This window comes from Danio rerio, chromosome 4 (assembly GCF_052040795.2).
Source record: "Danio rerio strain M-AB ecotype USA chromosome 4, GRCz13ab, whole genome shotgun sequence".
NCBI lineage: Eukaryota > Metazoa > Chordata > Actinopteri > Cypriniformes > Danionidae > Danio > Danio rerio.
The window spans coordinates 35,016,666-35,263,630 of NC_141024.2; the positions used below are offsets into that span (position 1 = coordinate 35,016,666).

At 39.6% G+C, this 246,965-nt stretch overlaps 5 protein-coding genes, 3 long non-coding RNA genes, 67 other non-coding genes and 5 pseudogenes across 77 annotated transcripts in view; 18 read left to right on the plus strand and 62 right to left on the minus strand.

The window, feature by feature from the left end:
- Positions 1-13,528, plus strand: part of LOC137491238 (uncharacterized) — an 18,541-nt gene extending 5,013 nt beyond the window's left edge. The window contains exons 3-5 of the mRNA XM_087249209.1: positions 7,731-10,622; positions 11,696-12,855; positions 13,060-13,528. Coding sequence (XP_087105335.1) covers positions 7,731-8,683 — 953 coding nt within the window. The 3' untranslated portion in view covers positions 8,684-10,622; positions 11,696-12,855; positions 13,060-13,528. The remainder of the gene's footprint in view (positions 1-7,730; positions 10,623-11,695; positions 12,856-13,059) is intronic.
- Positions 13,529-20,569: 7,041 nt separating this feature from the next.
- Positions 20,570-20,641, plus strand: trnap-cgg (transfer RNA proline (anticodon CGG)). Its single transcript has one exon. It is a non-coding gene; the product is annotated as a tRNA-Pro (tRNA).
- Positions 20,642-20,949: 308 nt separating this feature from the next.
- Positions 20,950-21,021, plus strand: trnap-cgg (transfer RNA proline (anticodon CGG)). Its single transcript has one exon. It is a non-coding gene; the product is annotated as a tRNA-Pro (tRNA).
- Positions 21,022-25,519: 4,498 nt separating this feature from the next.
- trnat-ugu (transfer RNA threonine (anticodon UGU)) lies at positions 25,520-25,593 on the plus strand. Its single transcript has one exon. It is a non-coding gene; the product is annotated as a tRNA-Thr (tRNA).
- Positions 25,594-26,110: 517 nt separating this feature from the next.
- Positions 26,111-26,184, plus strand: trnat-agu (transfer RNA threonine (anticodon AGU)). The gene has a single exon. It is a non-coding gene; the product is annotated as a tRNA-Thr (tRNA).
- A 6,432-nt stretch (positions 26,185-32,616) lies between these two features.
- trnar-ccg (transfer RNA arginine (anticodon CCG)) lies at positions 32,617-32,689 on the minus strand. The gene has a single exon. It is a non-coding gene; the product is annotated as a tRNA-Arg (tRNA).
- Positions 32,690-35,041: 2,352 nt separating this feature from the next.
- Positions 35,042-35,114, minus strand: trnaq-uug (transfer RNA glutamine (anticodon UUG)). Its single transcript has one exon. It is a non-coding gene; the product is annotated as a tRNA-Gln (tRNA).
- Positions 35,115-38,382: 3,268 nt separating this feature from the next.
- On the plus strand, positions 38,383-38,454 carry trnae-uuc (transfer RNA glutamic acid (anticodon UUC)). Its single transcript has one exon. It is a non-coding gene; the product is annotated as a tRNA-Glu (tRNA).
- Positions 38,455-38,542: 88 nt separating this feature from the next.
- trnay-gua (transfer RNA tyrosine (anticodon GUA)) lies at positions 38,543-38,629 on the plus strand. Its single transcript is given in 2 exon segments — positions 38,543-38,579; positions 38,594-38,629. It is a non-coding gene; the product is annotated as a tRNA-Tyr (tRNA).
- A 452-nt stretch (positions 38,630-39,081) lies between these two features.
- On the plus strand, positions 39,082-39,154 carry trnar-acg (transfer RNA arginine (anticodon ACG)). Its single transcript has one exon. It is a non-coding gene; the product is annotated as a tRNA-Arg (tRNA).
- A 1,457-nt stretch (positions 39,155-40,611) lies between these two features.
- On the plus strand, positions 40,612-40,683 carry trnae-uuc (transfer RNA glutamic acid (anticodon UUC)). Its single transcript has one exon. It is a non-coding gene; the product is annotated as a tRNA-Glu (tRNA).
- An 88-nt stretch (positions 40,684-40,771) lies between these two features.
- Positions 40,772-40,858, plus strand: trnay-gua (transfer RNA tyrosine (anticodon GUA)). Its single transcript is given in 2 exon segments — positions 40,772-40,808; positions 40,823-40,858. It is a non-coding gene; the product is annotated as a tRNA-Tyr (tRNA).
- Positions 40,859-41,777: 919 nt separating this feature from the next.
- trnae-uuc (transfer RNA glutamic acid (anticodon UUC)) lies at positions 41,778-41,849 on the plus strand. The gene has a single exon. It is a non-coding gene; the product is annotated as a tRNA-Glu (tRNA).
- Positions 41,850-41,937: 88 nt separating this feature from the next.
- On the plus strand, positions 41,938-42,024 carry trnay-gua (transfer RNA tyrosine (anticodon GUA)). The gene is given in 2 exon segments: positions 41,938-41,974; positions 41,989-42,024. It is a non-coding gene; the product is annotated as a tRNA-Tyr (tRNA).
- Positions 42,025-42,109: 85 nt separating this feature from the next.
- Positions 42,110-42,181, minus strand: trnae-cuc (transfer RNA glutamic acid (anticodon CUC)). Its single transcript has one exon. It is a non-coding gene; the product is annotated as a tRNA-Glu (tRNA).
- A 17,266-nt stretch (positions 42,182-59,447) lies between these two features.
- trnar-gcg (transfer RNA arginine (anticodon GCG)) lies at positions 59,448-59,518 on the minus strand. The gene has a single exon. It is a non-coding gene; the product is annotated as a tRNA-Arg (tRNA).
- A 6,009-nt stretch (positions 59,519-65,527) lies between these two features.
- LOC137495012 (U6 spliceosomal RNA) lies at positions 65,528-65,634 on the minus strand. The gene has a single exon (XR_015485097.1). It is a non-coding gene; the product is annotated as a U6 spliceosomal RNA (small nuclear RNA).
- A 420-nt stretch (positions 65,635-66,054) lies between these two features.
- Positions 66,055-66,161, minus strand: LOC137495072 (U6 spliceosomal RNA). The gene has a single exon (XR_015485167.1). It is a non-coding gene; the product is annotated as a U6 spliceosomal RNA (small nuclear RNA).
- A 413-nt stretch (positions 66,162-66,574) lies between these two features.
- On the minus strand, positions 66,575-66,681 carry LOC137494997 (U6 spliceosomal RNA). Its single transcript, XR_015485080.1, has one exon. It is a non-coding gene; the product is annotated as a U6 spliceosomal RNA (small nuclear RNA).
- A 423-nt stretch (positions 66,682-67,104) lies between these two features.
- Positions 67,105-67,211, minus strand: LOC137494760 (U6 spliceosomal RNA). Its single transcript, XR_015489587.1, has one exon. It is a non-coding gene; the product is annotated as a U6 spliceosomal RNA (small nuclear RNA).
- Positions 67,212-67,631: 420 nt separating this feature from the next.
- On the minus strand, positions 67,632-67,738 carry LOC137494758 (U6 spliceosomal RNA). The gene has a single exon (XR_015487865.1). It is a non-coding gene; the product is annotated as a U6 spliceosomal RNA (small nuclear RNA).
- A 423-nt stretch (positions 67,739-68,161) lies between these two features.
- Positions 68,162-68,268, minus strand: LOC137494592 (U6 spliceosomal RNA). Its single transcript, XR_015487876.1, has one exon. It is a non-coding gene; the product is annotated as a U6 spliceosomal RNA (small nuclear RNA).
- Positions 68,269-68,689: 421 nt separating this feature from the next.
- Positions 68,690-68,796, minus strand: LOC137494590 (U6 spliceosomal RNA). The gene has a single exon (XR_015487888.1). It is a non-coding gene; the product is annotated as a U6 spliceosomal RNA (small nuclear RNA).
- A 2,854-nt stretch (positions 68,797-71,650) lies between these two features.
- Positions 71,651-71,724, minus strand: LOC137495114 (U6 spliceosomal RNA; annotated as a pseudogene).
- A 423-nt stretch (positions 71,725-72,147) lies between these two features.
- LOC137494994 (U6 spliceosomal RNA) lies at positions 72,148-72,254 on the minus strand. The gene has a single exon (XR_015485041.1). It is a non-coding gene; the product is annotated as a U6 spliceosomal RNA (small nuclear RNA).
- A 2,821-nt stretch (positions 72,255-75,075) lies between these two features.
- On the minus strand, positions 75,076-75,149 carry LOC137495122 (U6 spliceosomal RNA; annotated as a pseudogene).
- A 413-nt stretch (positions 75,150-75,562) lies between these two features.
- LOC137495084 (U6 spliceosomal RNA) lies at positions 75,563-75,665 on the minus strand. Its single transcript, XR_015485187.1, has one exon. It is a non-coding gene; the product is annotated as a U6 spliceosomal RNA (small nuclear RNA).
- A 5,244-nt stretch (positions 75,666-80,909) lies between these two features.
- Positions 80,910-81,073, plus strand: LOC137494464 (U1 spliceosomal RNA). Its single transcript, XR_015486754.1, has one exon. It is a non-coding gene; the product is annotated as a U1 spliceosomal RNA (small nuclear RNA).
- Positions 81,074-82,926: 1,853 nt separating this feature from the next.
- trnal-cag (transfer RNA leucine (anticodon CAG)) lies at positions 82,927-83,009 on the plus strand. Its single transcript has one exon. It is a non-coding gene; the product is annotated as a tRNA-Leu (tRNA).
- Positions 83,010-84,262: 1,253 nt separating this feature from the next.
- On the minus strand, positions 84,263-84,335 carry trnav-aac (transfer RNA valine (anticodon AAC)). Its single transcript has one exon. It is a non-coding gene; the product is annotated as a tRNA-Val (tRNA).
- Positions 84,336-96,933: 12,598 nt separating this feature from the next.
- LOC141381652 (uncharacterized) lies at positions 96,934-111,037 on the minus strand. 2 transcript variants are annotated; one of them, XM_088650018.1, is made up of 3 exons: positions 110,987-111,037; positions 110,368-110,517; positions 96,934-101,249 (listed from the first exon to the last, which is right to left on the minus strand). In XM_088650018.1, the coding sequence occupies exons 2-3, from the start codon at positions 110,450-110,452 to the stop codon at positions 99,280-99,282; spliced, it is 2,055 nt and encodes a 684-aa protein (XP_088506144.1). In that variant the 5' UTR covers positions 110,453-110,517; positions 110,987-111,037; the 3' UTR covers positions 96,934-99,279. The 2 variants fall into 2 exon arrangements, with proteins under 2 accessions (XP_088506144.1, XP_087104755.1); XM_087248629.1 differs by lacking the exons at positions 110,368-110,517; positions 110,987-111,037 and having other exon boundaries at positions 96,934-100,875; positions 101,043-101,249.
- A 22,035-nt stretch (positions 111,038-133,072) lies between these two features.
- On the minus strand, positions 133,073-133,179 carry LOC137494890 (U6 spliceosomal RNA). The gene has a single exon (XR_015484925.1). It is a non-coding gene; the product is annotated as a U6 spliceosomal RNA (small nuclear RNA).
- A 420-nt stretch (positions 133,180-133,599) lies between these two features.
- On the minus strand, positions 133,600-133,706 carry LOC137495074 (U6 spliceosomal RNA). The gene has a single exon (XR_015485168.1). It is a non-coding gene; the product is annotated as a U6 spliceosomal RNA (small nuclear RNA).
- Positions 133,707-134,119: 413 nt separating this feature from the next.
- LOC137495067 (U6 spliceosomal RNA) lies at positions 134,120-134,226 on the minus strand. Its single transcript, XR_015485160.1, has one exon. It is a non-coding gene; the product is annotated as a U6 spliceosomal RNA (small nuclear RNA).
- Positions 134,227-134,644: 418 nt separating this feature from the next.
- LOC137494757 (U6 spliceosomal RNA) lies at positions 134,645-134,751 on the minus strand. The gene has a single exon (XR_015489598.1). It is a non-coding gene; the product is annotated as a U6 spliceosomal RNA (small nuclear RNA).
- A 418-nt stretch (positions 134,752-135,169) lies between these two features.
- LOC137494887 (U6 spliceosomal RNA) lies at positions 135,170-135,276 on the minus strand. The gene has a single exon (XR_015484932.1). It is a non-coding gene; the product is annotated as a U6 spliceosomal RNA (small nuclear RNA).
- Positions 135,277-135,698: 422 nt separating this feature from the next.
- LOC137494756 (U6 spliceosomal RNA) lies at positions 135,699-135,805 on the minus strand. The gene has a single exon (XR_015489609.1). It is a non-coding gene; the product is annotated as a U6 spliceosomal RNA (small nuclear RNA).
- Positions 135,806-136,223: 418 nt separating this feature from the next.
- Positions 136,224-136,330, minus strand: LOC137494589 (U6 spliceosomal RNA). Its single transcript, XR_015487899.1, has one exon. It is a non-coding gene; the product is annotated as a U6 spliceosomal RNA (small nuclear RNA).
- Positions 136,331-136,748: 418 nt separating this feature from the next.
- On the minus strand, positions 136,749-136,855 carry LOC137495021 (U6 spliceosomal RNA). Its single transcript, XR_015485075.1, has one exon. It is a non-coding gene; the product is annotated as a U6 spliceosomal RNA (small nuclear RNA).
- A 2,809-nt stretch (positions 136,856-139,664) lies between these two features.
- Positions 139,665-139,738, minus strand: LOC137495113 (U6 spliceosomal RNA; annotated as a pseudogene).
- Positions 139,739-140,158: 420 nt separating this feature from the next.
- Positions 140,159-140,265, minus strand: LOC137495073 (U6 spliceosomal RNA). Its single transcript, XR_015485170.1, has one exon. It is a non-coding gene; the product is annotated as a U6 spliceosomal RNA (small nuclear RNA).
- Positions 140,266-140,673: 408 nt separating this feature from the next.
- Positions 140,674-140,780, minus strand: LOC137494886 (U6 spliceosomal RNA). Its single transcript, XR_015484933.1, has one exon. It is a non-coding gene; the product is annotated as a U6 spliceosomal RNA (small nuclear RNA).
- Positions 140,781-141,203: 423 nt separating this feature from the next.
- LOC137494523 (U6 spliceosomal RNA) lies at positions 141,204-141,310 on the minus strand. The gene has a single exon (XR_015487687.1). It is a non-coding gene; the product is annotated as a U6 spliceosomal RNA (small nuclear RNA).
- Positions 141,311-141,728: 418 nt separating this feature from the next.
- LOC137495020 (U6 spliceosomal RNA) lies at positions 141,729-141,835 on the minus strand. The gene has a single exon (XR_015485076.1). It is a non-coding gene; the product is annotated as a U6 spliceosomal RNA (small nuclear RNA).
- Positions 141,836-144,644: 2,809 nt separating this feature from the next.
- LOC137495112 (U6 spliceosomal RNA) lies at positions 144,645-144,718 on the minus strand (annotated as a pseudogene).
- Positions 144,719-145,136: 418 nt separating this feature from the next.
- Positions 145,137-145,243, minus strand: LOC137495019 (U6 spliceosomal RNA). The gene has a single exon (XR_015485077.1). It is a non-coding gene; the product is annotated as a U6 spliceosomal RNA (small nuclear RNA).
- Positions 145,244-148,052: 2,809 nt separating this feature from the next.
- LOC137495119 (U6 spliceosomal RNA) lies at positions 148,053-148,126 on the minus strand (annotated as a pseudogene).
- Positions 148,127-148,549: 423 nt separating this feature from the next.
- On the minus strand, positions 148,550-148,656 carry LOC137494755 (U6 spliceosomal RNA). The gene has a single exon (XR_015487910.1). It is a non-coding gene; the product is annotated as a U6 spliceosomal RNA (small nuclear RNA).
- A 2,913-nt stretch (positions 148,657-151,569) lies between these two features.
- On the minus strand, positions 151,570-151,676 carry LOC137494754 (U6 spliceosomal RNA). Its single transcript, XR_015489620.1, has one exon. It is a non-coding gene; the product is annotated as a U6 spliceosomal RNA (small nuclear RNA).
- Positions 151,677-152,390: 714 nt separating this feature from the next.
- Positions 152,391-154,253, plus strand: LOC147844822 (uncharacterized). Its single transcript, XM_087249541.1, has 4 exons — positions 152,391-152,510; positions 153,223-153,755; positions 153,859-153,942; positions 154,169-154,253. Exons 2-3 carry the CDS (start codon positions 153,223-153,225, stop codon positions 153,914-153,916), a joined length of 591 nt encoding a protein of 196 aa, XP_087105667.1. The 5' UTR covers positions 152,391-152,510; the 3' UTR covers positions 153,917-153,942; positions 154,169-154,253.
- A 313-nt stretch (positions 154,254-154,566) lies between these two features.
- LOC101885950 (uncharacterized) lies at positions 154,567-159,294 on the plus strand. The gene is made up of 9 exons (XM_087248472.2): positions 154,567-154,914; positions 154,995-155,455; positions 155,664-155,991; positions 156,126-156,879; positions 156,965-157,174; positions 157,266-157,534; positions 157,715-157,974; positions 158,093-158,338; positions 158,431-159,294. Exons 1-9 carry the CDS (start codon positions 154,759-154,761, stop codon positions 159,185-159,187), a joined length of 3,441 nt encoding a protein of 1,146 aa, XP_087104598.1. The 5' UTR covers positions 154,567-154,758; the 3' UTR covers positions 159,188-159,294.
- Positions 159,295-161,540: 2,246 nt separating this feature from the next.
- Positions 161,541-161,647, minus strand: LOC137494898 (U6 spliceosomal RNA). Its single transcript, XR_015484955.1, has one exon. It is a non-coding gene; the product is annotated as a U6 spliceosomal RNA (small nuclear RNA).
- A 420-nt stretch (positions 161,648-162,067) lies between these two features.
- Positions 162,068-162,174, minus strand: LOC137494587 (U6 spliceosomal RNA). Its single transcript, XR_015484873.1, has one exon. It is a non-coding gene; the product is annotated as a U6 spliceosomal RNA (small nuclear RNA).
- Positions 162,175-162,597: 423 nt separating this feature from the next.
- On the minus strand, positions 162,598-162,704 carry LOC137494750 (U6 spliceosomal RNA). Its single transcript, XR_015489631.1, has one exon. It is a non-coding gene; the product is annotated as a U6 spliceosomal RNA (small nuclear RNA).
- Positions 162,705-163,126: 422 nt separating this feature from the next.
- On the minus strand, positions 163,127-163,233 carry LOC137494526 (U6 spliceosomal RNA). Its single transcript, XR_015487699.1, has one exon. It is a non-coding gene; the product is annotated as a U6 spliceosomal RNA (small nuclear RNA).
- A 420-nt stretch (positions 163,234-163,653) lies between these two features.
- Positions 163,654-163,760, minus strand: LOC137494538 (U6 spliceosomal RNA). Its single transcript, XR_015487795.1, has one exon. It is a non-coding gene; the product is annotated as a U6 spliceosomal RNA (small nuclear RNA).
- A 423-nt stretch (positions 163,761-164,183) lies between these two features.
- On the minus strand, positions 164,184-164,290 carry LOC137494752 (U6 spliceosomal RNA). Its single transcript, XR_015487921.1, has one exon. It is a non-coding gene; the product is annotated as a U6 spliceosomal RNA (small nuclear RNA).
- Positions 164,291-167,204: 2,914 nt separating this feature from the next.
- On the minus strand, positions 167,205-167,311 carry LOC137494751 (U6 spliceosomal RNA). Its single transcript, XR_015489642.1, has one exon. It is a non-coding gene; the product is annotated as a U6 spliceosomal RNA (small nuclear RNA).
- A 423-nt stretch (positions 167,312-167,734) lies between these two features.
- On the minus strand, positions 167,735-167,841 carry LOC137494905 (U6 spliceosomal RNA). The gene has a single exon (XR_015484938.1). It is a non-coding gene; the product is annotated as a U6 spliceosomal RNA (small nuclear RNA).
- A 422-nt stretch (positions 167,842-168,263) lies between these two features.
- Positions 168,264-168,370, minus strand: LOC137494880 (U6 spliceosomal RNA). The gene has a single exon (XR_015484878.1). It is a non-coding gene; the product is annotated as a U6 spliceosomal RNA (small nuclear RNA).
- Positions 168,371-168,793: 423 nt separating this feature from the next.
- LOC137495081 (U6 spliceosomal RNA) lies at positions 168,794-168,898 on the minus strand. The gene has a single exon (XR_015485183.1). It is a non-coding gene; the product is annotated as a U6 spliceosomal RNA (small nuclear RNA).
- Positions 168,899-170,144: 1,246 nt separating this feature from the next.
- On the plus strand, positions 170,145-177,751 carry LOC147844823 (uncharacterized). 2 transcript variants are annotated; one of them, XM_087249631.1, is made up of 4 exons: positions 170,145-170,510; positions 172,300-172,444; positions 175,184-175,609; positions 176,862-177,751. In XM_087249631.1, exons 3-4 carry the CDS (start codon positions 175,284-175,286, stop codon positions 176,908-176,910), a joined length of 375 nt encoding a protein of 124 aa, XP_087105757.1. In that variant the 5' UTR covers positions 170,145-170,510; positions 172,300-172,444; positions 175,184-175,283; the 3' UTR covers positions 176,911-177,751. The 2 variants fall into 2 exon arrangements, with proteins under 2 accessions (XP_087105757.1, XP_087105758.1); XM_087249632.1 differs by lacking the exons at positions 170,145-170,510; positions 172,300-172,444 and adding an exon at positions 173,333-175,086.
- On the minus strand, positions 175,476-176,956 carry LOC147844824 (uncharacterized). The gene is made up of 3 exons (XR_015483751.2): positions 176,850-176,956; positions 175,742-175,821; positions 175,476-175,599 (listed from the first exon to the last, which is right to left on the minus strand). It is a non-coding gene; the product is annotated as an uncharacterized LOC147844824 (long non-coding RNA).
- Positions 177,752-183,759: 6,008 nt separating the features above from the next.
- Positions 183,760-184,914, minus strand: LOC141381715 (uncharacterized). Its single transcript, XR_015483732.1, has 3 exons — positions 184,880-184,914; positions 184,644-184,747; positions 183,760-184,263 (listed from the first exon to the last, which is right to left on the minus strand). It is a non-coding gene; the product is annotated as an uncharacterized LOC141381715 (long non-coding RNA).
- A 4,270-nt stretch (positions 184,915-189,184) lies between these two features.
- On the minus strand, positions 189,185-189,256 carry trnap-agg (transfer RNA proline (anticodon AGG)). Its single transcript has one exon. It is a non-coding gene; the product is annotated as a tRNA-Pro (tRNA).
- A 2,939-nt stretch (positions 189,257-192,195) lies between these two features.
- On the minus strand, positions 192,196-192,267 carry trnap-agg (transfer RNA proline (anticodon AGG)). The gene has a single exon. It is a non-coding gene; the product is annotated as a tRNA-Pro (tRNA).
- Positions 192,268-193,218: 951 nt separating this feature from the next.
- Positions 193,219-193,290, minus strand: trnap-cgg (transfer RNA proline (anticodon CGG)). Its single transcript has one exon. It is a non-coding gene; the product is annotated as a tRNA-Pro (tRNA).
- Positions 193,291-193,590: 300 nt separating this feature from the next.
- trnap-agg (transfer RNA proline (anticodon AGG)) lies at positions 193,591-193,662 on the minus strand. The gene has a single exon. It is a non-coding gene; the product is annotated as a tRNA-Pro (tRNA).
- A 2,450-nt stretch (positions 193,663-196,112) lies between these two features.
- On the minus strand, positions 196,113-196,184 carry trnap-cgg (transfer RNA proline (anticodon CGG)). Its single transcript has one exon. It is a non-coding gene; the product is annotated as a tRNA-Pro (tRNA).
- Positions 196,185-219,608: 23,424 nt separating this feature from the next.
- On the minus strand, positions 219,609-224,475 carry LOC141381779 (uncharacterized). The gene is made up of 2 exons (XR_015483917.2): positions 223,108-224,475; positions 219,609-219,906 (listed from the first exon to the last, which is right to left on the minus strand). It is a non-coding gene; the product is annotated as an uncharacterized LOC141381779 (long non-coding RNA).
- On the minus strand, positions 220,360-220,448 carry trnar-ucu (transfer RNA arginine (anticodon UCU)). The gene is given in 2 exon segments: positions 220,360-220,395; positions 220,412-220,448. It is a non-coding gene; the product is annotated as a tRNA-Arg (tRNA).
- On the minus strand, positions 221,140-221,213 carry trnat-ugu (transfer RNA threonine (anticodon UGU)). The gene has a single exon. It is a non-coding gene; the product is annotated as a tRNA-Thr (tRNA).
- trnar-ucu (transfer RNA arginine (anticodon UCU)) lies at positions 221,959-222,047 on the minus strand. The gene is given in 2 exon segments: positions 221,959-221,994; positions 222,011-222,047. It is a non-coding gene; the product is annotated as a tRNA-Arg (tRNA).
- trnat-ugu (transfer RNA threonine (anticodon UGU)) lies at positions 222,741-222,814 on the minus strand. Its single transcript has one exon. It is a non-coding gene; the product is annotated as a tRNA-Thr (tRNA).
- On the minus strand, positions 223,561-223,649 carry trnar-ucu (transfer RNA arginine (anticodon UCU)). The gene is given in 2 exon segments: positions 223,561-223,596; positions 223,613-223,649. It is a non-coding gene; the product is annotated as a tRNA-Arg (tRNA).
- A 684-nt stretch (positions 224,476-225,159) lies between the features above and the next one.
- On the minus strand, positions 225,160-225,248 carry trnar-ucu (transfer RNA arginine (anticodon UCU)). Its single transcript is given in 2 exon segments — positions 225,160-225,195; positions 225,212-225,248. It is a non-coding gene; the product is annotated as a tRNA-Arg (tRNA).
- A 691-nt stretch (positions 225,249-225,939) lies between these two features.
- Positions 225,940-226,013, minus strand: trnat-ugu (transfer RNA threonine (anticodon UGU)). The gene has a single exon. It is a non-coding gene; the product is annotated as a tRNA-Thr (tRNA).
- A 746-nt stretch (positions 226,014-226,759) lies between these two features.
- On the minus strand, positions 226,760-226,848 carry trnar-ucu (transfer RNA arginine (anticodon UCU)). The gene is given in 2 exon segments: positions 226,760-226,795; positions 226,812-226,848. It is a non-coding gene; the product is annotated as a tRNA-Arg (tRNA).
- Positions 226,849-227,539: 691 nt separating this feature from the next.
- Positions 227,540-227,613, minus strand: trnat-ugu (transfer RNA threonine (anticodon UGU)). Its single transcript has one exon. It is a non-coding gene; the product is annotated as a tRNA-Thr (tRNA).
- A 14,085-nt stretch (positions 227,614-241,698) lies between these two features.
- Positions 241,699-241,780, plus strand: trnas-cga (transfer RNA serine (anticodon CGA)). Its single transcript has one exon. It is a non-coding gene; the product is annotated as a tRNA-Ser (tRNA).
- Positions 241,781-246,965: the final 5,185 nt, after the last annotated feature.

Sequence of the window (246,965 nt, forward strand, 5' to 3'; positions counted from 1 at the left end):
TGCTGGCTCCAAACCACATCCCGGGCAAGATGAATCCGACCCTTGTAGGGATGGTATACAGTTTGACCCAAAGAATGACCAGTCTGTCAGATTAAGAAGAGCCGGAGTTAAAGATTTAAATTAAATAAAGTTTGCAGTTACATCAGCAGAAGCCAGCTTCAACACTCGCAATGAGTTCCTAGGCCGCTCTGCTTACAATCACCAATAAATAACAATTATACTCTCACATAATGTCAGTAATTGCATCATACATATAGATGTTCTAACCTGAATGGTTAAAACACAGATAGACTAGGAGCATTTCCACATGGGGTTTGTGCGTACAATTCTGAACCGTATGTTAAGCATAAAAGTCAGACATCCTCTAGACCAGGGGTGTCCAAACTACGGCCCACGGGCCATCTGGGGCCCGCAATCAGTTTTGTGGCGGCCCGTGAGGCTTTTTATAAATATTAATAGAATCTGGCCCGCTATACAAAAATAAACGTAATTCAAATAACCACTGGGTGTCGCTATTACACACCTTCAATTAGGCATTACTTCCTGTAATGAAGTAAAACTAACCGACCAAACTGAAGGAAACATAAGTGATAATCACATTTTGGTGAGACATGGCGCACCAAGAAAAAGGAAAATCAATCAGTGAAAATCAGTGCAAGAAGTTTCAGCCACGTTGGGGCAAAGAATATTTCTTCACAGAGGTCAGCGGGAAATGTGTCTGTTTAATTTGCCAGGAATCAGTTCAGTAATGAAGGAATATAATATTAAAAGACATGAATGAAACAAAGCATCAGGTCTTCAGCTCTTACACTGGTGCAGAACTAGATCAAAAAGTAAAACAATTAGCAGCTGCCCCTTCAGCACAGCACAGGAAACCCTTTACTGAAGGAGAATTTATAAAGGATGAGTGTTGCAACTGTAATTTGCCCAGAGAAGATTCAAGTTTTTTAAAAACTTAAGTCTTTCTAGAAACACAGTTGGACGACCAAAATAAAATAATTCCATAATAATATACACACACACGTCTATATATATATATATATATATATATATATATATATATATATATATATATATATATATATATATATATATATGTCTATGTGATGTATGTAAAATTTGGCCCGTAAAACTTTTTTTTTTTTTTTTTTTGCATCTGGCCCTCGGCACAAAAAGTTTGAACACTCATGCACTAGACTGTTTTAGAGCTGACTCCGGACCTGTGAAATGTTAAACCAGGGAACCAGGGACACAATCTGAGACCATCTAACCACTTTAAAACAATTCACCGTAAAAATAGCAATATCACTTTTAGACATTTTAGATAGTATTAACTCATAGAAATAACAATAGAAACAGTTGATTCCAGTCCTCAGCCCTCAGGTCCAATCAAGATCTCCATGACCTCTGACCTAGTTTGGTGGTTTCTGAAAATAGTTATAAAGAGACAGGCAAATGCACTGAACATTCTTATATTAAGCAGTGTGTTTAATATATTCCTTAGTTAAAATCATTTCAAAGATAAATACTCATTCAAATGATCAAAAATAATGAGAAACAAGATGATGAGGAAAGGATAAACGTTGATTCATGCTGAGATGGATTGGAAGGTATAAATCCAAATCTTTCACCCTGGATACATTTCTGCCAGCTTGCTCCTAGATGTGAAGCCTATGAAGCACCTTAAACTGAAAAAGACCATGTCTAATACATACAGAAGATGAGTGTACCAGTTCTATGGCATATTGACATGCTGTATCTGATATTTCCAGTCCCAGTTCATCTTCCAATTTTTGCTTTATACAATTTAGGGAAGGGGAGGCAGTTCTTTGGATCACTTCATATAACATGGACATAACAGCCCTTTGATGTGGGTCCATATTTACCAATTCATCTATCCAGCATGCTTCTGGTTGGTTCAGTGAAGGAGAGAAGTCTTTTTTAATGAAACTACGGACCTGAAGGTACCTAAAAAATTAGACTGGGGAATTTCAATGTCTGTTCTTAACTGTTGAAATGAGATAATATGCCATCTTTAAACAGGTCCTTAACACAGTTAACTCCCTTCCTAGACCATAATTGGGATGCTGAGTCTATTAGAGAGGAAGAGAATAACGCATTTAACAAAATGGGAGCAGAAGGCAATGCTTGTTTATTATTAAAGTGAGGTCTGAATTGTGACCATATTCTGAGTGATTCATTAATGACTGGGTTATTTGTAGATTATTGTTTACTCACTAAAATCGGAGCACAAAGTAGTGAGAGTAAAAACACTGGATTCGACGTGTGCTGATCCATCAGTAACCAAAGTGGGGCCTCATCATTACAGATGTTGGAAAACCAGAATATCAGTTTGTGTAAATTGGGCACCCAATAATAGTATAAGAAATTGGCATTGCCAATCCACCCTCTTCCTTTTTTCTTTTTAAGAATTCCTTTCTTATGTGAGTAGAAATACAATTTTTTTTAATGAAAAATGACTTGGGAATAAAAACAGGCACGGTCTGAAAAAGAAACAGAAATCTAGGTGGTATTGTCATTTTAATGGAATTGATCTTCCCAGCCAAAAATAAAGGGTTGACCACCAAGTCATGTCTCATTTGGATTTGTCTAATGTCATTTTAAAATTATTATTGAACAAATCCTTATATTTGCGTGTCACACTCACACCCAGATATACAAATTTATCAGGACTTACTGAAAATGGAAAGGATTGGAAGGACATTTTCTGTGCTCTATCATTGATAGCGGGAAAAAAAAAAACTCTTTGCTAGACTGACTTTGTATCCAGAAACATTTCCAAATTCTGAAATTATTGTAAGAGCTCTTTGAATGCATGTATCTGGATTTGACAGAAAAAGAAGATCATCCGATATAGCAGGAGCTTATGTTCTTGTCCCGCTCTGAAAATTCCTTGCAAGCCATCGGAGTTCATTAATATGGTTGCAAGAGGTTTGATAGCAATGTCAAAGAGCACAGGGGACAGAGGGCAGCCCTGTCTCGCTCCCCTAGAGCAGGCTGGTGATGCCCGGAAGTATCGCCTGAAGCCACACAGGAAAATTTTGTACCTGCTGTATATCTTAGGCCCCGTTTACTCTAGTGCGTTTTAGTAAAAAAAACGGCGTTTTAGAAAGAACACGATCCAGGCCCACACTACCGCTTTACCTAGCGTTTCTGAACTGCTCTCCGACCTTACCAAAACGCTGAAAACGCACATCACGTGACCACACACACACACTCCGACAAGCGCTGCAGCATTTCTACCCAGATGAGAGCTGTGCTGGGTGGACTGCTCATCAAGCATCTCCCGCTGGATCTAATCTCACTATATTTGCTAAACGTGATATTTAATTCACCTTGTTGTCTATATCTAACAACATATTCCCCGACTTTGGTCTTTTGAATCGATTACTTGTTCACAGGTAACGTGTTTTGGCTGAGCACAAAGAGAAGTTAATAATTAATGGAACCACGTACATTCTGTATATTAACTGATCGCTTGCCTTTACTTCCTATAATGTATAAACTTATTGTGCGTTATGCTTTCATAATGGCTATTATTGATTATTAAAACTGATATTCAGCAAAGCAGAGGATACGTTTCGTATTTTCAATAAAAATTAAAGGAGGCAGTGATGTTATATAGGCTCTGTTTTATTATAAATATGCATACAGTGAAGATGCAGCATGACGCCTCAGCATTTCTGCTGTCTTCCAAGTTGTTAATATTAAAATGAAAATAGGCAGTTGCTTAAATCATGTTCACATTTTATTGTTGAGAAAGTGAAACAACGTAGCCAGGATGATGTGAATGAAGTTATAAAGTACACTGTTCCCTTTGAAGATTTACCAGACATGTCCTCGAGGGTCTGTTTTCCATATCAAACTTGCGAAGTCTGAACTTACCGGGAGAGGATGCGAGATTGAACTGTGTGTGTAGACTTCTTAATATTGAGGAAAAGCCCCAATCAGATAGGCGAATGTCGGCAGCCCCGCCTCCATTTTCAGATGTCTCCGTTTTTGCCCATCCACATTGAGACGGAGCAGCAGCGTTTCAGAATGTAAACCTCTCCAACCTCTCCAGCGTTTTCGGCACTCGAAAACTCCGGCATAGTGTGGGCGGATGGCGTAACCGTAGCAAAACTTATGCGTTTTAAAATGAAACCACATTAGTGTAAACAGGGCCTTAATCACAGTCATTTTTGGTGGGCACCAGTAAACACTATGGTAAATCAGCGCTGTTTAAGAACACGCTCAGTAGCACCTACAGGTTAGTGGGAAATGGACGATTTTAAAACTTCAGTACCAGGAAAATACTATCACAGACAACACGAGGGTGTGATGGTGTTTTATCGCTCACTCGGTTACATAGGCTGAAGCAAGGAATCGTCCCCACAGAGTTTACCTGGTGCCATGAACTGAATCCTAGGAGGACACTTAAGCATATCACTGTTAAAGAGATTGTAATCTAGTTTGATGCCTAATCTGCTTTTAATTGTTTTAATTAAACTGAACTGAATGATATTAAAGTGAGGTTTACAAATTGTGGCAACAGCAGAAGGTTTGTAGTCCACAGCATGTTGTTGCAATGTTTACAGTGCTGATCCTATACTTCCATGTTTTTTTCCCACAGCAGCCTAGCTTTCGTTCTTTAAAATGGTGGCAGTGTAAAATAAGCGTATTCTCTTTCCAAGAACAAGCTGCCATTGTTCCCTCATTCATTCGTTCATTCAGAGATGCCTTTAGACATGGAGGATCACCAGAAAAGGACTGGCAATAGGAATGAAGCGTCTGCTTCCTTCTATACATGTGTGGTCAGAAAGTCTGGTTGTCTTTCAAAGACTTTTCTCTCAGACTTCCCCCACGTAAATTGGGACCCAAATTCATTGGACCATTTCCCATTATCAAGGTGCTCAGTCCAGTGTTGGTTCAACTGAAATTAAGCTCTAAGTTTAAAAACATTCATCCGTTTTTTATTTTAGGTGTCTAAGATTAAACCCATTCTTCTCTCCCCCCTGCAGGCCCGGCCCTAACCAATTTGGCACCCTAGGCAAGATTTCAGGTGGCGCCCCGTCACATTGCAGTAAATTCCACTGCTAGTGTATAGTCATAAGAAACTAAATAGCTTTTTGATTGACTACTACAAGCTGGGAAAACATCAGATAAATATGCCAATGCAATTAACGTTATTGCTGAATAGAGCTAATATTTACACATTAGCTTGAGGAAGTAATGATCGAGGTATGCCCTTCTACAACATAAGCTGACATTATAACTAATCTGTCAACGTTGAGATGTAAAAAAATATGGGACAACAAATAGCTTACTGAAGTTTGTCCTGCGCGCTTGCGTTTTTTTTAGTTACTTCTTTGGTTTGGTGCGTTAATCTTATCGTTACTATTATTCAAAAGAAGTCACATAGAGGAGGTAATTTAAATAAAAGATTATTACAAAGAGAAGCGTTCTGGATTTATGAATTAAAGTCACTTGCACCAAAAGGAATGAATGAGGAGCTGGATCTTTCTGCGTTTCTTTAACAAATCTGCTATTTAATCGATATTAGGAATTGTAAATCTTGAACGTTAAAGTTGTTGACAAAAATAAAAAATTATTATTTTTTTCTTTAAATGTTTGTGAACTTCGGAATAAAGATAATAATGGGAGAATAATGTTAATTGATAGGTTTCTTGTGAAATAATATTTTAGGAGGTAAGGGTATTTTTTTATGTGGTTGATCAGGATATATTGAAGTGAAACAGAAACTATTGGTTAACACTGTGATAATTGACATGCTAACTGGTTTGGTTTTTTTGTGAAATGTTTTTTGTGGATAAAGGTATTTTTTCGAGAGGTTGATGATGTACTGTAATGAAAAAGAAAATATTGATAAACTTACTGATATTTGATGTGCTGTTTTGTTATGTAATGTTATTGAAGGTAAATGTATTTTGCTAGTAATTGACCATGATATTGTAATGAAAAGGAGAGGTCTGAAACTTGATGTTTGATGTGCTGTTTTCTTGCGAGATTGTTTTGGAAGGAAAAGGTATTTTTCGAGTAATTGATCATGATATATTGTAATGTAAATTGTTAAAAAATATAATGATATGCTGTTTTTCTATGTAGTAATGGTTTTTAAATGTAGGTATTTTCGTATGTTTCGCAAATTGTTTTTGAAAATCTCTGTAAAGTGAGGTCGGAAATGGGAAGATTGTTTATTGTCATTGCTGTGAAGATTATAAGTTATTGTGTGATTAATGGATAATGAAATGAGTGACGGTTTAACTAATTGCACATTGTGATTAACTATGGGATAAAAGGGTGGAGTTAGAGAATTGAGTCACACACTGAGGAAGGCTTTGTGCCGAAACGTCTGTTTGTCTGTTATAACCTGTAAAATGTAGGAATAAGTAAAAATAAAAACAGTACGAAGCAATTGAGTGCGAATCATTACCTGCTTTTGAATAATAACAACAAATAGCTTCAAATGATAGAATACATAGCAAACATTAGAAAATACTGACAATAAAATAATAGGTTTAGCCTTTTAAAATCAATGGCCTGTACAGAAATTAAATAAAGCTATAAAATCTACTTCACTTTTGATTGTATTTGCATATTGATTAAAGGTACTATAGTTATTTAGTGAAGAGCAGCAAATGAATCTAATTGTGTTTTGTTTAATAACAGAGGTGTTAATGTAAGAATGCACAGATCTATAATGAAGCATTTGACTACTTTAGTAACTGTGTGTGCTCATTTAAGGGACAATTAGTTGTGTTTAAAAAAAAAGCGCAGGACGGAGCAAAAAAATAAATTAATTAATTAAAAAATCATCAGGTCCATAGTGAGTCTTAAGGGAATGCCAGGGGGTGTTCTTGAGGGAGGGGGTACTGTCACTGTACCTCAAGCTTTTGCTCTCTCCTCCTATTCTGGGTTACAGATTATCTCTTGTCATCAGCTTTTTTTATTTTACTCGTGACACAAGTATTTTCTTTCTTATTTGTGTTTAAATGTCTTTAGTTTTTGACATGATGTCTAGCTTTTGAGGCACTTTTGGTCTACTTCACTTTGTTAGACAGGTCCATTTAGGTGATTTCTTGATTGCAAACATGTTTGGTAGTAATCAGGTCTGGGTGTGACTAGAGAACTTGAAGTTAGTGTGAAGTTATGTTTAATGGGGGAAAACATTTTAGAATTATTAGAATTCTGCATTGTAATCGATACTTGCAAATTACTAAACCAGAGAACATTTGTCATTTAAAGGTGCAGATTTAAGGCTTTATGCAGATATGTCTCATGTATGTGAGGCAAATATTCACAGAGATTAAGCTGTTTTTTTCAAACAGGTTTACCTGTCAGGCACAGAATGAAAAAGTATTACCCATCTGCTCTACAAGTTTTACAAAAACATGTTGTTTTGTTGTGATTTCGCATATATACAAATAAATAAAAAAAACTGTGCCTTTACCGCTTTCAATTTGATGTCTCATCAATGTGACCAAAAATAATCTGGGATCAATCAAATAAGAATCCGCTTAAAAGTGTATGTGTGTAATGGACACCAGGAGGTTGATATGACAAGATCAATCTAAATATGATCTGCTGTTTTTACATTTAATGTGCATCAAAATTAAGGTTTGTGTTGCCAATGTTTTAGAGCCTTTTCACTTCAGCTTTTGATGAGAGTTTGAATGATTTACTAAAAACTAAACTTTTTTTTATTTCAGACCTAATTAAAGACTATGAGGAGAGTAAAGAAGAGGAACATCATGTCAAAATTGAGGACAGAACTCATTTAGAGACTGATGGTATTTTCAAAGTGAGAGACAAGAGTTGTGTCACCTGCACTCAGTATGGAAAGAGTTTGACAAGCAAAAGCAAACTAAAGACTCACATGATGATTCACACTGGAGAGAAACCATTTACATGCACTCAGTGTGGGAATAGTTTCAGCAAATCATCATACCTTAATCAGCACATGAGGATCCACACTGGAGAGAAACCATTCACGTGCACTCAGTGTGGGAAGAGTTTCAGCCAATCATCATCCCTTAATCAGCACATGAGGATCCACACTGGAGAGAAACCATTTACTTGCACTCAGTGTGGGAAGGGTTTCAGCTGCTCATCATCCCTTAATAAACACATGATGGGCCACACTGGAAAGAAACCATTCACATGCACTCAGTGTGGGAAGAGTTTCAGCCGATCATCATCCCTTAATCACCACATGAGGATCCACACTGGAGAGAAACCCTTTACTTGCACTCAGTGTGGGAAGAGTTTCAGCCGATCATCATCCCTTAATCAACACATGAGGATCCACACTGGAGAGAAACCATTCACATGCACTCAGTGTGGGAAGAGTTTCAGCAAATTATCATCGCTTTATAGACACATGAAGATCCACACCGGAGAAAAACCATTCACATGCACTCATTGTGGGAAGAGTTTCAGCCAATCATCATACCTTAATCTACACATGTGGATCCACACTGGAGAGAAACCATTCACCTGCCCTCAGTGTGGGAAGAATTTTAACCAATCATCATACCTTATTAAACACATGAGGATCCACACTGATGTGAGAGAGTATATGTGCTTGGAGTGTGAGAAGACTTTTATTACAGCTGCAGAACTGAAACGGCACCAGAAGATTCACACTGGAAAGAAACCGTAGTCATGATCAGTGTGTACAGAGTTTCATTCATTCGGGGAAGCTTAAGAAACACATGTGATGGTTTCCGGTATGGTGTCGACACGTGTAGGAGCATAGAAAGAGAGCTCCCATACACACTGATATTAATCCTCCTTTTTACATCATTAATAACCTAAACCATATGGAGGGGGGCAAAAGCAAAAAGGCTAGGACAAAACCACTATTGAAACTTGGGAAAAAAAAAAAAAAAACGAGAGCTCAACAGATGAAAAATCCGACACGGACGGGATAGGTGATAGCCTGTCAACTACAGACATCAAAGCTTTCCAGATGGATATTAAATCTGATTTAACCAGATTTAAGCAAGTAACTTTTATTAACTTTAAGCAAGAAATAAAAAAACTGGATGGCCTCATCACGGACCTAAACGCAACAGCAAAAAACATCAACAAAGTGGAGCAGCGAGTTGGAGAATTGGAGGAGAATGTTGCTAAGATAATAGAAATTCTCCATCAAACCATTCAAATTCAAGAAAACTTACAAAAGTAACTGTTAGGTCTAAAAACACGCTCTCGTCAAAATAATATTCAGATCTTTAGAATCCCAGAAAGAAGCATAGGCAATAATATCCAAGACTTGGTGGAAACAATTATCAAAACGGAGCTGTCACTCGACGAATTGGACCTTAAAATCCAACAGTTTCACCAGGCACTCAGACCAAAACCACCCGCTGATGCCACCCTAGATCAGTGGTGGTATTCATCCTGGAATACAAAACGAAGGACCCGGTTCTCCGCTCTGCATGGAGGAAGAAAGTAATATACTGGAACAAAAAAAAAGATTTTCTTTGACAAAGACTGCCCACCTAGGATCCAACAGAAAAGATGGGCTTTTGTACTAATAAGCCAGCGAAACTTAGAATCTTTCTCGAAAACGGGGCAGTCATGTACATTTCGATGACGGGGCTTTAAGAGATCTGAAAGAACAAGGACTGATAAACAGCGAAGAAGAAACTATTATAGGAATCACTGGGAATAAGAAACAAAGACTTTGGCAAAAGGTTGGAGTGACTTCGAAGAAAAGTAAGGAAAAACATCAAACGAAGATCTGGGAAAAACTACGTGAATTTCAAAGAGACAACACTAGCTCTGTTTGAAAGAAGGATAAAACCTGACAGATCCTAACAAAGAACTCTGAGAGGCTGGAAAAACTTCTTGACTTGATTCACCAATGATGGACATTTAAATCGTTTGAAGGAAGAATGGTATTTAACCGAACTGACCAACGACACAAGATAAACGATTAAAGCCCACCAAGACTCAAATCGTTAAGTAACATACTGGTGGGAAGACATAAAGGGATTCTAATCTATACACTTAAAATCCCTTGCTATAATTAGTAGAAATATTTAACTTGAAAACCTAGCCAGAAATAAAAGAATATAATATTGCCAGATATGGGTGCTGAATATATTCGTTAACATTTTTGTGCAATAGGCACAGCAAGGAGGGGCCCTTTAGAGAATGAAGGCTTTACTCTCACATTAAAAGTTATTTAAGACTTCAAGGTTTGGAGACCTTTTAAGTTATGTTTTTTTTTTATGTTGTTCAAGATATTCATGTTTGTGTTTTTCATATTCCGGTCACCGTGATCTTCGCAATAAGATCTGATTATAGTTTTTGCAAAAACAGGAATATGGAGTAATTATAAGAAGCAAACTCGTGTCTCAATTGAAAAGAGAAAAGCAACAGATAATCTTCTGGCAAGAGACGCATCTTTCTGATACAGAACATAAGAAATTAGAAAAATTGGGATGGCCTCAGGTACGTTGATCTGTGGGGGAGACTGGAATGTACAACTTCAGCCTAAATTGGACTCGTCTTCTAATAAGCAAATTAGTCAAGTAACTAGACAAATAAGATATATGATGAAAGAATTAGGCTTAATAGATGTATGGAGAGTAGGGTTGCAACAATATACCGGTATGACGGTCTACCACGATTTGAACGTGCACGATTATCATACCATGAACAATTGCATTTCAACGGTTTTAACCCTTAAAGACAGAGATAGCCGCCCGCGGCTAAAAATAAGTATTGCTTTTAAATGTTTAATAACTTTTGATCCGCTGATCCGATTCATACAATTCAAAGATTGGCATAAAGAAGAGAATCTCAGCTTTCCAGTGCTGTATCACATAACATTCGGACTTCCAGAGGCTCCGGAATCAGTGCGGTTACGTCATCAAAATTTGACCACGCTGATTTGACAAAGAAACGCTCGTCACTGTGTCTCCGGACAAACCAGACATGAAACATTGATGCATTGTCCCTCCTCCATGCCCAGATTGGTTCAAACTCGCTATATCACAACCAATAAGCATAGGTTTCGCTTTTGTTTGTGGACCAAACAATGAGCTTTTTGAACAACACTGAATGAGAGATAGGCATACATTTATGCGTGGCTAAATAAAACGCAAAAAAAAAGTTTTGCATGAAATAATTCTCATACTAAGTACTTTTGCATGCACAGCAGCACAGAAACATGACAAAACAGTGACACAGCAAAGACGAACTGCTGCTCTTGCTGTTTTCAAAAGACGCAAATGAAGGTGCAGCTGTTTGTCTGCATTGCAGACAACCAAATCCATATCCACAGACAACCATATCCATGCTGGCACATTAAACCTAAGGATGTTCCATATTGAATCTAGTTTCGTTATGTAACTATTTATAGTATAGTAAATATTTATATCTATTTTTTTACTGAGGATTTGCACCATGTTTATTTGGACTTTATTTAGACTTTGACACATTATTTATTATTTTCTTATTTTTTTTATTTGTTCATTGTAAGTGGTGTTGTTTATAGTAACTAAAAATATATTATTTGGAAAAAGTCAAATTTGCTTCACTGTTCTATTACTTTGTAACATTTGTAACATACCGTATACCGCGAAACCGTCAAACCGTGGTATTGTTTTAGACGATTATCATACCGTAAGAAATTCATACCGTTACAACCCTAATGGAGAGACATATACCCTCTTAAAAATAATGTTCTTTGTTCTCTACCGCCCACATGTCTCATTCTAGAATTTATCATTTTAGTTTGAGTCAGATCAACATAAAATAAAAGACTGTAAAATAGGAACAAGAGACATCTCAGACCAAGCAGGAGCTTATTTAACAGTGTACGTGGACAATAAACCCAAAAAAACATTTTGGCGATTTAACCCTAATCATTTAAATGATTTAACATGTGTAGGATATGTTAAAAAAAGAACTATTAGAATATTTAAAACATACTGATAATGGAGAGGTGTCACCTAGTATCCTATAAGACGCAGCTAAAGCTGATATGCGAGTTAAACTTATAATGTGGGGATCAAGGAAAAAAACTGAATTACATGAATAATCTAAATATACAACTTTAAGAATTAGAGACTAAATATAGTAATAAGAAATATCCAGATATTTTTAATAAGATCAATGAAGTTAAAGCAAGGATAAGGAAACAACAGGCAGAGTAGAGTATATTTAAAATCAAAGATCCCAAAACTAAAAAGATATGTCATAGATTGGAGGAAATACAACAGGCTTTTCAGGAAATACTATAAGGAATTATATAAGACTTAAAGAATTAAGAGACTAAATATGGTAATAAAGAAGATCCAGATACTTTTAATAAGATCAAATAAGTTAAAGCGGAACTCAATAAAATATTCGATGAGCAAGTACAATTAAAACTTACATTTTTAAAACAGAAATTTTATGAAAATAGTCCAAAAGCAAAAAAGCTCCTGGCATGGAGAATAGGGAAATGACAGGCAGAGAGGAGTATATTTAAAATCAAAGATCCCAAAACTGAAAAGATACGTCATAAATTGGAGGAAATACAAGTGTTTTGCCGAAATACTATAAGGAATTATATTTCTCAAAAGATTAATATTGAACTTGCAAACATGCAGCATTTTACACACATTAGATTTATCAATTGGATCAATACAAAATAAAACCCAAACTCAAAAAACAATTATAGAAGAAATAAGCAATGCTATATCAATCCTTAAAACATCTAAAGTACCAGGCAGAGACGGCTTCTCTGCATAATGGTATAAAATATTCAAAAAAACAATTAATGTGAATGTTTTTTGAATGCTTTAATCATACCTTACATGAGGGCAACGACCTGTAAAGGGAGAGGATCTAGAGGAGATGAAGGAAGTCAAAGAAGTCACCACTGGGTTCTGTAAGGTGGATCCAGCAGGGGACCCTCCTTTTCACAAAATGGATGGACACAGTAATCTTTTATAGCTGCAGAAACTGAAATCTCAACATGCTTATACCCTCTGGTGGATTTACACATTCTTTTCATGGTGTCCCCCATGTATGCAGTGTGCAAAGTAGTGCACACACTCACCTCTCATGTTACCATTTCTGGTGCAGTTGTCTCTAAAAAAGCCACAGAAGGGCGCAGGAAATGCAGGCTTTGTTGGAAATGCACCCCAATCATGTGCGAGGCATGCCAAGTGCCCCTCTGGGTTATTCTCGACCGAAATTGTCATAAGACTTATAGCTAGGCTGTTTATTTGTAGCAGTGGCTTTCAGTATGTTTAATTATTTATTTAAGTTTTACTTGTTAATTTGTTTATTTTTTACACAAGAGTGTCCTTAATTAATTTATTTATGTGTATGTATCTCAATCAACATGGGTCTTAAAAGTAAAATATTAATCTCTTTTTACCCCACAAATGAACATCCATTCACCACTGAATGCCCCTCTGTATGACCAATTGTGATAAATTGTGTAAATTTTACAATAGTGTTGATTAAGTTATTAAACTTTTTTTGTTATTCAATCAAATTGTTCTGTCTACACGGTTTATAAAAAAAGTTTATCTCATTAACAAATTGATTTAATTCGTCCAAATCAGTTGCATAGGGTTTCAAAGTGTTTTATGCATGTTTTTTTACATTGACAAGTTTGAGGTTGACATTTGTGTTATTTCTGCATATAGTAAAATAAAATAAAAAAATTAACAAATTTGTGGTTTGTTGCACTTTTAAACTATTTAGCTAGTTAATATAGATTAATGATATACATACACTTCAAGTTGGGGATGTAAGGATTTTATTGATATATGGCATTTAAAAAATACTCAAAAGAATGACAGCACAGCATGTAAAAATACTAAGATATACCTTAGCGGAATTGTTTTATGGCAGGTCCTAAAGGGTTAACATATATAGCACATTTTAATAACATTTACACAGTAATATTGTGATTACATTGCTATTTTAACGATCTAGGCCCAAAGTCTAAAAGCATATGGCGCAAACGCATTAAGGGCATTTCCAAATCCACTTTTGCTATTTAAGGGACCGAAAAACATCAGAAAGATCCGACCCTTCTTATCTGAACATGCAGCTCAACTCCTTGTTCAAGCTCTTGTTCTCTCCAAACTGGATTACTGCAACTCTCTACTAGCTGGGCTTCCAGCTAACTCTATCAAGCCTCTTCAACTGCTCCAGAATGCAGCAGCACGAGTGGTCTTCAATGAACCTAAACGAGCACATGTCACTCCGCTGCTAGTCCGTTTGCACTGGCTGCCAGTTGCTGCTCGCATCAAATTCAAAGCTCTGATGTTTGCCTACAAAGTGACTTCTGGCCTTGCTCCTTTTTATCTGCTCTCGCTTCTGCAGATCTATGTGCCCTCCAGAAACTTGCGTTCTGTGAATGAACGTCGCCTCGTGGTTCCATCCCAAAGAGGGAAGAAATCACTTTCGCGAACGCTCACGCTCAATCTGCCCAGTTGGTGGAATGAACTCCCTAACTGCATCAGAACAGCAGAGTCACTCGCTACTTTCAAGAAACGACTAAAAACTCAACTATTTACTCTCCACTACACTTCCTAATCTGCAATTGCCACTCTGAATATCACACTAACTGTACCCAAAAAAATAAATAAAAAATACAAATACTACTAATACTACCCTTCTTAGACTTTACAGACCTGAAACTTGCCTATAGCACTTATTCATTGTTGCTCTTGGTTGTGTAAATTGCTTCCTTGTCCTCATTTGTAAGTCGCTTTGGATAAAAGCGTCTGATAAATGACTAAATGTAAATGAAAAATACGCTCTGTGCATGGTCTTACAGAGTTGTGCTTATTCTCTTAGTTATGGGTTTGGTTTGAAAAGATTTATTTGTTTTATTTCGGCTAGAATAAAAGCAGTTTTTAATTTTTTAATCACCATTTTAGGGACAAAATTATTAGCCCCTTTAAGCTATATTTCTTCTCGATAATCTACAGAACAAACCATCGTTATACAATAACTTGTCTAATTACCCTAACTTGCCTAGTTAATCTAATTAACTAAATTAAGCCTTTAAATGTCACTTTAAGCCAGGGGTCAACAAACTTGTTCCTGGAGGTCCGGTGCCCTACAGATTTTAGCTCCAACTCTAATCAAACACACCTGAACAAACTAATCAAGGTCTTACTAGGTATGCTTAAAACATCCAGGCAGGTGTGTTGAGACAAGTTGGAGCTAAACCCTACAGGGACACCGCCCTCCAGGAACGAGATTGGTAACCGCTAATTTAAGCTGTGTAGAAGTGTGAAGTGTCTTGAAAATTATCTAGTAAAACAGAAATTTGGGAGAAAATAAACAAGCGGTTTAATAATTCAGGGGGGCTAATAATTTTGACTTCAACTGTATATATATATATATATATATATATATATATATATATATATATATATATATATATAGAGTTGGGCGTACAGTGTATTGCACTGTTAATGAATCAAAATAAACAAAACAACATTTTTGTACAAAGCATTCAATGTTCTTATGAATAAATTTTATTTAAATAATTTTATTTTTTCAGTAATAATCAAAAAGTGAATTAACTACATTTTATGCCGCTCCGCTGGCTGAAGATTCAGCAGCCTAGCCCAGTAGGTGGGAGCAGGATGAGGTTATAGAGGGAGGAGAAGAGAACATCGAACAACCATCAAGGTTGAGAGGAGAGGCGAGACCCAGAGCTTGACGTAGAAATATCAACCAGGAGAACCACCCATTCCTAGCACTCATGCTCACTGCTTGAACACTCATTTAAGCCGCTTGGAGATGTTGCTACTGCCATTTGGACGCATCACCGATAGTGTGGAAAGTCTCACTGAGGCAGTTGAGCGCATAATACCTGCAACTTCTGAAACACCTCCTTCATCCACCAGACGTTTTCTTTCCACCAGATCAGCCACACTGAGTTCTGCTGCTCCTGGACACTCCCGTTGCCCATCCAGCCATGGAGCTTTGCAAGGAGGAGGAAGAAGGCCAAACATTTTTGATTGTAGATTGGCCAAACATTTTTGATTGTAGATTGTAATATAAAAGATAATTAGATGCATACACATAAAGAAGCAGCTCTTCTGGCAGCTGATCTCTCCTTGCCCGTGCTGCTTCTTGAGTATTTGGATTAATTGGCTTCAGCACATGCAATTCAGCTTCACACCTTGTAAAGTCCTGTAAACGTTCCTTATTTATGTCCAAGAGACATCCATGACATATGGCAATTTTAAGCAGCACACAACATGCCACAAAGAATGCTCTGACCTTCTGAGGGCTCTACAGTAATGCTCCCCCTGACTTGTCCAAATCCCTGAAGTGCATTTTTAGTATGCCAAATGCTTACGTGTGTTTTGGATTAATAAACACTTCACTCACTGTTGTAGGCATGATATATGGAGTAATCAGGCATGTTTTTAATGGATATCCATTGTGCCCTAACAGCCACCCAGCCATCAATTGAGCCCTTACAGTTGTCTGTTGTTTTGTAAGGGCATTGTGGCTTACACAGAGGCCCTTTTCTGAGAATGCCGGTTTGTTAGCAGATAGTGTTGCCATATAAAGTTGCTGTTTTGCAGTGGCTCGTTGGTCTGGGGCAGGACTTTTCAATTTGTTTGTCATGGGGGCCGGTTCTTGATGTGATGACACAACTGCATATAAGTGCCCATATGCTGTATTTGTACTCATAAAGACACCCACGTTGGCTTTTCCTACATTAAAATGTTAATATATTGTATTTTAAAACAACTGCATTTTCCAATTGACTTTTTTTTACAACCATTCACAATGTTGTATTTCGCACAACAAAAGCAGTGCATTGCTGAAGTAGGCTTCTTCTACATTCAGACACATTCATATGTTATGTTTTGAGCAGCATAACAATTAGTGATGAAACATTATAGATTTGGTTGTAGGATTATAGTCTGAATAATAGTCATGCTTTCACGGTTATCACGTCTAATGTAAATTAGAACAACAAGCTTTATATTAGGGAAGTAGCTATTTAGATTAACTGTTGTTATCATCTGGGTTCATGCGTACATAATCATTTTAATAATGACTCGTCTAACATATCTTTTGTTTACATTGCACTGAAAGGCATGCACAACTCTCACCGTGAGATGTTTTCTACTGCGTGCGCCCGGACAAAGGCAAGCGCGTTGCTCCACTTGTGTGCGCAAATTGTTTCTGCGGGTTCTCTCCTGTTCAGCTGCAGCTGAGGCGCTTTAGAAATAGCAAACTTGCAAGCGGAAAAGACGTGATCTGGGAATGGCCGCTGCAGTGTATGCGCGTAGTAGCCTTGTACATACTTGGAACTTTAAACTAGCGCACAGTTGGCAACTTGTCATAATTTTTCTGTGCAACAGAAATGCGGCTTAAAGAAGCTTTTAGGATTAATTAACTGTAACAAATTAAAGCACACTTAATAGTGAAATTAGCTAATCTTTGCATCTCTATTAATGATTACAGTGCATTGTACAAAAGGCATTTCCTACAAAATTCAAATGTTTTCGGCTGTCCGCACCACTCACTTATGGTGACTCATGCTCTGTGCAGCCTTTAACTGCAGCTCGCGCTGAACAGACGCACTATTTGGAAGGTCGAAACAAACTGCCTTGGGGTCCGGCTTCAGTCCGCAGGCTGCCAATTGAATAGCCCTGGTCTAGGGGTATGATTCTTGCTTTAGGTGCAAGGGCTCACAGGTTCAAATCCCAGACAAGCCCTTGAAAGTGTCTGTTGTTTTGAGGGACATCATGGTGTTCACAGAGGCCTGTTTCAACGGCAGTTTGCAAGCATCAGATATCATCTTGCAAAGGTTTTGATTCCATGGTATAATAGTTAGCACTCGGGACTTTGAATCCAGTGATCTGAGTTCAAATCTTGATGGAACCTTTTCCTTCTTTCCTTGCAGCTTCATATCAGTGAAATGAATGAGACCTATTTCAATCACACAAATTAGTGAGTGGTTCTGATACTATGCGCTGAGATAGCTATTTGATGCTATCACCATCCTCCTCCACTAATCACTTACATAATGTTATGTGTGGTTTTGCCATGCAGCTTTAATCTGTGAAATGGATAAGATCTATTTACCTCACTGCAGCTACTGGATAAAAACAACAACAATTTATAAGCAAAAAAGGGGCTGCGACTTTTTTTTTGGGCAGTAGAAGTCCCGGGTCCAAGTGAAGCACAAGCCCTGCTTCAACGTTTGAGATTTTGAAGGTATGTACTGACTCAATCATTAGAGAAAGATTTCTGACCGTCTGCTTCTGATACCATGTGAAGACTTCAGATTTTATTGGCTCGTTGGTCTAGGGGTATGATTCTTGCTTATGGTGCAAGAGGTCCTGGTTTGCTATCCCGGATGAACCCTTGCAGTTTCTCTGTTTTACAAGGCATTATGTCTTTCATAAAAACGTTTTTCAAAGAATTCCAGTTTGTCAGCAGATAGTGTCGGCACATAAAACATTCCTTTGCATAGTGGCTTGGTTGTTGAGGAGTATGATTCTCGTTCATGCTGTGAGAAATCCCACATTCAAATTTCGGTTGAGCCCTTACAGTTGTCTGCTGTTTTGTAAGGGCGTTGTGGCTTACACAGAGGCCTTTTTTCTGAGAAGGCCGGTTGGTCAGCAGATAGTGTTGCCATATAAAGTTGCTGTTTTGCAGTGGCTCCTTGGTCTAGGGGTATGATTGTCGCTTAGGGTGCCCTTGATTCGTTAGAGGAAGATTTCTGACAATCTGATGCTTCTGTCCCCATGTGAAATTCTCTTAATTTAGTGGCTCGTTGGTCTAGGGGTATGATTCATGCTTCAGGTACAAGAGGTACCAGGTTCAAATTCCAGATGAGCCTTTGCAGGTGTCCTGTGTTTTACAGGGCATTATGGCTTACACAGAGGCCTTTTTTCTGAGAATGCCGGTTTGTCAGCAGATAGTGTTGCCATGTAAAGTGGCTGTTTTGCAGTAGTTCGTTGGTCTAGGGGCTTGATTCTCGCATAAGGTGCGAGAGGTCCCATTTTCAAATCCTGGACGAACCATTGCAGAAGTCCCAGGTCCAAATGAAGCAAAAGCCCTGCTTCAATGTTTGATAGATAAGGATTTCTGACCATCTGTTGCTTCTAATGTCTTGTGAAATATTCAAGCTTTTGTGGCTAGTTGGTCTAGGGGTATGATTCTCGTTTAGGGTGCGAGAGGTCCCGGGTTCAAATTCCGGACGAGCCCTTGCTGATTCGCTGTTGTTTTACGGGGCATTATGGCTTTCATAAAAACTTTTTCGAGGAATTCCAGTTTGTCAGCAGATAGTGTCGGCACATAAAACATTCCTTTGCATAGTGGCTTGGTTGTCTAGGAGTATGATTCTCGTTCATGCCGTGAGAAATCCCAGATTCAAATTTCGGTTGAGCTCTTACTGTTGTCTGCTGATTTGTAAGGGCATTGTGGCTTACACAGAGGCCTTTTTTCTGAGAATGCCAGTTTGTCAGCAATTAGCGTTGCCATATAAAGTTGCTATTTTGCAGTGGCTAATTGGTCTAGGGGCATGATTCTTGCTTCGGGTGCGAGAGGTCCTGTGTTCAAATCCCAGACAAGCAGTTGCAGGTGTCAAGTGTTTTACAGGGTATTATGTCTTTTATAAAAACTTCTTTCGAAGAATTCCAGTTTGTCAGCAGATAGTGTCGCCACATAAAATATTCCTTGCATAGTGGCTTGCCGGTCTAGTAGTATGATTCTCGTTCATGCCATGAGTAATCTTATGTTCAAATTTCGGTTGAACCCTTACAGTTATCTGTTGTTTTGTAAGGTCGTTGTGGCTTACACAGAGGCCTTTTTTCTGAGAATGCAGGTTTGTCAGCAGATAGTATTGCCATGTAAAGTGGCTGTTTTGCAGTAGCTCGTTGGTCTAGGGGCTTGATTCTCGCATAAGGTGCGAGAGGTCCTGCTTTTAAATTCTGGACGAACCATTGCAGAAGTCCCGGGTCCAAATGAAGCAAAAGGCCAGCTTCAATGTTTGTTAGATAAGGATTTCTGACCATCTGTTGCTTCTGATTTATTGTGAAATATTGAGACTTTTGTGGCTCGTTGGTCTAGGGGTATGATTCTCGCATAGGGTGCGAGAGGTTCCGGGATCAAATCCCGGACGAGCCCTTACAGTTTCTCTGTTGCGTTACACGGCATTATGGCTTTCGTAAAAAACGTTTTTCGAAGAATTCCAGTTTGTCAGCAGATAGTGTCGGCACATAAAACATTCCTTTGCATAGTGGCTTGCTTGTCTGGGAGTATGATTCTCGTTCATGCCGTGAGAAATCCCACATTCAAATTTCGGTTGAGCTCTTACAGTTGTCTGCTGTTTTGTAAGGGCATTGTGGCTTACACAGAGGCCTTTTTTCTGAGAATGCCGGTTGGTCAGCAGATAGTGTTGCCATATAAAGATATTTGCAGTTTCTGTTTTGCAGTGGCTCGTTGGTCTAGGGGTATGATTCTCGATTAGGGTGCCCTTGATTCGTTAGAGATCTGATGCTTCTGACGCCATGTGAAATTGTCTTAATTTAGTGGCTCGTTGGTCTAGGGGTATGATTCTTGCTTCGGGTGCGAGAGGTCCCGGGTTCAAATCCCGGACGAGCCCTTGCAGGTGTACTACCTTTTACAGGGCATTATCTCTTTCATAAAAATGTCTTTCGAAGAATTCCAGATTTTCAGCAGATAGTGTCGCCACATAAAACATTACTTTGCATAGTGGCTTGCTGGTCTAGGAATATGATTTTTCGTTCATGCCATGAGAAATCCCAGATCCAAATTTCGGTTGAGCCCTTACAGTTGTCTGCTGTTTTGTAAGGGCGTTGTGGCTTACACAGAGGCCTTTTTTCTGAGAATGCCGGTTGGTCAGCAGATAGTGTTGCCATATAAAGTAATTTGCAGTGGGTGGGTTGCAGTGGCTCGTTGGTCTAGGGGTATGATTCTCGCTTCGGGTGCGAGAGGTCCCGGGTTCAAATCCCGGACGAGCCCTTGCAGGTGTACTATCTTTTACAGGGCATTATTTCTTTCATATAACTGTCTTTCGAAGAATTCCAGTTTGTCAGCAGATAGTGTCGCCACATAAAACATTCCTTTGCCTAGGGGCTTGATGTTCTAGGAGTATGATTTTTCGTTCATGCCATGAGAAATCCCAGATTCAAATTTTGGTTGAGCCCTTACAGTTGTGTGCTGTATTGTAAGGTCGTTGTGGCTTACAAAGAGGCCTTTTTTCTGAGAATGCCAGTTTGTCAACAGATAGTGTTGCCATATAAAGTTGCTGTTTTGCAATGGCTCGTTGGTCTAGGGGTATGATTCTCGCTTCGGCTGGCGAGGTCCCGGGTTTAAATCCCGGACGAGCCCTTGCAGGTGTCCTGTGTTTTACAGGGCATTATGTCTTTCATAAAAATGTCTTTCGAAAAATTCCAGTTTGTCAGCAGATAGTGTCGCCACATAAACATTCCTTGCATAGTGGCTTGCTGGTCTAGGAGTATGATTCTCAAGCATGCCGTGAGAAATCCCACGTTCAAATTTAGGTTGAGCCCTTACAGTTGTCTGCTGTTTTGTAAGGGTGTTGTGGCTTACACAGAGGCCTTTTTCAGAGAATGCCGCTTTGTCAGCAGATAGTGTTGCCATGTAAAGTGACTGTTTTGCAGTTGCTCGTTGGTCTAGGGGCATGATTCACGCTTAAGGCGTCCAAATGAAGCAAAAGCCCTGCTTCAACGCTAAAGCTTTTGAAGGTATGTTCTGACACAATTGTTAAATAAGGATTTCTGACCTTCTGCTGCTTCTGATGTCTTGTGAAATATTCAAGCTTTTGTGGCTTGTTGGTCTAGGGGTATGATTCTTGCTTAGGGTGTGAAAAGTCCCTGTTTCAAATCCTTACCCCTTGCAGTTTCTCTGTTGTTTTATAGGGCATTATGGCTTTCATAAAAAACGTCTTTCGAAGAAATCCAGTTTGCCATCAGATAGTGTCGGCACATAAAACATTCCTTTGCATAGTGGCTTGGTTGTCTAGGAGTATGATTCTCGTTCATGCCGTGAGAAATCACAGGTTCAAATTTTGGTTGAGCCCTTACAGTTGTCTGCTTTTTTGTAAGGGCGTTGTGGCTTACTGAGGCCTTTTTCTGAGAATGCCAGTTTGTCAGCATAGTGTTGCCCTGTAAAGTTGCTGTCTGAGTGAACTATCCTTTTAAGCCAGGAGTCACCAAACTTGTTCCTGGAGGGCCGGTGTCCTGCAGATTTTAGCTCCAACCCTAATCAAAAACACCTGAACAAGCTAATCAAGGTTTTACAAGGTATACATGAAATACTCAGGCAGGTATGTTGAGGCAAGTTGGAGCTCAACTCAGCAGGGACATTGGCCCTCCAGGACCGAGATTGGTGACCCCTGCTTTAAGCTATAGCATTTAGTTTTAATTTGCATTTAGTAATAATAATGCAATACAAAATGCTATTACAGTTGTAACAATTTAAATTATAGGCAATAACAACCGATAACATGTCTCAACTAACATGTCTACAATTACAATTAAAACTTGCTTTATCGAATTTTACATTTTAACTGCAAATTCCTAAAGACAATTATTTAACATGAAGTTAGCTGACCAAAACCATCGTTAGCCAACTAAGGTCGCAAGTACCGTAGTTATAAGCATAGTTTGTTGATTTGCCGTTTCCCAAATCCATTGCTCCACCGAACATTCGCAAACTACGTCGCAAACTTAAGCACTCACAACTACAACTCTGGAGCTGTAGAAACATAGTTCCTGGCTGTGTTCTATTCCCAGTTATCCCCCTATGCCATATTCATTTAGAACATTCTAACATTCAAAGTTTAAATTCAAATAAAAAAACATTAAGATCATCTCCCTTAAGTGTAATTTGCTTTCAAATTATTTTTGCAGTTCAGTTTTAGCAATCGTCATGTTTACAATTGTGCTCACTTAGCAGTGCACTTTGAAAACATTGATGTCATTTTGAACACAGCCTCAAGCTAAAGCTATAGGTGACCTATTAATTACAGTTTTTTTTCCATTTGTTTACACACAATTACTTGTACTACAGACACAATGACTACTACATGTAACTGATGCACCAACCCCCTGAACCAATTCTGCTAAACTACAAGCACAATTCCTGCTTTACGCTCAAATTGCAGGTTCAAACACACTTTTTTCAAAACACTACACACAATTCTTTGCATTTTGAACAATTTTCATGCAGAAATCTTTTGTTTTCACAAGGAACACACTGTCATTCACAATTGTAAAGTCAGTTGTCCTATTTTGCATACTAACTGATCATATAGGTAAACACCTTTCACAAAGAATTGCAATTTAAAAATCAGAGCTCATCTGGTTCATAACTGGTTTACTGCCCACCCATGTTTTTTAGTTGTTTATCTCCCCCTCCATATTCTCCATTCCTCAAACCTATTGAGGATTTTTTTTCTGCCTGGAGATGTAAAGTGTATGACCGAAATCCACACACACCTATACCCCTTCTCCAAGCTCTAGCAGTAAGATCACAGGTAGGGAAGGTATTACTGTAAATGGTGTCTAGCTCTTAAAAGAGCTCCTCATCAACTCGGCTAGCTTAGTGGGTAGAGCATGAGACTCTTAATCTCAAGTTCGAAGGTTTGAGTCCCATGTTGGGCTTTTCTGTTACCTTTCTGTCTCTCTCTCAGCAAACTTTGATTAGGTTCATATAACAGACCTTTTGAGACAAAGTTCAGCGTTTCTACCACTGTAGGTGACCTTTTACTTAGTCTCTATGGCGCAATCGGTTAGCGTGTTCGGCTGTTTTCTGAAAGGTTGGTGGTTTGGTTCAAGCCCACCCAGGGACGAATTAGGCATTTTGCTGCCTTGCAACTGCTAACACGTGCACTGGGCATAGATCCTGGGCCACATTCTGTCCAGCATTACAAGATGAAGCTGAGATGATACAAGATGAGGATTTAGCAGAACTTTGTCACAGTTAGGGAAGGTATTGATGTAAACGGTAACTAGTTCTTGAAAAAGTTTCTTACCAGCCTGGCTAGCTCAGTCGGTAGAGCATGAGACTCTTAATATCAGGGTCATGTGTTCGAGCTCCATGTTGGGTGCTTCTGTTACCTTTCTGTCTCTCTAAGCAAACTTACATTAGGTTCATATGACAGACCTTTTGAGACAAAGTTCAGTGTTTCTACCACTATAGGTGACCTTTCACTAAGTCTCTTTGGCTCAATTGGTTAGCACGTTTGCCTGCTATCTGAAAGGTTGGTGGTTGATTGTTGCTCGGAGGTTTTCCCCCGGGACACCATCAACAGGTTCTACGTCACAATCACTGAGTTCAGATTTTCGAACTCGAGGGATTCGTGCAAAATGATCAATTTGCGTCATTCGCGCCGCACCATTCGCGCGCATCATGCCGCAGGATGTCTATACACGCGTTTGCATTGACTAAACATGTAAATCACTCACAACTTGGAACGCACGTCAAGCGACATTCTGTCCAGCGTTACAGGATGAAATCAGGATTTAGCAGAACATTCTCCAGGGTAGGGAAGGTATTGATGTAAACGGTGTCTAGCTCTTGAATAAGCTCCTCACCAGCCCAGCTAGCTCAGTCTGTAGAGCATGAGACTCTTAATCTCAGGGTTTTGGGTTTGAGCTTATTCAAGAGGAGCAGGGTCCAGGGTACCGGTCAGGTTTGAGACATAATCATCCAGACTCTAAGGCCGTACTCACACCTCACACTAGGTACAGTTGCCTCAAACCAGGCCAAAGCATGCTTGTCCCCCCTCCCGTCTCCCCCGACGGCCCGCGCTCACACCACAAACGGGCTTCGGCACGCTTACGTCATCACTGCTGGGCTGTTCAGTGAGAAGCGCGCTCTCACTCAAAAGCACAGTGGAGATTTCTCTAGTTATATCGTTTAAATCGTTTGATATGCAGTCAAATATTTCGCCAAACAGTCCTTAGGGATGCATTGACACGCAGTCAGATATTTTGCCGAACAGATCCGCCACTTCTGGCGCTCATAAACAATCATAAACCCCTCGTGCTGCAGGTATGAGGAGGTCTGCTGAAGGCGCGCAGCTGTCGTGAAGTGAGGAGTTTGCGTCTTCAATAAACGACGGCAGTTTGCGTTCACTGAACAGTAAGAATGATTAATAAATCCATATGAAACAGTCCCTTAAAAGTCACGTCTCGCTTTCAGGCTTTGGCTCAAGTGAACCGTGTTCAGGCACACCTCTTCCAACTGGGCCAGGGCCGGCCAAGTGAACCGTGCTTGAGCCCGATTCAGCGCACTTTCACTTCTCAAACGATCCGGGAAACGGACCTGGGCACGGTACGGTACGGATGGCATAGTGTAAGTAGGCCCTAAAAGACCCCTTCCATCTTGTCAGCATTTTCTGCATCATGACACGCTGATTTTTGTTGACTATTGGTTTTTTTCTTCTCCGATTTTTGTTATTGGGCAAATGTCTCTTACAATATATTTTTGTGGCGCTGTTACTTAGCTGGTCAAAGTGCCTGTCTTGTAAACAGGAGATCCTGGGTTCAACTCCCAGCAGCGCCTTAGTGCTTGTTTTATAGAGCTTAACGAAATGAATTATGAAATTGTATAGCTTTGAGGCGTAATGGATAGTGCAACAAATAGAGTTGAACAACCTCTTAGGTTGCCATTTAAAGACTTGCTGTCTTTTTTTTGATCTCTTTGTGCAGAAACATCTTGCCCTCTTTTTTGCGCTGTGGCTTAGTTGGTCAAAGCGCCTGTCTAGTAAACAGGAGATCCTGGGTTCAAATCCCAGCAGTGCCTAATGTACAGGTTCCAGGACTGCTTATTCTTAAGAGTTACGACTGTTTACGCAGCGGGATGTTTAGCAGTCGGTTTCTTAACAAAACTCAAATCCTTAAGAATGCTGCTCGTTCAAGAGGGCTTTGGACGATGGCTTTATATAGCAAAGTGTGGTAATGCCTAACCAACTGGACTTTAATATATCAAGTCCAGACATTTACACATGCAGCGCTACCGTTGTTAGGTTTACTTTTCCTTTTTTTTTCGATTAAACAATTAGCCCATGTTAACATCATTTGGCACTGTGGCTTAGTTGGTCAAAGCGCCTGTCTAGTAAACAGGAGATCCTGGGTTTGAATCCCAGCAGTGCCTTGTCCGCAGTTGGCCATTCTTTCATGGGCCAGAGAGTACCAAAAAGTGCTTTCTGTGCAACAGTGCTTGAGGCTGGAGAGCATTCAAGCTCTGTGGTGCAATGGATAGCGCATTGGACTTCTAGGCTGTGAGCTGAGGCTGGGGATTTAATTGGGCTGGGCCAATTGCCTAGGAGGTTAAGCAGTGAGGTCAAAATCATGTTGCGTTTCCACTCTCGCGCTAGTAGCTCGCAGCACGTCACGCAAACCCCGCCCCCATAACGTCCCCCGAATCTAACGTCACACAACCCGCCCACTTCAGTAGGCAGATAAAGCACACCATCACATTCTCACGAAACCATTCAAATGAAGATAACTGAAACAAACAAATGACATGTTACTGTACAACATTACATTGTATTTTGTTATGTAGCGGATGCACCCCGCTACGCACATAAGTTTAAGGATGACCGCTATAAAAAGTGGTCACCCGGAGTCCCCGTTCCTGTTCCCCCAAGCACACACACACAGGCCAAGTTGTCAATAAGGGGTATCAGATTTATTAAACAAAAAGATCAAAATCAGAATCAGGGAACAAAAAGGCCAAAACAAGAAACAAAACAAGGTACGTTACCTAATATTAAACCTCTTACCTATACCAAAAATAAAATTCCATAAATAAAGCATACAATTCTAACCTCCATAACTAACCACAAAACAGGAGAAAACTGGACAAAAGAAAAAGGGCCTTCCCGTTGATCATTCAGCATTAAGGTAAATATTAGCCACAGCTAACACATGATACCGTCCTAGTACCGTATTTAACAGAGTATCTCACCAGATGACTTTGAAACAGGGTTGGAGAAAGGCATTACACAATCAGCCACCGCTAATGCAGGTTACCGTCCTATTACCGTATTTAACAGAGTATCTCGCCGGATTACTTTGAACAAAAGGTTTCAGACAGATCACTGCCGCACAGAGAACTCAGAGCGAGCTGCTCAGACACACACAAAAGCAAGGGGAAACAGGAAGAGAACTCGATGAGGAGCGTCAACGGCGTGCCTTTATAGCTGGCGCCGCCCCTCTCACAGCTGCACCTGATCTCCGCTCATGTGGAGAGAGAGAGAGAGAGAAAGAGATAGATAATGGAGGAAACACAGAGGAACAATACACACTTGCATTGTCAAAATTAATGTTACTCAATATGTAACAATGTCTATACGCACATGCCTGTGTGTTCTTATTTATCATATTCATTTACTCACCAAACGACTGAATTTGAAACTAATTTTCATGTGAAGCAACACGCCCCTTCAGCTACTCCAGAATGCAGCAGCATGAGTGGTCTTTAATGAATTGAAAAGAGCACATGTCACTCCGCTACTCACCCGTTTGTACTGGCTGCCAGTTGCTGCTCGCATCAAATTCAAAGCTCTGATGTTTGCCTACAAAGCGACCTCTGGCTTTGCTCCCTCTTATCTGCTCTTACTTCTGCAGATTTATATGCCCTCCAGAAACTTTCGTTCTGTGAATAAACGTCACCTTTTGGTTCCATCCCAAGGAGGGAAGTAATCACTTTCCCGAACTCTCGCATTCAATCTGCCCAGTTGGTGGAATGAACTCCCTAACTGCATCAGAATGGCAGAGTCACTTGTTAGTCGTTCAAGAAACAGAGTCACTTGTTAGTCGTTCAAGAAACGACTAACAACTCAACTATTTAGTGTCCACTTCACTTCCTAATCTGCAATTGCCTCTAGCTATACCACTAACTGTACTCAAAAAAAAAAAATCTTACATTACTAATGCTTTCCTTTTTAGACTTTACACACCTGAAACTTGCCTACAGCACTTATTCATTGTTGCTCTTATAGTTGTGTAAATTGCTTCCTTGTCCTCATTTGTAAGTTGCTTTGGATAAAAGCGTCTGCTAAATGTAAATGTAAAACAGCAAGCTGTGTACACGCCCCCAAAATGACACATTATAACACATCATAATAAAAATCTGAATTGTTTTTTGAACTGAACCTAAACTGGCACACTCAGAAGAACCATAATAATAGTGTTAAATCATAAAAAAATGGGTAAACTATGTAACCTTTAAACAATGTGTTAACTTTACTATTTATTCTATAATCATCAAGATTGATAAAAAAGTTCAACACATTCACACAGCAGTGAACGTGTGCACACACACACACACACACAGCAGTGAACATGTACACACACACACACACACAGTTAGAACAGTAGGCCTACATACTGTATCTACCTTGGAAGAAGCGATGTGGTTCTTTAAAGTGTTGTTTTACATATGGAACCTGATTAAATTTTACTATAGTTTCTTTGTAAAAACAGCTGTCCATAATTCCTGAAAATAGAAAAAAAAAAGATATAAATAAAGAAACTGCAAAGAAACGATTAAATCATATTGAAGAAATTTGAACTAATTTTCTAACACAACTAGCGGTCCAGGTCCCTGGCGGGATATGGCTCCCCAGGCATGAATTTTTTTGGATGCTTTGCTTTCGGTTTTACAACATTATTAATAGGGTCTGTACTATTACTAAATTTGTAGGACATGTAAGCACGTATAAAGCAAATAGCCTAAATAAAGAGATGCATGAATGAATGTTAATTGAATCTTTTCATTATGGCATTGTTCAAAATGGCTTACCTGGCTTTTCCATAGGTCCACCTGAGTTGTTTTAATGGTTTTCTAATATTGCAGACTGATGCTTTTAACTGTATTCTAAACAGAAGCTCACTCTGAACCTTTTTAGCAGATCGCTCATTGTCCTTGTTAAGTTTTTCGTCAATCGTTTTAAGTGCAGCACTATACAACAAACACATACAAAAATTTTATTAATAACTTTTTGACATCAGTGTTGCTGAAATACTTGATTTGACAAGATGATAATACACAATACCTGTTCATTTTCCTTGCAGATGTTTTTCTAGGAAGGCCTACAGGTCTTTGATGTCTATAGTGTCGTCTTATAGTGGTGTTGTAGACGTGCACACCCGACTGCAACAGGAAAGCCCTGATGTCAGCAAGAGAGTGCTTTGATGTATTGATGCATCATTTTTTTTTCACTGCAATAATTGGTTGAAATGATCTGAAATTAAATCTATAAATGAAACACAAAACGGTTATGATAGCTAAGTGATTCTGAGTCGATTTGTTAATGTGCTGCAATATGCAGAAAGGTTGTTAACTGTGCCCGATGAACTGTGAAGTTTGCGGCCATCCATTAACATGATCATCAACGTAAATGGATGAATAAAACTAGCGCACGAATTGCACTGGCAAAAATAATCATCATGATTATGAATGTGTTGCTTAAATGTTTGTATAAACGCATATTATGCAAAAAGCTTAGTTTGGTATTGTGAGAATGAAGATATCTGCACATTTGTAGTCAGTTTTTTGTAGTTAAAGTTTGCTTAACCAAAGATTGATCTTATCCACCTGTGACTCACCCTTAAGTAAATATGCAGACAAGTTTTTGATTAGCTGACCGGAGCATTAACAGCACCCAGTGATATAACTGAGGAATCAAGTGGGATAAACATGATAGAGGGATTAAATGGTAAAGTACGGGGGAATCTTGACAAAAACGCAGGGTTAAGTTGCCTAAAGAAACTTTCCGGTAATAGGTCAGTAAAAAATATATATTTTATAACGTCCTCTTTTTGATAGACGTCGTCAAACATTCTGCCCAAATGCTCAGGAGAAACCTAATCATATTAACATTTCCCTAGACTATATGACACTTGATAGGTAATTTCCCTTTATTTAAGAGAATAATTTAAGGATGTTGCATATTATTCGGTTATCAAGGAAATTGTTAAGTGTTGCAGGACATAAGTGCAAGTAATAAAATATAGACTAGGCTATAGCCTATATTTTATTCATTCATTCATTTTCTTATCAGCTTAGTCCCTTTATTAATCCGGGGTCACCACAGCGGAATGAACCACCAACTTATCCAGCAAGTTTTTACACAGCGGATGCCCTTCCAACCGCAACCCATCTTTGGGAAATAGCCTTGCGCTCAACAGCTATAATAAAGCTTTACATTTATTTTATTTTTTTTTTTTTAATTTAACCATGTCAGACAAACACATAAACACTTGTTTGCGCAGGACTGGATGACAGAAAAGAAGGTAGGTTTCTGATGGTTTTACTCTCTGTTTGCGTAATTTCTAAATGCTCTGTTTGCGTGATTTGATTAATGTAATCTAACCAAAATGCTTCATATTTAATATTTCAAAACTCTTTTGTTGTGTATTGTTTTTTTGTACATATAATTTAGCTATGCCCCATATGGTCCAAAACCTGACAGGTAGACAAATCTAAGCTTGTTTTTAATAACACAAATATAAATATGCATATAATAAACAATACTGCTGCTAATAATAACATTATAAGAAAGCAAGTTGTCATGAATGAACTAAAAACAAGCCACCCAAGATGAAGAAGGCATGGAGGCAGCAGTTTTTATATTTATGTAGAACATAATAACTTTTTTAATATTTTAATCCTTTGAAACATATTTGTGTGTTGCTGTAACAACTTGTCTATTGCTACTTTGCAACAATTTTATTGTAAAAAAAAATTAAGTAAATGAAAGCTAAAGGATTAGGGTAAGTTGATAAATTTAGGCTACTTTATACAGTACAGGCTATTGTCATATCCAAAAGATTCACAGCTTTGCATTCCCACCCACTTTTCACAACCTGTATGAACCCATAAGGCCGCAAGTGCCACAGACCCTGTAGAACTTTTCTTAGCTGATCTTCTGCGTGACCTATTTAGTCATTAATAACAGCTCATTTTTTTTACAGAAAGAGGACCGGGAACTCACAAAGGGTAATTATTATACCATTCTGTCTTTCCGTTATCTCCTTCATGATTATTTGTACTGTTTTCCTACATTTCATGTTTTAACATCATTTTAACTTACTTAAGAAAACAGTGGAGAAGAGGGTGAAGAAGCGCATGGTCTCCAAAATAGTGGTAATTTAATAATATAATAATATATATGTATAATAAAAAAAATATTTTCTGAAATCAACTCGGCTGGCCCGATTCCAAATTCAAGTTGTTAAACCAATTTACTGTTCCACCAAACATTATTATACACCATAGTAGCATGTAGGCTATAAAAAGGCAACATATCAACTCATGAGCACGATAATTGACATATAATATTTGTAAATAAGTGGTTGGTAAAACCTCTTATTGGTTCACCGCAAATCTTGCCTTAAAAGGAAAGTGCATAATTTAGCCTTACCCTGAGTTTGTTTACACTCTGCCTGTATTAACATACATGCTGTATTTTAATATGGCTAATTTGGATGAATTGGCTCTAACTTTTGACAACTTTTTCTTCTTTTTACGCAGTTATGCGCGAATTATATTTCACACGCAAGATGACTAAAAATTAAAATTAAAATACCAAAGATACTGAGCCATTACTACAAGTAAAAAACCAAACAAAAAACAAAACAACAATTATACTTTAAAGGAGAACATTGACGTTTCGAAAAAATGAACTGAACTACAACTAAATTATTAAAAATAAACTTGCGGGACTTCATTTATGTCCTGCGGCAAAATGATTTTTTTTTTGTACTTTTAGTGATCTGCTTGAGGTAGGTCAATTTATTTTTATGCTTAATCAACAACAAAATCATAAGTAAAAATGTAAATGAAGATATAAATGAAAAAGCTTAATAAATGACTGTCCTAGTTCTATCAAAATAGCAAACAACATCTTTTTATATTTAGGCTAAAAGACTGCTTTATTTATTTATTTAGGCCTACTTATTTGTTCTGAATGTTTGCGCTTTTATTTTTGTTATTGTTGTCTTTTATTTCTTCAATTCTACTTTCCAAAATTAATCCTCATTGCACTTAACAAGTTTACAATGATAATAAAGCTTGTTAACAAATGTTTAATGATTAATGAAGGAATTATAATGCTTTGTTTTATCGTTTCATCTTTATTTATAAGAACAGTAGCATATTTACAGCTGCTGTATAGGCTATTTCTGTCTGTTATCATCCCGTTGTGCATCCTGGAGGCACATTCAAAGACTGCGGTCCTACATTAAAAACTCGTGCTTGTCCATTTAAAGCGGTGGCGGTATATGCCACGGCGGTAATAGCCACATTGAACTCTCACCTACTGTAAATCATTCTAACATGTACAATACAGACAAAAAAAAGCAGTGGCAATGGTTCGGTAATTAGATTTGTTTATGGATCATGAAAACCCCACCAGCTTTATATGTAAGCACAGAGTACCCTTTTAGTCATAACAGGAAATATGGATGCCAACGAAGGAAGTTAATGACATGCAAACACATCTCAAGAAGGTCTTCACAGCTACTGTGTTTTCATCCACCAAACATTGCTAGCAAATTGAAGTTAGACCTTCAAGGCCGACCCAGGTGGGACTTGAACCCACAATCCCCAGCTCCGGAGGCTGATGCCTTATCCATTAGGCCACTGGGCCACGTCACCAATCTATTATCAAGGATCTCTTGTATGCCTTCAACAAGATGCCACCGCATGGAAAACTGCACTTTAGGATCTTGATGCCAGTTTGCATTCCGTCAAATAAGAACTAATGGACAAACATTTTCTTTCTGCAATCATTCATATTCCTGTCTCATCGGTCCTGGGGTATGGTTCTAGTGTATAGTGTGACTGGTCTTGAGAGTTTCAAATTCCAGTCAAGGCCACTCTCATTAACTTGAAATCACAACCTTTCTGCAGCTATTTTCTTGCTTGCATTTCATTATCATCCACCTAACATGAGATTGTTAGTTGAGAGCCACGGGGCACTTGAAGTCAAGATCTCCATTACTAGAGCTTAGCGGAACCTTTTAGGTTTGTAACGTGACAGTGAGACTCGAGCAAGATTGGATGAATCTTAATTGAAGTGTGCAGCAAGTCTGAGAATTCAAAGCTAACCATTGTCCTCGGATCATCACACCTAAGATTTGAGTACACAAGCCAGGATTTTTTTGCACAACTTAAATGTAACCCAACAAACACAACCCGAACAGGACTTGAATCCACAATCCCCAGCTTCGAAGGGTGATGTCTTATCCATTAGGCCACTGAGCCAATACTAGCATTTGTTATATCTGTTGTATGACTCATAAAGTTATTGTAACTCAGAAAGCAGCACTTTAGGATCCCTATTGCTTTCAGACGATCTGATGTGTACACCTAATGAAAAAATAGCTTCTCTGAAGAGTTTTCCATTTTCATGTTTTTTTGACTTAAGGGTATGAACCTAGCTTTTTGAAGGCCACACTGGATTGCGCTGCACAGCCAACTTAAAAGGAACTGCATCAAAGACAACCCAGGTGGGACTTGAACCCACAATCTACTTCTAATCTAAATTAGTCGAACATGTACAATTATACCGACAAAATCGTTTGCTACCCTCAGGCAGATGGTTCTGCCGCATCCAGTCACGTACCAGCTGGCTGAAGGAAAGTTTCTTCCCTCCGACTATCAGGCTGATGAACACTTAACACACCACACACAGACTCTACCATACCCTCACTGCACACCATCAATATCAAAATCCATACTTGAAACAATACTGCCTACAACTATGTGGACACCTATTCATTGTACACATCGCTGTCAATTTCACATTGTCGTTGTATTTGCACTGTCTGTATTTTGTACTGTCGTATTTGCACTGTCTTTTTTTTTTTGCACTGTGGTTGTATTTGCACTGTATTACTCTGTATTTTGTGTTGTCTGGAGCCAGCACCTAAGCTTTTCACTCATCATAGCACACGTGCTGCTGATGATGTGACAATAAAAGTGAGTTGATTTGAAAGAAAGTAGCGGCAATGATTCAGTTGTTAGATTTGTTTATGGATCGTTGTAATAAGGATGACAACGAAGGAAGTTAATGACACGCAAACACATCTCTAGAAGGTTTTCACAGCTACTGTGTTTCATCCAACAAACATTGCTCCCAACTTGAAGTGAGACCTTCAAAGACAACCCAGATGGGACTTGAACTCACAACGCCCAACTCCAGAGGCTGATGCCCTATCCTTTAGGCCACTGGGCCATGTTACCAAGTTTTTGTCATGGAGCTCTTGTATGCCCTCAACAAGATGCCAACGCATGGAAAACTGCACTTTGGGATCTCGATGCCAGTTTGCATTCCATCAAATAAGATGTTTGCAACTAATGGACAAACATTTTCTTTGTGTAATCATCCACCTTCGTGTCTCATTGGTCCTGGGGTATTGTTTGAGACTGGTCTTGAGTTTCAAATTCCAGACGAGGCCACTCTCATTAACATGAAATCACAACCTTTCTGCAGCTATTTTCTTGTTTGCATTTCATCATCATCCACCTAACATGAGACCATTATTTGAAAGCCACCGGGTACTTGAAGTCAAGATCTCCCTCCCTCTCTAGCGAACTATTGACCTTAGATCATCACGCATAAGCTTTGAGGAGACATGTCAGGATTTTTTCCATACAATTTATATGTAACCCAACAAACACAACCCAAATGGGACTTAAACCCACAATCCCTAGCTTTGAAGGCTGATTCCTCATCCATTAGGCCACTGGGCCAATACTAGCGTTTGCCATATCTGTTGTATGGCTCAGGAAGTTCTTATAACTCAGAAAACAGCACTTTAGGATTCCTATACCATATTGCATTCAGACGATCTGGTGTGTACACCTAATGACAAAACAGATTCTCTAAAGAGTTTTCCATTGTCATGTCTTTTTGACCTAAGGGTATGAACCTAGCTTTTTGAAGGTCACACTGGATTGTGCTGCACAGCCAACTTAATAAGAAATGCATCAAAGACAACCCAGGTGGGACTTGAACCCTCAATCCCCAGCTTCAAAGGCTGGTGCCTTATCCATTAGGCCACTGGGCCGTTTTTTCTGCCTGTGAACTGTAATAAGCATCCAGGGAGTTGCTGACGCACATAACAAAAAACAACATGAACAAAAAGTAGATTGGAGCGGTTACACAGAATTTTTTTTTTTACGATTATACAGACAAAAAAGAAGCGTCCTATCGGATTTATTTGAAGGAATTCAATTAGAATTTTGATCATATTTTGGAACCATTCCTATTGGATTGTTTTATAGTACAATACATAAAAATCCTTTTGGATAATTTCTACAGTATTTTAATGAGATCCAATTTATATCTTAATTAAGATATGCTTTTCTAATGTCTCTCTTAGCCTATTATACAATAGTTTTGAATGTTTTATGCAGTTTGCTAAAGCTCACCTTCATGTACTTGAGTGCACAGTATTAGTGCACAAATTTCCAAAGAAACATGTCTATACCAAAAACATATACAATGTTGCTAGACCAAACCGTGGGCTGGCCCACTCGAAACAGAAGTTCACTTTGGGCCCATAGCAAGTCCACACAAAGTGGATTGTATATAGCCACAATGAGCGAAGTATAGGTATACAATCTGAGTCAGAAGTATGTCCTATGAGCATGCTCTGTGGGCATTTAGTAATTAACAAAATAGTAAGGTCCCACTAATACTAAGTTGAGTCCAGGCACAAAATGTGCCTACAAGGTCCCAGTAAAGCACTTATATGCAGGGCCATTGTGGCTTTAACACAAAACAAAATTAGTTCACTTCTACTATGTAGCAAAATAGCACAATATCACTTCAACTGCATAATTACATATTTTGAAAGCATAAACTAAAATCAGTAATGAATGAAGCATCTAAAAACTATAAAGACAACATGGAGTATTTTTCAAAGGTTTGGGACAAAACTGCTTTAGTTTATAAAAATGCAAATATAAAAGTAACCTTGTAAATAATTATTCCTTTTTAATATGTTAACTTTTCCACTTGAATATGTTAAAATATAATTTATTCCAATGATGTTAAAGCTGCATTTGAGGCATTTGTGTCCTACATACATTTGAGACAAAACAACAAAACATATAAAAATATACTTACTTAAAAGAAAAACAAAGTAAGATTTTCATGTGTGTATTTTCTCTACCATTTGTACCTTAAAGGGTCACGAAACTCCAAAACACATTTTTTGAGCTGTTGACAGTCATATATGTGTCCCACACTGCTAAAAACACTATTAGGACACAAATATTTCACTAAAAAGTGTAAATTGGTTGTTTTTGCGTTATTTCAAGCAAATTTGTAATTTGAAACTAATTTTTGAAGCTGCGTCTTAACCATGAGATAATAGTGTGTATTCCAGCGTGCAGACTGGACATCTGTGCCAGAGTGTGTCTTATTACGTCTTACAGTGTGGCTCGAAGGACATCTTTTGCATTCAGAGCTGCTTTCGTGAAGAGATCATCGGCAACACTGCTCAAAGTTTACCATAGAGGTGAAAAGGAAGCTCCCTGACCAGGAATTGACCCCAGGCCACAGCGGTAAGAGCACTAAGTCCTAACCACAAGACCACCAGGGAAGGCCTGGCTAAAGGTTGCCCTCTAGCCTAGCTGTGGGCCTCCACCCAGGTGTGCTGCAGCTGCTCTGACAAAAATAACTCTAACGTTTGCAACCTCCTCCTGGAGAAGAGAAAGTCTCAGAGCCTGGTTCACAGTTCTTCTATGGAGGGACTGTCACATGCTTTGTGTAAAAGCATCCTATCAACACCACAACTTGCCATGACAACAAAGCACAGCATGCATTGAAGGAACTCCATGTTTACCGGTCCATGTCCTCTTTCCAAACAGGATGCTAACTGCAGTTGCACTGCAGGATGCACTGCAGTTGCAGTTTGCCCCTGCCAGAGTTGTTTGGTTCTACTTTGGAGTGGATCAAGTTTCTGGGGCTGCCAGCACAGAGCCTGTGGGGTGCTCCCCTGGGTTCAAAGTCTGCCCCAACTGCTCTCATATCTTGGTCCCGTACATCCCTCAGGACTTCCAGAAGAAACCAGTACAGCCACTCTCCTGGGAAGACAGCAGTGACAGCTTGTAAACCAAAATGTTTGCTGTGAGGCTAAGGCGTTCTACTGCAGCACAGATACGCATTCGAAAAGCAGACAATATTCAAAAACAAAGTGCCAACCTAAAACAAGATTGCAGTCAAAATGACCACCTCAGACAAGTGTGAGCAATGTTTCAGTCTCTGTTATACGTCAGGCAAATATGCCACACAGTGCAGACGCTCATACTACTGAAAAGGAAGTTACCTGACTGAGAAAGGTATAAATAGAAATCGGAGCCTGCTCCAAACGAACTGGTCAGCCCCAAGTGGGCTGTAAAAACCTCCTGGAGTTTTCATTCATTTAATGTCTGGTACAAGACACTGCGTCCAACCAGTTATGTTTGAATGTCAAACCTACCCCAATCCTTAAACCAACCTCACAGTTTCCTGCTGTGTTTTATCAACCTCCCAACCTACCCCAACTCTTAACCCAACCTCACAGTAACAAACCTCCATGTGGGTTTCATTGATTCAATGTCTCGTACATGGCACAGAATACAACCTATCGCAGTTTATTAAAATCACACCTACCCCAGCCCTAGGCCCAACCACACGGTAACCTGCTGTGTTTTATTCAATTTTACTCCTACCCCAACCCTAAACACAACCTCAGAGTAAGCAGTTTATATATTTTTTTATTTTTATGAATGTCTACTACAGCTACATCAATCGCAAACCCAGCCTACGTGCGGTATAAGTGCCTACCACTTAGAGGTCATCCAGCCGACTTGCAGTGTAATCTCCTCCACTTGTAGGTCTCTGAGCTGCAGCAACACCTAAGGGCTCTGACACACAGACACAAAAGAAACCATTGCTTTTAACCTACTCTTGGAGAGGAGAGAGTCTCCGACCCTGGATCTCAGGTCTTCTATGGAGGGACTGTCAGGAATCCTGTAAGAGCATCCCATCCACACAACCTCTTGCCATAAAAACAAAGCAGAATGTGTGGTGAAGGAACTCCTGGTTGACAGAGCCTTGTCCTTGCTCCAAGCAAAGTGCTAACAAGGTGCTGAACAGAGTGACGGTGGCACAAAGGTTAGCGCTTATGACTACGGATCAGAAGATTCTCGGTTACGGAAACCAAGAAACTGTGTATGAGAGAGTGCGTAAGTGTATGAGTGGCACTTGTGCAGGCGGAGCAGGGACGTGCCAGCGATCAGAATGAACTGGAGTTTGTGCCAAGACTGGGTCTCAAGAATGGCAGTTCCCATATGGTCTAGCGGTTAGGATTCCTGGTTTTCACCCAGGTGGCCCGGGTTCGACTCCCGGTATGGGAAGGCTTGAGAGCTTTTGCTTCTGTCCTTTTTGGCCAGCGGTCGGACTGCAGCTACCTTATAGGATGTGGTTGTGGAAGTGCCCCGTAAGCCTTCGATAGCTCAGTTGGTAGAGCGGAGGACTGTAGGTGGGATGATGGCAATCCTTAGGTCGCTGGTTCGACTCCGGCTCGAAGGACATCTTTTGCGCTCAGAGCCGCTTTCTTGCCTTCGCCAATTGAGTTAACCCCTCCTCAAAGTTCAGCATGGAGGTGAAAAGGAAGTTCCCTGACCGGGAATCGAACCCGGGCCGCGGCAGTGAGAGCGCCTAATCCTAACCACTAGACCACCAGGGAAGGTCTGCGTAAAGGTTGGCCTCAAGTCTAGCTGTGGGCCTCCACCCAGGTGTGCTGCAGCTGCTCTGACAAAAATAACTAACGTTTGCAACCTCCTCCTGGAGAAGAGAAAGTCTCAGAGCCTGGATCACAGTTCTTCTTGGGAGGGACTGTCACATGCTCGGTGTAAGAGCATCCTATCGACACCACAACTTGCCATGACAACAAAGCACAGCATGCGTTTTAGGAACTCCATGTTCACCGAGCCGTGTCCTCTTTCCAAGGACCATGCTAATGAGCACTGCTGATGCGGACTGGGCCAGTGGCGCAATGGATAACGCGTCTGACTACGGATCAAAAGATTCTAGGTTCGACTCCTGGCTGGCTCGTTTAGGATTTTTTTGCGTTGCTCTCAGTGCAGTGCGGTCGCGGTTTGCCCCTGCCGGAGTTGTTCGGTTCTACTCTGGAGTGAATCGAGTTTCTGGGGCCGCCAGCACAGAGCCTGTGGGGTGCTCTCCTGGGTTCAAAGGCTGCCCCAACCGCTCTCATGACTTGGTCCCGTACATCCCTCAGGACTTCCAGAAGAAACCAGTACAGCCACTCTCCTGGGAAGACAGCAGTGACAACTTGTAAACCAAAATGTCTGCTGTGAGGCTAAGGCGTTCTACTGCAGCACAGATACGCATTCGAAAAGCAGACAATATTCAAAAACAAAGTGCCAACCTAAAACAAGATTGCAGTCAAAATGACCACCTCAGACAAGTGTGAGCAATGTTTCAGTCTCTGTTATACGTCGGCAAATATGCCACACAGTGCAGACGCTCATACTACTGAAAAGGAAGTTACCTGACTGAGAAAGGTATAAATAGAAATCGGAGCCTGCTCCAAACGACCTGGTCAGCCCCAAGTGGGCTGTAAAAACCTCCTGGAGTTTTCATTCATTTAATGTCTGGTACAAGACACTGCGTCCAACCAGTTATGTTTGAATGTCAAACCTACCCCAATCCTTAAACCAACCTCACAGTTTCCTGCTGTGTTTTATCAACCTCCCAACCTACCCCAACTCTTAACCCAACCTCACAGTAACAAACCTCCATGTGGGTTTCATTGATTCAATGTCTCGTACATGGCACAGAATACAACCTATCGCAGTTTATTAAAATCACACCTACCCCAGCCCTAGGCCCAACCACACGGTAACCTGCTGTGTTTTATTCAATTTTACTCCTACCCCAACCCTAAACACAACCAAAGAGTAAGCAGTTTATATATTTTTTTATTTTTATGAATGTCTACTACAGCTACATCAATCGCAAACCCAGCCTACGTGCGGTATAAGTGCCTACCACTTAGAGGTCATCCAGCCGACTTGCAGTGTAATCTCCTCCACTTGTAGGTCTCTGAGCTGCAGCAACACCTAAGGGCTCTGACACACAGACACAAAAGAAACCATTGCTTTTAACCTACTCTTGGAGAGGAGAGAGTCTCCGACCCTGGATCTCAGGTCTTCTATGGAGGGACTGTCAGGAATCCTGTAAGAGCATCCCATCCACACAACCTCTTGCCATAAAAACAAAGCAGAATGTGTGGTGAAGGAACTCCGGGTTGACAGACCCTTGTCCTTGCTTCAAGCAAAGTGCTAACAAGGTGCTGAACAGAGTGACGGTGGCACAAAGGTTAGCGCTTATGACTACGGATCAGAAGATTCTCGGTTACGGAAACCAAGAAACTGTGTATGAGAGAGTGCGTAAGTGTATGAGTGGCACTTGTGCAGGCGGAGCAGGGACGTGCCAGCGATCAGAATGAACTGGAGTTTGTGCCAAGACTGGGTCTCAAGAGTGGCAGTTCCCATATGGTCTAGCGGTTAGGATTCCTGGTTTTCACCCAGGTGGCCCGGGTTCGACTCCCGGTATGGGAAGGCTTGAGAGCTTTTGCTTCTGTCCTTTTTGGCCAGCGGTCGGACTGCAGCTACCTTATAGGATGTGGTTGTGGAAGTGCCCCGTAAGCCTTCGATAGCTCAGTTGGTAGAGCGGAGGACTGTAGGTGGGATGATGGCAATCCTTAGGTCGCTGGTTCGACTCCGGCTCGAAGGATATCTTTTGCGCTCAGAGCCGCTTTCTTGCCTTCGCCAATTGAGTTAACCACTCCTCAAAGTTCAGCATGGAGGTGAAAAGGAAGTTCCCTGACCGGGAATCGAACCCGGGCCGCGGCAGTGAGAGCACCTAATCCTAACCACTAGACCACCAGGGAAGGTCTGCATGAAGGTTGGCCTCAAGTCTAGCTGTGGGCCTCCACCCAGGTGTGCTGCAGCTGCTCTGACAAAAATAACTAACGTTTGCAACCTCCTCCTGGAGAAGAGAAAGTCTCAGAGCCTGGATCACAGTTCTTCTTGGGAGGGACTGTCACATGCTCGGTGTAAGAGCATCCTATCGACACCACAACTTGCCATTTTATGAATGTCTACTACAGCTACATCAATCGCAAACCCAGCCTACGTGCGGTATAAGTGCCTACCACTTAGAGGTCATCCAGCCGACTTGCAGTGTAATCTCCTCCACTTGTAGGTCTCTGAGCTGCAGCAACACCTAAGGGCTCTGACACACAGACACAAAAGAAACCATTGCTTTTAACCTACTCTTGGAGAGGAGAGAGTCTCCGACCCTGGATCTCAGGTCTTCTATGGAGGGACTGTCAGGAATCCTGTAAGAGCATCCCATCCACACAACCTCTTGCCATAAAAACAAAGCAGAATGTGTGGTGAAGGAACTCCGGGTTGACAGAGCCTTGTCCTTGCTTCAAGCAAAGTGCTAACAAGGTGCTGAACAGAGTGACGGTGGCACAAAGGTTAGCGCTTATGACTACGGATCAGAAGATTCTCGGTTACGGAAACCAAGAAACTGTATGAGAGAGTGCGTAAGTGTATGAGTGGCACTTGTGCAAGCGGAGCAGGGACGTGCCAGCGATCAGAATGAACTGGAGTTTGTGCCAAGACTGGGTTTCAAGTGTGGCTGTTCCCATATGGTTTAGCGGTTAGGATTCCTGGTTTTCACCCAGGCGGCCCGGGTTCGACTCCCGGTATGGGAAGGTTTGAGTGCTTTTGCTTCTGTCCTTTTTGGCCAGCGGTCGGACTGCAGCTACCTTATAGGATGTGGTTGTGGAACTGCCCCGTAAGCCTTCGATAGCTCAGTTGGTAGAGCGGAGGACTGTAGGTGGGATGATGGCAATCCTTAGGTCGCTGGTTCGACTCCGGCTCGAAGGACATCTTTTGCGCTCAGAGCCGCTTTCTTGCCTTCGCCAAGTTAGTTAACCACTCCTCAAAGTTCAGATTGGAGTTGAAAAGGAAGTTCCCTGACCGGGAATCGAACCCGGGCCGCGGCGGTGAGAGCGCCGAATCCTAACCACTAGACCACCAGGGAAGGTCTGCGTAAAGGTTGGCCTCAAGTCTAGCTGTGGGCCTCCACCCAGGTGTGCTGCAGCTGCTCTGACAAAAATAACTAACGTTTGCAACCTCCTCCTGGAGAAGAGAAAGTCTCAGAGCCTGGATCACAGTTCTTCTTGGGAGGGACTGTCACATGCTCGGTGTAAGAGCATCCTATCGGCACCACAACTTGCCATGACAACAAAGCACAGCATGCGTTGAATGAACTCCATGTTCACCGAGCCGTGTCCTCTTTCCAAGGAGCATGCTAATGAGCACTGCTGACGCGGACTGGGCCAGTGGCTCAATGGATAACACGTCTGACTATGGGTCAGAAGGTTTTAGGTTCGACTCCTGGCTGGCTCGTTCAGGATTTTTTTTTCGTTGCTCTCAGTGCAGTGCGGTCGCGGTTTGCCCCTGCCGGAGTTGTTCGGTTCTACTCTGGAGTGAATTGAGTTTCTGGGGCCGCCAGCACAGAGCCTGTGGGGTGCTCTCCTGGGTTCAAAGGCTGCCCCAATCGCTCTCATGTCTTGGTCCCGTACATCCCTCAGGACTTCCAGAAGAAACCAGTACAGCCACTCTCCTGGGAAGACGGCAGTGACAGCTTGTAGACCAAAATGTTTGCTGTGAGGCTAAGGCGTTCTACTGCCGCACAGATACGCATTCGAAAAGCAGACAATATTCAAAAACAAAGTGCCAACCTAAAACAAGATTGCAGTCAAAATGACCACCTCAGACAAGTGTGAGCAATGTTTCAGTCTCTGTTATACGTCGGCAAATATGCCACACAGTGCAGACGCTCATACTACTGAAAAGGAAGTTACCTGACTGAGAAAGGTATAAATAGAAATCGGAGCCTGCTCCAAACGACCTGGTCAGCTCCAAGTGGGCTGTAAAAACCTCCTGGAGTTTTCATTCATTTAATGTCTGGTACAAGACACTGCGTCCAACCAGTTATGTTTGAATGTCAAACCTACCCCAATCCTTAACCCAACCTCACAGTTTCCTGCTGTGTTTTATCAACCTCCCAACCTACCCCAACTCTTAACCCAACCTCACAGTAACAAACCTCCATGTGGGTTTCATTGATTCAATGTCTCGTACATGGCACACAATACAACCTATCGCAGTTTACTAAAATCAAACCTACTCCAGCCCTAGGCCCAACCTCACGGTAACCTGCTGTGTTTTATTCAATTTTACTCCTACCCCAACCCTAAACACAACCTCAGAGTAAGTAGTTTATATATTTTTTTTTATTTTTATAAATGTCTACTACAGCTACATCAATCGCAAACCCAGCCTACGTGCGGCATAAGTGCCTACCACTTAGAGGTCATCCAGCCGACTTGCAGTGTAATCTCCTCCACTTGTAGGTCTCTGAGCTGCAGCAACACCTAAGGGCTCTGACACACAGACACAAAAGAAACCATTGCTTTTAACCTACTCTTGGAGAGGAGAGAGTCTCCGACCCTGGATCTCAGGTCTTCTATGGAGGAACTGTCAGGAATCCTGTAAGAGCATCCCATCCACACAACCTCTTGCCATAAAAACAAAGCAGAATGTGTGGTGAAGGAACTCTGGGTTGACAGAGCCTTGTCCTTGCTTCAAGCAATGTGCTAACAAGGTGCTGAACAGAGTGACGGTGGCACAAAGGTTAGCGCTTATGACTTGGATCAGAAGATTGTCAGTTACGGAAACCAAGAAACTGTGTATGAGAGAGTGCGTAAGTGTATGAGTGGCACTTGTGCAAGCGGAGCAGGGACCCGCTAGCGATCAGAATGAACTGGAGTTTGTGCCAAGACTGGGTTTCAAGAGTGGCAGTTCCCATATGGTCTAGCGGTTAGTATTCCTGGTTTTCACCCAGGTGGCACGGGTTCGACTCCCGGTATGGGAAGGCTTGAGTGCTTTTGCTTCTGTCCTTTTTGGCCAGCGGTCGGACTGCAGCTACCTTATAGGATGTGGTTGTGGATCTGCACCGTAAGACTTCGATTAGCTCAGTTAGTAGAGCGGAGGACTGTAGGTGGGATGATGGCAATCCTTAGGTCGCTGGTTCGACTCCGGCTCGAAGGACATCTTTTGCGCTCAGAGCCGGTTTCTTGCCTTCGCCAAGTGAGTTAACCATTCCTCAAAGTTCAGCATGGAGGTGAAAAGGAAGTTCCCTGACTGAGAATCGAACCCGGGCCACGGCGGTGAGTGCACCGAATCCTAACCACTATACCACCAGGGAAGGTCTGGCTAAAGGTTGGCCTCAAGTCTAGGTGTGGGCCTCCAACCAGGTGTGCTGCAGCTGCTCTGACAGAAATAACTCCAACGTTTGCAACCTCCTCCTGGAAAAGAGAAAGTCTCAGAGCCTGGATCACAGTTCTTCTTGGGAGGGACTGTCACATGCTCGGTGTAAGACTATCCTATCGACACCACAACTTGCCATGACAACAAAGCACAGCATGCGTTGAAGGAACTCCATGTTCACCGAGCTGTGTCCTCTTTCCAAGCAGCATGCTAATGAGCACTGCTGACGCGGACTGGGCCAGGGGCGCAATGGATAACGCGTCTGACTATGGATCAGAAGATTCTAGATTCGACTCCTGGCTGGCCCATTCAGGATTTTTTTGCGTTGCTCTCAGTGCAGTGCGGTCGCGGTTTGCCCCTGCCTGAGTTGTTCGGTTCTACTCTGGAGTGAATCGAGTTTCTGGGGCCGCCAGCACAGAGCCTGTGGGGTGCTCTCCTGGGTTCAAAGGCTGCCCCAACTGCTCTAATGTCTTGGTCCCGTACATCCCTCAGGACTTCCAGAAGAAACCAGTACAGCCACTCTCCTGGGAAGATGGCAGTGACAGCTTGTAGACCAAAATGTTTGCTGTGAGGCTAAGGCGTTCTACTGCAGCACAGATACGCATTCGAAAAGCAGACAATATTCAAAAACAAAGTGCCAACCTAAAACAAGATTGCAGTCAAAATGACCACCTCAGACAAGTGTGAGCAATGTTTCAGTCTCTGTTATATGTCGGCAAATATGCCACACAGTGCAGACTGGGCCAGTGGCGCATACTGTCACCTGTAAGTTGTGGTTATTCTTGGTTACACCGGCCAATCACGTTCTGAGTTGGAACCAAGATTTTTTTTCATTCTTGGTCATGCTGGCCAATCACGTCCCGAGCTGGAACCAAGATTCACCCTATTCTTTGTTACGGCAGCCAATCATGTTTCGAGTTACAATGAACGCTATGGCCAATCAGAGCCCTTATACCATTCAAGATTTGTACTGTAATAACAGATTTCGTTGCAGATTAATTCGGACAACAATTGCAAACTAAGTATTTTTATAACAAGTTGGTTTAAATGAATAACCATTACAGTAACGTTGAATACTACACTGTTAAAAATTGTCCCGTTAAAAAACAGTAAAATACTGCCAGCTGCAGTTGCCAGCAATGTACTGTTATTTTACAGTATGTTGCTGTAAAAATACATGGACTATATTGATTTACACAATACTCAAGTTAACTCATTTTGCTCACTGAAGGCAACTGCCTCAACTTGGTCAACTGCTGAATGAGTTTATGAGGTAATGTGCTATACATGCTTAGACGCATACTTATAATGATAACTTATTTTAGTTAATTAGAAAAGTTCGGTTTAACTCTAATGTCTTATTTTTCACAACAGCACACATACATGTAAATCTGGAATCACCAGAGAGATTCTGACTGCATCAGCAACTAAACAGCCGCTATCTTTAAATAGAAAAAAACCATGCAGAATAACATCAGCAGTTCATCTTTAACTCATACACTGGCTCTACTCTCCTCCACAACGGTGACAGACAGAAGAAATTAGCTTCAGGTCTTACAGTAAAATACTGTTTTTTCCTTGATTTAACAGTAATCTACTGGCAGCTGTGGTTGCCAGCAATCTACTGTTTTTTTACAGTCTACTTCCATAGTTTAAGTTAACAGTATATTACTGTTAAAATACATTTTACACTGTGTTTTTACCTCTCACACCTTTAACCCTTTTAACCCCAGAGCATATACTTCAGTTTTTATTGAAGTGTCCACACTACTGAGTGTTCAAGAAACATGTAGCAAAGCTGAAGTAAATTCATTAATTAACTGACTAATTAAATGATAATTGAGGATTAACAATGAACAAATGAAGAAATACTGAAAGGAAAAAACAAGAACAGAACATACAAAACTTTAGTCACAGCTTTATAATGAAATAACCTGAAGAACAACAAATGATTAAATCATTTAAATGATTAGCGGATGATTAAACAACTCTACAAACATCATCACCAGCTACACTTATTACTTAATACATGTATTTTTGTATAACATCTACTAAAGTTCTTCTTGAGAAAAAGTTAAAGGGTTACGTCACCATCATGGAGAACAGAGTTTGCTTTAGTTGGGCTCTTAGCCCTGTCATTTTTATCATTTATATATCTTGGCTGCTGCAATTGTTAAGAACTTAGTTTATAAAGCTCCTTTGTTGTGGCAAGCCAGCCAAAAACCTAACTAAGATCTGGTGATGTTCATGTTGCTATTAAATGGCAGAGTCTGTTCTCATTCCGTATAATAAAATTTACTGCTCCTATTCAATGTTAAATCTATTGTTTTACATTATATGTATATATATATATATATATATATATATGGCAATGATTTCTGGAAGTTTTTAAGAATATCTTGGACAATAACACTGCTCTATGGTGTAAATCGCACTCAAAGAGACATCAATAATCAGCATATGAACCTCAATAATGGTGAAAACAAATTTAACAAAATTAACAGTTTAACTCACAAACAGGCAACTGAAAGTCTAAACATAAACAACAGCAGAATAAAACACAAATAAAGAAAACTGTTAGACCATTATACAACATTTATTTATACCGCAATGCATACTGGGATATTTGTACAGTGCCACTCCCAGCATGCATTGCAGCATGAAACATTTGAGATGTTACCATTGTTGAGATACAAGGTCAGATTCATGAGGTCTGAGTGTGTATTTGTCATAACTGAACTGTTTTTGTATGTTATTTCTTAACTGTTAAGTAATTACGGAGGTATCTTTTCTGTTTCCACTTCTCATTAATTAAATTAATACCTGCAACTAAGCATAAAATCTATTGAATGAGGCCCTTCTTCCAGATTTATACCAAAACATTTATCAGAACTAATTTCAGACAAATAGATTTATCTATTTATTGACTTCCCAACTTTATTGCTATAGTACAAACGTTTTGTAAACTCTGTATTCAAGCAGATGGAAAGTCTTCTTAAATGAGCTCAAGGGTGAAGAGCCCAACTAAACCAGCCCCTCACTCCATTACGGTGACACAAAAAACACCTTAATTTCTGTTGGATCTCAATGAGAATATTATGGAAGTCAAATCAGTCAGTAATAAATGTGTCTGCTGTTGTTTGTGGAGTTGTTTAATGATCCTCTGCTGAGACTGAAGCTGTTTTATTTTATTTTATTTTATTTAATGTTGTAACTCAAGTCACTGTTTGTGTTTCTTGTTTATTTTCTTCAGTAATTGTAATTATTAACAGCAGGTGTTCATCAGTGTCTGAATTCACTCATTAGTGTTCATTAAAACTGTCAGGTGAACTATATTAGTTAACTAGTGTATGAAATAGTGAACAAGGACACAAAGCGTGATTTCAAACACAGACTTCAAAACATAGAATCTGAACTCTGTTAGCTCACAGTTTTCAGCAGTTGGTTACTTTCTCGAAAACAAAAATGTTACCCAGAAAGCACTGTTTTTAACAGAATATTACTGTTTTAGTGAAAAAACATTATTTTACCGTAGAATCTGACCGTTTTTTAACAGCAATTGTTTACAGTGTAGGCAGCCGCACACTTGACCCGTGTGCATAGAGTAGGTGAGTTCAAAGTCCCTTTAAGATATTCTATAGTCTGAAACAAATTCAAGGCCACCAATTTTTTTAAACAAATTATTTGGGATATGATAAAATATTGAATAAGGCTTAGCTAAACACTCTTTCAATCATTTAACTCTAAAAGTGCCATGAAGACATTCAAAATCGATTGCTTTTAAACCTCCATATTCATACTCTTTGATCATATGGTTCTTACGTAAATAATGTGATTTATTTTTTCAAATAAATTTAAATAATATTGAATTAATAGACTGAACTATTTTGGGAGGAGTATATAAAGGATAAGTTAAATATATAATTTTAGATAATCCCAGTCAAAAGAATTGAACCCAATATGGAAATGTCTCTATCTAGCCAATGATTTAGGGATTTTTCCATCCCTTCCATTTTAATATTAAAAATTTGCACATTCTCTATGAACAGAATTTTTGGTGATGGTAACTCCCAAATATTTAACTTCTTCTTTTACTAGAATACCCTCTAATTCTCTTAAAGTACAATTCTGAATAGTTAATTGTCACAGTGAAACTAAGACACTGTGACTAACAAACACGCATCACATTGCACTCATACATAAAATACACACTTTTAAACATGGACCTTTGTGTTATTTGTATTGTGCATGTGTGTGTTTGTGTAATGTGTATATGTTTTTTTTTTCTGTCCAGATTAGCATTGTGTTTATGTAAAAATTTCACTTATGTCAAACAATAGCCCATATGAACACTGAAATAACCACAGACACATTTTCTTTCAAACTTCATTTATTAACCAAACATATAGAGTTTACATATACTTACCAGTTTCCTATTCTCAGCACCAAACCTGTTTAACTTTCCAACAAAGCCATTTATACAGATTTTTCCCGCCTTCACTTTGGAGCAGCCATTTTCCATAACATCATCAGGGTCACAACCCCCTGGTCAGTAAATAAAAATCACAGTTTTGTTGTTTAAATTTGTATTGGTTATTTGTTGTGTTGTATTTTCGGTTTTGTATGAATATTCATTTACTTGCATTAATTTATATTTCTGTTGAATGTCTTTTTATGTATTTTTTTGTCTACATGGTAACCCACTACCAGTGAAATGGTTTAACCCATGGGCGGGGCCAATACAATAAAATGGCCCCAAACATTCACTTGAGGTGGGTAGTTGTAGGAGAAGGTTGTGTTTTTGTCAGTATAGGTAGCAGTTTTTGTTCAGGTCATATACTTGATTTAGCTGAACAAGCCTGTATATACATTGTAAATATTGAATAGTTTATTTTTCTTTATTGTTATTTTGTCACTTTCACCTGTTTTGCTGGATTTTTGTTTTCACTTTGTTTAAATAAATCACTCTTCACTTTCACCAGCGGCTTCTGTGACACCTTTTTGCCTCCATCCACCCGGTCAATCGTAAGATTAATATTCCACATTTTCTTAGGTTTAAGGTGAATTCAGAAGCTTTAGGAAACAGAAATTTTGACAAGAGCTAAAGGGAGCACCTCCCTTTTTTAAAGAATTAATAGTGTCATCAGCAAACTGACTTAAACTAAAAGTCCTACCAGGTATATCAATACCTAAAGTGTACTCTGAATTTTTTAAATATAATGACATAAGTTCAACAGCTATATTAAAAAGTAAAGGTGAGATGGGACATCCTTGACGGATTCCTCTTTCGATGTAAACTCTAGGAGATGATCCTGAATTCAGAGATTTACTACTGAATATATCAGTATAGAACATGGAAATTACCCTACAAAAGCTCGGACTAAACCCAAAAGTTTCTAAAGATTTTCTAAAGACAAAAAAGGATGCTCAAGGGTATCAAATGACTTGAAAAAGTCTAGAAATAGAAATAAACTTGTCTGAGGAATTAAATACCTATAATCGAGCATATCAACTATCAGTCTGATATGATTGTGAATACTTCTCCCTTTAATAAAAGCTGATTGTGTTTCATTAATTTTCTCGCCTATACCTTTTTTTGAGTCTATTGGCAAATACATGAGAGAGCAATTTAAAATCATTGGGCAAAAGAGTTATCGGTCTCCAATTATTTAAAAATAATTGGTCTTTGCTTGGCTTTGGAACTAAATGATTAAACCCTGCTTCATAGAAGTCGATAGTTCTCTTTCTCTATACATTCCTTAAGTGCTTCAAAAACTAAAAATCTCATCTCTGGCCAAAAATGTTTATAAATCTCAACTGTGATTTCATCTGTACCTGGGGATTTTCCATTGAACATTTGAGAAATAGCAACATCAAGTTCAGAGATAACAATGTCAGATTCCATCATTTCTCGGAAGCTGTTATCTATAATAGGAACTTTATCTTTTAAAAAGGAAAATAAAAAGTCACAATCACTCTCATTAAATTTTGACTTACATAATAATATGAATAGATGTGATCATCAATCAAAGTTTTCTCTTCACTTACATTGTTATTTATGCTAAGTTTATTAATAGTTTTTGAAGATTGTCTATGTTTTACTAAATTAAAAAAATATATATGAAGAATTTTTCTCCCCCTCCTCTATCCATTTCACTCTAGATAGTAAAGCTCCTTTAGCTTTCTCTGTATAGTAGTCATCCAACTCTGATGGCAAAATACGAAGTTCATTTTGTTCTATATCTCCAAGAAAATCTTTATCACCAAGGTCATTTAATCTAGATAAAACTGTTAACTGTCTTTTTTTCCTAACAGAGGAAAACAATAGCTCATTACAGCAGAGCCATTTTTTAACTCGATTCATTTTCAATTTGAGAAAAGCATGTGGCAAAAGAAAAAGAAAACCAAGCAGCAAATAGGGAGAAAAGCATTTGCCAAATGCTTATTTAAAAAGCTGTTTAAAATGTGTTTTGTGATTTATTAATAAAATTTTTTACTGTTTGATTAATCAGCCTTTAAAACATGAATTAAATAAAAATACAGTAATAAAAGTGTATATTTATTTATACATTTAAAATGTTTTTGTAATGCATTGTTTTATTGCCTAATAAAATGACTTTTAACCCTCTGGGGTCTGAGGGTGTTTTGGGGCTCTGGAGAAGTTTTGACATGCACTGACATTTGTGTTGTTTTCAGTATCTTAAAAACATTTTAATGGCTAATGTGTGATAACACTGTAAACAGCACAAGTTGGTTTACAATAATACCTAAGCAGCATGTTTGTATGTGTTTGTGTTTTTGAGAAAGAAACGTTTATGCGTGGTTAGTGAAAAACTAAAATTTTGAAATCCCTGAAACAAGGCTGTGAAACACACAGAGAACATTTGTGCACAAGACTTTTGAGAACTGGATCTGGTAGTCTAGTGTTTTTGCTTCAAAATGATGTGAGAATCATCTTGTTCACTTACTCACAAAAAACAATTCTATGAATTAAAATTTCTAAGTCACTTTCTGTGTGAAAATAGTTTATGCGAGAAGGCGTGAACTATCATTACTATGCAGTGAGTAACACCAGAGAAGACAAAGACCTGCATAATGAGCCATCAGACAGGTATGTGACTAAGAGTTTCAAGAAAGAATCTGAGAAAAAATAAGTTTATTTATATATTTTTATTTTTATATTGTGTTTATTTTTATATTATTTTTATATTGTGCTTCTTCACCTGTGTAGCATGCCATCGTTCAAACAAAATAAGTAACTATAATAAAGCTTGTCGTTTGATGCCATGTCTCGGGGAGCGTTTACATTATCACCTGGCTCACCTCAGTTCATTTTCATATGAAATGCGCCTTCACTGCGGGCGGGATCACGTTCGCTGTAATGAGGCGACAGGAGAATCAGTACCTGCCCTTACTTTTATACGAATTACTTGAAAGATTATTTGTTTTCGACTTATATTGGTTAATGCAAAAGTAGACATATCAAGCTTTCTTTAGAAACATCTCACATGTTTCTTTGGCGAGTATTTGCTGAGTTTCAATTCATTTTAATGACGTGTTTTTCCTGACACAGTCTACTGTTGCGCGCTCCTCATGCAGGCTGTTTGTAATGTCAAAGCTTCGTGGGCCTGGTCGCAATAACTCTAATGAGCTCAGACTGAGAAGCTAGACATAGCGTTGCTTTCATACTGATTACTTTATCAAACAATATTTGTTTTCAACATGCATAGCTGCGTGTAAAAGTAGACACTTCAAGCTTTATAAAGATATGTGTCTCGTGTCTGGGTGTATTGTTTTCGCGGAGTTTCAGCGCATTTTGCTGACACGTTTCTAAAAACAGTTCACGGAGAGAGAAAAGACAGAATGCCTACACTGTTTATTATCCTAGATTTGCAAAAGCACACACATTTGTTTTTGTTGTGAGTGTACACATTTAAAAAGAAGACACCTAACAGATTCGATTGATGTATTGATCTTATATGTACGATCAAAACTGAAAGTGTAATTTAGGTTCATTTCAGCTCAATGAGGTAAAAACTTGTCAGAACGCGTATACGCTGTCTTCGACCCCAGGGCGTTAAAAACACAATTTAAACATATCTATTTATTTGTCCATTTAAATTGTGATTTATGTATATACATTTTTATGCTGGGCGAAGCAGTGGCGCAGTAGGTAGTGCTGTCGCCTCACAGCAAGAAGGTCGCTGGTTCAAGCCTCGGTTCAGTTGGTGTTGCTGTGTGGAGTTTGCATGTTCTCCCTGCATTCACGTGGGTTTCCTTAGGGTGCTCCAGTTTCCACCACAGTCCAAAGACATGTGGTACAGGTGAATTGGATAGGCTAGTGTGTGTGTGTGTGTGTGTGTGTGTGTGTGTGTGTGTGTGTGTGTGTGTGTGTGTGTGTGTGTGTGTGTGTGTGTGTGTGTGTGTGTGTGTGTGTGTGTGTGTGTGTGTGTGTGTGTGTGTGTGTGTGTGTGTGTGTGTGTGTGTGTGTGTGTGTGTGTCCAGACATGGGTTGCGGCTGAAAGGGCATCCGCTGTGTAAAAACTTGCTTGATAAGCTGGAAGAGTAGCAACATAAAACAGGAATTGTAGCAACATAAAACAGGAATTGCATTGGCCAGGAATGGGACCCAGGTCTCCCACGTGGCAGGCAAGAATTCTACCACTGAACCACCAATGCTGATATGCTCATACTGCTGCCCTAGTGGGGTGTGATTGCTGCAAGGCTGATACCCAGAGCTGGAAGAGCAGCTACACAAAACAGGAATTGCATTGGCTGGGAACCGGGCCCAGGTCTCCCACGTGGGAGGCGAGAACTCTACCACTGGACCACCAATGCTGATATGCTTATACTGCAGCCCCAGTGGGGTGTGATTGCTGCAACGCTGTTACCCAGAGCTGGAAGAGTAGCAACACAAAACAGGATTTGTAATGGACGAGAATCGGACTACGGTCTTCCGCGTGGCAGGGTGAGAAATCTACCACTGAACAACCAATGCTGATATGTTTAAGCTGCAGCCCTAGTGGGGTGTGATTGCTGCAAGGCTGATACCCAGAGCTGGAAGAGTAGCAACACAAAACAGGAATTGCATTGACCGGGAATCGGACCCGGGTCTCCCGCGTGGCAGGCAAGAATTCTACCACTGAACCACCAATGCTGATAAGCTTATGCTACAGCCCTAGTGGGGTGTGATTGCTGCAAGGCTGTTACCCAGAGCTGGAAGAGTAGCAACACAAAACAGGAAAAGCATTGGGTGGGAATTGGACCCGGGTCTCGCGTGTAGCAGGCAAGGTTCCTACCACTGAACCACCAATGCTGACCTATGTTGTTCCTTGCCTTTGTATTGTGTGAGTGCTAAAGGGCCGTCAACCAGAGCTGAAAAAGGAGCCACACAAAACTGCACATGTTTTAGCCGGGAATCGACTCTAGGTCTCCTACGTGGCAGGCGAGCATTCTACCACTGAACCACCAATGCTGATATGCTTATCCTGCAGCCCTAGTGGGTTGTGATTGCTGCAAGGCTGTTACCCAGAGCTGGAAGAGTAACAACACAAAAACACACTTGCATTGGCCGGGAATCGGACCTGGGTCTCCCGCATGGCAGGTGAGAATTCTACCACTAAACCACCAATGCTGATATGCTTATAATGGATCCCTATTGGGGTGTGATTGCTGCAAGGCTGTTACCCAGAGCTGGAAGAGTAGCAACACAAAACAGGAAATGCATTGGCCAGGAATCGGACCCGGGTCTCCCACGTGGCAGGCGAGAATTCTTCCACTGAACCACCAATGCTGACCGATGTTGTGTTTTGCCTTTTTGTTGTGTGAGTGCTAAAAGGCCGTCAACCAGAGCTGAAAGAGTAGCAACACAAAATAGGAATTGGAATGGACGGGAATCTGACCAGAGTCTTTCACGGGGGAGGCGAGAAATCTACCACTGAACCACCATTGCTGATATGCTTATTCTGCAGCCCTAGTGGGGTGTGATTGATGCAAGGCTGTTACCCAAAGCTGAAAGAGTAACTACACAAAACAGCACCTGCATTGGCCGGGAATCAGACCCGGGTCTCCCGCGTGGCAGGCGAGATTTCTACCACTGAATCACCAATGCTGATATGCTTATATTGCCGCCCTAGTGGGGTGTGATTACTGCAAGGCTGTTACCCAGAGCTGGAAGAGTAGCTACACAAAACAGGAATTGTAATGGACAGGAATCGGACCATGGTCTTCTGTGTGGCAGGCAAATAATCTACCACTGAACCAACAATGCTAATATGCTTATGCTACAGCCCTAGTGGGGTGTGATTGATGCAAGGCTGTTACCCAGAGCTGGAAGAGTAGCAACACAAAACAGGAATTGCATTGGCCGGGAATCGGACCCGGGTCTCCCACGTGGCAGGCGAGAATTCTACCACTGAACCACCAATGCAGACCCATGTTCTCCCTTGCCTTTGTGTTGTGTGAGTGCTAAAAGGCCGTCAACCAGAGCTGAAAAAGGAGCCACACAAAACTGCACTTGTATTAGCCAGGAAGCGACTCAAGGTCTACCGCGTGGCAGGCAAGAATTCTACAACTAAACCACCAATGCTGATATGGTTTTACTGCAGCCCTAGTGGGTTGTGATTGCTGCAAGGCTGTTACCCAGTGCTGGAAGAGTAGCAACCAAAATCAGAAGGTGCATTGGCCGGGAAACAGACCTGGGTCTCCCGCGTGGCGGGCAAGAATTCTACCACTAAACGACCAATGCTGATCTATGTTGTTCCTTGCCTTTATGTTGTGTGAGTGCTAAAAGGCCATCAACCAGAGCTGAAACAGGAGCCACTCAAAAATGCACATGTTTTAGCCGGGAATCGACTCTATGTCTCCTATGTGGCAGGCGAGCATTCTACCACTGAACCACCAATGCTGATATGCTTATTCTGCAGCTCTAGTGGGTTGTGATTGCTGAAAGGCTGTTACCCAGAGCTGGAAGAGTAACAACACAAAACAGGAATTGGAATGGACGGGAATCGGACCAGGGTCTTCCGCGTGGCAGGCGAGAAATCTACCACTGAACCACCAACGCTGATATGGTTATTCTGCAGCCCTAGTGGGGTGTGATTGATGCAAGGCTGTTTTTCCAGAGCTGGAAGAGTAGCAACACAAAACCACACTTGCATTGTCCGGGAATCGGACCTGGGTCTCCCGCATGGCAGGTGAGAATTCTACCACTGAACCACCAATGCTGATATGCTTATACTGGATCCCTATTGGGGTGTGATTGCTGCAAGGCTGTTACCCAGAGCTGGAAGAGTAGCAACACAAAACAGGAAATGCATTGGCCAGGAATCGGACCCGGGTCTCCCGCGTGGCAGGCAAGAATTCTTCCACTGAACCACCAATGCTGATATGCTCATACTGCTGCCCTAGTGGGGTGTGATTGCTGCAAGGCTGATACCCAGAGCTGGAAGAGCAGCTACACAAAACAGGAATTGCATTGGCTGGGAACCGGGCCCAGGTCTCCCACGTGGGAGGCGAGAACTCTACCACTGGACCACCAATGCTGATATGCTTATACTGCAGCCCCAGTGGGGTGTGATTGCTGCAACGCTGTTACCCAGAGCTGGAAGAGTAGCAACACAAAACAGGATTTGTAATGGACGAGAATCGGACTACGGTCTTCCGCGTGGCAGGGTGAGAAATCTACCACTGAACAACCAATGCTGATATGTTTAAGCTGCAGCCCTAGTGGGGTGTGATTGCTGCAAGGCTGATACCCAGAGCTGGAAGAGTAGCAACACAAAACAGGAATTGCATTGACCGGGAATCGGACCCGGGTCTCCCGCGTGGCAGGCAAGAATTCTACCACTGAACCACCAATGCTGATAAGCTTATGCTACAGCCCTAGTGGGGTGTGATTGCTGCAAGGCTGTTACCCAGAGCTGGAAGAGTAGCAACACAAAACAGGAAAAGCATTGGGTGGGAATTGGACCCGGGTCTCGCGTGTAGCAGGCAAGGTTCCTACCACTGAACCACCAATGCTGACCTATGTTGTTCCTTGCCTTTGTATTGTGTGAGTGCTAAAGGGCCGTCAACCAGAGCTGAAAAAGGAGCCACACAAAACTGCACATGTTTTAGCCGGGAATCGACTCTAGGTCTCCTACGTGGCAGGCGAGCATTCTACCACTGAACCACCAATGCTGATATGCTTATCCTGCAGCCCTAGTGGGTTGTGATTGCTGCAAGGCTGTTACCCAGAGCTGGAAGAGTAACAACACAAAAACACACTTGCATTGGCCGGGAATCGGACCTGGGTCTCCCGCATGGCAGGTGAGAATTCTACCACTAAACCACCAATGCTGATATGCTTATAATGGATCCCTATTGGGGTGTGATTGCTGCAAGGCTGTTACCCAGAGCTGGAAGAGTAGCAACACAAAACAGGAAATGCATTGGCCAGGAATCGGACCCGGGTCTCCCACGTGGCAGGCGAGAATTCTTCCACTGAACCACCAATGCTGACCGATGTTGTGTTTTGCCTTTTTGTTGTGTGAGTGCTAAAAGGCCGTCAACCAGAGCTGAAAGAGTAGCAACACAAAATAGGAATTGGAATGGACGGGAATCTGACCAGAGTCTTTCACGGGGGAGGCGAGAAATCTACCACTGAACCACCATTGCTGATATGCTTATTCTGCAGCCCTAGTGGGGTGTGATTGATGCAAGGCTGTTACCCAAAGCTGAAAGAGTAACTACACAAAACAGCACCTGCATTGGCCGGGAATCAGACCCGGGTCTCCCGCGTGGCAGGCGAGATTTCTACCACTGAATCACCAATGCTGATATGCTTATATTGCCGCCCTAGTGGGGTGTGATTACTGCAAGGCTGTTACCCAGAGCTGGAAGAGTAGCTACACAAAACAGGAATTGTAATGGACAGGAATCGGACCATGGTCTTCTGTGTGGCAGGCAAATAATCTACCACTGAACCAACAATGCTAATATGCTTATGCTACAGCCCTAGTGGGGTGTGATTGATGCAAGGCTGTTACCCAGAGCTGGAAGAGTAGCAACACAAAACAGGAATTGCATTGGCCGGGAATCGGACCCGGGTCTCCCACGTGGCAGGCGAGAATTCTACCACTGAACCACCATTGCAGACCCATGTTCTCCCTTGCCTTTGTGTTGTGTGAGTGCTAAAAGGCCGTCAACCAGAGCTGAAAAAGGAGCCACACAAAACTGCACTTGTATTAGCCAGGAAGCGACTCAAGGTCTACCGCGTGGCAGGCAAGAATTCTACAACTAAACCACCAATGCTGATATGGTTTTACTGCAGCCCTAGTGGGTTGTGATTGCTGCAAGGCTGTTACCCAGTGCTGGAAGAGTAGCAACCAAAATCAGAAGGTGCATTGGCCGGGAAACAGACCTGGGTCTCCCGCGTGGCAGGCAAGAATTCTACCACTAAACGACCAATGCTGATCTATGTTGTTCCTTGCCTTTATGTTGTGTGAGTGCTAAAAGGCCATCAACCAGAGCTGAAACAGGAGCCACTCAAAAATGCACATGTTTTAGCCGGGAATCGACTCTATGTCTCCTATGTGGCAGGCGAGCATTCTACCACTGAACCACCAATGCTGATATGCTTATTCTGCAGCTCTAGTGGGTTGTGATTGCTGAAAGGCTGTTACCCAGAGCTGGAAGAGTAACAACACAAAACAGGAATTGGAATGGACGGGAATCGGACCAGGGTCTTCCGCGTGGCAGGCGAGAAATCTACCACTGAACCACCAACGCTGATATGGTTATTCTGCAGCCCTAGTGGGGTGTGATTGATGCAAGGCTGTTTTTCCAGAGCTGGAAGAGTAGCAACACAAAACCACACTTGCATTGTCCGGGAATCGGACCTGGGTCTCCCGCATGGCAGGTGAGAATTCTACCACTGAACCACCAATGCTGATATGCTTATACTGGATCCCTATTGGGGTGTGATTGCTGCAAGGCTGTTACCCAGAGCTGGAAGAGTAGCAACACAAAACAGGAAATGCATTGGCCAGGAATCGGACCCGGGTCTCCCGCGTGGCAGGCAAGAATTCTTCCACTGAACCACCAATGCTAACCGATGTTGTGTTTTGCCTTTTTGTTGTGTGAGTGCTAAAAGGCTGTCAACCAGAGCTGGAAGAGTAGCTACACAAAACAGGAATTGCATTGGCCGGGAATAAGACCCAGGTCTCCCACGCGGCAGGTGAGAATTCTACCACTGAACCACCTATGCCGACCGAAGTTGTTTTTTTGGCTTTGTGTTGTGTGAGTACTTAAAGGCCGTCAACCAGAGCTGAAAAAGGAGCCACACAAAACCACACTTGTATTAGCTGTGAATTGACTCTAGGTCTACTCTGTGGCAGGCAAGGATTCTGCCACTGAGCCATCAATGCCTACCGATATAGTTTTTTGCCTTTGTAGTGTGTGAGTGCTAAAAGGCCGTCAAACAGAGCTGAAAAAGGAGCCACAAAAGAACGCACTTGTATTAGCCAGGAATCAACTCTAGGCCCACCGCGTGGCAGGTGAGAATTTTACCACTGAACCACCAATGCTGATATGGTTTTACTACAGCCCTAGTGGGGTGTGATTGCTGCAAGGCTGATATCCAGAGCTGGAAGAGTAGCAACACAAAACAAGATTTTCATTGGCCGGGAATCGGACTCGGGTCTCCCGCATGGCAGGCGAGAACTCTACCACTGAGCCAACAATGCTGACCCATGTTCTTCCCTGCCTTTGTGTTGTGTGAGGGCTAAAAAGACGTCAACCAGAGCTGAAACAGGAGCCACACAAAACCGCGCTTGTATTAGTCGGGAATCGACTCAAGGTCTCCCGCGTAGCAGGCGAGAATTCTACCACTGAACCACCAATACTGATATGCTTTATTGCGCCCCTAGTGGGGTGTGATTGCTGCAAGGCTGTTACCCAGAGCTGGAAGAGTAGTAATACAAAACAAGAACTGCATTGGCTGGGAATCGGACCCGGGTCTCCCTCTTCGCAGGCGAGAATTCTACCACTGAACCACCAATGCTGAAATGCTTATTCTGCAGCCCTAGTGGGGTGCGATTGATGCAAGGCTGTTACCCAGAGCTGGAAGAGTAGCTACACAAAACAGGAATTGTAATGGATGGGAATCGGACCAGGGTCTTCTGTGTGGCAGGCAAGAAATCTACCACTGAACCACCAATGCTGATAAGCTTTTATTGCAGCCCTAGTGGGGTGTGATTGCTGCAAGGCTGATACTCAGAGCTGGTAGAGTAGCAACACAAAACAGGAATTGCATTGACCAGTAATCGGACCCAGGTCTCCCGCGTGGCAGGCGAGAATTCTACCACTGAACCACCAATGCTGATATGCTTATGCTACAGCCCTAGTGGGGTGTGACTGCTGCAAGGGTGTTACCCAGAGCTGGAAGAGTAGCAACACAAAACAGGAATTGCATTGGCCGGGATTCGGACCCGGGTCTCCCGCGTGGCGGGCGAGAATTCTACCACTGAACCACCAATGCTGACCCATGTTCTTCCTTGCCTTTGTGTTGTGTGAGTGCTAAAAGGCCGTCAACCAGAGCTGAAAAAGGAGCCACACAAAACTGCATTTGTATTAGCCAGGAAGCGACTCAAGGTCTACCGCGTGGCAGGTGAGAATTCTACAACTAATCCACCAATGCTGATATGGTTTTACTGCAGCCCTAGTGGGTTGTGATTGCTGCAAGGCTGTTACCCAGTGCTGGAAGAGTAGCAACCAAAATCAGAAGGTGCATTGGCCGGGAAACGGACCTGGGTCTCCCGCGTGGCAGGCAAGAATTCTACCACTGAACGACCAATGCTGACCCATGTTGTTTCTTTGCCTTTATGTTGTGTGAGTGCTAAAAGGCCGTCAACCAGAGCTGAAAAAGGAGCCACACAAAAATACATTTGTATTAGCCAGGAATCGACTCAAGGTCTCCCGCGTGGCAGGCGAGATTTCTACCACTAAACCAGCAATGCTGATATGCTTATATTGCAGCCCTAGTGGGTTGTGATTGCTGCAAGGCTGTTACCCAGAGCTGGAAGAGTAGCAACACAAAATAGGAACTGTAATGGACGGGAATCTGACCAGGGTCTTTCACAAGGGAGGCGAGAAATCTACCACTGAACCACCATTGCTGATATGCTTATTCTGCAGCCCTAGTGGGGTGTGATTGATGCAAGGCTGTTACCCAAAGCTGGAAGAGTAGCAACAAAAAACAGCACTTGCATTGGCCGGGAATCGGACCCGGGTCTCCCTCGTGGCAGGCGAGAATTCTACCACTGAACCACCAATGCTGATATGGTTGTACTGCAGCCCTAGTGGGGTGTGATTGCTGCAAGGCTGTTACCCAGAGCTGGAAGAGCAGCAACACAAAACAGGAATTGCATTGGCCGGGAATCGGACCCGGGTCTCCCTCGTCGCAGGCGAGAATTCTACCACTGAACCACCTATGCTGACCGATGTTGTTTTTTGGCTTTGTGTTGTGTAAGTGCTAAAAGGCAGTCAACCTGTGCTGAAAAAGGAGCCACACAAAATCGCACTTGTATTAGCCGAGAATCGATTCTAGGTTTACCATGTAGCAGGCGAGAATTCTAGCACTGAACCACCAATGCTGATAAGCTTTTACTGCAGCCCTAGTGGGGTGTAATTGCTGCAAGGCTGTTACCCAGAGCTGGAAGAGTAGCAACACAAAAAAGGAATTGCATTGGCTGGGAATCAGACACGGGTCTCCGGCATGGCAGGTGAGAATTCTACCACTGAACCACCAATGCTGATATGCTTATGGTGCTGCCCTAACGGGGTGTGATTGCTGCAAGGCTGTTACCAAGAGCTGGAAGAGTAGCAACACAAGAGAGGAATTGCATTGGACAGAAATCGGCCTCGGGTCGCCCGCAAGGCAGGCAAGAATTCTACCACTGAACCACTAATGCTGACCCATGTTCTTCCTTGCCTTTGTGTTGTGTGAGTGCTTAAAGGCCTTCAACCAGAGTTGGAAGAGGAGCCACACAAAACAGCAATTGCATTAGCAGGGAATCGAACCCAGGTCTCCCACATGGCAGGCAAGATTTCTACCAAAACCACCAATGTTGATATGGTTATGCTACTGCCCTAGTGGGGTGTGATAGCTGCAAGGCTGTTAGCCTTCCAGCTGGAACAGTAGCAACACAAAACAAGAATTGCATTGGTCGGGAATCAGACCCGGGTCTCCTGCATGGCAGGCGAGAATTCTACCACTGAACCACCAATACTGACCAATGTTGTTTCTTGCCTTTGTGTTGTGTGGCTGCCACAAGGCTGTTACTTGCAGCTGGAAGAGTAGCAACACAAACGAGCAACTGCATTGGCCGGGAATCGGACCTGGGTTTCCCGCCTGGCAGGGGAGAATTCTACCACTGAGCCTCCAATCCTGAAACACATGTTCTCCTGCTGAAGGATTCGGATTTCTGCTTTCCAATCTGTCTCATCATGGACCAACGTTTATCCTTTTTTCATCATCTTGTTACTTATGATTTTTTTTATTAAATATAATTATATGATCATTTGAATGAGTATTTACTGTGAAATGATTTTAATTAATGAATAAGTTAACACATTGCTTAATATAAGAATGTTCAGTGCATTTGCCTGTCTCTTTATAACTTTTTTCAGAAGCCACCAAACTAGGTCAGAGGTCACAGAGACCTTAAGTGGAACTGAGGGCTGAGGACTGGAATCAAATGTCTCTATTGTTATTTCTATGAGTTAATACTATCTAAAATGTCTAAAGTGATTTTGCTGTTTTTACGGTTAATTATTTTAAAGTGATTCTACTTTTTATTCAAGATAGACTTTGTATAGTAAGATTATAACTGCCTGAATGTAGATTATACAAATTTTTAACCAGTTTTGATAAAGATGGCTGAGAGTACACTCAGCCTTAAATAAGAAACAGATTATACTTTAGGTGTGTGTGTGTGTTCTATTTGATTGTTGATCCGTTTCACAGGTCTGGAGTCAGCTTCAATCAGTTCAAGGGATGTCTGACATTTATGCTTAAAGGTGCAGCAGGTGATTATCTTCAGAAACAATTTTTGTTCTGGTTGAAAGTCTCTTCATAGTCCAATAGTAATGATTACAGTAAATTATCTAAATGTGTTTATATGTATTTTTTTTATCCTGGGTAAAGCATAAACCTAAAAAAATGTTCATCCAATTAAATAGAGTCGGACTATAATCTCCCATAATTCCGATAAGCAGGTCAGGCTGTCTGTCAGCAAATGTAGATTCGGACTTCTGCGCATCTGTTCACGCAGATACGCCATTAGCGTGTGTGCTTTTATATTAACTTTGGTCATTTTTGAACAATGATAGCCTTCCTATACTGTTTATCGCTACACTGAATATTCACTCTGAAATAGCATGTAAGTGTGGTTAAGTAATAAATGTAATTCCTGCATGGCGCTGGCACTAACTAACTGGCAAATGACATGAACTAGTGTGGTTGTCTGTCTGCTGTTGTGACGCGGGGCGCGCGTTCGCGATTTCAGGGGGTGTGGCTTTAAATCACAGTCCCTCGCCGCCGTCCAAAGATAATATGCTAAGCGGTTAGCATTTTGGCAAATCACCTACTGCACCTTTAAGATATTGTTCAGAATATACGCACAAACCCCACGTGGAAATTCACCTAGTCTATCTGTGTTTTAACCAATCAGGCTAGAACACCTATATGTATGACGCAGTTAATGACGTTATGTGAGAGTATAATTGTTATTGATTGGTGATTGTAAGCAGAGCGGCCTAGGAACTCATTGCGAGAGTTGAAGCTGGTTTCAGCTGATGAAACTGCAAACTATCTTCTGTAAACTTGATTTATTTATTTAAATCTCTGACTCTGGCTCTTTTTTATATACCTGACTGGTCATTCTTTGGGTTAAACTGTATACTATCCCTACAGTTTTGATGGACGCGTGGCACTTGTTTACTGGTGACACCATTGATCAATCAACAAAAAGAAATGTAGAAAGATTTAAAATATTATAGACTAGGGATGGTCTGTGGAGTAGTGGGTAGTAACGGAAAGCTGTTGGGTTCTCATTCAGACGTGAATGAAAGGCAAAATTTTGTGGTAGCTTTGTGTGGAATCCCCTTGTGAGCTGGTGCATTTTGCGGTACACCTATAACGATAGTAATAAGTATAACAGTAGTTGAGGGGTGTACCTCCTCCACCCAGAGTTAAGTACTCAGTGACGGGTGTGTAAGAGGCTTTTAGGACATTCTCGGGGATAAAACTTGGACTGGTTTTTATTTAGTAGTGGACTAAATTAACCCGAGATTGTAATTAGTTCCACCACTGCTATCTTGCTGTTTCACAGACAAAAGGGCCCGAATCCTAAGAATAGAGTGGGTCAGATTATTAGGGAAAGAAATAGTTAAATAAATAAATAAATTCTTAAATAACATCTTAATCGGTATCCATTAGATAGTAGTGGCCACAAAAGTCAGACAAGAAACCTAGAAATATTAGGGCGAGGTTGATTGATCAATGATGCACCAGGAGCAATCCCGAAAAAAATATGACCCTAACTGGATTGGACCGATCTGGACAGTATCCACATCTTGGGATGGTTTGCAGATTAATCAAGCAAAAGCTAAGCGCTGTTAGTAAGATTTCATTCTCAATTTCTTGTTGCTTTTGGTGTTAAACTCTGATATAAAAAGAAACAGATGAGAGCAGAATGCAGTAAATGGCTCAGCTAAGCTCTTAGGTTTAAAATGATTTTAGAACCGATTTTAAGATAAAAAATGCCTTTGGCAATTAATTGTCAATGAAAAGCTAAAATCTAAATATTAAGTGTCTAGTAGCCAAAAACTAAGCACAGAAACTGACAGTAACATTATGGGAGTAAAGAATAGCGTATGTTTTGTCTTAGAAGATAAGATTCTGTGTGAGTGCACTGCTATCTTGATTTAGCCCTCACCATGACTTTTGACTTTTGGCTGTAAAAGTAACAGAGACATGTCTGTATAAAAAATGTGCCATGTAAGTCTGTGCAAACAAGCAGCTTTATGGTTGGATTTAAATATTTTTAGTAATATATAAGTAACATAAATGGGGGTTGAAATAATACTTTGATGGATGCAGTTAACCCCTGAAAGATCTAAAACTGTTGTTGACTGTAACAGCATTACTTTGAAAAAGCATGTCAACTCTGTTTTATATGTTTTAGGACGGGCTTGAGTAAAAGATTACAATAAAATTATGTTATTGAAGTTAATGTTATGTTTAATGTATGTTTAAATTGAGTAAACATACATTAACAGTTCTGGATTGCTCAAAACTCTCTTTCTCTCTCATTAGATATCAGCTATGAGCTGCTATCTGCCTGTTCCATGAAAACTGATAATCACAGTGTTCAGTTGGAAATGACATTATGTCAGAGTATAATTGTTATTGATTGGTGATTGTAAGCAGAGCAGCCTAGGAACTTATTGCGAGTGTTGAAGCTGGCTTCTGATGATGAAACTGCAAACTGTCTTAGGTAAACTTGATTTATTTATTTATTTGAATCTCTGACTCTAGCTCTTCTTCATCTATCAGACTGGTCATTCTTTTGGTTAAACTGTAAACTATCCCAACAGCTAAAACCCTGCTCATGCACCATTTGGAATCGTAAAAAACCTTTTGTCTTTTCTCCTTTCTATCCTAGAGCCATGTTCCCACTTGTATCCCGTGCTTTACAGAGCTTTGGCCCTGTCAGTGCTAGGCACACTGATTGATGCAGTAGGTCACCAAGTTTATGGACGGGGGGAAATTAGAGTGTCAGGATAGCCTATGGCAAAGTCCCACTAAAGCAAGGGCTTTGGAAGTGCATTAGCACAACAAAACAAACGATCAGAGCATCCCACATTCGTTTTCACCATGCATGTAGACTTTCCAGTTGACCCAGCAGCACCTCCCACGATTTGCTAAATCCATCCTCATGCACCATTTGGAATCGTGAAAAGCCTTTTGTCTTTTTTCATTTCTGTACTTTTACCCACGCACTAAAAAAGCAAAATGGAGTGCTTCACGGATTTGCGTGTCATCCTTTCGCAGGGGCCATGCTAATCGTCTCTGTATCGATCCAATTTTAGTATATGTGCCACCGTAGCGAGCACAGACCAGCGGTCAGGCTCAGGGCATATGTACGCCTCGAGTCCCAGCAATGTTCCTCCAGGGTGGTGGGAACCGGAGAGCCATGTTCCCACTTGTATGCCGTGCACTACAGAGCTTTGGCCCTGTCAGTGCTAGGCACACTGATTGATGCAGTAGGTCACCAAGTTTATGGACAGGGGGAAATTAGAGTGTCAGGATAGCCTATGGCAAAGTCCCACTAAAGCAAGGGCTTTGGAAGTGCATTAGCACAACAAAACAAACGATCAAAGCATCCCACATTCGTTTTCACCATGCATGTAGACTTTCCAGTTGACCCAGCAGCACCTCCCACGATTTGCTAAACCCATCCTCATGCACCATTTGGAATCGTGAAAAGCCTTTTGTCTTTTTTCATTTCTGTACTTTTACCCACGCACTAAAACAGCAATATGGATCGCTTAACGGGTTTGCGTGTCATCCTTTCGCAGGGACCATGCTAATCTTCTCTGTATCAATCCAATTTTAGTATATGTGCCACCGTAGTGAGCATTCAGGCTCAGGGCATATGTACGCCTCGAGTCCCAGCAATGTTCCTCCAAGGTGGTGGGACCTGGAGAGCCATGTTCCCACTTGTATGCCGTGCACTACAGAGCTTTGGCCCTGTCAGTGCTAGGCACACTGATTGATGCAGTAGGTCACCAAGTTTATGGACAGGGGGAAATTAGAGTGTCAGGATAGCCTATGGCAAAGTCCCAGTAAAGCAAGGGCTTTGGAAGTGCATTGGTTGCACAACAAAGCAAACGATCTAAGCATCCCACATTCGTTTTCACCATGCATACAGACTTTCCAGTTGACCCAGCAGCACCTCCCACAATTTGCTAAACCCATCCTCATGCACCATTTGGAATCGTGAAAAGCCTTTTGTCTTTTTTCATTTCTGTACTTTTACCCACGCACTAAAACAGCAATATGGAGCACTTCACGGATTTGCGTGTCATCCTTTCGCAGGGGACATGCTAATCTTCTCTGTATCTATCCAATTTTAGTATATGTGCCACTGTAGCAAGCACGGACAAGTGGACAGGCTCAGGGCATATGTACGCCTCGAGTCCCAGCAATGTTCCTCCAAGGTGGTGGGACCTGGAGAGCCATGTTCCCACTTGTATGCCGTGCACTACAGAGCTTTGGCCCTGTCAGTGCTAGGCACACTGATTGATGCAGTAGGTCACCAAGTTTATGGACAGGGGGAAATTAGAGTGTCAGGATAGCCTATGGCAAAGTCCCAGTAAAGCAAGGGCTTTGGAAGTGCATTGGTTGCACAACAAAGCAAACGATCAAAGCATCCCACATTCGTTTTCACCATGCATGTAGACTTTCCAGTTGACCCAGCAGCACCTCCCACGATTTGCTAAACCCATCCTCATGCACCATTTGGAATCGTGAAAAGCCTTTTGTCTTTTTTCATTTCTGTACTTTTACCCACGCACTAAAACAGCAATATGGAGCGCTTCACGGATTTGCGTGTCATCCTTTCGCAGGGGCCATGCTAATCTTCTCTGTATCGATCCAATTTTAGTATATGTGCCACCGTAGCGAGCACAGACCAGCAGTCAGGCTCAGGGCATATGTACGCCTCGAGTCCCAGCAATGTTCCTTCAAGGTGGTGGGACCCGAAGAGCCATGTTCCCACTTGTATGCCGTGCACTACAGAGCTTTGGCCCTGTCAGTGCTAGGCACACTGATTGATGCAGTAGGTCACCAAGTTTATGGACAGGGGGAAATTAGAGTGTCAGGATAGCCTATGGCAAAGTCCCACTAAAGCAAGGGCTTTGGAAGTGCATTAGCACAACAAAACAAACGATCAAAGCATCCCACATTCGTTTTCACCATGCATGTAGACTTTCCAGTTGACCCAGCAGCACCTCCCACGATTTGCTAAACCCATCCTCATGCACCATTTGGAATCGTGAAAAGCCTTTTGTCTTTTTTCATTTCTGTACTTTTACCCACGCACTAAAACAGCAATATGGAGCGCTTCACGGATTTGCGTGTCATCCTTTCGCAGGGGCCATGCTAATCTTCTCTGTATCGATCCAATTTTAGTATATGTGCCACCGTAGCGAGCACAGATCAGCAGTCAGGCTCAGGGCATATGTACGCCTCGAGTCCCAGCAATGTTCCTCCAAGGTGGTGGGACCTGGAGAGCCATGTTCCCACTTGTATGCCGTGCACTACAGAGCTTTGGCCCTGTCAGTGCTAGGCACACTGATTGATGCAGTAGGTCACCAAGTTTATGGACAGGGGGAAATTAGAGTGTCAGGATAGCCTATGGCAAAGTCCCAGTAAAGCAAGGGCTTTGGAAGTGCATTGGTTGCACAACAAAACAAATGATCAAAGCATCCCACATTCGTTTTCACCATGCATGTAGACTTTCCAGTTGACCCAGCAGCACCTCCCACGATTTGCTAATCCCATCCTCATGCACCATTTGGAATCGTGAAAAGCCTTTTGTCTTTTTGCATTTCTGTACTTTTACCCACGCACTAAAAAAGCAATATGGAGCGCTTCACGGATTTGCGTGTCATCCTTTCGCAGGGGCCATGCTAATCTTCTCTGTATCGATCCAATTTTAGTATATGTGCCACCGTAGCGAGCACAGATCAGCAGTCAGGCTCAGGGCATATGTACGCCTCGAGTCCCAGCAATGTTCCTCCAGGGTGGTGGGAACCGGAGAGCCATGTTCCCACTTGTATGCCGTGCACTACAGAGCTTTGGCCCTGTCAGTGCTAGGCACACTGATTGATGCAGTAGGTCACCAAGTTTATGGACGGGGGGGGGAAATTAGAGTGTCAGGATAGCCTATGGCAATCCCACTAAAGCAAGGGCTTTGGAAGTGCATTAGCACAACAAAACAAATGATCAAAGCATCCCACATTCGTTGTCACCATGCATGTAGACTTTCCAGTTGACCCAGCAGCACCTCCCACGATTTGCTAAACCCATCGTCATGCACCATTTGGAAACGTGAAAAGCATTTTGTCTTTTTTCATTTCTGTACTTTTACCCACGCACTAAAAAAGCAATATGGAGCGCTTCACGGATTTGCGTGTCATCCTTTCGCAGGGGCCATGCTAATCTTCTCTGTATCGATCCAATTTTAGTATATGTGCCACCGTAGCGAGCACAGATCAGCAGTCAGGCTCAGGGCATATGTACGCCTCGAGTCCCAGCAATGTTCCTCCAAGGTGGTGGGACCTGGAGAGCCATGTTCCCACTTGTATGCCGTGCACTACAGAGCTTTGGCCCTGTCAGTGCTAGGCACACTGATTGATGCAGTAGGTCACCAAGTTTATGGACAGGGGGAAATTAGAGTGTCAGGATAGCCTATGGCAAAGTCCCACTAAAGCAAGGGCTTTGGAAGTGCATTAGCACAACAAAGCAAACGATCAAAGCATCCCACATTCGTTTTCACCATGCATGTAGACTTTCCAGTTGACCCAGCAGCACCTCCCACGATTTGCTAAACCCATCCTCATGCACCATTTGGAATCGTGAAAAGCCTTTTGTCTTTTTGCATTTCTGTACTTTTACCCACGCACTAAAACAGCAATATGGAGCGCTTCACGGATTTGCGTGTCATCCTTGCGCCTCTTGCGGGAGAATCTTCGGTTCCCTTCCCGTTCCACAGTTCCACTTTCCCTTCTTCCTGATTGGCCCGACGTCTGGCTCGGGATTGGTCGACGCAAAGTTCCACAAAGCGTGCTTCCGAATTTGGTCATGTCATGTAGCGTGCCGTTGGCTCTTTTGAGAAAGTTCCACTGAACGTGCGCTCCGATTGGCCGCTGGGCGGGACCTCCAGGAAGCGCGATTTATAAAGCGGTGCAGTGGAAAGAGGAAGTTAAAAAAGGAGACAAAACAGACTATAAAGACGACAAGCTTTGTTGTAAATGTTTATTTTGTTTGACAAAAAATAGATATATACATGTATATGTTTTAGGGCTTTATGATAGCATAGAAAAACGCGATTATTTCTAAAATAACATTTTCCTAGACAAATGATTTTTTTTCTGTTATTAAATCATTTACTTAATAATATTAAGTGGTTGAAAGATATTGTTCAGATGCAATTAACTCTAATTCTAAAAGTTATAAGTCTAAAAACACTGTCAAGGTGCAAACATTTAGTCTTTAAAACAACTAAGCAAGATAAATGTTTATTTTGTATTAAACAAATAGATATATACATGTATAAGTTTTAGGGCTTTATGATAGCATAGAAAATGCTATTATTTCTAAAATAACATTTATGATAGCATAGAAAATGCTATTATTTCTAAGATAACATTTCCCTACAAAAATGCATTTTTTTTTATCTGTGTTATTAAATCATTTACTTAATAATATTAAACAGTTAAAATATATTGTTCAGATGCAAATAACTAATTTTAAAAATTAAGTCTAAGTCTAAAAACACTGTAAAGGTGCACTTAGTCTTTAAAACAAATAGGCAAGATATTCTGACTCTGATTGGCTGTTGTCATTTTCTTTTTTCTTCTTAACTTCTGCTATTAGTGTTTATTTACAGCTCTGGGTTATGCTTTGAGCTGCTCTAGCAAATAGCCGAGCAGCAACTACTGGGAAGGTAGTTTATAAAATAATAATTTATCATATGTTTGTGATTTTTTTTTTTTTAAATATTGCATAAACTGCTGTGATAATAAAATAATTTTACGCTATATTGTACTGCCCTAATATGTTAAAAGTATAAATGGTTATATATTTTGTGTAAATAAACATTTTTCTATTTTATTTCTAATCTCTGTGTACATTTCAGCTTTTTTTTTAAAGATTTGTTCAGTAGCTACAGTGTCCCAAGAGTGGGTTATCTGTTGTGACTCGAATAACTTTACACAATATTTATATTACACTTTACATTCATCATTTTTTCTATTCATTTATTGCAAACAAGTGTTAAAGGATAAAATAAAACTTGCAAAAATACACTGCGTACATATTCATGTGGTTGCTTTAATGTTATCATTGTGTAATTTAAAGGATGGTAATATTAGGGTTCTGTTTATTATTCATAAACAAGTTATAAACTCTAGTTTAGCTAACAGTTAAAATAAAAATGGTATAAAATTATATTGTAAATTAAATTTAAGTAAATGTTAAATGTAAATGCAGTAAAAAATAATATGTGTATATGTAAATATAACTGGAAACATTGATGTAAATGAAATATTTTAAAATATATTTAATTGAATTTTTAAATAATTTATTAAACTTTAAAAAAATGACAAACCTATTTAAATATCAATGCCTGAAATTTAAATTTGAAAGTATTTTAATGTAATATTTCTTATATCCTACAACCTAATATTTTAGGTACTATATATAGTTTAATCAGTTGTTTAAATATTTTATTATGTGTTATTTAATATTAATAAATAAGTTACCTGAACATTACGGTCAATATAATTGACAAAATTCTAAAACATTTAAAAGTCAATATTTCAGTATGTTTATTATTGAACTATTAAAAAATATTATATTTCTTAAAAGGTGTGAAATATAAGTCCTAATTATAAAAACATTTTATCTAACTCACATGCAATTCAAAAAAGCTATATTTAGTTATGTTGCAAATAAACATACAATTATATTTGAATATAATGTAATACATTTATTAAAAAATAATACTATTTTTAATAATTATATGTTACTCAATTTATTTAAAATGGATTTTCTTTTTCAAATGATGTAATATATGATATACAATGAGAGCAGTCTACAGCACATGGCTAATTAATATGCACCTGTCATACCCCAGAAAGCACATGGCTAATTATGCCAGTTCCCGCCTTTGATTTTTTACCATATTGGGTAATTTCTTTAATTTCAGCAAGCATGAGCACCTGTCGAGGTCACAGGTGACCCCAATGGGGTTCAGGGGTCACTACCTTGCAGTCTAAGGCCATGTGACGTCGAGAGGACTGCTGGGGGCCACAGGGTGGGGACAGAGAAGATCCATCAGGTTCCTTTTCGCAGGGGCCATGCTAATCTTCTCTGTATCGATCCAATTTTAGTATATGTGCCACCGTAGCGAGCACGGACGAGTGGACAGGCTCAGGGCATATGTACGCCTCGAGTCCCAGCAATGTTCCTCCAAGGTGGTGGGACCTGGAGAGCCATGTTCCCACTTGTATGCCGTGCACTACAGAGCTTTGGCCCTGTCAGTGCTAGGCACACTGATTGATGCAGTAGGTCACCAAGTTTATGGACAGGGGGAAATTAGAGTGTCAGGATAGCCTATGGCAAAGTCCCAGTAAAGCAAGGGCTTTGGAAGTGCATTGGTTGCACAACAAAGCAAACGATCAAAGCATCCCACATTCGTTTTCACCATGCATGTAGACTTTCCAGTTGACCCAGCAGCACCTCCCACGATTTGCTAAACCCATCCTCATGCACCATTTGGAATCGTGAAAAGCCTTTTGTCTTTTTGCATTTCTGTACTTTTACCCACGCACTAAAACAGCAATATGGAGCGCTTCACGGATTTGCGTGTCATCTTTTCGCAGGGGCCATGCTAATCTTCTCTGTATCGATCCAATTTTAGTATATGTGCCACCGTAGCGAGCACAGACCAGTGGTCAGGCTCAGGGCATATGTATGCCTCGAGTCCCAGCAATGTTCCTCCAGGGTGGTGGGAACCGGAGAGCCATGTTCCCACTTGTATGCCGTGCACTACAGAGCTTTGGCCCTGTCAGTGCTAGGCACACTGATTGATGCAGTAGGTCACCAAGTTTATGGACGGGGGGGAAATTAGAGTGTCAGGATAGCCTATGGCAATCCCACTAAAGCAAGGGCTTTGGAAGTGCATTAGCACAACAAAACAAATGATCAAAGCATCCCACATTCGTTGTCACCATGCATGTAGACTTTCCAGTTGACCCAGCAGCACCTCCCACGATTTGCTAAACCCATCGTCATGCACCATTTGGAAACGTGAAAAGCCTTTTGTCTTTTTTCATTTCTGTACTTTTACCCACGCACTAAAAAAGCAATATGGAGCGCTTCACGGATTTGCGTGTCATCCTTGCGCCTCTTGCGGGAGAATCTTCGGTTCCCTTCCCGTTCCACAGTTCCACTTTCCCTTCTTCCTGATTGGCCCGACGTCTGGCTCAGGATTGGTCGACGCAAAGTTCCACAAAGCGTGCTTCCGAATTTGGTCATGTCATGTAGCGTGCCGTTGGCTCTTTGAGAAAGTTCCACTGAACGTGCGCTCCGATTGGCCGCTGGGCGGAACCTCCAGGAAGCGCGATTTATAAAGCGGTGCAGTGGATAGAGGAAGTTAAAAAAGGAGACAAAACAGACTATAAAGACGACAGGCTTTGTTGTAAATGTTTATTTTGTTTGACAAAAAAATAGATATATACATGTATATGTTTTAGGGCTTTATGATAGCATAGAAAAACGCGATTATTTCTAAAATAACATTTCCCTAGAAAAATGCATTTTTTCTGTGTTATTAAATCATTTACTTAATAATATTAAATGGTTAAAAGATATTGTTCAGACGCAATTAGCTCTAATTCTAAAAATTATAAGTCTAATAACACTGTCAAGGTGCAAACATTTAGTCTTTAAAACAACTAAGCAAGATAAATGTTTATTTTGTATAAAACAAATATAAATATACATGTACAAGTTGTAGGGCTTTATGATAGCATAGAAACTGCTATTATTTCTAAAATAACATTTATGACAGCATAGAAATTGCTATTATTTCTAAAATAACAATTCCATTCAAAAATGCATTATTTTATCTGTGTTATTAAATCATTTACTTAATAATATTAAATAGTTAAAAGATATTGTTCAGATGCAAATAACTAATTCTAAAAATTAAGTCTAAGTCTAAAAACACTGTAAAGGTGCAAACATTTAGTCTTTAAAACAAATAAGCAAGATATTCAGACTCTGATTGGCTGTTGTCATTTTCTTTTTTCTTCTTAACTTCTGCTATTAGTGTTTATTTACAGCTCTGGGTTATGCTTTGAGCTGCTCTAGCAAATAGCCGAGCAGCAACTACTGGGAAGGTAGTTTATAAAATAATAATTTATCATATGTTTGTGATTTTTATTTTTTTTTAAATATTGCATAAACTGTTGTGATAATAAAATAATTTTATGCTATATTGTACTGCCCTAATATGTTAAAAGTATAAATGGTTATATATTTTGTGTAAATAAACATTTTTCTATTTTATTTCTAATCTCTGTGTACATTTCAGCTTTTTTTTTAAAGATATTTGTTCAGTAGCTACAGTGTCCCAAGAGTGAGTTATCTGTTGTGACTTGAATAACTTTACACAATATTTATATTACACTTTACATAATTGTTTTCTATTCATTTATTGCAAACAAGAGTTGAAGGATAAAATTAAACTTCCAAAAATACACTGCGTACACATATTCATGTGGTTGCTTTAATGTTATCATTGTGTAATTTAAAGTATGGTAATATTAGGGTTCTGTATATTATTCATAAACAAGTTATAAACTCTAGTTTAGCTAACAGTAAAAATAAAATGGTATAAAATTATATTGTAAATTAAACTTAAGTAAATGTTCAATGTAAATGCAGTAACACCTAAAAATATGTGTATATGTAAATATAACTGTAAACATTGATGTAAATGAAATATTTTAAAATATATTTAATTGGATTTTTAAATAATTTATTAAACTTTAAAAAATTGACAAACCTATTTAAATATCAATGCCTGAAATTTAAATTTGAAAGTATTTTAATATAATATTTCTTATATCCTACAACCTAATATTTTAGGTACTATATTTAGTTTAATCAGTTGTTTAAATATTTTATTATGTGTTATTTAATATTAATAAATAAGTTACCTGAACATTACGGTCAATATAATTGACAAAATTCTAAAACATTTAAAAGTCAATATTTCAGTATGTTTATTATTGAACTATTAAAAAATATTATATTTCTTAAAAGGTGTGAAATATAAGTCCTAATTATAAAAACATTTTATCTAACTGACATGCAATTCAAAAAAGCTATATTTAGTTATGTTGCAAATAAACATACAATTATATTTGAATATAATGTAATACATTTATTAAAAAATAATACTATTTTTAATAATTATATGTTACTCAATTTATTTAAAATGGATTTTCTTTTTCAAATGATGTAATATATGATATACAATGAGAGCAGTCTACAGCACATGGCTAATTATGCCAGTTCCCGCCTTTGATTTTTTACCATATTGGGTAATTTCTTTAATTTCAGCAAGCATGAGCACCTGTCAAGGTCACAGGTGACCCCAATGGGGTTCAGGGGTCACTACCTTGCAGTCTAAGGCCATGTGACGTCGAGAGGACTGCTGGGGGCCACAGGGTGGGGACAGAGAAGATCCATCAGGTTCCTTTTCGCAGGGGCCATGCTAATCTTCTCTGTATCGATCCAATTTTAGTATATGTGCCACCGTAGCAAGCACTCAGGCTCAGGGCATATGTACCCCTCGAGTCCCAGCAATGTTCCTCCAAGGTGGTGGGACCTAGAGAGCCATGTTCCCACTTGTATGCCGTGCACTACAGAGCTTTGGCCCTGTCAGTGCTAGGCACACTGATTGATGCAGTAGGTCACCAAGTTTATGGACAGGGGGAAATTAGAGTGTCAGGATAGCCTATGGCAAAGTCCCAGTAAAGCAAGGGCTTTGGAAGTGCATTGGTTGCACAACAAAACAAACGATCAAAGCATCCCACATTCGTTTTCACCATGCATGTAGACTTTCCAGTTGACCCAGTAGCACCTCCCACGATTTGCTAAAGCCATCCTCATGCACCATTTGGAATCGTGAAAAGCCTTTTGTCTTTTTTCATTTCTGTACTTTTACCCACGCACTAAAACAGCAATATGGAGCGCTTCACGGATTTGCGTGTCATCCTTTCGCAGGGGCCATGCTAATATTCTCTGTATCGATCCAAGTATATGTTTTTTTTTTTTTCAAAACATCAGTTCAGAAGCATATAAAAATATCATTTACAAACATTCCTTATGACATTATGTTGGTTTCAAAACAGGAAAACAACAAGCATAATCATTCTGGCAAATCTATTTTCAAACCATCTAGTGAGTACGTAATATAAGGAGTATTCAACATAAACGTTTTGTAAAATTCAGTCTCTTTTTCTTCCATTCTAAAATATTGTTCCACAGTTTTAATATAGTTTTCCAGTTTCTTTTATACATTGTCCATAACTCCATTTTAGCATGTTTATTTTTAACAATGTTTCTCCTTTCTCAAATTACAGTTCTTGCAACTGATAGAAACAAATTGGCAATTCTTGTTTTACTTCCATTAAAACTAGGGATGCACGATATATCGGCGCCCATATCGTTATTGTCCGATAAATGCTATTTTTAAGATTATCGTTATCGATCCGATGTTGACACCTTGCAATTTCGAAATCATATCTTTTTTGCTTCAAGTATAGACTATTCAGTTCATAAGAGCAGTTCAATCTTTTATGAAGTTTGCTGTATAAAAATATAACAATTTAAAATATTTATTATTATCGGCCTATACATATCGGCTATCGGCCTCCAAGTCTGAAGAATTATCGGTTATCGGTATCAGCCAAAAAATCCATATCGGTGCATCCCTAATTAAAACCAAATAAAAATATTTTATACCATTCTGTCTCCTCCTCAATCAGTTTTACTTTTCATCATTTGTTTAATACTTTCTTTTAACTTTGCCATAAATGTATTAAATTCAACACATTTTAAAAACAAATGCATAATACCTTCATTTTCCAGTCCACATATTTTGCATAATGCATTCTCACTGCTTCCAATTTGTGCCAGTTTTGTTTCAGTGAAAATAACATTATGTCTGATGAAATAATCCAACGTTTCAATTTTTGCGTCTAAATATTTCCATTTTAAATTCTTCCAGTTTCCCTCTTTGTCTATTTCCACAAATATTTTTTTCCAAAATTGTTCTGAAACTGGTCTTTTATGCACTTTGTTTCTGAAACAAATGTAGAAATTTTTGAGAACACATTCTTGAAAATCTTTCTCATTTTCCTTTAAAAACATTTTCACATTATTCCTTCATTCAAATCTATGATTTCAAAACTTTCTGGATCCACACCTACAAATGTTTCCATAATTTATCGTCCACCCAAACTAAATAATGAATTTCTAAATGACTTTGCTGCTTTTTAACACATATTACCACCCTCTCACCTAATATTATGGTTTTAGGAGATTTTAATATTCATGTGGATAATTTTAATAACTCCCTTACAAGAGATTTTATATCCTGTCTTGAGAGCTTTGGACTTCAACAGCATGTCAATGTTCCCACACACTCTAAAGGACACACCCTCAACCTCATCTGCTGCTCTGGTGTTTCACCCATTGACCTCTCTGCTGAGGAACTCCCTATAACGGATAATTTTCTCCTCTGATTTAATTTTGCACTCTCTCTTTCTTCCACCAAACCTCTCCGTACTATTTCCTTCCGTAACATAAAACATATTAATTTAAAATCCTTTTTTGCTAGTATTAACTCTCTTCCTGAAATTACTAACCTTTCATCACCAAATGATTTAGTTTCTCATTACAACACTGGACTTGACTATAAGTCTCTGTAATAAAGTTCACGGCCCTTTGGCCGCCTGGAAGAAGGAGGCGGAGAACCGACGTAGTTTAAAAATATTTATTAATAACAGGGACGGCAGCTCCTCACGGAGACAATGGGGGGGTTGGCGCCACAGCCCCTGCGAGACCTATATGAGATGGGCCGAGAGAACAGGAGATGAAAAAAAAGGAAAGACAGAGTACACCAGGAAAGGGGAGAGAGGAAAATGAAAAAAAAAATTGGGGTTCTGTTCTCCAGACACGCTGCCACTCGGTCCTCCACCAGCTGAGAGATGCGATGACGTGCTGGGAGCCCTGTGGAGGAATCTATCCACCCGTCTGTCTTCTGGCGTCCGGCGGCGGTTCTCCTGGCTGGCTGGCGGCATCTCTGGTCTCCTGCTCCGCTTCCGTGGATGGATGCAGGCTCTGGCATCATGGTGGATCGCGGCAACTCCCCCGGGTTCTGTGGGATGGCTCCCTTCAGCACTTTCCCTTTCGGTGGTGAGCCCTGCGTCTCCTGCTCCTCCCCATGCTGGGAGACGGCAGCAGGCAGATCCTTTCCTCGCCAGCCTCAGGCCGCCCCGGCACTCTGGGCTGACGAACAGGTTTCTCCCCCACTCGGGTTAACTCCCAAACACTCGCCCCTCTCTCAGCGGCAAGGGCATCTGGACAACGCGTCCCTCCTTCTCCCGGGCTTCGGCACCACTGTAATAAAGTTCATGGCCCTTTGGCCGCCAGAAAGAAGGAGGCGGAGAACCAACGCAGTTTTAAAATATTTATTAATAACAGGGACGGCAGTCTCCGTGTCTAAACCAAAACGGACGGACGGCAGCTCCTCACGAAGACTGCCGTCAAACTGAAAGCAAAAGTAAAATATGTCCGGGCCCGGTCCTCTCTCGGCTTCCTCTGCCATAGTTCCTCCTTTTATGGTCCAGAGCTCCTTCCGTGGGATCCGAGGCAGGTGCGCACCGCAGGTGTATCCACTTACGCGGTGGCCTTACTCCGTTCCCACGGCTCTCGGCCACGCCCCCTCGCCACAGTCTCATATGGATTTTTTGAACATCTGACAGAAATAAAGTCAATCAGGTAAGCAATGAGCGTAGCTGCTGCTGCTTCTCTTCTGTTTCTGCATATTAACAGCAGGTGTTCATCATCAGTCCTCAATCATCACTTAATTAAACTCATCATCGGATCATTAACTTTAACTCTGCTGCTGAGTAAATTTTGCTCAATTTAGAGAGGGACCAAATGTTCTCTGAACTGAGTAAATTTTACTCTGATGATTTTACTGTGTACAGGTATGGATCATATGTTTTGTCCCAGCTAAGATCTTAAAATGTTCTTTACTTCTCATAGTAACAACTAATGATAATAATTGTCATGGTCACATATATTGCTGTATATGAAGGGATATTTATTTATTAGCATGATGGTTGCTATATTTTAATGAAACAACTGTTTACTATGTGAATGGAGCTATCAAACCGACACGAGCGTTGAAAATAATACATAAGCTAAACTTTTTCAGGTTTTGTGCAGCCATATATACATATAAGTAATATCACAGTATAAAAATAACCTACAACACGAAATCTCTAGGACAGGTGAACTTTCTGACGACACAGCGTCACCAGCACAGACCAAACACTGCACAAAGAATGAGATATTCCAAACATGATGTGACCTTAGCATTAATGTAACAATAAAAATAACTTACCGCACAAAATCTCTGTAATGGATGAACGTCTGATGCCGCAGCGTCAGGCACACAGACAAAATACTGCACACACAGTGAAATATTTTAAATGTGATGTGAGCAAAACATACTGTTTATCAGAACAGGATAAAAATAACCTACCGCTCTAAATCACTATGACAGGTGTACTTGCTGACAGCGCAGCCTCACGAACAAAGACAAAATGCTGCACAAAGAGTGAAAAACTTCGAACGTGATGTAACCAGAACATATTGTGCATCAATATAACAGTATAAAAATAACTTACCACACGAAATCTCAACAACAGGTGTACTTTCTGAAGGCGCAGCCTCACGAATACTGCTCAAAAAGTGAGATATTTCAAACATGTCGTGAACAAAACATACTGTGCATCAATATAACAGTATAAAAATAACTTTCCACACAAAATCACTTTAACATACGAATTAATCTCGACAGCAGATGAACTTTCTGACCCGATAAATTGAGCATTCAGAGCAAGAGAAACTTTGGAAAATCCTCAGCGCTGATTGGCCCTGATTTTAAACTTTAGACAATGCATCCCTCCGATTAGCCCAGGGTCTAAGCAAACTGTAGACAATCGCGGCTTCTCGTTGGACGAGAGTCTACAGTCTACAGTTACCATTGCACGTTCCCTAGGCAGATGTCTGCGAACTCCCCAAATGTGGGAATCTCGACTGCATAATTTCTGGTAGTGGGGGACTGCGTTCGCGCTCTCCCCTGAGCACAGTGGTTCAAGACAGAGTTCAGGCGGTAGCGTCGGGCCCGGCTGGAGCGGCGCTTCCCTCTCTTCCTCGTCCTTTGCCAAGCCTCTTTTGCTCCAGTAGAGCTGCGCGCGCCTGTGGAAGGCCTGCCCACCCGTCGCTGGAAGAGTCTGTTCTGACGCCGAAAACTACTCGAAAGGTCCCCCCTCAAAGCGGTTTGACCAGGTGAAGGAACACGCAAAGAGAGCCCCCGGTGGCTTTTGTCCGCCAAGCGAGTGTGCCCTGTGGAATGTCAGGATTTTATTTGCCGGCCTGCCGCTGTTACTGATGGAACGAATGCAGACCGTGTGAAAGGTCATCATTTTATCTGCCATTAAGTAAGCGAACGCTTCTGCTCGGATCAGAGGTAACTTTGTTTCAAGAACTGCATTCTTTTGCAGACGTCTGTGGCGTTTTAGGCAGAGGGACGGTTCTAAACCAATCTGAACCAGAGGCAATTTCGCAGCCAGCCGTCGGTGGTTTCCCGTCCCAGGAATGTAAGGTGCTTGCAGCGAGAGGTTGTTTCGTTAGCGCTTCCGCTTTCGTCAGTGAAGTTCTTTTGCGGAACGTTTGTAGATCCCGTCGTGTTCTTCAAGCTATGTCGTTTGAGCACTGTGCTGATAGGCTGACGTAAGAAAACAGGACACAAAATATACAAGGCAAGAGTGCAAAGCACGGAGCTCTAGGCAAAGGCGGTCCGAACCGCAGCAAAGCAGGAGGTCGACATGTCCAAATAGACCAAATCAGAAACTAAGCAGAGAAAAACGACATCTGTAGAGAAAGAAAACAGATGGAGGAAAAGAAAGAAAGAACAGGAGGATCCCCTCCCCTCCCCCCATAGAGGGTCTGTTATCCCCAGATCGAGTGCGTCCAGTGGAATCCATGTGTTGGCAGCCCCAACTGATGACAAAACACAAAGCAAGCATCTGGAAGAAGCTCAAACTCTTCATGCGTTGCCACAGTTACTAGCGAGTGGTTTGCAGGAACAGGCACGTCTGCTGCAAGTACAGCGCCGTCAGGGGACAGGGGTTGCTGGCCCATTCCCCATGCTCGGTTGCTGGGCATCACCGCCCTGGAGTACGGCCGATAGAAAACGGCGGCTGCCATTTGCGCCACCCGGCAACTCATACCTACCTGGCAGGGGAGATACCATGATCAAGAAGGTGGTTCACCCAGGGCGAGGCTTGGCCATTGCACTCCGGCCACGCTGACCCCTGCGAATTCCCCAAATGTTGGAATCTCGACGTCATAATTTCTGGTAGTGGGGGACTGCGTTCGCGCTCTCCCCTGAGTACAGTGGTTCAAGACAGAGTTCAGGCAGTAGCGTCGGACCCGGCTGGAGCGGCGCTTCCCTCTCTTCCTCGTCCTTTGCCAAGCCTCTTTTGCTTCAGTAGAGCCGCGCGCGCCTGTGGAAGGCCTGCCCACCCGTCGCTAGAAGAGTCTGTTCTGACGCCGAAAACTACTCGAAAGGTCCCCCCTCAAAGCGGTTTGACCAGGTGAAGGAACACGCAAAGAGAGCCCCCGGTGGCTTTTGTCCGCCAAGCGAGTGTGCCCTGTGGAATGTCAGAATTTTATTTGCCGGCCGGCCGCTGTTACTGACAGAACGAATGTAGACCGTGTGAAAGGTCATCATTTTTTCTGCCATTGAGTAAGCGAACGCTTCTGCTCGGATCAGAGGTAACTTTGTTTCAAGAACTGCAATCTTTTGCAGACGTCTGTCGTTTAAGGTTTGCAGGGAATTTTTTCGTCAAATCCTCGTACAACGTCAAGTCATGACATTTGACAGATCCACGCCCTAGTATCATGGGTCATCCAGTGAGCAGAGAGCCATAAAACAAGGATAAAACAAGGATAAAACAAGGCGTACGCGTTGGTCAATCGAGCGGACAAAGCCAACTCAGCGTGACAAGCTCCCTGCAGGTATTAGGGCCAATTTACAATCCGGGCCCGACACAGCTGTACAGGTCCTTGCGAAATGTCCCCTTTCGTCACATTTGAAGCACCTGAATTCTGGGCGTTCCTTCATCACATTTTCTGAGCTCATGCATAGTCGACAGGTTTTTACCTGATTGGTGTGCATGACTCTAAAGTGCTGTGGCGCTTCCGCCGTCTCGATTTTGGTACTGTATGGTAAGGAGACCATCTCTTCCGGAAATCTGTTTTTTACAAACCTTGTTCCATCTTCTATGTTTGTGCCAGGATACAATCTTCTTTTAATTTTAGATATGGGGAAAACTCCCCATCTCTCTAGCTTGCTTAAAATTTCTTCATTTGCTAGGTAAACAGGCAGATGCTTGAACGAAACAACATAGTCTCTGTTTTGTAACCTCCGTACTTCAGATTTCACTCCTTTAATTGTCAATCCATTGTCTATTAAAATTTCGGTGTCATCTTCAGTCTCCATTGTTACTTCATACTCCCTTTGTTTGTTTGGGTCTCACCGCCAGCATTCTTCCTTCTCCAATCAGCTCCGTGACTGCTTTGGTTATATCAAATCTTCTTGCATCTTTTACATTTTCTACTTCTACAGTTACTGTTGCTTCCTTTGTGCATACTCTTCTTTGTACCTCTTGCTTATCCTTACCTTTCTCACCTCTTCGTTGGCCGGGCTCTTCATTTTATTTATCTCTTTGTCTGTTGTCAAGTCCATTTTCTTTACCTCTCCGTCTATTATCCAGCCCATTTTCTTTATCCTTTCTTGCAAGTCCCTCCATCTCCATGTCGTTGCCGGGGAATCTGTCCATGATTAAAAATAAAACACACTACATAACCACCCTTCAGTCAGCAAAATGCTGCTGTTAGGTGGTTTTTAAAGACAAAAAGAAAACAAACAAACAAAAACACTCAAGGTCAATAAACAAAAAGGTAGACAAACAAAATGGGGAGAGCCTTCCTCTCCTTACTGCTGCCAACTCACTTCCTGTTTGCTCTATAGCCCCCTCAGGGTGGTGTGGCCGTAAGCAATGACAGCTGTCAAGTGTTGGCTATTGAAACTAGGCGCAGCCCCAGGAGGCGAGCACAGATTAGCTGCCTGCAGCGCCAATGAGCTGGACAGCCGGAGCTGGGCAAGCTGTGAAGCACCAGATTCCATGTCACGGTACTGCGGTGTGGCTCCCAGGAGACAGCTCCTGCCAAGCTTGCATGTCAGGATGGCCGAGCGGTCTAAGGCGCTGCGTTCAGGTCGCAGTCTCCCCTGGAGGCGTGGGTTCGAATCCCACTTCTGACAAACCGAGCCTGCGGCAGTGCGCTCAGGCTGAATTCTTTAACTCTCTGCCCCCATGTCCGAATGATACAGTAACACTGACAAAGTGCCGCATCACGCGGGCTTTAATGCAAGTGCAATGAAAGGGGATCAAAAGAATTGTCCTGGGATGGTGTTGCTTTTTAAGGTTTGCAGGGCATTTTTTTCGTCAAATCCTCGTACAACGTCAAGTCATGACATTTGACAGATCCATGCCCTTGTATCGTGGATCATCCAGTGAGCAGAGAGCCAATTGAGAATGTGCGTAAAAGCAAATCTGAATGTTTCCGCCCAGTTGCTAACAGGAGACCCTCCGCTTGTAAAGCCATCGTGATAACCACAGGAGCCTCCGGTTAGGGTGAGAGCACTGTCTTGTGGTGCCAGCGCAGAGAGACGGAAAGTCACTTTCCACAATGTTTTCATTCAATGTTCTACGCTGGTGGAATCACCTTCCCATTCCCACTCGGATTACGGATACACCGGTGTCCTTCAAACGACAGCTAACACCCATCTCTTCAGAGTACACCCGAACCCCGGTGAATATCCCTCTCTCTAAAGAAAACGAAACTCCTACTCCAGCACTAAATTCTCTGAGCACAAACAAATTACTTGGAATAAATAGCCCTTTTTCGTATGCATTGCCTCGTCTTGTTGAATACCTCCACTATTGTATGTCGCTTTGGACAAAAGTGTCCGCTAATTGTATGCTTCCGCCCAGTTTCGAACAGGAGACCTTTAGCGTGTAATGCAAACATGATAAACACTACACTACGGAAACCAATAGGCCAGTGCTGCTTCAAGTATTTATAGTCTTTTTTTATAGAGCTGTCTTGTACGGTCTGCACCGTGAAGGGCCAGCAAACGCACTGGCCACCTGCTCATGCACAACACAAAGCTAAAAGAAATCAGATTCTACGCAAGTTTGCGACACCGCGAGGGGCGGTAAACACTGAGCTGAATTCAAACTTCTAGCCTCACACCGCTCTGCAGAAAGAATGTTTTCAGTGAACGTCAGTACTCAACAGAAGCCTGATTTGACAATTGTCATAAAAGCCAGAGGTTGTTTCCGCCCAGTTTCGAACTGGAGACCTTTCGCGTGTGAGGCGAACGCGATAACCACTACACTACGGAAACCTTCAGGCAAATCGAGCTGATAACCCTTTTTGATTGGGTGCCTGTCGACGATCATTGCTGGTGCGGCAGTGGATGCTATTATTTTCTCGCCAAAAGAAGAGCACTGTTTCTGCTCGGTTTCGAACCAAGGACCTTTCGCGTGTTAGGCGAACGTGATGACCACTACACTACAGAAACCCCACAAGTGCTTTCACCAGCGAAGTTAGGCCTGCAAGGATAAAACAAGGCGTACGCGTTGGTCAATCGAGCGGACAAAGCCAACTCAGCGTGACAAGCTCCCTGCAGGTATCAGGGCCAATTTACAATCCGGGCCCGACACAGCTGTACAGGTCCTTGCGAAATGTCCCCTTTCGTCACATTTGAAGCACCTGAATTCTGAGCGTTCCTTCATCACATGTTCTGAGCTCATGCATAGTCGAAAGGTTTTTACCTGATTGGTGTGCATGACTCTAAAGTGCTGTGGCCCTTCCGCCGTCTTGATCACAAGTTTTTGGATTTGTCAGGGAAACCAGAGCACCCAGAGGAAACCCACACGAACATGGGGAGAACATGCAAACTCCACACAGAAACACCAACTGACCCAGCTTAGGCTCGAACTAGTGACCTTCTTGCTGGGAGGCAAATATGCTACCCACTGCACCACCATGCAGCCACCATATACATTTTTTTTCTAAAATGTATACATATTTTAAGTCTTAGCTCTGCAATTTAACTATTTTTGTGGCAAATATTTTTTTCATTATCTTTCAAACAGTAGGCTGAAAAAAAACATTTTAGAATAACAATTAAATTGCCAGCAATGTGGTGGCGCTGAGGGTAGAACGTTCGCCTCACAGTAAGAAAGTCGTTGGTTTGAGCCTCAGCTAGGTCAGGTGGCATTTCTGTGTTGAGTTTGCATGTTCTCCCTGTGTTTGTGTGGGTGTCCTCTGGGTTCTCTGGTTTCCTCCACAAATCCAAAGACATGTGGTACAGGTAAATTGAGTAGGCTCAAATATATATATATGTGTGTGTTTGGATGTTTCCCAGTGATGCATTGCAGCTGGAAGGGCATCTGTTGTGTAAAACATGGATGGTGCTGGATAAGCTCTTGGGTTATTCCATTGTAGCAACTCCAGACTAATAAAGGGACTAAGCTGAAAAGAAAATTAATGAATTTAGTCGGAATTTAAAGGTTTTTGCATCTGATTTCAATATTATTTTTTTTTTGGAATTATAAGCTAAGCTTATTGTGCTGTAGGTTTTTGCTTCTACATTTTACCAACAGTAAACCGGAGCATTATTGAACAAAGAAACATACAAAAGAACCCTTCCTTTTTATTGATACAACCTTTATGCAAAAATCTCCAAAAATGAGCTCTCTACACTTTTGAGCGAACTCTGTTCATATTCCTGGTGTGAAGCTGATTCTGTTAAATTGCTCCCTGTTAGCAAAGTACAGCTCTGCAATTGCAGCGAGCTGGGCCACTGTATTTTGAGAGACACCTTCTCTCTAGAACGCTCTGGTCATGGTTGCTCCACGTCTTGTCAGCTTCAAAAGCCTTTTGTAGCATGTATGACATCACAAACATTATTAGCTGAAAAACAATTTAAAACAATTAATACCTTCATGACCAAATAATTACAATGCAACCACCTATCGTAAGCCTAATGAGCACATAAAATTATATAAATAAGTATCAAATGCACATTTGTTTGTGTGTGTGTGTGTGAGTGAAAGACAGCATGTAGTAGTGTGTGTAAGAGAGAGAGCCAGTACATGTTTATGAGAAAGCATGTAGAAGTGTGTGTGTGAGAGGGAGGGCTTATCTTTGTGAGTGAGAGCATGTACATGTGTCTGTGAGATGTCTATGTGTTTGTGTTGGCAACATTGTATCATTTACAGTCATGCTAAAAAAGTATTTCTGAATTGAATTGAGATAGAATGTAGGTGTGTGTGAGAGAGAGCATGTACAAGAGTGAGTGTGTTAGTGAGAGTGTGTACAAGTGTGTGTGTGTGTGTGTGTGAGTGAGACTAGTTAGTTAGTGTTGTGCTGAAATTTGATATGTCCTGAAAACTTGTCAGACCAAACAGTTATTTACTTTTTGGTTTTATTTATTTAATAAATGTATATGGTATTTAAGCAAAGTTTTAGGGAAACTGGATATAATTATAAAGAATATTGTTTTTTTACATAATATAATCATTTTTATTTTTAAATTTTATTTTAAATAATAATAGGCCTACACACACACACAGTCTAAAAATTGAATATTAAGCATGTAATATACACCCAGTTTAAAGTATGTAGTTTCCAGAAGCACTCAAACTGCTCAAGGCTGGGCTAATGCTAAGGTTTCATCTTTGGGTAGAGACTCAATAATATCCATCTGCACAGTGTGACATCACATTCGACCGGCGCGCGCGTGTGTGTGTGTTTTCAGTTTTCAAATCTCTCGGGTTTGCGCACACAACTACTTGTGTTTCGTAGATACGTCATCACTAAACACCTAATGACTCGTTATCAAGACGACTCATTTGAAGCACTTTGAGTCGACTCTTTTATAGATGAATCAACAGTTTTAAACACTGTACACTTACAGATTTAAGCCTTAGCTGGATATTTCACTTCACTTAGAGCTGTTAAACACTACATGTAAGGGCATTTTAAAAAAAAAACCATAATATGGGCTCTTTAACAAAATAAATACACTATTTACATAAAATAGAAATCAACAAGTAAAATAGAAGAAACTGTAGAACTATTAACTAATTAAACTATATAAATACACACACATGTGAGGGTCCATCTATTAGTCCCATGACGGAACTAACAGCATGGGTATAGGTTAAATGCGTTTAAGCCTTTTAGCACATGTGAAAAGAAATATTTTTATACGTTAAAATTTATTTTAATTTGTTTCTAGCTCTGAATTTTAATCTGACTCCAATTTATAATAATTTTAGAGTTAGATTCATCTAATTCAAGCTGATTACCTCATAGGTTGTGATTTTAGACTGATTAACCTAAAAAATCCTTATATTCAATTAATGTTTCATCGTTTACTCAAAGTCACTTAGAGTCAGTATGCTGGCCAGTTTCATCTGCTCACAGACACATCTTTTCCAGTTCTGATTCTTAGCAGATAAGCTAATTTCCTTTAAGTAATAATAGGCTGCCTCATGCTTGCTCATACTTAAAGAAAGTTTGATTTAGCCCCTAGATTATATCATCAGTGATTGTCAGAAATCAACTAGTCTCTAATGCTGTGCCCATGCTTCATCCATTGTGCCTAAATAGATGACTAATCCTGTTTGTAGGCTGCGGAAACATCAGCCTAAACAATCTACTACATTTAAATGATTTCAGGAGATATTAGAGTTAAACAAGAATTTTACATTTATTTGTCAGGAAAAGATTTTCCATTCCAGTTCACATAATTAAACCAAATAAGCCTATCAAGATTGTACAACATAATTTACTCAAAGATACATTGAAGAGTTAAAGAGGAATACCTGACCATGTAGAAATACATTGCAGCATATAAATCCTGATGCAGAGCTCAGAGACTCAACCTGCAATGGGGTATCCTGTCTACTGGATCACACGGACACTTCTGCACTGTAAAAAATTGCTGTTAAAAAACGGTCAGATTCTACGGTAAAATAATGTTTTTTCACTAAAACAGTAATATTCTGTTAAAAACAGTGCTTTCTGGGTAACATTTTTGTTTTCGAGAAAGTAACCAACAGCAGAAAACTGTGAGCTAACAGAGTTCAGATTCGACATTTTGAAGTCTGTGTTTGAAATCACGCTTTGTGTCCTTGTTCACTATTCCATCAACTAGTTCACCAATATAGTTCACCTGACAGAGTTAATGAACACTAATGAGTGAATTCAGACACTGATGAACACCTGCTGTTAATAATCACAATTACTGAAGGAAAGAGAAACAAGAAACACAAACAACACTTGAGTTACAACATTAAATAAAATCAAGTAAAATAAAACCCCTTCAGTCTCAGCAGAGGATCATTAAACAACTCCACAAACAACAGCAGACACATACTTATTACTGACTGATTTGACTTCCATACTATTCTCATTGAGATCCAACAGAAATTAAGGTGTTTTTTGTGTCACCGTAATGGAGTGAGGGGCTGGTTTAGTTGGGCTCTTCACCCTTGAACTTATTAATTCAGACTCTCCAATTACTATAATAAAGAGTTAACAAAGTGCTTGTATTATAGCAATAAAGTTGGAAAGTCAATAAATAGAGAAATCTAATTGTCTGAAATTAGTTCTGATAAATGTTTTGTTATAAATCTGGAAGAAGGGTCTCATGCAATAGATTTTATGCTTAGTTGCAGGTATTAATTTAATTAATGAGGAGTGGAAACAGAAAAGATACCTCTGTAATTACTTAACAGTTAAGAAATAACATACAAAAACAGTTCAGTTATGACATATACACACTCAGACCTCATGAATCTGACCTTGTATCTCAACAATGGTAACATCTCAAATGTTTCATGCTGCAATGCATGCTGTGAGTGGCACGGTACAAATATCCCAGCATGCATTGCGGTGTAAATAAATGTTGTATGATGGTCTAACAGTTTTCTTTATTTGCGTTTGATTCTGCTGTTGTTTATGTTTAGACTTTCAGTTGCCTGTTTGTGAGTTAAACTGTTAATTTTGTTAAATTTGTTTTCACCATTATTGAGGTTCATACGCTGATTATTGATGTCTCTTTGAATGCGATTTACACCATAGAGCAGTGTTATTGTCCAAGATATTCTTAAAAACTTCCAGAAATCATTGCCATATATATATATATATACATATAATGTAAAACAATAGATTTAACATTGAATAGGAGCAGTAAATTTTATTATACTAAATGAGAACAGACTTTGCCATTTAACAGCAACATGAACATCACCAGATCTTATTTAGGTTTTTGGCTGGCTTGCCTCAATAAAGGAGCTTTTTAAACAAAGTTCTTAACAATTGCAGCAGCACAGATATATAAATGTTAAAAATGACAGGGCTAAGAGCCCAACTAAAGCAAACTCTGTTCTCCATGATGGTGACGTAAAACTTTAACTTTTTCTCAAGAAGAACTTTAGTAGATGTTATACAAAAATACATGTATTAAGTAATAAGTGTAGCTGGTGATGATGTTTGTAGAGTTGTTTAATCATCCGCTGATCATTTAAATGATTTAATCATTTGTTGTTCTTCAGGTTATTTCATTATAAAGCTGTGACTAAAGTTTTGTATGTTCTGTTCTTGTTTTTTCCCTTCAGTATTTCTTCATTTGTTCATTGTTAATCCTCAATTATCATTTAATTAGTCAGTTAATTAATGAATTTACTTCAGCTTTGCTCCATGTTTCTTGAACACTCAGTAGTGTGGACACTTCAATAAAAACTGAAGTATATGCTCTGGGGTTTAAAGGGTTAAAGGTGTGAGAGGTAAAATCACAGTGTAAAAATGTATTTTAACAGTAATATACTGTTAATTTACACTACGGAAATAGACTGTAAAAAAACAGTATATTGCTGGCAACCACAGCTGCCAGTAGATTACTGTTAAATCAAGGAAAAAACAGTATTTTACTGTAAAACCTGAAGCTAATTTCTTCTGTCTGTCACCGTTGTGGAGGAGAGTAGAGCCAGTGTATGAGTTAAAGATGAACAATGAACTGCTGATGTTATTCTGCATGTTTCTCTATTTAAAGACAGCGGCTGTTTAGTTGCTGATGCAGTTAGAATCTCTCTGGTGATTCCAGATTTACATGTATGTGTGCTGTTGTGAAAAATAAGACATTAGAGTTAAACCGAACTTTTCTAATTAACTAAAATAAGTTATCGTTATAAGTATACTTCTAAGCATATATAGCACATTACTTCATAAACTCATTCAGCAGTTGACCAAGTTGAGGCAGTTGCTTTCAGTGAGCAAAATGAGTTCACTTGAGTATTGTGTATATCAATGTAGTCCATGTATTTTTACAGCAACATACTGTAAAATAACAGTATATTGCTGGCAACTGCAGCTGCCAGTATTTTACTGTTTTTTAACAGGACAATTTTTAACAGTGTGCATACTTTGCCCAAATACTCAAATCATCATAAATTCAAGACATTAAAAGCTTCACCAAGACTCTTGCCTGGTCATGAGTTGATGCAAAGACAATTTTCCTTGAAGTGGAGCATCTGGCAAAGATCTTTCCAAAGTCAAAACCCAAATTAACTGAAATAAGGGAGATTGCAAAATATTACAGTGAAATTAAGACCACTTTACCAATCACACAGAGACATTTAAAATCACACCAAACATGAATATAAAGCCACAAGATACACCATATTAAAAACTTAAACATTATGTGTGAAATGTGAGTGAGCTGCTCTGGTGGAGAAGGTAAAGTCCAGGGCAAAGAGGGGGGCTCAGGATGAACAACTGGTTTTCTAGCTGATCTTCTTCTCACATTAGAAAGTTTATTGTTTTAGTGACTGACCATTCTCATGCTCTTGTCTCGTGTGGAGTTCCATAACAGTTTCAGGGTTTATTATTATGGAGAGATATAGCCATCCTTACATTATTATGTGCATATCTAATCTTAAACTGTAGTTCTCCTGTACACTGCAATGAGAACCTCAGTCAATAATATTTATGTAAAACTGAATTTTTGTTGCATCATATGATCATATTTTAAACTTTTCATAAAATCATCAAACAATGTGTACCTAAAAAGCATTTTCTAAGAAATAAAAGAAGTTCTGTCCTATTGTCACCAAGTTATTGTTACTTTTTTCTACTGGATATGTAGGTTTATATCTAATATATATATATATATATATATATATATATATATATATATATATATATATATATATATATATATATATATATATATGTCTATTTGCTGGCTCGCTATCAGAAAACAAACACTAAGCTAGGCGATAAATTAATTAAATTCTAAAATTACAAGTGATTTGTAATTTGTTCATTTATACCCCATTTTTTGTTTAATGATGTTTTTCTATGCAGACTTTATGTGTTGGTCTAATATTTGTATAAAGAAAGATTTCATTTGCATTTACTCATTTAGCATCTTTTATCCTGTGACAACAACTAATGACAAAAGAAGAAACAGACTCAGCCTACCTAAGGTAACTAAGGTTCAGAGCTTGTGTTTTTGAATGCTAACAAACCTTAAGCCAAGTCCAACAAGTAAAGCCACACAGTATTGTTTTAAAGCTTGTTTAATTTTTTTTTTTTTTTTAAATGCACTGTTCTATTCTAAAGTCAAGTTGTTAAGTTTATTGGGCCCTGTGGCTTTTGTTTTTTTATTTGTATAATTTTTCACTTAAATTGCTATTTCATAAAGACATCTATTGTGAAGAGTTGCCATATTTGATATAAAGCTTTTATGGCACAAACGTGTTATTGAATTTAAAGCTTACTTGTTTTGATTTATTATAAAGCCTAGCTTGATGTGCTTGATGTTTTCTTTTGATTATTTTATTGTTGTGAAAAACTATTCACAAAGACAATTTGATTTATTAAATAATTCATCTCTTATGCTTTCTTTCATGTTATGTGACAAAAGAATGAATGACTCGGATAAACTAAAAGATTTATTAATTCGCTCATGCGCACATTGTGTAGTGCGAGACAAGATCAGTTCATTTTTCGAGTCCTCTATCGGGTCTGAGTTATTCATTCACCACGTGAAAGACTAAAGCCTAGCCAATTATATGCATTTAGAGCCAGAAAAATAATTGATCCGTTCACCTCTCAAGGTCTCGTTCTGAGTCGTTCATCACGTGAAAGAAAGAAGCCAATCGTATGCATTTAGAGCCGGAAAAAGAATTGATCCGTTCACCTCTTGAGTCCTCGGGTTTGAGTCATTCGTTCAAGTGATGACCGAACGACTCAAGAACCAGAAGACTCGAAAGGTGAAATAATTATCATGGCTCCTATTGGCTCAGACTGGGTACATTGGTTAAGATTATATGTGACTGTCATTGTAATGTGAACGCACCACTGACATTTGAAGACATGAAGAGGTGAGCAGGTAAACATTGAATTATTATTTTTTCATTCTTATAGTATTCTATTTATGACCTATTTGTTGTGTAATCAACCTTCTGGGCTAGTTGTAGATGTGTTTGGAAGCAGTTTGTAACATTTTAATACAATTTTGGCAAATTGAACCGAATGAACAAAATGACTCGAAAAAAGATTTGTACATCTCGATGAACGAGACTCAAAGATCCGAGTCAGTAAAATGATCCGAACTTCCCATCACTATTGAGTATGCGAAATTCTGTTGTACGCCGCTGCAAAAAGGGGCGGGATTAAACAAGATGATTAGACATGAATGGTTTCTCTCCAGTGTGGATCCTCATGTGTCGATGAAGGTTTGATGAAAAGTTAAAACTCTTCCCACACTGAGTGCATGTGAATGGCTTCTCTCCAGTGTGGATTCTCATGTGTTTATAAAGGTCTGATGAGCAGTTAAAACTTTTCCCACATCGAGTGCATTTGAATGGTTTCTCTCCAGTGTGGATTCTCATGTGTGTATAAAGGTTTGATGAGCAATTAAAACTCTTCTCACACTGAGTGCATGTGAACGGTTTCTCTCCAGTGTGAATCCTTATATGTTGATGAAGGTCTGATGAGCGGTTAAAACTTTTCCCACATTGAGTGCATTTGAATGGTTTCTCTCTAGTGTGGATCATCATGTGTCGATTAAGGTGTGATAAGTGGAAGAAACTCTTCCCACACTGAGGGCATGTGAATGGTTTCTCTCCAGTGTGGATCCTCATGTGTTGATGAAGGTTTGATGAAAAGTTAAAACTCTTCCCACACTGAGTGCATGTGAATGGTTTCTCTCCAGTGTGGATTCTCATGTGTGTATTAAGGTTTGATGAGCAGTTAAAACTCTTCTCACACTGAGTGCATGTGAATGGTTTCTCTCCAGTGTGGATTCTCATGTGTGCACTGTTAAAAATTGTCCCGTTAAAAAACAGTAAAATACTGGCAGCTGCAGTTTCCAGCAATGTACTGTTATTTTACAGTATGTTGCTGTAAAAATACATGGACTACATTGATTTACACAATACTCAAGTGAACTCATTTTGCTCACTGAAAGCAACTGCCTCAACTTGGTCAACTGCTGAATGAGTTTATGAAGTAATGTGCTATATATGCTCAGAAGCATACTTATAATGATAACTTGTTTTAGTTAATTAGAAAAGTTCGGTTTAACTCTAATGTCTTATTTTTCACAACAGCACACATACATGTAAATCTGGAATCACCAGAGAGATTCTGACTGCATCAGCAACTAAACAGCCGCTATATTTAAATAGAGAAACATGCAGAATAACATCAGCAGTTCATTGTTCATCTTTAACTCATACACTGGCTCTACTCTCCTCCACAACGGTGACAGACAGAAGAAATTAGCTTCAGGTTTTACAGTAAAATACTGTTTTTTTCCTTGATTTAACAGTAATCTACTGGCAGCTGTGGTTGCCAGCAATATACTGTTTTTTTACAGTCTATTTCCGTAGTGTAAATTAACAGTATATTACTGTTAAAATACATTTTTACACTGTGTTTTTACCTCTCACACATTTAACCCTTTAAACTCCAGAGCATATACTTCAGTTTTAATTGAAGTTTCCACACTACTGAGTGTTCAAGAAACATGTAGCAAAGCTGAAGTAAATTCATTAATTAACTGACTAATTAAATGATAATTGAGGATTAACAATGAACAAATGAAGAAATACTGAAAGGAAAAAACAAGAACAGAACATACAAAACTTTAGTCACAGCTTTATAATGAAATAACCTGAAGAACAACAAATGATTAAATCATTTAAATGATTAGCGGATGATTAAACAACTCTACAAACATCATCACCAGCTACACGTATTAAAAAGTTAAAGTTTTACGTCACCATCATGGAGAACAGAGTTTGCTTTAGTTGGGCTCTTAGCCCTGTCATTTTTATCATTTATATATCTTGGCTGCTGCAATTGTTAAGAACTTAGTTTATAAAGCTCCTTTGTTGTGGCAAGCCAGCCAAAAACCTAACTAAGATCTGGTGATGTTCATGTTGCTATTAAATGGCAGAGTCTGTTCTCATTTACTATAATAAAAATTACTGCTCCTATTCAATGTTAAATCTATTGTTTTACATTATATGTATATATATATATATATATGGCAATGATTTCTGGAAGTTTTTAAGAATATCTTGGACAATAACACTGCTCTATGGTGTAAATCGCACTCAAAGAGACATCAATAATCAGCATATGAACCTCAATAATGGTGAAAACAAATTTAACAAAATTAACAGTTTAACTCACAAACAGGCAACTGAAAGTCTAAACATAAACAACAGCAGAATCAAACACAAATAAAGAAAACTGTTAGACCATTATACAACATTTATTTATACCGCAAAGCATGCTGGGATATTTGTACAGTGCCACTCCCAGCATGCATTGCAGCATGAAACATTTGAGATGTTACCATTGTTGAGATACAAGGTCAGATTCATGAGGTCTGAGTGTGTATTCGTCATAACTGAACTGTTTTTGTATGTTATTTCTTAACTGTTAAGTAATTACGGAGGTATCTTTTCTGTTTCCACTTCTCATTAATTAAATTAATACCTGCAACTAAGCATAAAATCTATTGAATGAGGCCCTTCTTCCAGATTTATACCAAAACATTTATCAGAACTAATTTCAGACAAATAGATTTATCTATTTATTGACTTCCCAACTTTATTGCTATAGTACAAACGTTTTGTAAACTCTGTATTCAAGCAGATGGAAAGTCTTCTTAAATGAGCTCAAGGGTGAAGAGCCCAACTAAACCAGCCCCTCACTCCATTACGGTGACACAAAAAACACCTTAATTTCTGTTGGATCTCAATGAGAATAGTATGGAAGTCAAATCAGTCAGTAATAAGTGTGTGTCTGCTGTTGTTTGTGGAGTTGTTTAATGATCCTCTGCTGAGACTGAAGCTGTTTTATTTTATTTTATTTTATTTAATGTTGTAACTCAAGTCACTGTTTGTGTTTCTTGTTTATTTTCTTCAGTAATTGTAATTATTAACAGCAGGTGTTCATCAGTATCTGAATTCACTCATTAGTGTTCATTAAAACTGTCAGGTGAACTATATTAGTTAACTAGTGTATGGAATAGTGAACAAGGACACAAAGCGTGATTTCAAACACAGACTTCAAAACATAGACTCTGAACTCTGTTAGCTCACAGTTTTCAGCAGTTGGTTACTTTCTCGAAAACAAAAATGTTACCCAGAAAGCACTGTTTTTAACAGAATATTACTGTTTTAGTGAAAAAACATTATTTTACCGTAGAATCTGACCGTTTTTTAACAGCAATTTTTTACAGTGTAGGCAGCCGCACACTTGACCCGTGTGCATAGAGTAGGTGAGTTCAAAGTCCCTTTAAGATATTCTATAGTCTTTGCGTGAGCTGGGATGCGGGCAGTGGACCAAACCATTGTGAGGAAGGGAAGAGAGATCTCTCAGCTGTTTCTAAATGCATTTTTTTTTTGTGTTTTTATTTTTTAATTTGCTCCATCTTGCTTTTCTTCAAAGGACACAGATATTTAATCAGCTGTTGTTCAGTGGTGAATTAGAAAACTTAACTATTAATATTAAGCATCACCACCGTCCACCCTACATCTACGCCCCTGTATGAAGTAGTGTTCTAGGTTATAACGATGTGTAAAGAATGCTCCGGCTTCAATACAGTGCGTTACAGTACACGACTGCCCCCTACTGTTCATGTCTTTATTTGCTAGACCATCTTTCCGTGCTAATGCGCCATATGTCGTGGCCATGCGAGATCACTTTGTTTCATGCGCGCGTTAGTTCATGCCAGATCTGTATATACATTTACCTGATTTTATTTTTTTACTTTCTGTTGCCTTGTCACCTGCTAAAAAAGTGGGGGATGTAGCTTATTGTGTGTCAAGTGATGTAACGGAAGTGGGTGGAGCTAGAGGGGAACGTCGGTGGTGGGAGAACAGAACAGAAAAGCTTGTTACTGCTGAAGAACGTAATAAAAATAAGCTAGAAGCTATTACTTGTGTGTGATCATCTAACATCTACACAAGCCATCCAACTTCCCCTTCCACCACTACAATGTCCATCCATCCATCCATTTATTCATTTTATTTTGTGAATGTGTTATTTTTCAGGCTGATCTCAAAAATACAGTATTTTTTACTGACAGAATATTAGGTGCAGGTTAGGACTGTCTCTGCCATTTGCAGATAACGTTGTCTTTTTGGCTTCATAGGACATGGAACTTCAGCATGCAGTAAGTGGGACGGTTTGCTGCTGAGTGTGACATGGCAGGGAAAGAAACAGCACCTCTAAGAAACCATTGTGCTTGACTGGAAAAAGGTGGCCATCTCCAGTTTGGAGGAGAGTCCTTACCCCAAATGAAGTTTAAGTATCAGTGTTTTCCAAGAGGAATGGAATGTGAGATTTAAAGATGGATCAGTGCAGCGGCAGCAGTAATGCAGTTGATGTGGTTGTCTGTTGTGGTGAAGGATCTGAGACGAAAGGCAATGTTCTTAATTTACTGCTCATTCTAGGTTCCTACTCTAACCTATGGTCATGACTGAAAAGAACAAGATCTTGGATACAACCGGCCACATTTTGTGAAGTGTTATAACCCGCTTGTTAGAGTCGCACCATAAGAGTGCCAACAAAATAGCCTGAATGCAAATTATTTATTATAAAAGTAACTCATAGAACAAACAATCAAAGCAACCAACAAATTTCTAGGGATAATAATGACGATAAAGAACTTAGGATAAAATCACAACAACACTTTAACTACATGACAAAAGTAATGCAAAACAAAACCATAAGGTTAAAGAGCCAATGAGATGGCAGGTCTTGACATGTGGACTCCCGAGTAGCCACAGTGTCCTGGGGTAGCTAGCACAACAACTTTTATATACCCATTGATGAGTAATGCAGGCATCCAATCAGAATTTACCACATGCTCTAATCTGGAGTCATCACAGTGTATAAATATTGTAAAACTTAATACCTGTCGCTCTGCCTAAATCATAAAATATTCATCAAGTTTGTATTCGACTCAAAGTAAATGAAGTAAACTAGAAAAATCTAGAATCTAAAAGTAAAGAAACTTCACTAATAAAAGCTGCAACACAGGACAATTGAATGGGCTTTTAAAACTTGAGGCCCTGGTATACTGCAAACTAAGCGTCCTAGAGCTCCACCTTCTTTGATGTGCGGTGTCTTCCCAGTGATGTCTCTCATTCAGGGAGTCAGACAGTGAACATCATCTAAAACAACACTAGCTACATGAATACACTGGAGAGAGTACAAATTTATCTGCACTGGTACAATCACTTGCAAAGAGATTTTAAGCTGCAGAGGAGCTGTTGGCCAGATGTTTATGACAATTCTTTTCTCAGCCACCACCACGGTGTTTACGGTAAACGCGAGAAGCGCAACACATTTACAACCCCACCTACTGCAGTGTAGGAGTGTTGGAAAACAGTATACTGTCACTCAGCCTTTTCAAACATTATTCAGACATGAAACATCCAGTGCACAGAGAAAATTTTTGCTGCATTCATGTCATGTGTGTAACTTTTTTCTCTATGTGTTTCTTAAGCTGCGCCGAATGATTAAAACTCTGTAGACACTGATCAGATCTGTACGGTTTCTCTCCAGTGTGAATCCTGTTGTTTTCAGATGTGTTAACTGATTAAACCTCTTGTAAAAACACTTGTACGATCTCTCCAGAGTAAATTGTCTGGTGCAGTTTCAATTTTGGAGCTGTAATAAGCGCATATACTCTTTCACATCAGTGTGGATTTTCATGTGTTTATTAAGGTTTGCTGATCGGTTGAATCTCTTCCCACACTGAGTGCATGTGAATGGTTTCTCTCCAGTGTGGGTCTTACATAGTCAAGTGATGCAATTTCCAAGGTCAAAGTTCACCAAGCTTGAACCTTGCAAGGCAGTGAATTGCGAAACTTGACGCACAAACTTACGTTTCCAGTCTGACACATTTGCGTGCGTATGAATGAAAGTCTATGGAGAGAAAAGTCCGGTGTGACCACAGACCCCAATTTTATCCTCCTTACACTGGCTGCCTGTTAAGTTTTGTATTAAATTTAAAATATTAATTCTCACCTATCTAGCTCCTGTTTATCTTCTGTCTCGCTACAATCCAACTCGCTCTTTAAGATCTCGAAACTCCGGGCTTCTGGTAGTACCTAGAATAGCAAAGTTGAGTAAAGGAGGTCGAGCCTTCTCATTTATGGCTGCTAAACTCTGGAATAGCCTCCCTGATAACATCCGAGGCTCAGACACACTCTCTCAGTTCAAAACTAGATTAAAGACCTATCTGTTTAGTAAAGCATACACTCAATGCATCACCTAGCGGGTTTCCACACAAGTTTCTATATCTTGCTTATATACACTATGAACAGCAGCTACGCTAATTATTCTTTTTTTTACTTCATTTCCACCTGGGGATACTCATCCCGAGGTCCTCAGATTATGCGGAGTCACTGATTGGATCTAAGACCAGCGACGAGATGATCCCAAGGTTTCCATATCCGGGACCAGGCCGTATCCTGAGCTGCTGCTGCGCTGGTGGTCGTGGGGAGTGGAGAACATGAGTCTGATTCCAGCGACGCTCCAGGGACAGACGAGTCTTCGCTGAGGCCAGCTTCCAGCCTCCACTGCTGAGACTGCAGCTCTGCACAAGACTTTTGGCCAGCGAAGAAATGAAAATGGTCGCGCCCAACTGAGTCTGGTTTCTCTCAAGGTTTTTTTTCTTCACTTCTATCAGTAAAGTTTTTTTTTCCCTCTCCGCTGTCGCCACTGGCTTGCATGGTTCAGGATCGGTAGAGCTATGCATCAATGGATTTGCTCTTCAGTGTTTGGACTCTCAGTAATGATTTAAACCACACTGAACTACCCTGATCCAATTTATTATGACCATTTTTGTGAAGCTGCTTTGACACAATCTACATTGTAAAAGCGCTATACAAATAAAGCTGAATTGAATTTAATTAAGAGCAAGTGAATGGTTTCTCTCCAGTGTGGATCCTCATGTGTTTATAAAGGGATGATGATTGGCGAAAACTCTTCCCACACTGAGTGCACGTTATTGGTTTCTCTCCAGTGTGGATCCTTATGTGTTGATTAAGGTGTGATGAGCGGTTGAAACTCTTCCCACACTGAGTGCAAGTAAATGGTTTCTCTCCAGTGTGGATCCTCATGTGTTTATTAAGTGATGATGCTTGGCGGAAACTCTTCCCACACTGAGTGCACGTAAATGGTTTCTCTCCAGTGTGGATCCTCATGTGTAGATTAAAGTTTGATGATTGGCTGAAACTCTTCCCACACTGAGTGCAAGTAAATGGTTTCTCTCCAGTGTGGGTCCTCATGTGTTTAGAAAGGGATGATGATTGGCGAAAACTCTTCCCACACAGAGTGCACGTTATTGGTTTCTCTCCAGTGTGGATCCTTATGTGTTGATCAAGGTTTGATGAGCGGTTGAAACTCTTCCCACACTGAGTGCAAGTAAATGGTTTCTCTCCAGTGTGGATCCTCATGTGGTGATCAAGGTTTGATGAGCGGTTGAAACTCCTCCCACACTGAGTGCAAGTAAATGGCTTCTCTCCAGTGTGGATCCTCATGTGTTGTTTAAGGTATGATGAGCAGTTAAAACTTATTCCACACTGAGTGCATGTGAATGGTTTCTCTCCAGTGTGGATCCTCATGTGTTTATTAAGTGATGATGTTTGGCGGAAACTCTTCCCACACTGAGTGCACGTTATTGGTTTCTCTTCAGTGTGGATCCTCATGTGTTTATTAAGTGATGATGCTTGGTGGAAACTCTTCCCACACTGAGTGCATGTGAATGGTTTCTCTCCAGTGTGGATCCTCATGTGTTTATAAAGGGATGATGATTGGTGAAAACTCTTCCCACACTGAGTGCACGTTATTGGTTTCTCTCCAGTGTGGATCCTCATGTGTAGATTAAAGTTTGATGATTGGCTGAAACTCTTCCCACACTGAGTGCATGTGAATGGTTTCTCTCCAGTGTGGATCCTCATGTGTTTATAAAGGGATGATGATTGGCGGAAACTCTTCCCACACTGAGTGCACGTTATTGGTTTCTCTCCAGTGTGGATCCTTATGTGTTGATTAAGGTGTGATGAGCGGTTGAAACTCTTCCCACACTGAGTGCAAGTAAATGGTTTCTCTCCAGTGTGGGTCCTCATGTGTTTATTAAGTGATGATGCTTGGCGGAAACTCTTCCCACACTGAGTGCACGTAAATGGTTTCTCTCCAGTGTGGATCCTCATGTGTAGATTAAAGTTTGATGATTGGCTGAAACTCTTCCCACACTGAGTGCAAGTAAATGGTTTCTCTCCAGTGTGGATCCTCATGTGTTTAGAAAGGGATGATGATTGGCGAAAACTCTTCCCACACAGAGTGCACGTTATTGGTTTCTCTCCAGTGTGGATCCTTATGTGTTGATCAAGGTTTGATGAGCGGTTGAAACTCTTCCCACACTGAGTGCAAGTAAATGGTTTCTCTCCAGTGTGGATCCTCATGTGGTGATCAAGGTTTGATGAGCGGTTGAAACTCTTCCCACACTGAGTGCAAGTAAATGGTTTCTCTCCAGTGTGGATCCTCATGTGTTGTTTAAGGTATGATGAGCAGTTAAAACTTATTCCACACTGAGTGCATGTGAATGGTTTCTCTCCAGTGTGGATCCTCATGTGTTTATTAAGTGATGATGCTTGGCGGAAACTCTTCCCACACTGAGTGCACATGAATGGTTTCTCTCCAGTGTGGATTATCATGTGAATCTTAAGTTTGCTTTTGCTTGCCAAAATCTTTCCACACTGAGTGCAGGTGAAACAATTCTTGTCTCTCCTTTTCAAAATACTATCAGTCTGTAAATGAGTTTTTTCCTCAATTTTGACATAATGTTCCTCCTCTTTCCTCTCATTCTCTTCAATTAGGTCTGAAATAAATAAATAAAAGATTAGTTTTCATTAAGTCTAAAAATCTCTCATCAAAAGCTGAAAAGTAAAAAGACACTGGAAACATTGGCTACACACACTTATTTTGATGCATGTTAAATGTAAAATAAAATCGGATCATATTTTGTTCAGTCATTAACATGTACACATTTAAGCAGATTAAATTCATCTTTATTTATCTACAGCTTTTACAATGTAAATTGTGTCATAGTCGCCTAACATAGAAGTCATTGTAAATTGAAACGCTGTCAGTCTAGTTTTCAGAGTTTCTTACATAATTGATCATAAAAGTAATTTTGGTCACATTGATAAGACACAGATTTGAAAGGTGTAAATGGTGTGACGACCCTGGTATTCCAGTTTGGATGTGGCAGATCCTGTTAAGGTGCCATGGTTGCTCCCCAATTGGTTCAAAGCATATAAATGCGAGAGTGAGCTAGCTTCTGTAGGATAGTGTGGCTACTGGCCGTCCTTGCATCAAGACCATCTCTTTATTTTGGCAACCTTATGGTTTTGTTTGGCATTATTTATATGTGTAGTTAAAGTTAATTATTTTCTCAATTTTCCCCTAGACATTTGTTTGTTTCTTGATTTGTTGTTTTATTAGTTGTGTATATTAAATAAGTTGCATATATAATTTTTTTGTTGTCTGAGCTCTTTTATGTTGCAACTCGAATGAGGGGGTCCAGTTAGATACATCCAGTTAGATCATTTTGTTCTCTTGATCTCGAATACCTTATGCTTCGGTGCCAACCACACTGGCCACCAAGAGAGGTCACAGCTGTTATAATTACAGATGTTTGCATCCACCCTCAAGCCAACACAGAGCAGGTGCTTAGGGAACTGAATGGGAGCATAAGCGAGCAGGAAACCACACACCCAGAGGCAGCATTTATTGTTACAGGGGACTTTAACAATGCCAATCTCAGGAAAATCACTCCAAAATACTATCACCATATCACCACAAACATGCATGGTGACCGAATTTTGGACCACTGCTATTCTCCGTTCCGGGAAGCCAACAAATCCCTCCCCCGCCCACCGCTAAGCAAATCAGATGACTCTTTTGTTCTGCTTTTGCCTGCTTACAGACAGAAACTGAAACGGGAACCACCCACCCTCAAGACGTTTCAAAGCTGGACGGACCAATCGAGTTCCATACTTCAAGAATGTTTTGATCATGTGGACTGGGAGATGTTCCGGGCAGCTTCTGATGACGACATTAAAGTTTACTCAAGACACCGTTACATGCTTCATCAGAAAGTGTATAGAAGACATGGTCCCAACAAAAACTGTTCGTATCTACCCCAACCCAAAACCATGGATTGATGGCAAAGTTCGAACAGCCCTATCAGTGTGAACCTCCGCCTATAAATCCAGAAATGCTGAGGAACAAAAACAAGCAAACTACAACCTCAGGTAAACTATCAAAGCAGCAAAACATCAATACAGAGGTACAAGGTAGAGGGGAGGAGTATGTGGCAGGGACTTAATTACATCATAAACTTTAAAAGTAACAAACCCGCCACTGTAAACATTTCTGCATCTCTCCTGGACGAGCTCAACTTGTTCTACACCTGCTTTAAAGCCCAGGACAGCACCTACACACTGTGCGCTCCCGCGGCCGATACCAAAACCGCCAGCACACTCTGTTTCTGTAGCAGACGTAACGAGATCTTTCCGGAACATCCTGAAAGCTACGGCCCAGATGGCATCCCTGGACGTGTACTTAAAGCATGCGCACACCAGCTAGCGGGGGTTTTCACGGACATCGTTAACCTCTCGCTCTCTCGGTCTGTGGTTCCCACATGCTTTAAGACAGCTACTATTGTGCCCATAACCGACTTAATCTAAAATTACATGCTTAAATGACTGGCGTCCAGTTGCTCTGACACCCATCTTCAGCAAGTGCTTTGAGAAGATGTTTAAAAAGCACATCTGCTCTGTACTGCCTGCTCACACTGACCCTCTGCAATTTGCTTACAGGAATAATCGCTCCACTGATGTTGCAATTGCTTTCACCTTGCACACTGCTCTGTCTCACCTGGAAAACAAAAACACATATGTGAGAATGCTGTTTGTGGACTACAGCTCAGTATTCAACACTATAGTGCCTGCCAAACTAGTGGTGAAGCTCCAAGCTCTGGGTCTACACAGCTCTATGTGCATCTAGATCCTGGACTTCCTGTCAAGCAGACGCCAGGTGGTCAGAATGAACAACATGACCTGATCCACACTGATGATCCACAGAGTTGTGTTCAGTCCACTCCTGTACTCCCTGTACACACGCGACTGTACAGCCAAACACAGCTCCAACGTCATCGTTAAATTTGCTGATGACAGTGGTGGGCCTAATCACAGATAATGATGAGATGGCCTACAGAGAGGAGGTTTACACTCTGACGCAGTGGTGTGAGGAAAACCACCTCTCACTCAACATCGGCAAAACCAAGGAGCTGGGAGAAGAGAGAACACACCCCCATCACCATCAACGGGACACCAGTGGAGAGAGTCAGCGCTTTCAAGTTTCTTGGAGTACACATTGCTGAGGATTTGACAAGGACTGCTCACACAGACGCAGTGCTAAGGAAGGCACAACAACGCCTCTTCCTCAGGCGTCTCAGGAGGTTTGGAATAAGCCCTCACATCCTCCGCTCGTTCTACACCTGCACTGTGGGGAGCATCCTGCGTGGCTGTATCACCACCTGGTATGTAAATAGCACCAGCAGCAATCGCAAAGGCCTACATAGGATTGTGTGAACTGCTGGACGCGTAGTAGGAGGTGAGCTTCCCTCCCATCACGACATCACCAGGCGGTGCATGAGGAAAGCCAAGTGAATTATCAGCGACTCCAGCCACCCAAGCCATAGACTTTTCTCTCTGCTACCCTTAGGCAAATGGTTCTGCAGCATCCGGTCGCGCACCAGCCGACTAAAGGAAAGCTTCTTCCCTCAGACTATCAGGCTGATGAACACTTAATACCCCTCACTGCACACCATGTATATGTGGCATGCACTGCACTTTAACCAATACATACCTAAAACAATACAGCCTACAACTATGGGTACACATATTCATTATACATATCGCTGTCAACAATTATAATGCTGCCAAATTATTTTGTACTATCTGTATTTTGCACTGTCGTTATATTTGCACTGTCTGTATTTTGTAATGTCTGGAGCCAGCACCTAAGCTTTTCACTCATCATAGCACACGTGCTGCTGATGATGTGACAATAAAAGTGATTTGATATTCATGGCCATTTTTTCTTCATTGGCCTTTATTATAGCAACATTTATATATATATATATATATATATATATATATATATATATATATATATATATTATAGCCATGACAGCATATAATCATGCAAGATACTTCTAAAAGATACACTAAACCTCGAGAAGAATCCTCTTCGGGACCAGGCACACCACACTCTATGAAGCAAACCAGTGGATGACAAGGAACCGCCATGCGCCTTCGTGATTAAATGCCACTACTTTTCCGAAAAAGAGGATATTTTGAAGAAAGCCACTGAAATAAAGACAACAGTACACTGGGCTGTGAATGACAATACAAATGTTAATGTCGCTCTCTGGTTAACTTTTAAATAACCACTATAGCACATGTTGGTTGTTGTTATTTCTAGTTCTCAAGTATATTTTGTCAGTAATGGGGTCGTTTTGTCATAAAACATCAAGAGCTGTTCAAATGGTTTTGTTTTATACGTGAGGTCCCACATGGTCAGCTAGCTAAGAGTGCGAGTAGGTGGAAGTGTGTGTAAGGTTACACCAAGGTTTCAATCTTGTGTTGTTTCGTGTTTATAAAAGTGTATGTGCGATCACACCTTTTTTTTCCTTTCCTCTCTCTCCCCCACACATCCCCCTACATACAAAACCCACAGATACCTTTCGGGTGCTTCGGATGCTTCTGATAAATGTTTTCAACAGCCCATAAAATGGGTGAAGTAAAGACAAACTTTACCAGTTAGAATGTGCGGAGGCTAAATCACCCAATAAAACGAAACAATTAAAATCAGTTCAAATCTGATATTGTATATTTACAGGAGACACATCTGTTGAAAAATGACTATTCTAAACTTAATAGAGGAGGCTATACACAAATATATTATTCAAACTTCAATCGCAAAAGTAGGGTCGTTGCTGTACTCATACATAAGAATGTACAGTTTGTCATTGAGTCAAATGTGCTGGATAAAAATGGCAGATACATAATAATCCAAACTTTTAACATGTCTGTGGTTCTGGCCTATGTGTATGCTCCTAATTGGGACAATGTACACATTTTCAGTGATTTATTTTCAATTTTGCTTAGTCTTGACACACACAATTTAATTTTAGGAGGCGAACCTCCTGAATTTTATTCACCTGTGCATCAAACCTATTCCAGGATTGACCATTTTCTCCTGGACAAGCAGTTATGTCCCTTACGCCCCATTCACAAGGGGCATCAGCATCAACGCTTCCTGTTCACTTTGAATGGGTGACGTCAGGCGTTGCCGAACTGCATTGTGGATTCGTCGACGCTGCTTCAGAGGCATTGTTCGCTGCAAAAGTTGGGACTTGATCAACTTTTCAAGCGGTGATGGAAGCATCAGCCAACAGATCGCTGTATGCAAATACACCAGCTCAGACTGTGGCCTATTGCTGACTAAATTCATTGGCTAACGCTGCTATGACGATCACGTCAGCCCCAACTTCAGACACGCCCTCTGTCAAGCGTTGACGCTGAAGCCCCATGTGAATGGGGCATTAATGTCAGCAGTAGAGTATGGTAGTATTGTTATTTGGGACCATTGTCCAGTCTCTCTAAAGCTATGTTTTCAGGCAATGGAATCCTCCAACATACATGGCGGTTTAACTCAAGACTCTTGGCAGACGACGATTTTGTAAAAGTTATTGATGCTTAAATTTATTTCTTCCTTGAGATAAACGAATCCCCAGAGATAAGTTTGAGCATCCTATGGTATACTCTGAAAGCATTTATAAAAGGACAGATTATTTAATATCAAGCTAGCGCAAATAAAAGAATGTCAAAACGGCTTACAGACATTATGAATTAAATAATACAATTGATCAGCTACACTCAACATCACCTTCCGAAGAGCTCCATTAGAAAAGACTCCTTCTGCAAGCGGAATATGACTCCCTGACAAGTGAAAATGCAAAGGATCTCCACATAAGATCACGCTAGATTCATTATGAACATGGTGAACGAGCTGCCAGGTTATTGTGTTACCAACTGTAACAATCCTCAGCAGCTGGTTTTATAGCAGCAGTTAGTAAGGAAGACGGCAGTATTATTACTGATTAACAGGGAATTAATGATCAATTTAAACACTTTTATAAAACCCTTTGCAGCTCTGAGGTAAACGAAATTGGACGTATTGAGAGCTTTTTCAATTATTTAGAATTGCCATACCTTTGTGATTCAGATCAGTTGGCATTAGAATAAAAAATAACACCTTCTGAAATTGAAAATGCAATTAAAAAATTGAAAACCGGAAAAGCACCAGGCCCTGATGGCTTCCAGCCGAGTTTTATAAGAAGTTTACTGCCAAGCTAACACCACTGTTGTGCAAGGTATTTGATGAAGCTCTTGTATTGGAGACAATTTTTTCAGGTACTTTCAAGTCCATAGTTTCGTTAAAAAACACTTCTCTCCTTCACTGAACCAACCAAAAACATGTTGGATAGATGAATTGGTAAATATGGACTCATATCAAAGGGGTATGATGTCCATGTTATATGAAGTGGTCTAAAGAACTGCCTTCCCTTGCCTAAATTGTATAAAACAAAAATGGGAAGACAGACTGGGACTAGAAATATCAGATACAGCCTGGCAATATGCCATAGAACTGGTACACTCATCCCCTGTATGTATTAGACATGGTCTTCTTCAGTTTAAGCTGCTTCTTAGGCTTCACCTATCTAGGAGCAAGCTGGCAAAAATGTATCCAGGGTCAGATTCATCTTGCCCCAGATGTGGTTTGGAGCCAGCAGATCTGATGTTCTGGCGATGCCCTAGATTACATAAATTTTGGGCCAATATTTTTAGATCATTTTCATCTATATGTAATGGAGATCATTGCCTTTTCTTCTTTATTGGCCAGACGTCTGATTCTCCTAAGATGGAAAAAACAAACTCACCATCCCACAAACATTGGATATTAGAATTGTTATCGAAACTCGATAAACTAAACTCGAGCACCTTAAGTACATCATCCGAGACTCTACAAAAAAGTTTTAGAGGTTTGGCAGCCTTTCCTCTCCTACATTGAACGCTCAGAGGTTATTATATCCTTGGTGAGAGTTTGTCCCTAGTTTCCTAATTTATTTTATCTATTTTTATTAATTAATTTATTTTAATTTTTATCTTTCACCCTTTTTCTTTATGGGGTGTATGTCTGTAGCTATGTACCATGTTAATTTGTTGTTCAATATGTGTGTTGTGGAAAATTTGAAGACTTTGGAAAAATCAATTAAAATAGTTGAATAATAAGAATGTAAGCAGTACTAAAACAGTTTTTAGAAGAGTAATAATCCCATTAATCTAGTTACGGTACATGTCTCTGTCGAAGGTCTGTTAATTTAAGCTAGTTATTAATTAAAGAAGAACAAGCCTTTCTCGTACGTGACTTTGTTCTTTGTGTGACTGAAATGTAGGTAATGGGTAAGCAGGATGAGAAAAAATTATATATTCTTCTATTATATATTCCTTCTATGCTAATCAAGGACTTCTGAGACATTGCAAGCATGCGATAGGTCCTCCTGGCTTGGCAGAGTTGATCACAGCTCCAGTACACATCTCTGCCATTTGCTTTCAGTAACCATGTGCTTTTCACCATACACAATTCTTCTGCTTGTGATCCTCCTTCAAATAGCTTTATCATGTTTGGTGTCATTTGACAGTTTATGACTTAAGCATTGTAGTGCTAAAATCAACAGATACATTGATTGCTTGTATTTCAATATACAATATATTTACTATTGTTGAGTCATGGCCTGAGGAGAGTATGTTAATGTTTTTCTCACCCACTTTATCTCCTCAACTGTGCTCTCTCATGTTCAGCTGGTTTTGTGGGTTGAGTTTCACTCATCTTTAACAATGCTTTTCTCAGGGTATAATACGTAAAGGTAAGTGTTGATCTGGGAGAATGGCTTTTACTCTGCATCTCCTGCACACGGCTGCGTAGCCTCATATGCTAACAAAGACAGTTTCACTGTCTTTGTTGCTCAGCAGTGCATGTTACAGCTAATTTCTTTATACAGTATGTTAGTTTGTTTTATTCTACTGTCTGTATATTCAAACATGTAAATTAATAAACAACTTTACCTGCTTTAAGCTTTGAGATTCTTTCTCTTTATCAATGATAATAACAACTTTGATGGAGTCAGATAAATAATGGATTTAAACACACCATACTTCAACTGCTTTCTGTTTCCGACTATTGGTTCAGAATAACAGCGTAAACTCTAAACCTTACAGCTATGTTTCCATCCAAAAATCCCAATTAAATTTATTTGCAAAACTGGAATATCGCATAAAAAATATGCAAATAAATCAGTGTTGTCGGGCGACGAGGAGGCACAGTAGGTGGTGCTGTCGCCTCACAGCAAGAAGGTTGCTGGTTCGAGCCTCAGCTGGGTCAGTTGGCATTTCTGTGTGGAGTTTGCATGTTCTCCCTGAGCTGGCATGGGTTTTCTCTGGGTGCTCCGGTTTCCCCCACAAGATCAAAGACAAGCAGCATTACACTGTTTTAAGGATCTAAAAGCGGCGCCTGCTGGTATGTGAAGAATATGGTCAATACTGATGAACTTAACAACATCATATAGTTTAGAAAACTGTACAATGTTTTAAACTAATTAATTATTTTAGTGTCTATTTCATTCAGCATATTTAAAATTAGAGTCATCCACGTTTTCTGACATACTTTAAATCAGGGTTTCTGCAGGTGACACCAAGTTTAATTTAAGACTTTTAAAGACATTTTTAAGACCATTATAAGGTTTTTTATTTGTCCTTTCAAAAAATATTTTTTATATAAAATATTTAATAATACAATAATAAATCAAAACTAATAATAACATTAAAATATTTTAGATATTTCTTAGCAAAATATCTTAAATATTGTGTAAAAACAAGAGAGCTCGACTTGGATCCACACACTTTTTTCTAAAATAAACTTTCTTTAAAATAAAATAAAAACTAATTAACAAATGTATTGAAAGTTTTAAAAACTATAATAAACTAAATCCATTCACAGCAATCTGTCCAGGTGGCTATCCTCAGCAGTCTTTACCATTATGATAGAGTTAAAATGACCTTTTGAAATAAAGGTTGAAAGTTTTATGGAGATGGATTGTTGGTGATTGTGTGGGTTTTGACCAAATTGGGTAACAAAACATGAACACAGGAAAATGAAGACTTGTTTAAAAAAGATTTAAGACCGACAACACAACATTTCAGCAAATTTAAGACTTTTTAGGGCCAAATTTAAGATTTTGGAATTTAAGACATTTTAAGACTCCGCGGAAACTCTGTTTAAATACAATACCCTGATAATTAGTTATTATAATAAAGATTTAATTCTCACTCTGATACTATCTGTGAGAACTAGTAACAACTACTAGAAACAAGTTTAAACCCATAAAGAAGTTGATGAAAAAAAGGGAATTGTGATCAACGTGACATATGCAAATGGAAAGTACCAAGCCAACACTATCACTGTAATAGCAGATATCTTTTATGAGAATACTGTAGGTCAAATATCGTCAGCTCAGTTTAACTTTTTATTAATTTATTGTTTTTATTTATTTTTTATAGCGACAGTGCTCAAGGGCGCTTTACACAGTAGGAGAACAAGAAAAGCAATAACCTTAAGAAGGTAGAGAAAATGGGAGACAAATAATACATAATGACAAAAGACACGAGAACAAATAACAAAAGAAACTCATTCCGGTCTTTCAATGAGTGCTTATGTGCATTTAGCAGAACTAGGCAGCACACTCAGGGCTGCAACATGGATTTAATTTAGTATTATTATTAAAATATATCTGAATGAAAACTAACTTGTTTGTTCCTGCGGATCTTCCTGTTTGACTGTGAATGTTTCTTCAATCTTCACATCTTCACTCTCCTCTTTAATAAACGCCATCTTTATAACAGTGTGGAGATCAGTCGCTTCAGCAGGAGTTTTTCTCTGTGTTTGGACACTTTATTCTGTTTAAAATGAACAAAACAATGAACAGAAACAAAATAATTTCTCTTTAACACTTGCTTCAACAGTTTCTTTATATGAGAGTGATTGACAAAAATAAATCAGGTAAGTCTGAGCAAGAAACAATAGCCACAAACAAATGACCTGATAAAAACTAGTCCTCCATTTCTTTTATATATATATATATATATATATATATATATATATATATATATATATATATATATATATATATATATATATATAATATTGTATACCTATATTGGAATGACATTATGCTAGTAAATAAATAAAACCTTCATTAAAACACATTTCTGTTGTTCAAACAATAGCCCTCGATTACTGTTATTAAAATAGTACTTTGTTGTTTAAAGGATTAAAATAATAGTCAACCGCAGGTATATAATATCGAAAGGAAAACCTGAAACTTTAATCAATCGGTTTATATTTGTGTAAAGTTGTGAAACAAACCTTCCTCCAGTTGAACCGCAGCGCGGAAGCGGCGCAGCCTTATGACGTCACACAACACGCCAAAATAAAAGTCTTTTTTGTTCAGCTTTTTTGCCACTTACTGTTGCAGTCAGGACATGATAAATTTCACACTCCTTTTCACATCTGACACAACATATCTGCTCTCTCTCTCAAATACACAGACATTCAGTATTTGAAGTTGATCAAAACTTTTAATCCAAACATTTTTACACAATTTTGAAAAACTTGTTTAATCTACTAAATATAAGTGTTTGTTTTTTTTCGTTTTTATTGTTGCAAAAAGTTTACATCACAAAACGGAACAATCATATATAAAATAAATTAAAATTGTTACAACTGCAACAAGGAGCAAGGAGCAGTACAAAAGATCTACATCAAAGGACAAACAAAACATTATGGGTCTGCACTTTTTCCACTTACAACAATGAATGTGATATACCCATTAGTAAAATAAAGTTCACAACATCAGAGAAAGAACAATGTAAATCAGCTTTGTAAAATAAAATATCTTCTAGAACAATAGGGGGGACTGAAATCATCTTTAATGAAAGCCAAGGATGGATGTCAAACCAGAATTTAAAAGTAAATTCACAAGAAAAAAAAGTGATTGAGTGTTTCTGGAGCAGATCTACACTTGTCAACATCAAAGTTAAATCTTTTTTGAATAAACTCGTTCACATGGTATATCCTGAATAAAATTCTGTAATGAGTTTACTTAACCTTAGGTGCTACAGGATATTTAAGAGAAAAGGTAAAAGCTTTGTCCTCTACTAAAGGTTTAACAACTTCTAGATGATAACACTTAAAATCACCCATTATAAGGCGTGTTGTAAATAAGCTTGTTGTTATATTTACTATCAAAAATATCAACATTGATAATTTTAAAGACGGAAGAAAAGTTAAAAGTGTACATGGGGGATCAAAATAATTACTTTGAATTAACCTAAACAAAGCAATAGGTATAGCCTCGCTAATTTTAATATAACCTTTATCTGTGATTTTAACTCTATATTTATTTAAAAATTCGGTATGAGATAGTAGCAGTCAATTTTCATCTAACAAATCATTAATAAATATAATGCCTTTATTGTACCAGTCACTTCTAAACAATGATTTTCTGTTAATAATAACAGCCCTTTTATTTCAAAGAGTGGATTTATGAGGGGAAAATTATGGGTAAATATAATTTTCCAAAAAAGTAGTTCTTGCTATTGAAAATTAGACAGCATCAAAGGAAGTTTTGAACAATCATAATCATATCTTAATATAAATTCAAGGCCACCATTTTTTTAAACAAATTATTTGGGATATGATACCATATTGAATAAGGCTTAAACACTGTTTCAACCATTTAACTCTAAAAGTGCAATGAAGACGTTCAAAATTAATAGCTTTCAAACCTCCATATTCTTACTCTTTGATCATATGATTCTTACGTAAATAATGTGATTTATTTTTACAAATAAATGTAAAAAATGTTAAATTAATAGATTTAACTATTTTGGGAGGAGTATATAAAGGATAAGTTAAGTATATAATTTTAGATAATCCCAGTCAAAATAATTTTACCCTGTATGGAAAGGTCTCTAGCTAGCCAATGATTTAGGGATTTTTTCATCCCTTCCATTTTAATATTAAAATTTGCACATTCTCTATTAACAGAATTTTTGAAGATGGTAACTCCCAAGTATTTAACTTCTTCTTTTACTAGAATACCTTCTAACTCTCTTAAAGTACAATTCTGAATAGTTAATATTCCACATTTTCTTAGGTTTAAGGTGAGTTCAGAAGCTTTAGGAAACAGAAACTTTGACAAGAGCTAAAAGGAGCACCTCCCTATTTTTAAGAATTAATAGAGTGTCATCAGCAAACTGACTTAAAGTAAAAGTCCTACCAAGTATATCAATACCTATAGTGTACTCTGATTTAATATAATGACATAAGTTCAACAGCTATATTAAAAAGTAAAGGTGAGATGGGACATCCTTGATGGATTAATCTTCTGATGTAAACTCCAGGAGATGATTCAGGGATTTACCACTGAATATATCAGTTTAGAACATGGAAATTACCCTACAAAAGCTCGGACCAAACCCAAAAGTTTCTAAAGACTTTCTAAAGACAAAAAAGGATGCTCAAGGGTATCAAATGCCTTGAAAAAGTCTAGAAATAGAAATAAACTTGTCTGAGGAATTAAATAATCGAGCATATCAAGTATCATTCTGAATAATTCTCCCTTTAATACATTAAAAATAAAAGATAATACAATAAAAAATAAATTTAATACAATAAAAGCTGATTGTGTTTCATTAATTATCTCGCCTATACCTTTTTTTGAGTCTATTGGCAAATACATGAGAGAGCAATTTAAAATCATTGGACAAAAGAGTTATGGGTCTCCAATTATTTAAAAATAATTTGTCTTTGCTTGGCTCTGGAACTAAAATTATTAAAATCTGCTTCATAGAAGTCGATAGTTCTGCTTTGTCTTTACTTTTCTTAAGTGCTTCAAACACTAAAAATCTCATCTCTGGCCAAATATGTTTATAAAACTCAACTGTAATTCCGTATATGCCTGGATTTTCAATTGGACATTTTAGAAAAAGCAACATCAAGTTCAGAGATAACAATGTCAGATTCCATCATTTCACGGAAGCAGTCATCTATAATAGGAACTTTATCTTTTAAAAAGGAAAAGAAAAAGTCACAATCACTCTCATTAAATTTTGACTTATATAATAATATGAATAGATGTGATCATCAATCAAAGTTTTCTCTTCACTTACATTGTTATTTATGCTAAGTTTATTAATAGTTTTTGAAGCTTGCCTATGCTTTACTAAATTTAAAAAAATATATGAAGAATTTTTCTCCCCCTCCTCTATCCATTTCACTCTAGATCGTAAAGCTCCTTTAGCTTTCTCTGTATAGTAGTCATCCAACTCTGATGGCAAAATACGAAGTTCATTTTGTTCTATATCTTCAAGAAAATCTTTATCACCACAATCATTTAATCTAGATAAAACTGTTAACTGTCTTTTCTAACAGAGGAAAACAATAGCTCATTACAGCAAAGCCATTTTTAACTTGATTTATTTTTAATTTGAGAAAAGCATGTGGCAAAAGAAAAAGAAAACCAAGCGGCAAATAGGGAGAAAAGCATTTGCCAAATACTTATTTAAAAAGCTGTTTAAAATGTGTTTTGTGATTTATTAATACAATTTTTTACTGTTTGATTAATCAGCCTTTAAAACATGAATTAAATAAAAATACAGTAATAAAAGTGTCTATTTATTTATACATTTAAAATGTTTTTGTAATGCATTGTTTTATTGCCTAATTAAATGACTTTTAACCATCTGGGGTCTGAGGGTGTTTTGGGGCTCTGGAGAAGTTTTGACATGCACTGACATTTGTGTTGTTTTCAGTATCTTAAAAACATTTTAATGGCTAATGTGTGATAACACTGTAAACAGCACAAGTTGGTTTACAATAATACCTAAGCAGCATGTTTGTATGTGTTTGTGTTTTTGAGAAAGAAACGTTTATGCATGTTTAGTGAAAAACTAAAATTTTGAAATCCCTGAAACAAGGCCGTGAAACACACAGAGAACATTTGTGCACAAGACTTTTGAGAACTGGATCTGGTAGTCTAGTGTTTTTGCTTCAAAATGATGTGAGAATCATCTTGTTCACTTACTCACAAAAAAACAATTCTATGAATTAAAATTTCTAAGTCACTTTCTGTGTGAAAATAGTTTATGCGAGAAGGCGTGAACTATCATTACTATGCAGAGAGTAACACCAGAGAAGACAAAGACCTGCATAATGAGCTGCATAACGAGCCATCAGACAGGTATGTGACTAAGAGTTTCAAGAAAGAATCTGAGAAAAAATAAGTTTATTTATATATTTTAATTTTTATATTGTTTATTTTTATATTATTTTTATATTGTGCTTCTTCACCCGTGTAGCATGCCATCGTTCAAACAAAATAAGTAACTATAATAAAGCTTGTCGTTTGATGCCATGTCTCGGGGAGCGTTTACATTATCACCTGGCTGGCTCACCTCAGTTCATTTCCATATGAAATGCGCCTTCACTGCGGGCGGGATCACGTTCGCTGTAATGAGGCGACAGGAGAATCAGTACCTGCCCTTACTTTTATACGAATTACTTGAAAGATTATTTGTTTTCGACTTATATTGGTTAATGCAAAAGTAGACATATCAAGCTTTCTTTAGAAACATCTCACATGTTTCTTTGTCGAGTATTTGCTGAGTTTTAGTTCATTTTAATGACGTGTTTTTCCTGACACAGTCTACCAGAGGTGTGGACTCGAGTCATGTGACTTGGACTCGAGTCAGACTCGAGTCATGAATTTGATGACTTTAGACTCGACTTGACAAAATATAAAAAGACTTGCAACTCGACTTGGACTTGAACATAAATGACTCGGACTTTGACTAGGACTTGCCCCTATTGACTTGTAAAGACTTGCTGCTTCCCATGAAAAGCCCAACGATAAAAAAGTATGTTGACATAGACCGCTCTCTCTCTCTCCCCGTTTATGTGTGCGTGTGTGTGACAGCATGCGCGCGCGCGTGTGTGTGAGCATGCGCGCTTTCGGCATGACGTCCAATCAAAGCACGGTAGATTGTTTTGATTCGTCAGTATCCAACGTGACTACTATGAGGCGCCGGAGTGGACAAAAGTCAAGCGAACGCAGAGAGAATTTGAACTTGAGATCGAGCCAATACTCGCGTGCCAATACACTCTCTCTCTCTCTCTCTCTCTCTCTCTCTCTCTCTCTCTCTCTCGTGCATTCAGTCTCTTTGCGTTCGCTTGACTTTCGTTTACGATGGCGTCTCATACCTTTAGTGCTTTTGCTCTCACGGGATCCTCCTGTTAAACTGACCTTTCGCTAAGCCATGCCCAAAAACCGCCACCCACCAATCGCGGCTTACCAATCGTAGCTACGGGCAGAGGCTCTGTCAAGCTTTCGAGCGAGGGAAACAAGCCAAATCGTTGTGCAATTGGATTATGCAAATCTGACACCCGCTATCCTAAAAGTTTGGACTGGGTGGTGGGATTTTTTCCTTTTTCAAAACCGAAGCCCAAGAGGAGAAATGCCAGCGTGGATCAAGCTGTGTGAGGGGCAGTAAAGGAGTTAAGCTAAGTTGGTTTTGTTTTCGATATTCACATTCAGTGATAGGTGGCAATAACTCACACTCCTCTTATCCTAAACAGATCTAAACTGTGTTTCTTATAAAAAATAAATAAAAAAAAACAAAGCAGGTTATGTTTCCCAGCGGTCTTTTTCTTTTTTTCCACTCGATATTATGAGCCAGGGCTCGACAATAAGGACTGCCCGATGGCCCGGGGCCAGCGTGCAAGACACTCGGGCCAGTGTACAAAATGTTACTGGCTCGATCGGGCCAGCTGCTGCCTTTTTGCCTGCCAGATCGAGCCAGAGCTGCGTGCTGCGACTGTCTGTCAATTGTGTGCAAATACAATCTTACGGTGCTTTCCCACATAGACGTTTGTTTCGGAATCTGTCTCGTTTCACCCGTTAGCGCGTTTTTTTAGCATATATCCAGCAGTTGCGCTCGCTTCCGCGCCAAATCAATCAGTCCAAGTTCGCCTGAATGAGATGCGGTCTCTGTCCTATTGAGCGTATCGATTGTAGCGAGAAAACAAAACAATGCAACGAACTAACGACCCAGGCTATATCACAGTGTATCATGATCGTGTAATAGCCATATATACGGCTATATGAAGAGGGAATGATGAGCAGGGCGAGATGTCATTCTTACCGGTAAATGCGAAAGTGAAAGCATGCTGAAATATTACCGAGATCTGTTTATCCAGCCTGATCTCGGTTTATCCGTCACGAAAATTGACCGAAATTACTATCTGTTAATTTTTCCATATTTTAATCTTATAAAATGTTGTATTAGGCCTGTTGTTTTGTTCATTTCCGCACTGACAGCTCGAAAGAAAGATTTACATTGATCTGATGCAGTCTCGGTTCATCTGCTATGTCTCTCTATAATTTAAGCCTAAAATACAGAATTATAGTCAACGTTTCTTTAATAGATTGATTAATTCAATTGATTGATTTCTACAAAACCTTACAATTGAAATGAGGCTCTGTATATATGAGAAAGTCTTACCTCGATTTGTATTCGGTGACGATGTCTGTGGGTTGTTAAAATTAAAGTGCACATTTTCACTTATAAAATATTCTATACACAATACACAAAAGTTTGGGGTCAGTGTGATTAAATATGTTAAAACAAGCTTCTTCTGCTCACCAAGGCTGCAATTATTTCATCTTAAATACAAATTGTGAAATGTTGCACTATAAAATAACTGTTCAAAAGTAGTTTATCATTTAATTTATTCATTTATTCCAGTGATTTTAAAGATGAGATTTCAGCTTCATTACTCTAGTCACATGATCCTTCAGAAATCACTAATATTAATTATTATTATATTTATTAATGGTAATAGTTAAAAAATCAATAATGTCTGGAGTAATTATTTTATTTGAAACTAAATACAATAACAAAGCAGTTATTTAAAATTTTAATAAATATTTAACAATTACACCTTTTTTACATTTATAAATATAGCCTTGATGAACTGAATAGTTTTCCTTAAACATTTTAAAAATTACCGTAAATATATATACAGATTTATTAGCCCCCTTTTGTTTTTTGTTTTTTCTTTTTAAAATATTTCCTAAATGATGTTTAACAAAGCAAAGAAATGTTGATATTTTGTCAGATAATATTTTTTCCTCTGAACAAAATCTTATTTGTTTTATTTTGGCTAGAATAAAAACATTTTTTTAACCATTTTAAGGTAAAATTTATTAGCCTCTTAAGCTAATTGTTTTTCAGACTGTCTACAGAACAAACCATCATTATACAATAACTAGCCTAATTACCCTAACCTGCCTAGTTAACCTAATTACCCTAGTTAAGCCTTTAAATGTCACTTTAAGCTGTATAGAAGTGTATTGAAGAATATCTAGTAAAATATTATTTACAGTCATTATGACAAAGATAAAATAAATCAGTTATTAGAGATGAGTTATTAAAACTATTATGTTTAGAAATGTGCTGAAAAAATCTGTTCTCTGTTAAATAGAAATTGGGGAAAAAAATAAACAGGGGTGCTAATAATTTAGGGGAACTAATAATTCTGAAATCAACTGTGTGTGTGTGTGTGTGTGTGTGTATACACACACACACACACACGCACATTCAAATAGCGATTAACTTCTTTTTTTTTTTTTTTTTTGGTGGGGCCAGTGAAAATTTGGGCAGGGAAAGTAAAAATCAGAACCACTGGCCCGATCGGGCCAGTAGAAAAAATCCTTAGCGTTGAACCCTGTGAGCACTAGTTTAAACCCTCGCTATTGTAACGCATATAAATACATACACTAATATTTGCTGGTAGGAAAAATCTATTTGTTCACTTCTGTTATTTATACTTTAATGTGCATTTCAATTTTTTTTCTTCCACTTAACTGCAAATTTGAATAAAAACTGGATAAAGAGCACACAAACATGCTGACAGTAATAGGTACTGTACACTGTTATGGGTCAATGATGCTAATATTCGGCACAAATCCATCAGTTTCTTAGGTTATTAGATTATTTTATAATTTCACCTCTCCTGCTGTGCATGAACTATGCTGTTGAATGTTCAGCGTATGAGGTGGCTAGGCTAACCTTGCTTCAATTTTGATAAAATTATTTTCTAATCAGTTGCATGTTGTGAATATACCCCTGTAATGTATACTGCAGTCCTCTTTTGTCTGGCTTTCTCAGATCTCACCTGTTTGCCAAAAATGACTAATTAAATCCTTGGGAATGTCTGACACCAGCGCATACACACTGTAATAGATGTGCCAGGCATGAAAGCTTGACAGGCGTAGTAGCAACAGTAACTAAGGAGGGCGAGGCTTAGCGAAGGGTTATTCCAAGAATGTTGATATGGTTTCTTTCTTGCTTTACTATTTATTAACAATACACAAAAAACTAAAAGGTTAAGGTAAATTCTTTAATAAATTCTAGTGTTTTTGAGTATTATACTTTTTGTATACTTGTATTATACTTATGTTTTAGGCTAGTATTATTTACGACTTGTTAATGAATGCTTCATAATACAGTAGTATTACCAATAGTGAACAGATAAAATAATACAAAGTGTAGTTTTACTACAGTAAAGTGTAGTGATTTGTAGTATAAAATACCCTATATTGTAAAATAATACAGCACTGGGTAATTTGTTTATATTACACTTGTGTTACCATAGCAACTATAGTATTACCACAACTGATCAATTGAAGTTCTTTACTGTAGTAGGCTACTGTTCAAAACACAGTACATGCCAATATACGTGTTCAGGGGCCCTGTGGAACAGCTTTCCTCAAAATGAAGAGGATGACATGGAAAATGTCCTCCACAATCTCATCAGCAAAGTGGAAGCCAGCAGACACTAGTTTACTTTATTTTAGCTGCCATGATAAAATGAGATTGATAGTGAGATTTATTTGAAGAGTGAATAGTACAGTAGGCTATAATACCTTATCAAGTGTTTCCTTATTTTATCACAGTTACATTTCCGCTTGCATTAGTTTTTGTTTAAATGCTTTTAAAATAAAATGTATTCTTTACATCCAACATCTATTCCAGAGGTGCCTTATAGTGGTGTAAACCCCTTTACAAGGGGTGTTACCCCTGTGTAAACTCTAGCCACCCCTGTGGCCAACCCGATATGATTTTGCTGTTGACATTATTTATTTAAATCTACTTACATAAATGCAATACAATCCAATATTTCAATAAATAAATAGCAGCCACTAAAAAATGATTGTGGATTGATTGGTGCCACTGACGTAGCTGGCCTTTTCTGGCCCCCCTTAAGCAAATTTTCAGGGGGGCACCACTGGTCTATTCTCTGTCTTTAAGTGTTTGAAACTGAAAATATCTCATCATATAAAACAACCAATAATGTTATGGTTTATTAGATTAAACATTTAATATGTAAGTCTATTTTAGTATTTTGGTTATTGTTATTAAACAGTGCAGCAATATGAATCATATCAAAAAGCATGAAAGGAAGAGGGAACACGACACAAATTGTGAGTTTGCATATAATCTCTGAGAGCGCTCAAGAAAATTTGTGTGTGAGCAGTGCATATTTGAGAGCGAGAGAAAATTTGAGAACTCGCAATCAGTTTTGTCCACAAACAGAGGAAATCCGTGCACGAGCATCACACAAGGTAGAGAGCAAAGCTCTTCAACGTTATGTGAAGAAAACAATGTTATTGTTTGTATGAAGTAGCCTACTTCATTAACAATATGTGCTACCATTTTACGTTGCTGCTAGACAGATTTGCAACTCCATCTCTTTAGCACACACGAGATTCAATTGACAAAATTCCAATTTCACTCAATTTAACTTTGCAGCATATACAGGAGTTGGTCTACTGCTGCCTCATTGAGGTTATGTAATTTTGGTTAATCACAAGTTGATCACCGAAGACATAACATACGGGCACAACTAAACTTAATGAATTAGACAGCAGTAGACCTGCAATTTCTGTGTGATGTGAGGCAAAATGGAGTCTTTTTTTGGTGGAACTCGTTCTTGTGCATTATGCTGTGGAGACGAGACGCAGCACTGTTCAGTACTTTTTCAGAAAATTGCATTTGTATTTTTATATATCTGAGCAATGTTCTTTAATAAAAAAAGGTTTGTTTAATTAATACAGATCTTACAACCATACCTAATCTGTTTATATTTTATTTTTCTGTTAAAAAGACTCGAAAAGACTCGAAAATCAAACTGCAGGACTTTGGACTTGACTTGAGACTTGTTGCCTTTTACTCGGGACTTGACTCGGGACTTGCCTGTCTTGACTCGGGACTTGACTCGGGACTTGAGAGCAATGAATTGAGACTTACTTGTGACTTGCCAAACAATGACTTGGTCCCACCTCTGCAGTCTACTGTTGCGCGCTCCTCATGCAGGCTGTTTGTAATGTCAAAGCTTCGTGGGCCTGGTCGCAATAACTCTAATGAGCTCAGACTGAGAAGCTAGACATAGCGTTGCTTTCATACTGATTACTTTATCAAACAATATTTGTTTTCAACATGCATAGCTGCGTTTAAAAGTAGACACTTCAAGCTTTATAAAGATATGTGTCTCGTGTCTGGGTGTATTGTTTTCGCGGAGTTTCAGCGCATTTTGCTGACACGTTTCTAAAAACAGTTCACGGAGAGAGAAAAGACAGAATGCCTACACTGTTTATTATCCTAGATTTGCAAAAGCACACACATTTGTTTTTGTTGTGAGTGTACACATTTAAAAAGAAGACACCTAACAGATTCGATTGATGTATTGATCTTATCTGTACGATCAAAACTGAAAGTGTAATTTAGGTTCATTTCAGCTCAATGAGGTAAAAACTTGTCAGAACGCGTATACGCTGTCTTCGACCCCAGGGGGTTAAAAACACAATTTAAACATATCTATTTATTTGTCCATTTAAATTGTGATTTATGTATATACATTTTTATGCTGGGCGAAGCAGTGGCGCAGTAGGTAGTGCTGTCGCCTCACAGCAAAAAGGTCGCTGGTTCAAGCCTCGGTTCAGTTGGTGTTGCTGTGTGGAGTTTGCATGTTCTCCCTGCATTCACGTGGGTTTCCTTAGGGTGCTCCAGTTTCCACCACAGTCCAAAGACATGCGGTACAGGTGAATTGGATAGGCTAGATTGTGTGTGTGTGTGTGTGTGTGTGTGTGTGTGTGTGTGTGTGTGTGTTCCAGACATGGGTTGCGGCTGAAAGGGCATCCGCTGTGTAAAAACTTGCTTGATAAGCTGGAAGAGTAGCAACATAAAACAGGAATTGTAGCAACATAAAACAGGAATTGCATTGGCCAGGAATGGGACCCAGGTCTCCCACATGGCAGGCAAGAATTCTACCACTGAACCACCAATGCTGATATGCTCATACTGCTGTCCTAGTGGGGTGTGATTGCTGCAAGGCTGATACCCAGAGCTGGAAGAGCAGCTACACAAAACAGGAATTGCATTGGCTGGGAACCAGGCCCAGGTATCCCACGTGGGAGGCGAGAACTCTACCACTGGACCACCAATGCTGATATGCTTATACTGCAGCCCCAGTGGGGTGTGATTGCTGCAACGCTGTTACCCAGAGCTGGAAGAGTAGCAACACAAAACAGGATTTGTAATGGACGAGAATCGGACTACCGTCTTCCGCGTGGCAGGGTGAGAAATCTACCACTGAACAACCAATGCTGATATGTTTAAGCTGCAGCCCTAGTGGGGTGTGATTGCTGCAAGGCTGATACCCAGAGCTGGAAGAGTAGCAACACAAAACAGGAATTGCATTGACCGGGAATCGGACCCGGGTCTCCCGCGTGGCAGGCAAGAATTCTACCACTGAACCACCAATGCTGATAAGCTTATGCTACAGCCCTAGTGGGGTGTGATTGCTGCAAGGCTGTTACCCAGAGCTGGAAGAGTAGCAACACAAAACAGGAAAAGCATTGGGTGGGAATTGGACCCGGGTCTCGCGTGTAGCAGGCAAGGTTCCTACCACTGAACCACCAATGCTGACTTATGTTGTTCCTTGCCTTTGTATTGTGTGAGTGCTAAAGGGCCGTCAACCAGAGCTGAAAAAGGAGCCACACAAAACTGCATTTGTATTAGCCAGGAATCGACTCAAGGTCTCCCGCGTTGCAGGCGAGATTTCTACCACTGAACCAGCAATGATGATATGCTTATACTCCAGCCCTAGTGGGTTGTGATTGCTGCAAGGCTGTTACCCAGAAATGGAAGAGTAGCAACACAAAACAGCACTTGCATTGGCCGGGAATCGGACCCGGGTCTCCCGCGTGGCAGGCAAAAATTCTACCACTGAACCACCAATGCTGATATGCTTACACTGCAGCCCTAGTAGGGTGTGATTACTGCAAGGCTGTTACCCAGAGCTGGAAGAGTAGCAACACAAAATAGGAATTGCATTGGCCGGGAATCAGACCCGGGTCTCCCGCGTGGCAGGCGAGAATTCTACCACTGAACCACCAATGCTGACCCATGTTCTCCCTTGCCTTTGTGTTGTGTGACTGCTAAAAGGCCGTCAACCAGAGCTGAAAAAAGGAGCCACACAAAACTGCACATGTTTTAGCCGGGAATCGACTCTAGGTCTCCTACATGGCAGGCGAGCATTCTACCACTGAACCACCAATGCTGATATGCTTATTCTGCAGCCCTAGTGGGTTGTGATTGCTGCAAGGCTGTTACCCAGAGCTGGAAGAGTAACAACACAAAACCACACTTGCATTGGCCGGGAATCGGACCTGGGTCTCCCGCATGGCAGGTGAGAATTCTACCACTAAACCACCAATGCTGATATGCTTATAATGGATCCCTATTGGGGTGTGATTGCTGCAAGGCTGTTACCCAGAGCTGGAAGAGTAGCAACACAAAACAGGAAATGCATTGGCCAGGAATCGGACCCGGGTCTCCCGCGTGGCAGGCGAGAATTCTTCCACTGAACCACCAATGCTGATCGATGTTGTTTTTTGCCTTTTTGTTGTGTGAGTGCTAAAAGGCCGTCAACCAGAGCTGGAAGAGTAGCAACACAAAATAGGAATTGGAATGGACGGGAATCTGACCAGGGTCTTTCACGGGGGAGGCAAGAAATCTACCACTGAACCACCATTGCTGATATGCTTATTCTGCAGCCCTAGTGGGGTGTGATTGATGCAAGGCTGTTACCCAAAGCTGAAAGAGTAGCTACACAAAACAGCACTTGCATTGGCCGGGAATCAGACCCGGGTCTCCCGCGTGGCAGGCGAGAATTCTACCACTGAACCACCAATGCTGATATGCTTATATTGCCGCCCTAGTGGGGTGTGATTACTGCAAGGCTGTTACCCAGAGCTGGAAGAGTAGCTACACAAAACAGGAATTGTAATGGACAGGAATCGGACCATGGTCTTCTGTGTGGCAGGCAAATAATCTACCACTGAACCAACAATGCTAATATGCTTATACTACAGCCCTAGTGGGGTGTGATTGATGCAAGGCTGTTACCCAGAGCTGGAAGAGTAGCAACACAAAACAGGAATTGCATTGGCAGGGAATCGGACCCGGGTCTCCCGCGTGGCAGGCGAGAATTCTACCCCTAAACCACCAATGCTGACCCATCTTCTTCCTTACCTTTGTGTTGTGTGAGTGCTAAAAGGCCGTCAACCAGAGCTGAAAAAGGAGCCACACAAAACTGCACTTGTATTAGCCAGGAAGCGACTCAAGGTCTACCGCGTGGCAGGCGAGAATTCTACAACTAAACCACCAATGCTGATATGGTTTTACTGCAGCCCTAGTGGGTTGTGATTGCTGCAAGGCTGTTACCCAGTGCTGGAAGAGTAGCAACCAAAATCAGAAGGTGCATTGGCCGGGAAACAGACCTGGGTCTCCCGCGTGGCAGGCAAGAATTCTACCACTAAACGACCAATGCTGATCTATGTTGTTCCTTGCCTTTATGTTGTGTGAGTGCTAAAAGGCCATCAACCAGAGCTGAAACAGGAGCCACTCAAAAATGCACATGTTTTAGCCGGGAATCGACTCTATGTCTCCTATGTGACAGGCGAGCATTCTACCACTGAACCACCAATGCTGATATGCTTATTCTGCAGCTCTAGTGGGTTGTGATTGCTGGAAGGCTGTTACCCAGAGCTGGAAGAGTAACAACACAAAACAGGAATTGGAATGGACGGGAATCGGACCAGGGTCTTCCGCGTGGCAGGCGAGAAATCTACCACTGAACCACCAACGCTGATATGGTTATTCTGCAGCCCTAGTGGGGTGTGATTGATGCAAGGCTGTTACCCAGAGCTGGAAGAGTAGCTACACAAAACAGGAATTGTAATGGATGGGAATCGGACCAGGGTCTTCTGTGTGGCAGGCAAGAAATCTACCACTGAACCACCAATGCTGATATGCTTATTCTACAGCCCTAGTGTGGTGTGATTGATGCAAGGCTGTTTTTCCAGAGCTGGAAGAGTAGCAACACAAAACCACACTTGCATTGGCCGGGAATCGGACCTGGGTCTCCCGCATGGCAGGTGAGAATTCTACCACTGAACCACCAATGCTGATATGCTTATAATGGATCCCTATTGGGGTGTGATTGCTGCAAGGCTGTTACCCAGAGCTGGAAGAGTAGCAACACAAAACAGGAAATGCATTGGCCAGGAATCGGACCCGGGTCTCCCGCGTGGCAGGCAAGAATTCTTCCACTGAACCACCAATGCTGACCGATGTTGTGTTTTGCCTTTTTGTTGTGTGAGTGCTAAAAGGCTGTCAACCAGAGCTGGAAGAGTAGCTACACAAAACAGGAATTGCATTGGCCGGGAATAAGACCCAGGTCTCCCACGCGGCAGGTGAGAATTCTACCACTGAACCACCTATGCTGACCGAAGTTGTTTTTTTGGCTTTGTGTTGTGTGAGTACTTAAAGGCCGTCAACCAGAGCTGAAAAAGGAGCCAAAACCACACTTGTATTAGCTGTGAATTGACTCCAGGTCTACTCTGTGGCAGGCGAGGATTCTGCCACTGAGCCATCAATGCCTACCGATATAGTTTTTTGCCTTTGTAGTGTGTGAGTGCTAAAAGGCCGTCAAACAGAGCTGAAAAAGGAGCCACAAAAAAACACACTTGTATTAGCCAGGAATCGACTCTAGGCCCACCGCGTGGCAGGTGAGAATTTTACCACTGAACCACCAATGCTGATATGGTTTTACTACAGCCCTAGTGGGGTGTGATTGCTGCAAGGCTGATATCCAGAGCTGGAAGAGTAGCAACACAAAACAAGATTTTCATTGGCCGGGAATCGGACTCGGGTCTCCCGCGTGGCAGGCGAGAACTCTACCACTGAGCCACCAATGCTGACCCATGTTCTTCCCTGCCTTTGTGTTGTGTGAGGGCTAAAAAGACGTCAACCAGAGCTGAAACAGGAGCCACACAAAACCACGCTTGTATTAGTCGGGAATCGACTCAAGGTCTCCCGCGTAGCAGGCGAGAATTCTACCACTGAACCACCAATACTGATATGCTTTATTGCGCCCCTAGTGGGGTGTGATTGCTGCAAGGCTGTTACCCAGAGCTGGAAGAGTAGTAATACAAAACACGAATTGCATTGGCTGGGAATCGGACCCGGGTCTCCCTCGTCGCAGGCGAGAATTCTACCACTGAACCACCAATGCTGAAATGCTTATTCTGCAGCCCTAGTGGGGTGCGATTGATGCAAGGCTGTTACCCAGAGCTGGAAGAGTAGCTACACAAAACAGGAATTGTAATGGATGGGAATCGGACCAGGGTCTACTGTGTGGCAGGCAAGAAATCTACCACTGAACCACCAATGCTGATAAGCTTTTACTGCAGCCCTAGTGGGGTGTGATTGCTGCAAGGCTGATACTCAGAGCTGGAAGAGTAGCAACACAAAACAAGAATTGCATTGACCAGTAATCGGACCCAGGTCTCCCGCGTGGCAGGCGAGAATTCTACCACTGAACCACCAATGCTGATATGCTTATGCTACAGCCCTAGTGGGGTGTGGCTGCTGCAAGGGTGTTACCCAGAGCTGGAAGAGTAGCAACACAAAACAGGAAATGCATTGGCTGGGAATTGGACCCGGGTCTCGCGCGTGGCAGGCAAGGTTTCCACCACTGAACCACCAATGCTGACCCATGTTCTTCCTTGCCTTTGTGTTGTGTGAGTGCTAAAAGGCCGTCAACCAGAGCTGAAAAAGGAGCCACACAAAACTGCATTGTTATTAGCCAGGAATCGACTCAAGGTCTCCCACGTGGCAGGCGAGATTTCTACCACTGAACCAGCAATGCTGATATGCTTATACTGCAGCCCTAGTGGGTTGTGATTGCTGCAAGGCTGTTACCCAGAGATGGAAGAGTAGCAACACAAAACAGGAATTGCATTGGCCGGGATTCGGACCCGGGTCTCCCGCGTGGCGGGCAAGAATTCTACCACTGAACCACCAATGCTGACCCATGTTCTTCCTTGCCTTTGTGTTGTGTGAGTGCTAAAAGGCCGTCAACCAGAGCTGAAAAAGGAGCCACACAAAACTGCATTTGTATTAGCCAGGAAGCGACTCAAGGTCAACCGCGTGGCAGGTGAGAATTCTACAACTAATCCACCAATGCTGATATGGTTTTACTGCAGCCCTAGTGGGTTGTGATTGCTGCAAGGCTGTTACCCAGTGCTGGAAGAGTAGCAACCAAAATCAGAAGGTGCATTGGCCGGGAAACGGACCTGGGTCTCCCGCGTGGCAGGCAAGAATTCTACCACTGAACGACCAATGCTGACCCATGTTGTTTCTTTGCCTTTATGTTGTGTGAGTGCTAAAAGGCCGTCAACCAGAGCTGAAAAAGGAGCCACACAAAAATGCATTTGTATTAGCCAGGAATCGACTCAAGGTCTCCCGCGTGGCAGGCGAGATTTCTACCACTGAACCAGCAATGCTGATATGCTTATATTTCAGCCCTAGTGGGTTGTGATTGCTGCAAGGCTGTTACCCAGAGCTGGAAGAGTAGCAACACAAAATAGGAACTGTAATGGACGGGAATCTGACCAGGGTCTTTCACAAGGGAGGCGAGAAATCTACCACTGAACCACCATTGCTGATATGCTTTTTCTGCAGCCCTAGTGGGGTGTGATTGATGCAAGGCTGTTACCCAAAGCTGGAAGAGTAGCAACAAAAAACAGCACTTGCATTGGCCGGGAATCGGACCCGGGTCTCCCTCGTGGCAGGCGAGAATTCTACCACTGAACCACCAATGCTGATATGCTTGTAATGCAGCCCTAGTGGGGTGTGATTGCTGCAAGGCTGTTACCCAGAGCTGGAAGAGCAGCAACACAAAACAGGAATTGCATTGGCCGGGAATCGGACCCGGGTCTCCCTCGTCGCAGGCGAGAATTGTACCACTGAACCACCTATGCTAACCGATGTTGTTTTTTGGCTTTGTGTTGTGTAAGTGCTAAAAGGCAGTCAACCAGTGCTGAAAAATGAGCCACACAAAATCGCACTTGTATTAGCCGAGAATCGATTCTAGGTTTACCATGTGGCAGGCGAGAATTCTACCACTGAACCACCAATGCTGATAAGCTTTTACTGCAGCCCTAGTGGGGTGTAATTGCTGCAAGGCTGTTACCCAGAGCTGGAAGAGTAGCAACACAAAAAAGGAATTGCATTGGCTGGGAATCGGACACGGGTCTCCGTCATGGCAGGTGAGAATTCTACCACTGAACCACCAATGCTGATATGCTTATGGTGCTGCCCTAACGGGGTGTGATTGCTGCAAGGCTGTTACCAAGAGCTGGAAGAGTAGCAACACAAGAGAGGAATTGCATTGGACAGAAATCAGCCTCAGGTCGCCCGCAAGGCAGGCAAGAATTCTACCACTGAACCACTAATGCTGACCCATGTTCTTCCTTGCCTTTGTGTTGTGTGAGTGCTTAAAGGCCTTCAACCAGAGCTGGAAGAGGAGCCACACAAAACAGCAATTGCATTAGCAGGGAATCGAACCCAGGTCTCCCACATGGCAGGCAAGATTTCTACCAAAACCACCAATGTTGATATGGTTATGCTACTGCCCTAGTGGGGTGTGATAGCTGCAAGGCTGTTAGCCTTCCAGCTGGAACAGTAGAAACACAAAACAAGAATTGCATTGGTCGGGAATCAGACCTGGGTCTCCTGCATGGCAGGCGAGAATTCTACCACTGAACCACCAATACTGACCAATGTTGTATCTTGCCTTTGTGTTGTGTGGCTGCCACAAGGCTGTTACTTGCAGCTGGAAGAGTAGCAACACAAACGAGCAACTGCATTGGCCGGGAATCGGACCTGGGTTTCCCGCCTGGCAGGGGAGAATTCTACCACTGAGCCTCCAATCCTGAAACACATGTTCTCCTGCTGAAGGATTCGGATTTCTGCTTTCCAATCTGTCTCATCATGGACCAACGTCTATCCTTTTTTCATCATCTTGTTACTTATGATTTTTTTTATTAAATATAATTATATGATCATTTGAATGAGTATTTACTGTGAAATGATTTTAATTAATGAATAAGTTAACACATTGCTTAATATAAGAATGTTCAGTGCATTTGCCTGTCTCTTTATAACTTTTTTCAGAAGCCACCAAACTAGGTCAGAGGTCACAGAGACCTTAAGTGGAACTGAGGGCTGAGGACTGGAATCAAATGTCTCTATTGTTATTTCTATGAGTTAATACTATCTAAAATGTCTAAAGTGATTTTGCTGTTTTTACGGTTAATTATTTTAAAGTGATTCTACTTTTTATTCAAGATAGACTTTGTATAGTAAGATTATAACTGCCTGAATGTAGATTATACAAATTTTTAACCAGTTTTGATAAAGATGGCTGAGAGTACACTCAGCCTTGAATAAGAAACAGATTATACTTTAGGTGTGTGTGTGTGTTCTATTTGATTGTTGATCCGTTTCACAGGTCTGGAGTCAGCTTCAATCAGTCTAAGGGATGTCTGACATTTATGCTTAAAGGTGCAGCAGGTGATTATCTTCAGAAACAATTTTTGTTCTGGTTGAAAGTCTCTTCATAGTCCAATAGTAATGATTACAGTAAATTATCTAAATGTGTTTATATGTATTTTTTTATCCTGGGTAAAGCATAAACCTAAAAAAATGTTCATCCAATTAAATAGAGTCGGACTATAATCTCCCATAATTCCGATAAGCAGGTCAGGCTGTCTGTCAGCAAATGTAGATTCGGACTTCTGCGCATCTGTTCACGCAGATACGCCATTAGCGTGTGGCCGTCTGCATAAGCCCGTCTGCATAAGTTCCAGCTCACGAGACGGACCGGGAGAAATCAAATACTGTAATGAAACTTTTAAAAACCTGAATCAATATTGGAGTTACTTTAGCACGCTGGAGGAAGGACAACACCATGGTTGAAGTATTACTATTAGAGAGGTAATGTTCTGTTTTAAAACTATTGTAGTCAGGCTAAGCTGATGTTAGATTGTGTTGTGTTATGAATGACTTATATGCACAGACGTTTTGTTCAGCCACTAAAATCTCCCGGTGAAAGATTGATGTGATTATTTTCAGTTTCATAAGGTCATTTTACAGCATTGATAATGATTTATAGACAGATTTATATTTAGTTTAACAACAAAACATCAGTAAATAGTGCTATTCAGCCTAACCTGCTTTATTGAGCTGAAATTGCTTTTATATTAACTTTGGTCATTTTTGAACAATGATAGCCTTCCTATACTGTTTATCGCTACACTGAATATTCACTCTGAAATAGCATGTAAGTGTGGTTAAGTAATAAATGTAATTCCTGCATGGCGCTGGCACTAACTAACTGGCAAATGACATGAACTAGTGGGGTTGTCTGTCTGCTGTTGTGACGCGGTGCGCGCGTTCGCGATTTCAGGGGGTGTGGCTTTAAATCACAGTCCCTCGCCGCCGTCCAAAGATAATATGCTAAGCGGTTAGCATTTTGGCAGATCACATACTGCACCTTTAAGATATTGTTCAGAATATACGCACAAACCCCACGTGGAAATTCACCTAGTCTATCTGTGTTTTAACCAATCAGGCTATAACACCTATATGTATGACGCAGTTAATGACGTTATGTGAGAGTATAATTGTTATTGATTGGTGATTGTAAGCAGAGCGGCCTAGGAACTCATTGCGAGAGTTGAAGCTGGTTTCAGCTGATGAAACTGCAAACTATCTTCTGTAAACTTGATTTATTTATTTAAATCTCTGACTCTGGCTCTTTTTTATATACCTGACTGGTCATTCTTTGGGTTAAACTGTATACTATCCCTACAGTTTTGATGGACGCATGGCACTTGTTTACTGGTGACACCATTGATCAATCAACAAAAAGAAATGTAGAAAGATTTAAAATATTATAGACTAGGGATGGTCTGTGGAGTAGTGGGTAGTAACGGAAAGCTGTTGGGTTCTCATTCAGACGTGAATGAAAGGCAAAATTTTGTGGTAGCTTTGTGTGGAATCCCCTTGTGAGCTGGTGCATTTTGCGGTACACCTATAACCATAGTAATAAGTATAACAGTAGTTAAGGGGTGTACCTCCTCCACCCAGAGTTAAGTACTCAGTGTGTAAGTACGGGTGTGTAAGAGGCTTTTAGGACATTCTCGGGGATAAAACTTGGACTGGTTTTTATTTAGTAGTGGACTAAATTAACCCGAGATTGTATTTAGTTCCACCACTGCTATCTTGCTGTTTCACAGACAAAAGGGCCCGAATCCTAAGAATAGAGTAGGTCAGATTATTAGGGAAAGAAATAGTTAAATAAATAAATAAATTCTTAAATAACATCTTAATCGGTATCCATTAGATAGTAGTGGCCACAAAAGTCAGACAAGAAACCTAGAAATATTAGGGCGAGGTTGATTGATCAATGATGCACCAGGAGCAATCCCGAAAAAAATATGACCCTAACTGGATTGGACCGATCTGGACAGTTTCCACATCTTGGGATGGTTTGCAGATTAATCAAGCAAAAGCTAAGCGCTGTTAGTAAGATTTCATTCTCAATTTCTTGTTGCTTTTGGTGTTAAACTCTGATATAAAAAGAAACAGATGAGAGCAGAATGCAGTAAATGGCTCAGCTAAGCTCTTAGGTTTAAAATGATTTTAGAACCGATTTTAAGATAAAAAATGCCTTTGGCAATTAATTGTCAATGAAAAGCTAAAATCTAAATATTGAGTGTCTAGTAGCCAAAAACTAAGCACAGAAACTGACAGTAACATTATGGGAGTAAAGAATAGCGTATGTTTTGTATTAGAAGATAAGATTCTGTGTAAGTGCACTGTTATCTTGATTTAGCCCTCACCATGACTTTTGACTTTTGGCTGTAAAAGTAACAGAGACATGTCTGTATAAAAAATGTGCCATGTAAGTCTGTGCAAACAAGCAGCTTTATGGTTGGATTTAAATATTTTTAGTAATATATAAGTAACATAAATGGGGGTTGAAATAATACTTTGATGGATGCAGTTAACCCCTGAAAGATCTAAAACTGTTGTTGACTGTAACAGCATTACTTTGAAAAAGCATGTCAACTCTGTTTTATATGTTTTAGGACGGGCTTGAGTAAAAGATTACAATAAAATTATGTTATTGAAGTTAATGTTATGTTTAATGTATGTTTAAATTGAGTAAACATACATTAACAGTTCTGGATTGCTCAAAACTCTCTTTCTCTCTCATTAGATATCAGCTATGAGCTGCTATCTGCCTGTTCCATGACAACTGATAATCACAGTGTTCAGTTGGAAATTACATTATGTCAGAGTATAATTGTTATTGATTGGTGATTGTAAGCAGAGCAGCCTAGGAACTTATTGCGAGTGTTGAAGCTGGCTTCTGATGATGAAACTGCAAACTATCTTAGGTAAACTTGATTTATTTATTTATTTGAATCTCTGACTCTAGCTCTTCTTCATCTATCAGACTGGTCATTCTTTGGGTTAAACTGTAAACTATCCCAACAGCTAAAACCCTGCTCATGCACCATTTGGAATCGTAAAAAACCTTTTGTCTTTTCTCCTTTCTATCCTAGAGCCATGTTCCCACTTGTATCCCGTGCTTTACAGAGCTTTGGCCCTGTCAGTGCTAGGCACACTGATTGATGCAGTAGGTCACCAAGTTTATGGACAGGGGGAAATTAGAGTGTCAGGATAGCCTATGGCAAAGTCCCACTAAAGCAAGGGCTTTGGAAGTGCATTAGCACAACAAAACAAACGATCAGAGCATCCCACATTCGTTTTCACCATGCATGTAGACTTTCCAGTTGACCCAGCAGCACCTCCCACGATTTGCTAAATCCATCCTCATGCACCATTTGGAATCGTGAAAAGCCTTTTGTCTTTTTTCATTTCTGTACTTTTACCCACGCACTGAAAAAGCAAAATGGAGTGCTTCACGGATTTGCGTGTCATCCTTTCGCAGGGGCCATGCTAATCTTCTCTGTATCGATCCAATTTTAGTATATGTGCCACCGTAGCGAGCACAGACCAGCGGTCAGGCTCAGGGCATATGTACGCCTCGAGTCCCAGCAATGTTCCTCCAGGGTGGTGGGAACCGGAGAGCCATGTTCCCACTTGTATGCCGTGCACTACAGAGCTTTGGCCCTGTCAGTGCTAGGCACACTGATTGATGCAGTAGGTCACCAAGTTTATGGACAGGGGGAAATTAGAGTGTCAGGATAGCCTATGGCAAAGTCCCACTAAAACAAGGGCTTTGGAAGTACATTAGCACAACAAAACAAACGATCAAAGCATCCCACATTCGTTTTCACCATGCATGTAGACTTTCCAGTTGACCCAGCAGCACCTCCCACGATTTGCTAAACCCATCCTCATGCACCATTTGGAATCGTGAAAAGCCTTTTGTCTTTTTTCATTTCTGTACTTTTACCCACGCACTAAAACAGCAATATGGATCGCTTAACGGATTTGCGTGTCATCCTTTCACAGGGACCATGCTAATCTTCTCTGTATCAATCCAATTTTAGTATATGTGCCACCGTAGTGATCACTCAGGCTCAGGGCATATGTACGCCTCGAGTCCCAGCAATGTTCCTCCAAGGTGGTGGGACCTGGAGAGCCATGTTCCCACTTGTATGCCGTGCACTACAGAGCTTTGGCCCTGTCAGTGCTAGGCACACTGATTGATGCAGTAGGTCACCAAGTTTATGGACAGGGGGAAATTAGAGTGTCAGGATAGCCTATGGCAAAGTCCCAGTAAAGCAAGGGCTTTGGAAGTGCATTGGTTGCACAACAAAACAAATGATCAAAGCATCCCACATTCGTTTTCACCATGCATGTAGACTTTCCAGTTGACCCAGCAGCACCTCCCACGATTTGCTAAACCCATCCTCATGCACCATTTGGAATCGTGAAAAGCCTTTTGTCTTTTTTCATTTCTGTACTTTTACCCACGCACTAAAACAGCAATATGGAGCGCTTCACGGATTTGCGTGTCATCCTTTCGCAGGGGCCATGCTAATCTCCTCTGTATCGATCCAATTTTAGTATATGTGCCACCGTAGCGAGCATGGATGAGTGGACAGGCTCAGGGCATATGTACGCCTCGAGTCCCAGCAATGTTCCTCCAAGGTGGTGGGACCCGAAGAGCCATGTTCCCACTTATATACCGTGCACTACAGAGCTTTGGCCCTGTCAGTGCTAGGCACACTGATTGATGCAGTAGGTCACCAAGTTTATGGACGGGGGGAAATTAGAGTGTCAAGATAGCCTATGGCAATCCCACTAAAGCAAGGGCTTTGGAAGTGCATTAGCACAACAAAACAAATGATCAAAGCATCCCACATTCGTTTTCACCATGCATGTAGACTTTCCAGTTGACCCAGCAGCACCTCCCACGATTTGCTAAACCCATCCTCATGCACCATTTGGAATCGTGAAAAGCCTTTTGTCTTTTTTCATTTCTGTACTTTTACCCACGCACTAAAACAGCAATATGGAGCGCTTCACGGATTTGCGTGTCATCCTTTCGCAGGGGCCATGCTAATCTTCTCTGTATCGATCCAATTTTAGTATATGTGCCACCGTAGCGAGCACAGACCAGCGGTCAGGCTCAGGGCATATGTACGCCTCGAGTCCCAGCAATGTTCCTTCAAGGTGGTGGGACCCGAAGAGCCATGTTCCCACTTGTATGCCGTGCACTACAGAGCTTTGGCCCTGTCAGTGCTAGGCACACTGATTGATGCAGTAGGTCACCAAGTTTATGGACAGGGGGAAATTAGAGTGTCAGGATAGCCTATGGCAATCCCACTAAAGCAAGGGCTTTGGAAGTGCATTAGCACAACAAAACAAATGATCAAAGCATCCCACATTCGTTGTCACCATGCATGTAGACTTTCCAGTTGACCCAGCAGCACCTCCCACGATTTGCTAAACACATCGTCATGCACCATTTGGAAACGTGAAAAGCCTTTTGTCTTTTTTCATTTCTGTACTTTTACCCACGCACTAAAAAAGCAAAATGGAGCGCTTCACGGATTTGCGTGTCATCCTTTCGCAGGGGCCATGCTAATCTTCTCTGTATCGATCCAATTTTAGTATATGTGCCACCATAGCGAGCACAGATCAGCAGTCAGGCTCAGGGCATACGTACGCCTCGAGTCCCAGCAATGTTCCTCCAAGGTGGTGGGACCTGGAGAGCCATGTTCCCACTTGTATGCCGTGCACTACAGAGCTTTGGCCCTGTCAGTGCTAGGCACACTGATTGATGCAGTAGGTCACCAAGTTTATGGACAGGGGGAAATTAGAGTGTCAGGATAGGCTATGGCAAAGTCCCAGTAAAGCAAGGGCTTTGGAAGTGCATTGGTTGCACAACAAAACAAATGATCAAAGCATCCCACATTCGTTTTCACCATGCATGTAGACTTTCCAGTTGACCCAGCAGCACCTCCCACGATTTGCTAAACCCATCCTCATGCACCATTTGGAATCGTGAAAAGCCTTTTGTCTTTTTCATTTCTGTACTTTTACCCACGCACTAAAACAGCAATATGGAGCGCTTCACGGATTTGCGTGTCATCCTTTCGCAGGGGCCATGCTAATCTTCTCTGTATCGATCCAATTTTAGTATATGTGCCACCGTAGCGAGCACGGACGAGTGGACAGGCTCAGGGCATATGTACGCCTCGAGTCCCAGCAATGTTCCTCCAAGGTGGTGGGACCTGGAGAGCCATGTTCCCACTTGTATGCCGTGCACTACAGAGCTTTGGCCCTGTCAGTGCTAGGCACACTGATTGATGCAGTAGGTCACCAAGTTTATGGACGGGGGGAAATTAGAGTGTCAGGATAGCCTATGGCAATCCCACTAAAGCAAGGGCTTTGGAAGTGCATTAGCACAACAAAACAAATGATCAAAGCATCCCACATTCGTTGTCACCATGCATGTAGACTTTCCAGTTGACCCAGCAGCACCTCCCACGATTTGCTAAACCCATCCTCATGCACCATTTGGAAACGTGAAAAGCCTTTTGTCTTTTTTCATTTCTGTACTTTTACCCACGCACTAAAAAAGCAATATGGAGCGCTTCACGGATTTGCGTGTCATCCTTTCGCAGGGGCCATGCTAATCTTCTCTGTATCGATCCAATTTTAGTATATGTGCCACCGTAGCGAGCACAGATCAGCAGTCAGGCTCAGGGCATATGTACGCCTCAAGTCCCAGCAATGTTCCTCCAAGGTGGTGGGACCTGGAGAGCCATGTTCCCACTTGTATGCCGTGCACTACAGAGCTTTGGCCCTGTCAGTGCTAGGCACACTGATTGATGCAGTAGGTCACCAAGTTTATGGACGGGGGGAAATTAGAGTGTCAGGATAGCCTATGGCAATCCCACCAAAGCAAGAGCTTTGGAAGTGCATTAGCACAACAAAACAAATGATCAAAGCATCCCACATTCTTTGTCACCATGCATGTAGACTTTCCAGTTGACCCAGCAGCACCTCCCACGATTTGCTAAACCCATCCTCATGCACCATTTGGAATCGTGAAAAGCCTTTTGTCTTTTTTCATTTCTGTACTTTTACCCACGCACTAAAACAGCAATATGGAGCGCTTCACGGATTTGCGTGTCATCCTTTCGCAGGGACCATGCTAATCTTCTCTGTATCGATCCAATTTTAGTATATGTACCACCGTAGCGAGCACAGACCAGTGGTCAGGCTCAGGGCATATGTACGCCTCGAGTCCCAGCAATGTTCCTCCAGGGTGGTGGGAACCGGAGAGCCATGTTCCCACTTGTATGCCGTGCACTACAGAGCTTTGGCCCTGTCAGTGCTAGGCACACTGATTGATGCAGTAGGTCACCAAGTTTATGGACGGGGGGAAATTAGAGTGTCAGGATAGCCTATGGCAATCCCACTAAAGCAAGGGCTTTGGAAGTGCATTAGCACAACAAAACAAATGATCAAAGCATCCCACATTCGTTGTCACCATGCATGTAGACTTTCCAGTTGACCCAGCAGCACCTCCCACGATTTGCTAAACCCATCGTCATGCACCATTTGGAAACGTGAAAAGCCTTTTGTCTTTTTTCATTTCTGTACTTTTACCCACGCACTAAAAAAGCAATATGGAGCGCTTCACGGATTTGCGTGTCATCCTTGCGCCTCTTGCGGGAGAATCTTCGGTTCCCTTCCCGTTCCACAGTTCCACTTTCCCTTCTTCCTGATTGGCCCGACGTCTGGCTCGGGATTGGTCGACGCAAAGTTCCACAAAGCGTGCTTCCGAATTTGGTCATGTCATGTAGCGTGCCGTTGGCTCTTTGAGAAAGTTCCACTGAACGTGCGCTCCGATTGGCCGCTGGGCGGGACCTCCAGGAAGCGCGATTTATAAAGCGGTGCAGTAGATAGAGGAAGTTAAAAAAGGAGACAAAATAGACTATAAAGACGACAAGCTTCGTTGTAAATGTTTATTTTGTTTGACAAAAAATAGATATATACATGTATATGTTTTAGGGCTTTATGATAGCATAGAAAAACGCGATTATTTCTAAAATAACATTTCCCTAGAAAAATGCATTTTTTTCTGTTATTAAATCATTTACTTAATAATATTAAGTGGTTAAAAGATATTGTTCAGATGCAATTAACTCTAATTCTAAATATTATAAGTCTAATAACACTGTCAAGGTGCAAACATTTAGTCTTTAAAACAACTAAGCAAGATAAATGTTTATTTTGTATAAAACAAATATAAATATACATGTACAAGTTGTAGGGCTTTATGATAGCATAGAAAATGCTATTATTTCTAAAATAACAATTCCCTACAAAAATGCATTGTTTTATCTGTGTTATTAAATCATTTACTTAATAATATTAAACAGTTAAAAGATATTGTTCAGATGCAAATAACTAATTTTAAAAATTAAGTCTAAGTCTAAAAACACTGTAAAGGTGCAAACATTTAGTCTTTAAAACAAATAGGCAAGATATTTTGACTCTTATTGGCTGTTGTCATTTTCTTTTTTCTTCTTAACTTCTGCTATTAGTGTTTATTTACAGCTCTGGGTTATGCTTTGAGCTGCTCTAGCAAATAGCCGAGCAGCAACTACTGGGAAGGTAGTTTATAAAATAATAATTTATCATATGTTTGTGATTTTTTTTTTTTAAATATTGCATAAACTGTTGTGATAATAAAATAATTTTATGCTATATTGTACTGCCCTAATATGTTAAAAGTATAAATACTTAGTTATTTTGTGTAAATAAACATTTTTCTATTTTATTTCTAATCTCTGTGTACATTTCAGCTTTTTTTTTTAAAGATATTTGTTCAGTAGCTACAGTGTCCCAAGAGTGAGTTATCTGTTGTGACTTGAATAACTTTACACAATATTTATATTACACTTTACATAATTGTTTTCTATTCATTTATTGCAAACAAGAGTTGAAGGATAAAATTAAACTTCCAAAAATACACTGCGTACACATATTCATGTGGTTGCTTTAATGTTATCATTGTGTAATTTAAAGTATGGTAATATTAGGGTTCTGTATATTATTCATAAACAAGTTATAAACTCTAGTTTAGCTAACAGTAAAAATAAAATGGTATAAAATTATATTGTAAATTAAACTTAAGTAAATGTTCAATGTAAATGCAGTAACACCTAAAAATATGTGTATATGTAAATATAACTGTAAACATTGATGTAAATGAAATATTTTAAAATATATTTAATTGAATTTTTAAATAATTTATTAAACTTTAAAAAAATGACAAACCTATTTAAATATCAATGCCTGAAATTTAAATTTGAAAGTATTTTAATGTAATATTTCTTATATCCTACAACCTAATATTTTAGGTACTATATATAGTTTAATCAGTTGTTTAAATATTTTATTATGTGTTATTTAATATTAATAAATAAGTTACCTGAACATTACGGTCAATATAATTGACAAAATTCTAAAACATTTAAAAGTCAATATTTCAGTATGTTTATTATTGAACTATTAAAAAATATTATATTTCTTAAAAGGTGTGAAATATAAGTCCTAATTATAAAAACATTTTATCTAACTCACATGCAATTCAAATAAAGCTATATTTAGTTATGTTGCAAATAAACATACAATTATATTTGAATATAATGTAATACATTTATTAAAAAATAATACTTATTATTATGTTACTCAATTCATTTAAAATGGATTTTCTTTTTCAAATTATGTAATATATGATATACAATGAGAGCAGTCTACAGCACATGGCTAATTAATATGCACCTGTCATACCCCAGAAAGCACATGGCTAATTATGCCAGTTCCCGCCTTTGATTTTTTTACCATATTGGGTAATTTCATTAATTTCAGCAAGCATGAGCACCTGTCAAGGTCTCAGGTGACCCCAGTGGGGTTCAGGGGTCACTACCTTGCAGTCTAAGGCCATGTGACGTCGAGAGGACTGCTGGGGGCCACAGGGTGGGGACAGAGAAGATCCATCAGGTTCCTTTTCGCAGGGGCCATGCTAATCTTCTCTGTATCGATCCAATTTTAGTATATGTGCCACCGTAGCGAGCACAGACCAGCGGTCAGGCTCAGGGCATATGTACGCCTCGAGTCCCAGCAATGTTCCTCCAGGGTGGTGGGAACCGGAGAGCCATGTTCCCACTTGTATGCCGTGCACTACAGAGCTTTGGCCCTGTCAGTGCTAGGCACACTGATTGATGCAGTAGGTCACCAAGTTTATGGACAGGGGGAAATTAGAGTGTCAGGATAGCCTATGGCAAAGTCCCACTAAAACAAGGGCTTTGGAAGTACATTAGCACAACAAAACAAACGATCAAAGCATCCCACATTCGTTTTCACCATGCATGTAGACTTTCCAGTTGACCCAGCAGCACCTCCCACGATTTGCTAAACCCATCCTCATGCACCATTTGGAATCGTGAAAAGCCTTTTGTCTTTTTTCATTTCTGTACTTTTACCCACGCACTAAAACAGCAATATGGATCGCTTAACGGATTTGCGTGTCATCCTTTCACAGGGACCATGCTAATCTTCTCTGTATCAATCCAATTTTAGTATATGTGCCACCGTAGTGATCACTCAGGCTCAGGGCATATGTACGCCTCGAGTCCCAGCAATGTTCCTCCAAGGTGGTGGGACCTGGAGAGCCATGTTCCCACTTGTATGCCGTGCACTACAGAGCTTTGGCCCTGTCAGTGCTAGGCACACTGATTGATGCAGTAGGTCACCAAGTTTATGGACAGGGGGAAATTAGAGTGTCAGGATAGCCTATGGCAATCCCACTAAAGCAAGGGCTTTGGAAGTGCATTAGCACAACAAAACAAATGATCAAAGCATCCCACATTCGTTGTCACCATGCATGTAGACTTTCCAGTTGACCCAGCAGCACCTCCCACGATTTGCTAAACACATCGTCATGCACCATTTGGAAACGTGAAAAGCCTTTTGTCTTTTTTCATTTCTGTACTTTTACCCACGCACTAAAAAAGCAAAATGGAGCGCTTCACGGATTTGCGTGTCATCCTTTCGCAGGGGCCATGCTAATCTTCTCTGTATCGATCCAATTTTAGTATATGTGCCACCATAGCGAGCACAGATCAGCAGTCAGGCTCAGGGCATACGTACGCCTCGAGTCCCAGCAATGTTCCTCCAAGGTGGTGGGACCTGGAGAGCCATGTTCCCACTTGTATGCCGTGCACTACAGAGCTTTGGCCCTGTCAGTGCTAGGCACACTGATTGATGCAGTAGGTCACCAAGTTTATGGACAGGGGGAAATTAGAGTGTCAGGATAGCCTATGGCAAAGTCCCAGTAAAGCAAGGGCTTTGGAAGTGCATTGGTTGCACAACAAAACAAATGATCAAAGCATCCCACATTCGTTTTCACCATGCATGTAGACTTTCCAGTTGACCCAGCAGCACCTCCCACGATTTGCTAAACCCATCCTCATGCACCATTTGGAATCGTGAAAAGCCTTTTGTCTTTTTGCATTTCTGTACTATTACCTACGCACTAAAACAACAATATGGAGTGCTTCACGGATTTGCATGTCATCCTTTCGCAGGGGCCATGCTAATCTTCTCTGTATCGATCCAATTTTAGTATATGTGCCACCGTAGCGAGCACGGACGAGTGGACAGGCTCAGGGCATATGTACGCCTCGAGTCCCAGCAATGTTCCTCCAAGGTGGTGGGACCTGGAGAGCCATGTTCCCACTTTTATGCCGTGCACTACAGAGCTTTGGCCCTGTCAGTGCTAGGCACACTGATTGATGCAGTAGGTCACCAAGTTTATGGACGGGGGGAAATTAGAGTGTCAGGATAGCCTATGGCAATCCCACTAAAGCAAGGGCTTTGGAAGTGCATTAGCACAACAAAACAAATGATCAAAGCATCCCACATTCGTTGTCACCATGCATGTAGACTTTCCAGTTGACCCAGCAGCACCTCCCACGATTTGCTAAACCCATCCTCATGCACCATTTGGAAACGTGAAAAGCCTTTTGTCTTTTTTCATTTCTGTACTTTTACCCACGCACTAAAACAGCAATATGGAGCGCTTCACGGATTTGCGTGTCATCCTTTCGCAGGGACCATGCTAATCTTCTCTGTATCGATCCAATTTTAGTATATGTACCACCGTAGCGAGCACAGACCAGTGGTCAGGCTCAGGGCATATGTACGCCTCGAGTCCCAGCAATGTTCCTCCAAGGTGGTGGGAACCGGAGAGCCATGTTCCCACTTGTATGCCGTGCACTACAGAGCTTTGGCCCTGTCAGTGCTAGGCACACTGATTGATGCAGTAGGTCACCAAGTTTATGGACGGGGGGAAATTAGAGTGTCAGGATAGCCTATGGCAATCCCACTAAAGCAAGGGCTTTGGAAGTGCATTAGCACAACAAAACAAATGATCAAAGCATCCCACATTCGTTGTCACCATGCATGTAGACTTTCCAGTTGACCCAGCAGCACCTCCCACGATTTGCTAAACCCATCGTCATGCACCATTTGGAAACGTGAAAAGCCTTTTGTCTTTTTTCATTTCTGTACTTTTACCCACGCACTAAAAAAGCAATATGGAGCGCTTCACGGATTTGCGTGTCATCCTTGCGCCTCTTGCGGGAGAATCTTCGGTTCCCTTCCCGTTCCACAGTTCCACTTTCCCTTCTTCCTGATTGGCCCGACGTCTGGCTCGGGATTGGTCGACGCAAAGTTCCACAAAGCGTGCTTCCGAATTTGGTCATGTCATGTAGCGTGCCGTTGGCTCTTTGAGAAAGTTCCACTGAACGTGCGCTCCGATTGGCCGCTGGGCGGGACCTCCAGGAAGCGCGATTTATAAAGCGGTGCAGTAGATAGAGGAAGTTAAAAAAGGAGACAAAATAGACTATAAAGACGACAAGCTTCGTTGTAAATGTTTATTTTGTTTGACAAAAAATAGATATATACATGTATATGTTTTAGGGCTTTATGATAGCATAGAAAAACGCGATTATTTCTAAAATAACATTTCCCTAGAAAAATGCATTTTTTTCTGTTATTAAATCATTTACTTAATAATATTAAGTGGTTAAAAGATATTGTTCAGATGCAATTAACTCTAATTCTAAATATTATAAGTCTAATAACACTGTCAAGGTGCAAACATTTAGTCTTTAAAACAACTAAGCAAGATAAATGTTTATTTTGTATAAAACAAATATAAATATACATGTACAAGTTGTAGGGCTTTATGATAGCATAGAAAATGCTATTATTTCTAAAATAACAATTCCCTACAAAAATGCATTGTTTTATCTGTGTTATTAAATCATTTACTTAATAATATTAAACAGTTAAAAGATATTGTTCAGATGCAAATAACTAATTTTAAAAATTAAGTCTAAGTCTAAAAACACTGTAAAGGTGCAAACATTTAGTCTTTAAAACAAATAGGCAAGATATTTTGACTCTTATTGGCTGTTGTCATTTTCTTTTTTCTTCTTAACTTCTGCTATTAGTGTTTATTTACAGCTCTGGGTTATGCTTTGAGCTGCTCTAGCAAATAGCCGAGCAGCAACTACTGGGAAGGTAGTTTATAAAATAATAATTTATCATATGTTTGTGATTTTTTTTTTTTAAATATTGCATAAACTGTTGTGATAATAAAATAATTTTATGCTATATTGTACTGCCCTAATATGTTAAAAGTATAAATACTTAGTTATTTTGTGTAAATAAACATTTTTCTATTTTATTTCTAATCTCTGTGTACATTTCAGCTTTTTTTTTTAAAGATATTTGTTCAGTAGCTACAGTGTCCCAAGAGTGAGTTATCTGTTGTGACTTGAATAACTTTACACAATATTTATATTACACTTTACATAATTGTTTTCTATTCATTTATTGCAAACAAGAGTTGAAGGATAAAATTAAACTTCCAAAAATACACTGCGTACACATATTCATGTGGTTGCTTTAATGTTATCATTGTGTAATTTAAAGTATGGTAATATTAGGGTTCTGTATATTATTCATAAACAAGTTATAAACTCTAGTTTAGCTAACAGTAAAAATAAAATGGTATAAAATTATATTGTAAATTAAACTTAAGTAAATGTTCAATGTAAATGCAGTAACACCTAAAAATATGTGTATATGTAAATATAACTGTAAACATTGATGTAAATGAAATATTTTAAAATATATTTAATTGAATTTTTAAATAATTTATTAAACTTTAAAAAAATGACAAACCTATTTAAATATCAATGCCTGAAATTTAAATTTGAAAGTATTTTAATGTAATATTTCTTATATCCTACAACCTAATATTTTAGGTACTATATATAGTTTAATCAGTTGTTTAAATATTTTATTATGTGTTATTTAATATTAATAAATAAGTTACCTGAACATTACGGTCAATATAATTGACAAAATTCTAAAACATTTAAAAGTCAATATTTCAGTATGTTTATTATTGAACTATTAAAAAATATTATATTTCTTAAAAGGTGTGAAATATAAGTCCTAATTATAAAAACATTTTATCTAACTCACATGCAATTCAAATAAAGCTATATTTAGTTATGTTGCAAATAAACATACAATTATATTTGAATATAATGTAATACATTTATTAAAAAATAATACTTATTATTATGTTACTCAATTCATTTAAAATGGATTTTCTTTTTCAAATTATGTAATATATGATATACAATGAGAGCAGTCTACAGCACATGGCTAATTAATATGCACCTGTCATACCCCAGAAAGCACATGGCTAATTATGCCAGTTCCCGCCTTTGATTTTTTTACCATATTGGGTAATTTCATTAATTTCAGCAAGCATGAGCACCTGTCAAGGTCTCAGGTGACCCCAGTGGGGTTCAGGGGTCACTACCTTGCAGTCTAAGGCCATGTGACGTCGAGAGGACTGCTGGGGGCCACAGGGTGGGGACAGAGAAGATCCATCAGGTTCCTTTTCGCAGGGGCCATGCTAATCTTCTCTGTATCGATCCAATTTTAGTATATGTGCCACCGTAGCGAGCACAGATCAGCAGTTAGGCTCAGGGCATATGTACGCCTCAAGTCCCAGCAATGTTCCTCCAAGGTGGTGGGACCTGGAGAGCCATGTTCCCACTTGTATGCCGTGCACTACAGAGCTTTGGCCCTGTCAGTGCTAGGCACACTGATTGATGCAGTAGGTCACCAAGTTTATGGACGGGGGGAAATTAGAGTGTCAGGATAGCCTATGGCAATCCCACCAAAGCAAGAGCTTTGGAAGTGCATTAGCACAACAAAACAAATGATCAAAGCATCCCACATTCTTTGTCACCATGCATGTAGACTTTCCAGTTGACCCAGCAGCACCTCCCACGATTTGCTAAACCCATCCTCATGCACCATTTGGAATCGTGAAAAGCCTTTTGTCTTTTTTCATTTCTGTACTTTTACCCACGCACTAAAACAGCAATATGGAGCGCTTCACGGATTTGCGTGTCATCCTTTCGCAGGGACCATGCTAATCTTCTCTGTATCGATCCAATTTTAGTATATGTACCACCGTAGCGAGCACAGACCAGTGGTCAGGCTCAGGGCATATGTACGCCTCGAGTCCCAGCAATGTTCCTCCAGGGTGGTGGGAACCGGAGAGCCATGTTCCCACTTGTATGCCGTGCACTACAGAGCTTTGGCCCTGTCAGTGCTAGGCACACTGATTGATGCAGTAGGTCACCAAGTTTATGGACGGGGGGAAATTAGAGTGTCAGGATAGCCTATGGCAATCCCACTAAAGCAAGGGCTTTGGAAGTGCATTAGCACAACAAAACAAATGATCAAAGCATCCCACATTCGTTGTCACCATGCATGTAGACTTTCCAGTTGACCCAGCAGCACCTCCCACGATTTGCTAAACCCATCGTCATGCACCATTTGGAAACGTGAAAAGCCTTTTGTCTTTTTTCATTTCTGTACTTTTACCCACGCACTAAAAAAGCAATATGGAGCGCTTCACGGATTTGCGTGTCATCCTTGCGCCTCTTGCGGGAGAATCTTCGGTTCCCTTCCCGTTCCACAGTTCCACTTTCCCTTCTTCCTGATTGGCCCGACGTCTGGCTCGGGATTGGTCGACGCAAAGTTCCACAAAGCGTGCTTCCGAATTTGGTCATGTCATGTAGCGTGCCGTTGGCTCTTTGAGAAAGTTCCACTGAACGTGCGCTCCGATTGGCCGCTGGGCGGGACCTCCAGGAAGCGCGATTTATAAAGCGGTGCAGTAGATAGAGGAAGTTAAAAAAGGAGACAAAATAGACTATAAAGACGACAAGCTTCGTTGTAAATGTTTATTTTGTTTGACAAAAAATAGATATATACATGTATATGTTTTAGGGCTTTATGATAGCATAGAAAAACGCGATTATTTCTAAAATAACATTTCCCTAGAAAAATGCATTTTTTTCTGTTATTAAATCATTTACTTAATAATATTAAGTGGTTAAAAGATATTGTTCAGATGCAATTAACTCTAATTCTAAATATTATAAGTCTAATAACACTGTCAAGGTGCAAACATTTAGTCTTTAAAACAACTAAGCAAGATAAATGTTTATTTTGTATAAAACAAATATAAATATACATGTACAAGTTGTAGGGCTTTATGATAGCATAGAAAATGCTATTATTTCTAAAATAACAATTCCCTACAAAAATGCATTGTTTTATCTGTGTTATTAAATCATTTACTTAATAATATTAAACAGTTAAAAGATATTGTTCAGATGCAAATAACTAATTTTAAAAATTAAGTCTAAGTCTAAAAACACTGTAAAGGTGCAAACATTTAGTCTTTAAAACAAATAGGCAAGATATTTTGACTCTTATTGGCTGTTGTCATTTTCTTTTTTCTTCTTAACTTCTGCTATTAGTGTTTATTTACAGCTCTGGGTTATGCTTTGAGCTGCTCTAGCAAATAGCCGAGCAGCAACTACTGGGAAGGTAGTTTATAAAATAATAATTTATCATATGTTTGTGATTTTTTTTTTTTAAATATTGCATAAACTGTTGTGATAATAAAATAATTTTATGCTATATTGTACTGCCCTAATATGTTAAAAGTATAAATACTTAGTTATTTTGTGTAAATAAACATTTTTCTATTTTATTTCTAATCTCTGTGTACATTTCAGCTTTTTTTTTTAAAGATATTTGTTCAGTAGCTACAGTGTCCCAAGAGTGAGTTATCTGTTGTGACTTGAATAACTTTACACAATATTTATATTACACTTTACATAATTGTTTTCTATTCATTTATTGCAAACAAGAGTTGAAGGATAAAATTAAACTTCCAAAAATACACTGCGTACACATATTCATGTGGTTGCTTTAATGTTATCATTGTGTAATTTAAAGTATGGTAATATTAGGGTTCTGTATATTATTCATAAACAAGTTATAAACTCTAGTTTAGCTAACAGTAAAAATAAAATGGTATAAAATTATATTGTAAATTAAACTTAAGTAAATGTTCAATGTAAATGCAGTAACACCTAAAAATATGTGTATATGTAAATATAACTGTAAACATTGATGTAAATGAAATATTTTAAAATATATTTAATTGAATTTTTAAATAATTTATTAAACTTTAAAAAAATGACAAACCTATTTAAATATCAATGCCTGAAATTTAAATTTGAAAGTATTTTAATGTAATATTTCTTATATCCTACAACCTAATATTTTAGGTACTATATATAGTTTAATCAGTTGTTTAAATATTTTATTATGTGTTATTTAATATTAATAAATAAGTTACCTGAACATTACGGTCAATATAATTGACAAAATTCTAAAACATTTAAAAGTCAATATTTCAGTATGTTTATTATTGAACTATTAAAAAATATTATATTTCTTAAAAGGTGTGAAATATAAGTCCTAATTATAAAAACATTTTATCTAACTCACATGCAATTCAAATAAAGCTATATTTAGTTATGTTGCAAATAAACATACAATTATATTTGAATATAATGTAATACATTTATTAAAAAATAATACTTATTATTATGTTACTCAATTCATTTAAAATGGATTTTCTTTTTCAAATTATGTAATATATGATATACAATGAGAGCAGTCTACAGCACATGGCTAATTAATATGCACCTGTCATACCCCAGAAAGCACATGGCTAATTATGCCAGTTCCCGCCTTTGATTTTTTTACCATATTGGGTAATTTCATTAATTTCAGCAAGCATGAGCACCTGTCAAGGTCTCAGGTGACCCCAGTGGGGTTCAGGGGTCACTACCTTGCAGTCTAAGGCCATGTGACGTCGAGAGGACTGCTGGGGGCCACAGGGTGGGGACAGAGAAGATCCATCAGGTTCCTTTTCGCAGGGGCCATGCTAATCTTCTCTGTATCGATCCAATTTTAGTATATGTGCCACCGTAGCAAGCACAGACCAGCGGTCAGGCTCAGGGCATATGTACGCCTCGAGTCCCAGCAATGTTCCTTCAAGGTGGTGGGACCCGAAGAGCCATGTTCCCACTTGTATGCCGTGCACTACAGAGCTTTGGCCCTGTCAGTGCTAGGCACACTGATTGATGCAGTAGGTCACCAAGTTTATGGACAGGGGGAAATTAGAGTGTCAGGATAGCCTATGGCAAAGTCCCAGTAAAGCAAGGACTTTGGAAGTGCATTGGTTGCACAACAAAGCAAACGATCAAAGCATCCCACATTCGTTTTCACCATGCATGTAGACTTTCCAGTTGACCCAGCAGCACCTCCCACGATTTGCTAAACCCATCCTCATGCACCATTTGGAAATCGTGAAAAGCCTTTTGTCTTTTTCATTTCTGTACTTTTACCCACGCACTAAAACAGCAATATGGAGCGCTTCACGGATTTGCGTGTCATCCTTTCGCAGGGGCCATGCTAATCTTCTCTGTATCGATCCAATTTTAGTATATGTGCCACCGTAGCGAGCACGGATGAGTGGACAGGCTCAGGGCATATGTACGCCTCGAGTCCCAGCAATGTTCCTCCAAGGTGGTGGGACCTGGAGAGCCATGTTCCCACTTGCACTGTTAAAAATTGTCCCGTTAAAAAACAGTAAAATACTGGCAGCTGCAGTTGCCAGCAATGTACTGTTATTTTACAGTATGTTGCTGTAAAAATACATGGACTACATTGATTTACACAATACTCAAGTGAACTCATTTTGCTCACTGAAAGCAACTGCCTCAACTTGGTCAACTGCTGAATGAGTTTATGAAGTAATGTGCTATATATGCTTAGAAGCATACTTATAATGATAACTTATTTTAGTTAATTAGAAAAGTTCGGTTTAACTCTAATGTCTTATTTTTCACAACAGCACACATACATGTAAATCTGGAATCACCAGAGAGATTCTGACTGCATCGGCAACTAAACAGCCGCTATCTTTAAATAGAGAAACATGCAGAATAACATCAGCAGTTCATTGTTCATCTTTAACTCATACACTGGCTCTACTCTCCTCCACAACGTTGACAGACAGAAGAAATTAGCTTCAGATTTTACAGTAAAATACTGTTTTTTCCTTGATTTAACAGTAATCTACTGGCAGCTGTGGTTGCCAGCAATCTACTGTTTTTTTACAGTCTACTTCCGTTGTGTAAATTAACAGTATATTACTGTTAAAATACATTTTTACACTGTGTTTTTACCTCTCACACCTTTAACCCTTTAAACCCCAGAGCATATACTTCAGTTTTAATTGAAGTGTCCACACTACTGAGTGTTCAAGAAACATGGAGCAAAGCTGAAGTAAATTCATTAATTAACTGACTAATTAAATGATAATTGAGGATTAACAATGAACAAATGAAGAAATACTGAAGGGAAAAAACAAGAACAGAACATACAAAACTTTAGTCACAGCTTTATAATGAAATAACCTGAAGAACAACAAATGATTAAATCCTTTAAATGATCAGCGGATGATTAAACAACTCTACAAACATCATCACCAGCTACACTTATTACTTAATACATGTATTTTTGTATAACATCTACTAAAGTGCTTCTTGAGAAAAAGTTAAAGTTTTACGTCACCATCATGGAGAACAGAGTTTGCTTTAGTTGGGCTCTTAGCCCTGTCATTTTTTATCATTTATGTATCTTGGCTGCTGCAATTGTTAAGAACTTTGTTTAAAAAGTTTCTTTGTTGTGGCAAGTCAGCCAAAAACCTAAATAAGATCTGGTGATGTTCATGTTGATATTAAATGGCAGAGTCTGTTCTCATTTAGTATAATAAAATTTACTGCTCCTATTCAATGTTAAATCTATTGTTTTACATTATATGTATATATATGGCAATGATTTCTGGAAGTTTTTAAGAATATCTTGGACGATAACACTGCTCTATGGTGTAAAGCGCACTCAAAGAGACATCAATAATCAGCATATGAACCTCAATAATGGTGACAACAAATTTAACAAAATTTAACAAAATTAACAGTTTAACTCACAAACAGGCAACTGAAAGTCTAAACATAAACAACAGCAGAATCAAACACAAATAAAGAAAACTGTTAGACCATTATACAACATTTATTTATACCGCAATGCATGCTGGGATATTTGTACCGTGCCACTCCCAGCATGCATTGCAGCATGAAACATTTGAGATGTTACCATTGTTGAGATACAAGGTCAGATTCATGAGATCTGAGTGTGTATTTGTCATAACTCAACTGTTTTTGTATGTTATTTCTTAACTTTAAAGTAATTACAGAGGTATCTTTTCTGTTTCCACTTCTCATTAATTAAATTAATACCTGCAACTAAGCATAAAATCTATTGATGAGGCACTTCATCCAGATTTATACCAAAACATTTATCATAACTAAATTCAGATAAAAAGACTTCTCTATTTATTGACTTCCCAACTTTATTGCTATAGTTTAAACGTTTTGTAAACTCTGTATTACAGCAGGTGGAAAGTATTATTAAATGAGTTCAAGGGTGAAGAACCCAACTAAATCAGCCCCTCACTCCATTACGGTGACACAAAAAACACCTTAATTTCTGTTGGATCTCAGTGAGAATTGTATGGCAGTCAAATCAGTCAGTAATAAGTGTGTCTGCTGTTGTTTGTAGAGTTGTTTAATGATCCTCTGCTGAGACTGAAGCTGTTTTATTTGATTTGATTTTATTTAATGTTGTAACTCAAGTCACTGTTTGTATTTCTTGTTTCTTTTCTTCAGTAATTGTGATTATTAACAGCAGGTGTTCATCAGTGTCTGAATTCACTCATTAGTGTTCATTAACTCTGTCAGGTGAACTATATTAGTTAACTAGTGTATGAAATAGTGAACAAGGACACACAGTGTGATTTCAAACACAGACTTCAAAACATCGAATCTGAACTCTGTTAGCTCACAGTTTTCTGCAGTTGGTTACTTTCTCGAAGACAAAAATGTTACCCAGAAAGCACTGTTTTTAACAGAATATTACTGTTTTAGTGAAAAAACATTATTTTACCGTAGAATCTGACCGTTTTTTAACAGCAATTTTTTACAGTGTGTATGCCGTGCACTACAGAGCTTTGGCCCTGTCAGTGCTAGGCACACTGATTGATGCAGTAGGTCACCAAGTTTATGGACAGGGGGAAATTAGAGTGTCAGGATAGCCTATGGCAAAGTCCCAGTAAAGCAAGGGCTTTGGAAGTGCATTGGTTGCACAACAAAGCAAACGATCAAAGCATCCCACATTCGTTTTCACCATGCATGTAGACTTTCCAGTTGACCCAGCAGCACCTCCCACGATTTGCTAAACCCATCCTCATGCACCATTTGGAATCGTGAAAAGCCTTTTGTCTTTTTCATTTCTGTACTTTTACCCACGCACTAAAACAGCAATATGGAGCGCTTCACGGATTTGCGTGTCATCCTTTCGCAGGGGCCATGCTAATCTTCTCTGTATCGATCCAATTTTAGTATATGTGCCACCGTAGCGAGCACAGACCAGTGGTCAGGCTCAGGGCATATGTACGCCTCGAGTCCCAGCAATGTTCCTTCTAGGTGGTGGGACCCGAAGAGCCATGTTCCCACTTATATACCGTGCACTACAGAGCTTTGGCCCTGTCAGTGCTAGGCACACTGATTGATGCAGTAGGTCACCAAGTTTATGGACAGGGGGAAATTAGAGTGTCAGGATAGCCTATGGCAAAGTCCCACTAAAGCAAGGGCTTTGGAAGTGCATTAGCACAACAAAACAAACGATCAGAGCATCCCACATTTGTTTTCACCATGCATGTAGACTTTCCAGTTGACCCAGCAGCACCTCCCACGATTTGCTAAACTCATCCTCATGCACCATTTGGAATCGTGAAAAGCCTTTTGTCTTTTTGCATTTCTGTACTTTTACCCACGCACTAAAACAGCAATATGGAGCACTTCACGGATTTGCGTGTCATCCTTGCGCCTCTTGCAGGAGAATCTTCGGTTCCCTTCCCGTTCCACAGTTCCACTTTCCCTTCTTCCTGATTGGCCCGACGTCTGGCTCAGGATTGGTCAACGCAAAGTTCCACTAAGCGTGCTTCCGAATTTGGTCATGTCATGTAGCGTGCCGTTGGCCCTTTGAGAAAGTTCCACTGAGCGTGCGCTCCGATTGGCTGCTGGGCGGGACCTCCTGGCAGCGCTATTTATAAAGTGGGGGAGAAAGCATAGCGGTACACAGTACACACGGATCCTTGGCGTTATTTGCATCATTAACATTGGCATTGTTACGCACCTCATCACGATTAAAAAACACAATTTCAGGACATTCTGTCTTTATTTTTCTTCTTTCAAAAGGTAAGCGAGCATGCCTTTCGTATGATTCTGCATTGTATTTGCACTGTAAAGTGACTTGGTCGTCGACGTCGTAACATCAAAATAACAAACCAGTCTAATAAAACAATATAATTTTAAAATAAGTTATTACTGTAGTAAACTCGACGGTACTTGTGGGTTTACAGTGTTTTACCTGTTTTTTTTAATACAATTACTACAAGTTGCATGTTTATTGTAGAAATCGTCGTTATCTTGTGTCATTAAAAAACACAAGTGCCTGGTTTTATATTAAAAAAAAAGTTACTACGAAGTAGCTGTTTTTGTAAATGCATTTTATTGTTATTGTACAATAATATCTTTTTGATCCCCAGCTTGTGGCTGGGGGTGTGTTGTGTGGGGGGATGGTAGGTTTTGTGTTAAGATATATATATATATATATATATATATATATATATATATATATATATATATATATATATATGTATATATATGTGTGTGTTTGTATTCTATAAACACACATATATATATATATATATATATATATATATATATATATATATATATATATATATACTATAAATTACTGGTGTCATGTAAAACCGCACTTTGAGTAGAATGTATTTGTTCATTTTGTTGTTAAATGTTAATTAACTTGTTTTGAACTTGAGTTTTAACAACACTGTGATTTTCTTTATTTTTTTATACATTTTTTGTGTGTGTGTGTCTGTTGTAGATGGACTACAGTGCCCAGTTTCGCAGGGAGGCCACCGGTGAGCTGACCCTTAAACCATCACCTGAGGCAGTAGCTCTGGCTGCTGCCTACAGAAAAAATCCCACTCCGGGCCGTTCATGGCCTGCGGCAAGGGTCAAGGAGGAGGCTATCGCTCGCGTGGCAGCAGCGGGTGGTGACTCGTCTTGTCACCAGCTCGTGCTCAGCGAAAGCGCCCTGCAGTTCGGCCAGTACCGTGGTAAAACCTTTAAATGGTTGCTTTCCAACGATGTTGGTTATGCAGCCATGGTGCTGGCCGTGCATCAGCGGGAGCGTGAGGCTGGTGACACCACACAGTCATTCATCATGGGAAACAAAGACGCATTGCTGCGGTATGCTGGCTTGTTTCCTGTCATGATGGCTGCCATCAGCGAGCGCCGTGTCAGAGAGGGCCATGGCACACCAGCCCAGGAAGACCAGGTTCTTGTTGGTTTTGGCAACTTTGCTGCCATGTCCTTCAAGGACCTTTATGAGGCAACGGACCGTGACAGAAAAGGGTATGGGTTGACATCTGTTACAGAGGATTCAGACAGTAACATACAGTATAGTGTTTGTCTCTCCAAGTGTAGTGTTTTTCAAAGGTGTTCTCTCCATTTTCAGATTTGCCTGGCACAAAGATGGAACTTTTCCAGAAATATATAAGGAGAAGAGATGCTGAGATGCTGCCAGGATCAGCACCTCCAGGCATGAATTTTACGTGACTTCATTTTGTTTTTATTATAATTGCTGTATAAACTTAACGCAGCTTTTGAAACAGCACTGAACAGTAATGACTTGACCTTGCTTTAAAGTGATTTTGTCATTTTTCCAGAATGTTTGCATACTGTAAAGTGCTTTGAAAACAATTTTTATTGTGTTAAGCACAATTTAAATAAAGATGACTTAATGCTGTTTATCCTTATGTTAACAGTGGCTGCCTCCAGCTCAGCTCCTGAGGAAGAACCATGCATCTGATGAAGCTCTGCTTGCCGTAGTGTCACACATGGATGTTTCAGGTGGGAATTACGTGGGTTTAAATTTGCCCTTTAATTTAAGAATACTGTGTTATTGTACATTTATATGCCCTACTGGGCTATTGTACGTTATATAACCTGGTTTGTTATTATGTATTAGCAGCTTTCAGCTGGATGGTTTTGGAAGCAGTAAGGTAGGAGGTGTACTACACCTTCTGATCATTGGTAGCTAACCTGGCTTTTTCTAACCTTTATCTTTTTCTGCTTTTTACCAAATATAATGACAGCTTTTTTCTCTCTTAGGCTTTTTTCCTCACAAATTGCTTTTTTTTTACCACCGACCGCCGCCATTTTTCATCCCGCTCAACATTAAACCGCTAACTTTTTATCATCACATATTTATGCTCGTCTTCATCTCATTACAATAATTTTAATCATCACATACATTGCAACAACTAATGTTAACATGTTACTAATGCTTAATTGTAGTACTAATATCTAGCAGTAGTAAATTATTATTATTTTTTATTCTGTTAGAAGTATTACTATGAGAGATTGTGCCAATTCTATGTATCTCATTTCCTTTTTTTTTGTGCCATGCACTGTAGCTGACTTGGCTCCTGAACCACCCGTCCGGCCTGAACCTGTGCCCTCTGCGTCGAAAGCTGCTGCGCCAGAAAAGCAGCCTCTGCCCACAGAGGAAGTAAGTAAAATGACTAGTCAAAAATCAGACACCAAAAAAGTAGACATGTACACGATTTCTGTTTTTCCTTTCCCTTACAGCTGCTGCTGCCAGAAGGCTGGAAACAGACACTTCCCAAGGAGCAGCATTTGTGGGTCAGCAAGGCTCTTTTCACCAGAGACAAGTCTGGCAGACTGGCGCTGACTAAAAACTTGCGTCTCTGGTGGCATCCTCCTGGGCCCCGTCCTTTGTATTCTCAACCTCCTTCATCACCAGATGCCTTTTATCATGCAAGGCTGTTCCTGTGGGTCCCTTATCGCTTGTGGGCATACCGGCTGCTGTGTTCACAGCCTAACTGTCGGCGTCTTGGTTTCCCGATGACGGCGTGTGGACTGTACAGGACGGTCAGGAAAGTCTTGGACGTCAGTGGCTGGTACTACATGGCTACAGAATATCTTGAATGCAGGTCCTGCAAAAAAAAGCTAGCAGCCTGGTCTCAAGATATTCTTAGCCAGCTTGATCCTGTCCACAGGGAAATGTTTCCTGCAGTCTTGACCTACAGGTTGGCATATTTATTATGATTTTATATATATATATTTCACTTACACACACACACACACGTACAATACATGAAATGCATATAATATATTAAATAAATACTAACTAAACATGATTATTTGTTTGACAGCACTAGTTTTAACATGGAAAAATGTCTGTTCTGATTAGTCTGATATTTAGCTGCCTTTTTGTGTGTATTTTTTATTATATAGGCTGTCCTGTTATAAGGAGATTGTGAGGTGGATGCGGGGACGCTCACTTGGGAACAGTGCAACGTCTGCCTACCGAAGCCTGTGTGTCAGGCACAGAGAGCAATGGATTGCCCAGACAACCCATTATCTCTCTGTGGTTGGGAAGTTCCCAGACTGCACCACAGATCCCAGCAGTCTCGCTGCCCGGCTACCTCAGATGGTGCCTGTGCCTTGTCCGGCATGGCTGCTGTCAGTGTATGCTAAAGATGTACTGACACGGCTGCCTGAACTAAAGGCTAGAGTGACCTCCATCTATGGAACCATCCTAAAGATGGATTCCACTAAAAAGGTAAAAATACACACACTGATAACATCATTGCCACATTACTGTTTTGTTATTTAATTTATTTGTCACAATATGTTATTTTCCAACCGTAAAACAACAGGTCTTCTATAATATTACTATATTTCATCCTGTATTAGGTCACTAAGAAACTGGCTGGTGAGGCTGCTGGCACTGCAGCATGGGTCACAGATGTGGGCAACGAGTTTGGCCAGGTTCTCATGTGTGTCCTCACTGAGGCAGAGGGTGATGGCCTGCTTCCCATGTGCTCTGGACTCGTGGAGCGCTACCGGAGAGCTGGAGAAGTTCCTCCCCAACTTCTCTATGTGGACCGGGACTGTTGCTCTGCCACTGGGAAAGGAAAGGCGGCTGCAATGTTTAGCGAGTGGGACCAGCTCATTGTCAGGCTGGATGTGTGGCACTTCATGCGGCGGTTTACCGTTGGAGTGACCACAGACAGCCACCCGCTTTATGCACCCTTCATGAAGCGCCTCACTGCTTGCATCTTTGAATGGGATGCTTCAGATGTGGAGAGGCTAATGGAGGCCAAGCGGTTGACAGGCTGCCAGCCCACTGCCAAAGAACTGGCAAAGCATTGCCGCCTCCGCACTCGAGGGGCCCAGGAGACCATGCAGCTTCTTGAGAAGCTGCTACAAGACTTCATGGGGGCCACTGACACCATGGGGATTAGACTTCTGGACCAGGAGAGGATGCAAGAGATCTGGCAGACCCAGCAGCGCCACGTTCATTGCATCCAGGACCCGCCAGGTGTACAGCTGTACAGGAAAACAGGGCAGGTGACCAAGGAGGGGGTCATTCTGCCAGTGTATCGCTGTGCACGTGGCTCCACATCTCTGGAGTCATTCCACCTGCACCTAAATCGCTTCGTCCCAGGTTAACATTACCCAAAAAATGCCACTTGTTGTTTATTTGTGTGTTTGTACTATGATTTTACAATCATTTCTAAATTTGTTTTTAGGTACAAGTGCAAATGCTTTGCATTTTCAAATGTACCTGCTGGAAGGCCTGGTGCAGTGGAATGAGGCACGTGGGGTCGCTGCAGTAGAGGGTGCCCGCAGAGAGAACATCTGCTACGGTGGCCAGCTGCTGCAGTACTGCAATATACTGAGCCAGCAGCTCCTGGGACAGAAACTGGTGCAGGATTACACCAGCCCCGGTGAATATACAGGTATTGCATTAATGCAGACATTTTATTTTAGCTGTTTTCCAGCCATTTCTTTATTTAAAGCATTTATGCAATAAACTCTGTATTTCTACAGGAGAGCTTATTGGTGTGGAATACTTGTATTCTCAGACCAATAGAGCTCTAGAGGAAGACCTGGCTAAAGATCCTGATGTTCCCGATGACCTTCAGGATGAAGACCTACTGGCTGATCTGGAGGGCGATGAGGGGTTTGAGGATGCATACCTCGACGAGCCCACTGAATTTATGGAGCTTGAGGGCAACCTCCAAAACCCCTCTCAGCCCTCATCCCAGACAGACCCAGCAGCTGTGTCTTCCTCTCCTGCGTCGTCCAGTCAGAGCCAGGTCATTGAACACTCAAACACACTGTGTACACTGTGATGTCATGATACGTGATGATTCTGATATTTAATTTTACCACAAAGGAATGACTAACTTTGAGTAAAATTTAACAAAAAGTCATTTCATATTGGTACATTTATTTATTTATTTTTTATTAATTTGTTTGTTTGTTTTCATGTACAGATGGAGAGTGTGGGACCAGATGGCCAACCTGGATATGACCATGTCATTAGACTGGCTGACTGTCTGGTTGACCTGCGGCATCAGGGGTTTGTCACGCAGAGTATGGTAGAAAAGATTGTCATGCTGTGGAACCACCTAGCAGATCATGACAAGGGACCTCTCATCTATCCTCCCCGCCACCGTGACAAACTGCTGAAGGGTCGCTTTAAGGTCAGCCATTCGAAGACCAACGTAACCCCCGGCACAGATAGTCTAAAGAGGTAGCTTTTTTTGTATTCTGTTTTTTTAATTTTTCTATTCATAGCAAGTCTTGGAACCAGCGTTATTGATGTGGTTGACTGATATGTGTCTTATGGTATGTCCCTTTTCATTTCACAGATGCTTTCTTGGTGAAGGTGGACCTGCACAGTGGCCCAGTGCAAGCCGTCTAGTGGAAGCTATCTGCCTGGCTCTCTGCAGAATCCACCCTGCCGGGCAAACCATCTCCGGAGTTCGTGTGAACCGATGGGCTGCCATTCTAAGGGACTACAGGAAGATCCGTGATGTAGTCTTGGGCAGCCCCGGAATCATGGCTCAAACTAAATTAAAACTGTTTGAGCTGAACCAGCTTACCATCTCACAGTGGTAGGTTCAATATTTATTGTTCTTGTTTGTGTCTCCTTTCATATTCAAAATAATTTAACACCTATACTAACTATTGTCTTTTCTGTTCATAGGTTCAACGCACGAACAAAGGAGCAAGAGAGGGAGGTTTTGCAGCAGGACATCGAGGCGTTCTCTGCTCCTCTGGTGGCCCCTGTACCGCTCCCACCGGTGCTACAAAAACTGCTGGAAGCAGTCCAGCACGGACACTCGTGTTTCGAGTCTGCAATACCGCAGGATGCGTCTGGACAGGCAGCACCGCGTTCTCGAGGCCGACCGCCTCCTGTGGGCACAGCGGCAGCATCTGTCAAACCTGGTCCTCATGTCTCTCCTGGCACAGCCACTTACCTCACACCTGCCTCCACATCAGCACCTTTTGCAGCACTTGCATTTAACGCAGCACTTGAATCATCTTCTGCAGGCTTTGCTAAGACTGTTGCTTTTCCTGCTGGTGCTGCACCTGTTCCTGTTCCTGCTGGTGCTGCACCTGTTCCTGCTGGTGCTGTGCCTCTTTCTGTTCCTGCTGGTGCTGCGCCTGTTACTGTTGTTGGAGTACTCGCACCAGTTGCTGCGCCAGATGAAAAGAGGGTGCCAAAGACCACAGCGTGGCGGCGGAAGAAGTTGGCGGAGGCAGCCGCTGCAGCAGCAGCTCAAGGTTTGACTCCCCGAAAAAGACAAGCACCTCAGCAGTTCCTATGCCAAAAGTGTGGCCAGCCAAAAACTAAAGAATTTGGCCATAGCCAGTTCAGAGGCGTCCACTTTTGTGCAAAGGCTTCTGGGAAAACTGTGGCGCAGTGGATGGAGGAAGTTAAAAAAGGAGAGACAAAATAGACTCTAAAAATGACCAATTTTGTACATTTAATCTAAATGTTTATTTTGTTTAAAAAAATAAATAAAAATAAAAAATAAATAAATAAATATATATATATATATATATATTCATACTTGTATATGTTTTAGGGCTTTATGATACCTTAGAAAAATTTGATTACTTCTAAAATAACATTTCCCTAGAAAAATGCAGCTTTTTGTGTGTGTGTTAATAAATCATTTACTTAATATTAAACGGTTAAAAGATCATTTTTAGATGCAATTTAACTCCTAATTCTAAAAATTTTAAGTCTAAAAACACTGTCAAGGTGATTGGCTGTTGTAATTTTCTTTTTTCTTAACTTTTGCAGTTAGTGTTGATTTTTAGCTCTGGGTTAAGCTTTGAGCTGCTCAAGCAAATAGCTGAGCAGCAACTACTGGGAAGGTAGTTTATAAAATAATAATTTATCATACGTTTGTGATTTTTATATCCCATATACTGTTGTGATAACAAAATTAATATTTCACTATATTGTACAGCCCTAATATGTTAAAAGTATAAATAGTTATATATTTTGTGTAAATAAACTGTGTATGTTTCAGCTTTTTTTCTTTTCTTTTTTATAAGATATTTGTTCAGTAGCTATAGTATCCCAAGAGTGGGTTATCTGTTGTGACTCAAATAACTTAATTTATATTACACTTTACATAATTTTTTTCTATTCGTTTATTGCAAACAAGAGTTAAAGAACTTGTTTAATAAAATAAAACTTCCAAAAATACACTGCGTACACATATTCATGTGGTGGCTTTAACATTATCATTGTGTAATTTAAGGGTCCTGTATTTTATTGATAAACAAGTTATAAACAATAGAGTTTACCTAACAGTAAAAAACAATTGTGGTATAAAATTATATTGTAAATTAAACTTAAGTAAATGTTTAATATAAATGCAGTAACACCTAAAAATTATGTGTATATGTTAATGTAACTGTAAAAATTTAAGTAAATAAAATACAACTTTAAAATATATTTAATTATATTCTTAATTTATTAAACTTAAAAGTAATAGTAAACCTATTTAAATATTAATGCCTAATATTTATATTTTAGACTCTTTTAATTATAATATATTTTAATTATTATATATATTATAGATATATATTTTTATATCCTATAACCTAATATTTTTAGGTACTATGATCATTTTGTTTAAATATTTTATTACATGCTATTCAATATTAATAAATAAGTTACCTAAATGTTAGGTAACCTTAAACTGAATGTTTTAATTTAACATCAGTTACCCTATACAATATTCAATTTAAAAGTCAATATTTCAGTATGTTTTATTATTGAACTATTAAAATATTTTATTACTTAAAAAAATATAAAATATAAGTCATAATTATAAAAACATTTTAGCTAGCTATGTTGTAAATAAACATACAATATTTAAAGATATTTGAATACATTTATTACAAAATATACTTTTTTTATTATTAAATGTAACTCCTTTAAAATGAATTTTCTTTTTCAAATTATTCAGTTACATTGTAATACACATTCTTGATTGCCTGCTATACAATGACAGCTGTCCACATGGCTACTTAATATGCACCTGTCATACCCCAGAAAGCACATGGCTACTTGTTATGCCAGTTTCAGGTAGCCTGCCAGCCCGCCCCTGGGCCCGCCTTTGATTTTTTACCATATTGGGCATTTCTTTAATTTCAGCAAGCATGAGCACCCTTCAAGGCCACAGGTGACCCCATTGGGGTTCAGGGGTCACTGCCCTGCAGTCCAAGGCCATGTGACGTCGAGAGGATCGCTGGGAGCCGCAGGGTGGGGACAGAGAAGATCCATCAGGTTCCTTTTCGCAGGGAACAGGGATTTCACATATACTAAAATCGATCCAATTTTAGTATATGTGCCACCGTAGCGAGCACGGACAAGTGGACAGGCTCAGGGCATATGTACGCCTCGAGTCCCAGCAATGTTCCTCCAAGGTGGTGGGACCTGGAGAGCCATGTTCCCACTTGTATGCCGTGCACTACAGAGCTTTGGCCCTGTCAGTGCTAGGCACACTGATTGATGCAGTAGGTCACCAAGTTTATGGACAGGGGGAAATTAGAGTGTCAGGATAGCCTATGGCAAAGTCCCAGTAAAGCAAGGGCTTTGGAAGTGCATTGGTTGCACAACAAAGCAAACGATCAAAGCATCCCACATTCGTTTTCACCATGCATGTAGACTTTCCAGTTGACCCAGCAGCACCTCCCACGATTTGCTAAACCCATCCTCATGCACCATTTGGAATCGTGAAAAGCCTTTTGTCTTTTTTCATTTCTGTACTTTTACCCACGCACTAAAACAGCAATATGGAGCGCTTCACGGATTTGCGTGTCATCCTTTCGCAGGGGCCATGCTAATCTTCTCTGTATCGATCCAATTTTTGTATATGTGCCACCGTAGCAAGCACAGACCAGCGGTCAGGCTCAGGGCATATGTACGCCTCGAGTCCCAGCAATGTTCCTTCAAGGTGGTGGGACCCGAAGAGCCATGTTCCCACTTGTATGCCGTGCACTACAGAGCTTTGTCCCTGTCAGTGCTAGGCACACTGATTGATGCAGTAGGTCACCAAGTTTATGGACAGGGGGAAATTAGAGTGTCAGGATAGCCTATGGCAAAGTCCCACTAAAGCAAGGGCTTTGGAAGTGCATTAGCACAACAAAACAAACGATCAAAGCATCCCACATTCGTTTTCACCATGCATGTAGACTTTCCAGTTGACCCAGCAGCACCTCCCACGATTTGCTAAACCCATCCTCATGCACCATTTGGAATCGTGAAAAGCCTTTTGTCTTTTTGCATTTCTGTACTTTTACCCACGCACTAAAAAAGCAATATGGAGCGCTTCACGGATTTGCGTGTCATCCTTTTGCAGGGGCCATGCTAATCTTCTCTGTATCGATCCAATTTTAGTATATGTGCCACCGTAGCGAGCACAGATCAGCAGTCAGGCTCAGGGCATATGTACGCCTCGAGTCCCAGCAATGTTCCTCCAAGGTGGTGGGACCTGGAGAGCCATGTTCCCACTTGTATGCCGTGCACTACAGAGCTTTGGCCCTGTCAGTGCTAGGCACACTGATTGATGCAGTAGGTCACCAAGTTTATGGACAGGGGGAAATTAGAGTGTCAGGATAGCCTATGGCAAAGTCCCAGTAAAGCAAGGGCTTTGGAAGTGCATTGGTTGCACAACAAAACAAATGATCAAAGCATCCCACATTCGTTTTCACCATGCATGTAGACTTTCCAGTTGACCCAGCAGCACCTCCCACGATTTGCTAAACCCATCCTCATGCACCATTTGGAATCGTGAAAAGCCTTTTGTCTTTTTGCATTTCTGTACTTTTACCCACGCACTAAAACAGCAATATGGAGCGCTTCACGGATTTGCGTGTCATCCTTTCGCAGGGGCCATGCTAATCTTCTCTGTATCGATCCAATTTTAGTATATGTGCCACCGTAGCGAGCACGGACGAGTGGACAGGCTCAGGGCATATGTACGCCTCGAGTCCCAGCAATGTTCCTCCAAGGTGGTGGGACCTGGAGAGCCATGTTCCCACTTGTATGCCGTGCACTACAGAGCTTTGGCCCTGTCAGTGCTAGGCACACTGATTGATGCAGTAGGTCACCAAGTTTATGGACAGGGGGAAATTAGAGTGTCAGGATAGCCTATGGCAAAGTCCCAGTAAAGCAAGAGCTTTGGAAGTGCATTGGTTGCACAACAAAGCAAACGATCAAAGCATCCCACATTCGTTTTCACCATGCATGTAGACTTTCCAGTTGACCCAGCAGCACCTCCAACGATTTGCTAAACCCATCCTCATGCACCATTTGGAATCGTGAAAAGCCTTTTGTCTTTTTCATTTCTGTACTTTTACCCACGCACTAAAACAGCAATATGGAGCGCTTCACGAATTTGCGTGTCATCCTTTCGCAGGGGCCATGCTAATCTTCTCTGTATCGATCCAATTTTAGTATATGTGCCACCGTAGCGAGCACAGACCAGTGGTCAGGCTCAGGGCATATGTACGCCTCGAGTCCCAGCAATGTTCCTTCAAGGTGGTGGGACCCGAAGAGCCATGTTCCCACTTATATACCGTGCACTACAGAGCTTTGGCCCTGTCAGTGCTAGGCACACTGATTGATGCAGTAGGTCACCAAGTTTATAGACAGGGGGAAATTAGAGTGTCAGGATAGCCTATGGCAAAGTCCCACTAAAGCAAGGGCTTTGGAAGTGCATTAGCACAACAAAACAAACGATCAGAGCATCCCACATTCGTTTTCACCATGCATGTAGACTTTCCAGTTGACCCAGCAGCACCTCCCACGATTTGCTAAACTCATCCTCATGCACCATTTGGAATCGTGAAAAGCCTTTTGTCTTTTTGCATTTCTGTACTTTTACCCACGCACTAAAACAGCAATATGGAGCACTTCACGGATTTGCGTGTCATCCTTTCGCAGGGGCCATGCTAATCTTCTCTGTATCGATCCAATTTTAGTATATGTGCCACCGTAGCAAGCACAGACCAGCGGTCAGGCTCAGGGCATATGTACGCCTCGAGTCCCAGCAATGTTCCTTCAAGGTGGTGGGACCCGAAGAGCCATGTTCCCACTTGTATGCCGTGCACTACAGAGCTTTGGCCCTGTCAGTGCTAGGCACACTGATTGATGCAGTAGGTCACCAAGTTTATGGACAGGGGGAAATTAGAGTGTCAGGATAGCCTATGGCAAAGTCCCAGTAAAGCAAGGACTTTGGAAGTGCATTGGTTGCACAACAAAGCAAACGATCAAAGCATCCCACATTCGTTTTCACCATGCATGTAGACTTTCCAGTAGACCCAGCAGCACCTCCCACGATTTGCTAAACCCATCCTCATGCACCATTTGGAAATCGTGAAAAGCCTTTTGTCTTTTTCATTTCTGTACTTTTACCCACGCACTAAAACAGCAATATGGAGCGCTTCACGGATTTGCGTGTCATCCTTTCGCAGGGGCCATGCTAATCTTCTCTGTATCGATCCAATTTTAGTATATGTGCCACCGTAGCGAGCACGGATGAGTGGACAGGCTCAGGGCATATGTACGCCTCGAGTCCCAGCAATGTTCCTCCAAGGTGGTGGGACCTGGAGAGCCATGTTCCCACTTGCACTGTTAAAAATTGTCCCGTTAAAAAACAGTAAAATACTGGCAGCTGCAGTTGCCAGCAATGTACTGTTATTTTACAGTATGTTGCTGTAAAAATACATGGACTACATTGATTTACACAATACTCAAGTGAACTCATTTTGCTCACTGAAAGCAACTGCCTCAACTTGGTCAACTGCTGAATGAGTTTATGAAGTAATGTGCTATATATGCTTAGAAGCATACTTATAATGATAACTTATTTTAGTTAATTAGAAAAGTTCGGTTTAACTCTAATGTCTTATTTTTCACAACAGCACACATACATGTAAATCTGGAATCACCAGAGAGATTCTGACTGCATCGGCAACTAAACAGCCGCTATCTTTAAATAGAGAAACATGCAGAATAACATCAGCAGTTCATTGTTCATCTTTAACTCATACACTGGCTCTACTCTCCTCCACAACGTTGACAGACAGAAGAAATTAGCTTCAGATTTTACAGTAAAATACTGTTTTTTCCTTGATTTAACAGTAATCTACTGGCAGCTGTGGTTGCCAGCAATCTACTGTTTTTTTACAGTCTACTTCCGTTGTGTAAATTAACAGTATATTACTGTTAAAATACATTTTTACACTGTGTTTTTACCTCTCACACCTTTAACCCTTTAAACCCCAGAGCATATACTTCAGTTTTAATTGAAGTGTCCACACTACTGAGTGTTCAAGAAACATGGAGCAAAGCTGAAGTAAATTCATTAATTAACTGACTAATTAAATGATAATTGAGGATTAACAATGAACAAATGAAGAAATACTGAAGGGAAAAAACAAGAACAGAACATACAAAACTTTAGTCACAGCTTTATAATGAAATAACCTGAAGAACAACAAATGATTAAATCCTTTAAATGATCAGCGGATGATTAAACAACTCTACAAACATCATCACCAGCTACACTTATTACTTAATACATGTATTTTTGTATAACATCTACTAAAGTGCTTCTTGAGAAAAAGTTAAAGTTTTACGTCACCATCATGGAGAACAGAGTTTGCTTTAGTTGGGCTCTTAGCCCTGTCATTTTTTATCATTTATGTATCTTGGCTGCTTCAATTGTTAAGAACTTTGTTTAAAAAGTTTCTTTGTTGTGGCAAGTCAGCCAAAAACCTAAATAAGATCTGGTGATGTTCATGTTGATATTAAATGGCAGAGTCTGTTCTCATTTAGTATAATAAAATTTACTGCTCCTATTCAATGTTAAATCTATTGTTTTACATTATATGTATATATATGGCAATGATTTCTGGAAGTTTTTAAGAATATCTTGGACGATAACACTGCTCTATGGTGTAAAGCGCACTCAAAGAGACATCAATAATCAGCATATGAACCTCAATAATGGTGACAACAAATTTAACAAAATTTAACAAAATTAACAGTTTAACTCACAAACAGGCAACTGAAAGTCTAAACATAAACAACAGCAGAATCAAACACAAATAAAGAAAACTGTTAGACCATTATACAACATTTATTTATACCGCAATGCATGCTGGGATATTTGTACCGTGCCACTCCCAGCATGCATTGCAGCATGAAACATTTGAGATGTTACCATTGTTGAGATACAAGGTCAGATTCATGAGATCTGAGTGTGTATTTGTCATAACTCAACTGTTTTTGTATGTTATTTCTTAACTTTAAAGTAATTACAGAGGTATCTTTTCTGTTTCCACTTCTCATTAATTAAATTAATACCTGCAACTAAGCATAAAATCTATTGATGAGGCACTTCATCCAGATTTATACCAAAACATTTATCATAACTAAATTCAGATAAAAAGACTTCTCTATTTATTGACTTCCCAACTTTATTGCTATAGTTTAAACGTTTTGTAAACTCTGTATTACAGCAGGTGGAAAGTATTATTAAATGAGTTCAAGGGTGAAGAACCCAACTAAATCAGCCCCTCACTCCATTACGGTGACACAAAAAACACCTTAATTTCTGTTGGATCTCAATGAGAATTGTATGGCAGTCAAATCAGTCAGTAATAAGTGTGTCTGCTGTTGTTTGTAGAGTTGTTTAATGATCCTCTGCTGAGACTGAAGCTGTTTTATTTGATTTGATTTTATTTAATGTTGTAACTCAAGTCACTGTTTGTATTTCTTGTTTCTTTTCTTCAGTAATTGTGATTATTAACAGCAGGTGTTCATCAGTGTCTGAATTCACTCATTAGTGTTCATTAACTCTGTCAGGTGAACTATATTAGTTAACTAGTGTATGAAATAGTGAACAAGGACACACAGTGTGATTTCAAACACAGACTTCAAAACATCGAATCTGAACTCTGTTAGCTCACAGTTTTCTGCAGTTGGTTACTTTCTCGAAGACAAAAATGTTACCCAGAAAGCACTGTTTTTAACAGAATATTACTGTTTTAGTGAAAAAACATTATTTTACCGTAGAATCTGACCGTTTTTTAACAGCAATTTTTTACAGTGTGTATGCCGTGCACTACAGAGCTTTGGCCCTGTCAGTGCTAGGCACACTGATTGATGCAGTAGGTCACCAAGTTTATGGACAGGGGGAAATTAGAGTGTCAGGATAGCCTATGGCAAAGTCCCAGTAAAGCAAGGGCTTTGGAAGTGCATTGGTTGCACAACAAAGCAAACGATCAAAGCATCCCACATTCGTTTTCACCATGCATGTAGACTTTCCAGTTGACCCAGCAGCACCTCCCACGATTTGCTAAACCCATCCTCATGCACCATTTGTAATCGTGAAAAGCCTTTTGTCTTTTTTCATTTCTGTACTTTTACCCACGCACTAAAACAGCAATATGGAGCGCTTCACGGATTTGCGTGTCATCCTTTCGCAGGGGCCATGCTAATCTTCTCTGTATCGATCCAATTTTAGTATATGTGCCACCGTAGCGAGCACGGACGAGTGGACAGGCTCAGGGCATATGTACGCCTCGAGTCCCAGCAATGTTCCTCCAAGGTGGTGGGACCTGGAGAGCCATGTTCCCACTTGTATGCCGTGCACTACAGAGCTTTGGCCCTGTCAGTGCTAGGCACACTGATTGATGCAGTAGGTCACCAAGTTTATGGACAGGGGGAAATTAGAGTGTCAGGATAGCCTATGGCAAAGTCCCAGTAAAGCAAGGGCTTTGGAAGTGCATTGGTTGCACAACAAAGCGAACGATCAAAGCATCCCACATTCGTTTTCACCATGCATGTAGACTTTCCAGTTGACCCAGCAGCACCTCCCATGATTTGCTAAACCCATCCTCATGCACCATTTGGAATCGTGAAAAGCCTTTTGTCTTTTTTCATTTCTGTACTTTTACCCACGCACTAAAACAGCAATAGGGAGCGCTTCACGGATTTGCGTGTCATCCTTTCGCAGGGGCCATGCTAATCTTCTCTGTATCGATCCAATTTTAGTATATGTGCCACCGTAGCAAGCACAGACCAGCGGTTAGGCTCAGGGCATATGTACGCCTCGAGTCCCAGCAATGTTCCTTCAAGGTGGTGGGACCCGAAGAGCCATGTTCCCACTTATATACGTGCACTACAGAGCTTTGGCCCTGTCAGTGCTAGGCACACTGATTGATGCAGTAGGTCACCAAGTTTATGGACAGGGGGAAATTAGAGTGTCAGGATAGCCTATGGCAAAGTCCCAGTAAAGCAAGGGCTTTGGAAGTGCATTGGTTGCACAACAAAGCAAACGATCAAAGCATCCCACATTCGTTTTCACCATGCATGTAGACTTTCCAGTTGACCCAGCAGCACCTCCCACGATTTGCTAAACCCATCCTCATGCACCATTTGGAATCGTGAAAAGCCTTTTGTCTTTTTTCATTTCTGTACTTTTACCCACGTACTAAAACAGCAATATGGAGCGCTTCATGGATTTGCGTGTCATCCTTTCGCAGGGGCCATGCTAATCTTCTCTGTATCGATCCAATTTTAGTATATGTGCCACCGTAGCGAGCACGGATGAGTGGACAGGCTCAGGGCATATGTACGCCTCGAGTCCCAGCAATGTTCCTCCAAGGTGGTGGGACCTGGAGAGCCATGTTCCCACTTGTATGCCGTGCACTACAGAGCTTTGGCCCTGTCAGTGCTAGGCACACTGATTGATGCAGTAGGTCACCAAGTTTATGGACAGGGGGAAATTAGAGTGTCAGGATAGCCTATGGCAAAGTCCCAGTAAAGCAAGGGCTTTGGAAGTGCATTGGTTGCACAACAAAGCAAACGATCAAAGCATCCCACATTCGTTTTCACCATGCATGTAGACTTTCCAGTTGACCCAGCAGCACCTCCCACGATTTGCTAAACCCATCCTCATGCACCATTTGGAATCGTGAAAAGCCTTTTGTCTTTTTTCATTTCTGTACTTTTACCCACGCACTAAAACAGCAATATGGAGCGCTTCACGGATTTGCGTGTCATCCTTTCGCAGGGGCCATGCTAATATTCTCTGTATCGATCCAAGTATATGTTTTTTTTTTTTTTCAAAACATCAGTTCAGAAGCATATAAAAATATCATTTACAAACATTCCTTATGACATTATGTTGGTTTCAAAACAGGAAAACAACAAGCATAATCATTCTGGCAAATCTATTTTCAAACCATCTAGTGAGTACGTAATATAAGGAGTATTCAACATAAACGTTTTGTAAAATTCAGTCTCTTTTTCTTCCATTCTAAAATATTGTTCCACAGTTTTAATATAGTTTTCCCTCTTCGTCTATTTCCACAAATATTTTTTTCCAAAATTGTTCTGAAACTGGTCTTTTATGCACTTTGTTTCTGAAACAAATGTAGACATTTTTGAGAAAACATTCTTGAAAATCTTTCTCATTTTCCTTTAAAAACATTTTCACATTATTCCTTCATTCGAATCTATGATTTCAAAACTTTCTGGATCCACACCTACAAATGTTTCCATAATTTATCGTCCATCCAAACTAAATAATGAATTTCTAAATGACTTTGCTGCTTTTTAACACATATTACCACCCTCTCACCTAATATTATGGTTTTAGGAGATTTTAATATTCATGTGGATAATTTTAATAACTCCCTTACAAGAGATTTTATATCCTGTCTTGAGAGCTTTGGACTTCAACAGCATGTCAATGTTCCCACACACTCTAAAGGACACACCCTCAACCTCATCTGCTGCTCTGGTGTTTCACCCATTGACCTCTCTGCTGAGGAACTCCCTATAACGGATAATTTTCTCCTCTGATTTAATTTTGCACTCTCTCTTTCTTCCACCAAATCTCTCCGTACTATTTCCTTCCGTAACATAAAACATATTAATTTAAAATCCTTTTTTTGCTAGTATTAACTCTCTTCCTGAAATTACTAACCTTTCATCACCAAATGATTTAGTTTCTCATTACAACACTGGACTTCACTATAAGTCTCTGTAATAAAGTTCACGGCCCTTTGGCCGCCTGGAAGAAGGAGGCGGAGAACCGACGTAGTTTAAAATTATTTATTAATAACAGGGACGGCAGCTCCTCACGGAGACAATGGGGGGGTTGGCGCCACAGCCCCTGCGAGACCTATATGAGATGGGCCGAGAGAACAGGAGATGAAAAAAAAGGAAAGACAGAGTACACCAGGAAAGGGGAGAGAGGAAAATGAAAAAAAAAATTGGGGTTCGGTTCTCCAGACACGCTGCCACTCGGTCCTCCACCAGCTGAGAGATGCGACGACGTGCTGGGAGCCCTGTGGAGGAATCTATCTACCCGTCCGTCTTCTGGCGTCCGGCAGCGGTTCTCCTGGCTGGCTGGCGGCATCTCTGGTCTCCTGCTCCGCTCCCGCTTCGGTGGATGGATGCAGGCTCTGGCATCATGGTGGATCGCGGCGACTCCCCCGGGTTCTGTGGGATGGCTCCTTTCAGCATTTTCCCCTTCGGTGGTGAGCCCCACGTCCCCTGCTCCTCCCCATGCTGGGAGACGGCATCAGGAAGATCCTTTCCTCACCAGCCTCAGGCCGCCCCGGCACTCTGGGCAGACGAACGGGTTTCTCCCCCACTCGGGTTAACTCCCAAACACTCGCCACCTCTCTCAGCGGCAAGGGCATCTGAACAACGCGTCCCTCCTTCTCCTTCTACAGGTATGGATCATATGTTTTGTCCCAGCTAAGATCTTAAAATGTTCTTTACTTCTCATAGTAACAACTAATGATAATAATTGTCATGGTCACATATATTGCTGTATATGAAGGGATATTTATTTATTAGCATGATGGTTGCTATATTTTAATGAAACAACTGTTTACTATGTATATGGAGCTATCAAACCGACACGAGCGTTGAAAATAATACATAAGCTAAACTTTTTCAGGTTTTGTGCAGCCATATTTACATGTAAGTAATATCACAGTATAAAAATAACCTACAACACGAAATCTCTAGGACAGGTGAACTTTCTGACGACACAGCGTCACCAGCACAGACCAAACACTGCACAAAGAATGAGATATTTCATACATGATGTGACCTTAGCATTAATGTAACAATAAAAATAACTTACCGCACAAAATCTCTGTAATAGATGAACGTCTGACAGCGCAGTGTCAGGTACACAGACAAAATACTGCACACACAGTGAAATATTTTAAATGTGATGTGAGCAAAACATACTGTTTATCAGAACAGGATAAAAATAACCTACCGCTCTAAATCACTATGAGAGGTGTATTTGCTGACAGCGCAGCCTCACGAACAAAGACAAAATGCTGCACAAAGAGTGAAAAACTTCGAACGTGATGTAACCAGAACATACTGTGCATCAATATAACAGTATAAAAATAACTTACCACACAAAATCTCTACGACAGGTGTACTTTCTGAAGGCGCAGCCTCACGAATACTGCTCAAAAAGTGAGATGTTTTAAACATGTCGTGAACAAAACATACTGTGCATCAATATAACAGTATAAAAATAACTTTCCACACAAAATCACTTTAACATACGAATTAATCTCGACAGCAGATGAACTTTCTGACCCGATAAATTGAGCATTCAGAGCAAGAGAAACTTTGGAAAATCCTTAGCGCTGATTGGCCCTGATTTTAAACTTTAGACAATGCATCCCTCCGATTAGCCCAGGGTCTAAGCAAGCTGTAGACAATCGCGGCTTCTCGTTGGACGAGAGTCTACAGTCTACAGTTACCATTGCACGTTCCCTGGGCAGATGTCCGGCGATCGACCTGTACGGCGTGCAAATTTCATTTTAGATGTGTAGGCAATTACAGCACCTGATTGGTTGATTGAGTTTCAGCAAACCATGAATGAACTGCTTTTGCGAGTGAACAACCCCCTGGTGATGTCATCAAAACAAATAGTAGTAACTGTCAGGACACGTTGCATATGGTGTGGTGCTTTTGAAATTAAAGCAAACAACCCTAACTGTGCATGAAAGTGAACCATGAAATGATCATTTAATAAGTTTGTTATTAAAATTTAAGTTGTTTTTTAAATTAAATTACTTTTGATGGTTCACTCAAAATCCCCATAAACCTCAACAAATGGAATATATAAATTAATATATGTAATATCAGTTCTATAAATAAAATATTCATATGTAATAGTAGTAATTAAAGGTCAAACTTTTTTATAAATGCATAATGTTTAGTAGAATTATCCTTAAATATGTTTGTATAACAAAAAATGGAAACATTTTGCTTCTGTTCTATTATATTATACAGATATACCATCATATTTCTAATAGCAGTAATACAATTACATAAAATGAATAATAATCCCTTACTTTGTTACTGGGTAAGTATTTTAATTATAGTAACTAACTACTTTGTAACAAATTACAACAGTTCTATTTTGAGAGTGTAATGGCATAGGATATTTGAATAATGTACAGTTTTTGTATTTGTGTGTTGCAGGTGGAGCTTGATGTTGGAGTGTGGTTTAAGGATGAATCCACTGGCATCCCATCTGACGGCAACAGGATAAGCTGTCATCGACTCCAGAGCTGGACTTGGAAAAACACAGAGGAGCAATAGACTTTTCAGAGCGCCTGTACCAGAGGTTACTATTAAAATGGACTGCATATTATTGTCATAGACTTAGATAATGATTCTAAATTAAATTCAAAATCAGAAGATTTAGTCAATTTTTAAAAACCAATGAAGTCCTTCCAACACATACAAAAAGAAACACGAGATTGTATTTTATTATCCAAATTTATTAAAAGTGCAAAAGAAAAGTTCTAAACATATTGTTAGACCTGCCTGACATAAAAATGTATACTATAGATATACTTTGTACATAATAAAAAACACATTACTATTACAATCATTAGTTTTAATATTACTGATAGCAGTTATAGATATAAGGATATATTTGTATACATAAAAAAATACTGCCAGGTCAAGCATTTAGATATAAAAAAATAAATAAATACATCCTCTTAAAAAAAAAACAAAGCTAACAATTAAAGTATATAAAGCAACATTAGTTATCACAAAGTAATAATTAAAGTACTTTAAATAACATAATTATATATTTTTTATTACTAAAATTTTATAATAAATAAATAATTAAATAAAATAATTATATTAAAGTACTTTAAATAACATTATGATAATATATACTTAATAAACATAAATAAATTCATACATACATACATAAATAAATAAAAACAAGAAAACAATTAAAGAAATACTGTAAACTGTAAAACAATAAACTGTTAATATAACATACATTTCTGGAACAAAACAGTGTTACAACAATCAACAAATTAGTGTAAAACACTGTAAACTTAAACAGTCAAATGTTAATATAAAATTTGTTTCTACAACAATCAACAAATTAGTGCAAACTGTAAAAAAAAAAAAAGCTTAACTTTTGTAAATTAAGAATAAGTTACAATCTACAAATTAGTATAAAACGATGTGTACTCTGAAACAGTCAACTGTTAATAACACTGTTACAAGTCAAGAACTATGAACCGCAACATGGATAGAGGTCCAGTTAGACAGACTCGGAGGCCTGAGACTGAGAGCCCAAGAGAACGTCCACAGCCCTTTTAAAGTCTTCAAAACAGTCAAACGTCTGCCCAGCAAGGTTTGTGGACGTGGAGGCTTTGGAGCTCTCACAGTAGCTCTTCTTTCTGTATTTCTTGTGGCCTTGAGTTGGTTGGCCACACAGAGCACAGATGTAAACCTTCACTGAGGTTGGATGTCCAGAGCCACTGAGTTCTGCCTTTTTCCTCTTGTAGACTGTTGATCTTGAGGGCAACAGTAGCGGAGTGGATGCCTGCGGCAAGGAAACAGCGGGAGGTGCAGTCAGCAGAGTGTGTGTGTGCCGGAGTCCTGCGGGCATCGAATGGGCCGGCGCAGGAACTGGTTGAGCAAGAGCAGAGGGAGGGACAGGTAAGATTTGCGGGAGCCTTTGCTTCAACTTTCGGGTGCCGGCCAGAGAAGTGGTGATGGGATACTGCACTGCAGGCCGGCTGGTATGGGGTCTTTCCTCTGGAAGCTCCTCAGCGGGGGGCTGGCTGGTGCTGGAGACGCTCTGGTGACGACGGAGGACAGACAGACCCTGGTCGGTGACGTTTGTGGCTGACAGTGCCTCCTGCCTCCTGATGAACTCGCTTACGCACTTTGAATTTATTTTCAGGATGGGAATCCCGAGTTTGCTGAGCTGATCATCGTCCACCGTCACTCTCTGCTGCACACGCTGGTACAGTTTAGTGATCTGCTGTTTCAGCGGTGACCCTTTAGCTTTTCCTCCAACACCAGGATGAAGCCACAGCTGTTTGACCAGGCAGTACATCAGCCGGTTCTTTCTGGAGTCCACCAAGTGTGCGGCTGAGTACCGCTTGCTGAACTTGAGCTTCTGCACCAGGGACGCCTCAGTCGGATCTCCACTGGTGCGGCCAAACAGAGCATTGCCCCAGCGTGCAGAGTAGAGGCTGTCGAATTGTTGGATGCTGCGGTCATGGAGGTCAAGCTTGTTCCAGGCGCTGATGACCTTTTGCCTGGTCGACTCATTTAAGGCAAGTTTTCCTTCCTCCAGGGCGATCTCAACAAGGACTTTACACAGATCCTCTACGTGCTGGTACCCAGGCAGATGATTGGGACCGCACACGTCCTCCACACAGGGGTCAAATTCAGCAGCCACTGCCTGATCGGTGAGGCACAGACGGTTCCTCAGAGGAGTCAGGCTGTCCCTCTCGCGGTCTGAGGAGTAGCCCACATCATCATCTTCCTCCTGCAGCTCTTCCTCTTCCTCTGCCACCCCAGCAGGAACATCTTCGTCCTCATCCTCATCTGCCTGAAGTGTCTCTCTAGTCTGAGCGTAATGATCAGGAGCACTGAAGGGCTCTGAGGACTGGGAAAACAGGTACTCCAGACCAATGCGCTCATCACCAGCAGGAACCGGAGGCCTGTAGTTTGCCTCCTCCACCTCCCCAAATAGCTCCTGGCACCTTTGGTTTAGGCGATGAGCTGCGAAAGTCTGCTGAGGGGACTTTTCCTTCCACCATTCCAGGAAATTCTGGAGGGTGAAACCACATCCGGTCATCCTTTAGGACTTTCCTCCACTTTCTGTTTCCATATTTGTCTTTATAAGACATGGCCCTCTGAAAGAGTCCCCTTTCAGTATCCTCCTTCAGCCTCAGTATGTCCAGACTCCCACATCTTGTGCCAACCCTGAAATGACACCTGGTAATTAGAATAACCGAGACAAAACTGTGTTAAAATCAGTTAAAGTTGATTTTTTGTAGTATTAAAGTATACATTTTTCTTATCTTAACATCCACAGAGTACTTTGACAGTTACCTCAGAATGTGCTGGGTCACTGTGTGTTGACCCACCAGATGACCTTCTAGGTTGAACGTCAGAAGAAGCCAAGGCAAGAACTGATGAGGCTGATACAGGAGCTGATCAAGAAGACAAGGCAGGAACTGCTGAGGCTGATACAGGAGCCGATGAAGAAGCCGAGGCAAAAACTGATGAGGCTGATGCAGGAGCCGATGAAAAAGACTGGCAAGGAACTGATGAGGCTGACGCAGGAGCCGATGAAGAAGACTGGCAAGGAACTGATGAGGCTGACGCAGGAGCCGATGAAGAAGACTGGCAAGGAACTGATGAGGCTGACGCAGGAGCCGATGAAGAAGACTGGCCAGGAACTGATGAGGCTGATGCAGGAGCCTCCAATAAAGAAGTCGACGCAGGAGCCTTCAACAAAGTAAGTATAATAGTTAAAACCTTTTTCATTGACATAATCATACTTTTTGCACAGTCTCCCCATCTATGCTCACAAAACTGTATTCAGGAGTATATACACCACCTAATTGTGATGTACAAACGATGAACTTACAGCAGACAGTGGAGAGTCTGAGTGGGGCTTCTGTGAAAGATCTGCACAGGAACGTTTTCTTCTCTTTGCTTCCCCGGCTCCTAAATGAGCACAGTTATGATTATCAGAAGACAGTGTCTTAGTGTGATGAATTTTATTTATTAATGCACACAGTTGAAGCCGGAATTATAAGCCCCCCTGTTAAATTTTGGACTTTATTTTTCACAATTTATGTGTAATGGAGAGAGGACTTGTTCAGGCACATTTCTAAACATAATAGTTCTAATAACTTAATTTCTTATAATTTATCTTTACCATGATGACAGTATATAATATTGGGTCATACTTTACAATAAGGTTTCATTAGATAATGTATTTACTAACATGAACTAATTATGAACAATGCTTGTACAACATTTTTAATCATAGTTCAACATGTACTAATGCTTTATTAAAATAATATTTAATGCTTAGTTGATGGACTGTGAGTTGGCATGGATGACTGTAACACGAACAAATACTGTATTAAGTATATTGTTCATTGCTTGTTTATGGTAGTAAATGCTTTGACATTAACTAATACAAACTTATTGTAAAGTGTCACCCTTTGAGGTAACACTTTAGAGTAATAGTTCATTAGTTAATATTAGTTAATGCATTTACTGACATGACTTAGAAGTTTAATACATTAATTATTTTTTTATGTTTAAGTTAAATAACGTTAGTTCATTAATGCACTGTGCATTAAGTAATGTCAACAAGCACAACTTTGGATTTTAATAATGCATTAATGTTGAACTGTAATTAATAAATGCTGCACAAGATTGGTGACACTTATTGTTAGTAAATTGATTAACTAAAGGACTATTATACTGAAGTGCTACCATATTCAGATTGAGAAAGTAAAGGCTTAACTAGCTTAACACTGTTTGTTCTGTAGCCAATAGAAAAACATAAATAATAAAACAAATAAAACTTTCTTCAGAAGATAATATACTATCGTAAGTACTGTGAACATGTCCTTGCTCCATTACCTTAAATAAATATTTCACAGGAGGGCCCTCAACTGTAGTTCATGTTGCAACAGTATGAATAAATGTTAATAAGTGACATTCATTATGTGATATACCTTGTCTTTCAGAGGAGCTGAGTGGTTTCTTCGGCAGACCGCCTTTGTCCTCAACTGCTAAAGAAGGACAAAAAAAAAAAAAAAAAACACAAGATAGGCAAAAGTCAGTGTCAAAGCAGCAAGAAGACAATCTCATCAGCACAGTGTTTTGATGTTGTGTTTCATTGATTATGCTATGGTACATAAACAATTAAAGACAATAATAAAGGGTTATACACACTGCAAATTTTAGATTGTAGATTTAACTACCTTAGAGTTCAAATTAACACTCCCTCAGTGTTTATATGGGAACCACTATAAAAGTGTTAAAATAACACTTTTGAAAGTGTTAAAAATTTTTACCACTCAGAGAGTGTTAATTAGCAAACTCTTATTGTGTAAAATATATGTAAAATGTATATCAAAATACTGGCAGCAGTAGCCAAAACCAAAGATGAAATCAACTGAGAATAAAACTTTTAATAAAATAATAATTATTAAAAAAATAAACAAATTACAAAATAAAATTTATTTTTATTTTCAACATCTTTAAAACAACTCATGACATTAAACAACTCATCATGGAGCTTCACTTATTACTGAGCTTTGGCTTTAATTCTGTCATGTGAACAAAAGCTCTTTATGAAATTTCTGTTGTTCATTTGAAGTCACCATGATGGAGGACAGAGTCTGCTTTAGTAGGGCTCTTCAACTTCTTGCTATAAAATGTTTTATTTATTTGGATGCTATAATTATTAGTGCTAATCACACTATTCTTACATGTAGCATGAAAATTCAAAAGAAAATGTAAGAGTCAGTCTGAAGAGATTAACTTTGATATCAAAGCCATCTTCTCCTGCTTGTTTTCTAATTCAGTGTCATATTAGTTATGTGTGTGAAATAAATAAAATACATAAATGAAACCACTGAAGCTTTAACAATTAATGACTTTAAAAGCATGATTTACAATGTGAATGTTTGATCTATGGCAGCACTTAAAAACACACAGACATCAACAATTAGTCTTTGAATCTCAATAATGGTGACAAACAAAAAAATAAAAATCAATTAAAAAAACTACTGAAATATTACCTCCTAAACACAACACAAAATAAATAAAAAGAAAGAGATTGTAACAACATAAAGCTGCATAATTTATTTATGATGCAATGCATGCTGGGAGCTTTGTACTATGCTGGCACCCAGCATGAAATATGCAGCTTTTTTCTTTTTAGCAACCATGGTTGAGGTTCATATCCTGATTCTTGATGTCTGTGTGTCATAAAGATCGGCTGGAGCTTTAGTGTATGACGCTTTATATAACTCTACAATTTTAACACTTCACTCTGAATTACCACAACACTTAAAATTTGAACACCAATGAATTTGCTGTGCACCTTGTGCTTCAAAAGCATTGAGGGTTTTTCACAAGTAGTGCATCATCTGCTCATCCACCGTCACCTCTAGAACCCGATGAGCTGGAGCTGGCCGCCACTGCAGGAAGAGGCCTGTCCTTTGGGGGTTTCTGTGAGTTACAAGTTGTAGTTTGCATGAAATGTTGCCAGCATGATATATATTTTTAATATAGTAATTTAAAAAATGAAATAAAGCCTATCTTTGCTGAGAATGTACTGTTGGAACCGCTTCAGTGTCACGAAAAATCTCGAGAAATGGAAAAACCTCAAAAAATAAAAAAAATGAAAAAATCTTGAAAGATCAAGAAAAATCACGAAAAATGATAAAATCTTGAAAAAGCACAAAAAATCTTTAAAAATCACGAAAAATAAAAAATAATAAAAAATTCAAAAAAATTAAAATTTTTGAAAAATCACAAAAATGAAAATTTTTTTGAAAAATCACAAAAAATGAAAATTTTGTGAAAAATCGGAAAAAATCACAAAAAATTAAAATGTTTTGAAAAATCTCAAAAAATGAAATTTTTTTGAAAAAACGCAAAAAATGAAAATTTTTTGAAAATCGCAAAAAATCACAAAAATTTTAAATTTTTTGAAAAATCACAAAAAATAAAAATTTTTTGAAAAATCACAAAATATTAAACTTTTTTGAAAAATCACTAAAAATCACAAAAAATGATTTTTTTTTGGAAAATCACTAAAAATGAAAAGTTTCTGAAAAATAACAAAAAATCGAAATTTTTTGAAAAATAAAAAATGAAAATTTTTGGATAAATAACAAAAAATGAAATTTTTTTGAAAAATCACAAAAAATGAAAATTTTTTGAAAAAACACAAAAAATGAATTTTTCGAAAAATAACAAAAAATCTAATTTTTTTGAAAATTAACAAAAAAATTGAAAATTTTTTGAAAAAACGCAAAAAATGAAAATTTTTTGAAAATTGCAAAAAATCACAAAAATGTAAATTTTTTTGAAAAATCGCAAAAAAATCACAAAAAATGAACATTTTTTGAAAAATCGCAAAAAATGAAAAATTTTTGAAATCGCAAAAAACTTAAATTTTTTGAAAAATTGCAAAAAATTAAAATTTTTTGAAAACAAGCAAAAAATTAAAATTTTTTGAAAATCGCAAAAAAAAAACGCAAAAAATTAAAATTTTTTGAAAATCGCAAAATCACAAAAATTTTAATTTTTTTGAAAAATCGCAAAAAATCACAAAAAATGAAAATTTTTTGAAAAATCACAAAAAATGAAATTTTTTTGAAAAATCGCAAAAAATTAATTTTTTTTGAAAAATTGCAAAAAATTAAAATTTTTGGAAAACACGCAAAAAATTAAAATTTTTTGAAAATCACAAAAAATCACAAAAATGAAAAATTTTTTGAAAAATCACAAAAAATGAAAATTTTTTGAAAAATCGCAAAAAATTTAACTTTTTTGAAAAATCACTAAAAATGACAAAAAATATTTTTTTTTTGAAAAATCACAAAAAATGAAAATTTTTTGAAAAATCACAAAAAATCGAAATTTTTTGAAAAATCACAAAAAATGAACATTTTTTGAAAAATAACAAAAAATGAACATTTTTGGATAAATAACAAAAAATCACAAAAAAATGAATTTTTTTTTAAAAATTGCAAAAAATCACAAAAAATGAATTTTTTTTTAAAAATCACTAAAAATCACAAAAAATGAAATTTTTTTGAAAAATAACAAAAAATCTAAATTTTTTGAAAAATAACAAAAAAATGAAAAATTTTTGAAAAATCACAAAAATCAAAATTTTTGAAAAATCACAAAAAATGAAAATTTTTTGAAAAATAACAAAAAATAGACATTTTTTGAAAAATAACAAAAAATGAAAATTTTTGGATAAATAACAAAAAATCACATAAAAATGAAATTTTTTTGAAAAATTGCAAAAAATCACAAAAATGATTTTTTTTTAAAAATCACAAAAAATCACAAAAAATGAAAATTTTTTGAAAAATAACAAAAAATTGAAATTTTTTGAAAAAAAACAAAAAATGAAAATTTTATGAAAAATCACAAAAAATCGAAATTTTTTGAAAAATCACAAAAAAATAAACATTTTTTGAAAAATAACAAAAAACGAACATTTTTGGATAAATAACAAAAAATCACAAAAAATGAATTTTTTTTGAAAAATTGCAAAAAATCACAAAAAATGATTTTTTTTTGAAAAATCACTAAAAATCACAAAAAAATGAAAATTTTTTGAAAAATCACAAAAAATGAAAATTTTTTGAAAAATCACAAAAAATGCAAATTTTTTGAAAAATCACAAAAAATGCATTTTTTTAAAAAAAACGCAATCACAAAAAATGAATTTTTTGAAAAATAACAAAAAATCTATTTTTTTTAAAAAATAACAAAAAATGCAAATTTTTGAAAAATCACAAAAAAAGCTAATTTTTTGAAAAATCACAAAAAATGAAATTTTTTTGAAAAATCAAAAAATCGCAAAAAAATGAATTCTTTTTAAAAATCTCAAAAAAAGAAATTTTTTGAAAAATCGCAAAAAATGAATTTTTTTTGAAAAATCACTAAAAATCACAAAAAATTAAAATTTTTTGAAAAAATAACAAAAAATCGTAATGTTTTGAAAAATAACAAAAAATGAAAATTTTTGGATGAATAACAAAAAATAACAAAAAATGACATTTTTTTGAAAAATCGCAAAAAATCGAAATTTTTTTAAAAATCACAAAAAATGAAATTGTTTTGAAAAATTGCAAAAAATGAAATTTTTTTGAAAAATCACCAAAAATGAACATTTTTTTTAAAAAATAAAAAATGAAAATTTTTGGAAAAATAACAAAAAATCACAAAAAATGATATTTTTTTAAAAATCGCAAAAAATGACAAAAATTCGAAATTTTTTGAAAAATAAAAAAATGAAATTTTTTTGAAAAATCACTAAAAAATCACAAAAAATGTAAAATTTTTGAAAAATCACAAAAAATGAAAACTTTGAAAAATCAATAAAAATCACAAAAAAACAAATTTTTTGAAAAATCAAAAAATGAAAAAATTTTGAAAAATCACTAAAAATAACTAAAAATCACAAAAAATTAAAAATCACTAAAAATCACAAAAAATGAACATTTTTTGAAAAATAACAAAAAATCCCCAAAAATTTAAAATCACTAAAAATCACAAAAAAATGAAAAATTTTTGAAAAATCACAAAAATGAAAAATTTTTGAAAAATCACTAAAAATCACAAAAAATTAAAAATCTCTAAAAATCGCAAAAAATAACAAAAAATGAATTTTTTTAAAAATAACAAAAAATCGATTTTTTTTAAAAAATAACAAAAAAATGAAAATTTTTTGAAAAATCACAAAAAATCGAAATTTTTTGAAAAATCACAAAAAATGCACATTTTTCGAAAAAACGCAAAAAATGCTATCTTTTTTAAAAATAACAAAAAAAGAACATTTTTTGAAAAATCACTAAAAATCACAAAAAAATTAAATTTTTTGAAAAAATCACAAAAAAGAAAACTGAAAAATCACTAAAAATCACAAAAAACTAATTTTTTTGAAAAATCACAAAAAATTAAAAAATTTTTAAAAATCACTAAAAATCACAAAAAATTAAAAATCACTAAAAATCACAAAAAAAATTAATTTTTTGAAAATTCACAAAAAATGAAATTTTTTTGAAAAATCACCAAAAATGATTTTTTTTGAAAAATAACAAAAAATTTAAATTTTTTGAAAAAAAAAAATTGAAATTTTTAAAAAAATTAAAACTGAAAATTTTTGGATAAATAACAAAAAATCACAAAAAATGAAATTTTTTTGAAAAATCGCAAAAAATCACAAAAAATGAATTTTTTGAAAAATAACAAAAAATCGAATTTTTTTGAAAAATAAAAAAAATGAAAAATTTTTGAAAAATCACAAAAAATCTAAATTTTTTGAAAAATCACAAAAAATCGACATTTTTTTGAAAAATCACCAAAAATTAAAAATTTTTGAAAAATCACAAAAAATGAACATTTTTTGAAAAATCACAAAAAATGAATTATTTTAAAAAAAATAACAAAAAATCAAAATTTTTTGAAAAATAACAAAAAATCAAAATTTTTTGAAAAATAACAAAAAATCACAAAAAATGAAAAATTTTTGAAAAATCGCAAAAAATCACAAAAATGAATTATTTTGAAAAATAACAAAAAATCGAAATTTTTTGAAAAATAAAAAATTGAAAATTTTTCGAAAAATCACAAAAATGAATTTTTTTGAAAAATAACAAAAAATCGAAATTTTTTGAAAAATAACAAAAAAATGAAAATTTTTTGAAAAATCAAAAAATGAAATTTTTTTGAAAAATAACAAAAAAAATGAAAATTTTTTGAAAAATCACAAAAAATGAAAAAATTTTTAAAAATCACAAAAAAATCGAAATTTTTTGAAAAATCACAAAAAATGAAATTTTTTTGAAAAATCACAAAAAATGAAATTATTTTGAAAAATCACAAAGAATCGCAAAAAAATAAAAAAAAATTTGAAAAAATCACAAAAAATGAAATTTTTTTTGAAAAATCACCAAAATGAAAATTTTTTGAAAAATCGCAAAAAATGAAAGTGAGAGCAGATAAGAGGGAGCAAAGCCAGAGATTGCTTTGTAGGCAAACATCAGAGCTTTGAATTTGATGCGAGCAGAAACTGGCAGCCAGTGCAAACGGGTAAGTAGCGGAGTGACGTGCTCTTTTCAATTCATTAAAGACCACTCATGCTGCTGCGTTCTGGAGTAGCTGAAGGGGCGTGTTGCTTCGCATGAAAATTAGTTTCAAATTCAGTCGGTCGGTGAATAAATGAATATAATGAATGAGAACACACAGGCATGTGCGTATAGACATACAATGTAATGTTGTACAGTAACGTGTCAATTGTTTGTTTCAGTTGTCTTTATTTGAATGGTTTCGTGAGGATGTGATGGTGTGCTTTATCTGGCTGATTCCCGCTGAAGTGGGCGGGTTGTGTGACGTTTGATTCGGGGGATGTTATGGGGCGGGGTTTGCGTGACGTGCTGCGAGCTACTAGCCGAACAGTGGAAACGCAACATGATTTCGGCCTCACTGCTTAACCTCCTGGGCAATTGCCCCGGCTCGTCCTGGCTCGCAGTGGTCTCAGCTCACAGCCTAGAAGTCCAATGCACTATCCATTGCACCACAGAGCTCCTGCCTCTAGCACTGTTGCACAGAAAGCAATTTTTGGTACTCTCTGGCCCATAAAAGCACAGCTCACTGCAGATAAGGTAGTGCTGGGATTCATACATAGGATCTTCTGTTTACTAGACAGGTGTTTTGACCAACTAAGCCACAAAACCAGACAGGGGGTTATTGTTTAATCAAAAAAAGAAACGGTAAAAACGGTAGCACTGCATGTTTGAATGTCTAGACTTAAAAAGTTTAAAGTCCAATTGGTTACGCATCACCATACCATGCTATATAATGCCATCGTCCAAAACCCTCTTAATATTACAATATTAAAATAGTTTTATTATTCAATATATAATCAAGGTTTCCCTTCTTAAATCAATTAACTTCTCTCTATAAAGCTTCAAAAATTGCAACAAATGAACACTCCAATGAAACAATGTACAAATAAAATAAAAATGAAAATAAAACATTCACTTAAAACATTTCAAAATGTCCCAAAAGTCCAGTACAGGTGATGAACACTCAAAAAGATTCTTTTGCAAAACAACTAGGTTGCACATTCAGTTCCAGAGATCCAGGATGTTGCACTTGTGAGTGTGTTGTAAATTTACACTCCTACCATGACGCTGAATAGGTTTTACTTTGTATCTTTCCAACAGGTGTATCCAAAAAATCCACTTAATGGGAGGCTCGCCAGTCCAACTCCACAATTAGACACGCACCGATGGAAGTTGAGACAATCCAAATCCAGAAAAGAGTTCACACTTCAATTAATTTGAATGCAGAGCAGATCACATTCAGCAACTGACTTCAATAGAACATCTCACCGATGAAAAACCAGAAGAAGATGCACAAGCAAACAAACAAAGGGGAGAAAAAAAACCATTAGCATTTTACAGTGTATGCATTATCTCAGCTTAACACATTTGTAAATAAACAGCAACAATAAATGACCATGTATATGCTTCTCTCTGCTGAATTTCTGTGTTTTTCCTATTTCTCTCTCCTATTTGGCATTTTCTTTTTACAAATGACAGCATTTTACTCTCTCACTTAAACTTTACACAATCACTTGTATAATACTGTGTATAATACTGTGTTTTTACTGAACCAAACAAATGGTTAATTAATGAAACACATTTTTGACACTAGTTTAAATCATGTTATAATGAAAACAATAATAAAAAAAATCACGAACTCACCAAGGAAATCATTCAAAATCAAAGCGAAAAACCAGGAAAACTCCAGGTGGCACTCGTGTGCAGATTTCACTCACAGATACAAGTCTTGTTTTTTTCTCTCAATCCTTCATTAAAAATATATGATAGAAATCATTTCAGCATCTTATTAATGGTTAATTTTTACAGTTAATACACATTTAAAACATTAAAAGATATAAATCTAATAGTTTTCTACTGTTATTAATATAACAACTTACATCTCTGCATTCCCTTGCGAACACTGAATCACCATAGCAATGGTAAACACAAGCTAACAGACAGAGATTTGTTATTGTTTGTAAAGCTGATCTGCTGCTATAGTCTAAGGCACGATGATGTTCTTCTAAAGCACTATTCCCTTGAATGCTGTATAATACTCTATTATGAATTATTTATATAAATACATAATTTTAATATATAATATTTAATCGAGTATTCTGCCAATGTTTTTTTTTTCATATTTATAAGGGTGTTTCTATTTGCTCTATTGCTGTGTACTACCCACTAGTAACCTGGGTTACAATTGACTATATATAAATCAGTTGACATTATTAAGGCATGTATTGGGTAAAATTGCTACTTTTTACTGTCATTCATTGTGTTTTGGTCATTATCAATGCACTGTCACTTTAATTGAGCGTGAGCAGCGCGTCAAAAATAGACCCGGCGTCGAAACTATCGCTGCACTGCTGCTTCAGCGACGCTCACGCCTCGCTCTGACGCACTGCTACTGTGTGCATTGTGAAAGCTCTAATCTGTTAACATGGACGCCGAAAAAATACGCTCTGCTCACGCGCTGCTGGCGCTTGCGGTGTGAAACAGCCGTTAGTCTTAACACTAAAAGAAAAAACCTCTGGATACGATACTTCCAAATGCAGTTTCATCTAAGACAGTGCGGGTGAAGCAAAATTTACTATGCTTTCTACTCAGTTACTTTGCACATGCATAAAGAGGCTCTTGTATGACAAATCCAAAATGCGTGATCTTAACAATAGATGGCAGTCACTTTTGCCCTAAACCACAGGTTGCCTTCGAGTCATTCCTCAAGTCCACTCGGCCCTACACCGTTTTCTAATCTCCCTTATTTAAAACAGCTCAATTAAGTCATCGGCTTTATTGTAGAGTACCCCTAGTATCTGAGCCTGCACTGCGCAATGAAAGAAAAAAGCAAAACGGGATGGACAGATGCCTGAAATGTTGGAAACGCACCACACCTTAAGTCAGTGAAGAAAAAGGGCAAAGCTTGCAACTCTTGTGGGACTCGAACCCAAAACCTTTAAATGACTCGGCTCACAGCCAAGAAGTCCAATGCGCTTTCCATTATCTTAGATTAAATGATTTCCATTTTCCGAGCTGAAAGTGGGTTTGGATGTAATGTAACTGGAGGTTCCAAAAAACACTTAACACATGATAAAGGATAGATTAAATAAAAAAAATTAATGCATTTTTTGCTTTGATCTTGAACAGAGGCCAGGTTACCGGTCAAGTTTGAGACATGATCATCCAGACTCTAAAAGACCACATCCATCTGGTCAGCATTTTCTGCATCCTGACATGCTGTTTTTTGTTGTGTATTTTTTTCTTCTTCGATTTTTGTTATCGGGCAAATGTCTCTTACAATTAATTTTTGTGGTGCTGTGGCTTAGCTGGTCAAAGTGCCTGTCGTGTAAACAGGAGATCCTGGGCTCAAATCCCAGCAGCGCCTTAGTTCAGGTTGGTGCGTGTGCTTTTTTCATAGAGCTTAATGAAATAAATTATAAAACTGTATAGCTTTGAGGCATAATGGATAGTGCGACAAATTGAATTACATTTGAGAGCTCATCTGATTCACAACTAGTTTACTGCACACCCATGTTTTTTAGTTGTTTATCTCCCTCTCCATAATCTCCATTCCTCAAACCTATTGAGGATTTTTTTCCTGCCTGTAGATGAAAAGTGTATGACCGAAATCCAAACACACCTATACCCCTTCTCCAAGCTATAGCAGTTGATGCTTTTCATGGCTGGATTTGTCATGCAAGGTTACATTTCCCCCACTGCTTGGCCACACCAAAACAGAAAAGAGAATGCAGTATAGCTGTTTTTTTATTTATTTATTTATGTATTTTCTGTAACTGTATTTAGTAAACACTTCTGTTGATGGTATATGTAGACCACATTTTCTGCAACTTTGTGTTGGTTGGGATCAACACTTTGTACGCTGTTTTTGTGGGGAAAATACAGTAAAATATATTCGGTATTTGTTTGTTTTGTATAAAAACAATTTTCAGAAAAATTTTACAATGCACTTCTGTAGGTCTATGTACTGTCTGTAGTAAGTGTAACACTGAACTGAAAAAGGCTAACAGAAAGTCATTATGATGAATAGAGAAGAAGTCGTCATAGTGTTTTACATTAAGCACATTAGTGTTTAACTTATCTTATGAATGTCTGTTAATGTGATGGCTTGTGTGTGTCATTTGAAAACAAAATACCATTTTGAGAAGAAATCACATTGTTTTGAACGTATAGTTTCATTTTGCAGAAGAATTGAAGAGTTTTGCCCAATGTGTGTGTGTTTTGGGATTTGTGTGTAGAGTTCTGACAATATGAAACATGCTTTCAGAAATTGTGTGTAAACAACTGGAAAAAACTGGAAACAAACTCTTTGGTTGTCATTTTAAGACCTCCAGGAACAGGTTTGGTGACCCCTGGCTTAAAAGCATAGTTCACTCAGAAAGCAACTTTACAGGGCAACACTATCTGCTGACGAACTGGCATTCTCAGAAAAAAGGCCTCTTACAAAACACCCTTACAAAAAACGCCCTTACAAAACAGCAGACAACTGTAAGGGCTCAACCGAAATTTGAATCTGGGATTTATCATGGCATGAACGAGAATCATACTCCTAGAGAACCATGCCACTATGCAAAGGAATGTTTTATGTGCCGACAATATCTGCTGACAAACTGGAATTCTTCGAAAAACGTTTTTTATGAAAGCCATATTGCCCTGTTAAACAACAGAGAAACTGCAAGGACTCATCCGGGATTTGAACCCGGGACCTCTCATACCCAAAGTGAGAATCATACCCCTAGACCAACTAGCCATAAAAGCTTGCATATTTCACAAGACATCAGAAGCAACAGATGGTCAGAAGTCCTTATCTAACAAACATTGAAGCAGGGCTTTTGCTTCTTTTGAACCCGGAACTTCTGCAATGGTTCGTCCAGGCTTTGAAAACGGGACCTCTCTCACCTTATGCGAGAATCAAGCCCGTAGACCAACGAGCAACTGCAAAACAGCCACTTTACATGGCAACACTATCTGCTGACAAACCGGCATTCTCAGAAAAAAGGCCTCTGTGTAAGCCACAACGCCCATACAAAACAAAAGACAACTGTAAGGGTTCAACTGAAATTGGAACCCAGGATTTCTCATGGCATGAACGAGAATCATACTCCTAGACCAGCAAGCCACTATGCAAGAAATATTTTATGTGGCGACACTATCTGCTGACAAATTGGAATTCTTTGAAAGACGTTTTTACGAAAGACATAATGCCCTGTAAAACACAGTACACTTGCAAGGGCTCATCCGGTAATTGAACCCGGGTCCTCTCTCAACCGAAGCAAGAATCATACCCATAGACCAATGAGCCACTAAATTGAGACAATTTCACAAGACGTCAGATAGTCAGAAATCTTTCTCTAACGAATCAAGGGCACCCTAAGTGAGAGTCAAACCCCTAGACCGCCGAGCCACTGCAAAACAGCAACTTTATATGGCAACACTATCTGCTGACAAACTGGCATTCTCAGAAAAAAAGGCCTCTGTGTAAGCCACAACGACCTTACAAAACAGCAGACAGCTGTAAGGGCTCAACCGAAATTTGAATCTGGGATTTCTCATTGCATGAACGAAAATCATACGCCTAGACCAGCAAGCCACTATGCAAAGGAATGTTTTATGTGGCGACACTATCTGCTGACAAACTGGAATTCTTCGAAAGACATTTTAATGAAAGACATAGTGCCCTGTAAAACACATGACACCTGCAAGGGCTCGTCTGGGATTTGAACCCGGGACCTCTCACACCCGAAGCAAGAATCATACCCCTAGACCAACGAGCCACTAAATTGAGGGAATTTCACATGGCCTCAGAAGCATCAGATAGTCAGAAAACTTTCTCTAACAAATCAAGGGCACCCTAAGCGAGAATCATACCCCTAGACCAACGAGCCACTGCAAAACAGTAACTTTATATGGCAACACTATCTGCTGACGAACTGGCATCCTCAAAAAAAAGGCCTCTGTGTAAGCCACAATGCCCTTACAAAACAGCAGACAACTGTAAGGGCTCAACCGAAATTTGAATCTGGGATTTCTCACGGCATGAACGAAAAGCATACTCCTAGACAACCAAACCACTATGGAAAGGAATGTTTTATGTGCCGACACTATCTGCTGACAAACTGGAATTCTTCGAAAATTGTTTTTTTATGAAAGCCATAATGCCCAGTAAAACAACAGAATAAAAGCAAGGGCTCGTCCGGGATTTGAACCCGGGACCTCTCGCACCCTAAGCGAGAATCATACCCCTAGACCAACAAGCCACAAAAGCTTGAATATTTCACAAGACATCAGAAGAAACAGATGGTCAGAAATCCTTATCTTACAAACATTGAAGCAGGGCTTTTGCTTCATTTGGACCCGGGACTTCTGCAATGGTTCGTCCAGGCTTTGAAAACAGGACCTCTCGCACCTTATGCGAGAATCAAGCCCGTAGACCAACGAGCAACTGCAAAACAGCCACTTTACATGGCAACACTATCTGCTGACAAACCGGCATTCTCAGAAAAAAGGCCTCTGTGTAAGCCACAACGCCCATACAAAACAAAAGACAACTGTAAGGGTTCAACTGAAATTTGAACCTAGGATTTCTCATGGCATGAACGAGAATCATACTCCTAGACAAGCAAGCCACTATGCAAGAAATATTTTATGTGGCGACACTATCTGCTGACAAATTGGAATTCTTTGAAAGACGTTTTTACGAAAGACATAATGCCCTGTAAAACACAGTACACCTACAAGGGCTCATCCGTGTATTGAACCCGGGTCCTCTCGCAACCGAAGCGAGAATCATACCCATAGACCAATGAGCCACTAAATCGAGACAACTTCACAAGGCGTCAGATAGTCAGAAATCTTTCTCTAACGAATCAAGGGCACCTTAAGTGAGAGTCATACCCCTAGACCACCGAGCCACTGCAAAACAGCAACTTTATATGGCAACACTATCTGCTGACAAACTGGCTTTCTCAGAAAAAAGGCCTCTGTGTAAGCCACAACGACCTTACAAAACAGCAGACAACTGTAAGGGCTCAACCGAAATTTGAATCTGGGATTTCTCATTGCATGAACGAAAATCATACGCCTAGACCAGCAAGCCACTATGCAAAGGAATGTTTTAGGTGGCGACACTATCTGCTGACAAACTGGAATTCTTCGAAAGACATTTTAATGAAAGACATAGTGCCCTGTAAAACACATGACACCTGCAAGGGCTCGTCTGGGATTTGAAGCCGGGACCTCTCACACCCGAAGCAAGAATCATACCCCTAGACCAACGAGCCACTAAATTGACAGAATTTCACATGGCCTTAAAAGCATCAGATAGTCAGAAAACTTTCTCTAATGAATCAAGGGCACCCTAAGCGAGAATCATACCCCTTGACCAACGAGCCACTGCAAAACAGTAACTTTATATGGCAACACTATCTGCTGACGAACTGGCATTCTCAGAAAAAAGGCCTCTGTGTAAGCCACAACGCCCTTACAAAACAGCAGAAAACTGTAAGGGCTCAACCGAAATTTGAATCTGGGATTTCTCATGGCATGAACGAGAATCATACTCCTAGACAACCAAGCCACTAAGCAAAGAAATGTTTTATGTGCCGACACTATCTGCTGACAACCTGGAATTCTTCGAAAAACGTTTTTTATGAAAGCCATAAAGCCCTGTAAAACAACAGAATAAATGCAAGGGCTCGTCCAGGATTTGAACCCGGGACCTCTCACACCCTAAGCGAGAATCATACCCCTAGACCAACGAGCCACGAAAGCTTGATTATTTCACAAGACATCAGAAGCAACAAATGGTCAGAAGTCCTTATCTTACAAACATTGAAGAAGGGCTTTTGCTTCATTTGGACCCGGGACTTCTGCAATGGTTCGTCCAGGCTTTGAAAACGGGACCTCTCGCACCTTATGCGAGAATCAAGCCGGTAGACCAACGAGCAACTGCAAAACAGCCACTTTACATGGCAACACTATCTGCTGACAAACCGGCATTCTCAGAAAAAAGGCCTCTGTGTAAGCCACAACGCCCATACAAAACAAAAGACAACTGTAAGGGTTCAACTGAAATTGGAACCTAGGATTTCTCATGGCATGAAAGAGAATCATACTCCTAGACCAGCAAGCCACTATGCAAGAAATATTTTATGTGGCGACACTATCTGCTGACAAATTGGAATTCTTTGAAAGACGTTTTTACGAAAGACATAATGCCCTGTAAAACACAGTACACCTACAAGGGCTCATCCGTGTATTGAACCCGGGTCCTCTCGCAACCGAAGCGAGAATCATACCCATAGACCAATGAGCCACTAAATCGAGACAACTTCTCAAGGCGTCAGATAGTCAGAAATCTTTCTCTAACGAATCAAGGGCACCCTTAGTGAGAGTCGTACCCCTAGACCACCGAGCCACTGCAAAACAGCAACTTTATATGGCAACACTATCTGCTGACAAACTGGCATTCTCAGAAAAAAGGCCTCTGTGTAAGCCACAACGACCTTACAAAACAGCAGACAACTGTAAGGGCTCAACCGAAATTTGAATCTGGGATTTCTCATTGCATGAACGAAAATCATACGCCTAGACCAGCAAGCCACTATGCAAAGGAATGTTTTAGGTGGCGACACTATCTGCTGACAAACTGGAATTCTTCGAAAGACATTTTAATGAAAGACATAGTGCCCTGTAAAACACATGACACCTGCAAGGGCTCGTCCGGGATTTAAACCCGGGACCTCTCATACCCGAAGCGAGAATCATACCCCTTGACCAACGAGCCACTAAATTGAGAGATTTTCACATGGCCTCAGAACCATCAGATAGTCAGAAAACTTTCTCTTACGGATCAAGGGCACCCTAAGCGAGAATCATACCCCTAGACCAACAAGCCACTGCAAAACAATAACTTTATATGGCAACACTATCTGCTGACGAACTGGCATTCTCAGAAAAAAGGCCTCTGTGTAAGCCACAATGCCCTTACAAAACAGCAGACAACTGTAAGGGCTCAACCGAAATTTGAATCTGGGATTTCTCACGGCATGAACGAAAAGCATACTCCTAGACAACCAAACCACTATAGAAAGGAATGTTTTATGTGCCGACACTATCTGCTGACAAACTGGAATTCTTCGAAAATTGTTTTTTTATGAAAGCCATAAAGCCCTGTAAAACAACAGAACAATTGCAAGGGCTCGTCCGGGATTTGAACCCGGGATCTCTCGCACCCTAAGCGAGAATCATACCCCTAGACCAACGAGCCACAAAAGCTTGATTATTTCACAAGACATCAGAAGCAACAGATGGTCAGAAGTCCTTATCTTACGAACATTGAAGCAGGGCTTTTGCTTCTTTTGAACCCGGAACTTCTGCAATGGTTCGTCCAGGCTTTGAAAACGGGACCTCTCTCACCTTATGCGAGAATCAAGCCCGTAGACCAACGAGCAACTGCAAAACAGCCACTTTACATGGCAACACTATCTGCTGACAAACCGGCATTATCAGAAAAAAGGCCTCTGTGTAAGCCACAACGCCCATACAAAACAAAAGACAACTGTAAGGGTTCAACTGAAATTGGAACCTAGGATTTCTCATGGCATGAACGAGAATCATACTCCAAGACCAGCAAGCCACTATGCAAGAAATATTTTATGTGGCGACACTATCTGCTGACAAATTGGAATTCTTTGAAAGACGATTTTACGAAAGACATAATGCCCTGTAAAACACAGTACACCTACAAGGGCTCATCCGTGTATTGAACCCGGGTCCTCTCGCAACCGAAGCGAGAATCATACCCATAGACCAATGAGTCACTGAATCGAGACAACTTCACAAGGCGTCAGATAGTCAGAAATCTTTCTCTAACGAATCAAGGGCACCTTAAGTGAGAGTCATACCCCTAGACCACCGAGCCACTGCAAAACAGCAACTTTATATGGCAACACTATCTGCTGACAAACTGGCTTTCTCAGAAAAAAGGCCTCTGTGTAAGCCACAACGACCTTACAAAACAGCAGACAACTGTAAGGGCTCAACCGAAATTTGAATCTGGGATTTCTCATTGCATGAATGAAAATCATACGCCTAGACCAGCAAGCCACTATGCAAAGGAATGTTTTAGGTGGCGACACTATCTGCTGACAAACTGGAATTCTTCGAAAGACATTTTAATGAAAGACATAGTGCCCTGTAAAACACATGACACCTGCAAGGGCTCGTCCGGGATTTGAACCCGGGACCTCTCACACCCGAAGCGAGAATCATACCCCTAGACCAACGAGCCACTGCAAAACAATAACTTTATATGGCAACACTATCTGCTGACGAACTGGCATTCTCAGAAAAAAGGCCTCTGTGTAAGCCACAATGCCCTTACAAAACAGCAGACAACTGTAAGGGCTCAACCGAAATTTGAATCTGGGATTTCTCACGGCATGAACGAAAAGCATACTCCTAGACAACCAAACCACTATGCAAAGGAATGTTTTATGTGCCGACGCTATCTGCTGACAAACTGGAATTCTTCGAAAATTGTTTTTTTATGAAAGCCATAAAGCCCAGTAAAACAACAGATCAATTGCAAGGGCTCGTCCGGGATTTGAACCCGGGACCTCCCGCACCCTAAGCGAGAATCATACCCCTAGACCAACGAGCCACAAAACCTTGAATATTTCACAAGACATCAGAAGCAACAGATGGTCAGAAATCCTTATCTTACAAACATTGAAGCAGGGCTTTTGCTTCATTTGGACCCGGGACTTCTGCAATGGTTCGTCCAGGCTTTGAAAACAGGACCTCTCGCACCTTATGCGAGAATCAAGCCCGTAGACCAACGAGCAACTGCAAAACAGCCACTTTACATGGCAACACTATCTGCAGACAAACTGGCATTCTCAGAAAAAAGACCCTTGTGTAAGCCACAACGCCCTTACAAAACAAAAGACAACTGTAAGGGTTCAACTGAAATTTGAACCTAGGATTTCTCATGGCATGAATGAGAATCATACTCCTAGACCAGCAAGCCACTATGCAAGAAATATTTTATGTGGCGACACTATCTGCTGACAAATTGGAATTCTTTGAAAGACGTTTTTACGAAAGACATAATGCCCTGGTAGTACACCTACAAGTGCTCATCCTTGTATTGAACCCGGGTCCTCTCGCAACCGAAGCGAGAATCATACCGATAGACCAATGAGCCACTAAATCGAGACAACTTCACAAGGCGTCAGATAGTCAGAAATCTTTCTCTAACGAATCAAGGGCACCTTAAGTGAGAGTCATACCCCTAGACCACCGAGCCACTGCAAAACAGCAACTTTATATGGCAACACTATCTGCTGACAAACTGGCATTCTCAGAAAAAAGGCCTCTGTGTAAGCCACAACGACCTTACAAAACAGCAGACAACTGTAAGGGCTTAACCGAAATTTGAATCTGGGAATTCTCATTGCATGAACGAAAATCATACGCCTAGACCAGCAAGCCACTTTGCAAAGGAATGTTTTAGGTGGCAACACTATCTGCTGACAAACTGGAATTCTTCGAAAGACATTTTAATGAAAGACATAGTGCCCTGTAAAACACATGACACATGCAAGGGCTCGTCTGGGATTTGAAGCCAGGACCTCTCACACCCGAAGCAAGAATCATACCCCTAGACCAACGAGCCACTAAATTGAGAGAATTTCACATGGCCTTAGAAGCATCAGATAGTCAGAAAACTTTCTCTAATGAATCAAGGGCACCCTAAGCGAGAATCATACCCCTTGACCAACGAGCCACTGCAAAACAGTAACTTTATATGGCAACACTATCTGCTGACGAACTGGCATTCTCAGAAAAAAGGCCTCTGTGTAAGCCACAACGCCCTTACAAAACAGCAGAAAACTGTAAGGGCTCAACCGAAATTTGAATCTGGGATTTCTCATGGCATGAACGAGAATCATACTCCTAGACAACCAAGCCACTAAGCAAAGAAATGTTTTATGTGCCGACACTATCTGCTGACAACCTGGAATTCTTCGAAAAACGTTTTTTATGAAAGCCATAAAGCCCTACAAAACAAAAGAATAAATGCAAGGGCTCGTCCGGGATATGAACCCTTGACCTCTCGCACCCTAAGCGAGAATCATACCCCTAGACCAACGAGCCACAAAAGCTTGATTATTTCACAAGACATCAGAAGCAACAGATGGTCAGAAGTCCTTATCTTACAAACATTGAAGAAGGGCTTTTGCTTCATTTGGACCCGGGACTTCTGCAATGGTTCGTCCAGGCTTTGAAAACGGGACCTCTCGCACCTTATGCGAGAATCAAGCCCGTAGACCAACGAGCAACTGCAAAACAGCCACTTTACATGGCAACACTATCTGCTGACAAACCGGCATTCTCAGAAAAAAGGCCTCTGTGTAAGCCACAACGCCCATACAAAACAAAAGACAACTGTAAGGGTTCAACTGAAATTGGAACCTAGGATTTCTCATGGCATGAACGAGAATCATACTCCTAGACCAGCAAGCCACTATGCAAGAAATATTTTATGTGGCGACACTATCTGCTGACAAATTGGAATTCTTTGAAAGACGTTTTTATGAAAGACATAATGCCCTGTAAAACACAGTACACCTACAAGGGCTCATCCGTGTATTGAACCTGGGTCCTCTCACAACCGAAGCGAGAATTATACCCATAGACCAATGAGCCACTAAATCGAGACAACTTCACAAGGCGTCAGATAGTCAGAAATCTTTCTCTAACGAATCAAGGGCACCTTAAGTGAGAGTCATACCCCTAGACCACCGAGCCACTGCAAAACAGCAACTTTATATGGCAACACTATCTGCTGACAAACTGGCATTCTCAGAAAAAAGGCCTCTGTGTAAGCCACAACGACCTTACAAAACAGCAGACAACTGTAAGGGCTCAACCGAAATTTGAATCTGGGATTTCTCATTGCATGAACGAAAATCATACGCCTAGACCAGCAAGCCACTATGCAAAGGAATGTTTTAGGTGGCGACACTATCTGCTGACAAACTGGAATTCTTCGAAAGACATTTTAATGAAAGACATAGTGCCCTGTAAAACACATGACACCTGCAAGGGCTCGTCCGGGATTTGAACCCGGGACCTCTCACACCCGAAGCGAGAATCATACCCCTAGACCAACGAGCCACTGCAAAACAATAACTTTATATGGCAACACTATCTGCTGACGAACTGGCATTCTCAGAAAAAAGGCCTCTGTGTAAGCCACAATGCCCTTACAAAACAGCAGACAACTGTAAGGGCTCAACCGAAATTTGAATCTGGGATTTCTCACGGCATGAACGAAAAGCATACTCCTAGACAACCAAACCACTATGCAAAGGAATGTTTTATGTGCCGACGCTATCTGCCGACAAACTGGAATTCTTCGAAAATTGTTTTTTTATGAAAGCCATAAAGCCCAGTAAAACAACAGATCAATTGCAAGGGCTCATCCGGGATTTGAACCCGGGACCTCCCGCACCCTTAGCGAGAATCATACCCCTAGACCAACGAGCCACAAAAGCTTGAATATTTCACAAGACATCAGAAGCAACAGATGGTCAGAAATCCTTATCTTACAAACATTGAAGCAGGGCTTTTGCTTCATTTGGACCCGGGACTTCTGCAATGGTTCGTCCAGGCTTTGAAAACAGGACCTCTCGCACCTTATGCGAGAATCAAGCCCGTAGACCAACGAGCAACTGCAAAACAGCCACTTTACATGGCAACACTATCTGCAGACAAACTGGCATTCTCAGAAAAAAGACCCTTGTGTAAGCCACAACGCCCTTACAAAACAAAAGACAACTGTAAGGGTTCAACTGAAATTTGAACCTAGGATTTCTCATGGCATGAACGAGAATCATACTCCTAGACCAGCAAGCCACTATGCAAGAAATATTTTATGTGGCGACACTATCTGCTGTCAAATTGGAATTCTTTGAAAGACGTTTTTACGAAAGACATAATGCCCTGTAAAACACAGTACACCTACAAGGGCTCATCCGTGTATTGAACCCGGGTCCTCTCACAACCGAAGCGAGAATCATACCCATAGACCAATGAGCCACTAAATCGAGACAGCTTCACAAGGCGTCAGATAGTCAGAAATCTTTCTCTAACGAATCAAGGGCACCTTAAGTGAGAGTCATACCCCTAGACCACAGAGCCACTGCAAAACAGCAACTTTATATGGCAACACTATCTGCTGACAAACTGGCATTCTCAGAAAAAAGGCCTCTGTGTAAGCCACAACGACCTTACAAAACAGCAGACAACTGTAAGGGCTTAACCGAAATTTGAATCTGGGAATTCTCATTGCATGAACGAAAATCATACGCCTAGACCAGCAAGCCACTTTGCAAAGGAATGTTTTAGGTGGCAACACTATCTGCTGACAAACTGGAATTCTTCGAAAGACATTTTAATGAAAGACATAGTGCCCTGTAAAACACATGACACCTGCAAGGGCTCGTCTGGGATTTGAAGCCGGGACTTCTCACACCCGAAGCAAGAATCATACCCCTAGACCAACGAGCCACTAAATTGAGAGAATTTCACATGGCCTTAGAAGCATCAGATAGTCAGAAAACTTTCTCTAATGAATCAAGGGCACCCTAAGCGAGAATCATACCCCTTGACCAACGAGCCACTGCAAAACAGTAACTTTATATGGCAACACTATCTGCTGACGAACTGGCATTCTCAGAAAAAAGGCCTCTGTGTAAGCCACAACGCCCTTACAAAACAGCAGACAACTGTAAGGGCTCAACCGAAATTTGAATCTGGGATTTCTCACGGCATGAACGAAAAGCATACTCCTAGACAACCAAACCACTATGGAAAGGAATGTTTTATGTGCCGACACTATCTGCTGACAAACTGGAATTCTTCGAAAATTGTTTTTTTATGAAAGCCATAAAGCCCTGTAAAACAACAGAACAAATGCAAGGGCTCGTCCGGGATTTGAACCCAGGACCTCTCGCACCCTAAGCGAGAATCATACCCCTAGACCAACTAGCCACAAAAGCTTGATTATTTCACAAGACATCAGAGGCAACAGATGGTCAGAAGTCCTTATCTTACAAACATTGAAGAAGGGCTTTTGCTTCATTTGGACCAGGGACTTCTGCAATGGTTCGTCCAGGCTTTGAAAACGGGACCTCTCGCACCCTATGCGAGAATCAAGCCCGTAGACCAACGAGCAACTGCAAAACAGCCACTTTACATGGCAACACTATCTGCTGACAAACCGGCATTCTCAGAAAAAAGGCCTCCGTGTAAGCCACAACGCCCATACAAAACAAAAGACAACTGTAAGGGTTCAACTGAAATTGGAACCTAGGATTTCTCATGGCATGAACGAGAATCATACTCCTAGACCAGCAAGCCACTATGCAAGAAATATTTTATGTGGCGACACTATCTGCTGACAAATTGGAATTCTTTGAAAGACGTTTTTACGAAAGACATAATGCCCTGTAAAACACAGTACACCTGCAAGGGCTCGAGTGACGTCACTGACGTCACTGTCTCCGTTCGGTCGCCTACTGCGTTTTCTTGAAGTTTGGACTCGCTATTAACTCGCAATTTAAATCTTAATCATAAAATTCTTCCTCATTCGCTAACTATTTTTCTCTCCTACTTAGGGTGAACAAACCCTTAATACATTTATACAAACAAAACTGCTTTAAAACGGTCTGTCCCTCGAGCATCTGCCTGTTGTTTGTAGATTTAGCCTGCTAGCGCCGCTGGTCAGCTAAAGCTACCAACCTCTTTTACCATACACTTTTGACATACTGGCTTTGCTCTTTACCCCGTAAAATGTCGCTTGCGTCTCTGTCCTTGTGTGGAGGAGAAGCATCGATGGAGGCGTTGGAGCTGGAGCTGGAAGAAGTGGAGTCCCAGATCCGGGCACATCTGATGAGGTGGACGCGGCTGCAGGAACAACTGCTTGTTGTGCCTAACGCTAAGGCCGCCTCATCATCTAAGGTACGTGGAAATTACAACCACATCATTCCCTCTACCTCAACCCGCGTCCTTCTCCGTCCAGGCCCAGCGCACCCGGGGCGCGGCTTGGCCAGGCGTCGTTCACGCCGACACCCGGCTACCACGGCGCCTGGGTGCAGCCGCGTAAGGTGCTTGCCAGATCCTGGGGCAGAACGTCTCCTCCTCACGTTTTCGAGATCTCCACCGAGAACCGCTTCTCCCCTCTCCGCGAGTCGGATCCCGATGTGGCCATCATCGGTGACTCGATTGTTCGTCACGTCCGTGCCGCCTCCTCAAAAGGTAATAAAGTACGTACTTTCTGCTTTCCTGGTGCCCGTGTGAGAAATATTTCTACACAGATTCCAACCATCCTGGGTGCTGCCGAGAGCCCTGGTGCCGTTGTCCTCCACATTGGGACAAACAATACCGGGCTCAGGCAGTCGGAGATCCTGAAGAAGGACTTCAGGAGCCTGATCGAGGCGGTTCGACGCACCTCGCCCGCCACGCAGATCATCGTTTCAGGGCTGCTTCCTACCTACCGCCGAGGAAATGAAAGGTTCAGTAGACTTTTAGCTCTGAATGAATGGCTAATAACATGGTGTAAAGAACAGAAATTGCTCTTTGCTAATAACTGGAATCTTTTCTGGGAGCGTCCTAGGCTCTTCCGTGCTGACGGCCTGCACCCCAGTCGAGCCGGAGCTGAACTCCTGTCGGACAACATCTCCAGATTACTTCGCACCATCTGACTAGCAGGTAAAAATTCACAAAATTCACATTATAGCCACCTAGACTCTTGTTCGTCCCACTTAAACATCAGTAACGCATATCTTGCAAATCCTATAGAGACTGTGTCTCTTCCTCGTATTATTAGATTAAGAAATAAACGTACTGTGTGCTCCAGAAAAAATCTATTAAGAATCAAACCAGAAAAACCAGTAGAAAGTGAAAATACAAATTTCGTAAGGCTTGGTCTCCTAAACATCAGGGGCCTCATGTACGAATACTTGCGTGGAAATCTTACTAAAACATTGCGTACGCACAAAGCTGTAAATGTGCGTATGCAGAAAAATATTCAGATGTATGAAACACTGCGTACGCCGAATCTCACGCATATTCTTTTGTACATCTGAATGAACGTGAAACTGAGCGCAACATGCACGAGCACAAAACCCCTCCCTGCCTCCTCCCCCGAATGAATATGCTAATGACTATGCTAATGGCAAAACCCAACGAAAAAGCAATGGCAAAATCAAGCAAAAAGAGAAACTTTGAACAGAATGTGAATTGGAGGTGCTGCTTTCGGAGGTAGACCGGAGAAAAGCGGTGTTATTTGCAAGTTTGTTCTCCGGAATTAACAACAAAAGAAAAAAATAGAGTGGGAGAGTTTAGCTGATGCGGTCAACACAGTTGGGTCTGAACATCGCACTGAGTGCGTTAAAAAAAAGAAATAGTGTGGTTTATATCTGTAAAATGTTGCAGGACGTTCAACAGTCTCAGTGGTGCTACTCGTAAGACACATGTGATCATGAATTGATACATTTGAGCATGAACTTGGCTCGAATCCAGCGTCTGATGAACTCTTTCTTGTTTTTTCCCCCACTACATATCAGATTTTGCCAACTATTTATCGCGAGAAAGACAAGTAGGAATCATCAATAAGTTCATATCAATAAGTATCATATTTTATTTGCACATTTATTGAATGGAAATGTTTCTGATTCATGCATGCAAATTTATCTTCAGATAGTGTCTTTATAGCAATGTGCGTGTGGTAGATAGCTCAGATTACATTGGGAAAACAGGCGACTGCTGCAAATTGTGCTTTAATGTTTAGCTGGTCAAATGTATGGTATGGAAACCTTATATACCTGCTGAACCCGTCTCATACAGCTGCCATTGCAAGGCTCAGCCACTTTGTAAAGAGGAATTTAACACAACTGCCTCTAGGAGTCGCCAATGGAAATAAAACAGACACGCACAAAAAATGTGCGTACGCCTGCCAGAAAGCTGCCGTGAAGCTGTGCACATTCCCACGTTCAGTTCATTGTTAGTAAATCCAAACGTGAGCGATTCTGAGCGTGAAACCTGGCGTACGCAAAGTTTTTGTGCGTACGCAGCGTTGATACATGAGGCCCCTGGTCACTTGCACCTAAAGCACTTATCATTAATGAAATAATAACAGAAAACAATCTTAATGCACTCTGTCTCACTGAAACCTGGCTGAAACAAAATGACTATATTAGCTTAAATGAAGCAACTCCTCCAGGATTCTTATATAAACATGAGGCTCGTCAAACTGGTCGTGGTGGTGGAGTTGCATCAATCTTTAGTGATTTCCTTAATATTAATTAGAGAAAAGGACTTATGTTTAGCTCCTTTGAAGTATTATCGCTTAATGTTCAGCTTCCAGATACTATGCAAAAACCTATGTTATCTCTCGCTTTAATCACCATATATAGACCCCCAGGACCCTATGTCAATTTTCTAAAATAATTTTCATGATTTTATTTCTGACTTACTAGTCAAAACTGATAAAATGCTAATTGTAGGTGACTTTAACATCCACATAGGTGACACTAACGATACATTAGGGCTCGCGTTTATGGATTTAATACACTCACTTGGGATAAAGCAAAACGTTGTGGGTCCAACCCATCGCTTAAAGCATACATTAGATCTAATTCTGTCTTATGGAATCAAGGTTATTGACGTAGACATTATACCACAAAGTGATGATATTACAGATCACTACCTCTTACTATATAAGCTGTGTTTACCTGAAATCAGCAAACCCGCTCCAATACTCCGCCCTAGTAGAACTATTGTTCCGTCAACTAAAGATGAATTTATAAATAACTTACCTGATCTCTCTCTATTTCGTAATGCACCCGCAAACTCAAATGATCTTGATGTAGTAACCAGCAGTATGGATGCCATCTTTACTAGCACACTAAATACTGTGGCACCCATCAAATTAAAAAAGGCTAGAGAGATTAAAACTATACCATGGTATAATAGTCATACTCGTGCGCTCAAAACAGCAACCCGCGCCCGTACAGCAACGTAAATGGAAAAAAACTAATTTAGAGGTCTTTAGAATTGCGTACAAAAACAGTATGTCCAGCTATAGGAGGGCTCTAAAATCTGCCAGGACTGAGCACCTGCGCAAACTGATAGAAAATAATCATAACAATCCTAGATTTTTATTTAACACCATCTCTAAATTAGCAAATAATCGGTCATCCTTGGAACAAACTACTCCACCGCAAACTAGTAGTGATGACTTCATGAATTTTTTCAGTGATAAAATAGAAGGCTTTAGACGGAAAATAGGAGATGCCAAACTTTCTGCACTGGCTTATACTCCAAATCCTGTAAATATTTCATTGAATCATAATAATAACCTACACTGCTTCAAAATCATAGAACACGAAGGGTTAGTAAAAATTATAAATAGCTCTAAACCAGCTACGTGTATGCTGGACTCAATTCCAACAAAATTACTGAAAGAGCTGCTACCTGCTATAGGAGAACCTCTTCTTAACATTATCAACTCTTCTTTATCTATAGGCCATGTTCCAAACTCTTACAAGCTAGCTGTTATTAAGCCTATCATTAAGAAACCGCAACTAGACACCAACAACTTAGCTAACTATAGGCCTATTTCAAATCTTCCATTTATGTCTAAAATACTAGAAAAAGTTGTTTCCACTCAATTATGCTCTTTTCTGCAGACGAACAATATTTTTGAAGTGTTTCAGTCAGGTTTCAGGGCTCACCACAGTACAGAAACCGCCTTAGTGAAAATAACTAATGATTTACTCTTAGCTGCTGACTAACACAATATCCTCATAAATCGCTTAAAGTCTACAGGTGTCCAGGGACAGGCTCTACAATGGTTTATGTCATACCTAACTGACCGCTACCAGTTTGTGAATATTAATGGACAGCCTTCACAAGTCAGCCCAGTAAAGTATGGGGTGCCTCAAGGATCAGATTTAGGCCCTTTACTGTTTACAATTTACATGCTACCTTTGGGAGACATTATTAGAAGACATGGGATCAGCTTTCACTGCTATGCAGATGATACTCAATTATATATTTCAACTATACCTGACGAGACGTCTAAACTTTCTAAACTAACTGAGTGTATCAAAGACATCAAAGACTGGATGAGCAACAATTTTTTTCTCTTAAACTCCGACAAAACAGAATTATTACTTATTGGGCCTAAATCTTGCACACAGCAGATCTCGCAACTCAATTTACAATTAGAGGGATACAAAGTTAGTTTTAGCTCTACTATAAAAGATTTGGGTGGAACTTCCGGTGACGTCATGTGGCTAGTAGTAGCTTGAAGAAATTGCTCCGTTCAAAATGGCATCATCCCTGAGAGGTAAGGGATCGCAAAAACAGGAACAACTTAAGGACAAGGGGGACAACTTGAAACAGTTGACTCTGAAACAAGCCTCGTGTTCACCGGCGGTTGCAGATGCTAGCCCGCATGACTCTGGGTCAAGAATATTGGAGGAACTCGAGAAAATGAGGAAAGATAACCAAGAGGGACAAACGCAAACTCAGCTCTCCTTAACGAGATTAGAAACGGCTTTTAAAGGACTAAAAGATGACGTGACAAATTTGGAAAAGAGAACCTCGGAGGCGGAGGACCGTATTAGCGCTAACGAGGATACTGTGAAGCGCCATGAGCAGGCCATCCGACACCTGTTGCAGCGCGACATGCACCTGACTGGGCGCTGCGAGGACATGTAGAACAGACTACGGAGAAACAACCTGAGAATTTACCGTGTGCCAGAGGGAAGTGAAGGAACAGATGTAAAACTTTTCGTACAAGAGATTCTTAAATCTGTCCTTCAACTACCTCCAGAGATGAGCATTAGCATCGAGTGAGCCCACAGAGCACTTACCGCCAGACCTAAAAACCCAGACGCTGCCCCGCAATCCCTGATTGTGAAGTTTCTGGACTACTCCGTCAAAGAGTCTATTCTAAGGAAAGCATGGGAGCAAAAAAAAAGTGATGTATAAAGAAGGACAAATATACTTGGACCACGACTTCTCACCCGAATTGCAGAAGAAAAGATCGCTTGTGCATGACGCAGTTAAGCAGCTGCGAACGAAGAACATCAGAGCCAGGTGTATTTTTCCTGCACAGCTGAGAGTGGGCCTAGAAGACGGTGAGAAAATCTTTCCGACGATGGCAGATGCTCAACCTGTACTTGAGAAGATGGGGGTGAAGGTGCGCGTGGACGAGAGGGAGCGGCTGGAAGCGGAGCTGTCCAAACGCGGATGGAGCACTGCGGGAGCGAAAGCATGGAGCGGCCCTCAAACACGTTCATACGCAGGGATTGAATCCTTTTTCACCACAAAGGAGTGAGATGTTTCTTCTTTTCTTTTTCTTTTTTCATTTAGTGTTTCTTTGCCGAGTACATCTCATGTTTGAGACTGATACGTTTTAACGCTGGACGGGGCGGGATTAAAAACGAGTGGAGTTTCATCCTTCCACGGCTTGGCGTGCAACAGACTGCCCTAAGAACCGGACGCAGCGACGCAAAACGTTTAGTTTCGTTTTCCACGGAGGACCAGTCACCATCCTCTGCCCAGGAAACATCGGGGACTGGATTTTTCAGGTTTGATAACTGACTGATCCAGTCTGGTATGTGGAAGTCTACATTGTTCTGTTCACTTTTGTTCTGTTATGTTCTTAATGTTCTTTATGTCCTGAGATTGAAAATAAGCCAATCCCTACTAATATGTAAAAAACATTTTTCGTTTTGCTCTATGAGGAATAAGTTCATAGTACAAGATGAACAATCTAATTTGTGTTAATTATAATGTTAAAGGGCTGTGTAGCCCCATTAAGAGGAAAAAATATTCAACCAATTAAAGAAATTTAACTGTGCTATAGCTATGCTTCAGGAGACTCATCTTTCAGAAAAGGAACATTTGAAGCTGAGGAGAGAATGGGTTGACCAGCAATATAGCTCCTCATACCACAATGGGAAAAAGAGGGGTGTCGCAATTCTTTTCAATAAATCTATTTGTTTTTGTCATGAAAAACATTTTTGTGATAAAGAGGGGCGGTATGTGATGGTAATTGGAAGTATATGGGGCATTAAAATAACTTTGCTTAATTTATATGCTCCAAATGAGGACAACCCAATTTTTTTTTCAAAAAGATGGCATCATTGATAGCAGATAAAGCAGAAGGGATTATTCTAATTGGCGGGGACTTTAATTGTGTTTTGAGAGCAGCGGTTGATAGGCTCCCTGCAGGTTCAGGTTCAAAATCCCAAAAGTCTCTGGCTCTTTTAGCACTGATGGGGGAATTAGGCTTGGTTGATGTCTGGCGCAGCTTACATCGCAAGGAAAGAGATTTTACTTTTTTCTCACAGGTTCACTGTGCCCACTCAAGGTTGGATATGTTCCTGATGTCGGGAACAGATTCCTTTAGAGCCACTGAATGTAATATAGAAGCAATCACCATCTCAGACCATGCTCCAGTATGTTTGAAATTAAAGATGAGCCCAAATAATAATTTTAAATATTGGAGAGCCAATGTATCTATATTAAATAAAGAAATTGTTAAACAGGAGTTACAAAAAAGCATTATTGACTATCTTGAATTTAATGATAAGGATGGGGTGTCTCCAACAGTTTTATGGGAGGGAGCCAAATGTGTTCTAAGGGGCAATATTATTGCAATTTGTTCCAGATTAAAAAAAGAGAGAATTGCAGAACAATTAGTATTAGAAAATCAAAATCAGTACATTGGAAAGAGAATTTCAGACTACTCGGACGGATGATTTACTGGACAAACTAAATGAGACTAGACAACAACTGAACAACTTGTTAACCTATAAAGCAGAGGGGCAGCTGAGATTTACAAACCAAAAATATTATGAATTTAGTAATAGGGCTAGTCGTTTGTTAGCATTTCAGCTGCGTAAATCGCAATCAAGCAGAGTGGTGCATAAAATAAAGTGCCCAAAATCGGGGGATATGAAGCACCAACCGAAGGAGATTACAAAGGTATTGCTAACTATTACCAGGAGTTATATTGGGAAGAGGACTGCCCAAATAAGATGGAAAAGACTGAAAATTTCCTTAAATCAATTCATCTTAGTAAACTGACCGAGGAGGAAGCTGACCAAATAACAAGCCCAATAACAAAAGAAGAAGTTTAAAAAAGCATTATGAAACTTAAAAATAACAAATCTCCAGGAGTAGATGGACTCCCTGGAGAATATTACAAAATGTTTGAAAAAGAGCTGACGCCGATTTTGCATAAGGTTTACAATTATGCCCTTTCAGAAGGTGTTCCCCCCGGTCATGGTCTAAAGCCATTATTAGTGTCATCCATAAAGAGGGCAAAGACGCAACACTCTGCACCTCTTATCGTCCCATCAGCCTTCTATGTGTTGATCTGAAAATACTTACGGCCATCATTGCAAACAGAATTCAGAACCACATAAGAAAACTTGTAAAACCTGACCAGACTGGTTTCATTACACAGAGACAAGGAACAGATAATGTCAGAAGAGCCTTAAATCTCTAAATAATAGTGCAAAAAAGGAATATCCCATCAATGCTTCTCAGCTTAGATGCTGAGAAGGCGTTTGACAGAGTGGACTGGGCCTTTCTACAGCAGACTCTCAAACATATGGGTTTTAATGACACCTTTATCAAATGGATCCAAATATTTTATAAAGACCCCAGGTCAAGAGTAAGGGTTAATGGCCACTGCTCTGATTTTTTCCCACTGGGACGCGGCACTAGACAGGGTGAAGTCCTCTCCCCCTCTTTATTTGCACTTAGCATAGAGCCGCTGGCTGAACTGATTAGATCCAATCCTCTTATACAGGGAATAAGAGACGAAACCAATGCTTCCCATAAGTTGTCTCTTTTTGCTGATGATATTTTATTATTTTTGGAAAATCCAATTACCACCATCCCTGCCCTGCTCCAAAGCCTTAATGAGTATAGTACTGTATCGGGATATAAAGTTAATACAAACAAATCTGAAGCATTAATGATTGTTGGGAACTGGCCATCACAGTTAGATAATTTGGTCTCATTTAGACACTCCACACAGGGGTTTAAATATCTGGGAGTAACAATTACCCCTAAGACCACTCAGTTGTTTTCATCTAATCATGAAAAGTTATTTAGGGAAATTAAAACCGATTTGAATAGAAGTGATATACTTCCACTTTCTCTCCTAGGAAGAATTGAAAGTATTAGAATGAATGTTCTACCAAGATTATTGTTCATTTTTCAAAGCCTTCCTGTTGTTGTACCACAATCTGCATTCAAATCATTACAAAAGTGCATTTCAAAATTTATTTGGCAGAACAAAAGGCCAAGAATGCGCCTTAAAATTCTGATGTCAGATAAGGGTAATGGTGGTCTGGGGCTGCCTAACATAAAAATGTATTATTGGGCTGCCCAAATAAGAGCAATCATGGCCTGGATCATTCGTGATCCAGAAACAGTATGGGTCTCCATGGAGGAGGTGTCAATGCCTGGAATATCTCTATCTAGGCTCCCATTTGTTGGTCTAGAGACACAGAAGAAAATAAAGATAGAAAATTTATGGGTTAAAAACACTCTAAAAATCTGGAACCAGGTACAAAAACAATCAAGAGGATTGGTGGCCCTCTCACGAGCCATGTCCATAAGTCAGAATATTGAGTTTCTTCCATCTCTAATGGACAGGGGCTTTGGGATGTGGGCGGAAAAAATGCTTTTTACTGTAAACCAACTCTTTGAGGGAAATGTAATGAAATCTTTCTCCCAACTAAGAAACAAGTTTAATCTACCCTCAGGGGACCATTACAGATATTTACAAATAAGGGACTATTTAACAAAACATAAGAATTGGGATCAGCTCAGAAGAGAACCAACAAACATAGAAAAACACTTGATTCATCTGATTGAAAACAAGGGCGTAATGAAAAAACAAGTGTCCTTAATTTATTGCAAACTGATGATGGATATGTCGGATAACACACAACATATAAAACAACAATGGTAAATGGAACTCAATGTGACATTGGATGATGATACTTGGGTAGATGTTTGTTCTGGTTGCCATAAGGGAGTGGGGAGTCAAATGTGGACGGAGTTTGATTGGAAGTCTAAAATTCGATTTTTCAGGACACCACTAAAGTGTTTCCGTTCTGGTAGTTGTGGCAGCAATAAGTGCTGGAGAAACTGTGGATCAAACGCACATATTTTGGGACTGTCCTATTGTTCAACACATTTGGACTGAAGTAAAGGGGATCGTGGAAAAGCTCCTTAAAGTGAATCTCTCTTGGGACCCTTTAACATTTTTACTGGATAAATTTCCAGAGGATCTGTCCCATGATCAGAAAACTTTGCTACATCTCCTGCTAATGGCTGGAAGAAAAAATATAACAATTAACTGGTTTAAACCTGAACCACCCACGGTTTCACAGTGGATACAAAAAAATCTGACAGTTATATTCAATGGAACAGTTGACAGCACAAATACAGCTGAAGACTCAAATCTTTGAAAGAAGATGGTGACCAGTTCAAAGCCTCATTGGATAGGTCACTTATGTCTCTAAGTTTGTATTTTTGCTTGAAGTTTCTCTATTTACTTTTATTTATTTATTTTTAATTTTTTCCTCAGATCTATATTGTCATTATATATATCTTTATTTGTATGCTCGGGCCCAATCTCAGGACTGTTCTTATTACTGTTAGTATTTATGTTGACTGCTGTCAATAAAAGTTAAAAAAAAAAAAGAAGAAGAAAAATCTGACGTGTCCTGTTGTTGTTTTACGAGCCCGTCTAAAAGTGTGAGCGGTATTCGCTTTCTTTTGGGAGCTCGCGTCCGCGGCTATATTTGATATAACGAACGTGTGTGTGATTATTGAAGTTTCCCCGTCATCTTATCCATTCAGAAAAAAAGGACAAGCGCAAGAGTGAAGCGAGAGTGAAACGCGGAAAAAAAGAGAAGCCCGGCAAAACACAGGAGCAAAATTGTTTTAGCAACCTGAATCATGAACAAACTGCCATGATTATCTTCGCCTTTTGGACTATTATGAACTGGGAATGACAAAATGACTCTAACAAAGCTTACATGTGCTGGTAAGGATTAGAGACCCAGATGAGAAGTTTGCGCTGACTATGGGCTATATTGCGTGTGTTTTTGAGCCGTTGATTTGTGTTGATTGTTGATTATAAAATGCATGGTGCTGTGCGTTGCCGAGTGGCGCTTCCGGTGCGCGACCTGCTTTACGTTCTTGTTGCAGCACCGAAGTTATGCACAGAAATTCATATGCTGATTTGATCCAGTGCATACCGGTTCCAAAGGTACTATGGCACCGAGTTTTGATACCCAACCCTACATAGCGCGCACCTGCCTTGCCCAGGCTTGGGCACTTTTACCTGGGGCAGCGTTTGATGCCTCTGGACCCTGGATACCTGCCTGCACCAGGGTCATAGCGCACACCTGCCTTGCCCCGGCTTGAGCACTCCTACCTGAGGCAGCGTTTGATGCCTCTGGACCCTGGATCCCCACCTGCACCAGGGTCATAGCGCGCACCTGCCTTGCCCTGGCTCGGGCACTCCTACCTGGGGCAGTGTTTGATGCCTCTGGACCCTGGTTCCCCGCCTGCACCAGGGTCATAGCGCACACCAGCCTTGCCAGGGCTTTTTCAACCGCAAAAGCCAAAAATAAACAAAGTCCCTTTTTCTTCGCCGAAACCACGACGGCAGGTCAGAGACAATTGGCTTCGGGCACGCACCTCCAGGTGCAGGACGTCCCGACAGGTAAGCCAGGAAAGGTGGTCTCTCTTCGGTCATGGCTTGGTGGGTTTGGGCCTGGGTTTAATCAACACCCCCCGGTAAGTGCATCCAAGCGTTTGCCAGCGATTGTTCCAAAGACCGAATGTATTTCTACTGGCCCTTAGTTCGAGAGAAAGACCCCCCCCCAAACTGACTTTGTCGTTCTAGAGACCAACCATCCTCCAAATGAGTGTTTGTTCTGTTCCATACAGCAAAAAATACATTTCGCATACCAAATCAAATTTTTAACTTTCTTTCTAAAGTTACTTGTTTACTTCAGTATATCAAGTATATGCTGCTTGTTTGAGTCGCAACATACAAGAGAGATGAGCCAACAAAATAGCCTGAATGCAAATTATTTATTATAGAATATAACTCATAGAACAATTAATAAAAGCAACCAACAAATGTCTAGGGATAATAATGAAGATAAAGAACTTAGGATATAATCACAACAACACTTTACCTACATGATATAAGTAATGCAAAACAATACCTTAAAGTTAAAGAGTCAATGAAATGGCATGATGGTCTTGACATAAGGACTCCTGAGTAGCCACAGCGTCCTTGAGGTAGCTAGCACAACAACTTTTATTTACCCATTGATGAGTAATGCAGGCATCCAATCAGGATTTACCTGGGATTTACTTTGGGATCATCTGTGTATTAATATTGTAACACTTAATACCTGTCGCTCTGCCTAAATCATAAAATATTCGTCAAGTTTGTATGAATTTATTTTTATTTAATCTATCCTACGGACGCGGTCTGGATGATCATGTCTCAAACCTGACCGGTAACCTGGCCTCTGTTCAAGATCAAAGCAAAAAGTGCATGAATTTATTTTTATTTAATCTATCCTAAACCATGTGTTGAGTGTTTTTTGGTACCTCCAGTTTCATTACATCCAAACCCAGAGTCAACTCGGAAAATGGAAATCAGGACAAACATATGCTATCGGCCATTGAAAGAGTTTCAGATCAGAAAGCCACTCTCGGGGGGGTTCCAACATGGCGACGAGCTAGACAGACGTGCAACTCAACGGTCTTACCACAGACAGCCAGAATTTAAACTTTAAGAAACTTTTAGATATTAAATTGACGAAATAGCCTCCAAGTTCAACCCCGGTAACAAAAAAAAAAGTGCTTCGCCATGGCAAATCGAAGAAATACAAGGAAGAATCCAGAGGAAAGTCCTGACGGTGACGAAGCTAACGGTAGCGCCAAGCTAACAAGTGAAGCTACAACGAACGAGGAAAACGATGTGATGAAGGCTCTCGCAGACATGAAACACTTTTTCACATCTCAATTTGAAGGCGTTCTGAATGCTATTCAAGGAATTAAAAATGAAATCTCCGAATTTGGCGGCAGATTAGCAGAGGCTGAACATCAAATTAGTGATACCGAGGATAATGTGGATAAGCTACAAAAAACTGTGAAAACTCTGGAAAGCCGAGTTGTAACACTCAGCGCGGACCTGGATGACTTAGAAAACCGTAGTCGCCGTTGCAATCTCCGGCTAGTCAACCTACCCGAAAAAGCGGAAGGGACGGACGCGGCAAACTTTCTAGAAAAGTGGCTTACTGATGTGTTTGGAGCATCTACTTTCCCTACTCCAGTGATTATTGAAAGAGCGCACAGAATCGGCAGGCTCCAGGCAAAGCCTCAGCAATACCCGCGAATACTGATCATGAAATTCCTCAACTTTCGTGACCGACAGAGAGTGATACAGGCTGCCAGAGAGATGGGAATTGTGAAATTTCAGGAGCACAAGGTGATGTTTTTCCCGGACTTCTCTGTAGCGGTGAGGAAACAACGAAAGCAATTCGATGATGTGAAGAAACGACTCCAGGTACTGAACATTCCTTACAGATTTATGTATTCTGCCAAACTGAGCTTCATGCGTAAAGGCCAGTGGAGGATCTGTGAGACGCCAGAGGATGTACAGAAGTGTATTGAAGAATTCGGAGAAACATCAGGAGAGTAAAGACAAATTTCAAATAGTTGGCTGAATGTTCAACTGTTTTATTTTTCAAAGCTATTATCATAAATCAAGGTAATTAACCGCGAACACGTAACGTGACAATTATTCACCTACTGTATAATGGCCGGTTAAAAACAAATAGGCCTATATTTAAATGCAAGTCAGTTCAATGATTGTTTGAAGAAAATGTTTGATTGTTCTTGATGTTCTATTTCATTAGGTTGTCTGTGGGTAGGGCAATGTCCAATGACTCTTTTATTGCTAGCCAAGGATGTGTTCCTAGTAATACGACCATCCAGGCCTGTTGAAGAATCTTTGCAATTTGATGGGAAAGAGATAGATATCGGCTGGTTCTGATCAAATGGGGTAAACACGGGTTTGTTAAGGTTTTTCTTTTCCCTTTTTTCCCCTGTTTTTTTTTTCCTTTTCTTTTTTCTTTTTCTTTAATGGGCAATTTTTTTTCTCTTTTTTTGTATTTATTTATTTTATTAATTTTTTGCATTATGATTATGGACATATGGACATGTAATATTGAATAATAAAAAAGTATGTCAAGTGAATCTCAGTTAACATTTATATCCTGGAATGTTAGGGGGTTGGGTAAACTTTCAAAGTTAAAACAAGTCATGACTAGACTTAAAACATTTAAAACATCTATTGTATTTCTACAAGAAACCCATCTTTTGTCTAATGAATTACTAAAAGTACGTAGAAGATGGCCAGGTGAAGTAATCTCTGCTTCATATGCATCTAACTCAAGGGGTGTATTAATTCTGATACACAAAGCCATTCCCTTTAAAGTGTCAAAAGTGATTGCAGATAAATTCGGCAGATATTTAATTGTTCAAGGCTTTCTTATAGATAATAATATTACCCTTGTAAATGTGTATGGACCCAACTCTGACAGTCCAGAATTTTTTGAGAACTTGTTCTTAATCTTGGCCTCTCAACCTGGCTATTTAATTATAGGAGGAGATTTTAATGTGACATTAAACCCACATTTAGATCGATACAATAGTAAAGAGATGGCTCACACACAAAGTAGGAAAAAACGTAATAGTTTTATAGAGGAACTTGATTTATGTGATCCATGGAGGAGAAAATATCCAAACAAAACTGAATATTCATGTTGTAGTTCATCATTAAAATCATATTCACGAATAGACTATTTTTTAATCTCCAATAATTTATTCCATCAAATTGTTGACTGCTCCTATGAGTCTATCGTAATTTCAGACCATGGTCCAATAAAACTTGTATAAAATGTTTCAAAAATTTGTCACGGTTGCAGGTTTGTGCGCTTTTCCGGAGTGTCTGTTTGATCACATTGGTTTGTTTTTGTTCTCCTCGTGTATTTGTTTTGATCACGTGTGATGAAGGCACTCAGCTGGCTTGATGAGCTCGCCAGCTGAGGCTCATATTCGGGTCTATATATGGGCCACGTTTTCTGTGTGTCTTTGTCAGTTCGTTATGTGTGCTTATGGTGTGCTGTTCTGTCTGTGTGCTTAGGATCTGAGGACTAATTTCTGGACCCTGTTTCCCGTCTGATTCCTGCCCGATCTCTCCTAGCACTAGCACCATTCATTACTTGATTTTTGTTTGACTTTGTCAATAAATATTATTTTGTTTAACTCGCACTTGGATCCCTCTGAACATTCATTTATTCGTGACAGAACGAACTGACCTTCACCATAGATCCAGCGAGTGCATCACAGATTTCGAGAGAGTGAGAGTCGCTTGAGGCATGGCAGATTTCCGGATCCTGTTCCTGAGCTTCCGGTCTCGGCGGTGGCGCCGGAGATGAGTAGCGCTGACCGGGAGCCCATGCAGGTGGGCAGATCCCGCCTGTCCATGCAGGAGAAGCGCCGTCGGAGAACTGAGGGACTCTGCCTTTACTGTGGGGGGGGCGGGGCATCCGGTGGCTTCCTGTCCCGTAAAAGACAACACCCATCAGTAGGTAAGAGGTTACTGATGGGTGAAATCAGTTTGGACAAATCCTCTGCGGCGGCCACATTACTACCTGTCACCATAACATGGGGTTCCGGAAGTCAGAACACCCACGCCCTTGTCGATTCCGGGGCGGAGGGAAATTTCATAGACTCCAGTTTTGCTTTCAGTTTTAAACTTCCGGTTATAGCTCTGGCACAACCCATTGCACAACCCATTGTATGCGCACTCAGCGGACTTTCCCTTCCCACAATCACTCACTCCACTAAACCCTTAAAACTGATCACGTCTGGAAATCATGTTGAAAACATTTCTTTTTTTTTAACAGACTGTTCCAACACACCGGTAGTTTTAGGTCATCCTTGGTTGATTCTCCATAAGCCTCATATTAACTGGGTATAGTAGTCTTAATACTATATTTTCGTGGAGTGAGAACTGTCATCAGTCTTGTCTTTTGTCTGCTCGTTCTGCTGTTTCTTGTTCTGTGTTTCAGGAGGAGCGCATGGACCTGTCAAACGTGCCCAGTGAGTACCTCGACCTGAAGAGAGTGTTCAGTAAGTCTCGAGCTGCTTCTCTGCCTCCTCACCGTCCCTATGACTGTGCAATAGATTTATTGCCAGGTACGTCTCCGCCCAAAGGCAAGTTATACTCTCTTTCTATTCCTGAGAGGGAGGCCATGGAGAAATATATTTCTGATTCTCTAGCGGCCAAGATCATACGGCCCTCTTCTTCACCAGCGGGGGCAGGGTTCTTTTTCGTGAAAAAGAAGGATGGGTCTCTTAGACCCTGCATTGACTATCGAGGGCTGAACAGCATCACGGTGAAGAATACGTATCCTTTGCCGCTGATGTCTTCAGCGTTCGAGCGTCTGCAGGGGGCTTTGTTTTTCACGAAATTAGATCTTCGTAACGCATATCATTTGGTTCGCATGAAGCAGGGTCATGAGTGGAAAACTGTGTTTTTGACCCCCAGGGGGCAATTTGAATATTGTGTTCTTCCTTTTGGGCTTTCTAGCGCTCCTGCAATTTTCCAAGCACTCGTAAATGACGTGTTGCGAGACATGATAGATCAGTTTATTTATGTCTACCTGGATGACATTCTGATTTTTTCTCGTTCTCTCCAGGGACATGTGCAGCACGTCAGGCGAGTGCTTCAGCGGCTGCTAGAGAATGGGCTTTTTGTCAAGGCGGAGAAATGCGTGTTCCATGCACAGTCTGTTCCCTTTCTAGGACACATTGTGTCAGTCGAGGGGGTGCGCATGGATCCAGAGAAGGTTCAGGCTGTGGTAAATTGGCCAATTCCGGAGTCTCGTAAGGCCCTGTTGAGATTTCTGGGCTTCGCCAATTTTTACCGGCGTTTTATTCGCAATTTCAGCCAGCTCGCCGCCCCTCTGACGTCCTTGACCTCCTCCAAAACTCCCTTCAGGTGGTCGAGCGCAGCGCAGGCTGCATTCTCCAATCTAAAGAGCCGCTTTGTTTCAGCTCCCATTTAAGTGACACCTGATCCCTCCCAGCAGTTTGTGGTGGAGGTTGACGCGTCAGAGGTGGGGGTGGGCGCTATCCTGTCCCAGCGCGCCGCCTCGGATGACAGAATTCATCCGTGCGCATTTTTCTCTCACCGATTATCTCCCGCAGAACGAAACTACGACATTGGTAATAGGGAGTTGTTGGCTGTCAAACTTGCTTTGGAGGAGTGGCGTCATTGGTTGGAGGGTTCGGGGGTTCCCTTTATCGTTTGGACCAATCATAAGAACCTCGAATACATCAGGTCCGCCAAACGACTCATTTCCAGGCAGGCTCGGTGGGCATTATTTTTCGGACGTTTCGACTTTACCATCTCTTATCGGCCGGGTTCCAAAAACATCAAGCCAGACGCGTTATCCCGTCTTTTTGATTCTTCCGAGCGCAATACGTCTCTTGAGCCCATCGTTCCCCAGAGGATTTGTATTTCTGCAGTGACATGGGAGATCGAGACCAGGGTTCGCACAGCCCTGGACGGGGTAACGCCCCCGGTCGGATGCCCACCTAGTCGATTGTTTGTGCCGGAGGGGATTCGGTCTGACGTCATTCGATGGGGACATTCCTCCAAAGTGGCTTGTCATCCAGGGGTGAGTCGTACATTATTCTTAGTTAAACAGCGATTCTGGTGGCCAGCTATGGCACGGGACATACACGAGTTTGTTTTGGCCTGTTCTATTTGTGCTGTTTCTAAGACTTTTAATCGCCCCCCTGCTGGACTCCTTCAGCCGTTGTCAGTGCCTTCGAGACCCTGGTCGCACATTTCGCTAGATTTCTTTACCGGTCTCCCGCCATCTGGTGGCAATACAGCTGTTTTGACCGTTGTGGACCGGTTCTTGAAGGCTACTCATTTTATTCCTCTGCCCAAATTACCCTCAGCCAGAGAGACAGCGGATGCTGTCATTAATCACGTCTTTCGCATTCATGGCCTCCCGACGGATGTGGTTTCTGACAGTGGGCCTCAATTTGTCTCTAAATTCTGGAGAGAATTCTGTCATTTATTGGGAGCGACTGTAAGTCTTTCTTCTGGTTTTCATCCTCAGAGTAACGGACAAACCGAAAGAGCCAATCAAGATCTCGAGCGCATGTTACGTTGTTTGGTTTCCCAGAATCCCTCCTCTTGGAGTCAGCAGCTCCCATGGGTGGAGTACGCACACAATTCATTACCAGTATCGGCTACGGGCCTTTCTCCGTTTCAGTGTAGCTTAGGTTACCAGCCACCAGCTTTTCCCAGTCTGGAATCCGAAGTCGCGGTTCCCTCCGCCCACGCCTTTATCCAGGGGTGTCGACGCACTTGGAACAGGGCCAGACAGACCCTCCTCCAAGTGGGTGCGCGCACCAAGGCTAAAGCCGATCGCCACCGGTCGAAGCCTCCCGTTTACGTCGTTGGTCAAAAAGTGTGGCTTTCAACTAAGAATATTCCCTTGCGTTCCGTATGTAATAAACTTGCACCTAAATTTATTGGCCCATTCACTGTCATCAAGATCATTAGTCCGGTGGCAGTCCGCCTTAAACTTCCTCCAGCGTACAGGAGAATACATCCCGTGTTTCACGTTTCTAAATTAAAGCCCTTTTTCATACGGCGATTAACCCGCCCACTCCGGAAACTTTTTTCCAAATTCTTCCAAACGCTATACAGTACAGAATCATCAGAATGCAGCATGGACCAAACTTTATTTTTAGATGATCTTTTGATTCCTTCTATAAGCATTGAAACCAAAAAAAGAACTGGAGGAACCTCTAACTAGTAAAGAAATTTTAAATGGTATTGTGAATATGAAAAGTGGTAAAACAGCTGGACTAGACGGGATACCAATTGATATATATAAAGCCTTTAAAGATAAATTAGCAGTTCCTTTGTTAGAAATGTATGAAGAGTCGATGTTGGAGGGCTGTCTTCCTCCTTCTCTAAGAGCTGCATTAGTAACACTCATTCCTAAACCCCATAAACCCTTAGACAGATGTGAATCATATAGGCCAATTTTGTTAATGAACTTCGATGCCAAGATTTTAGCCCTTCGATTGGAAGCTCATCTACCGTCCCTAATAGGAATGGACCAAAATGGCTTTGTTTGAAACAGACAGGCCTTTCATAACATCAGGCGAGTACTAAATATCGTTCATGAGATAGATGGCTCTAAAGATACAGGTATTTTATCGTTAGATGCAGAAAAAGCATTTGACAGAGTCGAATGGTCCTATTTATTTGACATACTCAGCCGTTTTGGATGTGGACAGAATTTTTGCCAGTGGGTGAAGACCTTGTATCAAAGTCCAACTGCAGAAGTAATTACCAATAACTTAATCTCCAAACCATTTAATCTATATCGTGGCACACGTCAAGGCTGTCCACTTTCTCCTTTATTATTTGTAATGACTTTGGAACCTTTGGCAATAGCAATTAGAACTCACCCATCTATAAAGGGAATTGAAATTGCAGGTGTAGAGCATCGGATATCTCTATACGCAGACGATATTGTTTTATTTTTAACAAAACTTAAAGATTCAATACCAAATCTTAACAAATTGATTAATAAATTTGGAAAATTTTCAGGTTATAAAGTTAACTATTCAAAGTCATCTATCCTTTTTCTTAATGAACAGGAGAGACAAAATCCAGTAATACAACACCCTTATGAAACTTCTGTAGACGGATTTAGATATTTGGGAATCAAAGTTACTCCACAGGTAAAAAAATCTTATCTCAGCCAATTATACTCCTCTGATAACTCAGGTAAACGAAAGTTTGAACAGATGGATGTCTCTTCCTCTCACTACTATTGGAAGGGTGAATACCATTAAAATGAATATTCTCCCTAAATTTCTATATTTGTTTCAGTCAATCCCCCTGACCCCTCCTCCTTCCTTTTTCTCAAATATGCATTTATTAAATTTATTTGGAATAATAGACGCTCAAGGCTTCGCTTATCACTCCTGTATCTTCCTTATGAACGAGGCGGGCTGCGACTCCCTAATCTTTTTTGGTATTTTAAGGCAGCTCAGCTAAGATCTGCATGTTATTGGTTTGCTGGCTCACCTAGCATTCCATGGATACAGATTGAAAGAAAATGTACAGGCAATTTGAGTCTTGACACATATTTATACTCTGATTCTTTAAAGAAACTCAAACAAAATACATCTAACCCATTTGTGAGAGCCACTATTTTATCATGGCATGAGTCACAGGTTGAGCTGGGAGAAACCCCGGTACTTTCTAAATTCTCTCCCATTTGGGGTAATGCATTATTCGTACCAGGGAAATCAGACAAGGGTTTTAAGCTGTGGTTCCAGAAAGGCTTGCAAAAGATATCAGATCTTTATAAAGATAATATATTGATGTCCTTTGAAACCTTTAAGGAAAGATATAAAATTCCTCAGTCTCATTTTTTTAAGTATCTTCAGATCCGTAATTTTATAAGATCTAAAAATCATTCATATCAGTGTCCGACCCTAAGTAGTTTAGAAGAAATTGCAGTTAAAGATCCCAGTGCCAAATACAAAATTTCTACACTATATAGCAAATTTGTTAATGCTTCCAAAGAATCTACAAATCATAAAAGACTGGCTTGGATTGAAGACTTTCAAAACTTTCAAAAGATATTACAGAAAATGAATGGGAAGAAAGTTGTCTTCAAGCGCAAACATTATCAATCAATACCCGTTTTAAATTAATCCAATATAATTGGGTAATGAGAACATATATAACACCAGAAATGTTAAATAAATTTAATAGAAATATTCTGGACATTTGTGGAAAATGTTTGACTTACAAGGGCACACTGTTCCATTGTGTTTGGCAATGTGAGCACTTGCAATTCTTTTGGAAAGAAATAATTGGTGTAATCTCTAAAACTATTGGTAAAGAAATCCCTGTTTGCCCTAAAATCTGTATCCTTGGTCTTTTCCCACCTGCCTTATCGCTGAAGTCATATGAACAGAAGTTTATAAATCTGTGTCTATTACATGCGAAGCGCCTGATTGCCATTCACTGGAAAAGTACTCATGCTCCATCTTTGTCACTCTGGATTTAGGAAATGTCTTCCTGTATAGCAATGGAAAGGTTGACTTATTCAATCAAACAAAAAATGCACATATTCTACAAGATTTGGGACTTCTTCCTTTATTTTTTAAATAACAGTGCACTGACTGTTTAGTAATCCCAAACAATGTGACTGTTAAAATACACTGTGTTTGTAATGACTAACTTTAATATACTTTCACTGGAATGTATATGTTGAAATGTCAATTTTTTAATGGTATTTATTTTTTATATATTTTTAATTTTTAACAAAATTGCCCTTTTTATTTTTATCTTTAAGTTTATTTTAGTTAATCTTTATTTTTATTTATTTGTTTTTGTATTACTTTCCTCGCATGAGAATGCATTTTTTTATTCTATTCCTTTCTTTTTTTAATTTTTAATTTTTATTTTGAACGTCGGGATGGGGCGGGAGTTCTTTGATTGGTATTTGGTTACAAATACAGTAAGAATGTATCACACCTTTCTGAAACAATAAAAGTGTTAAAAAAAAAAAAAAAAGAAAGCCACTCTCCCATAATCTGAGGGAAAGGTGCAGTTTGGATTTGAACCTAGCACCTGCTGTTCCCAAGACAGGTGCTCTGGCCAACTTAGTCTTAACACTAAAAGAAAAAACCTCTGGATACGATACTTCCAAACGCAGTTTCATCTAAGACAGTGGGGGGGAAGCAAAATTTACTGTGCTTTCTACTCAGTTACTTTGCACATGCATAAAGAGGCTCTTGTACGACAAATCCAAAAGGCGTGATCTCAACAATAGGTGGCAGTTACTTTTCCCCAAAACCACAGGTTGCCGACGAGTCATTCCTCAAGCCCACTAGGCCCTACACCGTTTTCTAATCTCCCTTATTTAAAGCAGCTCAATTAAGTCATCGGCTTTATTGTAGAGTACCCCTAGTATCTGAGCCTGCACTGCGCAATGAAAGAAAGAAGCAAAACGGGATGGACAGATGCCTAAAATGTTAGAAACGCACCACACCTTAAGTCAGTGAAGAAAAAGAGCAAAGCTTGCGACTCTGGTGGGACTCGAACCCACAACCTTTGAATGGCTCAGCTCACAGCCTAGAAGTCCAATGCCCTATCCATTGCGCCACAGAGCCTAAGTGCTCTTCTTCCTCTAGAAATGTCGCACAGAAAGCACTTTTTAGTACTCTCTGGCCCATGAAAGAACAGCCAACTGCGGACAAGGCACTGCTGGAATTCAAAGCCAGGATCTCCTGTTTACTAGACAGGCACTTTGACCAACTAAGCCACAGCGCCAAACAACCTTGACACAGGCTAAATGTTTAATTCCAAAAAAAAAAAAAACTAACAACGGCAGCGCTGCATGTGGGAATGTCTGGACTTGAAATATTAAAGTCCAATTGGTTAGGCATTACCACACTATGCTATATAAAGGCATCGTCCAAAGCCCTCTTGAACGAGCAGCGTTCTTAAGGATTTGAGTGTTGTTAAGAAACACGACTGCTAAACATCCCGCTGCGTAAACACTCGTTACTCTTAACAAAAGCAAACACAAAACCTGTACATTAGGCACTGCTGGGATTTGAATCCAGGATCTCCTGTTTACTAGACAGGCGCTTTGACCAACTAAGCCACAGCGCCAACGCTGAATTGGAGGGAAGACGTTTTTGCACACAGAGACCAAAAAAAGACAGCAAGTCTTAAAATGGCAAGCAAAGAGGTTGTTTAACTCTATTTGTCGCACTATTCATTACGCCTCAAAGCTATACAATTTTATAATTCATTCCGGTGAGCTCTATAAAACAAGCACACGCACCACCTGGACTAAGGCGCTGCTGGGATTTGAGCCCAGGATCTCCTGTTTACAAGACAGGCGCTTTCACCAGCTAAGCCACAGCGCCACAGAAGCTCGCAGTAACAGACATTTGCCCGATAACAAAAATCAAGAAGAAAAAATAATACACAACAAAAACCAGCATGTCAGGATGCAGAAAATGCTGACAAGCCGGACGCGGTCTTTTAGAGTCTGGATGATCATGTCTCAAGCCTGACCATGTCATCCAAACCCAGAGTCAGCTCGGAAAGTGGAAATCAGGACAAACATATGCTATCGGCCATTGAAAGAGTTTCAGATCAGAAAGCCACTCTCCCATAATCTGAGGGAAAGGTGCAGTTTGGATTTGAACCTAGCACCTGCTTTTCCCAAGACAGGTGCTCTGGCCAACTTAGTCTTAACACTAAAAGAAAAAACCTCTGGATACGATACTTCCAAACGCAGTTTCATCTAAGACAGTGGGGGGGAAGCAAAATTTACTGTGCTTTCTACTCAGTTACTTTGCACATGCATAAAGAGGCTCTTGTACGACAAATCCAAAAGGCGTGATCTCAACAATAGGTGGCAGTTACTTTTCCCCAAAACCACAGGTTGCCGACGAGTCATTCCTCAAGCCCACTAGGCCCTACACCGTTTTCTAATCTCCCTTATTTAAAACAGCTCAATTAAGTCATCGGCTTTATTGTAGAGTACCCCTAGTATCTGAGCCTGCACTGCGCAATGAAAGAAAGAAGCAAAACGGGATGGACAGATGCCTAAAATGTTAGAAACGCACCACACCTTAAGTCAGTGAAGAAAAAGAGCAAAGCTTGCGACTCTGGTGGGACTCGAACCCACAGCCTTTGAATGGCTCAGCTCACAGCCTAGAAGTCTAATGCGCTATCCATTGCGCCACAGAGCCTAAGTGCTCTGCTTCCTCTAGAAATGTCGCACAGAAAGCACTTTTTAGTACTCTCTGGCCCATGAAAGAACAGCCAACTGCGGACAAGGCACTGCTGGAATTCAAAGCCAGGATCTCCTGTTTACTAGACAGGCACTTTGACCAACTAAGCCACAGCGCCAAACAACCTTGACACAGGCTAAATGTTTAATTCCAAAAAAAAAAAAAAAACTAACAACGGCAGCGCTGCATGTGGGAATGTCTGGACTTGAAATATTAAAGTCCAATTGGTTAGGCATTACCACACTATGCTATATAAAGGCATCGTCCAAAGCCCTCTTGAACGAGCAGCGTTCTTAAGGATTTGAGTGTTGTTAAGAAACACGACTGCTAAACATCCCGCTGCGTAAACACTCGTTACTCTTAACAAAAGCAAACACAAAACCTGTACATTAGGCACTGCTGGGATTTGAATCCAGGATCTCCTGTTTACTAGACAGGCGCTTTGACCAACTAAGCCACAGCGCCAACGCTGAATTGGAGGCAAGACGTTTTTGCACACAGAGACCAAAAAAAGACAGCAAGTCTTAAAATGGCAAGCAAAGAGGTTGTTTAACTCTATTTGTCGCACTATTCATTACGCCTCAAAGCTATACAATTTTATAATTCATTCCGGTGAGCTCTATAAAACAAGCACACGCACCACCTGGACTAAGGCGCTGCTGGGATTTGAGCCCAGGATCTCCTGTTTACAAGACAGGCGCTTTCACCAGCTAAGCCACAGCGCCACAGAAGTTCGCAGTAACAGACATTTGCCCGATAACAAAAATCGAAGAAGAAAAAATAATACACAACAAAAACCAGCATGTCAGGATGCAGCAAATGCTGACAAGCCGGACGCGGTCTTTTAGAGTCTGGATGATCATGTCTCAAGCCTGACCATGTCATCCAAACCCAGAGTCAGCTCGGAAAATGGAAATCAGGACAAACATATGCTATCGGCCATTGAAAGAGTTTCAGATCAGAAAGCCACTCTCCCATAATCTGAGGGAAAGGTGCAGTTTGGATTTGAACCTAGCACCTGCTGTTCCCAAGACAGGTGCTCTGGCCAACTTAGTCTTAACACTAAAAGAAAAAACCTCTGGATACGATACTTCCAAACGCAGTTTCATCTAAGACAGTGGGGGGGAAGCAAAATTTACTGTGCTTTCTACTCAGTTACTTTGCACATGCATAAAGAGGCTCTTGTACGACAAATCCAAAAGGCGTGATCTCAACAATAGGTGGCAGTTACTTTTCCCCAAAACCACAGGTTGCCGACGAGTCATTCCTCAAGCCCACTAGGCCCTACACCGTTTTCTAATCTCCCTTATTTAAAACAGCTCAATTAAGTCATCAGCTTTATTGTAGAGTACCCCTAGTATCTGAGCCTGCACTGCGCAATGAAAGAAAGAAGCAAAACGGGATGGACAGATGCCTAAAATATTAGAAACGCACCACACCTTAAGTCAGTGAAGAAAAAGAGCAAAGCTTGCGACTCTGGTGGGACTCGAACCCACAACCTTTGAATGGCTCAGCTCACAGCCTAGAAGTCCAATGCGCTATCCATTGCGCCACAGAGCCTAAGTGCTCTGCTTCCTCTAGAACTGTCACACAGAAAGCACTTTTTAGTACTCTCTGGCCCATGAAAGAACAGCCAACTGCGGACAAGGCACTGCTGGAATTCAAAGCCAGGATCTCCTGTTTACCAGACAGGCACTTTGACCAACTAAGCCACAGCGGCAAACGACCTTGACACAGGCTAAATGTTTAATTCCAAAAAAAAAAAAAAACTAACAACGGTAGCGCTGCATGTGGGAATGTCTGGACTTGAAATATTAAAGTCCAATTGGTTAGGCATTACCACACTATGCTATATAAAGGCATCGTCCAAAGCCCTCTTGAACGAGCAGCGTTCTTAAGGATTTGAGTGTTGTTAAGAAACCGACTGCTAAACATCCCGCTGCGTAAACACTCGTTACTCTTAACAAAAGCAAACACAAAACCTGTACATTAGGCACTGCTGGGATTTGAATCCAGGATCTCCTGTTTACTAGACAGGCGCTTTGACCAACTAAGCCACAGCGCCAACGCTGAATAGGAGGCAAGACGTTTTTGCACACAGAGACCAAAAAAAGACAGCAAGTCTTAAAATGGCAAGCAAAGAGGTCGTTTAACTCTATTTGTCGCACTATTCATTACGCCTCAAAGCTATACAATTTTATAATTCATTCCGGTGAGCTCTATAAAACAAGCACACGCACCACCTGGACTAAGGCGCTGCTGGGATTTGAGCCCAGGATCTCGTGTTTACAAGACAGGCGTTTTGACCAGCTAAGCCACAGCGCCACAGAAGTTCGCAGTAACAGACATTTGCCCGATAACAAAAATCAAGAAGAAAAAATAATACACAACAAAAACCAGCATGTCAGGATGCAGAAAATGCTGACAAGCCGGACGCGGTCTTTTAGAGTCTGGATGATCATGTCTCAAGCCTGACCATGTCATCCAAACCCAGAGTCAGCTCGGAAAGTGGAAATCAGGACAAACATATGCTATCGGCCATTGAAAGAGTTTCAGATCAGAAAGCCACTCTCCCATAATCTGAGGGAAAGGTGCAGTTTGGATTTGAACCTAGCACCTGCTGTTCCCAAGACAGGTGCTCTGGCCAACTTAGTCTAAACACTAAAAGAAAAAACCTCTGGATACGATACTTCCAAACGCAGTTTCATCTAAGACAGTGGGGGGGAAGCAAAATTTACTGTGCTTTCTACTCAGTTACTTTGCACATGCATAAAGAGGCTCTTGTACGACAAATCCAAAAGGCGTGATCTCAACAATAGGTGGCAGTTACTTTTCCCCAAAACCACAGGTTGCCGACGAGTCATTCCTCAAGCCCACTAGGCCCTACACCGTTTTCTAATCTCCCTTATTTAAAACAGCTCAATTAAGTCATCGGCTTTATTGTAGAGTACCCCTAGTATCTGAGCCTGCACTGCTCAATGAAAGAAAGAAGCAAAACGGGATGGACAGATGCCTAAAATGTTAGAAACGCACCACACCTTAAGTCAGTGAAGAAAAAGAGCAAAGCTTGCGACTCTGGTGGGACTCGAACCCACAACCTTTGAATGGCTCAGCTCACAGCCTAGAAGTCCAATGCGCTATCCATTGCGCCACAGAGCCTAAGTGCTCTGCTTCCTCTAGAAATGTCGCACAGAAAGCACTTTTTAGTACTCTCTGGCCCATGAAAGAACAGCCAACTGCGGACAAGGCACTGCTGGAATTCAAAGCCAGGATCTCCTGTTTACTAGACAGGCACTTTGACCAACTAAGCCACAGCGCCAAACAACCTTGACACAGGCTAAATGTTTAATTCCAAAAAAAAAAAAAACTAACAACGGCAGCGCTGCATGTGGGAATGTCTGGACTTGAAATATTAAAGTCCAATTGGTTAGGCATTACCACACTATGCTATATAAAGGCATCGTCCAAAGCCCTCTTGAACGAGCAGCGTTCTTAAGGATTTGAGTGTTGTTAAGAAACACGACTGCTAAACATCCCGCTGCGTAAACACTCGTTACTCTTAACAAAAGCAAACACAAAACCTGTACATTAGGCACTGCTGGGATTTGAATCCAGGATCTCCTGTTTACTAGACAGGCGCTTTGACCAACTAAGCCACAGCGCCAACGCTGAATTGGAGGCAAGACGTTTTTGCACACAGAGACCAAAAAAAGACAGCAAGTCTTAAAATGGCAAGCAAAGAGGTTGTTTAACTCTATTTGTCGCACTATTCATTACGCCTCAAAGCTATACAATTTTATAATTCATTCCGGTGAGCTCTATAAAACAAGCACACGCACCACCTGGACTAAGGCGCTGCTGGGATTTGAGCCCAGGATCTCCTGTTTACAAGACAGGCGCTTTCACCAGCTAAGCCACAGCGCCACAGATATTCGCAGTAAGAGACATTTGCCCGATAACAAAAATCGAAGAAGAAAAAATAATACACAACAAAAACCAGCATGTCAGGATGCAGCAAATGCTGACAAGCCGGACGCGGTCTTTTAGAGTCTGGATGATCATGTCTCAAGCCTGACCATGTCATCCAAACCCAGAGTCAGCTCGGAAAATGGAAATCAGGACAAACATATGCTATCGGCCATTGAAAGAGTTTCAGATCAGAAAGCCACTCTCCCATAATCTGAGGGAAAGGTGCAGTTTGGATTTGAACCTAGCACCTGCTGTTCCCAAGACAGGTGCTCTGGCCAACTTAGTCTTAACACTAAAAGAAAAAACCTCTGGATACGATACTTCCAAACGTAGTTTCATCTAAGACAGTGGGGGGGAAGCAAAATTTACTGTGCTTTCTACTCAGTTACTTTGCACATGCATAAAGAGGCTCTTGTACGACAAATCCAAAAGGCGTGATCTCAACAATAGGTGGCAGTTACTTTTCCCCAAAACCACAGGTTGCCGACGAGTCATTCCTCAAGCCCACTAGGCCCTACACCGTTTTCTAATCTCCCTTATTTAAAACAGCTCAATTAAGTCATCAGCTTTATTGTAGAGTACCCCTAGTATCTGAGCCTGCACTGCGCAATGAAAGAAAGAAGCAAAACGGGATGGACAGATGCCTAAAATATTAGAAACGCACCACACCTTAAGTCAGTGAAGAAAAAGAGCAAAGCTTGCGACTCTGGTGGGACTCGAACCCACAACCTTTGAATGGCTCAGCTCACAGCCTAGAAGTCCAATGCGCTATCCATTGCGCCACAGAGCCTAAGTGCTCTGCTTCCTCTAGAACTATCACACAGAAAGCACTTTTTAGTACTCTCTGGCCCATGAAAGAACAGCCAACTGCGGACAAGGCACTGCTGGAATTCAAAGCCAGGATCTCCTGTTTACCAGACAGGCACTTTGACCAACTAAGCCACAGCGGCAAACGACCTTGACACAGGCTAAATGTTTAATTCCAAAAAAAAAAAAAAACTAACAACGGTAGCGCTGCATGTGGGAATGTCTGGACTTGAAATATTAAAGTCCAATTGGTTAGGCATTACCACACTATGCTATATAAAGGCATCGTCCAAAGCCCTCTTGAACGAGCAGCGTTCTTAAGGATTTGAGTGTTGTTAAGAAACCGACTGCTAAACATCCCACTGCGTAAACACTCGTTACTCTTAACAAAAGCAAACACAAAACCTGTACATTAGGCACTGCTGGGATTTGAATCCAGGATCTCCTGTTTACTAGACAGGCGCTTTGACCAACTAAGCCACAGCGCCAACGCTGAATAGGAGGCAAGACGTTTTTGCACACAGAGACCAAAAAAAGACAGCAAGTCTTAAAATGGCAAGCAAAGAGGTCGTTTAACTCTATTTGTCGCACTATTCATTACGCCTCAAAGCTATACAATTTTATAATTCATTCCGGTGAGCTCTATAAAACAAGCACACGCACCACCTGGACTAAGGCGCTGCTGGGTTTTGAGCCCAGGATCTCCTGTTTACAAGACAGGCGCTTTGACCAGCTAAGCCACAGCGCCACAGAAATTCGCAGTAACAGACATTTGCCCGATAACAAAAATCAAGAAGAAAAAATAATACACAACAAAAACCAGCATGTCAGGATGCAGAAAATGCTGACAAGCCGGACGCGGTCTTTTAGAGTCTGGATGATCATGTCTCAAGCCTGACCATGTCATCCAAACCCAGAGTCAGCTCGGAAAATGGAAATCAGGACAAACATATGCTATCGGCCATTGAAAGAGTTTCAGATCAGAAAGCCACTCTCCCATAATCTGAGGGAAAGGTGCAGTTTGGATTTGAACCTAGCACCTGCTGTTCCCAAGACAGGTGCTCTGGCCAACTTAGTCTTAACACTAAAAGAAAAAACCTCTGGATACGATACTTCCAAACGCAGTTTCATCTAAGACAGTGGGGGGGGAGCAAAATTTACTGTGCTTTCTACTCAGTTACTTTGCACATGCATAAAGAATCTGCATGGCAAAAGCATGCATAGGGAGAATCATTTAAAAAGTGTTAAAATATGACCTTTAAGATGTGCAAAAACAGAAAAACATACAGCCATCAATATAAAGGCTAGAATCCTATTGGAGCCTGAAAATAATGTGATGCTCATGCTTCACCACTGTTTCATGATGACTATAGGAAAAACCTGTATATAAACTGTGGGTTTTGGAACATTGGTAGGAGAGAGATCGATCGACCAACTCTGCTGTAACAATAAATTGCTTCAACTTGACAACTTTGAAGACCTCAGCCTCTTTTTTGAAACTTAGAAGATGTTTGTCGAGATCCAGCGCAACTTTCCACAACATAATTTGGCGCCCAACGTGGGGCTGGATTGAGGGTGGTCAAAGAAGGTGTCAGTGGGCCGATCCTTGGCAGACACTCACGCAGAGACCAAAAAGCGCGCAGATTAAAAAAGGTGAGCAAATTTTTGCTTTATTTTGGTTCTCTGATGAGTGTACTGTGGGGTAGACCAGACGCCTGAACTTGACATTAAAAAATACCTCACCATTAAAAAGAACCTTTGAATTGACTACATTTATTAAAAAGAATGATAAAGTAAATGATAAAGTAATAAAAGAATAGTGAAGTGAACTATTTATAAGAAAAAGAGGTCTTCCAGGTTGTCAAGGTATGTGATTGTACTAACAAATGGCTGTAAATTATGCACTTACTAATAGCTTTGTATTATATACTAACAAAGGGCTGTAAATATATGCGTATGAAAGAGAGGTACATGCATGAATTGCTACGCGAGAGGCGTGAGCTGAACGCGCGGAGGCAGCGCTAGGGGTCGCTCTTTATAGATGTAATCAGAGAAAAGGAGCGCTCCGCGTCTCTGTACCCGCCTGTGGATTGAGTAAGACTCTCCCGATAGGGGCAGGGAAATTGGGAGGAGGCCTTTAATCTGATTCCAAAAGCACCTATAGGGAGGGCTGGATCTCAGTGAACTGGCCTGTGTAAGTCTTGTTAGTCTATATGTTGTGTTTTATGTGGTGGTCTGGACCAAAGTGAATGGGGAAATTTTTTCTTACAATTCCTAGAAAAGAGGATTGAATAAGAAAGCATATAATGCGAAATCTGTGAATAAGGATGTATGTGATGAGAGAATTGAATTTAAAGCATGAGTAGGGTGTGTGCTTAAGGATGTTGAGTGTTAGAGAGAAATTTCTGAGGTGTAGTGTGAGAAAAAAAGTAAGTATTATAATAAGAGAATAAAATATAGATAAAAATATTAATTGATTAGAGAATGAATAAAAATTGCACATGCTGTGCTGGAGGGACAAAGCAAACAAAGTGGCCACAACAATTAAGAAAAGCAGTTTTGCATGTAAAAAAGTTTGGTTTGTCTCCCAGGACCTGCTTGTGATGGTAAAGACACTTCAACTGTTCCCTCAAATTAAAATAAATAAAAGTAATATAAAGGAAGGCTTAGATTCCAGATTAAAAAAGAATAGTTTGCATGCAAATGATCTGTGTCTGTTTGTTAAGAGGCCTTGATAGCGACAGACGTTAACTAGTAACTGTTACTCAGATTTGGGAAGTTATTTAATGATGATATACATAGAACAGATTTAGATATAAAGAGTGAGTTCTGAATGTGTGGTGACAGTTAAGAGAATAAAAGCAGATTGGATTATAGAGATGTGCACAAGGAAATTCCTGTAGTTATCGCTTTAGTATTGTGTGTGTCTGTGTTTGTGTGAATGGTTGTGTAAAATTCCATATTAGTGGACAAGCAGAGCCGCCCTCCTGCACCGTCCCTTAAATAGAGCATGGCAGAGATGGACGCTCTCTGTGTTACACTGAGAGGAATGAATGACTGAATGAGCCCTGTAGATATAAAGGGACAAATGTTGAGTGAATGAGTCCTCTAAATGTGAAGGACTAGAATGTGAGAGTGTGTTTAAGTGTTTGTGTTTAGTAGTGTGTTTGTGATAAATAGTGAAATAAAATAATCATTATTGTAGATTATAATATTATAATATTATATATATAATATAAAGATGGACTGCAGATATTGTGTGATATAGAAGAGGTATATATATATAGAAGAGGTATATGATATATATTGGAAAATATAGAAGAGACTGATACAGTTTAAGGAAGAGATTAAAATATTTAGGAAATAACTATATTTAGTTCAAATAGAAAGATATAGAGAAATATTAAATTAAGGAGAAGTATATAACATAAGTTGACATGTGCATACAAAGAGATCATAATTTAAGTTCTTAGAATATAATTTAATTTAGGGAATAATAGCATCTGATTTAATATTAGTGAGGTGTAAAAGTGTATATTACAAAATAGTATAAGATAAATAGGATAAAGTAAATACAATTTGGAAGAAGATTATGTGTTATATAAAAGAATAAAGTAATAATTAAAAAAGTAAACATTTAGGAACAGAGGGGAATAACACATCATAGAAAATATTAGAATTAGGATTTAAAAATATATATATATATATAATATATATATAAATATATAAAAGATACTCATCTAAGAGAGAATAGAACAGAAAATAATGGCAAAAGGAAGGAACATTTGATGTAAGCAGTGTGTGAGAGAGAGAGAGAGAGAGAGAGAGAGAGAGAGGGGACAATGGGTCAATGACCAATACAGAGGGAAATTATGGAAGTAGCAAAAGAACTTAAAATGGATTAAAAGCAAGTAGGGAAAGGTTAAAACTAAAGAGATGAGTGTGTAAAAAAGAGTGAGAAAATGTACTATAGAATTGAAACAGATTTAGAAAATGTTAGAGAAATTCAAACAATGTAAAGAAAGGCTAACTAGTGAGAAAACACTAGAATAGATTAGGGAAAAAAAACACAAGCTGAAGCTAAAGAAAGGAATTAGAAGAAAACTAAAGAAACAGGAAATTTAAAAAAAGATACAGTAGACTTAGTAATAAATATTAAGAAGAATTAACTATTGGACAGCAAATAGAAGAACATAGATGAGAGGAGTCTTTATTTGATGAAGGAAAAATGGGAAAGTGGAAAAATGCTTAGATTATTAACTAAGCAAATTGTTATATTAAATTAAGGGGCAAGGAGATGGACTTTGAAGGGTCCGAGCCTTTTCGCCTGCCTGACATCCCTGAAGGCATTGGGAAATAGATTAAGGTGTTTTGAGAAACACAAGGAGCAACTTGTTGACTGTGGACTCTTATCACATGAACTAAAGCAGTGAGCCAGGCACTGCATGCAAAAAGCTACAGAGACTTTGACCCATCGACATATGTTCAAAAGACACTTTAAGAAGGAGAAACAAGAGACTGATGAACTGATCAAAAAGCTAAACTTTCCAGCAACATCAGCTGGGTGAAAGTAAAGCCAGCACCAAGAGGGAGGAGAAATGCTCAACACTTTAACTCCTTAAATAAGCAGGAAATGTGGGGATTCCTGAATACAACAATGCAAAAACTGCACCATCTATGGAACAGTTGCCTTGGGGTTTGAGGGAGAGAGATTGGCTGTGGCCTAGCAAACTCAATCTCAAAAGCCCAGTAGACATATGATCCAAATCAAGTATGTTGCAAATTAAAACAAAAGTGTAGCCTTTCTTGTATCAAATCAGACTCCTGTCAATTGATTAGTTAGAAAGTTATTTTATAAAATAGGACTTTACATTTAGTAAAGGAAATTTGAATTAAATAAGGATTATGAAATAAAAAGATAATATCTATTAATGAAAACAGATAGAAGATGTAATTAAGACAATTGATAATGGGAAAATAGATTGAGTAAAAACATCTCTGAAGCAGGGCTAGTAAAAAGAAGAATTTGTCTATGCAAATTTTTAATTTTAAAAGAGATTTAGCCTTAGAAAATTATTATCAGGAAGAAATTGAAGGAAAAAAGAACAGCACAAGAAAATAGGTCAACAGTGAAAAGCTCTAAGGGTAGTAAGAGATGATTTGGGGGAAAAAAGGGTTTAATGTTATAGATTTTGTTTAATATATCCATACAAGTAAAAAAAAAAGGAAACTAAATTTGAGGACTAAAAATTAAAGCAAAACAGAACAAAAAGATTAAATGATTTTTCAGTTAACTTGCAAAAATTACATGAAAGATGTGTATACAATCAAGTAGATGGGTTGCCTTAGAAAGTAAATATTAATCAAGAGAAAGTTAGAGAAAAAATAAATAAATGCAACATTCAAATGAACAAATAGTTCAAAATGATTTAAAGAAGTACAGTTAATACTAAAAGAAATATTATCATTGCAGGACTTGAATTTAGAATTATAAAATTAACCAGTACAGTGAGGGTTAAACTTAAACCAGATGCACATCTGCAGAGAAAAGAAGAAAGAAAAAAGCTGAAATAAATATAAAAAACAAAATTGAAGTTTTATTAAGAGTGGGAGTATTAACACCTGGTGATTATAATATGCAATCCATAGGTCGTTGGATATTTCTATTTAGATTATATTTCAATTTAGGTATGACAGTGTATGTAATTATTAAGATTTGAATTTAAATTGAATAAATACTTTAATTATGCTGCATCAAAGCAGGTAAAAAGCAGAAGATATAAGAAAAATAAATGAGAGAAAAATCTTTCAACTGAAGTTCCTACATTTTATGAACAAACGTTCCTCCTGATGTCAATTATTGTTGATAACTAGTTTCTTTTCAGCCAAGTTTAGGTAATTAGCAAAAGAGGATAGGTACCTATTAGTATTTTCATTTGCTGCTGAAAATTATACATACACAAAGTCTGAAGATCTTATGATGAACAGTAGTGTGTTACACTATATTTACACTATTACACTATAGTTACACTATATAGTTGATTTAAATATCAGCAGCTCCTTATAGCTCTAGCTCAATTAAAAGACAGAAAACACATGATGACTTTTAGGGAAGACTGAAATTTAGCATTGATGGAACAGAGAATTTTACAACAAACTGCACTAAAGAAAATTTATGAAACAGGAAAGATTGCAAAAATAAGGCCCTAAATTAACAGGAAACACAGATTCAATAAAAGCATTTGAGATGATGAAAGAAAAATTAGTTTATCATTAAAGGAAACAATACAGATTTGAAAGTTAAACAAGTGACAGAATATGAGGTAGCAAGTCATCTATAGTGCTTATAGAGCTACAACCTCAATTGAAGAACATTGTGAAAATTAAACAACAAAAACGTCTCTGTGAACAATCTAGCATGAAAGGGGGAAATAGCCTATATACATAAAAGACTAATTGTTGTGCCAACAGCATCTCCAAGTATACTTATTGCCGATGCACATGAATTTGATCAAGGGTGAAGTATTAGGAAACTTATACAGCAAGGAGATTGGTATCCTTATTCAAATGCAGTGCTTAGTGAGTTTTGTCCATGTGACATCTATGCTAAATATAATGTGAGGGAAGGAACAGCGAGCAGTACCTGAAGTGACTTTTAAGCATTTAGTAAAGAGGGTTTGAGGTTATATTAAAACAAGTACAAGACAAGAAATACATGTTTGTACTACACTGTAAAAAATTGCTGTTAAAAAACGATCAGATTCTACGATAAAATAATGTGTTTTCACTAAAACAGTAATATTCTGTTAAAAACAGTGCTTTCTGGGTAACATTTTTGTTTTCGAGAAAGTAACCAACTGCAGAAAACTGTGAGCTAACAGAGTTCAGATTCGATGTTTTGAAGTCTGTGTTTGAAATCACGCTTTGTGTCCTTGTTCACTATTTCATACACTAGTTAACTAAAATAGTTCACCAGACAGTTTTAATGAACACTAATGAGTGAATTCAGACACTGATGAACACCTGCTGTTAATAATCACAATTACTGATGAAAATAAACAAGAAACACAAACAGTGACTTGAGTTACAACATTAAATAAAATAAAATAAAACAGCTTCAGTCTCAGCAGAGGATCATTAAACAACTTCACAAACAACAGCAGACACACACTTATTACTGACTGCTTTGACGTCCATACTATTCTCATTGAGATCCAACAGAAATTAAGGTGTTTTTTGTGTCACCGTAATGGAGTGAGGGGCTGGTTTAGTTGGGTTCTTCACCCTTGAACTCATTTAAGAAGACTTTCCAACTGCTGTAATACAGAGTTTACAAAACGTTTGTACTATAGTAATAAAGTTGGGAAGTCAATACATAGAGAAATCTATTTATCTGAAATCAGTTTTGATAAATGTTTTGGTATAAATCTGGATGAAGGGCCTCATGCAATAGATTTTATGCTTAGTTGCAGGTATTAATTTAATTAATGAGAAGTGGAAACAGAAAAGATACCTCTGAAATTACTTAACAGTTAAAAAATAACATACAAAAACAGTTCAGTTATGACAAATACACACTCAGACCTCATGAATCTGACCTTGTATCTCAACAATGGTAACATCTCAAATGTTTCATGCTGCAATGCATGCTGGGAGTGGCACTGTACAAATATCCCAGCATGCATTGCGGTATAAATAAATGTTGTATAATGGTCTAACAGTTTTCTTTATTTGTGTTTGATTCTGCTGTTGTTTATGTTTAGACTTTCAGTTGCCTGTTTGTGAGTTAAACTGTTAATTTTGTTAGTTGTCACCATTATTTAGGTTCATATGCTGATTATTGATGTCTCTTTGAGTGCGATTTACACCATAGAGCAGTGTTATTGTCCAAGATATTCTTAAAAACTTCCAGAAATCATTGCAATATATATATACATATAATGTAAAACAATAGATTAAACATCGAATAGGAGCAGTAAATTTTGTTATACTAAATGAGAACAGACTCTGCCATTTAACAGCAACATAAACATCACCAGATCTTATTTAGGTTTTTTGGCTGGCTTGCCTCAACAAAGGAGCTTTTTAAACAAAGTTCTTAACAATTGCAGCAGCCAAGACATATAAATGTTAAAAATGACAGGGCTAAGAGCCCAACTAAAGCAAACTCTGTTCTCCATGATGGTGACGTAAAACTTTCACCTTTTTCTCAAGAAGAACTTTAGTAGATGTTATACAAAAATACATGTATTAAGTAATAAGTGTAGCTGGTGATGATGTTTGTAGAGTTGTTTAATCATCCGCTGATCATTTAAATGATTTAATCATTTGTTGTTCTTCAGGTTATTTCATTATAAAGCTGTGACTAAAGTTTTGTATGTTCTGTTCTGGTTTTTTCCCTTCAGTATTTCTTCATTTGTTCATTGTTAATCCTCAATTATCATTTAATTAGTCAGTTAATTAATGAATTTACTTCAGCTTTGCTCCATGTTTCTTGAACACTCAGTAGTGTGGACACTTCAATTAAAACTGAACTATATGCTCTGGGGTTTAAAGGGTTAAAGGTGTGAGAGGTAAAAACACAGTGTAAAAATGTATTTTAACAGTAATATACTGTTAATTTACACAACGGAAGTAGACTGTAAAAAAACAGTAGATTGCTGGCAACCACAGCTGCCAGTAGATTACTGTTAAATCAAGGAAAAAACAGTATTTTACTGTAAAACCTGAAGCTAATTTCTTCTGTGTGTCACCGTTGTGGAGGAGAGTAGAGCCAGTGTATGAGTTAAAGATGAACAATGAACTGCTGATGTTATTCTGCATGTTTCTCTATTTAAAGATAGCGGCTGTTTAGTTGCTGATGCAGTCAGAATCTCTCTGGTGATTCCAGATTTACATGTATGTGTGCTGTTGTGAAAAATAAGACATTAGAGTTAAACCGAACTTTTCTAATTAACTAAAATAAGTTATCATTATAAGTATGCTTCTAAGCATGTATAGCACATTACTTCATAAACTCATTCAGCAGTTGACCAAGTTGAGACAGTTGCTTGAGAAATGAGTTCACTTGAGCATTGTGTAAATCAATGTAGTCCATATATTTTTACAGCAACATACTGTAAAATAACAGTACATTGCTGGCAACTGCAGCTGCCAGTATTTTACTGTTTTTTAACGGGACAATTTTTAACAGTGTACTTAACAGGTTGGGATTAAAATCTAGTTGTGATGATTAACTATATTTCTCATGAATAAAAACATCCATTCTTAGATTTGGACTATCATCAGAAATAATTTCAAATAATGATTGTGCATTAATAAATTTTGAGTAATTAAAGTAAATTAAAAATAGCTAAATAAGTAAATAAGTGATTAAATAAATAATCAAATAACTAAATAAAACAGTTAAAAAAGTACTGTTAATTAAGAATGAATCAAAGGCTAGAGTGAAATTTATCAAGAACAATCACAAGGACTGGTCAAAGGCACCAAGAAGATCTATTAAGGCCATAACTTTTTTGAAAAAACGTAAAAAATAGTAAACCTGATTGAGTTTGGATTGGTAAACTGGACTGATGTGTAAACTGATGCTTTAATGAGTTTTTATGTAAACTAACAGAAACAGGAACACTGCATGGAACGCTAATTGCACATAAGAATTTTTGTCGTATAAGAAAAACTAACTGCCATGTATGAAGTTATTTATTTACAGGAACAGAACAGGGAACGACAGAAGGAAACTGTTTTGGAAGATGTTCCTGCTGTTGCTGCTGCTGATGATGATGCAAATAAAGATGAGTGAAAGCCTAGAGGTAACTTCTCCAAAGGTAAAGGATTATCTCAATCTGACAGAGTTGGACAAGAGTATCAAACAATTGTCTCCTTAATTTTTTGGAAAAAGGCAAATATATCACAACAAAATGAAGATAAAGAACAATCATCTAAAGAAAAATGCCGACCCAGAGGATTTGCATGAATCAAACTGATACATATGCGATTTATGAAGAAATTGACTATGACCAGATCTCAGATGATCAGCTCTTAGAAGAAACTAATAACAGTGATTGGTATCGTTGGACAAATACACAGTTGGAAAATTACAAATATCCAATTGTCTAATATGTTTTCTAATAGCCTCTATAAAGCTTATAGTGGTTATAAATCTTTATGATTATAGACATTGTGCAAAATTCAGGAAAATAACTGCAATATACCATACAGTGACACACTGTTTTGCCAGGCTTGATGTCTTGATACTATAGGAAACTTCAAATTTACATTAGAGAACAATGATAGGTTGAAAAAAGACTGTAAAGAAATGTACATCAGAGTTCAACCAGCAGTAAGAGTGATCCCAATAAAATAAGTGATAAATAAGAAATTAGAATATGAATGTTACGAGAGGATCAGAAAATGTAGGAAAATTTAAAGGAAATTGTGCAATAATTTGGCATTTGAATGACGAAATGTGAGGAAAAGAAAATGCTTATATGCAAACCTTCCAAATGGCTACAGCTACAATAAAGAGTATAATGTTGCCAGTTTCTGAAGCTGCAATTATGAAAGATGAAAAAAAAAGTGATAAGGCAGTTAACCGCACACTTGGTATTTGTACTGGACAATGTACAATTCGCAAGATAATTTCCCCTAATACAAGAATATATACAAATAGTACACTATTACTGGATCTGTGGATCAGGAGTATTAGGCTCCAATATTCCATTGAATTGGAAAGGGATTTGTACTAGAGTTAAACTAATACAGAAAGTAATAATAAATGATTGGGTTAAAGAGTAACATGACATACAAAGACCTAAGCATTGAAAGCAGCAGAATTATAAGCATAAAGTTAAGAGACAATATACACCTGACTCAGAAGTTCACATAGATACAATTGGCCAACCTAGTGGAAAACCAGATACGTTTAAAGCTAGAGATATAGTAAAAGCAGGACTCGAGGTTATAGTAGTGTGTATAATTGCAATGGGAAAAATTTAAGTATGGATTAACTACGTTTATTACAACCAACAAAGATTTATACATTACACAAATGATGCCCCTACAGCATTAGGAGAACAATTGGCTCTGACAAGTAAAATTGCTTGTCAAAACAGTGCACCAATTGCTGCACCTATACCTAAATAATACTGCCCTAGGTGGATCTTTCATGGAAGCTATGCGGAAATTGGAAAACCTGAGAAAAGTAAAAGAAAATGCTAGAGCGGATAAGAACTTCAGTGACTGGTTTGCTTCTGTATTTGGATCATGGAGACAATGGATGCTCAAGATTGAAATATGAGGAATTGCTCTACTTGTTTTTGTCCTTCTCTTTTGTTGTGTTGTGCCTTTTCTCAGATTGATGCTGGTTAAAGCTGCTGTCAAGCAGATGGCCAATGTGCAAATGAATAGAATTGTGCATGACTGCAGAGACCATGTCTATGAAGTCTTTGGGCCAGATTTGGACCAGTTGGATGAGTTTAAAAAAAAAAATTCAGTTAGGGAGAGCAGGATCTTTTACTCCTTCTAAAGTCAAAAGTAGAGGGAGATGTTTGGTTCTGTTTCTCCTCTGAAGTGCGGCGGAAGGATGCTGATAATTGATAAGTATGTAGATGGGCAACTTTTTGGTTGCACAAGTATGTTAAGACTTTGCAAGTGTTGGATTCTTAAGTTGCACTTCAGTGAGGGATTTAGGAAAAGGACTTTTTTGATTAAGTCCTTAAGGGGGGATTTATTTAGGAGAATCATAGAGGAACTTTTATTATGTAATCACTATATAATCACTGTATAATCTGCCACTATTAAAATACACTGTTAAAACATATAAAAATACATTCAAGTGATGCAGAGCAAAACACACAGAAGTAAACAGCGGTGAATTAAGACCATTCAGACAGCACATGCAACATGTATTGATGTATTGACCATGACAAAAACAACTTAAAAACAACTTTGCTCAACCTGCATGGCAATAGCATGCATAGGGAGAATCATTTAAAAAGTGTTGAAATATGACCTTTAAGATGTGCAAAAACAGAAAAACATACAGCCATCAATATAAAGGCTAGAATCCTATTGGAGCCTGGAAATAACGTGATGCTCATGCTACACCACTGTTTCATGATGACTATAGGAAAAACCTGTATATAAACTGTGGGTTTTGGAACATTGGTAGGAGAGAGATCGATCGACCAACTCTGCTGTAACAATAAACTGCTTCAACTTGACAACTTTGAAGACCTCAGCCTCTTTTTTGAAACTTAGAAGATGTTTGTTGAGATCCAGCGCAACTTTCCACAACAATCCGAACAAACAAATCGTTCAGCAATGCTATCAACATAAAATTTGAGCAGGGTAACAAGATCAAAGTTCAAGACATTAGATTTATTAATATACACAGGCACCTTTCTTTATACAAAATTAAACTTTATTGACTAATCTAACAGAAACTAACACCTAACACAAACACACATTCATACAAGCATAGGGGAGAGTAACAAACGTGAAGAGGTTGAGAGGATGTAATGATGGGAAAAACCTATGAGTCTGTAAGAACAAACCAAGCAACCAAACGTAATCAAATTCAATATAACCCTTCTATTGTCTCTTTAGAGTTAATTTAGTTCACAACAGTTTAGATGTTGGGAGAAAGGTGATACTTGCGGTCTGTTCGTGATGTCCGAGCTCCCGTTGTTAAGCACGTGGTTGGTTGGCTGATCTTTGTTCCTCACGAGGTTGTAGTTTCAAGTTGAAGCGGCAAAAAGCATTCTGGGCGGTGAAATGTCCGAGCGCGGTCCAATTAACCCTTTCTGTCTGGGTTTCTGCCTGCTTTTTTGGAGGTTTCTCGGTCTGAGGAAGTTGTAGAGGGTTCCAAGAGCGAAGAGAGAGAGAGATTTTAGCTTGGTCTTCAACTATATAGGGCAGGTTCGGATGCACCCTCCATGGAAAGTTGACCAATTAGAAGCTAACTTCCTGGAATATTAAATTTATGGGTCTTTATCCGAGGCAGAATAATTTGCATAGGCAAATTTTATGTAAATCGGGACAAACATGTTAAAGTCTCTTAAAACGTTAATATATTGTACTCATTAAAATAAAATGTCAACGATCAATTTGTACAGCGAGTAAGCTTTTCGAAAAGTCCAAACTTGAACAGTATACGAGGATGCTTAGCCTAGGTACAGTTAAACATTATATGCAAGGGTATTAAAACCAAAAATATTAATACAAGAGAAAAGGAAACTTTGCAAAACATATGATTAAACATAAAGAGTAAAGTTTATATGAAAACAGTGTTAAACAGCAAATAGTCCTTTGTAAGTCATTCCTTTGCTTAGAGCCGCATGGCACATTCCGTTGGGTCGTAAATACCTTGGAATTAGGTTTCGAGCCTTCTCTGGGCAAAGTTGGCTGGTTGTGGAATAAAATGCAAAATGTTTATGTGTCTGGTCGGCCATATTCGTTACACTTAATTTAATTCACAGGCCATATAATTCAATAAATACAATTCAGTAATTTATATAAAGCATAAAATGTCATGAATATTAACATATTAATTAGATAAAACTAACATCTGCACTGGAAAAAAAATATATATATTTAGCCCAGCTTTGTAAGCTCAATTTAAACAAGAAAAATATTCATCCTAAAACATGAAATAAATGTTATAGAAACCAAAATTTAACTTTCTCAAGTATCAAAATATTGTTACAACACCAACTTATACATTTTTTGATTGTATTTCTTGAAAAGTAAAGCTTCAATGAATGATCTGGCAGATAGAACCTCATAATTCCAAGCGGAAAATGACTTGTGTTTTTTTACTTCAATTCGCAAGTGCAAAGTAACTGACATGACAGAGACCTTAAGGGTTCTCTAAATGCAAATGATCAATGTATGAAAGAGAAATGCTACACACACATTGTTTGATATATGGAATGCAAAAACTTTTAAGCTCAATATCACAAAATCATTTAGAACGCAGATAGAACCTTATAATTCTAAAATGACAATTTGCCAAACCTATTTTACACAATCTAATTTAACTTAATAAACAGTTTTATCTTAAAATGTAATCAAAATTCTCTAAAACTGGACTTTTCCACCAAGCTCTCAAATTTTGCCATATTTCCTTCTTTTAGATATTGGGATATAATCTTTTCCAGTACTCTTCTGCTTTGCGTGTAACAAACAGGTCTTTAGATAAGCAAGAATAAAACATTTTTAGTATACCATCTTTGAAAGCATATTGATTTTCTTTAAAGTTAATCACCCTTCCTTCATCGCTGTGCCTTTCCAATTTATTCTCTATCTTTGACAAGAGTTATTGAAAATCAATTTACTAACTTGAAAAAAAATAGACCAAAAGAATGGAAAGAAATTATAGAAAACAACAGAAAGACCTTCTGCAGTTGCTATCGATCTATTTAATGTCTCCTACATGACATGGAGTCCAAACTATTGTGTTGCACTGATGTCTACACCTACAACAACCATAAACCCAACCTCAAAGTAACCTGTCGTGTTTTAGCAACATCCACACCAACCATAAGCTTAAAACCCCATCTCACGGTAAACTTTAGTGTACCCTAAAGGTCTGCACCGACCACAACCCTAAACCTTGCCTACTTAAAAAGCTTAACCATGGAGCCTGGATGGCTGAGTCGGTAGAGCATCAGGCTTTTAATCTGAGGGTCCAGGGTTCAAGTCCCAGTTTGGGCATATAAGACCCTTTTTGTGGAGCCACAGCTTTTGCGGTTGAGTTATTGATTGCCGAAAGTTTCATCTGGATGCACCACACGACACGTGTGCTAGCCATGAGGACATGGCAGTACAGGTAGTTGTGGCCGAGTGGTTAAGGCGATGGACTCGAAATCCATTGGGGTCTCCCCGCGCAGGTTCGAGTCCTGCCGACTACGTGCTGGCAGTGCGCAGTATTTTAATTTGCGACCTTCCTTGATTGTTAACAACTCCATTGTTTCTTGTGAAAAGGGATGTGATGGTAGGCAAAAGCCACAAAAATAAATCGGCAGCCATGGTACCTAACTGCCCTGGAGGCCCTCCATTTTCAAAGACATTTGACAGAGAGTGAATGTCCAGTGGTTGTCCCATAGCTTGCCGTGATCATATAATGGTTAGTACTCTGCGTTGTGGCCACAACAACTCCAGTTTGAATCTGGGTCACAGCAGATTTTTCAAGGTGATATTGTCGTTGGACTCTGTGTTGCCATCCGAAATCTCCAGCCTCCTTTTAGTGCAGGCTGTGCTAATGGCACGTCCTGAATGTTTATGTTTCCTAAAGTGTGGAAGACTAGTGATACGATCTGAGCAACGGGACCTTTGATGCCAGCATGCTGTGTAGATAAGCATTGATCAAGTCACGCTTCTAAGGCATGGAAGGAATCTTTTCAATTGTTAAGTCTCCATTCATTGCCACAACAACAGTAACCCCTTCTGCAGTTGCTATTGATCCATTTATTGTCTCCTACATGACATGGAGTAAAACTATTTTGTTTTACTGATGTCTACACCTACAACAACCATTAACCCAACCTCACAGTATCCTGTTGTGTTGTAGCAACATCTACAACAACCACAAGCCTAAACCCCACGTCACAATAAATTTTTGTGTACCGTAAAGGTCTGCGCCGACCACAACTCTAAACCTTGACTACTTAACAACATTGCCATGGAGCCCGGATGGCTCAGTCAGTAGAGCATCAGACTTTCAATCTAAGGGTACAGGGTTCAAGTCCCCATTTGGACACTTATAAGACCCTTTTTGGGGAGTCTTTATTTAAATCTTGTGTATAATATTACAGTCCCTAAATATGTGGAAATGATCTGCCAATACAATTTCACATTTTCTCCAGCATTCACCATTTTCTGATCTCTACTTTGAAAGTATTTTATTTTAGGTGATATAAAAAACCTGATAACATTTCTCCAAGTAAATCCCCTCCATTAATCGGAATTAATTGTGATCATTTGTGTTTCCCAAAGAGTTCCTCATTTGTTAGTATTAATTTGGCTACCCTTTCCCATTTATGTTTTGTATACATTATTGAGTGCTTCTTTGTTAATGTCAGACAGGTATAGTCTTGATACTAGTTTTTTTTATTAACCTTTTTGTAAGCATCTATAAATACCTGCACTACTGTTGTTTTTATGTCTTCAGAATCTCTTATGCTTTTATTGAAGTAGTCTCTAACTTGAAGGTAACGGAAAAAGTCTTATTTATCTAAGTTATATATATTGGAAAGTTGTTGAAAACTTTCTAATTCATTATCAGTAGTGTTGAGACAGAAGGATGTTATGGCCTACAAACTCCATTGTTTAAATCTTAGATCTAGTTTTGCTGGTTTAAATTGAATATCATGTTCAACCCCTCTTAATATCTTAGCTTGTTTTTCACATTTAGGATTCTTTAATTCTTTGTACCAAATTTCTAAAGAGCTCTTTGTCAGGGAATTCAATTTATGCAATTCTGTATGTTAGAAGTTTCTATCTCCTAATAATTATTGGAGATGTAAGTGGATTAGTAATTGTTCAAATTCTTTCCACTTTGCACAGTATTTGTCATTGCACCAACAAACTATGCGTCTAAGCTGTGCTGCATTACAATAAACATCTAATGATGTTTTCCGTTCCAAATGAAGCGAGACACTAGTTTTTTCCATTCATCAAATTGGCTTTTTGGTTTCTCCACTGGTAAAGCTTTAAAGAGAAAAAGTGGGCATGGTAATATATTCATCTTTATTATCTCTATTCGATTATATAGATCTAAAGATAGAAGGGGCCATCTGTTCAAATCCTTTATTATAGTTTCTGTAATGGGAAAGTCATTTATTTTTATAGATACCTGATAGGTCTGCAGAGATTTGAACTCCCAAGTTATCTGATAGAAGGTATGTTCCATTTAAATGCATAATCCTTGTGTATTTTATCATCTGGGTTATAGTTGCATTAAAGAGTTTGTGTTTTAAGTAAATTTAATCTATATCCTGAATGTAATCCAAATTTGTCAAGAGAATGCATCACCTTAGGTGAACTAAATTCTGGATATGTAAGAAACAAAAACACATCATCAGCATATAAACAAATTTTATGTTCTACATCTTTAATTTTCACTCCCCTTATTTCTGCATAATCTCTGATTAGTTGTGCCAATGGTATAACAAATAATGCAAATAAGGAAGGACTTAATGGGCAACCTTGTCGACATCCTCTAATATAATATGTTCTGAAAATATCCACAGTTATTTTAATTCTAGCTGTAGGAGTTTAAAATAAAGATTTAAAAAATGTATAATGTCATTCTCAAATCCAAATCGTTGCAGAACTAAATATAAAAAATCCCAACTCATCGAATCGAAAGCTTCTTCTGCGTCTAGGCTACTTAGAAGAGTGCTAATCTTGTTTTGAGCTATATAATCTATTACGTGAAGGGCTCGCCATATATTATCATATGTTTGTCTTTGTTTTATAAAACCTGTTTGATAAGTATCTATTAGGTCTGAAAGAATGTCCTATAATTGTTTAGCTAATATAGATGCATAGGGCCCTATCATACACCCGGCGCAATGTGGCACAAGACGCAAAGCAATTGCTATTTGCTACTTTCACCTTGGCGCAAGGGTCATTTTGAGGCATTGCGCGAAACTGTTTAAATAGCAAATGCATTTGCGCTCGTATGTGCGCCTATAGGCATTCTGGTCTAAAAAAGCAGGCGTGTTTTGGCGCGTTGCTATTTTGAGAAACTGTAAATAGTCTGTTCTTTAGATCAGAACAAAGTTGGTCTATTGTTTGGCGCAAAGTGTGCCTGGCTTACACACTACACACAAGATGCAGAGCAATACGCAAATATCATTACATATGAAAAAGATATTAAGGATATATATATATATATATATATATATATATATATATATATATATATATATATAGGATATAAATATAAATGATTAAATTATTACAAAACATATTAATTTCTAGCCTACATGAATTTTAAAAACCACTGCCTTCAGCCTTTCTTCATCTCGAGAGGCTTTTTCAGTTCATTTAATTTGCTTTTGTATAATGTTATTATTATTAGCAGTATTATTTATTATATCCATATTTATATTTGTTTGATTAAAAACAAGCTTAGATTTGTCCACCTGTCAGGTTTTAGGTCGTATGGGGCACAGCAGGTGTATTTGGAAATAACTCAGTTTTTTGAACATACTTGATTATCAATGTTAATTTATTCGTTTGCTGGAAATTAGAACTGAATTTAGAAATAGTTTTGAAACAAATGTTTGCGCTTAACAAACAAAATTAATTATTTATAGGCTAATTGATGTCTGAGCGTAAAGGTTTCCCTATCCACGAGAGCAAAAGCGAAAGTGAACTTACTTTACGTCATGTAAATAGCAAATGCGCTCATGACGTGACGCAACTGGCTCTTAAAGGTAATAGGAGATGAGTCGCTCATTGGTTTATTCTCAAAACACACCTATAACTCATTAACAAAATAAACTCAACCCTTTTAGACCATGCGCCATGGCGCAAAACGGATTTTCCCGTCCTTAAATTAGCAAGTATGGATTCTGACACGCCCTCAAATATTTTATTGAGTTCCACTTTAACTTCTTTGATATTATTAAAAATATCTGGATATTTACCAGATATTTTAGATTATTTATGCAATTCCATTTTTTTTCTTGATCACCACATTATAAGTTTACCTCGCATAACAGCTTTAGCTGCGTCCCATCGACACTAGGTGACACCTCTGCATTATTATTATTATGTTTTAAATATTCTAATAGTTCTTTTTTAACATATTCTACACACGTTAAATCATTCAAATGTTTAAGTTTAAATCGCCAAAATGTCTTACTTGGTTTATTGTCCAGGTACACTCTTAAACATACTCCTGCATGGTCTGAGATGTCCCTTGTTCCAGTTTTATAGTCTTTTCTTTTATGTTGATCTGACCCAAACAATAAAAAAAAAAAAAAAAAATTCTAGAATAAGACATGTGGGCAGAAGAGAAGAAAGTATAATCTTTTTTTAAGAGGGAATATGTCTCTTCATACATCTATCGAGCCTAATTATTTCATTAAATATCTTATTTTTCTAGTTTCTTGACTAATTTGCTAATTAGACGATGAGTCCAATTTAGGCTGAATTTGTACATTCCAGTCTCCCCCACAGATCAACGTACCTGACGTCTTCTTGGCTATAACACTTAATATTTTTTTGAGAAATGCTTTGTCTTTTTCAGGTGGTCTATATATACTAAATAATGTAACTTTGTATTGGTCGATAGTTTCTTTAATTAGGTTATATCGCCCTTCTTTATCAGTAATCTTAGAAATTAATTGGAAGTTGATTTTATTTGAGATTAATGTCATTACTCCTCGTTTACGACCATTATTATATGAGAAAAAGAAAACCTTAAATCCCATTTTTTCTAATTTCCTATGTTCTGTATCAGAAAGATGTGTCTCTTGCCAGAAGATTATCTGTTGGTTTTCTCTTTTAATTTTAGCCACAAGTTTGCTTCTTTTAATCGGATTTAGTAACCCATTAATATTTAAAGTAATTACTCTATATTTCTGTTTTTGCATATACTATAATCAGATATTATTGCTAAGATCACTGTGATCGGAACATGAAAAACACAAACATGAATATCTTGAACCACATAAAAAAAACATTACGAAAAAGATCTCCAAACCTTGAAGTCTTAAATAACTTCTTAATGTGAGGGGAAAGCCTTCCTTCTCTAAAAAGCCCTTCCCTGCTGTGCCTATTGCACTCCATGTTATTTAAATATGGTTTAGGTTATCATATATAATGTAAAAAGGAGGATTAATACCAGTGTGTATAGGAGCTCTCTTTCTCAGCTTCTTAAGCTGCCCCGAATGAGTAAAACTTTATGGTTGGGTATCGTTTGGTTTTTCGATACCGGTGCTAAATTGATACTTTTAAAACGATACCGGTGCCAAAACGGTGCCTGAATCGACACTTTTTAGCCACTAAATGATGGTGGACGACTCTTCAAAAATATTTTATTTGACAAATGATTTTTTCAAAATAATTTTAATAGAACAA

Bases quoted from the DNA above. Each gene is read 5' to 3' on its own strand.
- LOC141381652 (XM_088650018.1), bottom strand. From the start codon at position 110,452: ATGGCGTTTATTAAAGAGGAGAGTGAAGATGTGAAGATTGAAGAAACA. The intron at 101,250-110,367 runs GTTAGTTTTCAT...TATTTATTTCAG, and splicing joins AGATCCGCAGGAACAAACAA to ACCTAATTGAAGAGAATGAG.
- LOC147844822 (XM_087249541.1), top strand. From the start codon at position 153,223: ATGGACTACAGTGCCCAGTTTCGCAGGGAGGCCACCGGTGAGCTGACC. The intron at 153,756-153,858 runs GTATGGGTTGAC...CTCCATTTTCAG, and splicing joins ACGGACCGTGACAGAAAAGG to ATTTGCCTGGCACAAAGATG.
- LOC101885950 (XM_087248472.2), top strand. From the start codon at position 154,759: ATGAGAGATTGTGCCAATTCTATGTATCTCATTTCCTTTTTTTTTGTG. The intron at 157,175-157,265 runs GTATTGCATTAA...GTATTTCTACAG, and splicing joins CAGCCCCGGTGAATATACAG to GAGAGCTTATTGGTGTGGAA. The intron at 158,339-158,430 runs GTAGGTTCAATA...TTCTGTTCATAG, and splicing joins CAGCTTACCATCTCACAGTG to GTTCAACGCACGAACAAAGG.
- LOC147844823 (XM_087249631.1), top strand. From the start codon at position 175,284: ATGAGGCTGATACAGGAGCTGATCAAGAAGACAAGGCAGGAACTGCTG. The intron at 175,610-176,861 runs GTAAGTATAATA...CTTGTCTTTCAG, and splicing joins ACGCAGGAGCCTTCAACAAA to AGGAGCTGAGTGGTTTCTTC.